General features: G+C 36.6%; 3 protein-coding genes and 2 non-coding genes across 6 annotated transcripts; 1 reads left to right on the top strand and 4 right to left on the bottom strand.

Moving 5' to 3' along the window:
- Positions 1-7056: 7056 nt before the first annotated feature.
- On the bottom strand, positions 7057-54245 carry Tango4 (transport and golgi organization 4). Of its 2 annotated transcripts, none has more exons than XM_090379012.1 (13): positions 54155-54245; positions 48362-48468; positions 47833-47957; positions 41494-41639; positions 40287-40382; positions 39329-39421; positions 29443-29592; positions 22442-22543; positions 17736-17828; positions 15571-15689; positions 14078-14217; positions 11406-11599; positions 7057-7161 (listed from the first exon to the last, which is right to left on the bottom strand). In XM_090379012.1, exons 1-13 carry the CDS (start codon positions 54155-54157, stop codon positions 7102-7104), a joined length of 1428 nt encoding a protein of 475 aa, XP_090235138.1. In that variant the 5' UTR covers positions 54158-54245; the 3' UTR covers positions 7057-7101. The 2 variants fall into 2 exon arrangements, with proteins under 2 accessions (XP_090235138.1, XP_090235147.1); XM_090379021.1 differs by lacking the exon at positions 54155-54245 and adding an exon at positions 52379-52387.
- Positions 54246-60004: 5759 nt separating this feature from the next.
- Positions 60005-105731, top strand: LOC150090601 (minichromosome maintenance domain-containing protein 2-like). The gene is made up of 16 exons (XM_090386768.1): positions 60005-60121; positions 60568-60628; positions 62367-62529; positions 65157-65261; positions 65648-65715; positions 71024-71121; positions 71372-71395; positions 71574-71640; positions 75839-75892; positions 83006-83095; positions 85799-85956; positions 87865-87896; positions 88181-88325; positions 92501-92640; positions 97179-97248; positions 105645-105731. The coding sequence occupies exons 1-16, from the start codon at positions 60005-60007 to the stop codon at positions 105729-105731; spliced, it is 1479 nt and encodes a 492-aa protein (XP_090242894.1).
- TRNAQ-UUG (transfer RNA glutamine (anticodon UUG)) lies at positions 73725-73796 on the bottom strand. The gene has a single exon. It is a non-coding gene; the product is annotated as a tRNA-Gln (tRNA).
- On the bottom strand, positions 96690-96771 carry TRNAS-AGA (transfer RNA serine (anticodon AGA)). Its single transcript has one exon. It is a non-coding gene; the product is annotated as a tRNA-Ser (tRNA).
- A 19969-nt stretch (positions 105732-125700) lies between the features above and the next one.
- Positions 125701-241769, bottom strand: LOC150090600 (transient-receptor-potential-like protein). The gene is made up of 12 exons (XM_090379000.1): positions 241433-241769; positions 157576-158416; positions 156151-156402; positions 153667-153878; positions 150334-150467; positions 149025-149520; positions 147804-147999; positions 145062-145274; positions 144134-144181; positions 135911-135979; positions 129236-129351; positions 125701-126352 (listed from the first exon to the last, which is right to left on the bottom strand). Exons 2-12 carry the CDS (start codon positions 158284-158286, stop codon positions 125995-125997), a joined length of 2805 nt encoding a protein of 934 aa, XP_090235126.1. The 5' UTR covers positions 158287-158416; positions 241433-241769; the 3' UTR covers positions 125701-125994.
- Positions 241770-248828: the final 7059 nt, after the last annotated feature.

Genomic DNA, 248828 nt, shown 5'->3' with positions numbered 1-248828 from the left:
GCATATTGCCCTCATAGGTAGCACATTTGGTAGAACTGCAGTCTTCCCCACACTGGGTGGAATTTTTATATGCATTTTTCACACTTCGGCTGAGTTAGGCAAACTCGGGTTTTTCATCCAGCAAACAGAAATTCAACCACACGCAATTTACAGACAGTATACACAGAGCAATATGGCCTTAGTTGCTGATGCTCCTAAAACCCTATTACAAGAAATGGTGGGTGCCTCTGTGAGCAGGAGCAGCAGTGTATAGCACACGCTTCTTGATTAGACCGGGATTTGAGCCCATGACCACCAAATACGGAGGATGCAGAAAGGTCAGGGAATGACAACCGCATATCCCCGGAGCAATATGGCCTTGGTTGCTAATGCTCCTAAAAACCAAATAACAAACAAACAACAAGAAATAACATATTAGCGATGTGATGTTGAGATCAGAAGAGCAGTTAATGATCAGTGCCAAGCAGGACAGCTTAGAAAGTTCTAAGAATGGTCAGAGAATTGGCAGATGTTTTAATGCAGCAAAATACAAGGTCTTTTATACTTTGGAGGGCGCCTCCGTAGCCAGGAGCAGCAGTGCGTAGCACACGCTTCTTGATTAGACCGGGGTTAGAGGCCGTGCCCACCAAATACGGAGGATGCGGAAAGGTCAGGGAATGACCACCGCATATCCCCGGAGCAATATGGCCTTAGTTGCTAATGCTCCTAAAAACCAAAACCCACCATTTCTTGTAATAGGGTTTTAGGAGCATCAGCAACTAAGGCCAACTTGTGGGTTGAATTAAAAAAAAGTAGAGAAAAGCGTTTTTTGGTCTTACAATATAACCAGACAAGAAGTTCTGCATAGTGCAGACAGCAAGAAGGGCCTGCAGTGTCCAATCAATGATTTACTGATTATTTGCTTGTACAGATTACAGTGGTCATAATCCCACCATACAATGGAATTGTTAGGCCACACTGCATGTAAAGCTTCCTGAAAGTGTACAAAGACAAGCAAAACGTCTACTGGATTGGCAAAAGGTCATCTATATGAGAAAAGACTTCAAGACTACAGAGCTTAGCAACCAGGCACCATAAGAGTTCTTTTGAGATCTCTAAGGCTCTGAAAGAGTATAGTAAAATGAATGAAGTTGTTGTTATTTGGTTTTTAGGAGCATTAGCAACTAAGGCCATATTGCTCCGGGGATATGCGGTGGTCATACCCTGACCTTTCCGCATCCGGTGGTTACGGGCTCGAACCCCAGTCTAATCAGGAAGCGTATGCTACGCACTGCTGCTTCTACCCACCTGGCTATGGAGGTGCCCACAAATGAAGTTGAAATTTTCACTTTTATAAATGATTCTCAATCTAGGGCCATAAATTCAGATTACAGAAGTTACTAGATTGTATTGTGGTCTTCTTTTAACCAGTAGGTTCTTAATTTCTGAAGTAAGTTGCCCCCACGGGTGGTTGAGGCTGACAGCTTGGAACAAAAATTAAATGGCAAGCCAGATTGGTACCTACACGAGGAAAAGAGAGGGGGGAGTCTCATTTTTTTTTTTTTTCTTTTTTTCTGTTGCCAGCAAACAATAATGTAAAGAAAATCAACAGAATAACATGTTTCATTTACATAATGTCAGTGCTTTTTTTTTTTTTTTTTGTAAAAAAATTGGTGCTGGTACTCATTCTTTGCTATCAGGAAAAAATGAAAATTAAAAGGATATGGAAAGTACTCAAATTTTTTTCCTGATATTGTTACTTTAGTAGTAATGTTTTTGGAATAAGAACAATAAATTAAGTATATTAACAACAGTTTATTAAGCACAAATTTATTATTCAAATATATAAAAAAATAAGTAATAAGTAAAAATAATTTCATAATAAAGTGTTTGTAGAATATTCCAAATTTTTATTAAGTTCTCATCCACATACTATTCAGACTTATTTTCTTACTGTTTGTGTCGGTTGCCGAATGATGTTTCAAAAGCAGCCACGAATTTACATATTTTGCTGGATTGAAACGTGTCAGCGGTGGGGATACAATTTTTAGCAAATAGTAGTGAAGAAATTGTTTTTGCTCTGGTTGTGCTGACAATTGGATTCATTTGTGAAAATCCTCGTTCACATTCACTCAACGAAATTAGTATCGTACTCAGTGTCCATCAAATGCTTCGATTCTTCTGAAACCATCTTTTCAATTAAGTATTCCTGAAATCCACAAATTGTATCTCTTTCATTTAACTGTAACCTAATTGACAATTTTCTAACTTCCTTCTCTCGTCATTGATATTGTCAATAGTTCTTTGAACTAGTTGTTAAATTTGAATTTTTTTTTTTTTTTTTTTGAAACTGTCCAAAATGTCAGTGTCATTTGGATATTCAGATACTGTGACCATGTAAATAGAGATGGGGAAAATTTACGGAAATATGAGGATAATGCACTTCCACGAAACAACATGATTATTTGGCAGGGTAAAAGAAAATCACTCCCTCCTAATTCTTGAACAGGGCGCTTGCAGTTGATTCACAGTGGTGTTCAACCTACGGCCTGCATGGAAGGTGAACTAATACATTTTAAATTTTGCTAATTATCAAAAAAATTTCTCATTAAATGTTTTGTTCAGTAAATGTAATTGTGTATTGTATTTAATAAAATTTTCGAATATTTTCAATTTTACACGTAACAAGATATGGAAAATGTAACACACTAAAGAAATCTAACTGAATTTTTTTGAATATGGCCCCTGTACGGGAAAAGTTGGACACCACTGCAGTAGAAGGTTGACCAGAGCCCATTGTCAGCACTGAGAATAACCCCTTGATCTGCTCACTGTTGACCAGCGCGACTTCTCCATAGGGGCACAGCTGTTCGAATAGGTTTTAAGAGTACCACTAAGTTGTAGAATGGTAATCCTGCTAGCTCTCTTAATTCATGCAGCAGCACCAATTGCCTGAAGGCCAGAAATACGAACTGTGCGTACTGAGTTAAGTCTGTCCCAATCCATTCGTATATGAAAATTTTCTTCACTGAGTGGAAACTATTTTAAATGTAACTTCCAAAGGGAATTCAAAAAAAATTCACTATAAAAGAAGTTTGTTAAACAGAGGTCTGACTGAGTAATTTAGAATTCTAAAAATGGTTATAAAGTTTTATATAGAAAATATCTTAACAATAGACAGTGAAAAATGGAAATTTAGTTTAATCTTATTTGAATAGTAGGTAAACGTGAAAAAAATTTACAGAATATTACAAATTTTGAGGTGTACTGCATCCAAATGTCACACATCATTGTTAATAAAGGTGGCTGTACTGTCCCAAAAAAAAACACTGCATAATGTAAATAACAGATACTTTTCCCTCTAATAAATGCACAGCTCAATTTGTGAATTTTTTATTATTATTATTTTTTTTTTTTTGTTTGCTTCAAGTACAGAATTCCAAGCATGTCAAAGCACATCTCATGCAAATGTCAGGTTTTGTATCACTTGAAATAAATCAGATCATGAGAGGATTTTTTTGAGTTACAAAGGTAACTCTAAAAAAAAATTTAGAGTTACACATGCCTTTATACAGAAGACTGATCATCTGCATACACACAAACATTGTAACTGCAGTTTAATCCCACGTCACCTTACAGATTATACCAATTGTAGCAATGAATGTTTTAGTAGTTTTAATTATCAAAAGGTAAGCTGGTGGACAGTTTATCATTTAAATTAACTATAAATGTTTAATTAATATTTATAATTTATATTAAAAAATTGGAACCATGTCATTTTATATTCTTCAGATTTTCTACACAGTATGAGAAACAAAAAATAACTGTATAATATAATAAATAGAACCCTGGATGAGCACATACCATTGTGCAAAATTACACACCTCTTTATGTATGAGTGTTCCCAAGATGGATATAAAAAGTGCCATATATGTTAGAGAATTGTTAATTTTACACTTGGTACATGGAAAAGTAAAAGGGGAAACTAGCTACTATACCATTTTGTGCTATATTCAGTTAAACTGTCTGAGAATTTATTTTAATGAAACTTTAATAAAATGAAATTTTAATAAAACTAAGACAGTTTATTTTTAGACAATAATTCACAGTTTTCCCTATGTCACCTTAACCTAGAGATGCAATAAATTGCTGTTTTCACAATATTACATCTGCCTCTGAGTGAAGAGCCAGCTATTCATCATTTGTAGTGTATTCAATCAGAAATGTATTTGTACACAACAGTACATGGCATCCTTGCCTGCACTATGAAATCCCATTTAAATTAAGAAACAAATGTCTAAATAGAAGTGCACATGAAATGATGAACAGTTTGCATATTAATTTGTTACTGGCTACAGTTAGTGTTCTCCATAATAAGTGTAACATTGCTTGCTCTGTTTATAACCTGAAAAAGTATATCCTTTCCCCCCCTGGGGGGAATCTGATTCAGAATGTAATACCACCCTTCATTTCTATGAGAAAATTATTGTATGAGTATGTCCCCTCTACTTTTAAACTTCATTACTGATTTCAATGGAATGCAGCTGACAGTTATTTCTTGGTGGCTTCAGATTATATCTGCATTTTTTATCAATTTCTAAGTTATTGGAATTCTCTGCCAGTTCCTGCAACTTAAATCAGAAAATAAACCACAGCAATTAAGCGACACTCTCGAAATTCAAATATAGGCTGCTTTTCTTTTATGTATATTTAGTTAATTTTTATAATTACAAGGTAACAATTCTCACATTTTGGTTACTAATCATTTGGGTATATTTTCAGTTTTATATGCTGCCATAAATACATGACAATTCCTTAAAAAGTTAGTTTGAGCAATGTAATACCTACTCAAAATTAAATGTTTTTATGTTTTAAATACCTTTAAATTTAATATTTATTATATTCATCTGGTGCATACCAAAATAATTAGTAGATCCCTGTACAAAGAGAGCAGTTACCCTGCTTTTGACACTGTATTGGGCTGAGAACCATTTCTTTGTTATATTGAGATTATAAAGGTAAGCAGTAATATAAATTATATTCTGTTCCTTTAAAACTGCTTAATCAATTTACTTTAAACTACAGTTTATATTCATATGTTGTCAAAAGCAAGATTCACTCATTTCATTGTTCTGTTATTTGTTTTAACTGTTGAGAGTGGCTTGCTCTCACTGAATGTGTAACTGAAGACTAATGACTTTTTAAAAAAAAAAGTCAGAGAGAGGGGGGAAAAACTTCATAAAGGTCAAATATTTGAATGCTGCATAGCATAAATGTCTTAAGTGTGTAAATATTTAATTAAGCTTGAGAGGAGAAAAAGTCATTTGTGTTTTAATACTATTTTTTTTGTGATAATAATCTTGCATAGCGAGTGTTGTAAGGTTTATAAGTCTGTTCTGCTAGTAACTTTCATGGTCAGTATGTGCAATCATATGCTGAATGTTTCGGTGTGAGAGGCCGAAACAAATTATATGTGTGATTTGTAATAGAGAACTGACTACAAAACTTTCCAAAGACTAAAGAAGCTACATGTGCTTAGTCCTAAGGATAAAGTGATTCTCTTGCACTGATAATCCAAGGTAAAAAGTACCTCTGCACAACAGAGAATTAAGCATTTGAATATGTATCTCAATTTGATTATTGTCGCTAGATGAGGAGAAAAGGTTATTTTACTATTGAAAGTGAGGTTTTTCAAGTGAAAAGATACTGCAATGTTTAATAATATATAAGTGAACGTGTGTAAGCTGAAATGTATTTAAATTTTGCCCAGAAAGTCATTTGTTGAAGTCAAACACTTGTATGTCTGTCTGAATGAATGGACAGTAGAATTAATGTTATTATAGCGAGCAAGACACCTGTACATATTAAATTGAGAAACTGTGTGTGGTATGCAAAGTGTTTGAGTTCAGTGGTGACCAGCCTTTTCCTGTGGCATGCCACATATTATGGTGAAAATGCCTCATGTTCCATCTAGGGATCAATGATTCCCTTCCACCACAGATCCATGCCACATTTAAAAAAAATATATATATATTTTGTAAAACATTTAATGTAGATTAATGAATGTTCATCCTTACAGAGGAGATGTTATGAGGGCTCACTGACTCCCCTTCTTACCTACACTAAAAGACAGTAAATATAAACTGTATACATTTATCTTATTTTCTGATTTTTAAATTCAGCTGTATAATTTTTTTACATTATTTTTTCTCAAACTGAGAGAGAAAGACAGGCCACAGAACATGCACTGCAGACTGGCCATTCCTGGTTTAGTTTAAAAACAGCACAAGAGGGACTGGATCTAGGAATGCATGCTTTCCACAATGAGGTGGAGGCATGGGCAAGAAGTTACAGGACTTATATTTCTGTGAAATAAAACCTGTAACTACTTAGAAATGAAACTTCTGCATGAATATACCTTTTTAAGAGATGTTATAAATTCTCTTAACCAAACCATGTTCTATGGAGGCCAGTGAACATTTCAGCAGTATTCAGTTCCTACTCAAAGTTAAAACATTGAACCTATTGGACTGTATATTAAGATCATGTTGGAGTTAGTGGTATACAGTTAAAAAAAAAAAAAAAAAATTGTAACAAGGTGAGTCTGAGCTGATCACTGGTTGATGCAATAGTCAAAATTTTATCAGATACTGTGTGTACTGCAGGGAAATAGTGGTAAAGAGATGGCACTTTAAATAACACTGCTGAATCTTGCTTACTAATATATCAATAAATTCTATAAAAAACAATGGTATTCTTTCACAGTAGTTATTATAAAATGTTTATATGAAACAGTTGTGGCCAGTACTGTGTATTTATGATATGACTGTTATTTATTCTAATCTAAATTATGAATTGAATTTTCCCTAATTCTCTGCCACCTGTATGCACATCTGAGTTGGGACACATTCATTGGGAGGCTAAATTGCAGCTACAGTCCCCAACACATGGACATTAATTGCTGATAGGAAATGAATGAGATAAAATATCAATACTGTGTACCCCACTCACCTCAGTAAGTATTAAGGGCAAAGAAAGACAGCTCAGAGACAATTTCTTATGAAAGAATTCGGTGTAACAAAAGTACAATTAGTTTTATCTATGGCTAAAAAATACATAGGTTCAAAATCTTCTTCTTTTGAGGATCTCTGGTTTGTAGATAACTGGATGTGTTTCTTCAGTCTGCAAGGAGTGAACAAACATTTAAAAACAAAAAATACAATGCATACCATAACACAAACAACATATTAACATACTAATATTTTTATAAATGCTTAATTTCAAACGTGAGCAAACCTAAGCTTCCAAACTTGGTCTATTTGAGTTGAAAAAGTTACAAAATAGAGTAACTTTTTGACTACTGACATTTGTAGTCAAAAATGTAAATAGCAGTTTTTAAGCATTTTTTTTCAGTGAATATAATCATGTATTTTTAAACTAAATATGCCTCAGAAAAACTAAATCATTTGACAGATTCAATTTTGGAATTAAATTAGGCATTGGTTGTGTGAAAGATGCAGAAATAAACTGGGTATCTGACCATCACAAAGGAACAAAATGGTAAAGCATATTATACAACAGCATAGCTATCTTTAAGTGGAAATAAAAAGCTTCTGTTTAACTCTGGCACAACCACAGTTTATTCAAACTTTAATACAGGAAAGCTAATGTCAGAAAATTAACATTCTCCTGTAAAATGAATTATTTTCCATTGTTCTCATGATACCCTATTCAGTTATTACTGACCTATTCATGTAACTTGTAGAATTCCCATTTGATTTCTGTAGAGTATTTACAGAAATAATTTCTGCAAGTACTTTATAAAAAAAAATTATTTATTTTACCCAGGATTCACTACCAAATTATGGTACCCTGCTGTATATTACAGATACAATTTTCACTAATGTACAGAAAATGAGGTACAGCCATTGAAAAAGTATGCAACAATGTCTGAAGTCCATTCGCATATTTTGACAGTGCAGAATCGAACAGCACAAGAAGCTGCCCAATCCAGATGATAACAACACCCAGCACTATAAAAAGATGCTTAGATGATAACTTTTCTCCATCTTCCAGATTTATTTATTTATTTTTTTTTATTTTTGTGTTTTTGTATGGGCGGCTCCTAGAACAGAAGTTCATCTCCGCCTCGTTGCTCTGTTCAGTTTTTATACACTCTGTAAGGGTAAGGCCGGTGTGTGTCTTAGATGTCGAAAATGATGTCATTTAAGGGTAAGCAACCCACTGTTAACCAGAACAGTACTGCACATCTAATTAAGACTTCCATTCTGATAGCTAGAGGCCAACTGATATGTATTCTGCCATTGACCTCCATGTGAAGTACTACACTCAGGGTAGAGAAGCATGAAAAAGACTTGGGGGTAATTGAGCAGTCAAATATGAAATTATCTGAGCAGCACAGACAGTTTGCCAGAGCGGCTCATGGTGTCTTGTCAATGATATACAAGAATTTTACTAGAAGGGATCAGGAGGTGATTATCCCTTTGTCACACCTTGAGTACTGCATACAGGTCTAAAGGCCTCATTTTAGGAAGGATGTAGATTCTTTTTGAATCCTTTGTTTATCCAGGAAGGTCCAATAAACTATAAAAACAGGGATGTCAGAGGGTGCCTTTACCAAGAAAAGCCTCAATTCTGCAAATTGCAGCATCTGGAGACTAGGCACCTGCAAGGTGATCTGACTGAGGTGTATAAGGTCTTGAATGGTTTGAGCAAGCTCAATGCTGATGGGATTCTTCCTCAGGCTCAGATTATGCACTAGAGGGAACATAAATTCAAACTAAGGAAAGATAGCTGTACAATAGATGTGTGGAAATTTGCCCTTAGCTAACAGGTGGTTGATTGCTGGAACAAAATTCACCTGTCACTGTGGAAGGTGATAGCTTAAATAAATTAAAGGAAGAACTGGACAAACTTTTGGAGAAAATAAATGGGTGAAATAGGAAGGTTTTTTTTTTTTTGTATAGACTTGGCTTCTTGCATCATATGCCTATGCTAAACATCATTCTTAACACAATCAGACCTAGAAAGACATTGAATCAACATACAGAAAAAAAAATTCTGTTAAAGTAAATGAAAAGTATTTTGTAAATGAAATAAAGTAAATGAAAAGCAATTTCTGTAAAATTCAATTTATGCAACAAGTTTATATTAGATCACAAACATTTGGCTAATATATCCAATCCACTTCAACGTGTATTGCTTTCTGTACATCTTCACCAACATATTACAAAGGAAATGCATGAAGCTCATCAGAAAAATGCCATATGAGAGAAAAACACACTGAGAAAGCAGATTAGGGTACATCTACAAACTTGTTCTATATTTTGTACAAGAATAAATATAATTTTATGTTCTAAAAGTGATTCTCACTTTCTCTAATAAACTTAAATCAGCATCATATATTGAAAAAGAATCCAAGAATATTTTAATTGTGATTATTATAGAGCTATAAAACAAAAGGAATATCTCATTGAAAACAAACACTTGTAATGTGAAAGAGCTAGTATTTGATTTATTGGTAAATGATATGGAATTTTTATTGTTGTAGTATGCATGATGTTCAAGCAATTTTTAATTCCTTCCTTCTTTCCCCATACACATTTTAAATACACCATTCTGTTATATATAAGAATAATTCTCTAAGTTTGAATAAATAATATTACAAAATTATTTACTGTTTTAAGAGAAAAAAAAGAGACAAATATCCTATTTATCAAACTATAAGACAAGTCATAAAATGGAAAATTTATGGTAAAAAATACTTTAGTGTATATATTGAATATTTACAAATTTGCTGACAGAAGTAATGTAGCAATACAAAATTCATGGAAATTCTTAAGACATGAACCACATCACTGTCTTCAATAACTGTCATAGAATATGTTTATCTTCAGATGTTTTGCTAATTGCCACAAATATTTCATTCTTTGCAGTTCTCTAATAGCCTGAAATGGTGACTTTTGTGTCCAACTCCTTTTCATAAATCTCCAGCACTAAACCTGCTTCTCAATTTGAATATAATCATTTCAGTAGACAACATTACTGCTTTCAGAAAATCAATTATGTATGGACTGACAGTAAATGAAATAAGCAGTCTATGAGATATTCTCACAAGAACTAGTCACACAGGATTGAATTAGCGGGGGGAAAAAATATGGTCAAATAAACGATTAAAGCCCAGGGTATTCTTCCAAATGTTTCTATCCCCTTAATGCCTGTTGTATGAGAACTAAATGCCATTATTTCTGCAACCCTAAATTAGAATTTCACAACCTTCTATTATATCAAGGTATCCATTTATCATGCAACCTATTGGTTAACAGTGTTTACCAAGGTAAACATGGCAACAGTGCACATTTCATTGGGTATGGAGAGAGATGGCAGCTCTATTTTGGCAATGGTGGTATTTTAAGAGCAGCACATCATGCATTAATGTGGTACTAACATAGGTTTTTCCCTGAGAAGAGTATTTTGTATATCTGTGGCAGTATGCTTAAAAATGACACTTGAGTAAATTAATATACTCTGGATGAACTCAACAAAATACTGAGAACCACATTTGCACCACAAATGAATATATTCTGTATCAAACATTAAAAAGAATGAATGCATGTTTCACCATAGCAAAAATTTTAAATTCTGCATTCATTTTTACAAAAATTGTGTTGCAAACCAAGTTGCGTTGTAATGGGATAACCCCGTATTATTTTTTATTTAAACAAAAAGAATTATAATAAAAATTGTGGTTCAAACCAAAAATCATTTTCCAACATCTCAAAATCAACACTTTTAATGAACATAAAATAAAATATTCATTTGAATGCAATAAAGAAAAGTTCAGTCATTTATCAGAATTACAAAATCAGAAATTTGTTTGGGTCTTTGGGGAAGTGAGAGGTATACCCAAGTCAGTTTCCTTGAGGAGGGGAATATTTAATGCTGTTTACTTGTAGTGTTCCAAAGAACTGTTTTAAAGCTAGATGAATGAAACTTAATGACCTGATGGTACCAGAAGCAAGTTTCACTGAGATAATGAACTTCATCATACAGTGGCTGTGACTGCCACAATATTGTGAGAGATGGATTGGGAATGAAGGATATTGCCACATCCTCCCACCTTTTTCTTGTACTTCTAAGAATATTAGTTTCTCACTAGTTATAAGGAGCCTGATTAGGTGTGATGAGAAACAGAAAATTCTTTATAACAGGCAGCCATGCTTAACAAGAGGACGATGATGCTAAACATTAACCACACTGGAAACTTTAAATACAAATTATGAAAGTGATTTTCATATTCAGTTGTAATTATAATAATTAGCATGCTTTACTGTTCTTACTTAAAAAATTGAATGACTAGTTCAATTATCGTCGTAAAAATACAAGATAAGTATATAAACACTTACTGCAGTCTCGTCTTCTTTAAAAATTTTTACAGTTTTATCAGCTTCTGCTGTAAGTAGACGGCTGTTACTTTGGTCAAAAGTGCATGCAAATATGCCAGCTTCACTGTCTATTGAACCAGGTTGAACAGGTGCCTGAAGCCTTTGAAAGTTATAGCCTGTTTTCCAATCCCAGAAATAAATAGTACCATTATCCCCTACAATGGAACAGATTTTGGAGAAATATTAATATACAAATATCTTCCAAAGAAAAATTACTTTTTGAATGAAAACTATCTATAGTTGAAATGCTATAGGTGGTTCAAGGTCACTCACTAACTTCAACATTCCACACTCATGCTACACCATACTCCTCCAGCCACACCTCATTACAAATCATATTCCATTATGTGTGCTACTAGTGTCAAGATGCTGCATACTGTCAATAGATGATAATGCTTTCTTTCAGCAGCTGGCACAATGAATTATATAAAAAAAAAGGTATGGAGTGAGAGAGAAAGAACATTTGCGAGTGACCTTGAACTGCCCACTGAATTTATGTTGAATAGTTAAAGCTAAGGCTTTGGTGTCTATAAACTCTAATTTTAGAAATAAAAAGTTTAATATTTAATTAGAATAAGTTAAAAAATGAATTCTAGGAACTTTCCAAAGCCTTATAAGTGATTACTTGACAGACTTTGTGCAGCCTATTAGACTAAATCTTATTTAGGCTTATGCTGTTCTTGTATATATAAGCTGTTAACACAATTAAACTTATGGGGACCAAGCTATATAATATTAATAATGTGATAATTATCTGGTACCTTAAACAAATAATCATTAAATACCATAACATTAATATAGAAAACCAAATAGTCAAAATACAGTAAACTTCCATTATGACATTCCTGCTTATAGTGTTATCCTGTTTTTAACACACTTTTCTTCTGGTCTCACAGTCAATTGTATGAAGTCCCATGCATTTTTTGATAATGCTTTAGTGCTCTACCTTAAATACTTTCCCACTTATATCACTTCTATTTAAGTTACTAAGAAGGAATAAACTCAAGCATAACCCTCTTTCCTCTTGATCCCTCCTTCCTGGCTTGGGAATGGGATGATGGAGACTAAATTCTAGGGACTGTTAATCATGCAGTTTTATTTCATATTTAACTCAATCTCTGATGGTAGATATGGCACTCTTTAGAACTCAGTATCTAGCTATTCACCATTACATTCATAGATTCTCTTCAGTCTTTTTTTAAATTCAATATTACTCTTTCACTTCCTTTGTATGGTAATTAGTGCCTTTTGTGCATGCATATGTTCTATATGGCATCAATAAATTTCAATAATGAAAGCATTATTATCAATACTACATTTAGCATGTTTATACAGTGTAATACCCAATATATGTCATTATTTTTAAGCGAAAAAAAAAAAAAAAAAAGGTTGAAGGTGCCAAAAAAAAAAAGCAAGTATAATTCATTAAGTGAGCAGATTGAATTTACATATAAACCACTACTTCAAAAACAGTGCATACAAGAAATGTTAAAAAAATCAATGTTACTACCAAAATATTGATGAAAAATAGCCTCCAAAAATGGGTGGTCCCACTTATAATGCTCTTTGGGGCTGGTCTCTTCAAAATCTCTATAATAAGGGTTTACCATACTTGCATAATGGAAAGGTTTGCTGTATGCTGGTAAAGCATTGAAAAGGAAAATGTGAAATATTTTTTGTTCTGCTTTAAAACTGAATAAAATTCAAATGCAAAATTAAACTTGTTGATAAATACAGAAAGAAAATAAAGATCATAAAGGATAGGCAAAATAGAATCACATAGCATATTATTCAGCACCTTGTAACAAACAGCCACTTCCCTAAACAGATTAGCATACTTTTCAAGATCATCTTTTGGGAACTGTAAATAAGGAATATCTGATAGCTATATAAATTTTTCTTATTTGGTTATAATGTAAACATGAAACAGTTCAATATGATTATCCTATATAAGACAAATTGTTGCATAATAGAGTCAGTGATGTGCAGGATAAAACCATTTTTCAGGTTCCCAACTCTGTCACAATAGGTGAGAGATTTTCTTGCAGAATTTGGATGTAACTGCTTCCCATTGCAGTAATTTCTTCTGATATAGTATTTGAAAAAAAAAAAAAAAAAAAAAGCGTTCCTGTCATTCAGAAAGTCTTGGTTGCTAGCTAAAATAAATGGAACCAACTGCCATCAGCTTATGCCATAACATTTGATCTATAAATGCATCACCTTCAATGAAAATATAACAAAATGCTTCACTCATAATCTTGAAAGATTTCCTGCCCATTATTTAGCACCTTTGTATTTTCTTCACAAAGGATTACATTGTTCATTTCTATTGAGCTCTGTCATTTATACTCTTAGAGTAGCCACCTATTTCTCATTGCCTGAAACAGAAGAGATCATCACATATACAGTTGCCACCTTCACCAGAATTAACACAAAAAAAAAGAGACCACTTTAATGTATGCAACAAAGTCTCTAGGCAATCAGAATTTAGCATACCTGAAATACAGAAATCAACGTTCAACTATCATTTTTTTTAGATGTTCTTAAATTGTGGTTTTCTCCCATTTCTGAATCAAAAAGCAATACAACCATATATGCATTCAGAATGTTAGTAACAAAAAGTTTTAAATTACCTCCAGAAACCATAACATTGTCAGAATTTATGCCTAGACAGTTGACAATTGCACTGTGACCTGATAAATTTTGTACAAATTTTCCATCTGGACACATCCACTGCTTGATGTTGTCTGGTGCTCCTGATGCAAACATATACCTAATAAATAAAAAATACCAAGATCAATAAAATTCTACTTGAATTGTCAAAACAAAATAAAATCTAAAATAAAAAATAGATCAAATAAAACAATACTATTAAAAGCTGTGTGTTTGAATTAGCAAACTGCCTATTTTCATGACCTCCTAATGTTAGGCTGTGAAATAGAGGCACAATATATACAATGACTTTTTATGTTCACCAAAATTTTATTTAACTGTGCAGTCGCAGATAATTAAATTTTAAAATGGGCAAGTTTCTGTTTATACTCCAAAACAGTCATAGGACAAGATGACTGTTAATCATTTCAAACTTCACTGTTGCAACATCCACATATGGAGCATAATTAACTATTGGCTGTGTTGACAATGAAATGTGATATCCTAAACATGTGAAGTCCTTAAAACTTGACAAGCATACTATCACAATTAACCATTTCCACCTCAAAATTTTCAGTGAATTTTCATAGCAGCTGACCCTGTTAAGTGTTTTTCTGTGAAATTTTGTAAAAATTAAAACTGTACATAAATATGCTTATGTACATGTTAATATACTCTTATTTTGACTTTATTGTCCAACACACACCAAAGTAAAATTATCAAAATTCATATCAGAATTTTAAAAAAATTGTAAATAAAATCAGAATTTTAAAAAATTGTAAATAAAACCCACTGTTACTTTTCTGAGATACAAGAACATCCTCTACATCTATTTATGTATTACTTGATTCAGTTTTATCAAATTCTGGAACCGAATTCCCCAGAAATAATTCAGTTTTGGTTATTTTAAGCCCAAACTGGATAAGTGATATCAACAGATGCAATAAAAGATAGCAAAATGTACTAAAAAAAATTCTAAGACAATTCACACATTAAAAGTAAGTATTGTTTGCATCAATCTTCAAAACACAGAACTACATACATCCATCCCAGAATCCACACATATATTGAAGTCTGTTTCATGGTGTTTGGCTTAGGCCAAACACCATGATACACAGTTAAGCAACATGGTTACTCAAATTCATCTTGCATCTTCATGGGCTGGGGAGTTACAGCAATTTAGGATAAAAAAAAAATTCAGTGGTTACAATGACCATGCAACTATGTGTCAATCCAACAGCAAAACAGCACAGGAAAGCAATTTCCTGTATGCACAATAGCTTATTTATACTGAAAACAGTTCATCCTATAAAATTAAGTTAAGGTAAGGATGCATTTATTACTAATTTTTCAGAGATCTCAAAATAAAAAAAAAAAAAAGTTTGACATACATCCACTTCATTCTATTAAAATAAATCATCCTAGTGTTAACAGTAACAATCTGCAAAGTAAAATATTCAGAAATACTACTTACACTGAAGGATGAACCAATAATGCTCGAACACTCTTTTTGTGATAAGTTAGAATGACCCTGGTTTTTCCAGCTACAATGTCCCAGAGACGAATAGTGCAGTCATGACTGCCGGTAAGAATCTAAAAGTAACAATTATTTTACATAAGAACAAGAAGGGTAAATTATCTATAATATATATCATTGCATGCAATTATGTACTTTCAAAATTTCTAATTTTTCAATTTGAAGACCTTATATCTTACAAAAACAGTCAGTTCTATATGCTTTTTATATTAAGATATTATCTTAAGGCATTTCCATTCTAGCTAAACATCAGTAATTCCAATGATAATGAAATAAAATAGAATGTAAGAGAGAATACTAATTTGTTTCTGCTCCCAAAGGAGGCTGAAGCCAAATACTTGCCCTTACAACTTTAGCTTATAAATAACATTATGCACAGCTCTGCCAAAGTTGCTGATTTTTTTAAAATTCTATAGCATCAACTGAAAAGGTAAATCCACTATAGATTTACCTTTTGAAGCTTAGTGGCTTCTCATCAGTTATGCTGGCAGAATCGCAGATTTTTTATTGAATAACAGATTCACTTTTTCAGGCAATGCTATGCAATTTAAGAAGATATTAGCAACTAAGCAAAACCATGGATAAAGGCATTTGTCTCTAAGATAAATAAGTAGTAAAAGACTCCATCTTTAAAAGAATACAAGCCATTAACGTTTAAAATTAATTTCTTCCTCTTTCAAATCATTAAGTAATTAAATTAGAAATTGAAATCCAGAGAAGCATAACAAAAAATATCCTCCTCCAAAAAAGCCTATAACAACAAATGACAAATATAAAAAAACTAGAAGTGTCATAGATGCATACAAAAGTGCTACAAAAGAGAGAAAAACTCTTGAACTTTCGAGCTGCAATGATAAACGACCTAAAATGTCCACAAGGTGACTTCCATTACAGAGCAGCACATCTTGGTTCTGCCATAAGATGCTCCAAAAAATATTTCATATCCCTATAAAGTTGGTTTGTGCAAGTTAAGTTGCAAGACCAAATCAATCATCATTATTGCTAGTGGTGCATAGAATATGTAACTCCTAATGCTGAGGAACTGGATAATCAGTTCACAAGAGATAAGGTCCTTCCATTTGAGCAGGTATATTAGTTCTGAGAACTAAAATGGTCTTGGGCAGGATACATAGCACAAAGACAAGATGGACTAAGAAAATAACTGAATGGTACCCAAGAAGAGCTAGAAGAAAACCTGAAAGACAACAATGGAAATGGACAGATGAAATTCATTAGCTTGTGGGTAGCAAATGGATAACCATTGCACAAAACAGAAGGAACTGGAAAGCTGCTGGAGAGGCCTTCATCCTGCAGTGAATTGAAAATAGCTGATGATGATGATGATGATTAGTTCTCAGAATCCTTGAATATGGTCAGCAGAAAATCCTCACCAGATCCACAAGACTTCTCTACACTCTTGAAAAGTTTAAATCTGGTTTGCAATTTTCCAAAAGACATTGCTTCTTTAATGAAATTCCAAAACATTGGATACAAAGTTGTCATCATACATTTGTAAAACATTATCACCAGACAAATGTCTAAAAACATAAGAGTCAACAAGGATAATGTGAGTGCTTGCACCTTGGTGTCTGTTTTTAATGGGCAACTGATTTCAAAGGTTGTAGCCACCAAGAAAAGCAGATTTTAGTCCAGCTGATTTGTTTATAGATCTTAAAATAGCATTGTATCAAAGTACTGTTAATCACTAGAAGAGGCTACAGATCACAATTCAGCATGCAGTCGATGCCATATCTACTGACAAGTCACAACAAGCCAAAGTTACCACAATTAATCATAAACACTTGTGTGAGAAATATAATGGCTACTACTTTCAATAACATCTGTAAAATATACACAAAGTAACAATATTAGTTTTCTTCCACGAGTTGCATTTCTTTTTGAACACTTGAGACTATATTATAGGATTACATTCATCTTCTCTACCTTACAAAGGGAAAAACTAGCTGTTTCAACAATACTGAAACAGCTAGTCTCCTTTCACTATCTGTAAAATGTAAACATTCTAAGTATACCATTTTCCCTTATATTAAAAAACTTCATTATTAAAAAAATTTAACAGATTTTGTCCTAAACAAAATTACCTGAGGTTCAGAACTTTGGCACTGTACACTGGCTACTGTGTTTGTATGTCCTGTTAGTGTGTGAATATTGGCCTTTGTTCTCATATCCCAAACCTAGGAAAAAATAAAACATACTCGATGAAACATATTTCAGAGACAAGCGTACATAAAATAATGCTACAATAACTGCTACAGATAATGCTAAGCAGTTTTTTAACCAGCTCTACTCAAACTTTAGAAAAAAAATCAGTATCATCCAAATTACCAATAGCATTTCAGTTTATAAAGAAATTAAACGATGAATTTCAGGAAGATTAAATATGAAATTGCATTTAACCTTTCATGTGGCCTTTAGTTGTTATATGACAATTATATAAAATTCATAACAAATTAACAAGCCTCGCCTTTGATCGAGAGGGGTTGTTCAAATCACTTGAAACACTCATCCAACGTGCATTTGAAAATTCCACTCTTTCTACCATAACATAACTCTCATAAAGATAAATGACAAAGCAACTAAGCCTTTGTTGCTAACTTAACCTAATATTATTTCAGACACTATATACCAGCAAATAGTGTGAAAATATTCAAGAGTAGTTTGCATTCATGTAGGAAAAAATACTTCAGTTTCCAGGAAAAAATTATATACTTCCACAGCACCAAGTGGAAGTATATAATTGTATATTATATATATTGTATATAATTGTATAGAAGTATATTATATGGAGAACATGTATAAGGAAGTATTAAAATGAAAAGTGGACTGGATGATTATCACACTTTCATGAAGTAGATTCTTCAACTGTGGAAAATGACAAGCCTGGCAGACTGATATCATTACCCAACAATGGAAGTGTCTCCCATTAAAATTTATTTTAACAGTTCGGTCACAATTACTCCCTTGTGAAACTTCACGTTATTGTGAAAGATGAATATGTCAGATATTAAAGCATAATTTGTTTTGAAGAAAATTCTCAAAGGTTGAAACATTCATTCCTTGAATGCAATCTAACTACCATTATGATACTAACAGTATCACAAGCAATATCTGCATTTGCTTCAGCTTTTCTGCTGATAATAATCTTTTGGATTGAGTAACAAAGGATGCTTCCACTCCATGGACTTTAATCAAATTCTGGTGTGAAATCTCAAACCCAAGTTCAACAGCAATAACTCTTCTGAAAAATTATACCCCTCAACTTCAAAGTGGTTTTCCAAGTCCTGCACTAGTCATTTGAAAAGTGGTGAGGAACCTGTCTTGCACTAGCTTTTCATTTCTAAAGGAAACCAGTACCAATCCTACTAAGCAAATGTCTTCAGATGCCTATGGTACATCTCCAGCTTTATCTTCACATCATTTATCAGTGTTCCTGAAAAATAGTTTTCATGTTAGTTCCAAATGTTGTCAGCTGATGTGAATGCCTAACTCTTTATCATCTGCAATACTTCTCAATAAACCTTCACAGAAGAAACATTACCAATGAGACACTACTTCAGCTCCACATCACCATCACTATAAACTTTCAATAGTATATTACAAGCTTTATTATAATATTAAATTAAAATATTATTTGGGGAGACCTAATAGAGGTGTATAAAGCCCTAAAGGAAATGAGTAAAGTGAATGAGGGAGGTTTATCACTGGCAGGAGGGACAAGAACTAGGTAGCAAAAATTAGAGAGTAAGGCTGAATCTCGTGTAATATATTTCAAGGATTGACAACATGCCATCAAAAGACAGCATATTGTCAATCCTTGAAATAAATTACCTGCCAAGGTGGGCCAAGAGAGACGGAATATGAATTTATTATACTGTTAAATTTAATATTAACTCTAACATTAATATTAAAATAAATGTATGTGTGTGTATACTGGGTGGTTATAAGTTTCCCTATTCGGAGACACTAATGTCAAAACAGAGTTAGCACTGTGAAAATCAGTGGGTATGTCATTTAGGGTATGGGGAAGCGATTTGTAGAAGAAAAAAAAATTGTTCACATTTCCGCCACCAGGGGGGAAATGGCGCTGCGCATATGTAAAAATTGTCATTTACTTCAAGACACGCTGCTTACGCAAATGACATCCTGTTAGATAAAAGCAGAAAGGCCAACAACCATCAATAATCATAGCTTAGAAAAAAGGAATGTGCTCTTTCAGTAAAACTGTTCTACCAGAATAATAGTAATGCTAATGCAGCACTACATGAATATTGGAAACTTAAAAGGTTTGCATAAAGGACCTTTGATGTCAGTGGGGCTTTGTAAACTAATAAAGAAATTTGAAGCAACCGGGGAATTAGGTGTAATTCTAGCAGGAGATGACCATGTATCACAATGGAGGTAATGGATGAAGTGGTGGTTGCAATGGCCTCCAGGTCAGAATGCAAAACACTATCAGCCAGTACTGCCAGAGGTGTGTCAAGAGACTTGAACCTTCCTTGGTCGACTGTACATAAAAGTGCTTTGAATAATTTTATGCTGGTTCCCGTACAAGATTCACGTAGTGCAAGAACTAGTCTTGTGATCAGCAACAATGGACAGACTTTGCTCTACGATTTCTGGCTTGTATGGAACTTGATGATACATGGGTTTGAATGACCTTGTGGTCTGATGAGGCATATTTCACTCTTCACAGGGCTGTAAATGCACAAAACTGCCAAATATGAGGAACTTTTCGTCCACTTTCTGTGCATGAAAGACCATACTACAAAGTCCATACGTTACAGTATGGTGTGGATTCACAACAGAGTTTATAATCGAATCATTTTTCTTTAAAGAGTCTACACCTCATGGCCCCATAAGGTGTACGGTAACTAGTGCACAGTACTACGCTCTTCTAAGAGATCACATTATTCCCACTCTGCAAGAAGGCATTGCTTGGAGACTACTGTTCATGCAAGATGGTGCGCCCCTCCCCACATTGGCCAAAAAGTGAAGGAACTGCTCTGTTCAACATTCAGAAATGATCACATCATTTCTAGAGACTTTCCGCAGTTCTGGCCAATCACAGATCCTTATCCATTTGAAAACAAGCATTAAATAGCATGTAGCATTACTAAGAAATTGAGATGTTATGCGAAATTTGTGCCGCACGTAGTCCTCTGTTTTCAGAATGTCATCTCAAGTGAAGGAAAGCACATAGAACAATATCTGTAGATTTCTAAGTTCTGATATTAAAATCTAATCCTAAGTTAAGTATTCCATCTCATGTTTACAGTGTCAATTCTCCCCTAGTGGCAGAAATTTGAACTAATTTTTTTTCCTTCTACACACTGCTTCCCCATACCCTAAATGACACACTCACCGATTTTCACAGTGCTATCTCTAACCGTTTTGACACTAGGGTCTCCTAAGTATGGAAACTTATTTTATAACCACCCTGTACACACACACACACACACACACACACACACACACACACACACACACACATGTAAATAAGGATGTACAATAAGGATGCCCCAAAATTCTTATAAGATATTCTGGATTTCTGCAAAGTTCTGACTACAGAGCATTTCAATTTTAAGGTATAACTCCTTATCTTTGTACATTATCCAGACCAACGTATCCACGATAATTACAAGTGGCCTTAAAACTGCAACGTTTATGGCTTTTTTCATACAAGAGGAAAATAAATAAATCCCAATGGGAAGAAATATATCAGGCTTGTCTTTCACTGATCTGCAATTGTGTTTGCATGCATCAGTGGCAGTTTTAGGCAAACAGAAATATCAAATTTCGCAGGTGGAAAAACACATGGTTTAAAGAAACTAAACAACACAAGTGCAGCAGAGATTTCGTGCACAAAACAACAAAATTCCTACTGTACATCTTCTGTATATGAAAGCAAAGAAATTCTGTGCAACTGAGTGTTGTGTAGCACACTATATAAAAACTAGCAGGCCACTGTGAACAGTAGAAAAAGTAGGGCAGATCTCCAAAGTCTGAAAAAATCCACATACAGTACATGTTAATTGTCAACTATGTCTTCAACAATCAGCTAACTGGAACGGGATATGCTGATTGCAACTAAATCCTCAGAAAGTATCCTTATATAAAGGATGCAGAACAGTCACTGATGACCCAGCCATGAAGGAATTGTCATCTGTAATCTTTATGGATGATAGTTCCTTCATGGCAAAGAGAAATTGCACTAGTGAGCCTGAGCACTATAAAATTAGCAATACTGAAATTTCAAGGTCATTATTAGAAAAATGTTTGATCCTTAAGGCCAGGGGTAGCCTGCATATACCCAATTATTTTTGGAAACTGCAAGGAGAGCATCATCCATTCAGGTCAATCACAAGAACTTCATTAGACTTACGAGCGATTCCCTTGGACTGGAGAAGAACCAGTCTATTTTATCCACTCTATTCCTGGACCCGCCCAAAAAAGGTGGATCTAGGAATAGAGTGGATAACTAAAGGCATCAGCATAACTTTGATAGTAAAGAAAAATCATGGAGAAAATTATTAAAAATGCAATAAAGGGTCATAAATTTCTGCTACTTCTTGCACACTTTTAAATTTGTCCTGCTTTGAAAATATCTTATTCCCACTATTCATTATATTGGGAGGGGTGTTCAGATACTTTTAGTAAGGTAGTGTATTATTATTTCCCATATATCCCATTATAAGTAATATAAACATAGTATTAGGCTAATTTGAAATGGATCACAAAATAAGAAAATCAGTTTAAATAAAAAAACATGTCTATAACAAATAATTACCCTGGCAGAGGAATCTCTTCCACCTGTAACTAGAATATCTATTGTCGGATGTAACGATAAGGCATAAACACCACTTAGATGACCATGATAATGGCGAATCACCTGTAAAATAATACAACATTAATGGAAAAAATAATATAAAGTGGTTTAACTTCATTTTTTTTTAATTCAGTTGAAGCAATTTATCAGCCACTTCAGTTTCTATATTATAAAAAAACAACTAACAAACATTTTCTATAGCTTTTAAAAAGTAGGCCTGAATCCACATCAGTCTGCAATATAAAAAAAATATGCTTAACCTAAAACATGGCTAAATCCAATTTGAACAATTAAATATAGATTATCAGTAAGATTCTACACCTCACATACATATAATATCACAAAATACCAAAATATTCTTTTAGTCTAAATTATCTATTTATAAGATAGAGACTAAAAGAATATATGGCCATTGGAGTTCAGTGTTGGCATTCAAGGTGAGCAGACACGCTTAGTCAGGGCTCCTCAGTTAAGTGGTTTACTTTTGGATAGTGCTTTTAAATATTTGATTTATTTAGATATTGTTGGATTATTTTGTTATAGGTTTCCTGTAACAGTTTGATTTTAATAATATTATAGATATATTTTTTTAAAGTTACTTTCATTGATATTTATTTAATTTTATAATGGTAGTTACGAGATCTGCCTTAAACCCGTCACAGTGTATCGTGACTCACACGGAAATAGCAGATGGTGATTTACGGGTGAGTCATGATTTAATCCGTTGTGGAACCTGTGGAATGTTTTCCAAGGTCGACCTGGTGACTAATCCTACCTCACCTGGGGATTCTTTTCTTTGTGATCGATTTAAGGAGTGCACCGATCTTAAATTACAATTTGGTGCACTGATGGAACAATTTGAGTCCCTGAAAAAACGGGTTCTTGCCCTTGAGAATAATGCATCTGGGAGCTTGTCAGGGATTCAAGACTCCAGCAATCTACCTAATGATGCACACCCGATTCGAGCCTCAAAACAGAAAAACCAAGTGCAAACTACTCTGGTTAAAACGGACTTTGTTTTATTAGGAGACTCCATTGTCAGGGAAACGGGGAATATTTTTTGTAATAAGGATAGGTGGAGTAGAACCAGGGTATGTCTGTCGGGAGCAACTATTGATGATGTCACCAACAGATTTTCAGATTTTAAAGGGGGTAAAGAGAATATTATTATTCATGTGGGGACTAATGATATTAAACGTACACGATCTGACGATTTGTTGGAAAAATACAGGACCATGCTGAGGAAATGCCGCGAGCTAGGCCACAATGTCTATGTGTCTGCAATTCTGCCTGGACACGATAGGAGGGATTATATGTTAAGAGCCTTGTGGATTAACTCAAAACTTGAAGGAATCTCCAAGGCTTTAGGGGGGAAATTTCTGTCAGCATGGCCCACACTTGTAGGTAGAAGGAATTTGTTTTGTAGAGACGGAATACACTTAAACAAAGGTGGTGCAAACGTTTTTGCCAGTATTATTGAGGATACCTTAAAGGTTCGGGGAAACTGCTAGCTAGGGGGGATGTGGATAATACTGACACGCGTTTATCTGATAATATTAGTCACAGTAACTCTTGCACATACCTTAAGAGTTCTTATCTGCTACCCCAACTGGACGTATTATCTAGATGATCTGGGGACAGAAACATTTCACGTGAGCGGGTAGCTAATATCAGTGAAGAGAGCCTAAAAAACTTTAAGGGTTGTGTTAGGGTTGTTAAATAAACAAGAACTGTAAATCTTAATTGTTTATACAGTAACATTAGAAGTGTTGTCAATAAAATGAGCGAATTCGAACTGCTGGTTAAAACAAGTAACGCAGATATAATAGGGCTTACAGAGACGTGGTGCCATCAGGAAATTGGGGATGATGAGTTTCAGTATGGCTTGTATTTAGGAAGGATAGGTATAAAGATAGAAGGGGTGGTGGGGTAATGCTTCTTATCAGAAACAGCCTGAGTGCGACGATAGCTTTCCCGGATTCAGATATTTCACATGCTAGTATAGAGTCTGTATGGTGTGAGATAGTTGGAAACAAAGGTATAATGCGAGTAGGAGTAATCTACAGACCAGGTGATTGTGAAGATTATGACAAAAGCCTCTACATGCAAATGGAATGGGCAAGTAAGCGTCAATGTCTTATTATGGGTGATTTCAATTTGCCTCTAATTGATTGGAGTAAATGGGAAGGAAACTCGACATGGGGAACAAAATTTTTAAATCAACTAGATGACTGTTATTTGCATCAACATGTCAGGGAAAGTACTAGAGAAAAGAATATCCTAGACCTCATCATCACACATGAATCAGACGACATAACAGGGTTGACAGTAGAGGAACCAGTAGCAGGAAATGATCACGGAGTTCTACGGTGGATGATGATGAGAGAGGTAGCAGAAGTAAAAGGCAAAGGAATGGGTTTTAATTTCAGAAAAGAAAATTACGACGAACTTAAGGTACTACATGGCCTCTATTAACTGGGTAAATATCGTGCAGAAAATGAATACATTTGAACTGTGGTACGCTTTTAAAACATTAATCACAGATGCCTTGAATGCGGCGTATATACCATTAAAAAATACTCCACGAGGAGGGTTCCAAGTTGGATGAATAGTGAAGTTGCCACATTACTTGAGCAGAAAAAGGTAGCATGGAAAGGTTACAGAGCAATAAAAAGTATTGAAGCCTATAACAGCTACAAGGTGATGTGTAATAGAGCCACAGAAAAGGTTCGACAGGCAAGGCAGTTTATGAGAAATCACTAGCAAACAGAGCAAAGAGGGGGGGGATAAAGAATTCTTCACATATATAAATGCCAAGAAGATCAGAACAAACCAGATCAGACCTTTACATAAGGGAAAGGGGATAGTATTAAATACACCAGCTGCCATTGCAGATGAACTCAACAGTTATTTTACATCGATATTTACAAATGAAAAACCTTTTGTGGCAATGGGAAATTGTGGGAGCGAAGTTAAAAAATATGTAATTAATGATATTGAAATTTTGCAAGATTATTTAATGAAAAAACTTTCGAGCCTACAGACCAGTAAGGCTCCTGGAGTTGATGGAATATACCCTATAATCTTAAGGGAGGTGTCAAGCGAGTGCATTGAACCATTGAGGCTAATAATGTGAGCATCACTAGACTGGGGAGATTCCCTTGGATTGGAAAAGTGCCAATGTATCTCCGATACATAAGGGTGGCTCTAAACGTGAAGTTGGAAATTATCGACCTGTCAGTCTGATTTCAGTAGTAGGGAAAATCATGGAGGCAATGATCAAGGGTGGAATTCAGGATCATTTGGATTGAACTGAAATTCTCAAGGATTCTCAGCATGGTTTTGTAAAGGGAAAATCATGTTTAACAAATCTGGTTTGCTATTTCGAAAGGGTCACTCACGAGCTGGATTTAGGGAATAATTTCGACATTGTTTATTTAGATTTCAGCAAAGCTTTTGACTCAGTCCCACATGAGCGGTTGCTTTATAAGCTGGAACAGGTTGGAATCACTGGGAAAATCCTTAGATGGATAGAAGGATGGCTTCAGGGCAGGAGGCAGAGGGTTGTGATAAATGGCTATTCCTCAGATTGGGTTGATGTAAGAAGTGGGGTTCCCAAGGATCAGTATTAGGACCACTGTTGTTTTTAATTTTCATAAACGACATTGATGAAGGGATAGAGGGCGTGATGTCTAAATTTGCAGATGATGTTAAAATTGGTAGAGTAGTTAATGATCACTGTCAAGCTGAGCTTCTTCAGAGAAACCTAGATAGACTTCAGAAATGGTCAGAAAAATGGCAGCTATGCTTTAATCCAACAAAGTGTAAGGTATTACACCTGGGAAACAGTAATCCCAAAATAACTTATTCACTTGGTGGAGTTCAACTAAACCCAGTACTGGAGGAAAGGGACTTGGGTGTTACGATACGGTCAGACATGAAATTCTCTGAGCATTGTAAACAGGTTGCAAGGAAGGCCCATGGTGTCCTATCGATGATCTATCGAACTTCTGCAAGTAGAGATAGCGACGTGATAATCCCATTATATAAGGCTTATGTTAGACCACACTTGGAATACTGTGTTCAAGTATGGAGACCGCACCTAAAGAAAGACATCGAGCTTCTTGAAAGGGTGCAAAGACGGGTAACTCGCCTGGTGAGATTGGCAAAAGGGCGTCCTTATGAAGAAAGACTTCGAATATGTGGGTTGCAGAGTTTGGAAACTAGACACCTTAGAGGAGATTTGATTGAGGTGTTTAAGGCTCTGAGAGGCATCAGTAAAATGAATGAGGACGAAATTTTCAAGATTATAAATGATTCTAGAACTAGGAAACATAAATTCAAGTTACGGGGGGGGAATTGTTTAGATTGGACTGCAGGAAGTTTTATTTTAGCCAGCGAGTTATAAATTACTGGAATAAGTTGCCTTCATGGGTGGTAGAGGCCGACAGTTCAGGGAAATTCAAAGATCATCTGGATAGTACTTTCGGGTAAGGGAAACGCATAGGATGATAGGTTTAATTTCCTTTTTTTTTTTTTTTATTAGTTATTATTATCTATTTATTTTATTTATTTATTTATTTAATTTTATTTTATTTTTTTATTTATTTTTTTTTGTTTTTATCATAGTTTTGTTCGGATATTTTTTTTTTTTTTTTTTTGCTGGTGCAGCATAAGCCATAGGCTTTCTTGCACCATGCGGCCATTACTAATACTAATACTAATTCCCGGATTATAAAGAAAAAATAAACTGCCAGTTCGTTAATTTAGATAAAGTCATATTTTACAATTCACATCAAGTGAAACTAAATTTCATGAATAATTTCTCCAAATTATATAGAGACCATTGTCAATGTTCAAAAGTGGAAAATCATTCACTCTTTGCATTTAAGTAGTAGTAGTAATCATAATAGTCATTATTAGCCTAGTGGTTACAATGCCAAACCACCAATGTTGATGGACCTGAGATTGAATCCTGCTGGGAAAAAAAAAAATCAAAAATGTCACTTCATCAGACCTACCTTCCCCAAGGTTGAAGTGACGGCCAAGTCAGAGAGTGGTGCCATCTGGTGTTGCTCCCAATAACTACCCCACCACTAGATACAAAAAGCCAAAGCAAAACTAAATAGTCCACCTCCACAGGTGGTTAAGATAACAGGGAGAAATACTGAACATGATGAAAAGTGTAGCACACGATAAAGGGCCTACATCAACTATCGCAATGAATTGAGCAGAAAAAGGTAGCATTTTCCACTTTTGAACATCTTTATCAGCCAGCCCATAGCTGGCTGATAAAGATGCTGAAGGTATACAAAGGTCAACCCAACACTGATGCACTTCCTAGAAGCAACCACTGAGAAGTGGAGGACCACCATCAAGGTTGAGAACATCACGATCAGACTGATCCCCATCACTAGAAGAATATACCAGGTAAATGCCCTAAGTACTATGTAATAAAGAAGAGTCCTGAGTTAGATTGTTTGGTATCGATACCAAGTCAATTTATTTTGATTTCTAATAAGTTATATGTAATGTACAGTGCATGTGCTGTAAATATAGTTTGCAGGATTAAAAATCATCTGGGGAAAATCCTACACCACTGCCTGAATCCAAATGAAGTTCAATTTATCATTGATAGTATTGGATTCAAAAACAGACCACTACAAATTCACCCAGCCAAGGAAGTTTACTTAAGAATGCTACACTGTGAGATATACCACATGTAAAATATTTAGCTTGTTTAACTCTCATTCTTAAACTTAAATTTTCTTTTTTATTTTAAGGCAAAGAGTTGAGTGTTTTCATACAGATACCATCTTTACAAATACTTAAAGCTTTAGTTAATCAAGACACATCAGGATAGCAATACTCAAAACCATTTTCTGAAACCAAATATTGTTTGTGTCCAAGATCAATTTCTTAGTAATGCTTTTTTATGTGCTTCCCTCTTTTTTTTTCTCATATATTTCCCATCTCTCACTGCTCTATAAATACAATTCCAAGCAGCAGGTGGTTACTAGGTTACTACCATTCAATATGTCAACTGCCTCATGATGTACATGTGCATCATGGGGCTTTTATTCCACTTGAATGAACAACCCCCATGCCTTTCAGAGCTATTTTTATCCTATTTGACAGGGGAAAAGCCACATATTTCAAGCAACCTTTGCCAGCAGCTGACTTATTCAGCCACAATGAGAAAATAGTCCAAAAATGTTTCTGCCCTCTTCAATCCAGATGGACTCAATCCTGTAAATTTTGAATTCTGGCCAAGCTTGCAGTGAAAGTGTTAATAACATCTGATTCCATGTCTACTGATCTCACACAGTATAAACAAACAAAAAAAGCATCTTGTTACATAAAATATGGAACTGAAGAGTGATAAATGCAGAAATCACAAATATACTTATTTTATATTATATACTGTATTACACTGATTTTGAGTGCACGTTCATTATGTATCTGTGGTTAAAAAGTTAAAAATAATTCTAATCATTTCTCAAAAGAAAATGGCATGTTTTCCGAGCATGTGCATTAGATGGTTTTGTGTGAAACATCTGTGGCTTGGAAGAGGTTAGTGAAATCCAAGCCAATAGCTTAATTACCAATTTGGGTAATTAAGCTATTGGCTTGGGCTATTAAGCTATTGGCTAATTACCAATTTGGGTAATTAATTTGGCTATTGGCTAATTCATATTGACTAATAGAGACATAATGACCATAATAAATAGTATGGCTAATATAAATTTATCTGCAATGTGAAATAAATAAGCAATTTAGAATAAATGGATAAACTTGATCTTCACTTTGGCTAAGATAAATTCACATCAAAGTCATTTTTATTTGTTTTTGTTTTTTTCAGAATTAATTTTACAAATTAATGACATACCACTGGGATGCCTTTATTTTAAAACAAATAAATTTTCTATGTCAGCATAATATATCTTAGAAAAATACTTTACCTTGTTGTATTCCAGATCCCAACATTTCACTTGTTTATCTTCTCCACAAGAAAATAAATAAGGTTGCCTAGAACTTATTGCAAGTCCTCTCACTGCACTAATATGTCCAGTGAGTGATAACTTTAGTTTTCCACTTGCCAAGTCCCAAATCTATAACAAATCAAAATATTTAGAGAAAAATAGATAAATATTAAAACACCAGTTCAATAAACAAAAATTATCGAAATGAATAATGGAATAACAAATCTAATGTCATGCCATCTCTTAGTAAGGCAATTCCAAAACTTATGCATGATAATTTTTCTGTTTTATAAAGTTCAGCCTTCTGTACAGAGCTATAGATTTCTTTTCTGTGTTTTGCTAAATTGCATGAACACAAGTTCAGTACTGCATTTGTATCTGCAGTAAAGGAATGAACAGGAAAAATCATTTATTGCAAAATGGAAGCAATGCACACATTAAAAAAAAAAAAGCTAAAAATACATAATTTTAATTAGAGGTAAAAAAAAACAAAAAACAAAAACAAACTTGCATATGCAAAGCTAAGGATCATAATAAACAAATCAGTAATGAATATCACTGCCATGAGGGTTCTTTTCCTAAAAATGATAAGAATTTACTTTATAATCTAATATTTTCTCTTGCACCAATGGACGTTCAAACAGTAATAAACACAAACCTGTTTTCCCACATTTATCCAAACATAAATTAAAAATATGACAGGCCAGAATTTCAACATACTCTTATAAGATAAAAAAAAATAAATAATATATACATATTATACACTAATGAGCCAAAACATTATGACCAGCGAGTCATTATGCAAATCGAAGCAACTGCAGGTGAACTACGGCACATGCGCAGGTCAGGACCCGGTATAAAAAACACCTGATACTGAGCTCCGTTAATCAGTGTTACACTTGTTCTTCAAATGGGAAAGGCAGTGGACTTAAGCGAGTTTGACAAAGGCCAAATTGTAATGGCCAAACAACCGGATCAGAGCATATCCAAAACGGCACAGCTGGCGAGGTGATCACGGTCAGCCATGGTTAGTACCTACCGAAAGGGGTCCGAGGAGGGGAAATCCACGAACTACCAGCGAGGTGTTGGACAGCCACGGCTCATTAATGCTCAAGCTGAGCGAAGGCTCTCCCGGATGGTAGTGGCAACAGAAAGCAGACCGTGGCGCAACTAGCTGGTAATTGGAATGATTGTAACGGGAGAAATGTGTCACAACACACAGTACATCGAACCCTGCTGAAAATGGGACTGCGCAGCCACAGGCCGCTCCGAATGCCCATGGTAACCACAGTTCACAGGCAACAGCACCTACAATGAGCACGCAAGCATCGAAAATGGACCTTGAGTGATCGGAAGAAGGTCATCTGGTCCAATGAATCACTGGTCCGATGTTTCCTGTGCACCATGCGGATGGCCGGGTACGTGCTCATTGTTTACCTGGGAAAGTGATGGGATGAAAATAAGCCAGTGGCAGCGGTGTCATGCGTTGCCTTCACCCTCCTCGTGCCTCCGATTTCTTTGAGGTGAGGGGGGTTAGATTTCTCAGGGGTGGTGAGAAATACGACCGGGCAGGAGAGGTGAATGACGGCGACAGAACTTCGCGCATTTGCTCCAACCTCAGCCAACTTCGTCGCTCATCTGCGCACTTGGACGTGACTACGGCATAACCCGAGGATTCCAACAAATCCCGTTTTATGCCGTCAAATGAAATATTCGAGAGGTTGACATTTCTTCCTTGCCAGACATTCGAGTCACATGCTGTTACCCCGTCCCTTAACAAAGTTTAAAGTAAAATTTCCTCTTCAGCTTCTGGAGACGAGTGGAATTGGAACTTCAACGTGCATGTCAAGCGAAGACAATTTAAAATGCATTTAGAACGGCCTCACTGCGAATTTAGTATTAGTATTAGTATTAGTAACGGCCGCATGGTGCAAGAAAGCCCACGGCTTATGCTGCACCAGCCAAAAAAAAAAAAAAAAAATCCGAACAAAACAATGATAAAAACAAAAAAAAATAATAATAATAAATAAATAACTAAATAATAATAATTAATAAATAAAAAAATAAAATAAAAAGGAAATTAAACCTATCATCCTATGTGCTTCCCTTACCCGAAAGTACTATCCAGATGACCTTTGAATTTCCCCAAACTGTCGGCCTCTACCACCCATGAAGGCAACTTATTCCAGTAATTTATAACTCGCTGGCTAAAATAGAACTTCCTGCAATCCAATCTAAACATTTCCCCCCGTAACTTGAATTTATGTCCCCTAGTTCTAGCATCATTTATAATCTTGAAAATTTTGTCCTCATTCATTTTACTGATGCCTCTCAGAGCCTTAAACACCTCAATCAAATCTCCTCTAAGGTGTCTAGTTTCCAAACTCTGCAACCCACATATTCGAAGTCTTTCTTCATAAGGACGCCCTTTTGCCGATCTCACCAGGCGAGTTAGCCTTCTTTGCACCCTTTCAAGAAGCTCGATGTCTTTCTTCAGGTGCGGTCTCCATACTTGAACACAGTATTCCAAGTGTGGTCTAACATAAGCCTTATATAATGGGATTATCACGTCCCTATCTCTACTTGCAAAAGTTCGATAGATCGTCGATAGGACACCATGGGCCTTCCTTGCAACCTGTTTACAATGCTCAGAGAATTTCATGTCTGACCGTATCATAACACCCAAGTCCCTTTCCTCCAGTACTGGCTTTAGTTGAACTCCACCAAGTGAATAGGTTTTTTTGGGATTACTGTTTCCCAGGTGTAATACCTTACACTTTGTTGGATTAAAGCACAGCTGCCATTTTTCTGACCATTCCTGAAGTCTATCTAGGTCTCTCTGAAGAAGCTCAGCTTGACAGTGATCATTAACTACTCTCCCAATTTTAACATCATCTGCAAATTTAGACATCACGTCCTCTATCCCTTCATCAATGTCGTTTATGAAAATTAAAAACAACAGTGGTCCTAATACTGATCCTTGGGGAACCCCACTTCTTACATCAACCCAATCTGAGGAATAGCCATTTATCACAACCCTCTGCCTCCTGCCCTGAAGCCATCCTTCTATCCATCTAAGGATTTTCCCAGTGATTCCAACCTGTTCCAGCTTATAAAGCAACCGCTCATGTGGGACTGAGTCAAAAGCTTTGCTGAAATCTAAATAAACAATGTCGAAATTATTCCCTAAATCCAGCTCGTGAGTGACCCTTTCGAAATAGCGAACCAGATTTGTTAAACATGATTTTCCCTTTACGAAACCATGCTGAGTATCCTTGAGAATTTCAATTCGATCCAAATGATCCTGAATTCCACCCTTGATCATTGCCTCCATGATTTTCCCTACTACTGAAGTCAGACTGACAGGTCGATAATTTCCAACTTCACTTTTAGAGCCACCCTTATGTATGGGAGATACATTTGCACTTTTCCAATCCAAGGGAATCTCCCCAGAGTCTAATGATGCTCGCATAATTAGCCTCAATGGTTCAATGCACTCGCTTGCTGCCTCTCTTAAGATTATAGGGTATATTCCATCAACTCCAGGAGCCTTACTGGTCTGTAGGCTCGAAAGTTTTTTCATCAAATAATCTTGCGAAATTTCAATATCATTAATTACATATTTTTTAACTTCGCTCCCACAATTTCCCTTTGCCACAAAAGGCTTTTCATTTGTAAATATTGATGCAAAATAACTGTTGAGTTCATCTGCAACGGCAGCTGGTGTATTTATTACTATCCCCTTTCCCTTACATAAAGGACCGATCTGGTTTGTCCTGCTCTTCTTGGCATTTATATATGTGAAGAATTCTTTATCCCCCCTCTTTGCTCTGTTTGCTAGTGATTTCTCATAAACTGCCTTTTCCTGTCGAACCTTTTCTGTGGCTCTATTACACATCACCTTGTAGCTGTTATAGGCTTCAGTACTTTTTATTGTTCTGTAACCTTTCCATGCCACCTTTTTCTGCTCAAGTAATGCGGCAACTTCACTAGTCATCCAACTTGGAACCCTCCTCGTGGAGTATTTTTTTAATGGTATATACGCATTCAAGGCATCTGTGATTAATGTTTTAAAAGCATACCACAGTTCAATTGTATTCATTCTCTGCGCGATATCTACCCAGTTAATAGAGGCCATGTAGTACCTTAAGGCATCGTAATTTCCTTTTCTGAAATTAAAACCCATTCCTTTGCCTTTTACTTCTGCTACCTCTCTCGTCATCATCCACCGTAGAACTCCGTGATCACTTCCTGCTACTGGTTCCTCTACTGTCAGCCCTGTTATGTCATCTGATTCATGTGTGATGATGAGGTCTAGGATATTCTTTTCTCTAGTATTTTCCCTGACATGTTGATACAAATAACAGTCATCTAGTTGATTTAAAAATTTTGTTCCCCATGTCGAGTTTCCTTCCCATTTACTCCAATCAATTAGAGGCAGATTGAAATCACCCATAATAAGGCATTGACGCTTACTTGCCCATTCCATTTGCATGTAGAGGCTTTTGTCATAATCTTCACAATCACCTGGTCTGTAGATTACTCCTACTCGCATTATACCTTTGTTTCCAACTATCTCACACCATACAGACTCTATACTAGCATGTGAGACGTCTGAATCCGGGAAAGCTATCGTCGCACTCAGGCTGCTTCTGATAAGAAGCATTACCCCACCACCCCTTCTATCTAACCTATCCTTCCTAAATACATTATACAAGCCGTACTGAAACTCATCATCCCCAATTTCCGGGTGGCACCACGTCTCTGTAAGCCCTATTATGTCCGCGTTACTTGTTTTAACCAGCAGTTCGAATTCGCTCATTTTATTGACGACACTTCTAACGTTACTGTATAAACAATTAAGATTTACTGTTCTTGTATATTTAACAACCCTAACACAACCCTTGAAGTTTTTTAGGCTCTCTTCCCTGGCATTAGCTACCCGCCCACGTGAAACGTTTGTGCCCCCAGAACATCTAGATAATACGTCCAGTTGGGGTAACAGATAAGAACTCTTGAGGTATGTGCAAGAGTTACTTTGACCAATATTATCAGATAAACGCGTGTCAGTATTACCCACATCCCCCCTAACTAGCAGTTTCCCTGAACCTTTAAGGTATCCTCAATAATACTGGCAAAAACTTTTGCACCACCTTTGTTTAAGTGTATCCCGTCTCTACAAAACAAATTCCTTCTACCTACAAGTGTGGGCCATGCTGATAGAAATTTACCCCCTAAAGCCTTGCAGATTCCTTCAAGTCTTGAGTTAATCCACAAGGCTCTTAACATATAATCCCTCCTATCGTGTCTGGGCAGAATTGCAGACACATAGACATTATGGCCTAGCTCGCGACATTTCCTCAGCATGGTCCTGTATTTTTCCAACAAATCGTCAGATCGTGTACGTTTAATATCGTTTGTCCCCACATGAATAATAATATTTTCTTTACCCCCTTTAAAATCTGACAGTCTGTTGGTGACATCATCAATAGTTGCTCCCGGCAGACATACCCTGGTTCTCCTCCACCTATCTTTATTACAAAAAATATTCCCCGTTTCCCTGACAATGGAGTCTCCTAATAATACAATGTCCTTTTTAACCAGAGTAGTTTGCACTTGGTTTTTCTGTTTTGAGGCTCGAATCGGGTGTGCATCACTTGGTAGATTGCTGGAGTTTTGAGTCCCTGACGAGCTCCCAGATGCATTATTTTCGAGGGCAAGCACTCGTTTTTTCAGGGACTCAAATTGTTCCCTCAGTGCACCAAATTGTAATTTAAGATCGGTGCACTCCTTACATCGATCACAAAGAAAAGAATCCCCAGGTGAGGTAGGATTAGTCACCAGGTCGACCTTGGAAAACATTCCACAGGTTCCACAACGGATTAAATCATGACTCACCCGTAAATCGCCATCTGCTATTTCCGTGTGAGTCACGATACCCTGTGACGTGTTTAAGGCAGATCTCGTAACAACCATTATAAAATTAAATAAATATCAATGAAAGTAACTTTAAAAAATTATATCTATAATATTATTAAAATCAAACAGTTACAGGAAAACCTATAACAAAATAATCCAACAATATCTAAATAAATCAAATATTTAAAAGCACTATCCAAAAGTAAACCACTTAACTGAGGAGCCCTGTCTAAGCGCGTCCGCTCACCTCGAATGCCAACCTCGAAAATTTAGGGCGCTAGCATGGGGTGGGGTGGGGAGGGGCAATGCAACGCCATTAATCCTAATGGAATTCGAAAACACTCGATGTTTATTGGGATACCCTGGGTTCAATCATCCATGTGCCAGGCACTCTGACATCTACCACCTACCTAAACATCATTGCTGACCAGGTACACCCTTTCGTGGCAATGGTCTTCCCTCTGGTGGTGCAGCCTTTCAGCAAGGTAATGTGCCATTGCCACACCACCCGGATTGTTCGAGACTAGTTCGCAGAACATGAGGTAGACTTCCAGGTATTGCCCTGGCCTCCAAATTCTCCAGACATCAATCCCATCAAGCATCTGTGGTTTGTGTTGGAACAGCAACTCTGATCTGCAGTGTCTCAACCACAGACCTTACAGGAGTTAAAGGATCTGCTGGTTATGTTTTGGTGCCAGATACCACACGACACATTTAGAAATCTTGTAGCATCCATGCCTTGCCAGGTAAGGGCTGTTCTGGCTGCATCATATTAGGTAGGTGGTCATAATGTTTTGGCTCATCGGTGTATATATAATATATATATTGTATATATGCACACAACTGTTTTTATATATACCTATATTTTATATACAATTAATAATCATTAATAACATATATACCATAAATAAAATAATTATAAAAACCAAGCTTTTGCCACTCTTGCAGATGAAAGAGTGGCAAAAGCTTGGTAATAATAATAATATGCTCTCCCAACAGAGACCATAAAAATACAATAAACAATAATCCAAAAACTCAGTACCACTTGACCTTTAACAGTCAAGAATACCAAAGTACTCTTATAATGAACAAAGCCTAACTTTATTATAGTGCTGCACACCTCACAAAAAATATTGCTGAAGTTTAAAAATACAGTAGGACCTCGATTATCCAAGATTCTACTAACCAAAGCCTCTGTTAACTAAGTCAGGCAGCCAAAGCAAATAAAAAAATAAAAAAAAAAAACAGTACAGTACAAATTTTTAAATTATTTAAATTAACCAGGAAATCAGGTGCAGACTCTCAATCAATGCTCAAGCTGGAAAATAAGAACCTGGTATTTGGATACAAGATTAAATTTGCTACTGTTCAAACTTATAAATCAACAGTGACCATCTTAATCTTTCAGAAAAGGTTTCTGAGAAATGTCTCTTTTCTTGGAATGTTTTTCAGATAATAATGTAACACAGCCTTAAATAACATGCTGTATAAATAATAACAACAGTGTAACATAAAAAATGTAAACTTCAATCAATGCATTTAGAATATGTTTTTAAACAGTTCTATTAAATGCCATAATAACAGAGAATAAAATTACAACTTTATTAAATGTAAAATGTGCATAATATATATAACCCACACTTGTAGATACTTCCATAGGCACTGTTCTTCTGAATTAGAAATTTCTCCACCCTTCTCCAAATCAGTCTGAACATGTGCTGCAACCAGTCAACATCCATCCCCTGTCCGACTCCAAACTCACCGAACCAACTTTTTCTCTTCTTTTATCCCTTCTACTTTTGTTTTCTGGAATAACCTTCCACCACATGTATTTCCTGAGAATTAGAATCTACAGAAATTCAAGTCTAATGTCAGCAAGCATCTTCTGTCTTCTCAACCTTCATGCATGGCACAAAGTACTACAGGATTCTAATACCATTCATGTTTGGGATTTTCATAAAAAATAAATAAGAAATTCAGAGAACTCTGGTCAAAATTTGTATTTAAGCTTACAAAAGAAGGCTTTTATTTGATAAAAATCAAAGATAAATCAATATGAGTACTAAAATAGTTTAGAGAAATTCAGATATTGCCATGGTATGTTTTCTTTGGTACCCAAGCACTTTGCTACAGTTCTTCCAAACAACAGTCATGAAGGTTGATTTTACTATTCAGAGAGAAGGTTGTCTTATTTACCTGGTGGGTAGTGAGAGGTCACCATTTGTAATCTGTAATTATTCCAAAAACCATAGTATAGACAAGATGTAACTAGTGTAAAAGATGTGATGTCACATAACACATTCTGTGCAGTTTAAATGGACTTTCACCTCTCATTGCAGTAGCCTCTTCCAATATGATTTGGTCAGCCATGGTGATCACTGCCAACAGTACTTGCATATGCCTATTCTTAAGTACAGCCAGTCCATTTCCTCAAACTCCTTACACAAAACATTAACTGTTCTGAGAATGACTAAAAACAAATCTGACATATAAACCAATCCTCTCCAAAAGTCACCTATGCTGCTTCACTAGAGGTAACAGGAAAGCAACAGAGATTACCTTTAAAGAGAAAGAGATGATACTATGCTGTTGAATAGCAGCCTGCAAGATCCCTGAATAAATTAGATATGGTTATAGATAATCCAACATGAAAATTAGATGCACAAAAAAAAAAAAAAAAAAAAAAAAATCATGCAAGTTGGGAGAGGTCACAAAAATTTAGACTGTAGACTAAATAACAAAAACTTGAAACAAGTACTTTTGTGTATCTAGAATTATCTTTAATGAGGACAGAAGACCGACTTGGAATTATACAACAGAATAAAGCAGGAAGTGTAGGAAACATTTGAAACTGAAATCATGTAAACAAGGACTGCTTTTGTTATGGTCCCATATCATTTGTCATATGCTTTCTTCAATTTGAGCACTTCTTTTAATTTCTTTTACAAAAAAATATTAATAATTTAATAACTACAAATACCCATATCCACCATCACACAGGATTATGAGAGAGAGAGAGAGAGTTGTTGTTGTTATTTGGTTTTTAGGAGCATTAGCAACTAAGGCCATATTGCTCCGGGGATATGCGGTGGTCATTCCCTGACCTTTCCACATCCTCTGTATTTGGTGGTCATGGGCTCGAACCCCAGTCTAATCAAGAAGTGTGTGCTACACACTACTGCTCCTGCCCACCTGGCTACAGAGGTGCCAAGAGAGAGAGAGAGAAAAACAATGCCAATATGCCATATCATTTAAAAAGAGAAAATCTTCTGCAATATATCTTTACCCTCCCCCTCCTTTTTTTTTTTCAAGAAAATGCTCCCATAGCTATACTTTACAATATAGACTACACAGCAAATTTCATTAAATGCCAATGAAATTTATCTTTAATTGTAAAGCAATGAATTTCAGGCAAAGGTAGACAGAAAACATTTGCCGTACTGACAAATTATTTCATTCAAATAAGACTGACAAAGCAACAATAATAAGGGATATTGGCTAGGACCTAGAAATATTTTTGATATGGTAAAATTTTTATTTAAATGGGATTTCACTGTATAATTTAGAGAAACAAAAGTTTGTACTACAAAAGTACAATCTTTCCATATTTTGTCACAAAGGATAATTCACTGTGATATTCTCATAATATTAGTGATCAAATGACATACACTTAAAGACATTTTTCTTTCCTAGCACAAACTATGTTTGTATTGCTAGCACATAAAGAAGCACATCAATATTTTTCTTAGTAAGGTAGAAATTGAATTTTTATTTTTCAAAAATATCATTAAGGTTTTGTTTTTATTAAACTATAGTCCACTTAGTTTCAATTTTAGAAAAAAATTGAATTTCAGGTAATTTTAACTCTTATTGAACAATTAAATAATCTATATGAATGATCACAGATGGTAAATTACATAAACTGAGGTTCTGAGGTTCAACTTACTTTTATAATTCGATCATTAGACCCAGTTGCAAACCATTCATTTCCTGGTTCAACAGCAATACACCTCACCCATCCTAAATGTCCACTGATGACCTACATAAATAACATGTATAAACATAATTTATAATCATGACAAATGGAAACATTCACAATGATTATTATTTCAACATTCTTCTTACTGCATAAAAGGAAATTAAGAGCACAACAGAACCCTTTAAGGCATTATTCCCCCCCTAGGAAGTTTTATCAGTTCCAATCTCAGTCACTGACATACTTGATTAAGAGTAACTAATTTGCTAGGCACTAAACTTATACATATCTTCTTCTATCTCAGGTTAAAAACTAAGGTTTATATTAGAAGAGTAACCTTTTCTATAATGGCACAGATCTCTCTCTCTCTCTCTCTCTCTCTCCCTCCCTCCCTCCCTCCCTCCCCTCATATTCAACATCTTTCACCACTTTCACAAGTAATGAGAATTTGACTGAGACTAAAAATTTTATTCGACAAAATAATTCCCTCTCCAATTAAAATGTTTTAGAAGTTAAGCATTTCAGTGTGCCAAAAATAAAAACAGCAGAATGTGTTTTAAAAGCATCTTAAGTGTTTCATTGTATGATGTGTTTAAGATTATTTTTCATGTGAAAATTACAAGAAAGGCACAAAACATGAGAAGTAAATGTAACCAAATAAAAGTTATTCAACTCCTCAATAATGTAGAATGAACATATTTCACACATTTTTGTTATTTTCTTAAATTATGGAAAATAATTTAAATTCCACACAAAATCAACAGTAACAGCAGCAGCCACTGGTTTTGTGTCATTAATGTAATGCAAAAATAAAGAATATATTATTTCTATGCATTTGCCTGTATGCTTGTCTGCCATGGATTGAAATCTGTGAATTTCAAGTAAGCAAACATCACACTAAATACATTAAACTATCTGCCATACTTACTCTGTATAATTTCCAAGGTGGATGCCACTGTGGCTTTGGTGTTGAAGGGGCAACCCTATTTAGTGCCTTCTGCTGTGCCCCTGCCAAAACAAGTGCCTAAAACAAAAATCATACTAATTTACCTCACTGTACCAAATGACAATATTAATCAAGTTAATCTCACTGTACCAAATGACAATATTAATCAAATTATGTAATTCCAAAGTAGAGTAAAATATGTAATGATCACCTTGAAATATAGAAATAAATATATAATTCATTTTTTAAAACAAAACTTCACTAAAATGGAAATGTAAATGGGCATTCTACAAGGTGGACCAGTGTGGCAAGTGGAGTCCCTGCAGGATCAGAATTGGAAGGTCACTCCTATTTATCTCCCTTAATTATACTGATGAGGGAAATAGACTTAAGATATCTATTTTCCAAAGTTTGGAAAACAGACATCTTAGGCAAGCCCTGATAGATGCATATAAGGCTCTGAAGGGAATCAATAAAATGAATGAAGGAGGTACATTTTCAGTGGCAGAAGAGAGGAGAGCCATGGGAGGAAGGTCACATAAATAAAAAATATTAAGGAGTAACAAATGGCAGGATCTCATGAAGTTTACTCTTCAGCAGCATGTTGCAGATCTATGAAGTGAAGAGCGGTTGCCTGCCAGAGTGGTCAAAGCAGAGTTTGGTAAAGTTGAAAGCAAAATTGGATAATCACTCTTTGGTAATGGGGAAAGTATGAAGAGATTTTTTTTTTTTGGCAAATAGAAAGTCTGCTTCCTTTTGCATCATTTAGCCATTAAAGCTAATATTAAAAGATATTTAAAAGCCTAAAAGGTCTGATATGTTTAAAAAATATCTAAGGGGTTGAATTCAGTCAAAAATTACATAAATAATAGAATGTATTTTATTTCAAAATTTTCCCGATTGATAGCATGGGTTACATAGCTAGCTGAGCAACTGGAATTTCAGTTGCAGCCCAAAAAAATTATGAAACAGGTTAGGGAATGCACAATAACTTCAAAGGCCCATATTCTAACACAAATTAATAATTAAATGAAAATAATTAAATGAAAAAAATAATTAAAAAATGATAAAAATAATTATATGAAAAAAATTAAAAAATAATAAAAAAAATAAAAATAATTAAATGAAAAAGTATATATGAAAGAAGTCAGATTTAGAAATTAATGATAATCGAGATCACAACCAATACCTGAGAAGTGACAGAACCAGATGTTTTTACTGATGGAGGTGGGTATAAATCATCACCAGGTGGTGGAGCATCATCATCATATGCTGGATGAATACCATAATCATTTATTGCTCTTTGTTCTTGTGATTTTTCTGAAAGGTTATCATCTAAAGAGAAAAAATATATCTAAGAACAACTTATGGGGACAGAGTTCACAATTACATTGAAATATGTCAGCTTTCAGTGGGGGGGGAGTAATTATGACAAAGTTCACACTTACTCCCACTTGAAAAACAATAAATTTAAAAGCCAGTATCAAAATATCTAGTACAGTACATCCTGTATCCTTATAATATATATATATATATAAGCATATTCTTTTTCAGTTATAAGCAGTGCTTTCTTTTCTGCCAGATTGGTGTTCCAGAGGTTAAAAAGAAATAAAAATAAAGTCATATTTAGAACAAAAAAATATTTATTTTCAAATAAAAATGATTTATTTTTACTAATGCCTTTGGCATGTTGTGCTTCAGTGGAAAGATAAGCTAGATGTACACCTTGACTTTGTGACTCAACTACTGAAGCATTATCTAATCATAATGCTTAATTAATAATTGAAACACTTATTAAAACCATGTCATATCCAGGCCCACTATGCAGCCATAAACACAAACAGTAAAAAGAAATAAATCACAATAAGAAATACGATAACATGACTTTACTGCAGAAATCTTTATAAAAGCATTCGGTTTATCTTTGGAATCTGAGGCACAATCCCATAAATCTTTGCAACAAGTATGAAATGCAGGTCTAGCTCTTCCCACAGGTTGTTTTTGTAGACTGCTAATCACTGCAAATTTGTGTTACAGAGAATGCCATTTTTTAACAACTACAACCAGCAGGAATACCATGTACTAGTCAGTAAATCTGACCTATGTTTTTAGTAAACTAACAATTTCGATACTTTTCCCTCGTTTAAGGCTTTCATCTTCGGCTAGTCAAAAAAGGTTAGGTTAGTTTACATCACTAATTTGGAATGGATTCAGACAAAGCATTTTTAGTGTACGGCCAGTCTTTTGCTTGAATCCATCTCGAATTAGTGGCATAACATAACCAAATCTTTTTTGATAAAGGGAATCCATTTAAAAAAAAAATAAAATAAAAAACACTTCTGTAACCTTTAATACAGAGCCTTTCATACATTCAACAAAAAAAACAAAAAAAAAAACAGGAAAATACTCACAGGATTAAATCTTCCAATCACAGTGAACCAGTGGGCAGAGCTCAACTTGCCCACTGGTTCACTGTGTTCCATTCCTACATCTGCCTTCTTTGTTTCAGTGTGTTCTATTAAACACACTGAAACAAAGTGAGAGTGCAAGACAAGTAACAAGTGGCCAAAATAAAAATTTTTTCTTAAGATCTCAAAAAAAAAAAAAAAAAATCATTCAGTCTAAGTGTTAAAGACTGTAAAAACCTCCAAATTCAAAAAGTTGGCATATTTGGCACCAATAAAAAAATTTCCTGGAGGAGCGCCACAGACCCCATCTTTCCTGGGAGGCCTCCCTCAGCATTCCAGTTTATATTTTGAAAAAAAAAAAAAAAAAGCCCTGGTCATAAGTATATTTTCAAGTAAGAATATTACTTCACACACAAAGAACATCATCAAAATAATTTTAAATAATCAAATTAATAATTTTAAATGACAGTACCTTATATATTTTAATTTCTCTCTCTCTCTCTCTAAAACAGTTCATCTAGTGGGTGGCTATTCCAGTGCTGTTGTTATGAAAATATACAAGGTCTAGTAAACTAAAGGGCAAGACAACCAGCTAGTGATGTGATGTGATATAAAGTGGACCAGTTCAGTTTATATGGGTTATAAGTGGTATAGTAGCAACTTGGGCCATAATGCATCAGATCTTTAGAAAGAACAACAGACTTTGGATAGTTTACCATTATAAACACATTTGGACTTATATTCAAATGTAATGGTAAGCTATCATAAGGTTGTCAAGAGCCAATACCAGTCTTATCTTGTCAGATAAGGCTGGTAGTAGCTCTGCTTCATAAAACACGATTCAATAATTGAAAGTTGCATACTTCAATTAAGTGATTTCATAAGAACTATTTTTAAACAAAAGTGAGAGGTTCATTTAATTTCTTGTAAAAACATAAAAACAACTAAATTGACCATGCTTCATTAACTACATGATTCGGTAACTGACAGTTGCAGGCTTCAGTTAATCAATTTTATAAGAACTATTTTATAAAAGTAGTAGTAGTAGTAGTAGTGGCATGTGATGCAAGAAAGCAAATGTGTGAGCTTATGCAGCATCAGCCAAAAAAAAAAAAAAACACACCATTCCCTCCAAATGCCTGTCCAGTTCCTCCCTAAATTTATTCAACCTATCAACTTCCACAACGGCAGATGGAAGTTTGTTCCAGCAATTAACTACCCGCTGGCTAAAGGCGAATTTCCGCACATCTATTCTACATCTGTCTTTTCTTAATTTGAATTTATGCCCCCTTAGGTTCGTAATCTGAACAAGTGGAAGGATCCCATCAGAATTCAGCGTGCTCAACCCATTCAAGGCCTTATATACCTCAATCAGATCACTGCGCAGGTGCCTAGTCTCCAGCCACTGCAATTTGCAGAACTTAAGCCTCTTTTGGTAAGAGGATCCCTTCATTCCCCTCACCAATCTTGTTGCCCTTCTCTGTACACGCTCAAGTAAATCTACATCCTTCCTAAAATGAGGCCTCCAGACCTGTACGCAGTACTCAAGGCGTGGCCTGACCATTGCCTTATACAGAGAGATAATCACCTCCTTTTCCCTGCTAGCAAAATTCCTATATGTCATTGACAAAACCCCATGACCTGCCCTGGCAGCCTGTCTACATTGCTCAGAGAACTTCATATCTGACTGCACAATTATTCTCAGGTCTTTTTCATTTTCTACCACCTTAAGTGTAGTACCACACAGTTGGTACGTTTCTCTGGGGTTACTTCTACCCATATGCAGTACTTTGCATTTGTCAAGGTTAAACTTCAGTTGCCACTTCTTAGCCCATCTGCCCAAATTATCTAGATCCTGTTGCAGTAGCATACTGCCATTACTGTCATTAACAACCCTGCCAACCTTTGTATCATCTGCAAACTTCAGAAAGGTCAGAAGGTCAGAGGTTAATTTCTCACATTAAAAATTTGACAGTCTACTAAAATATATTGAGCTGTTCATACTGTGTTACAAATAATACACAACTTATAAAAGGCAGGAACAAGGGACACAGCTATGTTGCATGGTTCCTGGTTAATACCAAGTTTCTGTATTTCTTTATTTGATAAATTTTATTTGTATTCTGTTTATTCCATTTTCTGTCAAACCAAAATGCATTTTTTTTTTAAATCATGCTTTTGTAGTCAAGTATATAGGGACAAAGAAATTGAATCCTGCTAAAATTTTCTGCATCATCTGCTACCTTATTTCCCTAAAATCCCTAACTGACTCAGGATCCAGCAGAAACCTACTTCAAACTTTAGTTCCAAAAAGTACACGTAGTAGTGGTTTTATCTGACAAAGGGTCAGGTGCTTTTGTTTCTTTACATTTTGCAGTGCATATAACATACTTAGAAAATCTCCATACAGAAAGGACTTCTTATATTGTTTTTTAAGATGTTTTAAAGAGAGTTTAATCAAAAATAATTCTGAAATATATATAGACTGAAAATATTATGAATTGAAGAATAAAAATAAAACAATAAAGAAACAGAAAAATGACCGAAAATGTAAGTGGTTGTACATGCAATATTCAACAACATGTCACATAATATATAATAAGTAATATAGAGGCAATACAGAAAAAGTGTGGAAAAAGAACAAAGAAACAATAAATAAGTGAGGACAGAAATAGAAATGGAAGGAATATGTATCTAAAAAACTTTGAAAGCCAATAAATAATAAATTTTGACAAGCACTACCTGACAATGCTGAGGCCAAAAGAGCGTGAAATAGCACAAATATGATACAATAAACCAACCACAAAAGAAAAATAGATATAAGACAAACAAAGCAAGAAACAAATAATAAACCATGGTATCCAATCTCATCAGAGGGGGGCCACCGGACACGACAGCCATGAACATTTCAAGCTGCATTCCAAACATAATGCAAATTATCTCAATGCACAATGACAGACATTCACTCAAATTGCCGGTCCACCAAAGCAATATTATCACACCACAGAGAATCTAATGCAATAACTAGAGAAACAGGAAACTGAAGTGCTCAACCGCTGATGAAAACTGGCTGCTGTCAAAGGAATATACAAGGTCTAGTAAACTAGACCTTGTATATTTGCCAAAGAGCGAGAAATAAAGTAGATAACAGAAAAAAAAGTGAAAATAGAGGGCAGTATGAGCACTGCAAAGCAACTAGCCCTCACTACATCCATGAGAAATAGACTGAAAATATCATGAAAAAAGGGTAAATATAAAGCAATAAAGAAACAGAAAGATGACTAGCAGTCATCTGTTCATAATATTTGTTTCTTTTCTGTCCAGGGGGGACCTCTCTGATAAGATTGGATACAACAGTCATCTATTATTTGTTTCTTGCTTTGTTTGTCCTATATCTATTTTTGTGGCCAGTTTAATTGTATCATATTTTTGATATTTCACACTCTTTTGGCCTTGGTATGGTTGGGTCAGGTGATGCCAGTCTAAATTTATTGGCTTATAACTTTGGCTATATTCTCCTTATATTTAATATTCTCAAATTTTTTTCCAAGCCAAACACCATTAAACTGGACAATTATGTGATACCAGCACTCTGGCAGTTCTATGGAAATGGGTCCTCCACATTACAGCACAATAATGCTCCATTCCATTGAGGAGCAATGTAGAAAGCTGGTTTGAGATAACTTAGCTCACCAGTGTAGCCAGACTTCAATACTATCAGAATTTTTTGTGATGAACTGAAATGGTGGATCAGGATATCGCCAATATACCCCTCTTTTACAGCTGAAGTGGGTAGATTTTTTGCTGTCTATCACAGGCAATTTATCAAAATGAATGTAAGTAAAAAAGTCTTTGCTACTTTTCTTGGCATTCTTTGATCATATTTTAATACAATGACCACTGCACATAAATACACACAATCTCCTATGTAGATTTTTGCAATTTATGATATTTTATAAAAATTATTAAAAATCCTTTAAATATCATTACGCCACTATTTTATATAAATTTAATATTATGGAAGTGTAATAAACACTTGAACAATTGAGCTTATAAGGCCAAATGTTTGGCATCTCTACTATAGGCTAAATGCATTTTGTTAATTTATAACACAGAATAGTTAATAAAATATTAACATTCCTATTACACATTTTTAAAAATATGTGAAATAAATATAGCTTTCCTAATACAGCATTCAAATTAAATAAAATATGATAACAAATTTGAGTCTATATTTACAATAGCACATGCAATGGGTTATAATCTAAAATATTTATAATCAACTGATATCAAAGTTTAATTTTATTTCCAATATCATTTGGATATTTTTAAACAAACTTATATAACATACAGACAATTTTATATATTAATCATGCAACAATCAAACAAGCCAATAATGCAAAAACAAAATATTATTATATTTTATGCCATACTAATGTGAAATAAACTTTTTTAACATTAATATGGCATAAACAAGTATTCCTTAAAAAGAATACAATGATATAAACCAGTAAAACTTATTTAATAGATAACACAATAAAATACAATAGGTGCTTTAGAGACAGTTGCATCTCTTTATCAACTAATTTGACTAAATTTTGAATACAACGGATATAGCCGTGCATGCAGTGAGGCGCATTATTCATTCAAGCTGGTTTCCTATTGTTGTCGCACGGACATGCGCTGTTTTACTCCACCGCTTGTCGAGTTGTAAAATGGTTGTCTCTAGGATGGGATGCAATCTCATGCCTTTGCAGCAGTTTATGGCCTTCGGATTGTTCAATATGGCAAGTGACTCTAGCCATAGGCGGTGGCAAAAGTGTCGTGAGTGGTCTACTAACAGCGCATGTCCGTGCAACAACAATAGGAAACCAGCTTGAATGAATAACGCGCCTCACTGCATGCATGGCTATATTTGTTGTATTCAGAATTTAGTCAAATTAGTTGATAAAGAGATGCAACTGTCTCGAAAGCTTCTATTGTATTTTATTGTGTTATCTATTAAATACATTTTACTGGTTTATATCATTGTATTCTTTTTAACCATGGACCCCAGTACACCAGGCCCGTTTATCATAACAAGTATTCCTATTATTATATCAAGAAAATTTCAACAATACCTCTCCTATCTGCGTTATTAGAATGGTATAAATCATCATCTACATCTCTATTAGGATGACTTTTCACGAGATGCATTACTGCAGCATATTCATCTCTGGCTTTAATAGACATCCTCATTTTTTCCCTTAATGTAATAATATAAAATAGACAATGACATATGTTTATTTACATTTGAAGTAAATATATATAAATTCAGTATTGTTGTGTGGTGAATGCCAAGAATACTACTGCATCACATATATTAAAAACAATAAAACACCACCTAAAGTTTAAATAATACACAACCAGTTACATACTTTTCACAATGACAAAAAAAAAAAAAAAAAATTAAACTCTTACTACTACAGTATTATCTATAATTAGTGTCCTGCAGCTTATTTAAGGATGGCCAAAATCACCTCAGAGAGAAAGAGAGATTGATCTGTGAATTACATTCCTTTTGAGGAAGCAGTCCATAGATTAGCTACATATTATTAAATTTTTATTCTACATTAAACAATGAGAAAAGCATTCAAACATCTTACATACCTTTCTTCAACAAGAGGTGGTGGATTAGCCTGATCAGAAAGAAACATATCATGTGTTCTTTTTAAGGAACGAAAGACAAGTGTGTGAACTGAATGCTTTTGAACTTCCTAAAATATGGAAAGTGAAACATGAATGAATAATAATAATAACTACTAATAAAAACTTGTGTAAAGTAAAATACTTGTTCTATAATACTGGACATGATGAAAATTAAAATTAATAAAAATACTGATATTCGTACCCTCCATTCTTATCCATTATCTAACCCTTAAAAATTTATATACACATTTTGGGTTCACAAGGTAGGGCAGGATTTTGTTTCAGTAACTAATTAATCTGAGTAAAAGAAAGTTTCTGTGTAACCAGTCTTTTTTTTACTCTCCATCCAACTATCCTTACTCAATTTAAATTTATTCATGACTGAGAAAGAAAAACAGCATCTCCAATATTTAGTGTACGGAATGCTTAAAACTATGCAATATGGTGGGTAGTGGGTGGAGTCATCCCAAGGTTCTACCAACTAGAGAGTGGAAGTCGTTTCATTTTAGCCCCCAATATTTCTAAATATATTTTTAGAACTGTATCTCCACCTCTCTTGTCTACTAAAATTACATAAAACACTAAAGACAGGATATTCATTATTATTAAAATAGTTAATTTTAAAATGAAATGCCATAAAATTCTTTTAAATTATAGCTATATATAATTTATCACTTATAAAGCAAAAATTGTTTATAAGGCACAGTTTATAGCTACCATGAGCAATGAGTTATTTAGTTAGTTATTTGGTTTTTAGGAGCATTAGCAACTAAGGCCATATTGCTCCGGGATATGCGGTGGTCATTCCCTGACCTTTCCACATCCTCCGTATTTGGTGGCGACGGGCTCGAACCCCATGAGCAATGAATTAATAAAAAAATTCTGAATACATACAGGTTAAATCATAAGTCACTTAACACTTTTATTTCAATATTTCAAGAGAAAGAATAACATAATCACTATTTGGGGCTTAATAATTTTGGAATATAAAATTCAAATCCCAAGTCTTAAAATTCTTAAAACTGAAGTCTGGTTTACATGATTAAATAATATTAAATAATGTATCATTGATTAAACAATAAAAACAAGTTCTAAACCATAGCCAAATATTTTCCAACGTTATTTTTCAAATTGATATCCTTATGCCTCAATAGATACAAGCATTATTTTTTTTGCACACACAGGTAGCATGGGAGTACAGAACCACATGTTTGAGTTGACCGTGATTGGAGACCATGTGAATGCAAAATATGGTAATGATTATATTCACATCAAAATGATAGCTGTAAATTCCTCTGACTTATGTGGTCATGGTGAAGTATTTTTTTTTTTTCCATTATCACATGTTTAATTTTAGAAAATTCCTTATCAATGAACTTTTTAAGATGTCTAAAGACCTAGGTTTACAGCTATTATACACTTTTAGGGTTAAGAAAATCTCTTATAATGAGAAAACAATATGCTACGACAATATGTTGTATTTTATCCTATATAAAATACAGCGCATCGCTGTAGTTCAGGATAGGCATATTCTTACAATATTGCAAGAATAGCTGAAGCACTTGCACAGAAAACAATGGTATAACCAGTCCACTGCTTTAAAACAGATCCCTCTCAACAAACACACACACACACACACACACACAATGAAAATTGCAAACAATTAAGGTGCATTTAATTGATTTCCAATTTACATATGTGGGTTATCATCTGTCCAATAAACACAACTGGTGATTAACACTGCTGTTCATGTTGATATCTGCCTCATCAGTCCAAACAATTCTGTCGAAAAAATTTTTATTCCCACCAATCTTTTGGACAAAAGTCTCAGTAAATTCCAATCATCTGTCAGATAATCACTGTTTGGGGCTTAATACAATTTTGGAATATAAAATTCAGATACCAAGTCTTTTTAAAATACTTATAACTGAAATCAGTGACAATTTTAAACCCAATAATAGCTGTTGTACTGACTTTTGAGGAGTGTTCTTTGTGGTCAGAGGTCAAAACGGATAAAACACTATAGGCAGTAAAGGCAAAAACTGTTGCCCATAACTATGAATTTTTCAAAATAGGATTTTTTTTAGCAGTTTTTAAACTTACAGTTCGATTTTTCACATTTAATAATTAAATACACAAAACCCCAACAATTATCCACAATAATAATAATATTCTTATTATCAGTGTCATAAAATAATTGTTTGATTTTGATTTGGCAATCTTATGTAGTTGTAATAATACTGTAAAATACCAAAGAAAATACATAAAACACAACATAGTAAAAACAGAATGTTACTAAAATAATATTTTCAAAAGTCAATGTGAAACTTAGCACTGCTTTTTATGAAGAAGATATTCTGTCAGGAGTAACAGACGTTGTAGTAACTCACACTGTTGCAACCATTTTACGGTAATTTTGCCAGCTGGTACAAAGAAGTAATCATCCCACTATATATTGCTACATATGTAGTTTGGAAATATAGTTTGGAAACATTTTAAGAAGGCCACAGATTGGAAAGGGTACAGAGAAAAGCAATGACATTAGACGGTGGGGGTGCCAATTATGGTCTCTGGAGACCAGGCATCCACATGGTGATATCAGTGAAGTGTATAAGGCTTTGAAAGGATTAAGTAAACTAGATGCTGATGGCACCTTAGTCTTTTTCAGTTGAATACACAAGGGGGGGTGCATTAAACTTCCACCTACTTTTTTAGAAGTGGGTAGTTTTTAACAAATTATTGGAAAGTTTGGTTAAGTCATTAGAAGGAATAAACAAATGGAGGGTTTTTTGGGGGGGGCTGGTGCTTGCATCATGTTGCCAATACCAAACTGAATTAAACAATAAATCAGATAATCTTATCAGCAATGTGACTATAAATTCTGCCCTCCCCAATGAGAAGTCTAAGCAGCCCATGTGATCTAAAACAACAATACCTCATCAACCATTAGACTCTCCGATTCTTCATCCCCACAGTGGCAGACTTAGTGGTATGATAGTTTTGCCACTGAATTTTATAATATTCTAAAGAATACTTGACATGTCACAGTTAGCAGTGACAGGTCAAGTTTTTCCACTGTCACTGACCCTTGTGAACAACTTTTAGATGTGGGATAGCAAGCTAATTGGTCTATAATTTCCAATTTCTGATTTATCTCCTTTCTTATGCAGCAAAACTATGATTGCATTATTCCACTGCTTAGGCATCACACCTTTTCTAAAGCACTTCGTGAAGAGCCTTGCTAGTTTTTGTGTTATGTCTCTTCCTTCCAATTTTAACAATTCTACAGTAACTTCATCTTCCCCTTCCCCCGGGGCTTTCTGATTCTTCAACGCACGTTCTACCTCATCAGGAAGAATATCGGGTATGTCATATGCATTGCTAATTTGCGATCCATCTTTCCCACTGCTGGCATCATTCACTCAGACCTTGTATAATTCTCTATAGTAGTCTTCTGCTATTTGAATTATGCCTTCTCTGCTATTTATAAGTACACCATCGTTATTCTTCAGTTTCAGTATCATTTGTCTTTCTGTATTACTGCTCATGGCTGCTGATTTCAGTCCTTTGTTTTCCCTAAATGCTTGTTCTACTTTTCTTGTGTTAAATCTTCTTATGTCCTCTCTGAGTCTCTTTCTAATGGCTTTGCATAACTCAGTATACTCAATTTTCTCCTTGTCAGTGTTTATCTTGCTCTTCATTTGTAACCTTCAGTTCATCATAACAAGTGTTTCTTGACTAATTTTTTTTCTTTGGATCTCTTTTTTCCTATAGGTTTCTTGGACTATCACTTTCAGAAAGTTGTAATATTCCTCGTCGATATCTTGGTCCTGAGCAGTCTGCAGAAGCTCAAACTTGTTCTTAAGTTCCAGTACATACTGCTTTTCTCCTCTTCTGTTATCCCAAAGACCGTATTATTTACTCGAGTCAGTTTTTTCCTTTCCTTTCCTTTCCTACATCTTACCATTCTGTGATCACTTCCAACATTTACCTTATTCAGGACGGTAACATCATTCACGATATATCTTCTGTTAGTGAGGATGAAGTCGATTTCATTAGATGTTAATCCATTTGGACTCTTCCATGTCCACTTTCTGTTCACCCTTTTCTTGAAAAAAAACTGTTCATTACTGACAATCCTTGAGATTCTGAAAATTCCACACAAGTCTTTCACCTCTTTCATTTCTTTCACCAATTCCAAAATTTCCTATAGTTTCCCCTTTATGCACTGTTTTGTATTTTTCCAACCTTAACATTGAAGTCCCCCATAATAATAGTGTAGTGGGTTTTTTGCTCATCTAGAAGACTCAATTTCGGTGTACATTTCTTCAACCTCTTCATCATCATGGCTCGATGTTGGTGCATAAATCATTATAACCTTTAGCTTGTACCTCTTAGAAATCTTGAGTATTAGTCTCAACACCCTTGGTGATGTACTTTTGAATTCCAAAATGTTATTTTTTAAATCTTTATGGACCAGAAAACCAACTCCACATCTTCACTCCTTTCACTGTTTCCATTAGTGTACAGCAGATTTCCACTTGATAAACTTATAAGTGATTCATTTCTTCTTGTTGTTTCAGCCAAACTGATGATATTCCAATTCACATTTTCTAATTCCTTTTCCAGATCTAATATTCTGTCTTCACCGATGAGCGATCTTACATTGTAACAGGCCAAGTTCAGTTTCCATGCATGGCAGCCTGGTCGTACCCAGAAATTCTTAGCACCCTCTGCTTCCACTCTGATCTTCTCGCTGCCGTAAGAGGGGGGAGCGAAAGTCGCTGGGGACTGAGGGCCATTTGTTTCGTCATGCTCTCATATGCTGGAGGGTTTGATCTTTTCCTGTTCATGCTGACCAGGCTCTTGAAGAGAACCACTCTACTCTCATAATAGTGATCAGATACAAAGGCAAGCAATACAAGCAAGATATCATAAATGTCAAATTACTGTATTAAAATGTAATAGATGTGATCTACACATAGATCTAGTCAACGCACAAATTTATAATATTTCAATTACACACTACATCAGCTGCCACAGCATAGCCTTTCTCTAATATACAGAAAATCTAAACAATAAATTTATCATTCAAAAATGAAACAAAAGATATCATAATTATTGGTGAAAATAACCACGTTTGGCTATAAAATAAAAATAATTTATTTTACAATCCACTTCTACTGTACATGCTTACTGTTTATGCTTACTGTTCAGAACTTTTCTCGAATGGCATTATGATACAATCTACTTTTTCAAAGTAAATAAGCTGGCTATTGTTGTTATTGTTGATTTTTATTAAGATCAGTGCTACAATTAAGTTTGCAATTATATTTAAAAAAATACCCAAATGAAATGAAATGCATACAGGCCATCAGAAATTCTTTCACCAATATCTGAAAATACTTTTCGAGGGAAAGAGTATTCATTAGTAAGTGAAAGACAGTAGTATTATGCTTTGGCATTTTTTTTTTCAGATATATATATATATATATATATATATATATATATAAATATATATCTGAAAAAAAAAAATATATATATATATATTTAAAAATATAAAAAAAAAAAATAATAAATAAATATATATATATATATACACACACACACGACCATAACCACAAATGGTTTCGATCTTCGTAATTTTTTTTCTACACATGACCAATCTGCTAAGATTTTTGGAAGAAAAAGCGTGAAAAAGAACATAACACAACTAAAATCCACATTACTAAAACACATAAAAAATATATTTACCATGATTAAAATCTTTTAGTTAACTGTCACTAACTTAGGACAACTTACGTGCACACCGAAAGTATGCCTCGCTGTTTTCGTCTTCACTACAGTGCCGCCCTCTAGACATTTTAGTTCGTATTTCTTGAAGGAAATAACAAGGGTTGGATGGAATAGTTAGAATTTCCTTTAAGAAAATTATTTTTTTCTGACTGTAGCATACATGAGTATCACAGAAGCTCGTTAATGTGGGTGCAAGAAATAAATGAAAGAATGCACAAAGAGTGAAGCTCTATTTAAAGCCGGGGATTACACCAGTGCCATTTAACCCTAGACTAAGTACTGTATTAATGATAATCACATTGACCTGAGTGGTACAGTTCCGTAAGTTTTCTATGTATTAATATTATTCAGTAAAACAAGTCTCAAAACGACATGTCACTGACAAAATACAATTAACATACACCGATGAACCAAAGCATTATGACTACCTACATAATATGATGTTGGTCCTCCACATGCAGCCAAAACAGCTCGTACCAGGCAAGGCATTGACGCTACAAGATTTCTAAATGTGCCCTGTGGTATCTGGTACCAACATGTAACTAGCAGACCCTTTAACTCCTGTAAGGTCCGTGGTTGAGACGCAGCAGATCGGAGTTGCTGTTCCAACACAAATCACAGATGCTCGATGGGATTGATGTCTGGGGAATTTGGAGGCCAGGACAATACCTGGAACTCTTTAACATGTTCCGCGAACCAGTCTCGAACAATCCGGGCGGTGTGGCATGACGAATTATCCTGCTGAAAGGCGGCACCGCCAGAGGGGAAACCGTTGCCATGAAAGTGTGTACCTGGTCAGCAATGATGTTTAAGTAGGTCGTAGAGATCGTCTGCGCGAGTAGCACAGTGGTATCGTCACCAACTTCTCCACACCGGGTGGAAAAGGTCCGGGTTCGAATCCCGTCGTTGACGCGAGGAGCTTTAATGTTTTTTTTTCACTCCGTGGCTGAGTTAGTCGGTCTCTGGCGTAGATAGCAAGGTTTTTTTCCCGGTAGAGCTTTCGCTCACTTCGAGCATCGATGAGCCTTGGTTGTCCAATACCTCGCCGGTGGTTCGTGGGTTTCCTCTCCTCGGACCACTTTCGGTAGGTACTAACCACAGCTGACTGTGAGCATCCCACCAGCCTTGTCGTTTCGGACATGCTCTGAGCAGTATGCGCGTGTAGCATACTGGTATCGTCACCGTCCTTCCCTCACCGGGTGGAAAAGGCCGAGTTCGAATCCCGTCGATAATGTGAGGGGCTTTAATGGACCGACTAACCCAGCCACGGTGCTGAGTTAGTCGGTCTCAGGCATAAATAGCACTGATTTTTTTCCCCAGAAACTGGAGTTTTTCGTCCAGCAAACACAAATCGACCATAGCACGCACGCAATTAACAGACATAAAATACAGCAAGGCAGATGAATTTAATTATTCGGGTGGCCTAAATATAATACTTTTTTTTTTTTGGTTTTTTTTTGGATATGCTGTGACCCAGTCGTCTGGCCATTACAATTTGGCCTTTGTCAAACTTGCTTAACTCTGCTGCCTTTTCCATCTGACGAACGAGAGTAACACTGATTAACAGAGCTCAGTATCAGGTGTTTTTTTATACCTTGTTCAGATCCGCGCACGCGCCGTAGTTCACCTGCAGTTGCTTCGATTTGCATAACGACTCGCTGGTCATAATGTTTTGGCTCATCTGTGTACATGCTAATTGTGTATGTGTGCGTGTGTACTTTTAATGTGTTTCCTGCAAATAGATATATGGCAGTAAAAACAATAGTGGAATTGCCTTAAACTCATTCCAACAATGCTGTCTTTCCCACTAACCCGCCGGCGCCTCCGTAGCCAGGTGGGAAGGAGCAGCAGTGCGTAGCACATGCTTCCGGGGTTCGAGCCCGTCACCACCAAATACGGAGGATGCGGAAAGGTCAGGGAATGACCACTGCATATCCCGGAGCAATATGGCCTTAGTTGCTAATGCTCCTAAAATCCAAATAACAAACAAACAAACCCACTAACCCGAATAAGTCTGAAGTGGAACTTTGATTTCCAGTGTATTTATGATAGATTCTTTTCCACGGTAACCCTACTGCACATAAAGCTTAAGTGGTGGAGAAATATCTTGAAACTGGAGATTTCCAGCGACTCCGTGACCAGCACGATCACAGAGTTAAATCGTATCGAACATACGTTGGACGCCCTTGGGAGCTGCATTGCACACCGACAGCCATCTCCTCGGTCACTTGGTGAGTTAAAGTCAGCGCTGGTGAAATAATGGAATTTGTTGCCTATACAGAATCTTATAGACAACCTTATATTGAGCATGGTTCACCGCTATCGGACCTGTTTAACCAGTGTATAATATATCTCTAAATTGCTCGATCTCTGTGATCGATTTGCTGTTTGCTGGACAAAAAAACCAGACTTTCAGGGAGTAAAAGCCATCCTATCCTCCCCTGAGGCTGACTAAAAAGATCCACAAAAAATTCCTTGCGTCATTGATTTGATTCAAACTCAGCTCTTTTCAATAAGAATTAATGTTCAATAAGATAATAATAATTAATGTTCAAAATTTAACCCCAAGGGCTCACATCTGGTGAGTATGGGCTTGGCACACCCAGGATCCCGAGCTAAATATCATCATTCTTCTCTCTCTCTCTCTCTCTCTCTCTCTCTCTCTCTCTCTCGGGGTAATTCAGAATTTATTATTTATTTATTTTTATTTTTTTGGCTGGTGTAGCATAAGCCTCAGGCTTCTTTGCTCCATATGGCTAATAATAATAAGAAGAAGAAGGAGAACAAGATTGAGACTGATTAATTAACATATGAATAGTTATAAAGGTAAATTTTATTGTGTACAAAGAGTTACAGTTTACTATTAATGAGCTAAAGAGCTATCGCAGAATGTAATTACTTAACTCTTTCTTATTTTTTATCATTTATTTATATATTTTTATGCTTATTATCATTTACTTTTTGTTTTAATCGTAACCGTGTCGCCTGATCTACGATATTTTTTTTCGAAAGTCAAACTTTTGATGGAAAAATATAAACGTTTTATATTTAAGGGCTATATTTTTTTTCTAAAGTTCACAAAAGTTGTGAAATCTAGATTTTTTTTTAAAAAATCTTTCTTCTCTTTCTAAAAGCAGCTATAAATGTTATTTGCTTTTATATTATTTCGAAATCACTTTATAAACAATTTGGAACATCCATTACGCCTATACCTATTAGTATCATTTTTATACTTTGCTAGCTGCCGTGTTTATAATAGTTATAGGACATTTATCGCCACTTACTAATTTAATCTAAAACGTTAAATGATTGTAATATGATACTTATACTTTAAATGAATTCGAAATGAAATACGGTGTGCAATTCATTAAATTAAAAGAAGAGTAATTTTTATTAATTGCAGAAATTATACTTTCTACTATAGATGGCGCAATTACTTAGCAGACGAAATATGAAAATAATGAATATTAGTTTTAACTTTGATGTGGAATTGTATATATGGTGATCAGTAAAGAAGTACATAAGGAAGGACGATAAATAAATGAGTTCTCAAAAATATTGTAGGTAAGTAACTGATCATCGTAAAATAGGACTCTGTACAAGTTTTTCAAATATATATATATTTTTTTTAAATTCACACGTTTATAGCTGCCAGTTTGCTAGCTGCCGTGCTTATAAGTAGAAGCTGTTCATCACCAATTTATGGTTTGCATATTTAACCGTTTATTACGTTGTTTTAATACAATTCAGTAACAAACTGAAAAGAAAACAGAAAAGTAGATTTGCTTAAGGCACAGCAGCATCATTTTTAAAAGACTAAATATATTGATTAATTATGACGCTCAGTAATTCAACTTATTAATCTGTTTGAAATCACTCGATCTTGGATCTGGCGCTATAAACTAGTATTACATAAAATTTATCTAATGCTTAGATTTAGAAGCTAGGTACTATTACAAGGCTAATAGTTATAATTTAAACCAAAATTATTTTATAGAGATATCACGCATGAAAATAAAAATACCCCATTCTAATATAATAAGCATATTTTTTGTTTTAAAATATAATAGCATAAATCAGCATCAACTAAGCTAGTTTTCAAAATATAAGAAACGGTAACAAGCGAACTGCTATTTTGCGATATGATCGTTAATGAGTATGACAAATATAAAATGTAGATTTTTTTGTTGATAAGAATGTAAACTAGCAATGAATACGCATACCACTAAGCATAGAGTTCCCCCCCCCCTTTTGCCTAAGGTTCAGAGGCTTCATATTCTGTGTGTAAATTCGCTTATTCTATGTTTGATTTTCCTCATTTGCTGGATGAAAAACCCGGATTTTGGGGAGGAAACGTTTTGACAAGGCCAACTTCAGTAGAATAAACGCCAAAGTCGATCTTTGGTGTCATGTTTATACACATTTCATGATATGGTTAGATTCACTGCAACAATGATCGCACCATTTCTGACCTCGTCATATTGTTTAGTTCTCCCATAGTAATGCATCAATGATGACACCGAGGCTCTAATGCTCTTAAGATCACAACTTAGAATACTTGAATAATTATCACTTGAGCTGCCTATTCCAGGAAAAAATGTAGCTAACTTCGTTTTTCGCATAAAAGTATTAACAACAAGGTCGTTTGCTCTGATCTCCTTTCACTTAGAAATTTCCACGTCTCCTGCAGCACAGTCAGACAGACCGATTTATTTTATTTTCATTTTCAAACAATAATGTCTGTAGCCGCCTTTTTTAAACTATTGAATTTAATTAATGTTCTAGACGTTTTATTGATCGTAACTGTTGTTTTGTTCTAAAATGAGCAATGTCTATCTCTCTCGATAAGGAACAGAGCTGGACATTGGCCGTTTCAGAAATATGCAACAAAATAATAGCATCATTGTATAATAGTTTATCCAATTGCATAGACCCTGGACAGTGGTGTAAATAGGGTGACGCAGATGGGGCACGTGCCCTAAAAAAAAATAAACTATTATATTAGGCGACCCGAATATTTAAATTCATATGCCGTGCTGTGTGTCTTATGTCTGTTAATTGCGTGAATTCTTTGGTCGATTTGTCTATTTTTCTGGACGTTAAACCCCAGTTTCAGGGGGGAAAAATCATGTACCCCCGAGACCGGCTAACTGAGCCACGGAGTGAAAAAAGCCCATTAAAGTTCCTTGCGTCATCAACGAGATTCGCTGGTCTTTTCCACCCGGTGACGATACCACTGTGCTACACGCGCAGAATGGGGCACATGCCCTCGGTGCCAAATTTGGGAGGGACCATTTCTATGTTTAAAAAATGCAAAAAATCAGCCAGAATTTTAATAAACAGTTTTCAAGGGGCGCGATTTTGGTGGGCCAGCCTAATTAGGCTGGCCCACCTTTCTCCAGAGGACTGGAAAACTAGGTTCACACTTCCTCCACAGTATTCTGGCCCATCGCAGATAGCCCGCTTGATCCTCCTTCTGACTTTTCACATCTCAATGTCTCTGTCATGTCCAGAACCATTCCTGATAATCGTTTGTGGACTTCCAAGAAATTTTCAGATTTTCTTGGAAGTCCACAATTTCTTGATTTTCTTGGAAGTCCGCGAGCGATTTTCAGAAACTTGCAATATATTTCATTTTGACTGATTACTGTATAAAATATTATTTTTTAAAAAAGAACGAAATAAAATTACTTCTAAAACAGTTGATTGCTGTGCTTATTAATAATTTGTTTCATCGATCCTTATTAGCTCACCGAAAAGAGAAGAAGAATTTCCTACTTGCCCGAAACCAATCCATAGAAGTGCTAAATGGAAAAATACACAAACGATCTAAAAGAAGGAGCAATCCGCTATTTAAATCACTCTGGATTTTTTGAGAAACTAAGGGTACAGTGCCAAGCAGAAATAGATGGAAAATTACCAAAGGTAATTTAAAACCTTCCGATATTTTCTTTCTGTTCAATGCAGAGAGATTGAAGGAGCAGTTACGCTTCTCTTCTGCTCTGATGAATCTAACCTAACCTAAAGTAATAAATAAGGAAAAGATGAAGCCCTCTCATTTTATGTCTGGCTTCTTGTAACCACTACTTGATCCTGCTTTACTAGCAAAATTTTTCTCATAAAGTAAACCGTTTAGATTCAGGCCTCGTCGGGAATTGTGAGGTGTCAGATTTTTAATTTTTTCAAATTTCCATGAATATTAAGTACTAACTAATTGTTTAAAGGATGAAACGTTGCTATGACAGTTTGAAAGGAGGAATAGCATTATATTACATTGTGACCAACGCATATTATTCTCGATTAATAATATAATTTTTGTGTTATGAACAAAATTCGAAGTACAATTATTGATTAAATTATTTTTTTTTCAGGATTCCTGTGTATTTAGGTTTGTGGTCGAAATTGCCTTATCAGATTTAATGGAAGAAGATGGTAATTTTTTTTTTGTTTTAATTATGATTAATAATAAAGTGCGCTACTAACTTCTGTTCCAGGAAAAATAATGGAGTTAATGGTAAAAGAAGTACTGGAGGATCATCTAGGCAAGGCCGCAATTATACTTCAAACACAGCACGGGTTTGTTAAAGGGAAATCTTGTTTGACCCATTTGATTGGATACTACGATGTGGTCACAAAGGAACTTGATGCAAAAGTAACTTTGATATCATATACTTGAATTTCAGAAGGCTTTTGAAGGAAGGAAGGATTGGAGCTGCTGAACGAGAACAGAGAAGGGCAACGAGATTGGTGAACGGAAAAAAGCTGTTCTTACCAAGAAAGTCTTCAGTTGTGCAAATTGCAGCATCTGGAGTCTAGGCACCTGGAAGATGATTTGATTGAGATGTTTAAGGCTTTGAATGGATTGAACAAGCTGATGGGATTCTTTCTCTTGCTCAGACCACACATAGGGGCCACAAATTCAAATTGAAGGACGGTTGCAGAATAGATGTGCAACCGTCCTTCTTCAATTTGAAGAAGAAGAAGAAGGACGGTTGCCATTAGTCAGCAGGTCGTTGATTGCTGGAACAAACTTCCATCTGTTGTTGTGGAAGTCGATAGTTGAAATAAATTCAAGGAAGAATTAGACAAACTATTGGGAGGGAATATGTAAGTGAAATGGGAATTTTTTGGTTAATTGTGTATAAGCTTGCTTTGTTGCATCATTTGCTACTGCTAATGCTAAATTCGAAACAAGATTGAAAGATTTATCTTTTGCATTTTAAAAGGGCTGATCCTATAGTTCAGAGAATCCGAGGGAAATAATTAATGTAGAAACATTAATTTTGATTAAAAAAAAGAAAATCGACCACAGAACACACGACTTTCTCTTCTAGGTGTTCCAATGCTCCTAAAAGCCAACAACTCGTAAGACTATGAATAACGCATACATTAAATAAAATTTTTAAGAAATGGCCCGTAAAATCTTATACGATTATTTGCACCAAATATAAAACTGTTAGTTCACACACACTGGCTAAAAAAATACGAACCAGGTCGACTTCCTTTCGAATAATAGCAAGTGTGCAGTGTGGCATGAAGTCTATAAGGTGTTTTTTTTTTTTTTTTTTTTTGTTGCATTTTGATCTAATTGTAACCATTCTACCAGCCAAATATCGCGTGTAGCTTCAACCCTAGGGGCTCACATCTGGTGAGTATGGGCTTGGCACACCCAGGGTCCTGCCTAGTGCAGCAAAAGCCTCAGGCTACCTTGCAACATATGCTAATGATAATGATAATGATAAAGTTGAAGGAAGAGGACTTCGTTCCCGAATAACTCTCTCCAGCATATCCCACACATTCTCAATATAACTCAGATCGGTGACTGTGGGGGCCAGAAAGGATTGTGAGGTGAGGATTTTCCATTGGACGAGAAACCTGAGTTCTTGGAAGAAAAACCATGCTACCATCGCCTGAGACCAACTAACTCGGCCACGTTGTGAAAAATACCCATAAAAATTTCCCCGCCATCGACTGAATTCGAACTGAGGTCTGTTCCAACTGGTGTGGGACAGAAAGCGATCTTACCAGCCGTACCACCCAGGAGGGCTAATTCAAAGTTCGTATTTTTTTGGCCAGTATGCGTATATTCATTATGTAGGTTAATACTGTTTAATTGAAACAAGGAATCTTTATATGTACTAAAACTGCTTAATTCTTTTCTATATTTTAGCTTTGCTGGGTAGTTTGCTTCTCAATGACTCCCGGAAAGCGCAATCCGTGTTCAAAGAAGTTATTTACGTTACTATAAATGCCCTTAACCTTCTGCCTGAAAGTCTGTCACCACCACAGATTATTGTTGTTTTTCGTCTCGACTCATTACCAATGTTTCCCGAGTAAGTTTATTTTAATTGCGTTTGTCCAGATTTCATGAAAATGTTATAGCAAATTTCTTTCTCTGTTTTTATAAAGCATTAACGATTAGAAGAATGTTTGCAAACATCAGTGAATTACCAGGTTGCGTTGTTTAGAGTTTGTCGAGGTAACTAAGGTCACCTGATGGTAATGTGCATATCTTGTTTGTAAAATTGCGTGTATGCCATGATCGATTTTTCTGTTTTGTGGGATGAAAATCCCAATTTTCTCTAAAAACAGCCGTGATAACATAATATGACCGCTCTCGATAACGCAGCAAGTTCAGCAACGAGTATGAAGTTTTTGCTAACCTTCTTTAAATTATTGAATGTTAATAAAATAATTTAATGAATGTCTTAAAAACTGTATAAATACTGTATTTACAGTATTTTGTATTTACTTTCTGTCATTTTCTTAGGTACCAAGTAGAAAGCATTACTTCTTTAACAGAAAAGAAGAAAGAGAGAAGATTTTTCCGGTTCGAAGGAATTATTTGCTACATGTCAGCAACCATGAAATACACGTAATACTACCTCAGTTTTTAAATATCAAAGATATATTGATTAGGAAAAAAACTTTAAATTAAAGCATTAATAAGTATATTATTCTTAAATTCACTTTTGCATTCATATAAAATAATGAACCAAAATAATTTCATGTATAGTTTGTCCATCACATTTATTCACAGTTTCATGATTGTAAGTATGAAAACTTTGCAAAATAACGTTTTCCTATTTAAGAAGACAATAATATTAGAGATAAAATGAATTTTAAAAGAATGAGTTGTTACACCTCATTTATTCGCTGTATTTCAGTATTCTGTCCGGAAAAATAGACAAACCGACCAGAGGAAACATACGATTGTTTAAACATGTATCTCGTGTAGTCTGTTGATTGTAATGGTGGGGAGTTCAAAGCCTTTGTAGTCATTAGCGTTAAAAATGGTAAGGAAAAATTCTATAATGTTAAAAACTGATGTAAAGTTAACATTATAGACCCCTCTTTTCACAGTGCGGGCTCTGTGAAAAGGTGGAGGGGGGTGTCTTGTTGAATGATTCCAGTGCCATCTGGATACACGATCACTATGTAGGGCAAAATGTGTTCCAAAACAATTCCGAGGTGGGATCTATCCGGCAGTGAGGGCGTGTACAATGGGACAAGGGACCCAGTGATATCCATTCAAACATCCCCTAAGCAACAATACCACTGCCGCTGGCCTAGTTTCTTCCAATCGTGCAGTCTGGTTGCAGCTGTCTATCTGTTCACCGTCGAATATTCTCTCGTCCATCCGCAAGATGGAGCTGAAACCTTGAATCATCTAACCCGGCGACTCTTTTCCACTCTTCCAATATCCAGGAATGGTGTTTCCGTGCCCATTCCAGGCGGAGGATGTCGATGTCGGGCGGTCTACACCACATCTGTATTGTCACGTTGGGTGGAAAAGGCCCTGGTTTGAATACCTTCGATGACACGAGGAACTTTAATGGGCTTTGTTCACTCCAGGGCTGAGTTAGTCGATCTCAGGCGTAGCAAGCTTTTTTCCCAGGAATCCCGAGTTTTTCGTTCAGCAAAGCAAGTTAATCAATTAGAGGACACGCAATTTACAGACACGATACATATATAGATTAAAGAAATTACTTTCAGGTGACCCTAATGTAATAGTTTTTTTGTTTTTTTTTTGTACCACTTGAGTTGGTACATACTTTTTTGGCTTGCCGATCTTCAAGCTCACAGAGTTGTTTCCTTAAACCTGGTTTGGCGGAACTTTGGTTAATTATACCAAGTATTCCACCAATATACGGTACATGCTGATTTGTTAAAAGGTATCAAGGATTGTATATCATCAGCAAAGCTTGGTCTCGAATGCTACTTTGGTCCAAAAAGCTTTGAAATAAAAATCGTCATTCTAAAGATGGTTATCCAATAAAGATTATCCAAAGTTCTGAGTTTTACGATTGCTCTTGTCTAACAGCATTGACTGCAGCCAACACGCAGTGGCCACTAGGCTACCACTCGTCTGTGAATCTCGCGTTGCGACTAAAATAGTTGCACTACCAAGTAACTCTCCGCTCCCTCAAACCAGCCAATGAATAATAAACAGTTCGACTTTGCGCAGCATTTATTTCAACATAATGATCTTAAGTGCAATAAACGACGATTGCAAATAAGTTTTCCAAAGATTAAAAGTGGGAGGAAAGTTAAAATGCTAAAATGCAAATTTTGCTCTTTTTAATAAAGCCCTTCGCAGCTTCGTGGCTAGGGCTTAGCAAAATAACAAAATGATTAGATAAAACTTGCGATAAGTGATTGTCAAACTGTGCGCCCCAACATGACCATCAAGTGTGCCGTGGGGTTAAGAAAATGCGATTGCGAAAAAGTGATTACCATCGAACTGCGTGCAGTTCGAAAGCAATCACTCTGGCAGTGCCATCAATGTATCCTCTTTAGCTCCAAGTGGGACTCGGCTAACAAAAGCTTGAAAATCACCACTTTAAGGATAAGATGAGAGTAAATGAAAATTTTATCCTTTTTTTTCAGTTGGATAAACTGATGAATCTGAATTAATCTTAATCCAATGTTTTTTTTGTTTTTTTTTTCAATCTTATAGCCGAAGTGCTCGTTACTACTGTTCAGTAGAAGAATGCAAAGGGAGCACTGGTAACTTGTTCATCAGAGTGCACATACCTGGAGCAAGAGAAGCAGAAACTGTAAGGTAAATACAACTAATTTAATATTTAATGCGTGGAATCATTGAGTAATTAGAATTTTATTTCTCCCATTGGTTTGACCATTGTAGAAAAGATGCCACTCATGATTATAATCACGAATGAGATCAAATTTAAAACTCACTTTAAGAGTTTTTAAATTTGATCTTCAGTTCATTGGTCAAAACTCATAATAAACTAAAATTTTATATGTAAGTTCGAATTTTAGTGTTCATTTGTTTGGTTTAGGATTTTTTTGCGCATCAGCAAAGTACGCCAATTTTTTTAAAGAAAAGTTATTTAACACTTATGCAGTAGCAGCTTTTGTAATTTGAAATATTGGTTTTCTTTGTCTCTTACCTCGATGTAATATTTTTAAATTGTTCCCTTACAGGAAAGATTTCACCTGTCCTTACTGTGGTAGTTTGCTTGTTGAAGATCCAAAAGGCCGAACCCTCGGAGGTAAGTACTAATATTGGTAATAATAGTACTGTTACGTACTGTTATTCTAAATAATATAAAAGTCTCTATTAGGAAAATTCGGTTGTTGTAGGGAGTAAAAATAAAAAAGGAATTATTCGTTTTAGAATGATCAAGACCTTGCAGAAGAAACTTAGTTTCATCGTTTGAAGATATGAAAGATTTTCCTCTTAAAGCATCCTTACTGTTTGGTAGTCACACCAAACCTGTTCAAAGTCATCCGTTTCCATGTTTTTGCATGGAAACGGATGACTGTTGTCCTGTTGTATTTGCTACCCATGCGTTGCACAATGTGTCCAGTAATGCTTGCTCGTTGCATGGTTAGCATTGAATGTCCCTTTCCAGTAGGTCCCAAATCAGAAACATGCTCAATCGGGTTGAGATCGAGTGAGTTTGGTGGTCAGGTTGGTTGGTTGTTGTTGGGTTTTAGGAGCATCGGCGTTTAACCATATTGCTCCGTGTATATTGCTGTAAATTGCGTGCGTTCTGATGTCGATTTTCTGTTTGTTGGACGAAAACCCCGAAATCTCTGGAGAAAAAACCATGCCACCCTTGCGTGAGACGGACTAACTCAGCCACTTTGTGAAAAAGACCCATAAAAATTCCTCCCGTCATCGACGGAACTCGAACTCAGGTCTTTTCCACCCGATGTGTGGAGGACGGCGATCCTACCAACTGTGCTACCCACGAAGGCTGGGTGGACAGAGAATTCATTGTCATCTTCCTGAAACCAGTTAGCAACCTGCCGGACGTTTTCGCAATGCGCGTTGTCTTGGTGACAGACTATTCATTGTCTGAATATGCTGTCATCATGAAGGAGTACTCAGTCGACGACGATAGAAATATAAGCTTTCCCATCGAGCTATTGAATAACAGTGATCAGAAGACCTAGGATATGCCAGGAAAACAATCCCTAAACCAGCGTGATATCATGCTGGTTTGGGGATTCCACTGGGGCTTTCTACCGTTTCCAATTCTATCATGCTTATCAGCATGATAGAATTGGAAACCGGACTCATCAGCCCAGGCAGCAGATTTCCATATATCCGTGGTCTTGCATTGGTGCTGGCGTGCCCATTCAAGGCGTATTTTCTTGGTGTTTCGCATGGATGGGATGACAGTCGCGTTTCCCAGGAACCAGGTATCCCATAAATTCTGTCCTTTCAGTGTAATGTGCATAATATTGTGATTTCTATCGTTTTCACAAATAGGCAAGTTGTCCCCCTCGATTGGGGAAAATCGCGATTTAATCTTAACTCAATTATATTTATTAGCTAAAAAATACGATTTTTTGCTTAATTAAACTTTCGTAGTCTCTTCTCAATGTCCATGTAGAACTATTTCTTTTTTAGGAAAAGCCTATTAAAAATAACTTTACTTGTTGTATCCGCCTCTCTCTCTCTCTCTCTCTCTCTCTCTCTCTCTTTCCAGCTGTCACTCTCTGTTTTGTAACTCTGAAGAGATAAATTATTATCTTACAGAAAAAGTGGTGATCGGAATGATTCCAAAGAGTGCCTTTTCACAGCCAGTTCGTTTCGCATGTCACGAAATGATAAAAGTGTTTTGTAGAGGTAAGCGCCTTATTAGCCCAAAACCCTATTGTAATAAATTTTCAGTTAAATATCATACAAGTTGATATTTTAAGGAGTCCTTATGTGCTGTAATGTAATAACTAGATCGTATGTATAGCTTAGCTTAATTTTCAGCACTCACCTCATAGTAATCCGCTTAGCTGGTGGAGGGTTTTACCATATACTTAGTGGTTATAGGGTTCTAATACTTTATAGGGATTATGGGTTTAAAATTAAGTTATGGGCTGTAGAAAAATTTTTAAGAAAGGAAAGTGCACCTTCCATGGTTGCCTAATTAAATTAAATTAAATGAAGAGAAAAAAGAAAGGAAAATATAAGTTAATAATCGCGCACGAGCGACTTTCGAGTTTCCTCGTCTTCAGTTAGCTATAGTGGAGGGGGGGAAGAGAGCGCGCTTGCGTTATATACGGGTTGGGTTCCCGAAATGCATTTCAGTGCACGTGGAAACTTGATACGTGCTAAATTCCAAACGGGGGAGAAATTGGCGAGAATCTTTTTGTTTAACACGTTGAGTGATGTATGGCGCTTAAACCATTCAATGACGAGGGCTTCGTTTTCAAGGATTTTGTAGCTAGAATTTAATTTAATTACTGTGATGGCTGAATCGATGAGTGGGTTGTGATTTTAAGATTGGACATGTTGTGTTAGTTCTGTGCTTGCTGAATTAATAATAGCTTCAAAACTAATTCAGCAAGCACAGAACTAACACAACATGTCCAATCTCAAAATCACAACCCACTCATCGATTCAGCCATCACAGTAATTAAATTAAATTCTAGCTACAAAATCCTTGAAAACGAAGCCCTCGTCATTGAATGGTTTAAGCGCCATACATCACTCAACGTGTTAAACAAAAAGATTCTCGCCAATTTCTCCCCCGTTTGGAATTTAGCACGTATCAAGTTTCCACGTGCACTGAAATGCATTTCGGGAACCCAACCCGTATATAACGCAAGCGCGCTCTCTTCCCCCCCTCCACTATAGCTAACTGAAGACGAGGAAACTCGAAAGTCGCTCGTGCGCGATTATTAGCTTATATTTTCCTTTCTTTTTTCTCTTCATTTAATTTAATTTAATTAGGCAACCATGGAAGGTGCACTTTCCTTTCTTAAAAATTTTTCTACAGCCCATAACTTAATTTTAAACCCATAATCCCTGTAAAGTATTAGAACCCTATAACCACTATGTATATGGTAAAACCCTCCACCAGCTAAGCGGATTACTATGAGGTGAGTGCTGAAAATTAAGCTAAGCTATACATACGATCTAGATATCATACAAGTTTAATTTTGTTATGAATTCTATTTGATGAATGTGGTCTTTACAAAACAGAATGCACAGCTTATTAAATGTATTTGTCTGTTGCATTTAATACATTAAATGTTATTGTCTGTAAACTGCATGTATTCTGAGATCGATTTTTTGTTTACTGGATGAAAAACCCGACTCCAGGAGAAAAAGCCATGCTACCCTCGCTTGAGACCGACCAACTCAGTCACGTTGTGAAAAAAACCCATAAAAATTCCTCCCGTCATCGATGGGATTCGAATTCAGGTCTTTTCCACCCGGTGTGGGTAGGATGGCGATTATACCAACTGTGCTACAGCAATACTAATAATATACAGTATATGGCAATACGTTTAAGTCACTGATGTGCCTAAAACTTTATAACAAACAAACTATGGTGGTTTATATTTTTTATAGATGAAAAACCTGAATTTTCAAGTGGAAGACGAAGCTTTTAAAACCATAATTCTTCCCCTAATCACCAAGCAAGTACGATAAAACAAAAAGGAAGGGGGAGGAAAATGACCTGACTATAGCTTTTTTTTTTTTTTTTTGCGTAATCATTGGAAACATTTATGCAGTTGTCCCATCTCAAATTCTAGAAAATCTGTTTTAAAAAGATGGTTGCTGTCATAACTAGCGAATGACACCACTTTCAACTTCTGCACTGATTCTACAAACTTGTCTTTGGCAATGAGGCCTCAGTATATTGCGTCTGTAATATGTGTATTCTTCAGTCGATATGCGTGTTTCCTGGACGAGAAATCCAATTTCCGGTAGAAAAATCATGCAATCCTCACGTGAACCGACTAACTCAGCTGCGTTGTGGAAAGAGCCGATAAGAGTTCCTCTCGCCGAGATTGGATTTGAACCCAGGCCTTTTCCGCACGGGGTGAAAACTAGATGGTCGTAACCACTGTACCAACACCGAGTTGGTGTTTAAGTAGATCATCAGAAATAGATGATGCGAAGTTCCCACCACAAATCATTGATGATCTCTTGGGATGCACGTGCTGTATCTAGTCATGCGTTCCCGTGGAACAGCAGTTGCGCTCACATCTCAACAGCACAAGTCGTTTTCTGCGAATTGAGTCCCTAAGTTCTTTCAGACCTGTGTAATACGCTGCAACATCCAAAGTATCTCTCCAGAGTACCTTCGAAAATGCACAAGAAGAACCAATGCCGCATTTAGGTATGATAATGCTCTTAGCCAAAGCATGTAAAGAGGCCAAAAAATATGTAATTATGCATTTTATCTTCACAAAGGGAAAGGGGGAGAGATCCCGTCTTATATCAGATGCCCAAATCAGTGTTTTATTTTGCTTATGCCTAAATCTGGCGCTGAGAAGAACATGGTCCCAGAAAACAACTCGCATTACTTTCCCGGTTGAATGCACAGCCATAAACTTCTTTCTAGGTATGAACCAGGTGCTTTGATTGAATTAAAACACGTTTGCTTTAATTCAATTAATTAATTCAAGTGGCTGTCCCGTTGTCCATCCCATAATTCCTTTTTTGCCGATATGGAGGTTCATATTTATTATATCACTGTTTAAAGACAGTGATATACAAGCATATAAAGGTTGTCGGTGGTTAAGTTTCCGACTTGATCACTGAAAACCTGTCTTCACCACGTCTGTCTACATATAACAATTTGATTGCCAGTAGATGGATTTTAACGAAATTTTATGCTCGTATGAGCATAAAGGAAATGTCAGATCGATACTATCTTTTCAGCGTTATGTTCGGTTAGCCCGTGTGAAACTATCAGAATCAATTCCAATTCGACAACTTACCCAATTTCTCCTTCTCTCTTTAGAAAACTATGCTAGAGAATTACTCTAGAAGGCAAAGTCAGATCAACACCAAGTTTGCAGTGTGTGGGCATTACTCGTGGGAGCACGAGGTTTATAATCACCCACACGGGTGGAAGAGGCTTAAATTCGAATCCCATAAATGAAGCAGGGAGGTTTTTTTTTTTATGTCCTTTTTACACGTGGCCGAATTATTCGGTTTCCGGCATGGTTCCATGATTTTTCATCCCGGAAATTGGATTTTTCTTCTAGCTAGAAAGAAACGTCAAACCGACCGAAGAATACACACAACTACAGACATACTATCTTGACACCTCATAGCCTTAGTTGCTTTGGTGCTTAACGCACGTCAATTATTAAAGAGCCATTTCCTAAATTTCCCCCCCCGCAGAAACGTTTTAATAAATCTGTAACAGCAGCCACGATCCTTTTCAAAAACTCATTATTTAGAACTTACTTATTATCATTCTAGGCCATTGTACCAAACATCATGTCAATAGTCCCATGAAATGGTACAAAGTCCGATTTCTTTTAGTTGGTTTTATTAATCAAACAGCTAATTTTGGGTTGACATTTTTATAAATGCTATATTTGCAGATGAACTTTGCGTGGGACTTCAGCTTGGTCAGAACTGCACCATTATAGGAAGTTCACTATTTTCCAGAAGTGGGAACGAATTTGCTGTAGGAATAGAGGTAGGACTACCTTATTATTATTATTTTTTTAAATTTTAGTTAATTATTTATTTTCAATTTCATGTGTGCGTTTCTGGAATTTCTTATTCGTATCTACAATAAAATGGCGACCATCCGACGTAATTTTTCTTATGTCACTTTTTAAACTCCATTAAACTATTCAATTTTAAAAACATGAATAATCTGAATATTATTTAAAATACTTTTAAGGATAATATCAAATTATTATTTATTTTTTTGTTTATTTTAGGCAAATAATATTTTTCGTACTGAGGTAAGTAAACGCCTTTGTTTATATTAAAGTACAATTGTTACTTCAGTTTTGAATATCGAATATTTCTCCAGTCTCCTGAATGCATAAATATTTTTTGTCATCCTTTTTTTTTTTTAAGCAAGAGATGAAATTTAATTTGTTTCGATAAAATTTATAATGTTTTGTTTTACATTTGCAGGTTTACTCGGAGCGTTTTCTAAACAAATATGACCAGATGCCGAAATCAATAAGGAACCTATACGAATGTGAGATATTTTGTGCTTAAGTTGATATTCGATATATTTTATTTTTTTAACTTGGCCCCATCAGGGCAAAAAATAACACTTAATGCGTATTGATAAGTATGTTGTTTGTGCCTTCTTGCTGCACAACATACATATGAAAGCAAAAATAAAGTGGAGTGTATCTATAATCCGCGTGTGTTCTTCGGTCAGTTAACTGGATGAAAAACCCCACTTATGGGAGTGGAAAACAGTAAAACCTTCGAACGAGGCTGATTACCTCGAATACGCTTTGAAAAAAGACGAGACAGATTCGAACTTAGGCCATCTTCTTGTAATTCTCATCAATGAAAATATTGAAGTCTACAGAAAAGGTTTTGCATACTTATGTGATATTTGAAGGAAACGTCCAAAGTTAAAAAAAAGTCGAATTATTATTTTCAACAGGGAAAAACTTTACATCCTCCAACTGACATTGGCTAACTACAGCCTCGAGAAGAGGATGTCAGAAATTCCTCCACCCATCGACGGAAATCGAATTCGGACCTTCCAAACAAATGGCAAATGGGGATGTATCGTGCCAACTTACCTGACACGGAAGACCATCCACGAACTATAGAAAAGGTTCAAGTTTACTGTGGAGCATATTTATGTGAGGAAGCGATGGTCTTTGTTTAGAATAGGTAAAATCTTCGCCGATTTCGGGACATCAAGGATACGTAACGAGAGGATACGTAACTAGGCCATCAAGGGTATGTGACTGGACGGATTCTTACTTTTCGTAGTAAAGTAAGAATCCGTCTCTAAGGTGGAGAAAAGAAATCTTTTCTCCACCATCAACACGATGGTGGAGAACAGATTTCTTTTCCTTTGAGGCAGTGGCTTCTCCGATTTGGATTTTGTTGATCCACCGAAGGCAGTGTTCCGGTGTAGGTGTTTCTTGAAAAGGTTGGTCTGCTGAGAAAGTAGAAGAATGAAGAGTAATAGGATTAATGAACCTGATCATACACTGTATGATCAGTCGTAGGTGATAAATCCTGATAATTTCTTGCTTTATTTTCCACGCGGCTGCATAATACTTTGCTCTAAAGCTTTTAAAATTAAAACAAAAGTCTTTGGTTCCAGATGAGGAATAGATCTTTATTTTATTACTTTTATACCCAGGAGACTTTATTGAGAATAGTTTTACTAAGAGTAGTTTTATTGATTTTCTTCTTCAAAGAAAATCAATGAAACTACTTCCATTCTTCCATTTGGACTAGTGCGGACTACTGGTTTCATTTTGGTGCGAGAATAATTATTGAAATATCTAAAAACTTCGACATCTTATAGCCCTGGAAGCCTCCACTACATTTTATTATATGTGGAAGCCGGTCCATATTAGGACTATTAGGAAATAAATTCTGGACTTCAGCTGTGCCTTTCCAAAGGAGTTCCATTGTAGAAAACGAACTCGAAATTGTACAGTTGTGCCGTTAATAAAAAAAAAAATACCTCCTAACTCGCCCCCTTATTTTAGAGAAGTTTCTACGATACTCGTTTCTTAAAGTAAACGAAATTTAAGAAAACAGTATTTTCTCCGGTATTTTTTTCTAGTAGTAACCCTTCTCTACACGATTCTTTGCATTTTAGATCTGGGAAAATAAAACTGCAATATAATATATTTTAATTTGATTCGATTTGTAAGGGGATATTGTTTACTATCGCTAAATGTACTTTGGATTGTTTTTGAATAAGTGCCAAAGAAACTATGACGTGTCTATAAACTGCATCTTTCATATTCAATGGGCTTGATATACAAGAAGCCAAACACTATTTGTCATCTGAACTAATCTCTCATTAGATATAAAATATTTAAAAATAACTAAGAAGCGCTCGCTGGAAAGAATGAATCCTTATAAGGAAAACTATAACCTCATGAAGTTCCTTCATGATTAGTAAATCTGGTGTTACATTTTATTTTTATTTTTATTATTTCATTTTAAAAAGGAATTTTGACCACTTCGAAGTTTTATTTGCGCTTTTAAGAAGATAAAAGCCATCCTTGTCTACGAAATCGTACTTTTTATGGCATTGCTAACAAAGTGAAGAAAAGAAAAAGTACTTTTAGGTTCTACCGAGATTTGAACTCGGATCGCTGGATTCAAAGTCCAAAGTGCTAACCATTACACCATAGAACCACCTGCGTTGAATTATCGATTAATAGATAATATACTTATAAACTAATCTTTCAGATAGTTGATTTAGGTTACGTTTGGTAACCTTGACGTTCTCTGGAGGAGGTGAAAGATGGTGTGAGGGATATCTATTTCATTAACTATAAGATTTTCTATTCATCCTTCTAACTTAGCCTAAAATGGCAATATGAGAAGAAGACTTTGTATTTTCAATGCCGATCTTAAAATTAATAAAAATAATTAAGTACAGAAAAATAAAAAGTATATTATACACATCTACGAGTGTACATTGCAGTCACCACAACCAGTAATAGGCAAATTTATTAAAATTTTACCATTTGCCGTTTAACCAATAAAAATCAAGGTGACATATAATTCCCTTACCAGCGTCTATGAATGGATTTTTAGCAGCCTGATAAAAAAAAAACAAACTATTTTCAATAATATCCAGATATATTTAGTTTAAAATAGCCCTCCCCTGGGGAAATACCGGATACACAAATAACTCCTTTTTTTTTTTTAGTAATAGTAATAGTAATATAGTGCCAAGAAAGCCACAGACTTTTGCCGCACTGGCAGAAAAAAAAAGACGAGTAGATAAAATACAAATTATTTCTTTCCCTCCTCACATGATGATTGATATTATGGTCTCCTGTAAATGATTACAGCTACCCATATATTTATTTTGTCTGTAAATTGCGTGGGTTCTCTGGTCGATTTGCCTGTTTGTTGGACGAAAAAATCCCAGTTTCTGGGGAAAAAACCTTGCTATCTATGCCTGAGACCGACTAACTCAGCCACGGAGTGAAAAAACCCCACTAGAATTCCTCGCGTCATCGATGGGATTCGAACCCGGTCCTTTTCCACCCGGTGTGGGGAAGACGGTGACGATACCACTGTGCTCCATACGGTATTCCAAATATGGTCTTACAATTGCCTTATATAGCCAGACTATGACCTCCATATCTGTACAGGATACTGTGCAATAAATCATACCGATGTCGTTTATGAAAATCAGAAACAACCGTGGTCCAAGAACCGATCCTTGGGGAACCCCACTTCTGACTTTAAACTTTAAATCACTCTGAAGAAAATCCATTAATTACAATCCTTTTTTGCAAGAAAGGAGTCAGAGGTTTAATTTTCCTCAGGGATTTACTTAGGCAGTTAGCACAGGGGCATCGATTTATTTCACCTCTTATTTTGTTAAAAGAACAAGATTTCCACTAGCAACAGATGCACCAATCTTCTTACCTTCTGGAACCAAAATCTTTACCTCTTATGACGGGAAAAAGTTTTGTGTAAATCTGCTTACGATGGACCTTGTTTTATTAGATTTTTCCTTAAAGTAATTTTATCTGGGGGAATCTCTGATCGTATGACTGTCCTGGAGTATAACAGAAATGTTATTATTTATTTATTTATTATTATTTTTTATTTTATTGTTATTATTTTTCTGCTTCAACAAACTTCGTCTTTGTTCTTTGGTTCATGCTAATTCTACACGTTCATGCTGCCTTTAAATTATGGTAAAAAAATTGCTATTCACTCTATACTCACAAAAAAATCATTTCAATATACGTGTATTAAAGTTGCAAGCAATCGATTAAGTTTGCCACCATAGGCAATTTCAGAGCCAAATCCCTATTGTTGCAAACAGTTGCTGCAATGCCAATTGGGATTCATAGAAATATTTGGACTTTCATGGAAATAGTTTTGTTAATTCAAATACCGGTAACTAAAAACTATGAACTTTGGTTATACACCCCTTAGCGTAAGCATTCTGATTTAACCTTTTTGTTTTTGTTTTCTTTTTCAACTGAAGATGAATCCGCATACAGAGTTGCCAGAATGTGAAAAAGAAGCCAAAAAAAGGAAGCGAATATATCAAATTTACTATTCTAATTTGAAATCAGATCCCATCGAATGGATATGAAAATTAGATGAAATATAGTATTATAGATTTTTCTTGTTTCATTTTGATCTGCTTAGCATTTTTAATTCCTGAAATTCTGTTTCTTATGCATTATATTTTGTTACTTTAGGTAAGATGGATACTCCTTGGAACTTTGGGATAACAATGTCCTATCTATTTGCCAGTAAGTTGAAGCTATACTTATGTAAAGATGAAGGCTATAAATTTTACTATTGTGATACGAGTGTGTATCTTATTAGAATCGAAAAATTATGCTACAACCACAAAATTTAAGATAGCGAGAAAAATATGTACCTGGTGGAATTCGATCAAATCTTCTGAAAGTGTATTTTTATAACACTCAGTTATGTAGAGTTTTAAGCGAAATATATCTCTATATTTCTGAATAACGCTCATGAGAGAGCAGTCCTGCATAATTCTGGTGTTTAATAAGAAGTGGGATCACCACTGACAAATAACCCTGGAATGCTGTTTACAAGAAAAATGATAGGACCTTATGGTAATAATCCTTCCACCCCTTCTCTAAGGAAGCTTTTAAGGCACTGAAGGTTCTAAAAGGAAGACGACGTACGTATTCCACCGCCTCCTAAAAACATTGCCGACATGGTCAAAATCGAATTTGGGTCCGGAGATCTAGCTGATTACTCAATTCAAAGAATATACTCTGAGGAAATTGAAATGAATTTATGTCCATGAAAGTCCATGAAAATGAATTCAGATTTTTTGCACCTCTGAAGAGCCTTGGACAGATCTAAAAAAAATATAGAGATGAAATTTCTATATCTTTTTTAGATCTGTTTTTTGATATGCAAATCGATGCAACCGTTCATCAAAATATCTCCCCAGAACATTAGACGGCACTACGATGTCGAACACTTTTCCATAATGTCAGATGGATAAGAAGACATCCAGAATAATATTCAAGACTGAAAACGACTCATCTATAAAGAAAAAAAGTGTCCCATTGGTCTTGGCTCCAGAGATGATGCTGTCTGCACCAATTCTGGCAGGCTTTTGAGGGCAGAAGTGCAAGGAACAAAACCACTCTATGCATTACATCATAGAAATGTAATGACTAGCACTCTGGACATTATTAGTTATCGAGAAATAGATAATGTCGTAAAAAAATTATGATATTAGGGTTCCATGTAAACGATTACTACCCATATATTTATTTTGTCTGTATATTGCGTGCGTTCTCTGGTCGATATGCCTGTTTGCTGGACGAAAAAACCCCACTTTCTGGGGTAAAAATCTTGCTATCTACGCCTGAGACCGACTAACTCAGCCACGGAGTGAAAAAACCCACTAAAATTCTTCGTGTCATCGACGGGATTTGAACCAGGGCCTTTTTTTGAACTTTCCATAGACATCCCCACCTCCGATATTCTTGCAGTTTTCCTGACATCATCCTATCCAGGGCCATCAATTCTCCCGAATTTTCAAAATGGCTACGTTGCATTATACACAAAGAGAAAACCTAATCATACCGCCCGCATTGGAAACGAGTGGTGTCTGCTGTCGTGCACTTTTATATCTTGCATGATTTTCGTGTTTCAGAGTTTAAAATGATATCTGGATTCATCTTGTTAAATTCCATCAAGATGTGAATACAAAAATTTACGCAATTGTCTTAAAAACAGAACTGTAGCATTATTTTTGGTCTGTAACTCCACTATATGTTGTGTTCTCAAAGATTATATGGAAATGCTTTCGATATTTAAATTATCTTAAATGATCTAAAATCATTTTCCAAAATCATCATCTAAACATTTCCATGGCTGCGCGCATACTGTCTTTAATGAATTTAATCCCGAATCCGTAGGTAATTTTTCTGGGTTCGTGCAGTCCCTTCCACGAGATAACATTCCGTACCATCGGAGGCCCAACCTATGGTACCATCAAACTCTTCTCACCTCTAAAAAAAAGGTGTAACGGCGAGATTATGGCAGACAAGTATATAAAAAACAATAAGGGAAAAATTATGAATTTATCCCTCATTGTTTCACCATGAAGGATAAATTCATAATGAACCCATGTCTAAAGTCCAGTGGAAGATGGAGTTTTCCATTAATAAGACTAAGCTTTGTTTCTAGGTCATAGCCATATTTTTCCCTATGGTTTCTAGTCACGAACCCATGGTTCGTGACTAGTAACCATAGGCGAAATAAATTGTGGGTTAACAGCAAGTTGATGAAGATCTAGACATGCGACAATTGGCTACTGTCTGTTATCATCAGTAAGGATGCAATGCACACAAACTTGGCTGAAACACGTGGCATTCCCAAATATTGTGTTAAAGTGTTGACATTTCCCATAATGTCAGGTGGAAGATGAAAGATGGTGAATGGGTAGGAACTGTCGTTCTTGTGGTAACTCAGAGTTCAAGAGAGCTGGCTGGCTGGCTGTCATCTCCATCTCAGATCTAGCTGTTAAAGCCATGCAGCGGCCATCCTAAGTTACAGTGAAACTCTTGGTAGACCTTGAACTTTCCTTAGACATCCTCACTCCCGATGTCCTTGCAGTTTTCCTGACATTTATTCATTTGATATTTGGCATTTCTGATTTAAAATAAGCATAATTTTATTTTAAATAATTATTATAATTATAAAATGATTTTTTTAAAAAAAATTCTTTGTTTTACTTAGGTAAAATTGTAATTCCAGGAACATTTTTCCGTTTGAAGCTTGGACTCTTGTTAAGTATTCTATCCACAAATGGTCAGGTAAATTATTTAAAAAAATTATGAAGTAATTAATGAACGTTCATAAAATCATTTTCTTCTTTCATTTATTAAAAACATGTTTTTTTATATATTCAGAGTTTCTGAGAGGATTAAAAACACAGTCTAAAAAGAAGCCACCAAATAGACCTGCAGTTCTGAAATGGTGAAGAATATTCATAAAGAAAGCTTGTTTGTGCGATCATCCTAGAGTGGTGGCTGAACAAAAAATCAGTGAAGGCGCAGTGGAGCTGGTACGAAGAAGGTTTTCCTAAAACCAGCCACACACTCATGATACGCAAAGCCCTGGTAAATGAAGTGCCAGTTGTGAGCTTAATATGTCGAGATCAATAGTGTGTAATGTAGTTGTCACCATCTGAAGATGAAACCTTCATATAAGTAAAGTAAAGTAAATACATATAAGTAAAGCTCGTATAGAAGCTATGAATCGACGACAAAACCATGATTCTGCCATTTTTAGTTTTTGCCGTTAGGCTGCCATCTGCTGCAGTGCACATTTCCTGGTTGGTGAATAAAAACTTGAAGGTATCCTCTATCATCCGGAATCAGTTCGATTTCTAATAAGCTAAGGCTAAAATAGAGGAAGTGGGGGAAGAAATAAGATAGCAATAGTACTTGAATCCTTGAATACCCTATTAATTACTTACTATACAATCTTACTATAGTTGAGTTGTATTGAATATTGAATTACCCTTGATAGCGTATACCATTCAATATCCTGTTATAATAAATAGCAATAATTTTGGTAATAATATTTTGTTTATTTTATTAATTACTGTTTTAGGGGCTATATATATATATATATATATATATATATATATATAATTATCCATAATTTCTTATTATATATATATATATATATATATATATATATATATATATATACTCACACACAATCATGAGGGCTGTTTGAAAAGTAAAGTAACACATTATAATTGAAGAAATTGAAAACATTTCTCCCTGTATAGTTTACAGATTGGTAAGTTTAGATATTTAGTAATGTGTTTCTGTATTTTCTGTTTCTATATGACTTCGACAGCAACTGCGAAGACAGCAGAATAAGAATTCTATTACGAAGATGTATCCCAAAATTGATTACGTTATGCTGATAAGCATTTTTATGAACAATTTTGCATCATAATTATATATTGGGCATAACATGGCTGTTGGACCACACCCTTCTCGTAGTTTCTGATGAATTACTGTAGATTTTGTTCCTAATAACGTTTAGAAATCGAATAATTGGGCGCAATTCGTCATTGATCAGAATTTCAAATAAGGAAGTCATTTTTCTTGCGTCTTAGGTACCACAGTTGGTAGAATTGCCTTCCTCCCCACACCGGGTGGAAAATACCCGAGTTCGAGTGCTGCAGCTGTTGCCTTACTTTTCAAACAGCCCTTGTACTATGTACGGCTTAGTTACAGAATGCTATCGTTACATTTCTTTCTAGAATTCAAGGAAAGGCATGTCAATATTAGTTATCACGAAAGACACCCTTCACGTTTCACGTCTTTTGAATTATTGCTATAATTTTGTCACTGTTGGATTCCGTCATTCTTCGACCACCCCTCTGGCCGGAATTATTCGCAAAGATTTCCATGGAACAGAAACTTGCTGCATTTTAGGTACGTTATTCCTATTTTAGCGCACAAATTCTGGTATTTATTTTTGAAAATGTCTAAAAGCTTTCGATTTAAGATATATAATAATGATACAGATGTGCAAAAACTTATTGATTGGGATTACGATTCTAATTGGCATCCATTTTTTGCATCAGTTAAGGGTTTGCCACAAATTGGAATAGTGGAAAGCGTGTTCAGTTGTAAAATTTATTTAAGTTATCTCAATAAAAATTTGCGAATTTTTTAATAATATAATGGAAAATTCAATTAAAGTGAAGAATAATGATACAAAGTGAACGTTTTTGCCGATTTTCATGACTTCTTGCAATAAATTATAGGTATTTAGGTGTTAATAGACCCCCGGTAGCCTTCGTTTGGTATTCGTAAGCCCTAAAACTGCAGCCACTATCAATCCACTGAAGGATGGAAGCCTCCTCATATTGAGGGAAATGGACCATAATCTGCCACGCTGGTCAAGTGCCGGTTGACAAATCTACCGTATTTAGTAGTCAGGGGCTTGAACCCCGGGCTATTCAAAGATCGTGTGTTATTGCACTTAACAGCAAAAGCTGAAGAAAAAATTTATGTTAGAAATCTGTGTTTAAAAATTAGTTTGAAGAATTTTATTGTTTGAATTAAATCATTGAATTCCATTTGAATTATATTTTTTTGGTTCCTTGTTTTTCGTGGGCCTAAGGCTCAAAGCCTAATGGAAATGCTACCCTGAATATTCCAGATATATTCCTTTTCAAAGACAAAGACTGGACATTAACATCATAGATTACCTTCTTCCTTTCTTCCTTGGTATTCCTTTCCATCTCATTAATGTCTTAATGGAATCACCCATTCTGTTCTTCGCTAATGGAACCAAGGTTTTCTGAAGAAAAAGTCTACATGAGACTACAATAAATGACGTTCCTTTTTGAACTGTGGTGATCGTTCCTTCAAATTAGCTCAACGAAAACGCCTTCTTTCAGTTTCGCATCAGGAAAATTTGGAGTCGATTGTCAAGATGCTTCAAATAATTTCCATTCTTCTCAACTCCAGCAATCAGCTAGATGGAGATTTTCCTATCAAGGGAATTGTAAAAATATAGCCAGCAGAGAACACCAATAGTTCATATTTACTCCTTCCTAGTTTCCTTATAAACCCGATCTGTCACCCACTGTATTAAAACGTTCTTTCTGTAGAAACAGTGGCAGATTTACGTCATTGAAATGAACTGGAGGGAAAGATCCAAAAAAAAAATTGAAATTATGATCGAAATACAGCATTGTTACATTTTGAAACATACTCGAAAAACAACAAATTTCTCCATATGTTGTTGAGGTCTTATTTTGAATATAAGAAACTTGAGTTTTCTTTCGGAAGTACTTTTAAGATTAAAATCATATAAGTATTTGCTCAATTGTTTGAATGTTAATCACTTGCCAGAGATAAATCACTATGATTATACACTGCTCAATAAAATTAACAGAACTCGTAGAAAACATGGTGTAACTCGTGCAGCTTGCAATTAAGCAGGACAAAATTTGGTATGGTGATGTACCATAGAATAAAGATGAAATGCGAAGACAGCGAGAAACTGCGGACAGCTATAAGGGACATTTATAGGGGTTGTATAAGAATTACCAAAAAGGTCACATCACAAAAGTCTATACAATATGCTCGAAAATATGGTCACATGGCATCAGTACGGTGTATGATCCATTAAAACGGCTAAACAGGCCTGAACCATGCTCAATATAAGGGTGTATATAAGATTCTGTGGCAACAAATCCCATTCTTCCACCAGCGCAGACAACCACCAAGTGACCAAGGAGTTGGCTATCGGCATGCAATGCAATGCTCAGGGGCGTTTCACACATGTTCGATCGGATTTAAGTCCGCTGATCGTGCTGGCCACGGCAGTTGTAAGATATCTTCTGTTTCAAGATGTTCCTCCATCACTTCAGCTTTATGTGCAGTGGCGTTGTCGTCCATGAAATGAAAATTTGAGCCAACCGCGCCCCTAAAAAGTCGCACATAGGGTTCGAGGATGTTCTCGGTATCTCTGGGTAGTTACGATACCTCTCTCAAAACCATGAACAGGGGATGCGGCCGTTGATCATTATTCCGTCCCACACGTGCAAACCGCCTCCGTCGTAAGTGTCCCTTTCTCTGATGTTGGAAGGATGGTGCCGCATTCCTCGTTCTCTCAATATGAAATAACGCCTATAATCTGTTTGTAGGATAAAACGGGACTTATCAGAGAACAGAACTGTACTTCATTTGTCAGGGCTCCAAATCACATGTTCATTGCACCAGTTTCGACGAGCCCTGCAGTGGTTTGGGGTTAATGGGTTACAAACTACTGTCTTCTTTGAGTAGAATCCTGTTTGAATTGAGCCTTGTTAACACAGTCTGGTTGGAAATGTTTTTACCTGTGCTGCAACAACCTCAAGAGACAGTTAATAACAGGGCATATCGTAAGGTTCTATCTTGCTGTTAGAGCCAGAGAGCGATCAGTTCCGGTTGATGTAGTCCTCGGGCGACCTTTGCCAGCTCTTCTTATAATGGTTCCTGTCTCCTGAAACTGCTTCCTTGGTACCTAGACGACACATTAAGCCAACGTTCCACCTCCGCTTCAAATCGTCCAACGGCCTGCCATCTCAAAAAATCATCGAAACGACAATGACTTGCCATCCTGGCTACTATAGAAGTGATATGGTCGCAACCCGTGTTTTTATAGGCATGAATGAATTGCGACTCTAGGTGATAGATCGATTTCTATTGGATACTCGGAATTTGCATGCTGGGAGACGCCTATTACATCAAATAAAACCATTTTGTTCTGTCATTTTTGTCAAGCAGAGTACAAGATACGCGTAATGATTTTTCGTAAAGTTTGAATAAGCATTTTTTCCTTAGGTGGATCCTTAGTGCTTGCTTCAGAAGGAATTTGTCTACTCAATGACATTTCGTTAATGAGTAAAGCAAACCAAGATACGATCTGTCAAGGTAAGGTAGTAGAAAATCTTTATAAAAATTATATTAGTCATAAAAGTGGCTGAAAAAAATTACTTGAAAAGTTTCATTCTGCTTCAGTCAGATACGTTTCTTTTCTTTCATTTTGTCTATTAACTCTTCTACGTGTTCAAACTGCAGGTTATCTCTTTTCTCAGATAATGTTATTCAGTTTGTTTATGTTTAATTTCTTCCCATATAAATTTATATATTTTTTGCTTCTGTTTTCAGTTTTATCTTTTTTTCGGTCCCTGTTATTCTCTGTAACAGTTTTTCATTTGATATTCGATTTCAGTCGAATCAGACCACTATAATAGACAGATCTGACTATTATTTTTGGCCAAAAATTATGGCCTCAACCCTCAGGTCTTCTGGTTACAAATCTCTAGCTGCCATAAATATATCAAATTTAGCGAAGGGTAACAAAGTTTCAAAGACCTGTAACCTCCATAATAAAATCCTGGGTACACCATTGCTCAGGAGCGAAGTTCTTTTCGCTTGCAATCCTTTGGTAATAGGGTGAAGTCTTTTCATTGGAAACTTCAGAATTTTTTCAGAAGACGCTTTGTCGGTAACACGTCGCTTCCTTCCTGAGTGACCTGCGCACTCAACGCGCTTCTAGTTTGATGGAACTTAGTCACTAGCATCTATGCTGTTAGATTTGCGGGAGGCTGTTTTCGGACTCATTTTCAGACGCCATTCTTGCCTCTTTAAGGCTTGGCTCATCAATTGTACGATAAACATCTTTTCATAGATATTCATTGCTCTTTCATGCACTTCAATACAATAGTACACATAACAAAGTAATAGATTTGTTTTATAAAGTTATAAGGTTCAGATAGAGCGCATGCGCGTTGTAATACTTGCTGGTACCTATCGGTCTGTTTTCTTTTGGGCCATATTATACTTTCAGCTTTTATCATTTAACCTCTGTAAGATAATCTATATATCAAAACTCCTTCAGAGTACTTCATCAGCCTCTGATGAAGAGGCGCTTCGCCTCGAAAGCTTCTATGTATTTTAACGCTTTTATTATATTATATTTTAACACTTTTATCTTATTGTATTTTAACGCTATTTTATTTCATTTTATATTTGTTTTATCTTATGTATATATCATTTATTTATTTTAATAAATTTATTTTAACCAGCTAGTCAGTCGTCGCAAGAAACTTGGATTATGTGCAACCCGAAGCACAAGGCCTGTTTTCTAAAGAAAACAAGAAGGTTACAGTGGCCTCAAGAATATCAACAGTGGAAGAACGTCGTCTAGCCTGACGAATCCCGTTTCTTTCTGTTTCACGATGATGGGAGAGGACCGATATTCTACGAAAACAGCATGAGCCCATGGACCCATACCGCCAGGTTTCAACAATTCAGATTCATGGCGGCGAAGTAATAGCATGGGGAGTGTTTATTCATCTGCGAATGCTTTATTCCAGCAGGATTATTCGTCATGTTACAAGAACAGAATTGTACAGAACTGGATCCTGGAATATGAAAATGAATTCAAACTAATGCAGTGGCTTTCCCATTCACCAGATCTCAATCCAATTGAGCAGCTGTCGAATGAAACAGAACAAGCTCTTCGGAGTAGAGATACGCAACTATCCAATTTGCACTATGGAAAGCAATTGAGTGAGCATGCACCAGTATGCCTGTGTTACGTTTCGATTCGCTTTGTGCATGCCATAGCGAATCCAAACTGTGTGAGAGATAAGGGAGGAGGGCCCCTACTCGCTATTAAGTAGGTGTACCTAATAAAGTTGCCACTCTTTTTATGTACTGTGCTAGTTTTATTACAACCGTTCAATAAATTTGAAATTAACTTCCTCTTTGTTTAAAAAAAAATAGTTTGTGCAAACTCCTAAGACGTGCAAATCTCTTCTTTGATATATCGAATAGAAATAAAATGTATGTTGCTAACTTTGGGTGCATTACGCATTATAACTACGCACACAAGTCTATAAAATGACTGTACCGTTATGATCCCCGCTAGCCAACACCATCAATAATTTTATTGCACTCAAGATACAATAAGCCATAAAACCTATTCGAGCATTTTTGTTTTTCATCTGAGCTATGTCCTTAGGTGGAAACTGAATATGGAAACTGAAGATCTGAAATATCTCGATCAAAGCCCAGTGTTCATCAGACGTTTCGTTCTGTGTAGAGCCAAATAACAATCTTCTTATCTTTTATAACCGTGGTGTGGTAAATGTCAGAAAAGGCAATCAAAACTAGTACTTTTTTTTCCTTTCATAATTTATTCGTTTTATAATATGAACTTAGGTTTTATTTGGGATCACATTTACAAGAATTTTACCATTAACTATCCACCACACACAGTTTGCAAATTTGTCTCGTTTTCAGAATATGAGGGCCTCTCAGTGTTCGATTTGGCTATTTTGCTGTACGAAAAATCAGAGTTTCCGTTGAGGCGAGGACCTTGAATTCAAGGGTTTTCAACCACTGAGTGAAGAAAACTCAAAAAAAGTTCCTCGCCTCGTTGGTAGGATTCGAACGCGAGCTTTTTCACACGGTGTGGAAGATGGGGATTATAACAACTGCGCTACCGCGTAGACAATTATATCATTCAGCGTTCCATACAAAAAATCATCCAGTGGATTACATTTTCAGTAAAGAAACACTAAAATGACATTTCTTTTTACTAATATCAATACTTTTAATTTTCAGTGCTGGATAATGAATACGTTGTTATGGAAGTACCTCAGCAATTCATTAGCGTTCTTGGACATCAGATTACAATCCCGTCCCACTCTGATTTGTGGGGATATGCCTATTCTGGTGGTAAATTAAAGACTGAAACGGACGATGATGCGTTTATCAAAATGGTAATTTCAACGATTACTAATTATAAAATTTGTCATGTGAGTGAAATATATTTAAATACTGTCAATTTAGTATATGTGTGATATGTGAGTTTATGCCATTTTTCAATCGTTCTTCTAGAATTCTCAATCTTTCCTCAGGGGAACTGTCCGCTTTTATTCTCTGTGTTTGTTTGAAACGTGTGTTCATTTGGACCAGGAGTTGAGCTCCTAGTTATCATTCCACTTTTCAGAATTGAAATATCTGGTAATATCTTAAGGTCTTTGTGTGTTCATGAAGACCTTAAGAGTCTTTCTTTCTCGATAAAGCGTTCCCTTCTCTAAGCCTCATTTCAGAACGTGCTTTGCACCTCCATTGTCTGTCTCGTTTTAAAACAGAACTTTTGAATTTTGAATTTAATTCTGCAGTCCTCGCAGTTATCATGCTCCCAATTTTGTTCTACCTTGTTTTTTAAGATCCAGATTCCAATTCTGACTAGACAGAAAAATTGTTATGAGCATTTTTTAAATAATATTCAACTTAAATGATCAGTTATATGATTTCTTCCTCCTGGTGACTGGGTTTTCATCCCACTAAAAATTTCTGTCCTTGATCGTCTACTCATCTGTTATTCTTATGCATCCTCTTAATGCATAAGAGTAACAAGTATTTTCTCTGACGTTCTTATTTGGTTTCTTTCAAGTCTGTATCCTATTCTAGGTTAGTTTAAAATTGTTCCTATTACTCCATACCTCTTGGCTCGCTGTTGAGGAACCTTATTTCCTCTTCGCTGGAAGAGGAAATAAGGTGCACTCCAAAGTTCGCAGCGAGTGATTTGTGCTTATTGGCACGTACAAGATTCACTTTCATTCGTGTCACGTAGCTCGACTTCGCCTCTCTTCCATTGCTTCAGAATGATCAATTGCTTTGATGTCCGCGTGTACATTGTCATTATGGTATATTTGCATGCCGAGATTTGCATTAAGTCATCTCCTTATATTCCTTTGTCAGATTTGATTATTTCTTACCTTTTAAATGTTTTAGCTCCGAGAGATTCTTTAGAATTCTGAAAATGTGAAGATTTATTATCTCTGATTACGGTATCTGCCTGCTAATTTAGAACGAACCGTGCTTCGATGCAAAGTAACCTAATTTATTTTTATACGAACACCTTCTGAACATAACTCATTTAAATCTTGGAGTAAAGCTATAATTCTATTGTTGTTTGTTGTAGTAGGGTTTTAGAAGCATCAACGACTAAGGCCGTATTGCGTCGTGTAGATTGTCTGTAAATTGCGTGTTCTGAATTCCATTTTCTTTTTGCTGGATGAAAAACCAGAGTTTCCGGGAAAAAAGCAACTACCTTCGCCTGAGACCAACTAACTCAGCCACGTTGTGGAAAAGGCGTATGAATTCCTCCCGTTGTCGGCGGGACTCGAACTCAGGTCTTTTCCACCCGATGTGGAAAGGGCGACGATCCTACCAACTGTGCTACCACGAGGGCCTATACATCCTAAAACAGAGAGAGTCTGCGCGGGTAGCATAGTGGTATCGTCACTGTCCTCCCCACACCGGGTGGAAAAGGCCTGGGTTCGAATCCCGTCGATGACGCGAGGAACTTTAATGGGCTTTTTTCACTCCGTGGCTGAGTTAGTGGGTCTCAGGCGTAGATAGCAAGGTTTTTCTCCCCAGTAACTGGGGTTTTTTCGTCCAGCAAAACAGTCAAATCAACCATAGAACATACGCAATTTACAGACACAAATACGGGTTAATGTATTTAATTACTGGTAACCCTAAAATAATAATAATAATAATAAAACAGAGAGAGAGAGAGAGAAAGAAATTTAACAAAATCCAAAATTAATATGAACTTATGTATAAACTTCAACTGTTATTTTTTCAATTGCGTTTTCTTTTTTAAATTCTTTCAGGACTTGAACAAGGTGCAAATGAAGACCATAAAGTACGTGGTATAATTATTTTCCGAAATCTTAATCCAAATTTGAATTACTGCTAAATATTTATTAAATTATAAAATAATTCCTTGAATAATTTTTTAATCGACAAGTAAATTGTAGTTGACGTTTTCTATCTGCTTATAACGTTAGGCATTCTTTCTTATTTGGGGAAGAAATATTATAATAGAATGGTGTGAGTAAAACAATTATCGTATTTTTAGAGATACTTATATTTTACAAATATTTATTTCGGCAGTTTTTTTAGGAATCTTTTTTTTTTTTCTTTTAGCGCTTTTGGGTTACTTTATGTAACGGACAACACCGATGGTAGAGATTTTACTGAGCGATTACTTTGTGCTGACGTCATTCAAAGAGCAACGGGCATTGAGGCATCTATGGAACTACTAAACATATCAGACGAAGATTGGAGGAAAGTACGTATGCTTTAAAATTTTATAATCATTAATGAAACGAAACTTGTCAAAATGGGCTCAAGCAGAGAGGCGACATACGCTGGGATAGTTTTGCATTAGGAAAACTTCAAACGTGACTTCATGCACCATGGTAGTGCATTGTATTTATGTAGTAGGAGTTTGTTTCTGTGTTTATTGTAAGGTTTACGCTCATTGGCAACTTAGGCCATGTTGGGCGGTGTATAATTGTACACTGAGTGGACCGAAATTATGGGATACCTACCTAGAAACAGTTGGGCCCACCTTTCGCCCGGATAAGGACAGTCACACGACGAGACATTGAGTCCATTAGTTCACGAAGGCCTTCCACAGGTATTTTCATCCATGCTTGCTACACCGCTGTCTATAATACCGGCGCATTTCTGAGTGGAGGAGCCAAAGCTCGAACGGACGTTTCCACAGCATCCCAAAGATGCTCTTCAGGAGTCATGTCCAGTGAATGGGGAGGACATTCCATGGTGGTAAAATCTGCGGAATGCACTTCGAACCATGTTCTAGTCACCACGGCTCTATGGGGAGGCGTATTGTTCTGCTGGAAAAGTCCATTGCCCTGTGGGTGCACGATGACCATGAAGGGATGCAGATGGTCTGCAAGGATGGACACGTAACCTGGACCGTTCAGAGATGCATCTAGACGTACCAGAGGTCCCAACGTATGACAGTTGACCACGCCATAGACCATTACTTTTTTTTTTTTTGTTAGTTGTTGGCGCATCGGCTTCTGTGGCCATAATGCACCTCCCAAGGTTTTTGGGAGGTGCATTATGGCCACAAAAAGTACCTGCCTAGCAACTCAAAGGTCGAACCCGTGACCTTTGAGTTGCTAGGCAGGTACTTTACCCACCCGGCTAGCCCGGTCGGCAGACCATTACTGACCGTCCACCTGCCCTTGCACGGCCCTGTTTCTCCCCTGTCCTGGCAGGGAGGAGGTGACGGTTCCCTTGTCTCCTTCCCGCCGCCCCCTCTTTCCTTCTGGTGTGGCATGGGCCTGCCTCACTGATTTTGAGGTCATCTACTCTATCGACCCTATACTTCTGTCTCTCATCCCCCCAGCCTTTAGTCTCCCCTCCCCCTCTAGCTTTCCAACTAGCGTTCATCACATGTCAAAATTATCCTAGCCCTACACCCAAAATTCTTAATTCCAACACTGTATAACTTAAAACTCCTTTGGCCTGACCCAAACTCTAGCACACCCCCCCTTTTTTTTTTTTTTTTTTTTTTTTCGGGTCATAGCCACTGAAATCCCAGGAAATTAGGTGGTAGGACCTGCCAGAGTACTTATTTAAAAATACTGGTGTACCTGGCTTGCCTCCACGGGGCTAAGTGTGGGCAACGTTGGGCCTCAGTAGGGATCCAGCGGCTAAATGGCCAGATGAACAACGGTACACGACACTACATCCAACAATATCCATACACTTTTAAATCTCTGGCCTTTACAGTGTTCTGTAACACACGACAATGTAGACTACACGGAGATGGGGGAAACCCCTGGTGCCATTAGACCCTAAACACACTTTACACTTTACACTTTACACCTGCCTGAACAGTTCCTTGTTGACATGACAGGTGCATAGCTTCGTGCGGTTTCCGCCAGATACGCACCCTCCAGTCCGCTCGAAATAACTGGAAACTGGACTCATCTAACCAGAAGACCCGTCTCCAATCATCCAAGGTCCAGTGCCGATATTTTTTCTCCCAGTTGAGGCGTAGAGTTCTGTGCTGTGGTGTTAGCAATGGAACTCTGGTGGGTTGGCGGTTCCCATAACCTATTGCGGCTAATGATCGCCTCATGGTCTTGGTGAAGACGTTTCTGGCACCTTCCTCGTTAAAGTTGGCGGTGATTTGTGCCACTTTATCTCTCCGGATGGCTGAAACAATGGAGACAGACGGCCACGTTTATCCACCAAATTTTTCCGCCCACAGTGCTGTTGACGGGTCTGCGCGTGTAGCACAGTGGTATCGTCACCGTCCTCCCCACACCGGGTGGAAAAGGTCCGGGTTCGAATCCCGTCGATGACGAGAGGAACTTTAATGGGCTTTTTTCACTCCGTGGCTGAGTTAGTCGGTCTTAGGCGTAGATAGCAAGGCTTTTAACCCAGAAACTGGGGTTTTTTCATCCAACAAACAGGCAAATTGACCAGAGAACCCACGCAATTAACAGATATAAGATACACAGCACAGCAGATGAATTTGATTATTCGGATAGCCTTAAAATAATAGTTTTTTTTTTTTTTTTTAGCGCTGTCCTCGATCAGATGTTATTCCGGAAATGGCGTATTCCCGATACACTCTTAATATTGTCGAATGGGGATAGTGCAATTTCTGTACCACCTTTGCAATAGAGTGAGCCATGCCTCGGGCACCCACTATCACCCCTCTTTCGAAATCGATTAACTCACGACATTTATCCATACTGACATCGAATTATCGTCTACGTGAAGGCAGTGTACGTATATACCTGTCAAGCAGTGGGTTCATCCAGTAGAAGGAGGGGTAACAGCGTCGCGTTGCCCAGGAACCAGGTATCCTATGAATTTTATCCTTCCAGTGTATATAATATGGATACCATAAAATGTTCGAATAAATTTATATTTAATTATTAAATTAATTTGAAGTTCGTAAAATTGTGTATAAACTTTAACCTTAATTTCTCTGTAGTGGTGTCATATACAGTATACTGTTATATACATTTACGCAGGGTATCTATTTTGAATGTCCATGATTTTAAAAGTTGGTTAAAATTCATGTGTTAGCAACGTAGTGGGAGCCAGTAGAGGGAAGTATGGTGATGTTTCAATGTAGAAGTTTTGAAACGCGCTGTGATCGAGGCCACAGCGCTGCTGCTGTTGTGTCAAATTGTGTTTGTGTAAAAATTGCGTCAGTGCAAGAGAAAGAACAGGCAGTGGTGTAGTTTTCAGAAAGCAAATCTGTTGTCCCGGTTCATAGGCAATTTTTACGTGTGTTCAAAAAAGATTCAACTGACCCAAAGAGGTGGTACAGGACATTTTTGAATACCGGTAATGCGTAGAAGCAACATGGAGGAGGTCGCCAAAGCTTCTCAGAAGAGCGAGTTCAAGAGTTACGAGTTGTCTTTGTTCGTAGTAGTTCGCAGATCAATCAGGTGTGCATCAAGGGAATTGAACATGTCCCGTGCAATTCTGCACAAGGTCGTCACAAGCATCTCCGTTTGTACTCCTATAAATCGCAAATAGTTCAAGAAATCAAGCTTAGTGACGAACCACTGCGACACAACTTCGTAGTTGCCCCCAGGGGCTCACATCTGGTGAGTATGGGCTTGGCCAACTCAGGGTCCTGAGCTGAATATCATCATTCTTCTCTTTCTTGGTGATTCCCTTCTCTCAGGGTAACTCGGAATTTTCAGAATTTTTTTTGGCTGGTGCAGCATAAGCCTCAGCTTCCTTGCACTATGTGGCTAGTAATAATAATAATAATTATTGATATTTTTGATCGCATCGGTCAAAGCCACGATTTCTTGAGGTCATGTTATGTTTTCCAACGAGGCAATATTTCACGTTTCGGGAAACGTTAACTGACACAATGCTTGAATATGGGCTTCTGAAAAACCGCACTGTATCCAACAACACATTCGAGTCAGCCTAACGAGTGAATGTGTAGTTCAGTCTTATGAAAGACATGATTATCGGATCGTTCTTCTTCTTGATCGATACCGTTCCAGGAATCCTGCAGGAATCTCATTGGATCTTGCAGGTGCTCACTGCTTTGAGGTGAATTCCTCATTCACCTGACATAATTCGTTTAGATTTCTTCTTCTGGAGCTCTGTGAAAGGCATGGTTTATTCCATTAAGATGTCTACTGTAGCGACCTTACGTATAAGCATCGCGTAAGCAATTGCCACCATCTGTGCAGATACGTTGGAACGAGACTTTGAAATCGAGTATCGTTTGGATATTCTTCGTTGCACCAATAGATGTACAAGTCTGCTGACTTTTTGTTATTATAAACTGTTTGTGTGTTTTCTTTCCCAGTAAAAGTTAATATTTCCTAAGTTTTCTTTTGCAAGATGTTTAAAAACCAGGGACGTTCAAAAGGACACCTTTTGAACGTCCCTGAATCTCTGAATAAATCTATGAATATATATATATGGCCTTTCTAGTTCTTAGATTATGCTCGTCGGATAACGGTATCATTTTCCGAAGAAGCCGAACATCTTATTCAAGGATACTACATAGCTAGTAGGAGAGTTCGAAACTGCAGAGGGACAACCGAATTTCCTCTTGTTGCTGTATCAACCTTGTAAGTAATTCAAATATTATGCATAGTGTTTGGAACAATGTTTTTTTTGATAAATATATATACGTATATACACCGATGAGCCAAAATATTATGACCACCTACCTAATATGATGTTGGTCCTCCAGGTGCAGCCAAAACAGCTCGTACCCGGCGAGGCATGGACGCTTCAAGATTTCTAAATGTGTCTCGTGGTATATGGTACCAACACGTAACCAGCAGATCCTTTAACTCCTGTAAGGTCCGTGATTAAGACGCCCCAGATCAAAGTTGCTGTTCCAACACAAACTACAGATGCTCGATGGGATTGATGTCTGGGGAATTTGGAAGCTAGGGCTATACCGGGAAGTCTTACTCATGTTTTGCTAACCACTCTCGAACAAACTGGGCGGTGTGGCATGGCCCATTATCCTGCTGAAAGACTCATCGCCAGAGAGGAAGACTATTGCTATGAAAGGGTGTACCTGGTCAGATATGATGTTTAGATGTGTAAATGTAAGTGTATTTAGGGTCAAGCGGCACCAGGGGTTTCCCAATCTCCGCGTAGTTTACGTTTACAGTATGCTTTAAATGCCAGAGATTAAAAAGTGTGTGGGTCTTGGATCGTTCAGTGTCGTGTACCGTTTTTCTTCTGGTCGTTTAGCCACTGGACCCCAGTTGGGCCCCAACATTGCCCCACTTACGCCCCGTGTAGGCAGACCAGGAACCCAGTAGCTTATATATGCTCTGGTAGATCCTGCCACCTAGTTTTCTGAGATTTCGGTGGCTAGGGCCTTAAAAAAAAAAAAAGAAAAAAAAATAGGTCGGTAAGGATGAGCACTGGAATCAGAAAAGCAAAATGAGGTTTGTGCGGTTTAATTTGAACGAAATTAAAGTTTTTGCAGTTTGTGTGGGGTGTGGCAGAGTCGGGGAAGACTGATGGCTGGGGGGAAAGGACAAAAGTATTTGGACGATAGAGAAGGCGACCCCAGGATGTTCAGTGAGGCAGGTCCGTGCCCCACCAGGAGAAGGATAAAGGTTGGCCGGGGAGGGAAAGAGCCAGAACTGCTTCCTCACCCCCGCGCTGAGGAAAATTAAGAAAAAGGTACCAGACAAGATCGCCATAGTCTGCGCGTGTAGCGCAGTGGTATCGTCACCGTCCTCCCCACACCGGGTGGAAAAGGCCCGGGCTCGAATCCCGTCGATGACGCGAGGAACTTTAATGGGCTTTTTTCACTCCGTGGCTGAGTTAGTCAGTCGCAGGTGTAGATAGCAAGTTTCTATCTACGGCATGTGGAGAAACTGCCGAGAAAACGGCAGTTTCTCCACAGAAACTGCCGTTTTTCGTCCAGCAAACAGACAAATCTACCATAGAACACACGCAATTAACAGACATAAGACACGGCACGGCAGATGAATTTAATTATTCGGGTGGCCTAAATATAATAGTTTGGTTTTTTTTTGGTATAGATCGCCATCAGGAATTGGCAGTAGAGAGCACGTTGTCACTGTAGGTAAAGAATCCAATTTGGGTATCTGGTCCAATTTGGCGTCATTCATGAGACAGAGGTTCCGTCCGATGGCGATCAGGGCAGTCTTCAAGTGGGTGGTGGCTGCAAGTCAATTTCGATGGCAGAATACATTCCAATTGTTTTGGTAGGTGGTAGACGTCAGAGTGCCTGGCACATGGATGACTGGACCCAGAGTATCCCAGCTGAACATCGCCCAAAGCACGACACCGCCGCCACTAGCTTGTTTTCGTCCCACAGTGGCTCGAGGCGCCATCTCTTCCCCTGGTAAACGACGCACACGTACCCGGCCGTCCACATGGTGCAACAGGAAACATGATTCATTGGACCAGATGACCTTCTTCCAATCACCCAAGGTCCAGTTTCGATGCTCGCGTGCCCATTGTAGGCGCTATCGCCAGTGAACCTGGGCACTCGGAGCGTCCTGCGGTTACGCAGCACCATTTTCAGTAGTGTTCGATGTACTGTGCGTTATGACACATTACTCCAGTCGCCAACATTTCAATTACCGGCGAGTTGCGCCACAGTCACTCTTCTGTTGCCACGTCCCATCCGGGAAAGCCTTCGCACACCTCGAGTATCGATGAGCCGTGGTCGTCCAACACCTTGCCGGCGGTTCGTGGGTTTTCCCTCCTCGGACCACTTTCGGTAGGTACTAAACCACGTCTGACCGTGAGCATCCCACTATCCGTACCGTTTCAGATATGCTTTGACCCAGTCGTCTGACCATTACAATTTGGCCTTTGTCAAACTCGCTTAAGTCCGCTGCCTTTCCCATCTGAAGAACAAGAGTAACACTGATTAACGGTATTCAGTATCAGGTGTTTTTTATACCATGTCCCAACCCGCGCACGCGCCGTAGTTCACCTGCAGTTGCTTCGATTTGCATAACGACTCGCTGGTCATAATGTTTTGGCTCATCGCTGTATATAGTATATGTATATTCGTATATATATCTTATGAGTTCTGTTTTTGTGTATAATCGTAATTTAGTTGTTCTTCTTGGATTTTAGGAGTATCAGCGACAAAGGCAATATTGGACTGGACGAGAAACACGAGTTTCGGGGAAAAAAAAACCATACTAGCCTCCCCTGAGAACGGCTACCTCAGCCATGTTGCGAAAAATACCTATAAAAATTCCTCCCGTCACCGATGGTAATCGAATTCATCTCATATTGTGGCTACCTTCACAACAAGATACCAGGTATTGCACTACTTCGAATAAATAGCGTTTCTCTAGTAGAGGAGACTACTATTATATATTCTCAGTGGGCACCACCACCCAGACGCGTTTCGGAGCTTGTTGGCTACAGAAGCGCTATTTACTCGAAGTAGTGCAATACCTGGTATCTCGTTGTGAAGGTAGCCCCAATATGAGATAAAATCAAACGATGTTGTTACACTACTATGTAGTTAAATTTATGGGTAAACTATGGTGTATATACACCGATATGTAGTTATTTTCACCCATAACTTGTTATGCCTTGTGCATTTAGTCTTCAAAATAATTTTTGAATGAACGAGTGTTGAGCACCACTGCGAAGTAAACCGGAATTCTTTTGTTTATAATGGGCCCTTTAAAAGGGCAGGTAATTGCGGTAACAAATGCTTCAGTTATTCTTTGTCTCCTCTTAATAAGAAAGTACAAGATATGAGTTCCCGAGATACTAATGCGACATTAAACTAACGACTACATATTTTATTTTACATTCTGCATAAATAAATATGTAATGGGTAATGTTATGCTTGTGTATACACCCGATATTTTAGCTAATTAGGAACAGTGTCGCGATGTTAACGATTATAACAATAATAAAAAAAGTTAATTATGCTAGCGAATGCGATGTCAGAAAATACTAAGCCTGTGTTCAAAGACACAGCATTGCACCATGAAAGTATTCTAGAGATTTCCTATGATAAGCATCTGAATCAATTGATATAAAAATAAAGTAATTTGTCTGCTGAGATTGCCAGAAGCCTTCTTTCCTATATTTGAATTTAGGCATTACGATATCCAATACTTCCTAGGCTACCAATGATTGAGTACGTTCATTAGTGTTCATAAGAAAGAGGCATGGGGTGAGAGAGGGGGTTAAGGGTATTTACTATTCTGTTTTTCTCTCAGATGGCACTTATTTAGGCAGACTTTTCTTCTCAGTAACCGGCCATTAAAAGAGGCAGATTTTCAAGATCGTACTCTATCATTGATGACAATGCAAAGTCAAAAGTTAGACGCTGCATGGCTTATCGGTTTTTGTTATCATGTGGGTTTTTTTTTTTTTTTTTTTTCTTGGCTTGAGGGTTTACATTTATTTTTAGAATAATCGATTTTGAATGAGTTTAAACGATAGACCGTTGCAGGTGCCATGACAATCCAAATGCATTTGTATAGTGGCGCCATCTTCTGTCTATCATTGGCTATTTATTTCCATAAAAATCATTCGTTTCCTTTTTCGATGACTGCTGCAATTATTAACATGACTCGATAAAATTACCATTTATATATTGAACAGTCACTCGTTTGGGCAAGAAAAAAAAAAAAATCGCAGTCGACAGGATTCGAACCTGTGCGGGGAGACCCCAACGGATTTCTAGTCCGTCGCCTTAACCACTCGGCCACGACTGCCTTGTGAAAATGCTTTTGTTATTACAATTACCTGATAGGATTCAGTTTACTCTGTACATTTGCCATTTCTAGTACTATTCGAAGGGGACATGTCCCCTTTCAAATAGTAGTGGCATAGTATTTAGAGTCAGGCGCCACCAGTGTTTTCCCTCATCTGCGCCATACAAGGGGAAATGTAGACATGTCCCACCCGGCTAGCCCGGTCGGCGCTAGCCGGGTGGGCAAAGTGCCTGCCAAAGGTCGCGGGTTCGAATCCCGCTTCGGGTTTGCATCAAAGTACTGCAAAAACTTTGGGAGGTGCATTATGGCCATAGAAGCCGATGCGCCAACAACAAAAAAAAAAAAAAAAAATCAAAGAAACGGATGTACTACGCATGTTATTTATATTTCTTATTTTTTATTTACAGGACGTCTCTGTCTCAAAGTTTCGCCAAGCTATCGCTAAGGAAAATTGTTACTTCCGATGATGCTCTGATGGCAATATTATTATATGAAGAAAATATCACATCAAGATTCGGTAATAATACTTGGATTAACCTATGTTTGTATTCTGAACATTTATTATTTACTGTGTGTGTGTGTGAGAGAGATTTTTTTTTTTTTTTTTGATGAATATAATTTACGGAAAAGACAAAAAAAATTGCTTTAATTGTATGAAGGCATTCTTCAAATTAGTAGTATTGGTATTCAGCATTTATGCCTTTCCTAAGTCCAAAAACGGCTTCCGTAGCCAAGTGGTAGATGACTCTCATCAACCGGTGCAATACCACCACTTTGCTTATTGGAGGCTTGAAGTGGTGGAACCCATGTGTAATCTCCAGAACTAAGTTCCGGTCAATCCTTCCCCATCTCTTCCACCATGCAGTATGACTGATGACTTTTGAGGTTATGACGGACATCATGACGAGATCCAAACTTCCTTACATTTCGAGGGTGCAGCTCTAAAACGGTGTTCGCAGGCTGACCTCTGGTTAGTACACCGGATCAAACCTATTGGTAACTCTCTAGGAGGCTTCCGGATCAGCTAGTGTATAATCTTGCTACCTCTACTCTACCAGACAGTGACTGGATGGAGTCCGAGTAGTCTGTATGCGGGGGACATTGTATATTTCACAAATATACGTGGTCTCAGTTCTAATCTCAACGATGTCCATTTCCACTTGCAGTCTGCCAAACCCATGTACTTTTTCTGACCGAATCTCAGTTATCAGTTGACTCAACCGCTGCTCATCTCAGTTGCCCAAATTATTCGCTGTATGATTCCTTCCGCCTCAAAGGTAGTACTTGTGCATATGTCCGTTCCCTGTCAGAGGCTTGGTAATTTGGAATCTTTTCTTTTCGATCTTCTAAAAATCTCTCAACCTCATTCTGTCAAATTCATCTGTTGTCTCTACCGTTCTCCCAACTCCACTAATCGCTTGGTGCTCTTTGAGATTGTTCATTTACCTACCGGAATACAGGACAATCCAAACCATACAGCCAACACGCTTGATCATTATCTCTTAAACAACCCTTCTAAGTAGACGGTCGAAGTGAGTGGTCCTATAGGCACCTCAGATCACAACTTGGTGATTGTCTCTTCTCCAATGGAGCCTTTATCTTATGGCTATTCCCAACCTCGTGTTGTTTGCCATTACAAAAATGCAAAATGGGATGACCTGCGAGATTTCTTTATTTCTTTTCCTTGGTCAGATTATTGTTTCAAAACTTCTGATGCCAACGTTTGCCCAGATCGTATCAGTGAAATTATTCTTGCAGATCTAATCTAATCAATCTTAAACCTCTCGGCCTAGTTCTCCTCAAGCGAAAATCACCCTTTTTTTTTTTTTTTTTTTTTGTTTTAGGTCCTAGCCACTGAAATCCCCGGAAATTAGGTGGCAGGACCTGCCAGAGTGCTGATATAAATCTACTGGGCACCCTGACCTGCGTCCACGGAGAAAGTGTGGATAACGGGTGGTCCCACTAGGGGCCTAATGGCTAAATGGTCAGAGATACAACATACTATGATATTACACAGCAGGGTACTGTCCATATACTTTTTGTAAATCTCTGGCTTTCACAGACTTCTGTGTTACCCCTATAATGCATACAACGCAGAGATGAGGGAAACCCCTGATACCGTTAGACATCAAATACTTTACACTTTATCCTTGTAGGAATGGAATCCTTTATTTCAAACTCCAAGTTAAAATCTCGTCTTTTATCTAAACCTTGGTTTTTCAATAAATGTCCTAAGGCTGTTCGAGAGAAGGATGTTGCATATCGTAATTGGCTTGTTTCCAAATCTCCAGTTTCATTTTCTGCCTACACCAAAGCTCGCAACAATTGTAAAGCAGTTATTAATCAGTCCAAACTAGATTTTGAACAGGCTAAGAGTAGAAAACTTGCTTCTTACCCTATTGTTAGCCGAACTTTCTCGTCTCTTGCCAAAACTATTGGCCGCAACTTTTGCCCATCTATGCTCCCACCTCTGTCAAAACCAGATGGTTCTATTGTCATTTCAGCCAAGGATAAAGCTACCTGCTAGCATCCCAATTTTGTTCCAACTTACGTACTAGTTCCATCTCGTATTAATGATCTTGGTAAAGTACCTCCCAACACGCTCCATTCAATGCCTTCTGTGGTCTTCCGTTAAAAGGGTGTCAGAAGATTTTTACGAATCTTGATGCTCAGAAAGCTCCAGGTCCTGATGGTATTTCTCCACTTTTTCTCAAACCCTGTGCTCCTGAACTTACTCCTGTTCTTTGTCGCCTTTTTTTTACTTTCTTATTCCAAAGGTGTTTTTCCTTCTGCTTATAAATTTGCTTAGAAAAAGGGTAACAAATCCCTCCCATCCAATTATCGTTCCATTGCAATTACTTCTACACTTTTTAAGTAAAGGAGCAATCAATTAACAGCCAACTCTTAAACTATCTAGAAACCTTCCATCTGATCAACGATCGCTAGTATGGATTCCGTCAGTGTCGATCCACTGGTGATATTCTGGCTTATGTTACCCATTTATGGACAAATTCAATGGAAAATTTCGGTGAAACAAGCAGTTGCTCTTGACATCTCAAAGGCTTTTGATCGTGTTTGGCATAAAGGTCTTCTAAACAATCTTCCATCTTATGGTTGCCAACTGTTTTTTTTTGTAATTGGATATCCAGTTTTCTCTCTGACCTCACTGAGGGTGATAGTAGATGGCTGTCTTCTAACTTCTCCACTAATGCTGGTGTCCCCCAAGGTTCAATTCTTTCCCCTACTCTTTTCCTCTTTTATATTAATGACCTTCTTCCATTAACCGGAAATCCTATCCATAGTTTTGCTGATGATAGCACATTGCATTCCACTTTCCAGTTTAAGATATCTTGCCGTGCTCAATCAGCTTCAACTTCTCGAATATCCGCTACGAATTCCTTTAATGCCGAGCTCCAGGTAATTCTCCAGTGGGGCAAAGAGGTTTTAGAAGAACAGGAATTCAAAAACAGGACTGAATTTTAGAAGGTTTCAGTCCTTCTAAAACTCAGTCCTGTCTTATATCTCGTAAAAAAGAATTCTTCTGCTCCTATGCTTATCTTTGGTGACACTCCGATTTGCGGATTACCCTGACTTCAAATCTCTCTTGGCACAAACACATTACAAATATTGCTTCCCCTGCATCTAAAAATCTTGGATTTCTCTTTCGCTCTCGGCGTTCCTTTTCTTCCAAACACCTGTTCACTCTGTACAAATCGTAAATCCACCCTACAATGGAATATTGTTCCCACATCTGAGGTGGTGCCCCCAAAACCTCTCTCAGGCTTCTAGATTCTATTCAGAATAGGGCAATAAGGTTAATTAATGACTCATCTCTAACAGAGTCTCTACACTTTCTGGTGGCAGAATGGTCTGTTCATTAAACACTCAGGCCGTTTATAGGCGACAAGGATTTCTTTTTTTTATCTTACAGTCGGATACAGGTGGAGATAGGCGTAAGCCAGGATGCCACCGTCGACAGGATTATATATACATCCACTCTCTGTCTCATAGACGTACTTTTTCTGCTGCATGCCTTTTCTACAGATACTTCCATGGGCGCTGTTCTTCTGAATTGGCTTCAATAATTCCCGCTCACTCTTTCAAGACAGTCCGATCACGTGCTGCCATCAGCCAACATTCATTTACTGTCCAACTTCAAACTCACAGAACCAACTTTTCATCTTCTTCGTTTATTCATTCAACTGCCATTTTCTGGAACAAACCTTCATATGTATTTCCTGAAAATTACAGTCAACAGAAGTGCAGGTCTGATGTCAACAAATATCTTCTTTCATCTTCTCCCACCTCCACGGTATTAAGTACTATAGGTTCTAATACTTCTCGTGTTTGGGGTTTTCATAAAAAAAAATGTGGTTATGGGCGGGAGTGCAGTAGCACACGCTCTTTGAGTATACCGCGGTTCAAGCCCTTGAGTACTAAATGCGGTCGCTCTGCTAACCAGCACTCGACCAGAGTGGCAGATTATGGTCCCTTTCTATCAACATGAATTGTTGAGGAAGACTTCCAGCCTGCAGTGGATTGATAATGGCTCCTGCTTACCAGTTTAACATGCTAAGTCCAAAATTTCAGCCACCCATTGCTCGTTCCAGACCATTGTTATGAATCTACCTTCTAATTTATTTGTTTTTTTAGGCGCATTAGCAACTAAGGCCATATTGCTCCGGGGATATGCGGTGGTCATTCCCTGACCTTTCCGCACCCTCCGTATTTGGTGGTCACGGGCTCGAACCCCGGTCTAATCAAAAAACGTGTGCTATGCACTGCTGCTCCTGCCCATTTGGCAGGAGCAGCAGTAAAATTATAGGATTGGAAGGCGCCCTACCTTCCAATCCTATAATTTTAATGTATTTCGAAGTCATTGATAATTGTTTCCATTTTAGTATCGCAACGTGCGACCATGTATGCACCATGTGAAAAAAGAGTTTCAATGAATCCGATATAAATTTGATTGCTGTGGTTATTTGACAACCAACATGCTGATGGGCTTTATGTGAAAGCCCATCAGCAGAGAAAAAAAATGTTCCTGTTCATACTCCGATACGACCACAGAGTGAAAGGTGTTTACAACTAATTATTTTTATGCAAATAAATCATTTGTGAGAAGAATACAATTATGTCCGTATTTAGTAGTCATGTAGGAGAACTACGGTCAGTTCAAATTCGTGTGTTACGACACTCTGACCCTGACCACTCGGCTACTTCTAGCTTAAGATTCCTAATCAGGAAACGAAAGACGAAGAAAAAGTGCATTAGCAAATGCTCCAATTCAGAAGGAGGACTTTGCGCCCTGATAGTGATACTATTCGCGATATAATGCAAGGAAGCCACAGGCTTTTGCTGAACTGGGAAAAAAAAGCAGGCATTGGAAAAGATAACTAAAAAAGAAAAAAAAGTACAAATTATATGCTTCCCTCCTCACATAGGTAACCATCCAGTTGACCTCTGAATTTATTCCAACTGTCAGCCTCAATAGCCTGCGTGGCAACTTGTTCCACGACTTGCTGGCTGAGGTCCTATGCGCTTATGTTTCGCACAAGAGTATTAATTTTGGCAAATTTAGTGAAAATAAATCTTTTGTAAAACGCTTCTATATTTCTTTGAAAGGTTTGAACAAAAGCTGATTTGGGATCAAGGTACTTTCATAGGACTGATTGATGTGAGGTTTTAGGCGAACAGCAACTTAAGCCACATTGCACTGTATATAGTGTTTGTAAATTGCGCGTGTTCGATTTGTTTGTTTGGTGGGCGAAAAACTAGAGTTTTCAGGAGAAAAACCATGATACCCTCACCTGAAACTGACTAACTCAGCCACGTTGTGAAAAGTCCCATAGAAATTTCTGGCGTCATCGACGGGATTCGAACTCAGGTTTTTTTCCACCCAGAATTCGGGTAATTTAAAGAACACAGCTTTTAATAATATTTTTCAAAGTAATTACTTGAGCAACCGTGAGATCGCTTATAAAGGAGTTGGAAACATTTTTAAATGTATTTGAACTGGCCATTACCGATTTCTGTGTTACATTTCTCTTAATGCCCTATATACCGGCAAATCGTCTTTCTCTCAGTGTAATTTGATTTCGGAACGTAAGAAGTACGAGGGAGACAAATCAGAAGAGTAAAGGTGGTGTGTTTAGTTGTGATAATCAAAAACCCTTGATTATCAGCATCGAATTGGATGTTAAGTTATTATTATTTATTCAAGTAAAGGAAAAGGAGAGGATACATCTCCAGGAACCAGCTCCATTTTTCTCAAGACTGGAGCTTTACTCGATGAATTCTTCTAACCAAGCGATCGAAAACTTATGCTTAATACTCATAAGCGAAGATTACATGATTTTATCTTCTGGAAACGTAAATTTTCATCAGGAAAACAGGCAAACACACCAAAGAATGAAAACTATTCGAACGAAGTATACCACAGCATAGGTTTAGTTGCTTTGGTGCTTATATACACACATCCTTCTTCACTGTCTTACTTCTTGGAACAAATTCCTTATGAATGATTCTCTTGCTATCGACGAGGATGATCAAGGTCACTTTGATTTTTGAAAACGAAATATTTTGCGTCTCGGAGCATGTTGATCGCCTTTCTGTTCTTTGACTGTTTTTTGATATCATATTCGAAATCACAACTCGTCACCATTTACGACTGAAATTGGGCAAGTAGGGATTATCAACGTCTCGAATAAGATCTTCTCATGCTTCGACTCGAAGCATGAGAAGCGTTGTTGGACATTGGCAATCTTCTCGTCTTTCAGGTCTTCACGAAAATCCTGAAACCTTGCAAACCAATGAAAAACCGCGAGCAAGATAGAGGATCGTTGCCATCCATAGCGATACCATCGTTACTATGTTTACCAATTCGGTTTCAATCGCACTTTTCTCCAACTTGAAACAAAATTTCATGCTTGACGTAAATACGACTTATGATACTCAAATTACCTCGTATAACGAATGCAGTCCGATCACTGTACAATATGCATCCCACTGACTCAGTTTAGTAACTTGATTTTCAAACCCTATACCATTGTGAAATACACTCTTTAAAAACAATGCATGGTATGCATTTTGATTAACCGGATAATTTGACAGATTTATAACTCTTCAGTTTTTCCTTGAAAGAATTTTATTATATGTATTGAACTGCATATCATAGAATCCTAATTACGATGTCCCCACATTAATATTTACCTTCATATTCACAGGAAGTTCCATGCTTAACGTGAGACCGATTCCCCATCTGAACTCTGACAATTGTTCTTACTACGTTGGTCCTGAGGTAATTATGCATTATAATTTAGTTTAGGTATGTTTTTATGGCATACAGATAACTAATTATCTTGGTTTCTTCCTAAGCAAAAGTACCAAAAATTATCACATTTAATTTCAGTTTTAATGAGAAAATCATAAAAGGTAAGTGGTTCAAATGAATGGTAATTAATTTAAACCCTTTTCAGGAATACGTTCATGAAAAAGTTTTAAAAATATATCAATCATTCTGTATTCAGTTTGAAAAATTGCTACCGGCTAACACATTTAGCTTGGATGCTGTACTTCCATCGTGTGGAAAATCTTAGGTTCGATGCCAATCGCTAGCCAAATTTGAGGAACATTTCATCTCTGGAAGGATTAACTTTTGTACACTTGTTTGCATCGTGACCAAATTAGTATTTCCGTGGTTAGCAGCCTGCATAGTTTTCTTTTCGAGAGCAGTCGAGTTTTATCATTTAAAGCAATGTCCCTCTTAAGAAATTCCCATTAGGGACCAAAGCCATGGAACTATGAGGACGATTAGTTGCCTCTACTGAGAGATGAGAGGGTGCAGGATTGGGTTGGATGCATGGTCTTGGTAAGAAATTATCCTGTCCTGACGCCAGCACTCAACTGGCTGGGTGGTGTAGTGGGGAAGGAATTCTAGTACTGGTGAAACCTTTTCATGTAGTGACTTGACACCGTCCTAGTTGGGTAGATTTATTTGAGGTACCACCAAGATAGCTCAGGCTGTGAAATGTTAAAGTGTCGAATTTGTAAATGGTGCTTATTCTAAAGCCAGCTTGTCTATTTTCACGATGAAAACAAGGGAGGAAACCTTGCAGCTCTGGCTGAGACCAGCCAAATCAAAGTTCACTCTCGAACATCTCAGAAATTATTCGTTCAATTATCAGATTTGAATATAAAACATAGACGATGTTTTATATTCAAAATTTGATTTAGAAGTCAGTAAGTGATGTCTGCATTTGGACAATTTTCAGATCGGTTGGCTTGTTTCCTGGATGAAAAACCCGAATTTCCCAGATTTGCAACCATGCAACTCTTAATCGAGATCTCCTTACTCAACGAGATTCTAACCTAGGCCATTTCTGCGCGGTGTGGCAGAATACGAAGAGTGATATCAGTAATTAGCCAGAATTTAGTTATATTTTTCAAACATTTCTTGACTTTAACTAAACATGATTAAATTCCATTCAACATGCCCTTGTGTGTTGCACAGTTGGTAGGATCGCAGTCCTTCCACATCGGATGGAAAAGACCAGAGTTCGAGGCCGGTCGATGACATGAGGAAGTTTAAGGGGCCTTTTTCAGAACGTGGCTGAGTTAGTCGGTCTCAGGCGATGGAAGCATGGTTTTTTCTCCCGAAAACTCGGGGTTTTTCGTCCAGCAAACAAAAAATCGACCTCAGATCACGCAATTTACAGACAATATAACATTAGTCGCCGATGCTCCTAAAATCCAATAACAATACAAATCACAAGTATTGAATCGGATATGTTTTCTTACGTTTTATTTAATAAATGAAACACAATTCCGATATACTTAACTAAACAATTGTTGCTTTTTTGATTTTTTTTCAGAGTACTAAAACAATGGAAGAATTTCGATATCGTTTGATGAATTATATTGAAGTTAACGCTGGAGATACACAATTTAGAGAAGAGTGAAAATAATTTTGCGATTAAGTTGTATATACTGTACTCTGAAAAGTATGCAATGGCACATGTAAGTTTATCGGGATAAGTTGGGTGAGTCGTCAGATCAACATATAATTTTTCTCATATTTTACTTTATTAAATGTTACTATTTTTAGTAACGCACTATTTTTTTTGCATTATATCAAACACAAAGATAAAATCTGAACGAAATATGAATAAGTTACATTATGTTCCTTTATGTTTACATCTTGAAGCAAACCTAAGATTTTTCTCATAGGAGTATCACGTCCGTAGGAGGGTCATACAAGAAAAGCTCATATTATTTCAAATTCTTACCTTCCTAATTTAAAAATGCTATCTCGGTGCAGTGTCAGCCACATTTAATATTTTTTTTTTGCTGTACCATTTGGCCAAACTTCTGGTATTTCAAGCAACATGTAAGAAGTATTGATTTCGAGATGTACAGAGTGCTCTGCCATCAGCTGCTCGTCTCTGTTTAGCGCAATCGATAATGACATGACATGACTGACCTTCCAAGATCACAAAAGTGATCTAGAATCATTGCTGTGACCTTTTTTGGAAGCAATTTCTGATTTATCAAAACACAAAGCTGTCCAAAATTGTTGGTTGCATGGAAAAGCCAATGATATCTGTTTCTTCTCGGTCTGCCAATTACGAATGTTGTCCGCAACTGCGAAATTACAACCAGCACCGACTTTTTTTCAGCAACACCCCATCTGTACAAGTTTATCTTACACTGCTCGGCGCGTAATTCTCCCCACTGATAATTTTATGCACTTAGTGCCCACTTTATTAGGTACATTATAAGGTCGCATGGAAACAGCTGATAGAATTTAGTTATATTTTTCAAAACATTTCTTGACTTTAACTAAACATGATTAAATTACTTTCAACATGCCCTCTTGGGTAGGTAGCAGAGTTAGTAGGATTGCCATCCTCACCACACCGGGTGAAAAACATCTGACTTCGAGGCCCGTCTATGACATGAGGATTATTATGGACCTTTTTCACAACATGGCTCATTTAGTCGGCCTCAGGCGAGGGTAGCAAGTTTTTTCCTCCCAAAACTCGGGCTTTTCGTCCAGCAAACAGAAAATCGACCACGGTACACACCTAATTTACAGACAGTGTAAACGGAGCAATATGGCCTTAGTTGCCGATGATGGTAAAATCCTATTACAACAAGGTTGGGCTTTTTATCATCAGAACTGGATGCCAACAAAATGTGAAAGGATTTGGCAATCCAACAAATCCCCTTTCCAAGCGCGTCATGCTAGTGGAATTACAAGAGCACAAAAGCTGTCGACCCATCATGCATAACGGCAACAATATATATATATATATATATATATATATATATATATATATATATATATATATATATATATATTGACCCATCATACTTGATGACAACACCCTATATACCTGGGACATGTTTTGCAAAGAGTTAGTTTAACCATTAATTCCAGCGGATTCGAAGCTTAATTGCAAGATTGTATTTAAATATAATTGGGAACCAGCTGCGTCTCATCTTGCTGATAGAAGAATTTACGATGCATAAGCTACCAGCGCCATAAGGTGCTACGTGTTGAATTCCTATCCACTCCAACGCTTTGGGTGACGGTTACTTTCTGCAGGATAATGCACTATGCCACCGTGATTACATCGTGTTGGATTGGTTCGAAGAATATCATGAGGACTTCTCATCCTTCATTCCAACCCATTCATCGAACCTCAATCCCAAAAGACATGTGCAGGATGACAACGGAAGAGCTGAGTGATATCAAGAATCACTACATCAACTCTGCAGGAATTTTCAGATGCCATCCAGTGTGTACAGGCCAGTGCACCATTGGAACGCTGCCGGAAGTTAGGTAGTCCATGCCGTGACGAATGGCTGCTATGGTTCTGGAAACGAAATATCCTAAATGACAGTTCCTAAGTGTACCTAATAAAGTGGACACTGAGTATATATCCAGCTGGGGACATTTTTAGAATTATTATCTACGTAAGGAAGAAATTACCGTCATAACTCTGTCGATGACATGAACGAGACTTCCTGATGTAAGATGGTAGTACGACCTCTACTCGTCGAAGTGTCTTTAGATATTAATGTACTTGATAGACTACACAACGCCAATCAATAACAGAAGAAGTAGTGAACGTCGAAAGTGCGATTTCTTTCATTCAGTTAATGTTGCTTGGTGAGAAGACCGCGCTATGTCTGGCGTCACTATATTTCAAATTCAGCAAGTAGTGATAGACATGTATCCTGCGACTAATCGATAAATCGCCGATAGATCTGCTGAAATTAACGTCCTCCAGCGCCTTCAGAACTCTGGCGACGAGAGAACTCGCCCTGACTACTACCATCCTACAATTCGTACAACACGGCCCACGTGAAGAGCGATTTTCCACGTTCACCGACTTCAAGCAACCCGAGTCTGCGCGATAGCACAATATCGTCACCGTCCTCCCCCACACCGGGTGGAAAAGTCCTGGGTTCGAATCCTGTCAATAACGCGAGATATTTTTATTGGTTTCTTTCACAGCGTAGCTGGGTTAATTGGTCTCAGGCGAAGATTGCATGGTATTTTCTCCCAGAAAATCGGTTATTTCTGTTTATACTCTGGGACGACCAAACGGTCAGAGGAGTTCACAAGATAGATAGGATACAAGAAACAGCGCCGTCCAGCAAATGAGCAAATAGACCACAGACTAAATGCTGTTGTTGTTGTTATAATACGGTTTTAGGAGCATCAGCGACTAAGGCTCCGTGTATATGTGTATATTATCTGTAATGCGTGTGTTCTGTGGTCGATTTTCTGTTTGCTAGAGGAAAAACCGAGTTTCCGGGAGAAAAAAACTATGCTATCCTCGCCTGAGACCGATGGACTATACAAACTTTTCAGAACGTGGCAGACTAACTCAGCCACGTTCTGCAAAGCCCCATAATTCCTCACATCATTGATGGGACGCAAACTCAAGTCATTTACACCCGGTGTGGGAAGGACAGCGATTCTACCAACTGTAATACCCACGAGGGCTAGAGCACATTTAATTTAGAGACACAATATAGTGAAGCCTCATAGCCCTACTCGCTCTGGCTCTTAACGCACATCTACACTCAAACAGGACAGTAATATGCACACTTACCGTGCAGACCATTTTGAAAAGCTAATTTCACTACTTAATTATATCTGAACCGCTCTATTTGAAAAATTCATACAAAAGTTCAAATAGAGCTGTGTGCTCCATCTAAGCAAATTAATTGAATTACAAGTAATTTACTTTATTCAGTTAATATTAGTATCAAAATACAACTTGAGTAAGGTGATTTACTTTATCGAGCTTAAATTAGTTTGTTCAACAGCAACAAATTTCAATCATTTCTTCGAACACTTGATAGGAACTCATCTTTTAAACGTCACTGGCAAAAGCAATAAACCAACACTACTAACTGTTCCAATACCAGAATCAATTGCTGGAAAGGCTTCTTCATTAATCAAGTTTTCGGTGATTAATGGTTATCCATGAAGGCATCTCCGAACAAAGAATCAGCGTTCACACAATATTAGGAAACAGTAATGAAGACAGTTTGTTCAGCTTAGCTTACTGCGTGTCATTTTTCTCTTGTGCTGACGATCGTGTTATCTCCTTTTGTATCTAAAGTTTCGCCTTGCTTTTGCAGAACTGTCTTTCAGTTAAAGATCCCACATGACAGACACTATCATTTCTGGAAGTGAACAGATTCCGTTTGAAGTAGACAGGCTGAGGTTTCCGTGTAGAGACCAAATTGTGCTGTTCTTCCGCAAATTTACCGACTTCGTACGTCTCCAATCATTTCACTTCCCCTTAAACTCTCGTGGGTAGCATAGTTGATAGCGTCGCTGTCCTCATACCGGGTGGAGAAGACCTGAGTTCGGGCACCGTCCATGAGGGGAAGAATTTTATGAGGCTTTTTCTTAACTTGGCCAAGTTAGTCAGTTTCAGAAGACGGTAGCGAGGAATTCTCGGGTTTTTCATCCAAAAAACAGAAAATCGACCACAGAACTCGCAATTTACAATATACATGGATCAAAATGGCCTTAGTCGCTAATTCTCCTAAAACTCAACAAGAACCTCTTTTATTCCTTTTCATTTCACCAAAGGAAAAAATATAGAGTCGAAGATCCATATCTTACACTTTAGCTTTTTGAAATAATATCTAAATCGCAGTGAATACGTTTGAGTACTAACACCTTCCACATTCTTCACACTTCGGTCTCCTTACTTTTTTCGTGCCAATGTGATGGTTTTAACAGCTTCCTCATTCCTACGACAAGTTTTTTATATTTTTTACTCTCCAAAGAGCTTAGTGGTTTAATAAAATCTAGGAATACACGCAGATGTTTTGGAGTTCGGTATGCAAATAAGATGGTTAAGTGACATTTTTTGGATTCCAGCACCTTTGAAGAAAAAGTTAGTATATTTTTCTTGCAAGAAAAATGACAAACCTGTAATATATTAGGGTTTTTTTTTGTTTGTTGTTCTTTTTTTTTACTGGGAGTGCTTTTTAACCTCCGATTAAAATGCAAATTGTTTGCTTTTTACTTTATTATTTTGACATACCACGTTCTCATCACTAGATAAAGTTTTCGTATGATGAATGTTTAAACATCAGATAATGATTTTGTTTTGCATGCCAGTTTATTCTGGTGGTCTGTTTTAAAGTTAGAATTGATTTGCGATGAACACAAGCAATTTCTGACTTTCTGTTACCGTTTGTATGGATAAATAAATAATATTTGATTTCAAATATTATTTATTTATTAGCGCTTTCCCTTCTAAAAGCACCTTGAAAATAAATAAGAATTTCAAATTGATTTCGGAGCTATGATATATATCATAAATATGAAATATGGATAATCACTTTACAGGTTACTTCCTGAAAACAAAACTGATGGAAGTGTCATCAGATTTCAAGTTAGTTGCAAAAGAGCTAATAGCGTGCTCTGAAAGACATTCCCCTTGGTTTTCTTATAATACGTAAGATGCTTGTAAATTACATGTTCTCTGGTCGATTTATCGTTTTGCTCGACGAAAAACCCGAGTTTCCGGGTGAAAAAACCATGCTACCCGCGCCTGAAACCGACTAACTCAGCCACAGTGTGCAAAGGAAGCATAAAAATTCTTCGCGGTATTGACAGAATTCGACCTCAGGTCTTTTTCACCCGGTATGGGGAGGACAGTACCAACTGTGCAACCTTTATTGGGTTCCACAGTTGGTACTGTGCAGTGAGATAAACTGTTTTCCTTCAGCCATAGAAGAAATGCGCCGTTTACTGCATGGATGCAGATGTACGCACAGTAAAGAAGTTCAAATGTGATCCTACTAGCATTTAAACTCATCATTAACTTTATTGTTGAGGCTGGGCATGATCCTGGAGTAATATACTCAGCTGTTGCGCAAATTACGTACACTTACCAAAAACAGTGCATGATCCATTGTCAGCTGTTGAGTTTGTACATCGGACTGATCCTAGAATTCAAGGAGTACTAGTGCGAGAATTACTGTTAAGGAAAACGACAGCAAAGAGGAGTTTTCATTTTCTGAGACTGAAGGAGACCCATTTGTTGGGAAGTGGGGTTCTTTACTGTCTGGGGCCTAGGTGCACTGCACCACTTGCACCTTCCATGCACCGACTAACCCTGGGTGTATTATTTTCAATAAAACAGTTACACTAATGTTGTAAATGTCTCGGATTTAAAGTATAAATGGAAATATGTCCATTTTATTTATGGAAATCTGGAGCTATAATAATAGAATATTTTTCTGCTCATAAGTTCCTCGCGAGTAGCCCACTGGTAATAATTACTCTCTTCTCAACCGGGTAGAAAATGTCTGAATTAGAATCCTGTAAATGAAGCCAGGAATTTTTATGGTATCTTTCCACAATGTGGCTGAATTATTATTAGTAGTGGCAAATGATGCAAGGATTCAATAGTATGCAGCATCAGCCAAAAAAAAAAAAAAGAAACTACCAACTTCACCTGTCCATCCACTAAAAAATTTATCTAATCGTTTCTTAAATTTATTCAAAATACCCACCTCCATAACACCAGATGGAAGATTATTCCAACAATCAATTACCAACTGAAAAACATATGCGAATACATACATACGTACTGATGCCTCATAGATTTAGTTATGTCCTTAAGCATCGAGGTTTAAGTTAAAAATATTTTTTTCATAAAGCTTGCAACTTAATGCAAGAAAACTAATATTCTTCCCTAGAAAAATATTATAAAATGCAATTAATAACGAATTCACTGGCATTGATTCCACAGACATTGTACATAAAAATGTCTATTTCCAAATGCACCCTCAGGGTCTCAATTTTATTGAAATCCAAGAAATGTATCGGGTGAGGGGATCAAAAAAAGATGCCACATGTCACTGGAACAAACTCGTCCATGACATTCATACTAATGTTTTTTTTTTTAATTTATTTTCAATACTCTATTTTAGATAAACTATATCTAAAATACAGTACGCAAACAAAAGTTTACTTCTTGTGATGAAAACTAACTGCAATGAGATCTTTAAAACATTAAAATATATTAAAATCGCTCTCCTGTGTGGAAAAGGCCTAAGTTTGAATCCATCCTTAAGGGAGGAACTTTTATGGACTTCCATCTGGAAAGTAAACACGCCGACTATGAATATACGCAATTTACAGATACAATGCTGATGCCTGTGGCCTTAGTTGCCTTGATGCAAAAACAACAACTGCTTTTTAAAGCAAGTAAGAGAGGTGAAACACCATTTGGTTGATTAATGAAGGCATCTATTCATTGATATGGGAACTGAGGCAATTACTATCATTCAATTTAAAACCAATTTCCTTAAACTGCTTTTAAATTGAACGATGACAGATGTAAAATGAGTTCTGGCATTTATCCTTGGTATTTTAAAATCAATTTGAGCCAGTCAGTTTCTTTGTTCCGTTGGAGAAATTAATTATTTCAAAAGAAAATAGAATTACATGAAGATCGATCTTCATCGGATCCATATTACCTTTATGATATCGCATATTATTTAAAAACAGCTGCATAATCGCACATGTGTAACTCAATTCGATATTTGATACAGATATATTTTATTAATCCAATTTGAATGGATAGAATCAATGCTCAGAAATTTAGGGTTTAATTGAATTAGAGATCCAGATTGTTACCTTACATCCATTACCGAAAGAGTTATTGTTTATAAGGGAAGAAAAGAACTTTGTCAGATAGAAAGGAATTACTGAATCTTTCGATTGATTCTAGGGCGCCAAGCATGATCAAATTTTATTTTTACAGGTATTTTATATGATCAAATTGTTTATTGTAGGTGTTTTGCGATTCCGGCTCTGGAATCGCAAAGAGATGCGCATTGTTTATCCATCCCAAAAAGAACTCGAATTTTAATGCAATTCATAAAAAAATTCAGCAGATAAAATATGTACTACTTATCACATACCGACTAATTCGGTTACGGTATGAAAAAAAAGTCATTGATATAAAACTCTTTCCATCTCTAGGTGATGGAAGCCCAGATTTTTTTCACATGGTATATAAGAAATGGTGATTGTAATCATTGCGCCAGCCACGAATGCAGTCTTATCTGCTTCGGCACTAATTCTAAAGAAGAGCAAAGACGAGGATTTTGAGAGGTGCCCTAGTTCCTAAATTGATTTCCACAGACAATAATTTTCTTCCGCGTGAGGTTAATCCGATCCACGAATTGCTTGAAGTGAGGATGTTCCTAGGATGGAATGTCCAAGCAGATCTCCAGAACTAAATCCGATCGAGTACTTATGGGAAGCTTTAGAGAGATAAATTCTCACACTTCGGTTTCCTGTAATCTTCCACGAGCTACGATCTACTCTTGTAAGGCATCTGGGATTCATTACCAAAAGGATTTATCATCATCCTTGTGAACAATATGAGAGTTCTTTGTTGAAAGTTCTTTGATTATCCAGGATGATAATGCCACTTATTCAATATCTAAATTGTGTATCATAGAATCCTGAATTCCATGAAAATAGAGGCAAATTTCCTTTAAACTTAATATTATTCGTTTTTCTAATAGTACTCTTCCACAGAATATTTGATGAAATTGTATCAAAAACATTTTCTTTATCTCAAAAGTTTGTAGTTAAATTTTGACACGAGTATATTATTGAAAAGCATATTCATTTAATTTTCTCTTTTGTTTTTATGAGAAATACATGTTATTGCAGATTATATTAATATTTTGGCAGTCCATATAGACAGTGCTACTCTCACAGCACCATCTCTATGGCTTTGCTTTGTGATAACATTCAAATGTAATCTCCACTCATCTAAAAATTCTAATACTTGGTCAAGGTAACCCCTTCACCTTGTTAGAGGAGAATGGTTCGAATCAATCCATACAAGTGACTTCCTTACCAAATATCGATCTTCAGTCTTCAATCAACCGTGTGGTTCTCGATGAAGAATCTTTTGTGTCTTCCTCTTTATTCAGCAATATGGACTTTTCATTCAACCATTAATCAGTCTGTTGAAATCACCTTCAACATTTGAATGGCTGCGCAGTAAGAAAAAGACAGGGAACAAAATAATAAGCAATATTTACCATGAGGAACGATTCCTTTAGTTTTTTTTTTTAACCTTCCGATAAAATGATTCAGTTAAAACCTGCTGTGTAAGGAAATGAACTAAATGCTGCATGTCAGTTTTCTGACGCAAAGTTCCAAATAATGCTGTGGTTAACCTGTTTACCTTCTAACTTTGAAAAAATTATTTTCCAAGGTTAACAGCGATATACGTGTCTTATTCGCTGTTTGCAAGCAGACTCTTGTCATATATAGTTAAGAGCGCAAATAGCTCCAAGAACATTAAGAGGGAGTCGAATTAGTATCGCTACTCTTTCGAAGTTTCATCGTTTTCAGAAAAAACTTGAGGAATGTTGCCACATTACTCCAATATGCTGAATGGTGTCAATTGAATTGATTTTCTTTAAATCAAATTACGCTGAATACTGACAGTATAATTGTTAGTATCGCATATTAATAAATACATTTTATATTTCTTTAAAAAAGTCATATGAGATGTGATCATGAATTTGTGGGACAGAACTAATATTTGGGAAATGGAGCTTAAGGAAATTCGAGTGGATCTCCTTCGAAGTAGTTGCCTTGACACTACATACACCTATTCCAGCTCTTCTGGCGCCTTCGTAGCCAGATGGGCAGGCACAGCAGTGCGTAGCGCACGCTTCTTGATTAGACCGGGGTTCGAGCTCGTAACCACCAAATACGGAGGATGCGGAAAGGTCAGGGAATGACTACCGCATATCCCTGGAGCAATATGGCCTTAGTTGCTAATGCTCCTAAAAACCAAATAACAACAACAACAACAACAACATCCAGCTCTTCTAGTACTTTTCTAGAATCACTTCCGATAAGCTTCTTTTGGAATTGAAAATAGTTCTTGTGTCGCGTTCTGAATAATTTCCTCAGTGCTTTGAAAATCTGCGATCTTTCAAGGGATCTTTAAGCTTGGGAAACACAAAAAATTACAGGGATTTAATCCAGCGAATATGGCAGGTGGGAGACCCCAATGATGAAATGTGCATCAAGAAATTCTTGAATGGAAATCTTCGAACATACAGCGGTGTTGTCATAATGCAAGTGCCAATTGCATGAAACCTTTGTACCTTTTCTCTGAACCACGTCGCGCAATTGCCGTAGAACTGTTTTGTCGTACTCCTGGTTCACTGTTTTACCATACGGAGCAAATTTATAACAAACGATGCTCCGTGAGTCAAAAATATGATATTTGATCGAGATTATCTTGCGTTTTAAGGCACTGGAGAAAATGGAGGCTTCCATGGAGAGGATTAAGCATTTGTTTCTGGGTCATAGCCATAAACCTATGATTCGTTACCATTAATCTTAGAAGAAACAAAGTATGAGTGAGTAGCAGAACGTTGACGAAGATGCTGACATGCGAAAACTCATCGCTCTCTATGATCATAATTATGGGTTTCCAGGCTGAAACAGGTCACATGCCTAAATCTTGTGTTAAGACTGATTGACATATCCTATTATAAATGTCAATTTCACGCAATCTCGCGGTTGGTTAAACTCCTGATCACATCACGAACACAAACGATTGAATCACTTGATTTTGAAGTTGAAAGTGAATTTAAAGTTCAAAGATGATCCTCGCGTTCTGTAGGAGGATCACCTTTGGAGTACCAGCAAGTGGTTCCCTTTAAACTACGAGCCACTGAAAAATCTTCGAACAACAAATCAGATCTTCTCCGAAAGCCCCTAACATTTCTTAAATTTTCATTGCACGTTTTTGAAACAAAATCTGATGCAAATTCGCTGCCTCAGTAAAAATCACTTATTTTAAAATGCAATGAAACACATAAAATACCTATTCAACTCACTCTAATTCAGACTGACTGCAGACAAACGTGTTACTCATGCACTTCTATGTTAAGATGAGTCACTAAGCATATTGCAACAAATTGCAACTCGCCGTGACCCTGCAATTTCAAAATAAAGCCGGTCCCCGAACTTTTTGATGAGGCCTCTTATTTTAAATTCTTTTTTATATACGGTAACAAGTGCGCTTTAAACTTCCATTAATTTCCTTCTGGTTTTCTTTCGTTTTTTCTTTCTTCATGGTAGATATCAAATTGACAGACGTGCAAGGATTACCACATGTTTTAGTCAAGGATAGCTGACGTTTGATCCACTGTATCATCCAGTGTTAGTCATAATTCTTTAGTTTTCTATACCCTGTCAGCTTTTTGTTTATTTATACAGCTTCGAAGTCCGAATTCAAGGATAAGTGCCACGTCTAAAATCAATAAGAGAAAACTGATTACTCCTTCACAAAAGAATGTGGATAACATCAACACACAATGAACTGGAGGTTGAAAATGTGCTTCTGTAATCCCATAAATCTATCTTTCTTTTACTAACTGTTGAAAAATATACGATTCAGACCTTGTCACGCTTTTCTTTCAAACATTATTTAACTGCTTAGACATTTGGATGATAGTAGAGCGTAGGAAGAGAAACCGATGAGGGAACAGATTCAAAATATTTCCTGCGTTATTTATCACAAGTACTCTGCAATATTGACATTTCCACCGATTTTTTCTGCGCTTCCAAACAGAAAAGCATCTAACGTAGTAAAAGGAGAAATGAGCTTACAACACCTGCTGATTTGGCTACATCTGGAAGCTACTCGAGTTCCATTTCTAAAGTTCTTTAATTTTTTTAACGTGCAATCATTCGAAAGAACGTTGCATTGAAAATTAACGTAAACTTTCCAGTCTCCTCTTTTCTCATTTAAATCGATTAAATTTAAGAATTGGGAGATAATATCTAAAGTATATAATTAAGGTGTTATGAAGAGTTAATAAAGAAACAATTGAGCACGTAGCACTATCATTTTATTCATATAGATTACAAACAGTATTTTATTTTTTTCAGACATAGTTTGGCACTTGATCAAGTTACTAACAAATTGACTGTTAGCACCCCTATAACTCATTTTCACCCTTATCTGAGAGTAGGGTACTATATATTTTTACTCTGATTCTTTTTTTGAACTGAGTTGATGTTGCTTAGACTGAAACAATTGAGTATTAGCAGACACCGATCACAAATTTCTGATTGCAATGAAAAGCTCAATCGATTCTACAGCGCATCGCTATAAAACGAGCAAGTTGGCATTTTGAAATTCGTTGCATTTCGTGTTTGACAGAAGAAATATATTAATCTCGATGTTAAGTCGTAATGTGGTATGCGCATGGAGTAATATGAATGATATGACATGTTCATAAATTAAATCCATTGATTGGTGGACATAAATTAATTGGTGGACAGATCGACTCGATGTGAATTAGGTAGTCGGTGTTCAGTTTTTCTCGTAAAGCAGTTCCTGTTTATTTTTATTTTCATTTCCTTGTAGCGATATATTCAGTAACTTCTAACGTTTTATTTCAATCTTCTACCAACATTAGTATGCATAAATTGACTGGGACATATTTAATATTTTCTGAAAAACCCTACGAAATTTAGCCCTTCCTCCTCTCCCAGTTTTGGTCAATTTTTCACAAGAGTCTGTATATTATTGTATTTACGTACATTGGTGATTATTTTTCAAATTATGTGACCAGAGTTCAATTACTAAGATCACTTTATCATGATGTGAAAAGTTCTTTAACTATTTAATTTTATCTGACATTAGTGAATATCGTATGGTAGCACGTATGATTTGCTGTAACCAATAACCGTTTTATGCTCTATCTCCTTAGGAATCGCCAACATTACCACTTTGGGAATCATCCAAAATGGCCTTACTGATTATTTACCCTCCGCCTCATTGTAGGTAGAACAAACGGACTTGTATTTCAAGTATATTGAGTTGAATTTTTTCACTGCTGTCAGTGCTGAGCTGCAGAAATCATTGATGAGAGATTCAGGAGTTTGGAGAACCAGTTGATCCGATTTTCGATTCAGTTATTTTTGTTTTGGGGGAGAAATTAAAATTACAGTACGTATAGAAGACTTTCGCGAGTGAAAGTAAAAAAGAAAAAACTGATCTAAACATCATTGGAATCTTTCTTTTTAAGTAACATTTAATAACCTTAATAAGTAACTTTTAGTAAATTCAAGAAATAATAAACTAATCAAAACGCCCCTCCATATATTCGAATTGCAGCGTCACTGTACATCACTTAAGTTTCAGCAAACTGCCGATAGATGGCAGGAGAGTATGTCCAAGTACACGCTGAAAATGTTGAAAAAATGTCGAATAGGTGTTTTATTTCGTATAAGTTAAATTATATTTCATCATTGTACAAAGTAATTGGGAAAAAAATGATTTATCCTCTTTTACCATCGGTTTGAGTCCATAGTAGCTGTATGCGAAGATGGGGGGAACCCCCAGTGCCGTCAGACAACTAACACACAGTAGCTGTAAGCGTGGATTCAAATTTATTGTATATTATTAATCCTTCAAGATAATAATATGAAGCGACAACAAACTCTTATTATTTTTTCGATAGAAAGTCCAAATTGATGAGTTATGATGAAAACGCGATCATCGCCAACATCAGAATCAGACCATCAGTGGCAAAAGCACTTTCTTCAACTCAGCATTCGTTAACTGGTTTTTTAATTGAAAACCAAGAATCGACCAATAATGACAAAAGTACATTGCAGATCAATAATGTTGATTGTGCATGATTGTCAATTTTAGAATTCGATTTATCACCATCATCACAAGTAGAATCAGTTTCATCGACATCAATTCAAGTTTCTGAATTGGATTTTCTCTTTAGGATCACGTGTAATGCTTGGTTTCAGACCTCCAGTTGCTACTCGTTTAATTGAAGATTTTCTCAAAATTATTATACAGAACTACTTAAACCATCGCCTTCAGCTGGTGGACGGTTTAATTAATGATGATATAAACCGAATTAATAATTTTAAAATATGCACAGAGAAAATATTTTATTTTTACATAAATTGCTGTATTTGCGTAAAACTTAATGATGGTGTCAATGAAAAGAATAGTTATCACTTCAGCTGAAACTGAGCGAGGATTTTCTCTGAACATACGATGTACAGATAAGAGGGATAATATTTTTCTGTTAAACGTATTAGTGATCCTATAACAGTAAATTTAATTGGCCAACCATTTGACTCCTGGATCAAGAACCTTACGAAAAAAACATTATAACGAAAAAACCATTCTGCAGATGACCCCAGAATTTGGCACCAATGGAAGTCGTGTGAAAACAAAAAACTAAATATACAAATAAATTGTTTATATGCGTTTTTTCCAAAGTAAGCAACCTGTTGATCAAAAATCAGCAGCTCATCACTAACTAACCTGTCCCAAAAAATCGAATTATATGTAGCTCAAGGAACTTTATTCGATGAACGAATTAAATTAGTTACCCCACTGTCAGGTATTGGTGATTTTTGATAATTATTGCTTTAATACTATTATTATCATAAAATATTCATACTTATTTCTTTCTTAGAACCTTCACGGTAATATATACATAGGAAGCACTATAAATATACCATCTTCTGAGTAGCAGAATTTACATTTTCCTGCAAAAATAGCAAATGTAGCCGCAATATTCTTTACTTTCAAGATTCAGGTTAGATTTTAACTTAATAGAACGTATTCTATAGAAAATAAAAAAGATAATTTCCCAAATTATATATTAACAGTTGATTTTTGTTGATGCAGACAGAAAACAGATTAAGATGCTAATTAAGTACATAACTCTTTACCCTTTATGTGACTCAGTAATTCAATATAAAATTGATACTGTTCAAAAATTAGAAGTTTGAGTTTTTTTTATATTTAGCAAAGAAATGATTATCAGAAACTTCTTCCCATTTTTATTAATAGCTTCAGAAGAGAACTATTGTACAAACTACTGTATAATTCGAATAGGAATTTAATTTCGGTGTTTGACATAGGTATTAAAAATATTTTGCATTGCGACTTCCTGTGAGAAAGATAATGATAGAAATCGAGAAATTCCACCTATAACAAACTTAATTGCCGAAAATTGCTTAATTGCCTTAATTGCCTAAAATATAACAAACTTAATTGCCTAGAATTATCATGGACTAAGTTAATATCGTTACCATAGTGGTAATGAATTAAACTCACGGATTTTAGTCAGTAGGACGATAGTAGGATTTTAGGATTTTTAGTCAATACGACGTTAGTAGGATTTTAGGATTTTTAGGATTTAGGATTTTAGAAGAATTTTTAGGATTTAGGATTTTAGAAGAATTTTTAGGATTTAGGATTTTAGAAGAATTTTTAGGATTTAGGATTTTAGAAGAATTTTTAGGATTTAGGATTTTTAGTTGGATTTTAGGATTTTTAATAGAATTTTTTAGGATTTTAGGATTTTTAATAGAATTTTTTAGGATTTTAGTCAGTAAGACTCTTCCACTTAGTAAATTACAAACGGAAAAGAATTTTTAATGGAGAATTTTTCCACCCGTAAAAAGAAAATCGAAAAAGGATTACATATTTCAATTCAAGAATCTTTCTACTGCAGGATTATGTAACTTTATCTGGCAATCTCTTGCGTGTCTTTTTCTGTTTTTCTGAAAATAGAGAGTCAGAATCTAACGAATCCATGGATTGCAAGCGCTATAGATTCTTTAAATCAAATATCCTTCCTATTCCCCTAAATTTAATTGGTTGCTTACGTGTAAGAAACTTTTGTTATCATCACATGAAAAGAAGTTTCATTTCATAATTTTAAAGACAAATTAATATTTATTTTTTTATATAAATAAAATTTTTCGTTTTATTGTACCTGAAAATTATGATATGAAGAGGCAGAGTTAAGGCTATTTTACATCTTAATCTATACTGCATGACAAAATATAACGGTCAGCGTTAAATCTCACATAAATATATAAATATTTAAAAATGTAAATAAAAAATAACAAACTGACTATAACATAAACAATAAAAATAATCCTTTTAAATTTATCGATTTTTCGACGGGTTTTGGTCTAATATACATTCGAGTGTAATTGCCCTGAAAACTTTCATATATTCATTAAAAATATTGGCGTTTTACTTTGTTGGACTACGAATATGCAAAAAAATAAATAAATAATTTAATAAAATATACTAATGTTTTTAAAAACTATAACTATGAAAGTTTTGTATAGAGAGCCAAAAAATAAAACTATCGAAATAAATTACAGCTCACTAATTATTTGAATGAACCGTATTTACATTAAATACCTTCTTTTCATTGGTATCCCCACGTATTTTCTTTCACTTATAAATAAAATATATTGTTTACACATTCAGCACCAAAGACAAACACAATACAATTCTCAAGACCTACAATATCTTTACACATTGCAATCTTAAGCAAAATATACTGAACTGACGTAAGAGCAGAGCAGCTATGCAAACTAGCCAGTATCTACCTACTACACTGAATTACATATCGAAAGACTTGGTAGCTTACGATTTTGACTTAGGTCTCTTCTACTGGGAAAGCCTTTGAACATTCTATTTTCATCTTCGAAATAAATATGATCGGTGGATCCATATTAATATATAAGGAATCTGCTGAAAGATAAATTGTAATCTCTTTACAATAGCACCATGAGTCATATGGCAAACGCTGCGTACAATTCAGCATGGGATCACGTACAAATTTAATGGCTATCTTTTTTCAACATTTAACAACACTCTAAAAATCATAAATATATTTATTATATACTATGTCTTCATTTATGCGTTTTAATATATGTACATTTATTCTTATTGCTGTGCATTAACAATAAACCCGTCTTTTTTCGCATAACATATATCAGGAACCTGTCTTACGTATTAGCCATTTATCATACAACTGTATATACATATACTGCACGTTACAAATAACAGTCGCCTGACCACAGGGTTTTATTTATTAAACTGTTTCGGATAAAATAAATTTTCTCCAGCAAAATACTAATTCAGCATAGGTATATTTTTTCGGCCAAATAAAGTGAGAAGCAGAAAGGATGGGCAGGCGAAAATATCATATAAAAATATAGCATAATCACGTCGAAGTCCTCTTCACAGTGGATTTACTTCTTTGCACAAATATAAACTTACACGCGTTCTCTCAATGGCTGCAAACATTTCTCTTGCTGCTTATCTTAAAACGCCAGTGATAATACTAAATCTGTTTAGGGCATGCTTAAATACAAGTTTAGAATCTTTCATGATAGCTCTGCAATTCCGGAACTCTAATTATAATTTCTCAAGTCACTGTTTCGCCCATGACGAGGGTGGTTCAAAGTTAACCTTTCTCTCCACTTGTGACATTAGAAATAATGCAATATGGCGTCAGACTCTGACTCCATCTTTGTACCGCCCACAGATGTCAGAGCTGTGAATATTCGTTGCGTCGAGGAGATATTTTATTTAAAATTTTTGAAATTACCTTTATGTTCAAGAGATCCCAAAATGCGTGGTAGATCCCAAAGATGCTGACATTCGACTAGATTGTTCAATGGATTGTTGTTTCTCCTGTAATTTCATAAATATTTCTAACGTCGTAATATGAAGGCCTACTCCTTGTGTGTTTTGTAAAATTTAAAAGTCCAAGTCAACCTAGAACGACCCTCGTATTAACCGTATTGGTAAGGGAATCGTAAAAAATATTAATCAATGGTTACCTATTATTCGTCATTGATTACGATGGAAAAGAAAAGAAGAAAAACTTTATTTTACAAAGCGCTTGTTATTTATTCGTAACTATTACGCATGATGCACAATAACGTTGCTGGAAATTATCTTCATTTTCATATTTCCACTATATTCTTTGTGGAAAGTATCTGGTAGCTTGCTGTACGTACAAATCTTATATATCCTACAAAGATTGTCGTGTTAGATAAAAGTGATTTCGTTATTACTGTTTGGATTTTACTTTTTTTCTTTTTTTTTTTTTAAATTGTTTTCGAAGCTAGAATTAAGATCGCGATCCTTTGAAACAGGGGTTGTTAACCAGGGAAGCTGGCCTCCCTGTGAGAGGTGAGAAAGCCACCCAATACTATTTTCTGCTTCAACGTTTTTTGTTTGATTTTCTCCTTGTAATACGTATAGTGCGCCGACTTTAAACAGGGTCTTTTCAAAATTGAAATTTTTCACCATTGATATCGCATTTACCGTTTTTGAAATTAGAATAAAGGAGATGAGTCTACTCTATGAGCATCTCAAAACAGTGTCGTATTAAGGTGCATATGCGGTAGTTACACAAAGGCCCTGAGCTCAGCGATGGAGGTCCCACAAGGAGAGAAAAATGAGACTTTTACATAAAAAATTCGTTGCATCAGGGCCAAAGCTCATGAAGATATTCCACTGTCTCAAAGGATACTTGAGGGTGCATAGTGCATAGGATTAGGGTCAGGCGCCACACCATTATAAATAACATAGAAGACCAAGTTATGACCAGTTAGGGGATCGAAATATTTGGTTCGCTCAAAAAAGATCGCCAGATTGAGAGAAGCCATTCTAAGAAATCGATTTTAACCTTCTGTTGTTGCTGTGCAACCGAATATGACAGATCAGTTCCTTCGAAAAGTTTGACAGCAGTGGTAGAATTAATACCCAAGCACTGATATAGAAATGGCACCTCTCTGTCACAAGGAACTCTTCTGAAAATTTAAATGCTAAGCGCTTCGTATTTCTAAAAAAACAAACCTACTTCCTGATATCAATATGATAGATAGTATTTTTACCTTCTGTACACACATATACTTTTTAAACTTACCATTCACTTACCTTTCATACCTTTATAGCCCAGATGCTATCGGTATTTTACATAAATATGCACGATGTGATCAGTATGGTGGTACTTCCATCTACATTGTATGATACGGGTGAATTAATAAAAGGAATGTTAACAACATCTAAAACACCACAAGATACACTTACTGTACAGTGGAAATACATATTATCTACGTATAAAATGTCTCGTAAACCGATATATTAAATTAAGTTTTAGCCTCATGCATGCTAATCTTAGAAGCAAATATGTCGTTTTAGGATTGCTGCCTATTGTGGCTGTAATAATCGAAGCCTACCTTCGCAATCAATGATACCTAATTCTTGAATCACATAACTTTGAGTACGTTTTAAATAAAGTTTGAATAGCCAAAGTAGACAATCGTTTTTCATTTCAAAAGGTGCTTTAATTTACAACTGGCAGTGCTCATGATGTTATGAAGGATTCTCATACTGTATTTCGAAATCAACTTCTAAGACATAGCTTACTGGTACTCTTCACCAGAGGTTTCGGCCACTTTTATATTTATTAATTTGTACACATCAGCTGCTCGTCAATTAAGATCTCCAACCGCTAGGTTATACTTTATATTTTATCTTTTCTCCTGTATGGGGCATGTGACAGCTGTAACTTTTTTTTTTTTTTGTCAGCGCTGTGATATCTTTCTAACACAGATTTCATCTCTCCATCTTTATTAATTCAGCTGATACCAAAAACTAAACTTCTTCGTCTCAAAATCAATGTAACAAAATGCCATGAAAAGTCAGAAACGGAAGTTGGGTTGGCACATTAGGATGACAACAATTAGATTGGAAATTATTAGCAGATTTTTGTTTTTTCTGTCTCTCCAGTCGATGTGACAGAAACTCTTTCAGGGTCATAAAGAAAAGTCATTCTTAGAACTTTAAACTGAAGCAGATCTTATATAATGGTACTTTGAAAATAAATGCATTGCCATTAGCTCAAAGGAGTTTACCACAGTTCACCCAAAGGAGTTAAAATTAAAAAAAAATATTCTTGTAAGATATACAAGTATCCAATTAGATTTTTGAATTAAAGAAAGCATCGGTTTTATTTGACGAATCTAATATTAGCTTATATGCCAGAATTAGCGTAATATTCAAGCAATGGACATCAATCCATATAAAGAATTCAATTTGCAATTTAAACAGATTTGAATTCAACTTGCAATTTAAACAAATTTGAATCCAACTTGCAATTTAATCTGATGCCAACTCCAGTGCTATTTTGCTTAATATCCATTTCGATTTAATTGGAAAGCACAATATCGTTTCATTAAGTGTCAAAAGGTACCATATTCCACTAATTCTCCTTTACTTACGGCTAATGGAAGACGAGACCAGATTTCTATATGTGTATTATACACCTAGTGTCCTCGTTTTTAAGATATCACAACGTAACATTCGAATCTATGGAATATGTTTTTTGATTCTTTGTTCGTCTTTAACTGTAAAGCAGAATCGTTAAAATATTGACGAAACTGGGTGAACGAACGACATTTTTTTTCATTGTAGAGTAAAACAGCGTAACAACAAAGCTATACTCTGGAATTAGTCTACTTTGGCCATGTTTATGGCATGAGATGATAGTTCATTGGCTATTCTACTTACATTACTTAACAATGAGATCGTGATGGTCCGGTTTTCTCTTTGCGCAAACACACCACGGGGTGTTAAACGCCTCTCCATCTATTGAGATACGCCATCGCGCACTTTCAACAGACTTCAGCGTTTTTTATTTTGCGAAGGGCAAAGAAGCAGTGGAGATTCAGACATCCACTGATGAACTGCATAGCCATGGAAAAACTACACCTTTCCATTTTACCTACACTTTAACCATTTATCACTATAGTTGTGTATAAAGGTGAGTTTGATAGAGTTCGGAGTTCACTGTAGGCACTGTGGGGACGTGATGCGGCGACCGTGTCGGCTGTAGGTCCCTAGCGAGCATTCGAAATTCTTCTTGGATCGTATTCACAATGTCTCTTTTGAGGGTGTCGATCTCTTGAGGAGAAAGGATGCCTGTCGTCACAGGACTGGGAATATCGGGATAGTTCGGACTATAGATATGCGGTGGCTGTTGGTTACAGGATGTAGACCACATTTGGTTGCCACGCAACGAGCGAATGATATCCCTCTTGATGCTGTCAATTTGGCCACTGTTTCTTGCCGCTTCTCTTTTTCTATCTTCACGAAGTTCATACCTGTGGGAAAAAAAATGATATAGACTGCATCGCATATAAGTTATCTTCGATCTCTCTCTCGATTTTTTCTCTCTTTCTCGCCCTCCATTTTACAAAAAAAATTAAAGATAAAAGGCGAAAGTTTCCAGCATATAATAAGAATTGATTGTAGATATCAAGAGGTTTTTTTCAAATGAAAGCTAAAGTTAATGTTGTGCTTGCTAAAACGACCTATCTTTCCGCAGGCTGGAAGAGAAATAAAACGAACGTTATACGGGTATATACAGGTTCTTCTGCTTTCTCCAATTTGCGCTTACAAAAATATTTTCCAATTGTACTTACAAACATGTTTTCCATATTGTACTTACCACAAAAATATTTTACATATTCTACTAACAAAGATATTTTTACTGTATAAACAGAGGCCAAAAAAATACGAACCTTTATTTAGTATCTATTGGGCATTTGTTTCAAATAACAGCAAGTGTGCGGCGCGGCATGGATTCTTTAAGGCGCATTTTGGTCTAATTGCAACCATTCTTCCAGCAAAATATCCTGCCACAAAATTGAAGGAAGAAGACTTCCTTACCGAATAGCTTCCTCCGGCATATCACACACATTCTCAATAAAACTGAGATCAGATGGATGATGTTCGACCTTCCACCTTTATCAACGGACCCAGTCCGTACCAACAAAACATTCCCCATGCTATGATACCACCTCCAGATGTTTGATTTGTCTTAACAAGGCAAGCAGGATCCATCGCTTCGTGAGGTTCTCGCCACACTCTCTGTCTACCATCAGTGCAAAACAAAGTGTATCGTGATTCGTCTGACCACATGACTTTCTTCCATTGTTTGACTGTCCAATCACAACGTTCTCGGCACCATTGCAAGTGGATTTTTCTGTTTTTCTCTGAAAAGTGGCTACTGAATAGGCAAGCGACTGCCAATGACGAATTTCTTCAATTCTCTGCTCTGGTTGAAATAGGGCAGTTCAAGGCTTGTTTGAATTCATTATTTTAGTACAGTACAGTCCTCCTTAGAAGACGGCTTCGCTCCCGAACTATTATTTTTTTACGACATTTACACCTTTGAGATGTGGAAGAACAGCTTGTTTCCAATGATTAAAAACCTTAGATACAGATGCTTTTGAGAAAACCAATTATGTCTTTCTTTTCTTGAATCGTGGTTCCTGCTAAACGTGCACACACCATAAGACCTTTTTGAAAGTCTGATAAATCACGTATTCCCCATTCTGGCATCACATTACTGCAGCCAAACAGCCTGTGCAGTCTGTTCACCTCATGTCACAATTTTCTTTGCGTCTATTTGCATTTATTTGTACTTCTTCTGTCTATGATTGTCTATATATTTTTTTGGTCAGTGTGTGTGTGTGTGTGTATATATGTATTGTATTGCCACAACATAGGTAACGCATTGTTATCCAGGACGTCTAGATAGACCTCAAACATTCATAATTTTGTCCAAAAAGTAATGCAATACAATGGACAGTGCAACTTGAATATCATCAAGAATTTATCATTCCGTGCTTAAATTGCGATTAATATCAGAAACTGCAAAAACTCGACTTACTGTATCACATTTCAAAAACGGCTATGTTAATAGCTGTTTTTGGAGGAGGATTCTTGGAGGATTATTTACTTACCTTATATATTAAACATTGAAATGTATATTTAAAATATTTCGAAGTAATCTGAGCTTTTTTGTGGTTCTCATTAAATTCATTCTGACCAACCAGTGACCTGCGATCCACTTGTTGAAAAATCCTGCTCTAAACTATTCAAGTTTTAATATAAGTATTAGTAGTACCCATATAGTGCAAGGAAGCCACAGGCTTTAGCCGCACCGGCAAAAAAAGAAAATAAAAATTATGCGCTCCCCTCACATAATCCAACTGACCTTAAAATTTCTTCAAACTGTCAGCCTCAAGTACCTGAAGAGAAAACTTGTTCCAGTAATCAACAACTTTCTGGCTAAAAGAAAACTACCTACAATCTAGTCTAAACCCTCCTTCTTCTTCTTCCCCTGTAATTTGAATTTATGGCTCTAGTTCTGGGTTTCTTTATAACAGTGAAAATTCCACCATCACTCATTTTAATAACTCCCCTCAGAGCCTTATAAACTTCCATCAGGTCCCCTTTAAGGTTGTGCCTGGTTGCCAAGCTTTGTAGGGCCTATAATCTAAGTCTTTCCTCGTACGGTCGCCCTTTTGAAGATCTCACCATCCGAGTTGCTCGGTTTTGTACCCTTTCAAGAAGTTCAATGTCTTTTTTTCAGATGATGTCTCCATACTTGAGTACAGTACTCCAAAAGTTGTCTTACAATTGCCTATTGCAGTAGTATTATAACCTCCCTGTCTCTACAGCATATTCTTGGATAAATCATCAATAGAACACCATAAGCTTGCCTAGTCGCCCGTTTACACTGCTCAGAAAACTTCATATCTGCCTGTATCATAATTTCCAGACCCCTTCTTTCTTCTAATGTTTTAAAGAGCCTTTGGCGCTTAAAATACACACAAACGTGTCCTTACGACTACTTTAAAGTAAGAACAATTCATTCTCTTTATTTCTTGTAAACTCATTTATCATTTTGCAAGGATTTAATATATAAAGAAGCGCTTGACCACCATAATTTAGTAAGTTGATTTAATTAAATATATGGATAATTATTAATATACTAATACTTTTTTTTGTAAAAATGTACAAATACTTTTATTTTTATTATAAATTGAACCGATAAATCTATTCATTTATTATAATTAACCCTGTAAATCCATATATAAACAATTACCATAGAAGAAAATAAACAAAGGGCACTAAGTGATATTGAACCTTCTTATGGTAATAGCATAAGCTAGCTTTCAATTTAAATGACTTACCTTAAACTAGAGATATCTTGCTTAATTTCCAGAAGATCGTCTTCGTTGACACCATCCTGACGAAGTTGCTTCTTCGTTTGATGGATATACCTACTCACCAGCCTCTTCATGACCTCCTATAAAGCGAAAGCGAAGGTTACAGAATGATTGATGAGCTGTGGACTAATTATATATTTCTTTTTCTCAAATTTTCTCAAAAGCAAAGACATTTTTCGCTTTCGAGACGCTAAACATTAATTCCCCTTTTAGGCTGTTGTTTGAGAATATTGACGCTTCATCAAAAGTTACATGATACCTTAAAATTAGAATTAGCAGAACGAGAATATTTTATTATATTGTGTGCACTTATAAAGATTTAATAGAAATACATTTTTAATTATATTATTATATTATGTGTTTATTATATTAACTCTAAACTATTCGCTTTTTGTTTGCATTCAAATAAAAGTTCTTCGTTTTATTAGTTTTATTGTCTACTGATATTTTGGTCACTATTATATATAGAAGATTAAAATGTTTATAAAATATTTAGAGGAGAAATAGTTAGAAAATATGATTTACTATTAATTAAAATCACATTACAAATTTGTTAAATATCTCCAGAAGTTAAGTTTTCTTAAACGGATCTTAGAAGGTCTTAAAAGTACCTAAACCGTCCCTAAAATTTATTTTGCATGTTTCCCCCCATGCTTGATTATGCAAGTAGCGGGAAAACACCCCGGTTCGAAACCCGCCAATGACCCGAGGAGTTTTATGATTGTTTTTCCAATGTAGTGGAGTCAGTATGTCTGAGAAGAGATTTTCAGGGTTTATTCTCCCAAAATTTAAAGTTTTTCATCCAACAAACAAGCAAATCAACAGAATACACGCGATTTCTTGTACATAAATTTCATACCATGACGTAAGTGGGTCTTTGCTTATTGGTTCTGAAGCTAACACACAATGATCCATAATTGTAATTATGAAATTTAATTTGATTTCAATAGCTTAGGTATTCAATAAATTTAAGGATACAGTATTTTGTATGAAATTTCCGAAATAAATATTTAATGTGTGCTGAAACTAAACTGGTTATTTGAAAAGTGTGCAAGCGACTGGGCCAAATTGATTATAAATGAATATCATAACCTCAAACTAAAAATAATAATGGAATTACTCAGAACACTGCTGAAAAGAAAATTTGGAATCAGTAAAATCATGAAATAACAAAGAGATTAGTTTAAAAATAAAAAAATAAAAAACGTATATGCACTGCAGATTACTTGCACTGCATTAATATTCCCTCTGTCCGGTAAGTAATATTCTGGTAGCGAATTAATAAAACAGTATGGTAAAATTGTGCGACATCTACACTGCTCTATCCATTAATGTCTGGACACCTGCATTTCTACAAAGAAGCTTTATTTACAGGGAAACTTATAACATGCGCTGAAACCTTTAGCATTTATGACAGCCTCTGGTCTTCGTGAAATACTCTCCATCAGATTATATAAATGTCCTACGATTTCCGTCATTTGACCTTCAAAACGGTGACCAGTTTAACTATTTTTTGGGTGGTCTCCTCTCACACACATTCGACGAACTATTTCATCCCAGAGGTTCATTATGGAATCTAATTTGGGGCTCTGTTTGGGCTGGACAATTCGACTTTTCAACGCTCATATCCTCAAACTAGTCGGTCACAATGTGTGCAATATGATATCGAGCGTTGTCATGATGATACAGGTATAGGCCTTCCCGACGTGCTGCCACAACATAGGTAACGCATTATTATCCAGGACGTCTAGATAGACCTCAAACATTCATAATTTTGTCCAAAACAATCGGTGGTCCTAAGCCAAATTATGAAAAATGACACCAGACCATTACCCTTCCTCCAGCAAACTTTATGTCCGGCAGGTAGTGTTCATCGGGCATCTGCCACATCCAAGCACGACTTCCAGACTGCTAGACCATCTACAGTGACTCGTAACTGCAAAGCACAGCTTTCCATTATCTGCTGCTGCTGTTGTTATTGTTGTTGTTGTTTTACGACCATCAACGACTAAGGCCATATTGCTCCGTGTATATTGTCTGTAAATTGCTTGGACCGCAGACAAGGGCTTATTGTCTGCGGTCCAAGAATGGCGAGCCTTACACTAAACTGGACGTCTGGCGTTAGTCGAAATGATTAGTAGCGTTTGGATGGATGCATGCATCCATCTTATTACCATCGTCATATTACCAATCGTTGATTTAGGGATCTCAGTACAGTTGATCGCGGCTTCATTCATTCACAATTGTTCCACATCACGCAATGTTCTGCGCACCGTACTGGTGTTGTCAATTGTCCGAATCGTCTCACTGAGGGCTTGTGTGAGTTCGTCCGATCGACACATTCTTTATAAGACTCTCCTGTCACATTTCGTTATCTTCGAAGCTTTTGCCGGTCTTCTCGTGAGGGTTTCAGCACTAGTCCACTTATATTTGCAAGTCATATTACCAATCGTTGATTTAGGGATCTCAGTACTGTTGATCGCAGCTTCATTCATTCACAATTGTTCTACTGTCTTCTCGAAGGCCTACGAGCGTATTTATAGTTGTGTCAGACACGTAGTACCTCAGTAGAATGTGGCCAACTATCAAGAGGGCTGTCCAGATAGGAATGTGTATATACAGTACGTTCGGAAACTTTAAACTTCAGAAACGATATTAATCTTTCATGAACAGTAGCAACCTCCAATTTCAGAAGATTTTGGCCAGGATAGCCACTCTCAGTTAATTGGAAATATTAAAAAATTTCTATCCCATTTCTATCTCCATAACGTAAGAATACATCGATTGATATAAAAGACTTAAGAATGAAATAGTATTCTTATGCTAGCTTCTGTTGATTATTTTGCCCTTCAGGACAATAATTTTGTTCGTATATTTTACATAAAATTCCTCTCCAAATCATCCATCTTCCATCGGTTTTCTGAATACCTTTTGTTATCAAAAACCCCAGGTGTCTGGACTACCTGCTTGCTTTCAACCAGTGTAAGTTATTGAGCGGAAATCAATACGAAAGCTTGTCAATTCGTGAAAATGCAGTCACGTGTTTCTCCCTCAATCTCCGGCTTTGTGTTCCACTATTTGTTTCGCCATACTTTGCGTCTCTTTAGGAATTCTTTTTAATCCAAATTTGACCCATTTTCTTCGGTTACGTGTTTTTGAAAAGATATTTAAGTCAGTAGATATTATAAATGCGTACTTACTAATCTCCTTCGATAGTTTTTGCTTCGGCAAGCATTAAATTTTTTTTCTCTTTGTAAGGGCATGCATAAAATTTCCATAAACAACTCTAAACACCCGAAGAAGTTGGCAATTAACTTAGGCTCCGATTATCGAGTTAAAATTTAAAAATATATATATGTATCGAATTAAATATTGTTGGCCCAACAAAATTTTATGCTTCAACAGCCAAAACTAACTTAATGCTCTGTTATAATGTTTTTTGATGAATGCGGCAATGAATCATGAATAGTTGAGTATACAGAAGAAATAATTTTCAAGAAATGATGCGTTGCTTGGGGTGCGTACTCGGAATGGATTAAGAGATCTTGGACAGAAAAATCCTCATGCGAACTTCTTTACGATTATTCTAAGGTGTGTAATATATTTGAGCTCACGGATTTTGGGTCTACTAAATATCAATTTATTTAATGAATTCCAGTGGTTATTCCTGCTACCAATTGAAATTTATTGTATTTCCTCATTATGGAGAGATTTCATTTATTTCCACTTTCAGCAGATCGTTTGTTTTTGCGTCGAACAAGGACAGAAGTTTAGACTCTTCAAATAGTCTTTGCATATTTAATAGATCGGTGGGCCTTTTGTTTTTGTTTTTCTTCAAATTTGCGCATGGTGGGATTAAAATTAAATTAATTGCATTCTCTTTATAGAGAATCCCGAAGAGTAATGGTCTAAGTTGTTTAAGTTCATCTTTATTCGCAATAAACTGGTGGTATTTTCTATTTTCACATTAAAATGGAGCAAAAACCAAAGGAGATAAAAGAAACTCAAACCTCAAAATACACATTTGGTCAGCATGTGGACCACTGAAATAAACTGCCTTATTGGATGGCCAAGGTTTGCACTTTTTGTCAGTGGAAAGATTATGCTAAAGGAGATATAGATTCTATAAACAGAGTATTCTCTTTTGTTTACCTAATGTAGCTGCTGTATCTGAGTGGTCAAATGCTAGGGTACACGTGTTTTCGTTGATCGTGGTTCTAGCCCACATGACTGCTAAATACGTTGCTGTTATTGTATTCTCTCTCTATCCTGTAAATTCCTCTGACCCTGTGTAACTATCTCAGAGTACATGGACTGTTTGCATTTGTTCTGTTTGATCAGGGTTGATAATAAGTGTTAAATCACCTGTGCACAAAATCATTGAACTCTTGCAGAAATACGGTTGAGCGTTGAGACTAACGTCACTTGCTTGGTGAACTAAATATTAAAAATACTATTCGGGTGATACCCTCGATGTAATGCGTCTGATATCTGTGAGAAAATCACTGAAACTATAGACATGATAGTGACTTGGCCTTATTATCTTCACTTACCTTATTTGATCTTTAGTTCCAAAGACAGGCAGGTTTTATTATTGATTGTGCACTCCCACAAAATTACGTCACAAATTAAAAACCTCTCCCAATTTCAGCCATAAAGTCACCGAAGAAAAAATTCAAATGCAATAAATGTATTTCTAAAAAAAACTGACAAAATCGGAAAAAAAAACTTCCTTGGCATCATCAGCAACCGATTAGTAATTAATATCTGTCCATTTTGCATTATTAATTACAAATTACAATATAAATAATAAAAATATTTGTTTTTAATAGGCGTAACAGTAATTCTGCCATTACAATATAAAATAAAAACTATCGATGATGGAAAACTGACTGTTTTGAAGATTTCCTTCCACTCGAGAAAAAAAATCAAGAATATATTTTATATGTTAAATTTTCAGTTCTGACTGTGACATCACAGTCATCATAAACTCTCAAAACCCTTCTCTTTTACACCCAAAAAGCATGAGGCAATATATGGGTAGCTTCTTGCCCACATCAATATTAGGAAGGAGCACGTTTGTCCTGAGAAGACGATTGGGAAACCTCTCCTTTATCCTTGTATTATTGTTAACTGAATGATTTTTTCTTCTACACAGCAAATAGGTTCACTTATGTGTATACTTTGACTGAAATAAAGAAAAATGAAACTGTTGCCGTGAGCTATCTGTTTTAGTTGTTCGCTCCATTTTTTGCAGCAGAAGCATAGTCTGGATTCAAAGGAAACTTAATTAATTGATCATCTAATAAGTTTTATTATAGAAAATTTGTGGAGGTTTTATTAGTTTTTGCAGGTACATGAATAAGGATCTGGTAACTCAATTCATCCACTAGTGTAATCAATGATATTAAGATATAATTCCCAATGGCTCGATTTCAAAGGTTTTCCTCAGATTAGCCCAGCACTGGTGATAGATGGTGCGTCACTAAATAACTGTAATGTGCAAAATCCAAGCACCCTATTGCATTGTACTCCCTGCGAAGCTCAGGCGACCCCAAAGACGGCCTAGCCACATTAATGGTTCCAGACACACGGGCCTGGCTTCCTGTGCTATGGACCGAAAGTAGGGGATCTGTGGTGCTACATGGGCCCCCCTAGGTTAAGAGTCCAGAAGAACAACAGAACCCAACATTACACAGCATTAACAACACATCATTCACACTTTTTGTCTTTAACAGTGAACTGTATCTCAACACAAGAGCGGAGTTGTGGGCAATCACCGGTGCCACTTGACCTTCACCACTATGTTCACTACGTCCATCCTATTGTACTAGCGTGGTTCAAATAAAAAAAAAAGTTAAATAAGTCTTTATTCAAACCTGTGGTAAATAAGCTCATTTTTTTAAACATATTCTTCTCCGATTGTAAAACTAATACAATCGGAGAAGAATACTATCAGAGATTTTTTGTGGTTGCTGCTCAGTCGTGCATCTTTTTATTGATTTCATACCGAGCTAGCCGATGAAAAACCCAAAGACCCACTTTGAACAGACATTAGTGAATTCCAACTCGTTATGGACAATGCCATGGGCAGATCCGATGCTTATACTGAATGAATGAACTATAAGTTCATTCATGTAATGAAGTTGTAGAATTTTGAATTTTGTGTTCAAAATAACCCCTGAATAATTTTATATTCAAAATAACTCACTATATCGATTATTTTACCTAAATGCAAATCGCAGTGTCATAAGGGAGTTTATTATCCGTATGTAGTACACAGTCTTCAAGATACTGACAGTTGGCTAATTCCACATTCCGGCAACAAGAATGGTTGAATCATTTAGAATTATGTCTAAAGAAAATTATCAAAATATTGTTAAGAAAATATCTTCAGATATCTCAACTTTTAAAGATTTGGACCTCTTTAAATATTAATTTTGATATTAGCAGCCAAGCAGCTTGAGGTAAAGTGCGAACACGTCTGAAATCGGATCAATAAAGCCAAAGATTTTAATCAATTATTCCAAATTCATTTGCATAACTATCTACAAATCACTACAGCAACGAAACTGCAACAATATATGTTGAATAATTCTTCTACTCTACAAATTTCGAATTTTTTAGGTTCGAACTGACCTGATAACTGACGGTGCTGGGCCTTGGGACCACTCCCACGTGAGGGGGCGTTCCATTTTGCTTAGGGGGCTGCAAAGAAATACAGGAAGCGTTTAGTCTATGTAAGCGAAAGAGGCTAATTATGGAATTTAAATCACCATACTGAATCACGTTCCGATGAAATGTTAGGGATCATTAATGTTTTTCAAAACACCGATTGGTGTCCTCTCTACTTTTCATTGTAACTTTGGCTTTCTCAAATAGTAATCAAACTGCTGTACAGTTCCTAAGAAACTTTCTTTTTAAACAAGGATCCCTTTCATACGTCTGAGCTACGCTGAAATGTCTTCAGTTTTATCTTTACTAACTCAAGAATCGGGGCTGTGGGAAGTAGGGCGTGAAACTCAAAGTTTCAAGGTAATTATCTGAAACTTCCCACATTTATTAATGCTAATAAGATAACTGACTTATTAAATTATTTACAGAACATTTAACACATATGGATTAAGTAATTATGTTCTCTTATTTTAATTTATTTTGGCTTCCTTTCTAACATAATTGCGGTTTCCATTATTTGGTCTGAATTTGTGTTTTGTTAACTCGTAATAGCCGGATTTATTTTCAAGAATTTGAAGCACCAGTTTTGCCAAATAAAGATTTACTTCTTGTCCTATTTGTTGATACTTAGCTTAAAATTGTAGTTTTAATGTATGCTGGTGGACAAAAATTAAAGTACATAGTTTCACACTTATCCTTTGTAAATCGGACTTAGATGCATATAGTTATTTTACAAATGGAAAAGAAAGAAAAAAGTGGGTAAAGAAGAGAAAGAAAAGTGTATTAACCCAAATGGTTGTAAACTTTTGTTGTGCCCATCTAGAATAACTGTAATGTCAGAATTCATTGGGAATCTGCTATCAGATGGATAGGAGGGATTCCAGATTTTATCTCTCCATAAAATTTTATGTAGTTTTTACTCTATCAAAAACGAAAACTAGGACGGATGTCGAATTTGGAATATAAATCAACAAAAACTTTTATCGATCAAGCGGACAAAAGGAAGAAAACAAAGATAAAAAAAAAAAAAGAAACCAGAAGAAAAGATATGACAAAAAATTCCAATAATAACACTGTGCTAGTCAGCAAAGTCATTGTAAATTTTCAAAATAAGTAACACGTAGATAGTACAGTGCCCAAAATCGTTGTCCTTTCGCACTACACAGGAAAGGAATTCCGACTTGGACTCCTATCTAAACGGAAACTGAATTCGATTCCCGTTTAGATAAGAACATTTATGAGTTTTATCACACAGTTGTTGAATTAGAAGACGGAAGACGCAGCATGTGGCTTTTCGCAAAACATATAATAGAATAAGACAATGTAAGACAATTTAAGACAATGTAAGGTCTTAAATCCGCTTAACACCAACTAACTTTTCCCTCGTGGGTGACATAGTTGGTAGAATAGCCGTCCTCCCCACACCGGGTGGAAAAGACCCCAGTTCGAGTCCCGTCGATGGCAAGAGGAATTTTCATGGGTCTTTTTCAGAACGTGGCTGAGTTAGTCGGTCTCAAGCGAGGATAGCATGATTTTTTCTCCAGGAAACTCGGGTTTTTTGTCCAGCAAACAGAAAATTGGCTTCAGAACAAAGACCATATACATGGAGCAATGCTCCTAAAACCCTAGTGCTGCTACTACTACTACCCAACTAACTCTACTATGGTGTTCAAAAGTTTAATAAATCGCAATCCTGACGAGAATCCGAATCCAGCCCTTTTCCACATAGTTCGTAACTTATTCTGTACACAGATAAGATTTATATACTTAACTGAATAAACAAAATAAGATGTTTTTAAGGATTTTAATGTGATTGGTTTAACAAAGATATTTCTGAAGGTTCCCCTGAAAGATTTCTGTGGTTTCTCTTTCTTGGAAGACTCTAATACAATCCATTCACTTAACTTGAATGCAAATATTTAATTCTTCACCTTGCTTTCAGAAGTTTTCGCTCCTTTATGTAATATGTAGTTTTAATTGAATTATGAGGTATCAAATTCTAGAGGACTTTGGTGCCTGGTGGTCGAGCAAGAGAAGACAGAAGATAGCGAATACACTGCGAAGTTACAAAGTAGTCAGACATCACGGATATTGGAACTTAACGGGTTTTGTAATTCAAAGTTCTCATATTCGATAGAAGACCGGGTGCGAGTGTAGCTGGACAACTGTCTGGGATTGTGGAAATTTGATGCTAATAGCGTTTCCAAATATTGTGTTAAACTCTAAGATCATTTATATATAGCCATACATTTCCTAGAAGAGTTAGATTACAATATTTTGCTTTATGTGGGCGTCTACTGAAGTTGGTTTGTCATCTAAAGGATTAATGTCGTCTCCTCCTATTTTCTATTCTTCATAGGAATATGGTTTTCCGCATTTAAAATAAGTCATTGAATTGCAGATGCGCTGGGAGAAATACCTCGAATTACATTTTCTCCTGGTGAAGGAAAAGAACCAGATTTGTTCTGTACTACTTCTACTTTTCTTAGAGACGATCATTCATAATATGGATCGATGCGAAATAAATATGCGATCAGTTTTATTCGGGAGACAAGTTCGTAATGTACAGTCCATATTTCTGAAATTGAGGGATAACAGACGCGGTAACACATCTAGCATTACCTTTACGACTTCAAGGAACTGTCTTGAAACCAGCTCACCCGTGACACGTTGATATCCGAGAAACTTTCCTCTGCTTTTAGCAAATTATATCTTCTGAAGATCAGAATTTTGCTGATAAACATGGAGGAGGGTTGGAATGGGAACTTACTGATATGGTTCAGGCGTACTCTTCCGTGTGCATGAGTTGTTTTCTATTCATAGCGAAGCATTCGTACTTCCTGACTTCAATATTTAAGTACAGGGGTTGACAGGAAGAAAATGTCCTCCCAAGTGGTTTGGAAGCTGATGTTGAAGGTACACTTGTGTGCAAAATTTAAGGACCAGTCAAATTTTCACCTGTAGCTTCTCATAGGAGTGGCCTGGATATGGGAAAAGCATACCAAAGGAACCTCGTGAGGTACAGAAACGATGAAGGAAACAACACCGACACAACAACGAATCGAAACGGTACAGAGGGACTTTATTCAAAAATGGCAACATAGCACTGGCTGCCATGATACAGATGCATCACTGCCAAAGATAGAACAAAGGGAAGAGGTGGTCCTCAGTAGGAGATATGGCCACCCCTAATGTTGATGCAGGTTTTGCACTGCCTGTCCATACTTAGAACAATGTTGTTGACAAGTTCTTGCAGCAACATCGTCCCTCCCTCTGTCAGCGCCACCTTCAGCTGGTGAACATTTTCTGGTGGGTGTGCATGTGCCGCTAGGCGTCTCCCCAGAGTGTCCCATATGTGTTCGATGGGATGTGTTCGAACGGGCAGGGCAATCCATACGAACAATGTCCTCATTTTCCAAAAGCATGTTACAGCTGCAGTCCGATGGGGTGTGGCGTTATCATCCACAAACACGAACTCGGAGCCAATGGCACCTCGGAACAGACGCACATGGGGGAGGATTACCTCAGTACAGTAGCGCGCACCGGTTACAGTACCGCCTTCCACTATCTGGAGTTGTGTACGTCCATCCAAGATACCGCCTTCCCAGACGAGAACACCTTGACCGCCATATCGATCCCCTTCATTGTTTGCAGGGTGATACCGTGTGACAACCTCTCGCCAGATTAGCTGACGTCTAGAATCGTTGCTGAGACTGAATCTACTCTCATCAGTAAAGAGTACCTTAAGTAAAGATTTTGTGGTTGTAACCTTCAGAAATAGTGTTGGTCCTTAAGTTTTGCACACCAGTGTATGACTGTATTAGGTAATACAGTTGTATCCTCAGACCAGCAATAGAATACACGCAACTTGTCAATGCCTCATGAACTTAGCTGCCTTAGCGAGGTTTTCAAACTGTGCTCCGCAGAATCCGGTTTGAAATAATTAAATTAAAAACACCCATATATTGGTGTTTTTAATTTAATGTTAATTATAAGTTTTTAATTCAATTCTAATTATAACTTTTAATTTATTTTAAATAATATTTTCTTAAGATGGTAGTAATAACAATAATAATCCGAATATTCCGCGTTGAACTTAGCTCGCTGTCTTTGTTTCAAAGGCAACTTATTCCAGTGCTCGACAATTCGCTGCCCATAGGTGAACTTCATGAGAGCCGGTCTTCTATTATTACCTGAGATTTTTTATTTTGACCTCTAGTTCGCGTCTCACCCACAACGGGAACAGACTCATTCATTTCACCATCATTGTCCATATTAACGAAATCTTAGTAGTTGAAGTTTTCGTCCAGTTTTTCAAATATTTACGAACTTTGTTTTTTTTTGAAGTCATTATTTGATAATCGATAATTTTTCTTGCCTTTCTCATTAAATTGTGGTGAGCGATATCGATTTGAAATACCTGGCATACAATGCATAAATGCTAACTCCACTCCTTTTCAATTAATTTTGCAACTACCATCCACAGAAAACAAAACAAAAAAGAGCTAGTTTAATTCCATGATGCATTACCCTATACTCTAGACTGCCCTACCATTAATATCAGGACATGGGCATGTCTAAAAATAATCTCCATTTACAGGAAAGCTAATACTTTTGCTGACGCTTTTAGCCTTTATGACAGCTTCCAGTTTCCGTAGAACACTCACCATCAGTTTGTTGTAAATATCCACCAATGTTTTCCACCATCACCCTCCCAACCGGCGACCAGTACAGTTCGGGTGTTAGAGCAGTCCGTCCTCATACGCACCCGATGATCCAGTTCATCTCGATATTCTCTATGGTTTGTCCAAAACAACCAATGATTCCAGGCCAAACTATGAAAATCAGCCCCACCCCCATGTCAACGCTAAACGTCATTTCAGGGACGATACAGTACAGCAGGTAGTGTTCTCTGCGTATTCGCTACGCTCAGACACTACTGTCAGAGTGGCAGATCACTTAACGTGACTCATTCCTCAAAAGCACAGCTTTCCACAGGTCAGTGGAACAAAACAGCTGGCTTAAACCAGGCTAGATGGCGTCTGATATTCGCCGGGTAATTAGAAGCTTGTAGACGTCTGCAGGATTGTGGTAACCCATTACATGCAGCGTCCTGCGCACTGCAGTATTGTTGACATTTGTCCTAACTGTCTCACTGAGGATCGATGTGTGTACCGAAAACGTTGACCTGCATTTCGAGCGGACGATTCTTTTGAGGAACCGCCTGTCGCGCTCCGTCAGCTTCGAAGGTTTTCGGGTCGTTTCATGAAGGTTTCGGCACCAGTTCGCTTCCATTTTCAGATAACATCACCAATGTCGTCGACCTAGAAATCTTCAGTGCCGTTGAAATTTTACATGAAGACCGACTGCTTACGTGGCACCGCAATGTCATTCCATGCTGGAAGTCTGTTAATCTCCTCGATTTTGGCATCTTGCATATACAATGCTACTACTGTCTCCTCGTGGGGGGGGGGCTGATGCGAGGGCTTTTTAGTATTAGTAGTGGCGTATGATGCAATGAAGAAAGCTTATAAAGCGGCAGCCAAAAAAAAGAGAACTTCTGACATCACCTGTCCATCCCCTCCAATAATTTGCTTAATTCTTCTTTGAATTTATCCAAACTGCCCACTTCCACAACAACAACAACCGATTAAAGTTGTTCCAACAATCGACCACTCACTAGATGAAGGCAAACCTCCACACATCAGTCCTGCAACCATCCTTCCTCAATTTAAATTTAAGACCCTCATGTCTGTAGTCTCAGCAAGAGGAAGAAAGCCAACGGCATTGAGCTTGCTCAATCCATTCAAAGCCTTAAAAACCTCGATCAGATCACCTCGCAGGTGCCTAATCTTCATACGCTGCAATATGCAGAATTGAAGCGTTTCTTGGCGAGACCACCCTTTCGTTCTCTTCACCATTCTCATTGCCGTTTTCTGCACCCTTTCCAGCAAATCTAGATCCTTCTTAAAATAAGATCTCCAGACCTGTATACAGTACACAAGGTTTGGCCTGACCATTGCTTTATACAAGTGGATAATTTCCTCCTTATCCCTGCTAGCAACATTCCAGTATATCGTTGACAAAACCATATGAGCTGTCAAAGCAGCCTCTGTCCATTGAACAGAGAAAATCATATATTACTGGACAATTACCGTAAGGTCTGTTTAATTTTTCACTGCCCTGAGTAACACAGTTGGTAAGCTAATCTGGAACACTGCTACCCATATGCAGTATTGGTCAATGTTAAACTGACATTTCTCAGTTCTCATGGCTAATTTCATGATATACTTCATCAATCAATGAATATAGATTAATACAGAAAACAACAAAGGGCCAGCACTGAACTGTGGGGAACTGCACTAATAACAGTAATTATTGAAAGTATGTCTATTAATAACCACTCTCTGTCTTCTCCCACTCAACTATCCCTTAATCCCACACTGTTCCAATTTGCATAGCAGTCCGAAACCCAAGTATGTGACTTCGAAATTTTTTTTTGCATCCAGTTCCTTTGTTATTGCATCATAATATCCCATCAGGTTGGTCAGACAAGATTGCCCCTTAGCAAATCCATGCTCTCAGTGCAGAATAATTGCATTCCTGTCTAGATGGTTCTGTATTACTTCTTTAACCAGTGATCCCATTATTTTTGTTTTTCCCATTGCTTACGTCACACCATATTGATTCACCATTGAACTAGCCATCCAGCTAGACTGGATGCACTGCCACAGATTAAATATGCTTCTTAACTTAGACCATAATTCTCCTTCCTGTACTGTCTGTCCCCAGTGTACCCAGTGTACTCCCAATATTCAAATATTTGCTTTTAATGTCTTAATCTTTACTTCAAATTCGTAAATTTATTATGTTCCTAGCATTGGTGTACATGCAAGTATACATACACTTGTTCTTACCCTTGGTTACCCTAACACAGCCCATGTATTTTCTTGTTTCATGATGACACAAGGCACTTAAACCGCGATGTCTTGTTTTCCGGGCTGCTGTACATTCTATTTATGGCCCTGTTTTTCCATGACTGGCTTGGTAAGTCGGTATCGCAAAGATTTCACCATTTTTCCTTGCTGGAAACAGGTTTTTGTCGAAAAAACAAAAAAAAAGGACCGAAGAACGCAATTACAGACAATATACTGACGCCTCATATCCTTAGTTGATTTGGCATTTAACACGCATCTAAGAGGTTTTTGAAATGTTACGCATCGCATAATTATGCTTAGTTTCCATAATACTTTCCAACTCGTAGGCTCTCATCGATCCTAATAAAATGCTTAGCAGTATACTTTTACAGGTATAAACAATGAACTTTGTCTCATTAAAAATAGTCCAAACTCTCCTTTTGAGATGCAATGGTTAAGGCAGCTGAGTGGATCATTATGCTGTAAGACACGCACACGTGTAAAAAAGTCCCAAAGTGGAGATTACCAGAAAAGTTATAGATTGTGAGTATGGATTGGCAAACTGTAGTTAATCCAAATAGAGATTTAATTTATGAAAACATGGTTTAATTACCCTTCACCTTCCTTTTGTTCAATCACTTCTCTCAGAATTGATGTTTCTGTCCACTGCATCGTTAATTTTGTTGTTTATAGAACAGTCTGAGTTTCTCTTCACGGATTGCCTTCAACTCCCTTCTCAGAGATTATCAAAATGGTTTCGCTTCATTGCCCAAAAGGTACGCGCAATAATGACTGTCATCAGTCTTCATTAACCACGTCTTTGCCATGACTTAGACACAATCGTGTCTCGCAAACAACTACATAACCGAAGAAAACAGTGAATGACAATAATTTTAAACCACCGTCATATCTATCTAAATTAAGGACATGGACACACTCCCAGCAGGACCACATCTAGCCTGTGGTTGATGGTGTTTTCCTTTTACATTGATAAATCGCAGCTGTGCTTCGCCAAGCAGATATTTGCTAATGACTTTAAAATGAAGAGTAAACGGAAGTGGATAAAAGATTCCTCAACCAGGATACTGTTAAGTTTGATACTGGAGTCATTGTATGCAAAGTCTGTTGGGAAATAATGGAATTAACGAGGCTCGAAATCTCCTAATATCGATTACTGAAGATTGTTGACTTATTATAACAACACATATTTTAAAGATATAAATAATAAATGTTCTTTATAAATTTTGAGAAAGAAATTATTTAATGTTACCTTTGTGGGTGGAGGACTTCCGATGTAATTGGCATTCTGATTTTCAGGCTGAAAATATAAGAAATCGTTAAAAAAAATAATAGTGCCCTCAGTACCTTTGTAATCATCAATAATGGTAACAATTGGACAAATGTATGATAGATATAATGGTATTTCAAAAAAGAAAATACGAATTTCCATCACTGAATGTGTTTCGTAGTGACAGTAGAATTTTAAAGAATGTTCAATAGACTTTTTCGGCAATTAGAAGCAGAAATATTTTTGTCTTAACGTAATGGCCTCAAAGAACCTGAGGGATAAACAAAAAGGACGGATCTCTACATTTATTTTGACAGGTCAGAAAACGTTATGGTAGATTGAGAACTTAAATGGAAAGAATTCGTTTTGCAACAAGGGTGTTTGAGACCATGACAGGACCTTGTCAACCGTTCTCAGAGGAAATTACCATGAAGGTAATTACAAAACATAAGCGGTGTTTTGGTAAATGTTTTACTGATGCATATCATAGAAATCCTGACATATTGAAGTACAATGGAATATTAATGGACACTTCGAACGAATGCGATGATCTGTTTAAATTGAAATAATTGAGAAGATACAGTGTACCTTTGCTGTGTCTTTCTTAGATGGGTAAAGTTAGCTCAGCCCATCTTAAACTCAATTCTCTCTTATTATCCACAGAAAATAAATCTGAATTCTGTACAGTTGGATTAACTTTTAACTTCTATCTTTCTTGGCTTAAGATGTACCAGAAAAAATACTTCCTCCTATCCAAACGGCAACTTTTTCTCTCTCTCTCTAAGCTTCTACCGATTGATTGTTAATACTGCATAAATCTCGAACGTTACCTGCCATCTAATTGATCCCACATATGGAAGTGATGTCCCATAAATACCACCATAAAATAATAATAAATACACATACTTACTTTAACAGCACTCCTATCAAAGGCCTGTCTTTTTAAAAGGGTTGTCCCACGTGTGCACATCTTCATGATTAGATTCTTGGTTCCTCGGAGGAAGAAATAAATCGATTTGGGACTGATGATCAGGTTGAATGGGGGAGGAAGAGTGGAACCTTCGTCAAAATAACTCATCCACAGTTTCGATCTCGCGAACTTCCATTCCCGATCAGCATGATCCTAGTAACCCAAAATAAAAGGACAAAATGTGACAAAAAATTTGGTAAATTTCAGTGATATTTGAAACGTTAATTACAATACAAATCGAAAAGTAAGGTCTCCAAGGTCTCCTGGATTCCTTTCGGATGTGGTATTTCAGTTAGGTATTAGAAATGTCCAATTGCACAAAACACATACACAAAATAAATTGGAATTGGTAAACAACACCAACGTTTGAAAGCAAAACATATTGGAGATCTTACTTTTCCATTTTCCCTCGTATAACATTTCCTAAAGCCTTAACGAGTACCCCAGTTGGTAGAACTCTACACACCCCGTGGAAGAGACCCGAGTTCGAATCGCGTTTGCGAATCCAATTCGAGCGTAGCATGGTTTTTTCTCCCGGACACTCAGGTTTTTAACTAAAATAGTCAAATTGACCACAGAACATACTCGATTTACACAACTACTGGACAAAAACCCGATTTTCCTAAGTTGCCTTGGTGCAAGACAACAATTCATATAAAATAAGTTTGGTGTACGCCATTTACTTCATTTATTCTGTACACCCTTGCCGTTTTCCAACTGACAGTGAGAGTATCTGAATGTATCAACCGAGAAATAGCTAGCGGTCATGAACCTAGCTTCTTTGATACTTTGCGAATAAACCCATAATAGACAGGTAAATCAAGATGTAGATAAAGTGTCTTCTGTGAAGGTAAGATGGCGTTTCACATTCCAGAGAAGCAATCGCTCGTCAGGAATGTTAATCTTCATTTTCCACAAGAAGGAACTCCTTTCGTACGATGTTACATGCTTTGAACAGCAATGTAATGAGGAATCTAACAAAAGATATTCGAACCTTTCCTTAAAGTATATGTGGAGTCACCTTCATCCACGCCAAGAAAATATTTGGAGGGGAAATAATTTTATTGGATCTTAAGAATAATGTTTAAACATCTTATTGAACAATTGAAACAAATAGCAATTGAGGAAGAGCCAAAACATATCTGAGTCACTAAAAGATCCTCACTATTGTTTGATAAATCTATAAAGACAGTCTTCCACAAGACCAGTCATTGACAACTACAAATTCCCTTGAAGCATTCAGAAGGTACGTCCAAACCCTATTTGATATAATTATATTCTGAAGTTCTTGTCTTAAACCATATACTCAAGAAATAATTTAATCTTAATGGAAAGAAGACATCATTAGTTGTAGAATTGCGCCTGCTTTGTGGTTGGTTTTCTGGTCGAAAAACACCAGTTTCTGGGAGAAAAAACCATGCTACCCTCGCCTCAGACCAACTAACTCAACCACTTTGTAAAAAAGGCTCATAAAAATTCCTCACGTCATTGATGGGATTCGAACTCAGGTCTTTTCCACCAGGCGTGGAGAGCATGGCGATTACACCAACTGTGTTAACCACGCACCTTTATATATAAATGTAAGCCCTTGTGAGTAGCACAGTTGGTAGAATCAAGGAACTCATTACATCTAAAGTACCCGATCAACTTCCAAATATAAAACGTAAGGGTCAAAACAAAAGAATCTCATCTCACTTGGGCTTAAGTCTGACGTAGGACTAAGGTACCTTTCAAAGAACACTTTGCACATAGAGAGTCTAAGACGTGTGATGCTATTTGGTCGATAAGACAGGCGTCGTGATATAGCAAAGCAACTATATTGTTGTTTTTTTCTTCTGGACCACTAATTTTCTTGAATCTCCAGTGGCCAATCCTTGTCAGCACACAGTGGTACAATCTATCTATTAATAACTATGCTGCAATCTAAATAAATAGCATCAAAGCTATTACCACACTTTATGTCCCTGGCGACTTTCTCATTACATGGCAGCGACTTGATCAAAATCGATAACTCTTTAATGAAACTATGTTGTGCAACCAACGTTCTCTCTAGAGAGCGAGCCATACTACCTTTGTGTACTTCCAGAACTTATATCGATATTTCTTCACGCTCTTTGCAGGAGCTCTCTCTTTTCTAACAGACTGTTGAAATTCCTGAGCAGTAACTGAAGCATCTTTCCATGTTCCTCTTATAAGTGGTTATATTCTCATTGGCTCGTACATCCTCCAAAAATGGGCTAAAAATTACACTCAAATACCATTTCGTATTGCTGTATATCTCCTCTTCTCCTACATGAAACGACTGAGACTGAGTTCTGTTTGTCACAGATGAATGAATAACTCTCTAAAGATTCACATCATCAACGGAATCCTTCACTCCACATTGATAATCTGGAATGGGCCTAAGGGAGAACCTTTTGAGACTCAATGTAATGCAATAGAAGCTGAAGCTCCATTTTCAACAACTAATAAAAAGGGGACATAACATTTTCAATGTTCAAGAAACATAACGTCATATTACTTGAACATTATTCATTTTTGTTCATTTATTAATTCGGTACTAATATGACACAAACAAAAATAAATAACAGCTCCCTCTGCTGTTATTTATTTTTGGGGTTAATCGGGGTTACTTTATCGACATTTAGGTTACTATTAAAATATAAAATGTGATGACCCTACCTCAATCACCTGGAAGGATTTTGTCATCATGGCAATGAGCATGTTTATTAGGACAATGATTGCCGTCACGTGGTATGACATAAATAATCCCTGACCTACAGTTTCAATAAACACGTCATCTTCAACTAGATCTGTACTTTTCGGCGAACTTATCCCAAATAAAGACCAGAAAAGAGTGGCAAAAGTGTTCCCTATTCTGAAAAAGAGAAAATAGATAAAATAGATTCCCACTGAACGTATCATTTTACATGCAATTAAACATAAACTAAACACTACTTTGTAGTCAATCAACATTCACAGAAAAATTATAAAATACAATAGCCAGCCATATGTGGCTGTGACTGATACTCCAGCTGACTACTAGACAACCTATAGATGATGTATCACAGCAGCATGATGGTGCGCCGGAACATTTTGTGCTATTTGTGCATGGCTATCTGAATGGTATTATTTCTATCCGATGGATTCATCACGGTATATCCATATTCCCTTAATCATAAACTTAACCTCCAAATACGTGTTTATATATACTTATTTGCCAAAAGTATAAGGACACCCTGGGATAGATAGCATTAATATATAACCCAGAAGTCCTTGAATATAATAGACATGAAATTACTGGTTTATGTTTCAGTAGAACAATTCGCGATGGTTATTCTGCAATCCATGACTTATAATAACTATTCCATTATTAGGTACATGTTTAATACATCATTAGAGTAATTGGATCATTATGCCCATCCTCTTTGTAGCGTGTTAATCAAAGCACCTCCTAGCTCTTTGTAGTTTGCAAAGTTACGCGGAAGCAGATCTTAATTTCTCACTCGGCAAATAATACAGATGTTGGATTCACGTGTAGTGGATGTTCTCTTATCTCATGTGCAAGTTAGCATGAGAAATGTCCATCTGGCTGACCTCTCTGTACACAACGTTGATTTCTCTTTAGAGAGGATGCGGTTACTATGGAGAACATCCAATATGTATTTGTGTTGGATGCGTAGCTCTTAATGGGGAAAGTGAAAAAATCCATTAGAGTGGATGGTTACTGGTTATTATCTGATAATTTTATCCAAGTTTTCTAGAACTTTTACAGGATTTTATGGATAATAAACTCAGTATACACTAGTACATCAAAAATATTGGCACCCTTATTGTGTGTCATTACTAGAACTTCAAAGTGTTGTGTCCAATAATATTATTAATTTAGAATACCAAACTTACGTCATAAATGCATCCGGATTGTATTGGCAATTGAAGGTTAGAGTCTCGTCTCCTATAACCTTTGTTTCACAGAATTCGGTATTGGAATCGTAATACCAATAAAGTTGATTGAGACCGCAGGCAAACGAGGTGAGCACTAGGAAGAAGATAAAAAGAAATTTGGCAATGTCGACAACCATACATCCGAGTGATATCTGGAGCGGTCCTAGGTGAGGATTTGTCTGGAAAAGATAAATTATCCTGGCAAAACTGAAGACATTTGCCACCGCGAATACTCCTTCGGAGATAAGAGTAGGATCATTGTTTGGCCAGCGACCACGTTCAAGTATCCTTGGACCATAGCGATCGCTGCGTATCTGGAAGTAGGCGACTGCTTTCAGTGAGAAGGTTGCCAGATAGAGAGACAGCATGAGAAAATCCAGCCAGTTCCACCATTGTCTAATGTAAGCTTTGAGTCCTTCTTCCCATAGTTGCTTACATTCAGCCCACACCATGCCTAAAATTGAAAAAAAAAGTTTGTTTTTTAATTTCTGAATTATTAATATTTTTATCTTTAACCCAAATCCTTTTAATCTTTAGATTATTTTATCCTAAACTTTTTATCTTTAACCCTAATCCTTTTATCTTTAACCCTAATCCTTTTAATCTTTAGAATCTTTAATCTTTAGAATCTGTAATCTTTTAATCTTTAGAATCTGTAATCTTTTAATCTTTAGAATCTTTACTCTTTTAATCTTTAGAATCTTTAATCTTTTAATCTCTAATATTTTTAATCTTTTGAATGGTTAACTTTTTAACCTCTAATATTGTAATAGTTTTATAGTTAATCTTTTAATCTAATATTTTAATCTGTTTATTTGTTAATCTTTTAATCTAATATTTTAATCTGTTTATTTGTTAATCTTTTAATCTCTAATAGCTTTAATTTGTTTAATGATTAACTTTCGAATCTCTAATATTTTTAATCTTTTGCATTTAACTAATAGGAATAATCTATGAATCTGTAATCTTTAATCCTATTGAGTCACTAATCTATTTATTTGACTCACTAAGCTCCTTTATTCTCCAATCCTTTTGAATCACTAATCCTTTCGAATTGCTAATCTCCATTAATCTCTAATCCATTCGAATCTATAATCTTTCAATCTCAAGTTCTGATTCATTTTAATTTAGCCATTTCTGATTATTCTAATCTAACCTTCAATTTCTAGTCTTCTGAAATCTTTAATCTTTTTAATTTTTTTTATAATCTTTGGAGTGAACTTCGAAAAGACAATCGAGAAATAAATCTAAATGTATTCAAACTCACCTGAGACCCAGAAGAAAATGAGCCATTCTACGCCAGAAGGGGGAGGTCCCCTGATATTTTGGCTTGCCCTTTCACTTCCTTCTGTCCGTGTGGATGCCAGAACGAGCAATAACAAGAAAAACCCAAAGGAGGCACTGTAATAACACGAAGAAGGATAATAAACATCCGCATTTATTTCAATTATTAAATTTTAAAAATTAATTTTAATTTAAAATATCTTAATTTATTTTTCGTATAGTCTTTCACGTATTCCAAGCAATGTCTAAAAACCATTTCAAGAATCACTGGAATAAAAATCAGGACCAGAAATATTTGCGTATTTAAAATTTGTATAACTTTATCTTTTGTCAAAAATAATCCTTTAAAAATTGGAAATTGAACTCAGATTGAATGCAAACAGAAAAATGGAGTTGGTCCAACTCAATCAAAATGCTATTAGATAAACAAAAATAAGGATATTGTTTCTTTAGTATGAGTCAACGATTTTTCAGATGAAAACTTTTGTCTATCGGAGGGACTACAATTGAGCACCAAGATAGTCAAACAAATAAATTCGATTTGAATATTGTTTCATAGCTGTGAACCACGTAATCGATGAGATGATCATGCAGTAAGTCGCTTGATGATGGAGCTTAACTGGAATCTCTCAATACAATCACTGCTAAAGTAGTCTTACCACGCCATTTTTCATCCAGCTTTTCTCGAAGTGCGTGTTAAAGGAGCAATATATTTGTACAGAAGACAATACCTACCCCTTCCCAATGTGTCTAATGTCGCCTTGTAGAAAAGCGAAGACAATGTGGTGTGGAGATTATTTTTAACTATCTTTTATGGAATATAGTTCTTTGGTGATTAAATCTTCTTCCTTGTGCACCTCCATTTCTGGGTCATTTGTTAGAACACCATCAAAATTTTCTGTTTCGCGATAAACTGCCACGTAGCCAGCGGTGACAGTTGGCTCATCCATCACACTCGGATACGAATTCCAGTGATCGCCGACTGTCGACGCTACCCTCTTTCACTTCTCCGTCTTGATGACCTTTTCATGGCGGCAACTCTCTTCTCTTCGATTTTTCAGACTCTAATGACCGTCGAAACGAAGTCTGCTAGTTTGGATGGGTAATGGAGTCACCCTTTAAGTGGATTTGAGCGCCCAGTTTCAGACTGATTCTAGCCACACCTGATGGCCTGATGTTTCAGAAGCTTAGATTAAATCGCTGCGTGTTAAAAGGTCATTTTAATAATTGTTGAAACGTATCAAAGCGGAATGGAGAATTCCGTTTTTTCTTAACCTAGGCATAAGAGAAAGAAAAGAGATTTCTTCCTTTGTTTAGCGATTTTCAAACTGTTTTGGTCTTGAATCCAATTCTAACTCTCACTGCTTTCTAAAGAGTGAGGCTATACGAATTCAGATACATTCATTAGAGGGCGCTAAAGATTTCATATTGATAATTTCCATGGGAGTTTATGGCAGCACAGTAACTACACTGAGTGGCCACTTTAATAGGAAGATACGTGTTTCGGATGATTGGTCCAAGAGTTAAATAATATCCAGTGAACAATGATCTACCCACGAGGGTATTTATAAATGATGTAGAATCTCACGAATTTCTCTGTATGGAGAAATATTTAATGCAGCCCAAGACTTCCTAAGGCTTAAAATCAGAAAAAAACACAAGATGTATTTAATCCGTCTAAGGTTAGGTTTCTGGTCATCTTTATGTGCCCAGAAGAAATTACTTTAATCTTTGAAAGCATTATCAATAATCCCATAAAAACATTCTCGAGACAAAAAGAAAAAGAGGGAAGCTGAATGGGATTGTGTTGCATAATATTAGCTAACAAAAAAGGGTATTATGACACCTGGCCCTCGTGGTTTTTTTCCCAACGTGGCTGAGATAGTCGATATCAGGCGAGGACAGCATGGTTTTTTCTCCCGGTAACCCGGGAGAATAAAATCAATTTCCAAATGGGCTGGGTGGTTGGTTGTTAGAGAATTTTTTGGTACATCAACTGCTTTGTAATAATGAACAACTTCATATATACCTCAGATCATGTGGTTTGTTGTATATTAAGTCTGTACACGTATGAACAAGTTTTAACAAGTTCCCAGGCCGATTTACATATTTTGTTGAATGAAAAACCATATAACAGGCGGGGTAAACCCTAGTCCCTGCATCTGAGATGGACTAACTACAATCCTCATGAGACTGTTTGTTTTTTGTTATAGAATAAATTCAAAGCTGGATGAAAAACCATCTGGCCTCCCTTGAGATTGACTAAATCAGCCATGTTGTGATAAAGGGCCATAAAAATTCCTCCCGTTATCGACTGGACTCGAACTCGGGTCTTTTCCACCCGATGATCCCACTCACGAGGTCTTTTGGAGTAAGATATATATTATTGATTTTCCAGTCTAAAAAAAAAAGTAACTGGACCAGTCAGCTGAATTTCAAGACGAAGAACATTTTTGAAAGGTAAATTAGTTTTGTTTTTTGAAATCTCCAAGCATTTCCTGCCACCAGAGTTCGCCACCAGCAGTACTTAAATTAGAATATGAAAGCCACATAAACTCTGTTTGCCTTCTTATTACAATTCAGTGTTTTTGCAAGACCACATATTTTAAGTCACTCTTCTGGGATGAAAATACCTAAAAATGCAAAAAAAAAAACAGCTCCTCTTATTCGTTCTTTCTAGTCGCTTCTGTTCAGAATCACGAAAAGCGTTACACGCAATTTAAATCCTTTTTTAATATTCCATCTTGCAGCTGCCTCATTTTGCACGGCGTGCAAAATGAGTTGCCTTGCATTTACTGACGTATCAAAGCATCTGTAGGATGGAGTAAGGTTGTTATGGAAACAGCAGAGCTCAAGTAATTTGAATTTCTCCTTCCATAAGTAAATAGGATGTTACAGTCAGAAATCACTCGAAAACATTGATATCCTCTAAAAGAACGTGGAGAAAAAGTTATGGGGAAGAAATTTAAAATTCTAAAATTTCCAAACGCGTGTAACGGCTTGAAATATTCACTCGCTACGGGGATGGTGATAAGGGGAAGAGGAAAGCGACGAATAGGATAAAGGTAATGAATTTAAACCGCGAAATAACGAGGTGAGAGGATGGATGTGGACGTCTTGCTGTGCGAGCGTACTTGGAAAGAGAAGATGCAATTTAAAGACATAAACCGATAAAGTGTCTTTCTTTCTTTCTATCCAGTTTGGGATCGAAAGTACATTTCTAAGTAGGTAAAGAATTACGCACGTACTCGCGCACACACACACACACACACATACCAACCAGTGGTTGGTTTGTGCGTAATTCGGGTTGACTTACCTGTGGTATATGAATTTCATGAAAGGAGACCGGATAATCTTCCCTATCTTGGAACGCGGAAAGATGAGGTAGTAGAGGGCCACCAACGGCATGGCAGCGATGATACTGACACACAAAATGATCTTCATGAAGGCGTTCCGTCGTCTCCACACCGGCAATCCTTCATACCAGATGGACGACAACAGTTGCTGACAGTTGGGGTGAGCTACAAACTGAAACATTAAAATCATTTATCGATGCCCTCTCTCTCGGGTTCTTTCTTTCTCTCTCCCTGTCTCTCTATCCTCTCTTATCCCCATTTTCCCTCAATCTCTCTCTCTCTCTCTCATCTCCCATTTTCTCTCAATTTCTTTTTCTCTTTTATACTCCCATTTTTGCTCAATCTCTTTCTCTCTTTTGTCCTTCCATTTTCCCTTTATCTGTCTCCCTCTCGCTATATTTCTTCTATGTATCACTCGCTCTTTACCCTGTCTTAATTCGATCTATTGATAGAATTAAGACATGGCTTAATTCTATCACAGGATAGAGAGAGAGAAATACGCTTATTTCTCTAAATTTCTATTTCTTTTTCTCTACCCAATTTCTCCAATTCTCTCTCTCTCTCTCTCTCTCTCTACCCAATTTCTCTAATTCTTTCTCAATACAATTTCTCTAATTCTCTCTGTACCCTTTCTCCCTATTCTATCTCCCCTCTATATCTCCCTATTTCTTTCTACTTTATCCCAACCTACCCACCTTATTCCTCTCTCTCTCTACCCTTCCCCTTATATACCTCTCTCAGTCTCTCTACCCTTTCTTCCCATTCCTTTCAATCTCCCTATTTCTATCTCAGCATCCTCTTTCCCTATTTCTTTGTCTATTCTCCCTATTTCTCTCTCTCTCTCTCTCTCTGTATCCTCTTTCTCTATTTCTTTGTCTAATCTCCCTATTTCTCTTTCGCTCTACCTACTCGCCCTATTTTTCTCTCACTACCCACTCGCCCTGTATCTCTTGCTCTCTCTACCCTTTCTCCCTATTCCTTTCTCTCTACAATATCTCTCTATTTCTCTCTGCCTATTCTCCCTATTTCTCTTTTTATCTGACTATTTTCCCTATTTCTCTTTTTATCTGCCAATTATCCCTATTTCTCTTTCGCTCTACCTACTTGCCCTATTTTTCTCTCACTACCATCTCACCCTGTATCTCTCTCTCTCCCTCGCTCTTTCTACCCTTTCTCCCTATTCCTTTCTCCCTACTCTATTTCTCTTTTTATCTGCCTGTTCTCCCTATTTCTCTTTCGCTCTACCTACTCGCCATATTTTTGTCTCACTACCCTCTCTCCCTGTATCTCTCGCTCTCTCTACTCTTTCTCCCTATTCCTTTCTCTCTACTCTATATCTCTATTTCTCTCTGCCTATTCTCTCTATTTCTCTCTGCCTATTCTCCCTATTTCTCTTTTTATCTGCTATTTTCCCTATTTGTCTTTCGCTCTATCTACTCGCTCTATTTTTCTCTCACTACCCTTGCCCTCTCTCTCTCTCTCTCTCTCTCTCTCTCTCTCTCTCTCTCTCTACCCTTTCTCCCTATTCTTTTCTCTCTACTCTATTCCTCTTTTTATCTGCCTATTTTCCCTATTTGTCTTTCGCTCTACATACTCGCCCTATTTTTCTCTTACCCTGTATTCCTCTCCGTTCTCTCTCTCTCTACCCGTTCTCGCTATTCCTTTCTCTCTATCTTCCTATGTCTCTCTCTGTGCCTCTTTCCCCCTTTTTTCTCTCTATCTACTCTTCCTATTTCTCTCTGTGCCATCTCACATTATAATCTGACCTCTCTCTCTCTCTCTCTCTCTCTCTCTCTCTCTCTCTCTCTCTCTCTCTCTCTCCTGTGATGGACAGTAAGGTAGAGAAATTTTTTATCTACTTTACTGTATTTGTTTAGAATTATTAAAAAAAATTATTGATGAGAAGCAGAAACAAATAAAAGGTTGATAATAGAAAATTAAGAAAGATTTATAAAATGGAAAAAAGGTGAAAGCAGAAAAAGTAGAAAAATAGTATGGCTCTAAAACAGGAAAGTTTGGAAAATAGAAAAAAAAATGGAAGAGTTGGGGATATACTTAAAATAGGAATGGGAAATTTAAAAAAAAAATGGAAATATAAATATATGGAAGTTGGGAAAATATAAAAAAATAGAAAGGTTTGGAAAATAGAAAAAAATGAGAAAGTTGAAAAAAATGAAAAAAAGTAGAAAAGTTGAGAAAAAATAGAAAAAAAAAGTAGAAAAGTTGAGAAAAAATAGAAAAAAAAGTGAAAAGTTGAGAAAATATTTTAAAAAATAAGAAAGTCAAAAAAACAGAAAACAAGGAAGGTTAGGAAAATCGAAAAAAAAGGAGGTTGGGAAAATAGAAAAAAATAGGAAAGTTCGAAAAATAGAAAAAATAGGTAAGTTGGGAAAATTAAAAAAAGGAAAGTTCTGCTGCTTTTGAGACATCTTTAGAGGTCGTACCTGTTTCTGTTCATACTTCAAAGCCAGCTTTAACCTAGACAGGGTTAGTTTGTCTGGGTCAACGTGATGTTCGACATCGTCATCTTCTAAATCGGAGTCAGAACGTTTATTGAGCACTGCAATGACCTCTTCGGTACTCCGGCAGAGGTCAAGCAAATCACAGGAATACTTTTTGCACTGATTAGATAGTTCGACGTAGATCTCCTTAAACTCGTTCTCTCGCATCGCCAGATGTTCCAGTTCCCATGACAACTAAGTGAGGGAAGAGAAAGAGGTGAATGAATGCAAACACTGCCACGCAAACAGAAATAATATCTGCTAAGACCGAACACAAAAACAGAACGAAAGAAACTCTATATTTTACCTTCTGCTACTTTGCTCTCCTCCCATTCTAACAACAGCAAGATTTAATGCAAGACACCAAGGAAAAGCTTTTAGCTAGTGAGAATTACTTGTAAAAAAAAAAAAAAATTCCCCAAAAAAAAATTAGGAAACTCTTGCGACGGTAAAATGAGTAAGCGACGTTACGTAATCCATTTTTAATGGGGTCTGATAGCGCAGTCCTCTCCCGATCGGTAGGTTGAACGACACGTACAACCATCCTTATATGACCCTCCAACCCTATTAGGGACCATCCAGTTTTCCACCCTTAAAGCCGGCCCTGACCACACTTGTACTTACTACAGTGTTATCCAATATTTTATTTGTTTTTTTCTTTAATTTTTTGAGAAATTTAAACTTTTTTTAAAAGGAATTAAATTTTAAAAAGAATAACAATGTTTTGAAACTTTAGTGTTATTTTGATTGAAAAGGGAACAATGAAAATTTTGTAATCACCAAATTTAAGAGCTACCGGAAGATGGCGCTAATGCATGATGGCAATCTGTAAACAGAAATGAAACCGATAACTGTGAATAGAATATGATGTAAAAAGCGTGAATGCCATAAATTTAATAACACGCAATGCTCAGAATTTTTTTTTAGAGTCATCACCACGCATAAAAGTTCTTTCTCCATCTACCTTTCTATTGAAACCAAACGATTCCATCGCTGAGCAAAGAAAAAAAAGGACCACCTGAAATGCGTTTGTACCCTGGAGGAATACTTTATCTAAGGATCATAAACGCACCTCTGGAAAGGAGAAGTCTCCAAAGTCCGCAGCAAATAGATCGTTTGAAAAAGCAAGCTCACGAGAGAGCTTCATCAAGAATGCATTTCGGTAAATGTTTGTTTTCTCAACTTCTTCTTTCGAAGCTTTGGAAAAATCAACAAACTTTGAAAGACTTTTCCACGCCAAGTTCAAGTGATAAAAAAAGTATAAAATGATTGAAAATTAAATCATGCAATTCCACATCTGGGATGGATTCCTCACCCGATAAAGCAAAAAGAGTTAAAAGATTAAAAACATTGAAGCTAAAAATTTACCTTGAACGCTGTCAAAATAGGATCTTCGCTGGTGAGGGACATCCACGCTGGACTAGCAAGTGCCCTGTAGGTATGGATTCTTCGGAGGGAATACCGGAGGCTATCAGTGTGCATGCCTTCTTGACACCGCTGACATGCGCAAGACAACTGATGAGGTTTGTCGATGATGGCCCCTCTTGAGAGAAGCAGTTGAAGAATTTCGAACTGATTGCAGTGGGCGGCGAGAATGATTGGGGATATATCAGGCGAGTAGTCGGAGCTTTCTTCTCCTGGTTGTCGGGTCTTTGCCCAGTCGTTGGCTAACATCTCACTGGTGATACTAGGATGGTTTATGAGCATCTCCACTATCTTATAAACACCCTCGCGAATTGCATAGAGAAGTGCATCTCCGATTTTTACACTTTCTTGTTGGAGTAACAGCTCCACTATCTCCACGTTCTCATTGTCGACGGCGATTTGGATGGCACTGCGTCCGAGGATGTTGGTACAGTTAACGTTGACGGGGTTCGGCGGTTGGAGACACCTTACCATGGTTGGTTTGTCGCCCCTTTCGGCAGCTTCGAGAAAACTTCGTTCCTTAGGATCCATGCTTGGACCATCTTTTAGGGGCTCCAGTGGAATCCGGATTCGATACTGATTAGTGGTCTTCATACTTCGATTACTTTGTTTGCCCATCTTGTGACAATCAACTGTGGACACCACGGGACGCATCAGCCGTGCACTTTACTGGGAGTTTTGAGTTGAGATGAAGTGAAACTGACAGTCATTGGTGTCAACAGAAGGGTGGAAGACGCTTTGGTGGATGATGCCACCAAGTGTAAAAATTATTGCTTGGAATCATCTGGAAGACGAAAGAAATTAATCACTAAAATGACACATTTCAATACTTGGCTAATTCAAAATTTCAGGATATTAATTTTAATAAAAACATTAAAAGAAAGGTGGCGCTGGTCACCAAGCTCTCATTTATCCCATATGTTTAGAACATCATCAATAAATATTGAATAAATCTCTTTTCTAAGATCAACTATAATACTTAAGCGAAAGGCATTCTGGGACAACGTATACATTGAAAGAACTTCCAAATTTCTTCGTCTTCAATAGCTGTAAAGTTTCCTGAAGAATCACTGAGACAGCATTTTAGTTGTAACCAATCAAATTTTGGTCTTATCGCGCGATTCCTACAGAAGCCGTTATGGTGAGCTGTCATCGGAAAATCAAAGGGCACTCTCTGTCATCTTGAGATATTCCCTCTATCATTAAGGTGCCCGTGGTTTGAGTTTCAGATAAAATTTTGTTTTTTGAACACAAATGCCCATAGCATTTGGTTTCGATCTGCTTCAGCCATTAAACTGGTGTTCCAGGACACGATGAAAACTGAGATCTTTCTCACCAAATAAATCACAGCTATCTACATTTAATACAAAAACCTTTTTCTTGGATATTCTATCTACCTTCTTCTAGCTGATCCTTGAAACCTATCTGCTCTATTTCTCCAGTAGCACAAAGACTGCTGAAAGCTTTGTCATTTACCATTAGTAATCTGGATATTGCTGTTCCATTTAAAATTTTCGTGCTGTGAACAAACTAAATAGGTACAAATATTCCCCAGCTTGTGGTGTTGTAAACCTTCGTGGTAACACAATGGTTTTAATCACTGTCTTCCCACTCCGAGTGGAAAAAGCCGGGTTCGAATCCCCACAACAACGTGAGGAATTTTTATGGGCTTTTTTCACTCCGCAGCTGAGTTAGTCTGGCTCAGATGTGGAGAGCAAGGTTCTCCCTCCCTCATTGAAGGCCAATCGGTAGAGCAGAAGCTACCGACTGACTGTGGACACTGCCAAATGAGTGATTGAGGAACATCTCTCCATTATGCTAATCTTTCTGATTGACATGGATCACCACTGACATTCAGAAAAATGGAGTCGAAAAAAATGATGAATTATCTGCACTGATCAATCAACAAATCCTGTATTAATTTCAAACAGTGCTAACAAACAGAAAGATCTCTGTTTTCAATTACTTTTATAGTACGTTACCAGAAAACAAGCTCCTACAAATCTCCCAAAGACTCTTTCCAGAATAAGTTGAAATATGAGTTGGCATTTAAAAAACTAATGTCCTCCTGCTTTGAAAATATGAAATATTGCCCAAAGGTACCCATCGGCATGGAAGATGGTAATATATTGCATCATTCTCAAATTGCTCCAAGTCCCTGCTGTGATTGATACTCCACTTTATGGAAAGATCTCCTTCCTGGCGCCAGCCATAGATAAAAGATATAATACCTTTTAACTTACCTTTATTCGTGTCTTTAGAGAGCATATAAAATCACTATGATTCAGGAACTGACTTGATGAATCGTTTAAAAGATAGTCGCTATTTGTTGGGAACTATATCGATTATTTAAATTGCATAAAGACATGAAAAATGGGATACAGAAATGGGATAAATATTTATTTAATCTTTTTGAGCTTTGTGGAATTTTTCAGCTTATTAGCATGATACACTCAGTGGCGAAAAAATTATAAATCTTTTCAAAAGCGCGAACAGATAATTAAAGGTACGGTGTGCAAATATAAGTTGTCATGCGGCTTGATCACAAATTCCTTGGATAAAAGTAGTGTACGCTTTCCTGGTGCTTTCCAGTCAATCCAGTCATGGTACTGAAAGTACAGCCTGAACCCCATGAAGCCTTGCATGCAGATTATCTCGTTTCCACCACTAGACGGCTGGAGGTAGTATCATGGTATGTGATGTGTTCTGTTGGTATGGACTGGGTTCGCTTGTACCATTAGAAGGCCACATTACCTCCAATAAATATCTTTCTGGCGTACTGGACCAATTTCAATTGCAGCGCTTCATTTTGATCCGAATTGCGATGAATTCTTTCAAGACTACAAGGCAACTGTCCAACTTGAAAAATGGTATCTGACTTGTGTGAGGAATATTCCCAAAATATCCATAATCTACCCTGGTCACCTAATCTCCGGATCTGAATCCAATTGAGAATGTCTGGGATGTGTTAGAAAGGGCAACTTAGCTTTTCAGTTCTCCACCAACTTCATTCAGTTATCCTGATGGAAGAATGGACAAATCTGAACCTAGACTGACTTGCACACCTACTGGAATCCGTTCCATAACTTATACGAGCTCTAATTCGGGCAAAAAGGTAGCCCTATTTAATATTGAATAATTGGCATCGTTTGGGAAAGACTCTGCACCTCCGCTGGAACAACTAACTCAACGCCCAGCGAAAAATCCATCAGAAATTCGATCGAGTCATATTCTACGCACATCATTACTACTGTTATTATTAATGTAAATTATTTATTGTTTCTTTTAACACTAATTTCGTAAGTGATTGTGGTACAATAAATACTTCAAAAACGATCAGAATCTTCTAGAACCTGCGTTTATAACTTTAAAATGTTATTTCTCCTGAGGAATATTTATGATCATTGACTATTTGAGTTTGCTCAAGGAGAGAGAGTCTACCATGTAAAAATAAAAGAGCCACATCTCAGCCTTTAGCTGTCCGTGGTTTATTTATCAGACCTTATATTTACAGCTGGCATCAGACATGTGCCCATCATCTTACAGCAAATCTGTTTTCAAAAATAGTGGTAATAGTGCCATAAAAATATATTCCTGGGGTGCTGGTCTTGTTGATTCACGTAGTCTTAAAAGAGGAGTATCGAGTTAAATGTCGGTGATTGAGTAGATGCTCTGATCCTCCAAGTGGAAAGTCGCTTCACTGCATAGCTTCTGCATGTTGCGGTGACATCACAGGGGTAATTTTGATGAATTTTTCATGGATCCTTCAATAAATTCTACCTCTTGTTGCTCTATGGTATTGACTATATTTATCTATGTGTATGATCTTTTCGAAGATGTAAACTCAGAATAAATCTCAAAAAACGAATTGCTCTCTATATGATTTTAGCTTCTAAAAATAAATGGGCGAATAATTCTTCAATCTTCTGACAGAATACTGCCACATCATGACTTCGGAGAATTTACAAAATAAATAAAGCATTTTAATAATAATAATAATAATAATAATAATAATAATTTTGGTAAACACCTCGATAATATATCAAAAGATCTTTCTCAGCAAATTTTCGTATTATAAACAATACGTATATCACGAAGAGATAGATCTGGACTGTAGGCTGGATGCCTGGGCATCCTCTTTCCATTATAAAGAGAAGTTTTATATGAAAAAATAGCTAAATTATGAAGGTTCTCTTCAGAACAGATTCTTCAAGGTCATTTCGATCAACTGGATGAGTGAATATTACTTTCAACAAGATGCTATAACATGTGACCTTTATTCAATATCCTGTAGGGACACCTCTGCGTCCTGGTATGGATTCCACTCAGTGTCTGAGGAAGCATAGCCCCATATTAGTCCTTGTTCAATCATAATATTTGTCAACTGCTGTATATTATGGTCTGTTGAGAATTGTGAAGCCAGACTCCCGCTTTTCAACATATCCCAGACATTCTCAATTGGATTCAGATACCAAGAGATAGACAGCCAGAGTAGATTATGGATGTCTTCGGAATATTCCTCGAACTATTCAAAGTTTTACACGTGGATACGAGACGATATTTTCCAAGAAGACAAAATGCGAGTTGTCGATTTGAAAATCCATCGCAATCCGGATAAAAATGAAGGTTAAACCTGGTCTGATTTGACAGAAAGATATTTCAGTGGAGGTAACACGACCTTCTAAAGGTATAAGCGGATATCAACCCCCACCAGTTGAGTGGTGGCCACGAGAGAGTATGGATGCATGACTTCACGAGGTTCACGCCACGCTTTTATCCTACCATTGCAGCAAACAAAAAGTGCAAGATGAGACTCATCACGATGTTTTTCCATTATTCCACAGTCCAGTGTTGGCATTGCCGAACAAGTCCACTCGAACCTTTCAATGTTTTAGAAAAAAAAGTGGCTTTCGTATCGGCACACGACTATCAAATCCAAGATTCATCGACTCCAGCCTCATAGGTTTGCTAGGAATTGAATTTTTTAGTAATTATTTAAGCACTGGACCTTCTATTCTGACCCAAAATTCGCTTAAATTTGCGTAATACAAAAAAATATATATTTTTTATTGCCAATGAGTGTACAATACCAACTTTCGTTGGTTTACCAACGAAAGAGATTCCAGCATTATTTGATGATGATATTATCTTGTAGCCAATGTCCTTATCTGAAATCACCAAATTACACAAAATATTCAAAATGCTCAACGTGTCCAATAAATAAAAGATTCAGTTGCCTAACTTTTGGATCAATCTGTACTTGTTCAATATGATTATATTGCAAATGACAAACAAAAATGATTAATGCAATAATATATTTTTCTAAGGGCCCAAAAGACGAGTATTTCACTCTAAAGTATGCATTATGAATCGAATATCTGAGATTAATAGCTCAATGCATCCTTAAGCATAAATGGTAAAAATCATGATGCATTTCGATTTAAGTTCAGAAGCTGCTTTTCTGACTATGATTTATGGTACAATTTACCTGGATATTACTCAAGTTTACCTCCGATGGTGCTTCCATCACGTTCATTACAGCAAAGTAAATTATTCACGTGGATTTAATGTGATTCTATCACAATTAGGGCGAGTTTTCATTGGAGAAAAGACCTGATGGAAGTACTTCGTTGCAGTCATATACTAAATGCATCAGACTTTTAGCGTACAAGATATATACTCTTCCTTGACTCTTTCCATTGAAGTTAATCGGGCTATTTGTTATTGCGCATTTACTGGAAGTAGTAATTTCTAAAAGTGGCTCATTTGTCAGTGCCATTGGTCGGTGTTGGTAATATAGATTTTCAAATTTATTTAAATTAAATAAATAGAAAAATATCCCAAGAGAAACATTTAACTTTATTTAATATTAATCAAATTATTTTTAACAAATATTTATTAATTTTTTCAATTGGCTCTCCACTTTTTTTATTGACCATTCTTTCAGAATCTCTAAGATTTGGGTTAATGCAATATTTTCTGAGCTTTCAGAGGCAGCTGATTCAATTATTAAAAGTAATCTTCTGATGATATTAGTGATTTATCAAGCCAAATTAATTGGCCCTCTTCGAATTACATTAAATAGAATGATAATCATGATCCTTTCCATCATGCATGGCACTTTTATGTCTCTACAACGATTCTTGGGCCCTGCCAAACAAAAATATGTCATCAGCCATTTACAAATGAACTCAGTTATTGCTTGGTATTCGGCATTACAAAGGAGAAAGATAAAATGTTATCTTCCTTATATCAGTGGATTATGTTCACAATGTGGTTCGAAAGAATGAAGAGTGCAGTTGTCATTATGAATGCGCTGTCCCAAACTGACTTAATGACAGTTATTCGAAGAAAGAAAGTAGCTAATGACCCACCGCCTTCTGCGAGCTCCGATGAATAGTAAAAAAATAAGAAAAGAAAGGATATTAATGGTAGATTTTGATCAGCAAGGCAGTTTTCGTGTCTGTTATAAGAGCGTGGTTAGAAAAGAAGCCAAAGAAGACCACAGTACCATTAACACCCACCCCCCAAACAAACGCATCTTCCTCCACGGTTTAATAATTAGGATCTTCACCCATCAGTTCTAGTTCAGACATTTTAACAAAGACAGATTGTTCCGGGAGATGACCCATTTCATGCGCTCTCAATGCTTGTTCGACGTTGGCTGATGGAAAATTCGAGAGTTATTAAGATGAATTTTCTTCCTTTTCGACAAGAAAGGAAGAAAATTCATCATTAGGTTCCAACATGGTCTTATGGATCACTAAGGCATTCTTCCTTCTTATCCGGCATCCTTAATGGTACAAATGTAAATACATGGCGAGTTAGACTGGTAAAAGAAAGAATATGCACGCTCAGTTGAAAATTTATTAGAAAGAGAACCCTAGTATTCTTAATAAACCACTGTCCAGGAAGTGATTTGACTACTCAAGAGTGTCCATCAATCCCCGGATTGTAGACCAAAGAGGAAATCGATGTAGATCGTGATAGGCTTGTGTGTTTAGTATTTTTGGCCAAGGAAACTGTGGCCATGAGACTTCGGAATTTGTGTCAACAGAAGACATGGAAGAAAGAAAGATTTAGAAATTGGAAATCTTGATTGTATTTATTTCGAAAGACGTAATACAATCAAGTTGAGAGAAGAGTTTTTATTTTGAAGAAGGCAACCCTCCTTAGAAAAAAGGTAATTATTTAATAATAAATAATTATTTAAAATTTAATTAAATTGTAATTATATTAATCGAAATTAACACTTAAACAAAATAAATTAAAACTAAAAACATCATTTAATAAATTAAATTTTAATTGAGACTTCTATAGTACCTCATCTCGCGAACAGAAAGATAAAAATGTTTAAAAATAACATAAATTTCATTTTTATTAATTGAATAATATAAATAAATTACCTAATATTAAAATTAATATCTGTATTATTTAATTAAAATGTTAAATAATTACATTAAAAGTATATAATAAAATTTAAAACATTACAAATTATTTAAAATGTTTAAAATTATTTTAAAGGCATAAAATTAATAAATAACTATATTTATTATAAATAAAATATTCATAATAAACATTGTAAATGTTTTATATGCTTTTATCTAGCTTTGTTAATAATTTAATAAAATTATTTAAATTTAAATAATTAAAAATTAAAAACATCATTTAATAAATTAAATTTTAATTTTAAACGTCTATAATGCTTCACCTCTAGAACAGAAAAGAAAAATGTTTAAAATAATATAAATTTCAGGGCAATGTTATTAATTAAATAATATAAATAATCTAATATTAAAATTAATATCTGTATTATCTAATAAAAATATTAAATAATTAAATTAAAGAATACATAATAAAATTTTAAACATTATAAATTATTTATAATGTTTAAAATTATTTAAACTACCATTTATAAATAACTATTTATATTATTATAAAAAATATTCGTAATAAATATTATAAATGATTTTAATATGCTTTTATCTAACTTTTTTAATAATTAATAAAATTATTTAAATTTAAATAATTAATAATTAATAAAATTATTATTAAAAGTTCTCAACATTTTAGCCATTTAGAGCTTGAAATCATCTTAATTTGAAACACATCGATCCACATTTTACAGCGAAAGTTGCTGTTTCTGACTTCGTTTTGATTAATCCAAGAAACTTATCGATCCAGTTTCGAAATCTTTTTTAAGGGCCGGCTATCACTGCAAGACATTTTAAGTGTAGTTCTTCTCCACTACTATTACTACGTTTATATATTTTATGGGAGAAAGGCGAAGAAAAAAGGTGAGTGAATTTTTATCTCTGGTTCTCCAACAAAGACTTGTGGTCTGCAAAGGAAGACAAATGATTCAGATGATGCTATTTTTTTAAAAAAAGTTGCATTTTCAGCTCTTCTCGTGGCCTAAATTTTCCCAAATCTGAAGTTTTCTGAGCGGTTTTTCTCAAACCTGATACTCAACTTCCTGGAGGGGGAAGGGGAATGGAAAAAGCTTTGTTTGTGACACTTTAGAATTCTATTGAAAGGAATAAATAGTAAGTTGAAAGATGGTTGGAGAAAGATGAAAGGGTGGAGCTGTCCTTGAATTGTTCGAGAAGAAAAGATGACGCCATGAATGCCTCACGAAGACTTTTATCAACCTCCGAAGCATAATTATTCGGTGGACAAAATAAATGTACACGTGAATGAGGCCACTAATGAACGAAGTTTCGTACAAGAAAACAACAGATTGGCCTGCCTCTGGTGTGATTGATGATACAGGGCAATGTCGTACGACATCAAGGTCTCGCGCACTACGGATGGATTTGGATATGAAGGGACCGTGTCGCGAAAAGAAATATAGACGGAAAGAGTGAAAGAAAGGCAAAAAAAAGAAGATACACAAAAGTTATACCAGAGGAAAAAGAGAGGGACTAGCGAAACTTAATTTCGTATGAAGCTAGTGGAAAACAAGAGGTAGAGGAGCAATCAGATCAGGATCATCTTGGCATGCTCTGTGCTTCCACTTGTAGTATCGATAATTTCTAGGGCAGTCGGTCAAGAGGTTTTGGCTAACATAAAAGCTTTAAAAAGGTGTATGTCCATGGAGATCCACCATAATCTATAAATTTCAGTGTTTCAGAGATCTCAAAAGACTTTATAACGGATGTTCCTGGAGATCTCCAAACACTGTATCAATCTCAGACATTGCTATAATGGAGACAACTAACACTATAAGTATACCATCCAATTAATCGAAAAAAATCTGTGGATAACTTTAAGATTTTGGCGTGTTTTCCAAAGAAATTTGCTCAATTGGTTGCCAACCATATATTGTGCACCACCACACGTTGATTTTAAGAGGATCTGGTGGAGCTTAATCGGTATGAAGTATGCCATCTAATGTTGACCGAAGAAGGCGCGCATTCTTTGTCAGCCTGCTGTTTGCTGGGTGAAAAACCCAACATTTTTAATAAAAATGCGTTGATTAATGTTTAAATCGATTTTTTTAATTATTGATAAATCTGTTTAAAAAACTATTCGAATGAGTTTTGCGTTTGCTCGTTTAAACATGTTTGCACATGTCTAAACACACCTGCACATTTAAAAAAAGCTCTAGCAGACATGACCAGAGTTTCTAGAAGAAAAGGAGGCCATGCAGCCTTTGCCTGAGATCGAATAAACCAGTCACGTTGTCAAGAGCCCATAAAAATTCCTCTCCCAATTGACGCTATTCGAACTCAAGCTCTTTGTCCATCTGGTGTGGAAAAAAGGCGATTATTATCCCATGACTTATTTAAACCTGCCAGAATGTTTAAAGAAGTTAGGTCATTTTTAATCATGTACTAGCACGTTTAAACATGTTTAAACGTGAATGTTTAATAATATGTAGTGGTTTTTACAATTACTGAAGGAAGAGGAAACATTTTAGAACTCTCAGTAAAATGTGGCCAAACATCTTTTCCGTGATCACCTGTGTCTTTATTAACTCACCAAGGGCCTCCTGCCCGTTCGAAGTGCTACTCATTATTTAAGTGAAAATATTTCAAGTAGAAATGCAGAAGAAAAGAAAGTCTGAGTACAGTCAACATAAAAACGACTTAAAGCAGGAGTATTTCACATTGCAGGGCCATTTTGTGGGACGCCATGTGATTCTATCATTTCCTATTTGCTGAGGGTAAAAGAACATATTCTTTCACGTACCACAGGGAAATTACTACCTTTTCCCTTTCCTCCCTTCCAGGGGAAGGGGATGCATTAGGGAAATGAACACCACGTGACGTCAACGTAATGGAGCATCGCGTCTTTGGCATTTAGAAAAGCGAAAGTGGATGGGAGTGTTTTGTAGCATAATTTGAATTTATGGCCAACATCCCTTTGTTAATGCAACTCTTCTACTGTAAAAATTCAAGATTCGATCTTTCTTAAGAATTAAGCTGATACGTTGCTACAATGTTTAAGTGCTTCTTTTGAAATCCATGGATATTAATATTAATTCCAGTCTAGCCGATATAAAAAATACAGTAGTTTCCAAAACTTGAGCAACGTTTGTTGATTGTTATGTGGTTTTAAGAGCATCAGAATCTTGGGCCATATTGCACTGTATATAATATGCCTTTAAAATGCGTGCGTTCTGGGTCCCAAAAAAAAGAAACCCAAGTTTCCGGGAGAAAAAACCATTCCACTCTCGCACGAGATCGACCAACTGAGCCAGGTTGTAAAAAAGCCCCATAAGAATTCCTCGCGTGATTGAAGGGATCCGAACCTGGTTTTTTTGTCACCCGGTTCATTTCTTTAATGGTAATTACTGCATGCTGGTTTGCTACATAGATTTCTGTGCGACCAGAGTCGAACTTCCTTCGGTCAGATTGTCCAATGTACCACATGATCTTTAATAACTACAGTCAACCTGTGGGGAAATCATACTGCCAGGGCGGTATGGTAGTCTCGCCATTATGTGCAGCCATTATGTCCGACCTCAGTTGAGATATTAATTTCTCGTAGTGCAACATTTCGAGAGTCACCATTCATTTGCTGCAATAGATCTTCTGGCAAGAGTCTCCGATTCTTGAAAATTCCCCCAAAACCTGCGGATAACCATACGACCCATCTGGCTACATCTACTTGAAATCGACTCAAGTCTTCCAATGACTCAATAGTACAAACACACAGATAGGATGGTTTCATTCGAATGTTCTTGACACAAGGCAATCCTTAATTGGCTGGCCATCGTGGATAGCACAGTTAGTAGAATCGCCATCCTCCCAACATCGGTAGAAAAGACCTCAATTCGAGTCCCATCAATGACGTGAGGAATTTTATGGGCCTTTTTCACAATGTTGATGAGTAAACCGGTCTCAGGCGAGGGTGGCATGGTTTTTTTCTCCCGGAAACTGGTGTTTTTCGTCCAACAAACATAAAATCGACCACAAAACACATGCAATATACACGGACCAATATGGCCTTAGTTGCTGATGCTCTTAAAATCCTACTACAATAACATTAACTAGATGCTTGGCTGGTTCATCGAAGGAGAAACAAGCAGCCCTTTGATTTTCTTTCTTTTTGGACAATTACTAAATTAATTCTGTTATCGCTAACTTTTTCGTCCATAAAAACAAAAACAAGTTAATGTACTCAGTACATCACATTTCAGACACGTCGATTTTTGTTTGCACTGCACATACGTCACGACATAATAGCCTGGAACCCGTATTTTCCAGAAGACTCCCTAGCCTGGCCAATACAGAACAAAAAACATTGGACAAAACAACTTAAATGTTAATTGGCACACTCACTGATTATCAGATTCGGAAAGTTCTCAAAATTTCGTTTAAACTACGTGCGATTGCAGAACATCTCAATGAAAATGGCTCCCTCAATTGATGATGAACGAACACGTTATCTACCATGCTATTGAGTAGCCATGACAGTGGATATCGTAAATCAATTAACTTAGCGGAACTTTAACCAAAGCGATACCAATCTCTAATTGCCATCAGCTTAAGACCTCAATAGAAACTAAGCGAAGTTAATTAACCGTAACAAAGACTGCGCTGTTCAACCCATAAATTGTCCACTGAAACACCTGCCTTCTCCATCTCTTCAGAGGTTTTTCCTCCACATCCTTTTCTCTTTCTTCTCGGATCGTTTTATCGTTTTCTGCTTCTGTTTTAACATAAAATTATAAACTGGAGCCTACTTAAATGAGCTCGATGGAGTAAGTTGGTTTCATATTCAGCATTACCAATTTCTGATACCAATTCGAAAATTATCACTATGGTACATAATTTCCAGTAAAATAAATTTCACTCGCTGGCCAAAAAATTAGAAACCTTTTTATAATTAGCGTGAATAAACAATTAAAATATTAGCTGCCACGTGGTATGATTTTTACACCAACTGTAGAGTGAAAATGTGGCATGAACTTTATGAATTCACGTATCTAGACTGTCTCGTGTCCCTCACTCAAGCGGATGGAGGTGGTATTGTCTGTTTCCGCCTATACCATTAGATGGTCGTATTGCCTTCAATGGATAGCTTTCTGTCGAATTGGACCAACTTTCCTGCCTCCAAGTACTTCATTTTTACACGGATTTCGATGGATTCTTTAAAGACTACAAGGGGACTATCTGCCATGCAAATTTTCATCTGAATGGTTCGAGGAACATTCCCAAGATTTTCAATACCCTGGCTGCCTAAATCTCCAGGTGTGAATCCAATTAAGAATGTAAGGGATGTGCTGGAAAGAACAGTTCAGCTTCGCAGTTCTCTACCGAACACAGTACAGGATCTGACAAATATCCTAATGGAAGAATAAAGAAATCTGGAGCTACACTCCCCCTCTGACACCTAGCAGAATACATGCAATGACTGTATGGTCTGTAATTCGAGCAAAAATGTGATCCTACTGGATACTGAATATACATTTCTAATTTTTTGGCCACTGAGTGTATAATGCATTGGACCTACCCTCTCCATGACAGTTGCCATTAATATTGAAACGACTCAATGATGCAAGAAAACGCTCTTTTTCTACAGCTCAACCATTTTTCTGACCCTATCTTTTAAAGTTCAAATATTTCGATGGTTAATGATTGCAACCAGGATATGTTGCAATCATTAACTATCCTCGCAACTTTCAATTGGTATTCCTTGACAGCTTCCCATATACCCACTCCTGAATGTTATCAAGAAACATTGAAAACAAGAGAGGTCACAGTATAGATCTCACAGGACGTCCAATTGCTACGCTAGTCCACTGTGAACAGTGTCCATTGAATAATGTAGCTTCTCATCGAAGACTATCAAACCGTTTTCTAAAGTATAGGTATACCTAGACTTTAGAATGTCAAAGTTGAGTTTTGATCTCACCATATAAGAATGGATGAGGGCTCCAATGGAAGTTCTTTAGCTTATTAATTTTATAATGTATTATTCGCTATCCCCTATTGGTTTCTGCGTTTTCAATCCTTGATATTGGCTGGATCCTTACCGAGGAGCAGACATTTCAGTCCCTCTTTTCCTCTCTAGCATGCTAGAGTAAGTTAAAACCTCTCAGTTGACTCAAACGTTGGTTACTCTTGGTGTCTTATCGTCCACAATTTCTAGCCAATAAGAAGTAAATTAGTCTCCCGTAGCATTAGACCAAATAGATTTCATCACACTCCTCACTAACCCCCATTATCATCTTTCTTTTACCACTAGTGAACCCATGCCACACAGATTTAAGTTCCTTCTGTATTTGATCAAATTCTCACAATGATCCCGTCTTTTTTAAGCAGTAAATTTAACAAGTACATTTTTCAACATTTATGTCTGATTGTTTAATAAATGTAATTAAAATTATTAATTTTAGATTACTTTTTTTTTGTCTTTTTGCTGTGTTTAAGTATCATCAATTTCGGAAGACCGGAGTTCGGTTTATCGGGACTGGACGAATAAATATCCTGTAAGTATTGCTGCACATTAATGTGACATACTCTGTATTTAACCTTCATGTTTTAAGCACAATAAATGCTTGTCAGGCAGGTCTAAGATACAATTAACACAGTTGAGTATACTGGTTGATGGAGGACCATTTTAAGGATTGGACAACTGAAAGTGTTGCCTATAGCTGTACGTTATCTTTAACAGGGATCATTACCAACACCTGTGTAGCTTCTGGCGAATTACTTATCCTTATATATCTCTCTGTGCTATGAATGGTTCATGGATGTTATCTGATAACCTCCTCCAAATTACCTTCAGGTAATCCTTTTTCTCCTAATTGGAAATCTTCCATTAAGAAGCTGAAATACTTACGACGAATATTTAGAATGAATTCTGAATACTGTAATGTCTCATAAACAGGAGATACGAGATTTGATTAATTTCATAGGATATTTCTTAGGAGGAGAGATCCAATTATCCCTAATGTCATCTCCAAATTGCCTAACTTATCTCTTGGACACTAGGAATTTGTTTTTATAGTTCTTTCAAAGTGGAAACGTTTTAAAAGGTTGCGCAAACCCCAAGTTAAACGAAGTTACTTCAAACTTTTGAGAATTCGGTCATTAAAATAAGTCCTTTTGCAGTTTTATGACATTTGCTGAATTCTATTGGACTGAACTCTCCAAGGAAGAATTCATTACTCAGCTATAAAAACAAGCTACGGTCACTCAATGTCAGTTTTATGCACGGCTGTGGTAATAGTAGAGATTCAAGAATGTAGTAGTCACATGCGCAGAAGACTCCAAGGGATAGAATACAGGAAGAAGAAGAAAAATAGAAAAAAAACCCTGCCTGGCGACGTCTTTCACACTACGGCCAAGAAGGACTGCATTGATGATAAGTTTATGTCAGACTGCATGGTCAAAATATTAGGAACTGTATCTAATTTGAATGACTATGCAAAGGTAATACTGAGTTGGCTTTATGATAGGAACACCCCCTTGTGCAGGGATAGACTGATCTGCGACGCTGGTGAAGGCTCAAAGTCTAGAATTATTGATATAAGATTGTATTTCCCACAACTAAGTCCATCTCAATAAATTGAGTATTTTCATAAGGATTTATTTCAGCTGAATTTCAAGAAAAGACAATAACCGGGACCATAAACCCCAGCAGTAGGATCACCAACGAATTGTAATCACTGTGGATTGGTAGGATTGCCGTCCTCCTCCCACCGGGTGGAAAAGACCTTGAGTTCTAATCCCGTCGATAACGTGAGGACTTTTTTATGGGTCGTTTTCACAACGTGGCTGAGTTATTCGCTCTCAGGCGAGGGTAGCATGGTTTTTTCTCCCGGAAACTCGAGTTTTTTTTGTCCAGCAAAGAAAATCGACCTCAGAACACGCGCAATTTTTTTACAGACAATATACACCGAGCAATATGGCCTTAGTTGTTGATGCTCCTAAAGCTCTACTACTAGGACAACACGGAAACTTTAAACCCTATGAGGTACCGCGATTTTGTTTCTAATCTTTTGACAGGGTAGTATATTTTTTTATTTCTCTTGCGTCAATAATAAATAACATAGTGTTCATTAGGGTGTTTTTTTGTAAATTTTGCATGGATGATTTTTCTGATAACCACCCCTTCTCCCTGGCAATTACAGGGTAATTATCGTTTAAGGGGTGGTCTTAACTGCGAGTTTCTCTATGCATTAGAAATTATGAAGGATGCTATCCAGAGCAGAAATATTTCGTATGCTTCACAAGACACACTCTGAAAGTTGTTGGTAGATTGTAAAAGAGGAAGAAGGAAGTGTTCTTTCTCTTTCTATCCGATAGATAGAAAGAGAAACAGTAAAGTAAAACAAGGCTGGAGTTTTAGTTCCAGAAGCAAGAACTAGTAGACAGATATCTAGCAGAGATAGGAAGAAAACAGAAAGGGAGGTTGTAAAATCAGTGCAACATGGAATTCGTATACAAATAAAACCTTTTTTTCCTCAGCTGCAATCCTGATAACCTCTGGGGGGATTTGAAAAAATCCAGATCGATTCGCTGACCCAGTGTGTACTGGCCTAACATCGTTTGCAAGTTTACATTACTTCAGAATACGAGATAGGGCCGGGGTTAAGTGCATCTGTACCTCTTGTGTCACACACATTTCGGAGTGCAGAGCCATTTTAGAATAGAGATTTCTTCATTTTTTGTACACGCATGTGGGTTCTCTTCTCACATTTCAATGGCAAAGCATCAGCTGTGGCCAACGTGAAAAGATAATTTTTTTTTCCTCAATAAAAGCTGACCAACTTGGAAGTTTACCCGATCGAAATCTTTTATTGTAGACCGAGTTGCCCTGAGAAGTACATTTGGAGCTTTTATTAACACCACAATGGCCAACACGTACTGAAAGCCGAAAGACATGCGAAGAAACTCGAAATTCCAACGATCCCTTTCTTCACTGGTTTCAGAGAATTTTTTATTTATTTATTTTATACCTGTCAAGTGATTTTGTTTGCCTTAAATGTGTCTTTCCAGTTGGATTTATTGTAAACACGCCGCTATGGTCACTGCATTGAATACACAACGGTAAGGAGAAAAATGGTTGTCACGTGACCATTAGAAGTAGAAGTAGATCGATAAAAAAACGAATTCTCAACAATCCAGGGTCCACTGTTAACTTCTGTCTCGATAATGCTGTAGTTCGTATCTTAACCCTGTCTGTTTGTCCGGTTTCTGTACGCTTATAGAGGTAAACAATCACCAATAGCATATGTAAAGCACTGATGTCATAAAACGAGTTTACCTATTAACGCTGTATGAAAATCACATCGGATTGAACCACAACACCTAGTCATTTTCGTCTTGAATCACTTTTAGCTCCTCTCTCCCTAGAAACAGACTCTAGGATTTCTGTTCCCCAAATGTATAACCTTATATTTTAGAAGGAGTAATTTAGTTCCCATTTTTCGAACGAGATGTGGCAATAAAGCTCCCAGACTGGTGCTGTCTGAGAGCTTTATTGCCACACCTTGTCCGAAATGCGGTCATATTCGATGAGTTTAAAAGTAAACGGAACTGGTCTGTTGTAGTTCCTCCAACAGAGTGTGGTACAGAGATGGTACCACATTCTGTTGGAGAAAAATAAGCGACAGAAACGTGTAAAATGTTAAAAACTGTTTATGGTGATAAAATGTTAACTCTTACCAGTGTGTTTGAATGGTATAAGCGGTTCAAAGATGGATATGAAGATGTTCGTGATGACCCAAGAAGTGGGCGTCCGTCAACCTTTCGAAATGAGGACAGAGTTGCAAAAGTTCGGAAAATTGTGGCAAGAGACCATCGTTTGACCCTCAGAATGACGTTTAATGAGTTTCACATGAATAAGAAGACGATTTCAAATTCTGCACGAAGATTTAGGGAGGAAGAAGGTCTGTGCAAAATTTATGCTGCACAGACTCATAGATGAGCAGAAAAAACGAAGAATGTCATCACGAAAAGACTTCATCCAGACTTGTCAAGACCATTCTAATTTCCTCGACTGTTTTGTCACTGGAGATGGATGTTTGGTGTTGCAGTACGACCCGAGACGTGCAGTGGACTTCAAAACCATCACCATGGTCCAAAACGTTTCGCTTGAAGTCCAGTATTAAGACAATGCTGATCATATTTTTGGACAAACAGGTGTGGTTCACAAGGAATTTGTACCTGAAGGGGAGAGAGAGTCAATGCATTTTTCTGCGTACAAGTGCTTCAAAGACTATTGAAGCACATTTCCCGGGTGAGGCTACAATTTAGAGAGAAAGGCAGATGGTTCTTGCCGGGCAACAATGCCCCACCCATTAGGCACTAGTTATGAAGACAATTCTGACGAAACATGGATTGTACAGATCAACTATCCACCCTACACTCCCGATCTATCACCAAAGGACTTCTTCCTCTTTCTCAAGATGAAAACTGCCTTTAAAGGAAAGAGATTTCTTTAGAGAAATCCCATTTTATGGTATTGTGGCCACTGCCTACTGTTGGTTCCCCTACTGTAGTCCTCGTGGGTAGCACAGTTGGTAGAATCACCGTCCTCCCAACACCGGGTGGAAGAAACCTGAGTTCGAATCCAGTCAATGACGCCAGAAATTTTCATGGGCAACGTGGAAAACCTTCTGACATTACTGTACAAAGATTATATTAAAACTATTCTTGTTTTTTAAGCCTTTAATTTTATTCAATTATTCAAAGTCGAATTTTCTCGATCATCAGTACAAAAATGATATTTCGAAGCCTCGTGGCCTTATTTGCCTAGGCTGAAATATCAAACATTCTGTTACAGGCTTAAAAGCTTTCGAACTATCCTTTTAAAAATTAAATGCTAAATGTTTTATTATAAATTTCATATTGGCTTATATTAACTTGGCAAACGAAGTGCATGATGGGATTGTTAGACAGATTCAGTAATAATTTCAGGGTCGGACTCGTAGATGCACACCTCTCACAGAGATATCTTGTGGTCCTCTTGTATCATTCTTGGAATATCTTCGAAAACCGAACTTCTCTATTCGATCTAGCGGCTTTCATCATACTCTACAGGAGAAGAAGATTTTTTTTTTTTTTCTCTCTCAGGAGTTCCCGCTTGCTACTATTTTTCTTCCCCCTTTTTTTATTTCTTACAAATGAGATAAGCTGTGAAAGGCAGCGCAACCTATCCTGAAGGGACCATTAAAGATGTAGCGCTTTCCATCTATGGAAGAATGTGGATGAAAGATGACGTCATGGCTTAGATCCCGAAGTACCCGTTTACTGATATCGCAATAGAAAGGGCAAATAACGCGAAGGAACTCTTTATATCAGGGTATAAGACACGCGTGTCAAATGTTCTACTGGAACAAAAACGGCTTTTGTGAACGTTGTGAGATAATAAAGCCGCATTGCATGCTGGGATAACTTCTCAAAGGTAATTATAGGTGTTGCCCGTGGAATAACTACTACACGATTTCATTCCTCTCTTCTTGTCTTTGGAGTAGTGACCTAATTTTGTTCCAAGACGTCTAAAGTACCAGATAAAGGAAATAACGTATACCATATTCACTAACCTTGAAAATATTCAGGCACCAGTCCTTTTTAAGAAAATGTAATTATATTCAGTTTTTTTGTGCAAAGTACACAGCATACTTAATTACTGAAACTATTTCCAGGCTACGTTTAGGGTCTCTATGCAATCCTTCTTCAGGCACCAGTCCTTTTTAAGAAAATGGAATTGCATTCATTTATTCGTGCAAAGTACACAGACATCTACCCATCGTACTCAATCACTGAAACTATTTCCAGGCTACGTTTCGAGTCTCTATTTAATCCTTCTTCAGGCACAAGTCCTTTTTAAGAAAATGGAATTACATTCATTTATTTTTGCAAAGTACACAGTATACTTAATTACTGAAACAATTTCCAGTCTACGTTTCGGGTCTCTATTTAGTCCTTCTTCAGGCACCAGTCCTTTTTTAAGAAAATGGAATTACATTCATTTATTTTTGCAAAGTACCCAGCATAGTTAATTACTGAAACTATTTCTAGGCTACGTTTCGGGTCTCTATATCATCCTTCTTCAGGCACCGGTCCTTTTTAAGAAAATGGAATTGCATTCATTTATTAGTGCAATGTACACAGCCATCTAGCCAACGCACCCAATTAGTGAAACTGTTTCCAGCCTACGTTTCGGGTCTCTGTGTAATCCTTTTTCAGGAACTAGTCCTTTTTAAGAAAATGGAATTCAGTTATTCGTGCAGTGTACACAGCCATCTACCCAGCGTACTCACTGAAACTATTTCAAGGCTACGTTTCGGGTATCTATGTAATCCTTCTTTGGGTCAGTAATCGCTGAAAAATAATTAAAGGTGTATCGAATTAAAATCTATCCCAACTTTAAATAAAATATTTTTTATTGAAAACGAATACAGAATTTAATTAGAGAACTTCGGTTTATCCAGAGGGCGCTCATCGCATAAAAATTGTCATCTTGGGGTAAACCTTATCTATCCTTGTGTATTATGTCTATACGCATGTGGCCTCTGCTCGGTTTGCCTGTCTTGCTGGACGAAAAATCCTTATCTGGGAAAAAAAAACAAACTTACTATCCTTGCTGGAGACCGACTAACTCAGCTAAGGAATGAAAAACTCCACAAAAGTTTCTCACGTCATTAATGGGATTCGAACCTGGGCCTTTTCCACCTAATGTGGTGGGACGATTATAACCAGTAGTAAAGAACCTGTGCTACCCGGAGAACAGATTCTTTGCATAAGCGTTATTATAAACAAATTATCTCCGATAAATACCCATATTACGCACCGCACTAATAAATACTGTATCATCCTCAAATATCGCTGCTGTCACAAGCACCGTAACCAATGACATCACGTGCTCTGTTGCCATGGTTACCTTGGGAAATACTGTGAACCCAAAATTATTTACTATTTCGTGGAACACTAGTATTACGTTTTTCTCCTCATTAGCCTGAAGAAAGTTATACAGCATACCCTAAACGTAGTCTCAAAAAATTTTAGTAATTAACCGGATATATATTTTTTTAATTTATTTGTTTTTAAGTGAATGTGAACGAGAGGATCAGAGTGGAAGCAGAGGGTGCTAAGAATCTCTGGGTACGACCAGGCTGCCATGCACGGAAATTGAACTTGGCCTGTTATAACGTACCATCACTCATCGGTGAAGACAGGATATTAGAGCTGGAAAAGGAATTAGAAATGTGAATTGGAATATCATCGGTTTGGCTGAAACAAGAAGAAGAAATGAATCATAAGTTCATCAAGTGGAAATCTGCTGTACACCAATGGAAACAGTAAAAGGAGTGAAGGTGAAGTTGGGTTTCTGGTCCATAAAGATTTTAAAAACAACATTTTGGAATTCAAAAGTACATCACCAAGGGTGTCAAGACTAATACTCAAGATTTCTAAGAGGTATAAGCTAAAGATTATAATGATTTATGCACCAACATCGAACCATTATGATGAAGAGGTTGAAGAAATGTACACCGAAATTGAGAGTCTTCTAGATGAGCAGAAAACCCACTACAATATCATTATGGGGGACTTCAATGCTAAGGTTGGAAAAAGGCAAAACAGCGCAGAAAGAGGAACTATAGGAAATTTTGGAATTGGTGAAAGAAATGAAAGAGGTGAAAGACTTGTGGAATTTGCAGAATCTCAAGGAATGTCAGTAATGAACACTTTTTTCAAGAAAAGGGTGAACAGAAAGTGGACATGGAGGAGTCCAAATGGATTAACTACTAATGAAATCGACTTCATCCTCACTAACAGAAGATATATTGTGAATGATGTTACCGTCCTGAATAAGGTAAATGTTGGAAGTGATCACAGAATGGTAAGATGCACACTTGATATAGATGTAGGAAAGGAAAGGAAAAAACTGACTCGACTAAATAATACAAAGGTCTTCGAGATAACAGAGAAGGAGAAAAAGCAGTATGTACTGGAACTTAAGAACAAGTTTGAGCTTCTGCAGACTGCTCAGGACCAAGATATCGACGAGGAATATTACAACTTTCTGAAAGTGATAAAGCCCAAGAAACCTATAGGGAAACAGAAATCCAAAGAAGAAAACATTAGTCAAGAAACACTTGTCATGATGAACCAAAGACGACAAATGAAGAGCAAGAAAAACACTGACAGGGAGAAAATTGAGTATACTGAGTTATGCAAAGTCATTAGAAAGAGACTCAGAGAGAACATAAGAAGATTTAACACAAGAAAAGTAGAACAAGCATTAAGGGAAAACAGCAGAGAAGGCATAATTCAAATAGCAGAAGACTACTATAGAGAATTATACAAGGAGCAGGGGAATGATACCAGCAGTGGGGAAGATGGATTGCGAATTAGCAACACATACGACATACCCGATATTCTTCCTGATGAGGTAGAACATGCATTGAAGAAAATGAAGAATCGGAAAGCCCCGGGAGAAGATGAAGTTACTGTAGAGTTGTTAAAATTGGGAGGAAGAGACATAACACAAAAACTGGCAAGACTCTTCACAAAATGCATTAGAAAAGGTGTGACGCCTAAGCAGTGGAATAATGCAATCATAGTTTTGCTGCATAAGAAAGGAGATAAATCAGAAATTGGAAATTATAGACCAATTAGCTTGTTATCCCACATCTACAAGTTGTTCACAAGGGTCATTACTAACAGATTAGAAAGAATACTTGATGAGAATCAACCGAAAGAGCAAGCTGGCTTTAGGACAGGATTCTCAACTATGGATCACCTTCACGTAATATCACAGCTAATGGGGAAAGCAAATGAATATAAAACACCATTATGCCTGGCATTTGTGGATTATGAAAAGGCATTTGACTCCATACAGCATAAGGCAATGTTTCGGGCACTGGAAAGACAAGGCATAGATACCACATATATTATGATTTTGAAGAAAATATATGAGGACGCTACCTCCTTTATCAGACTAGACAAAGACAGTAGCAAATTTAAAATTGTGAAAGGAGTTCAACAAAAAGATACAATATATCGGAAGTTGTTTACTGCTGCTCTTGAGGAAGCTTTCAGAAGATTAGACTGGTCGCAGAAAGGAGTCAAAGTGAACGGAGAGTACCTAAACCATTTACGATTTTCAGATGACATTGTGGTCATAAGCCACGATCCCAAAGAATAAGAGGAAAATCTTAATCAGTTATGCACAGCTAGTAAGGATTTTGGACTAAAGATGAATATGGCTAAAACAAAAGTAATGATGAACAAGTATGCCACAGAAAGGGAAATAATGATTGAAGGAGCAGTAATTGAAAAGGTGGAGTCATATACTTATCTGGGTCAAGTCATTAGCTGTAATAATAATAAATGGCTGGAAATCAAGAGAAGACTAAATTTTGGATGGATAGCATTCAGGAAATATAGTCACATACTGAAGAGCAATATCCCAGTTTGTCTGAAACGTAAAATAATGAATCAATGTATACTCCCCACCATGACTTATGGAAGTGAAACTTGGGCACTCACCAAAAGAATGGAAGAGAAGCTGAGAACCACACAGCGAAGAATGGAACGAATTATATTGGGAATCAGACTGTTAGATAAGAGAAACACATGGATTAGGCAGCAAACACAAGTAAAGGACATTCTTATCAAAACTAAAGAACTAAAATGGTCTTGGGCAGGACACATAGCTCGAAGACATGATGACAGATGGACTAAGAAAATAACAGAATGGTACCCAAGAGGAGCTAGAAGAAAACCTGGAAGACAAAGGCGGAGATGGATAGATGAAATTCATGAGTTTTTGGGTAGTAAATGGATGGCCAGTGCTCAAAACAGAAGGAACTGGAAAGTTGTTGGAGAGGCCTTCATCCTGCAGTGGATTGAAAATGGCTGATGATGATGATGATGAAGTGAATGTGATAACAGTCTTAAACTGTTGTTTCACTCGCCTACGACGTAAGGCAATGCTTCCCAGCTATCTGTAGCAATTATACGCGATTTCATCATATATTTACAACTTTGTTTTCCCAAAATTAAAAAAAAAAAAAAAATTTTTTGTTTTACCAAAAAAATTTCGTCCGGGGAGATGTGATATGCTGCATGTACAGCATATCACAAAATATTCTTCTCTATTAATATAATTAAAGTCTATTAATATAGGAGTTAAAATATTGTGAATTGCAATTTCTAGTTGTCCTAGAGATTTAATCTCCTAGACATTTAATCGATTACATCAGTCTGCGGGATTTTCGAAATATAATAAAAACTCGAATGTAAGTTCCCTCTCAGAAAGCGTGCTGAGACCCGAGCAATAAAAGGAGCCTTGTACCCTGAGAGGTACATAAACTTGCATTATGAGTTTTATGTACATCCAACGAAAGAAAGTAAACCAAAATCTTACATCCGGGAATGGAGTTTCCAAAATGTTTCAAAATTTCTTAAAGGAATAGAAATTATTATTTAGGAGCTAAAGGAACATTATTGGTTCTTAGTGATTGGAAACATAAATACCATAATTTGTCTCAATTTGATAAACAAAGTTGTAAATACCTGATGAAGTTCACCGTATTTTTCTGAACATAGGATCTTCCTAAAATATACATTTTAATTACCGTGAAGTATCTTATCTCCTTGAAATATCCTTGTATATTTCTATCTATCGTTTCGAGATTGAGTGGCTGTTCAGAACCTCCCCATTGCCTTGTGCGTCTATCAAAGATAGATGTGCACGTCAAACAGCAATTACGACTCCCTCCTTATAACGAATGGGAGCTCTCCAGATTTGCTCCCTCGATCTGTAATGACGCCTGCAATGTATTATTGCTATTACAGAACAACTATTTTATGAACAAAGTGCATGCATGCATCTCTCGTGCCAATCCGCAGCACTCCCATCACAGATGCGTGACAGACGCTGAGAATTCGAAACGCTGATAATATTGGACGATGTATCAGTGGTTTCCACTTTGCAATGATTGATAACAAATGAGGATTTCTCGTAACTGTTGGGAATAAATCCGCTTTCCCAATCGTCTGGTAAAGGTAGCATCCAATAATAGTTGCCAAAGCGAAACTATTACAATGCGACGAACAGAAGACAAACATGGACTTCGTTTCAATTCGCTTTTCCCTTTATCCATTCGGGTTCCAATTGACAGCAAACATGCGTCTTTGAGCGCACTGTTTACAATTTTATGCTTTATTTTTATTTACTTTTAATTAAATTAAATTAATATAATTTTAATAATTTTATTCCTTAACGTTTTGTTGCCATGGCTGCTGCATCGAAAGTAACCATGACAACAAGGGCTATAATTTTAATTATGTTTGGTTGTTATGGTTACTGCATCAAAAATAACAATCACCTACAATGACAATAATTTTATTCATTATATTTTGTTGTCACAGTTAACGCATCAGAAGTAACCATGATTACAAGGATTATAATACTTTTATTATGTTTTGTTGTCATGGTTACTGCATCAGAAGTAACCGTAATAACAAGGACTATAATAATTTTATTCATTATATTTTGTTCCCATAGTTGCCGCATCAGTAGTAACCATGACTACAAGGACTATAATATTTTGTTTTGTTGTCATGGTTACCGTATCAGAAGTAATCATGATAACAAGGACTATAATAATTTCAATTATATTTTGTTGTCATGGTTACTGCATCAGAAGTAACCATGCTAACAAGGAGCATAATAATTTTATTCGTTATATTTTGCTGCCATGGTTATTGCATCAAATATAACTATCATTTCAAAGATTATAATAATTTATACATTATATTTTGTTGCCATAGTTACCCATCAGAGGTAACCATGACTACAAGGACTATAATAAATTTCTTGTTTTGTTGTCATGGTTACCACATCAGAAGTAACCATGATAACAAGAACTATATTAATTTTATTCGTTATATTTTGTTACCATAGTTGCCGCATCAGAAGTAACCGTGCTAACAAACACTACAATAATTGAATTGTTATATTTTGTTGCCACGGTTACCGAATCAAAAGTAACCATGAGTAAAAGGACTATAATAATTTTATTTGTTATGTTTTATCATGGTTACGGCATCAGAAGTAACCATGACAACAAGGACTATAATAATTTTATTTGTGTTTTGTTGTCACTGCATCAGAAGGAACCATGATAACAAGGACTCTAATAATTTTATTCTTTATATTTTGGTGCCATAGTTATTGCATCTGAAATAATTATCATTACAAAAACTATAATAATTTTGTTATGTTTTATTGTCATGGTTACCGCATCAAATGTAACCATCATTACAAGGACTATTATAATTTTATTGTTAAATTTTATTATCATGTTTACTGCATGCATGGTTACAACACTTTTCATGCAGTAAACACTTTTCAAGTGTTGTAACCATGACGACAAGGTTTATAATAATTTTAATTGTTTGTTGTCATGGCTACTGCATCAGAAGTAAAGTTGATAAGGACTACAATAATTTTATTTGTTATATTTTATTGCCATGGTTACTGCATGAGAAGTAACCATTATTGCAAAGATTATAATAATTTTATTCTTTATATTTTGTTGCCATGGTTACTGAATCAGAAGTAACCATGATTTGAAGGATTACAATAATTTTATTTGTTATATTTTGTTGTCATGGTTACTGCATCAGAAGTAACCATGATTTGAAGGATTACAATAATTTTATTTGTTATATTTTGTTGTCATGGTTACTGCATCAGAAGTAACCATTATTGCAAAGATTATAATAATTTTATTCTTTATATTTTGTTGCCATGGTTACTGCATCAGAAGTAACCATGATTTGAAGGATTACAATAATTTTATTTGTTATATTTTGTTGTCATGGTTACTGCATCAGAAGTAACCATGCTAACAAGGACTATAATAATTTTATTCGTTATATTTTGCTACCATGGCTACCTCATCAGAAGCAACCATGATAACAAGGACTATAATACTTATAATTGTTATGTTTTGTTGTCATGGTTACTTATGATGCAGTAACCATGACAGAATAGACTCTCAGAAATAAATAAATGGAACTTTTATTTCTTCTGCATCGCGCAAATAAAATTAAACTTAAAATTTAGGGAACGCAATGGACGTTTACTTTTTTTTTTGTCTGCTTGTCGAGCGAGAGGTTGTGGAGAGCAGAGTGGCGATTGACAGACGTGAAGGTGAGCAAAGAGACAAAGAGGGTAGATGGAAAATTAATCAACTAGGTCGGTTTGCATAAAGGTGGTCTGAGTGTCTGCAGAAAGGATGGTGTCTCAGCTAGAATCTTAACAACGTCTGTACACTTGACTGTATCGACATTTGCTAAGAGCAGTTGCAGATGATAATGCGTAATCAGAACTATCAGACCGGAACTGTGGGCTACACGGTTTTCTATTCAATAGTCTAATTGTAGTCGTGGCATACAAAGCAGCCTCTCCTGGTCCCATTTATTATCTCTCTCTCTCTCTCTCTCTCTCTCTCTGCTACCACACTTCAGCAATAGCGACTGAAATTGCCCAATCCACAGAAGCCACACGGATATGATAAATGTGGCTTCAAACCCATCTTCTGTGAATCGAGCAGTGTGCAGAGATTTCCCATTTAAAACGAAGTATTTCGCAGGTTGAATATTTTGAGGCATTGTGGGTAGAAGCTGCGAAAAGTTTGATACTTGTTTGTCAATTTACTGATATTTTCGATTTATTATAAATCATAAAACGTAAACATAACAATTAAAAAAATTATACGTTCGATTATCATCATATACATAATTTTGATTTATTGTTAATTATTTAATATTATTTTGACATTATCAAATATATTTGATATTATTAACTTCTCTTGCTTTTCTGTTATTAGTGTAGTATCACTTTGTTGATATTAATTTATCAAAATTAATCAATATATATTCCGATAATTTTTGATTATTTTTGAGGTTATCAACTTTTTTGATATATTATTAGTTTATTCGCAATTTATTAATATTATCATTTTATTGTCAACCTCTTTATCTCTGCTAGCGATTGTTCGATGAATCATCGATAGGACACCATGGCCCCTCCTTGGGCTTTCAAAATTTTGTCCCCCATGTGGAGTTTCCTTCCCATTTACCCCAATCAATTAGAGGCAAATTGAAATCACCCATAATAAGACATTCACGCTCACGTTCCCATTCCATTTGCATCTAGAGGCTCTCATCATAATCTTCAGGAGCCCACTTGGATTAAAAGGTCATCATCTGTCCAACCAGACTCATCTCAGGAAATGAAACGTGTCTTCCGGTATGGTCCGAAAAGAAATATTAAAGCCGGAAATAGAAAATACCCACACCTTCGAAGCCGATAAAAGCTCGAATCTCAAGTTCAAAGTCAGAGTAATGATGATTTGCTTTTTGGACATCAAAATGTTCCCCAAAGAGTTGATACCTCCAAAACAAAGAAGTGATAAGAAGAAAACATTAAGACGTCTATATATAGTTGGTATCAAGCAACTGGATTCTTCATCAGGGCAATGCCTCGAACGCACACTAGGCTCTCTATGTGATATAGTTCCCAGAAAAATAATTAGCTGCTGGCTAATCTCCTTATTGGCTGACTTGGCTCCACGCGACTTCTTATTTCCGGTACTGTGGAAGAAACTCATTTGACAGCGATCTAGAAAGTCATGGACAAGGAACGTTACTGACCGAAATACAGCAGTTCTCTACTGGCCACAGTACAGCAGCTGACAAATATCCTGATGAAAGAATGGTCAAATCTGTAGCTGGACTCCCTCAAACACCTAGTTCAATCCGTGCCACGACGTATACGGCCTTTAATTCAAGCAATCTACTAGATATTGAATAAAAGTTTCTAATTTTTTGACCAGTGACTGCATTTGAACATCCCTCTGCAATGTGAACTGGATAGGCCAGGACATAGAATAACCCCAGGCTTAAACAATTTCCCCATCCACTTCTTTGTGGTAACGATGTCTGAATTCGTAGAGCCAGGCAACTTTGAACGTATTATTAATTGTAAGAATTTGCTTTATTGTCACAAGCAGAAAGATCAGAATGCCTAAATTCCAGAGAAGATTAGCCAATAGGAGATCCTGGAGTGAACTATTCATCAAAAGATCCAAGAATTTCCATCAATGGACTATGAAAACAGGAGCGTTCGGATATTTTTTGGAGAGTAGTGTAGAAAGTGAACAGTGGTGGATACCGTTAATTTAAACTGAATGGACTTTTGATCACATGATCGTGATGTTCGATTGAAGAAGGTTCCTTCTCAACAGCCGAAACGTCAGAGAAAGAAGAAGAAAAAATATCTTCTGGGAAATTTTCAGTCAATGTACTGCATCAGATCTGGGTACTGTTTTAGTGTAGCTGCATGCATTTTCTTCTTTCATTCGCTCTTTCTCGTTTCAAAGTTAAAATAAATCTGGAATGTTCCTAGGCAGAGATAATGCTTGGAATTTGCTGCAGTTCTTTCTTTATGGAGTTTTTTTTTTTGCACGAAATTGCAGAAGCTTGCCAACTGCTCCTCTCTGCTACCTGTGCATTGATATTATGAGATACCATTGTGTGTGCGTGTGCGTGTGCGTGTGTGTGGTAGGAAATGGCTCTTCAAATATATGGAAGTATGAGTCAGGCCACTGCCGGTAGAGTATTTGCAGAAATAACTGGGCTACACAGAAAAGAAAATTTGATTTAGAGAAAAGTTCCTTTTTCGGTCACGTTTGGACCATAAGCGAAACGATGCAATCACTAATCACATGACCTCCCTGCGCACACTCTAACTCCGTATTGGCCATTAAAGCAGATATCACAAACAATACAATTTTAAGTTCCCTTAACTTTGTGGCTGTACGTGTATATATATTTTAAGAATCCCTATTCATTTGAGCATCAATAAAAAATTATCGGAAAGGAATTCTTAAAGTATTCATACACGTACAGAAAAAAAGTTAAAGGAACTTATAACTGCGGGTAGAACTTTCCACATGGCGTGTTCGAACCAGCATGACATCACAAAATACGCGACTTATTTTAATTATGGCTGGGCAGTTGCAGTAACAGTAACTATAGTTACAACTTCATCTTTAATTCTGACTTAGAAGCTTAAAGAAATTTCCATAACGATTCAAAAAAACTCATCTTGAAGTGAATAGGAATAATAGAGAGAGAGAAGACAGCACGTACACGTGAAACGTGTAAGATTTGGCAGCGTTACCTTGACAACAGATATAACGAAACAAAACCGACTGTTAAATGTAATGCAATTAGCTCACTTTGGAAACCAGAAAATATCCTATCCCTCTGTGTTATGGTATAACTCCATCTAAGGAGGAAGCAGTTTCCATAGTAACAAAAAATGTCCGTTGTTGATGATGATTCTCATGATGAAAATATCGAACATTTGAGATGAATAACGATAAATTTCGTCAAATTTAACTATCAATGTCCAAATTAAGAAAGTCTCTGTGAAAATTGCTTCAGAAAACAGATCGTTAGACTGGCATCCTCCTTATAAGTCACATTTGGCACCATCTGACTTTTTTCTATATCCAAGTATCAGAATTTGGAGGGACTGAAAGGGATATATGCACAAAAGTATTTCCAACCGTACCAGAAGACAAAATCAAATTACTATATTAAATTCTAACTTAATTTGAAAAATAAAGAAGAAAAACAGATCGTCTTAGAAAACTAATTTCTCACAAAATAAGTTTACCTTTATTAATTAGTTCGCGTTCACTACATCACCTCGTTTGCAATATTAAAGGCCTAAGAGTGGTCACAAAGGTCAAATTCGACTTTATGGCACCATAAGGATGTATTTTCGGAGAAGAATTCCTCCTTAGAGAGCCATGACCATCAATAATTTCATTAAGGGCAAATATTTCGGCCAACCCTTCAAGAAGAAGCTAACAGAAAGAAGATATCATTACTTTGGCTGGTGGACATCGCTTAATGACAAAATATCGCAAAAAAAAATCCACAGTAGTAAGAAAATAATCGAGGCACTAATATGTTGAATAGGCAGTGTACTGAACTCCTAAATGTTCAAGGTCTAGAAATTTAAACACTGAAATCATTTTGTTTATTTGGGCTTATTGGTTAGAAAACGGATTTCGATTTCGTCTTACAAAAGCTGTAATTATTTCCAATTTATAGTTTTTTTTTTTTTGTCTGGCCAAGGAGTAGGGACCAGTTTTCCGCTGCCCCCCTTCTAAATGCGCTCGTCTGTAAAATCAGTTTATCCCGAAAGTCATCAATCGCCAGTTGTGTTGCTCATAGTGAATAATGGGTGTTGCGAATCGCTCGTGTGGAAATTTAATTTTAACCAAACCGAACGCTCGTGAGAAACCAGCTCTGGGTTTAATGATTCCGCTGATCGTTTAGGGGAAGAGGAGGAGGGGGTGGAAACGTAATAGACGTTTCTTTCGCTTAATAAGCTTAAAGGGTCTTAATGTAAGTATATTGCTGGCCGGTTAATGAGGAATAGTAGTTGGATGGTGTGATTACAACTGTGCGCGTATCAGGGCCACATGTTGAACGGATTATAAAAGGAGGTGATTTCTTCGACAGCTGGGGTCTGTTTAGAGAGTACCTCGCCCGCAACTGCTAATAATTATTGTGATAAATATGATTAAGTCTGCGCGTGCTGTATTAACAAGAGAGCCGAGTTTCGTCTGTGTGTCTGTCCCTGCTACGCTCCAAATGAAAGCAAGATTAATGAGCTGATATCGTATTCGTCCAACAGCTCATAAATATTGTTTTCCATATATCCAAATATTATTCTTTCTTCCAAAGAGTTCGTTGTTTATACGTCCAAATATAGTTAATTAATAGTTTATAGCTAATTATTAAGTCCATATTGACAAATATTGTCCATTGCTTATGCGTCCAAGTGGAGTTCGTACGTCCAAATGTTCATATGTCCAAATATTGTCCATTGTCTATGCCTCCAAATATGGTCCATCGTTGATGCGTCCAAATAATGTTCATTGTTTATCGTTCTTTATGCGTCCAAATATTGTCTGCCATTCATGCGTCCAAATGAGGTTCCCCGTTAATCTATAGTTCATTGTTATGCATCCAAATAGGGTTAATTGTTGTTACCTCCAAATGTTTTTCATTGTTGATACTCCCAAATATTTTCCACCGTTTATGCGTCCAAATATTCGTTATAAGACAAACATCTTTAATAAGACCAAATATAGTTCATTGTTTATGCATCCAAGTATAGTTCATTGTTTATGCATCCAAATCGAGTTCATCTTGGATATATCCAAATGTTGTTCTTTCTTGATACATCCAAATGTTGTTCATTCTTGATACATCCAAATGTTGTTCATTCTTGATATATGCTGTTGTTGTTATTTGATTTTTAGGAACATTAACAACTAAGGCCATATTGCTCCGGGAATATACGGTGGTCATTCCCTGACCTTTCCGCATCCTCCGTATTTGGTGGTGACGGGCTCGAACCCCGGTCTAATCAAGAAGCGTGTGCTACGCACTGCTGCTCCTTCCCACCTGGCTACGGAGGCACCTTGATATATGCAAATATTGTTAACATGTTTATGAGTCCAAATATGGTCCCCTGTTTATGCATCCATATATTGTTCATTGTTTATGCGTCCAAGTTGGTGCGTCGTTGATACGTCCAAATATAGTTCGTTCTTTATGTATCTAAATAGGGTTCATTGTGATATATCCGAATGTTGTTCGTTCTTGATGCATCCAAATATTGTTAATTGTTCATACATCCAATTATCGTCAGCCGTTTATGGGCTAAATATGGTTCATCATTAATCCAAATATAGTTCATTGTTTATGCATCCAAATATAGTTAATTGTTTATGCATCCAAATATAGAGCATTGTTTATGCATCCAAATATCGTTCATTGTTTATGCATCCAAATAGGGTTAATCGTTGTTACCTCTAAATATTCTTCATTGTTGATACTCCCAAATACTGTCCACCGTCTATGCGTCCAAGTATGCTTCATCGTTAATAAGTCCAAATATAGTTCATTCTTCGTGCATCCAAATATAGTTCGTCGTTAATCTAAATATAGTTCATTGTTTATGCATCCAAATAGTGTTAATCGTTGTTACCTTCAAATGTCCTTCACTGTTGGTACTCCAAGTATTCTCCACCGTTTATGCGTCCAAATATGTTTCATCGTTAATAAGACCAAACATAGTTCATTGTTTATGCATCCAAATATAGTTCATTGTTTATGCATCCAAATATAGTTCATTGTTTATGCATCCAAATATAGTGCATTGTTTATGCATCCAAATATAGTTCATTGTTTATGCATCCAAATATAGTGCATTGTTTATGCATCCAAATATAGTTCATTATTTATGCATCCAAATAGGGTTAATCGTTGTTACCTCTAAATATTCTTCATTGTTGATACTCCCAAATACTGTCCACCGTCTATGCGTCCAAGTATGCTTCATCGTTAATAAGTCCAAATATAGTTCATTCTTCGTGCATCCAAATATAGTTCGTCGTTAATCTAAATATAGTTCATTGTTTATGCATCCAAATAGTGTTAATCGTTGTTACCTTCAAATGTTCTTCACTGTTGATACTCCAAGTATTCTCCACCGTTTATGCGTCCAAATATGTTTCATCGTTAATAAGACCAAATATAGTTCATTGTTTATGCATCCAAATATAGTTCATTGTTTATGCATCCAAATATAGTTCATTGTTTATGCATCCAAATCGAGTTCATTTTGGATATATCCAAACGTTGTTCGTTCTTGATACAACCAAACGTTGTTCATTCTTGATAAATCCAAATGTTGTTCATTCTTGATACATCCAAATATTGTTAACACGTTTATGCGTCCAAATATGGTCCACTATTGATGCATCCATATATTGTTCATTGTTTATGCGTCCGAGTATGGTTCGTGGTTGATACATCCAAATATAATTCGTTGTTTATGCGTCTAAACAGGGTTCGTTGCGATATATCCGAATATTGTTCATTTTTGATGCATCTAAATATTGTTAATTGTTCATACATCCGATTATTGTCCTGCCGTTCATGCTTCCAAATATAGTTCATCGTTAATCCAAATATAGTTCATTGTTTATGCATCCAAATAGGGTTCATCATTAATATATCCAAAATACTTTTCATTGTTGATACATCTACCTGTTTATTAGTATTATTAAATCCGTTTATTATTATAGCAAGTGATTGCTTTCACCCCTTTTACACAGCCGGCCGGCTAGAAGGGTTACAAAAATGCAAGAATGGCAATTTTTACAATGCAATATTTACAAATCATGTTTACAATATTTACAGAAGTGCGAATCCTTTACAGTATTATTTACAGAATGTAATTATCGACAACTTTAGAAGAGGAAATTATTCACAGTACCATCTAAAAGTCGATGTCCAACAGCTATTTTATATTTTGGTCATTCCTTCCTATTTATAAAGTTCAAGTTCTTAGCTTTTTCTAGATCAAGCTTCTTCTTCATACTTCTATAGTTCAATCAAGCTGTAAGCTTCAGAGAGGCTCTTCACTCTGTACTGCTTGCCTTCACAGTATTCCACAGGATCTATTGCCAATGTATTGAAAAGGGGACTGCGTTGTTCGGAAAGAAGTTCTTCAGACAGCACAGGTTGGATAGTGTAGAATGCAACGGTAAGTAGGGGGTTGTCATTACTGCGTCCAGCACGTGGAGTAGCCATAACTCCGTGAAGACTGGGGGCGTCAGTCACACCAGTTAGCATCTGAGACAGAAGAAGAATATTCCTGGATGCAATGTGAACTCTCCAAGGAGTGATATTAAGTTGGCATGTAAAACAGCCCTGGAGATGGTGAATGCGTTGCCCATGACTCTGTTCATCCATCGCATTACCGAGTACTCGACTGCCAGGAATCTGTTTATGATGAGAAATCAGTGTACCTTGCCAGGAAAGGTTCAAGGGCCGCGGCGAACCATAAACCAGACAGGACACCTCCCTGCAGTGCTCCCTCCCCGCGTTATAACACGCTCCTGTTTGAAGGATTTATGGCTGATGATGAGTTGTCTTTGCGTAAGGATGAGGTTGATGGCTTTTAGCAGGCTTCCTGTAATGCCAAAGTATTTTTCCAGGATGTAGATGAGAGCGGGAATTGAGAGCTTATCATAAGCAGATGAAATATCAAGGAAGATGACGTCCAACTGAGATTTACTGTTGAGAGCAGTTTGAATTTTAAACAAGGTGTCTAGTAAGTTTGTATATGTAGATCTTTTGGGGATCACAGTATGCAGATGTTTTGGTCTATGAGAGAAGCATTGTTCGATCAGTGCTGATAAGATAGTTTTCTCAAACACTTTTAATAGAGCGCAGCCCACCGAGATCGGTCTGAAGTCCTTAGGTTCCTTAGGGTTTCTTATTTTGCGTATGGGTTGTACCATGTAGTGATTCCATATTGTCGGGATTGATCTGGAATTTAATATCTGATTAAAGATTGACAGAAGGGGCTCCACAATGAAGGCACTGCACACTTTAACCATGAATAGAGGAAAACCGTCAGGACCAATTGTAGTTTTATTGGGAAGTCTATTGATGGTATTTATCAGGTGTTGCTTTGTTAGAGATATAGTTGAAAGGGGCTGTCTGGAGTGTGTGAGGAAATCGCCCAGTTTTGGGGTTTTTGGGTCTGATGGCACCTCGATGAAAGTCAAAGATACCCATTCCTGAAATACCTTCTCCTACATATGGAAAACTTTGTTGCATTTGGATGCAATACGTTTGGAGTGATTTATTCTGTTGTTGCTATTGTTGATACATCTAACTGTTTATTGTTGATACATCTAACTGTTTATTGTTGATACATCCAAAATACTGTTCATTGTTGATACATCTAACTGTTTATTGTTGATACATCTAACTGTTTATTGTTGATACATCTAACTGTTTATTGTTGATACATCTAACTGTTTATTGTTGATACATCCAAAATACTGTTCATTGTTGATACATCTAACTGTTTATTGTTGATACATCCAAAATACTGTTCATTGTGGATACATCCAAATACTATTCATTGTTGATACATCCAAATACTATTCATTATTGATACATCCAAAATACTGTTCATTGTTGATACATCCAAAATACTGTTCATTGTTGATACATCCAAATACTATTCATTGTTGATACATCCAAATACTATTCATTATTGATACATCCAAAATACTGTTCATTGTTGATACATCCAAAATACTGTTCATTGTTGATACATCCAAATACTATATGTGAAAAATGTCTGATCGAATATTCATTTTTGATTTCCACCTCCTTAGCCCCCTCCTGTAATTTTACGCTTATTTATTCCTTAATGTAGATTTCTACTCTGAGTTATCCGCTATGTGGTGCGATATTAATCATTATTTGTCATGTCGTTCCATTGAGGTCAAATATCGTTTTACAAATCTTCCAGATATTATCCTACATTTATGGCCCAAAGCCAGAAAGGACACTGTTGTGCACAAACTTTCTGGTGTCCTTCAAACTCTAAGCGGTTACTTGAAAGTGGTGCAGATAAAAAATACAAAGTAGATGCAAAGAAGCTATTTTTTGGCAACTTCCAAAAAATAAATAGATAAACAAAAACTGTGAAAGAGGAAACAGATCCAATGATGGTCGAATTACGATGCAAAACAGAAAGATATAAATTTCAAATTGTGCATAAATCAGATATTGCGCCTTTGTTCGTTTTACCGTTTCATAGGCGCAAACCGACATTGAAGACATTCCCAGGGCTCAAATACATTCGAATAGTTTTCCAAGAATATGAAATTCTGGAGCATTTGTACTTGGCAGGTGTTGGGTAGATGTGGAAATTGGGTTTTCCAAGCAGCGGGGAGACTTCGGAGAGACGCGCTGTGGAAATGCCTCAAACGACAGGGAGATCTGCCACTCACATCTAACGTGTGGCATAAATACATCGGGATGAAAGCTCCAGCTTGTAGGAATTTTATACAGCATTTTATGAACTGAGAAAATATTGCTGGAAATCTCAAAGTGCCTTCAAATAGCCAGACCGATGGATCTGCTAACCATGACCAAAAGACAGAAAAAGCGCCTTAATATCCCAGCTGTCCCCTTTTAATGTATAATTCTAAAATATGTCTTAAAAACTTCAACTCTTTAAGCCTAAAGTAATAGACTTTCTTGTGTTCTAAAAAGATAATTAGGTGTAAACATGTTCAAACATGTCTCTGACAACAGATATATGTTCTGACATGTTTAATCTTGCATTAACAATACCGTATTCGTATTGTTTGACAATGGAATTTTTCTAAATCGTTTTAATGTGAAATTTAGTAATTCGTTTGATAAAATCCTGTTGACTTGTGTCCCAAAACTGTTTCAAACCCAAATCATGATACTAAAGGTACGCGCCACAATTTTGGGATGTATTCTAGTGTAAATAAGAATTTAAAAGTCATGCAGATATTTAAACAAAATTGTGGTGGTGGGATACCTCACAGGTGCCCCTCGAAAATAACGTTCCCGCGTTAATCCTACCAAAATAGGATCAAACTTTCGCTGCAATAGTTTCTCAAGTGATTTTCTGACGGTTTTCTTTCAGAAATTGGAGGCGAGAACCTGTCAGGTTCCTGCCACCTTTTTTGCAACTATTTGGATTTTACTTGATGCTAAGTAATGTAAAATTTCGCGCACTGCGAAGGTGTATAAATTTGCAATAAATTTTGAATTAAACCTGAAAATAGAAGTAACTAATATTATCGAATACACATAAGTTCTTTTAAATTTTTAATAACATTTATAATAAGCAGAAATATATGCACATGCGCAGTTTGAAATTTCACGCATTTAAGGGCGTTTTAAATTGGAAAATAGCAGAAGCTAAAAGACCCATGCTTCTATTTTATATCTAATAAGTTTTTTTGTAATTATTATCAAAATTATTATTATTTTTTATTTTTTGGAAATAAAAGGTATAAAATACAGCTTGTTTTAAAATTTTTAATATTTTTAAACTTGAAAAGTTACTTACAGTAAGCATTGCAATCCATTGAGGAAAGATAAAATATTGGTATTGTTCAAATAAAAATTAAAAAAAAAAAAACGGTTTCCAAAAATTAAAAAGAAAGTGAGCACCTGTCAGGTGCCCGCCACCGTTTATGGTACCAATTAGAGCGCAAGTTAATAATACTGACTGGATATTTTCCCTTGTGTCCTATCACAAATATGATATTCCTGGCTACCACATGATATTCTCAGAACAAAAAATAAATAATAATAATAAATAAAATAGAAACTATTCGAAATTCCTTGTAAATGGAGTTCACTCTAACGGTGTTGTGCCATCTGCCAGCAGTTCTTGTTTATAATCATTACACAAATGGTCCGGTCCTTTTTCCAAAGTCTACGGCTCAGTAGTAATCAGATGGATATTCGTACAATCCTGGAAACAAGCCAGTTATGTGAAGAAAAGTCTTCAGTACGATTGTGTGGCTGTCAGCAAGGAAACGAACATCACGAAGACACCCCGTTATTTAACATATGTTTTTTGTTGTCATCAAACTGTCTCCATGACAACATTCAGATGGAGAGGTGGTGGGATAAATTTAAGTCACAACTCCGTGGGGGAAAAAAACCAACAATAATAAAGAGAGAAAATGCTTGTTCCAACTGTATTGCAATTATACCAAACATGTAGCATTTATTTGGAGAGGGACTGTATATGTATCAGTATTTTTTTTTATTTCCATTTAGTGATGTAGTAAGATTTCAGGAGCATCAGCGTCTAAGGCCATATTGCTCTGCATATACTGTCCCTAATCGATTTTCTGTTTGCTGGATGAAAAACCCGAGTTCCCGGGAGAAAAAACCATGATACCCCCGCCTGAGACCGTCTAACTCAGCCACGTAATGAAAAAGGCGCATAAAAATTCCTTACAGAATCGAGTTGAGGACCAGAAGAAGACATCTCAGTTCAAGAACAAACCAGCAACAGCTTTACAGAATGAAACGAGCATCATTCCAGTCTCCGTACACCAAAGGTTGACAGAAACTGTTACTCTTTCTACACATGCAACAGACAACACTTTTCTGGCTTTTAGAGCGGTTCTGTATTCATCACAAGGGTACTGATGGCACAGATGTGGTAAACCACAGGTGGCCTCCTTACCCAAACACTATGCCACTATGATCGATATCCGGTAGAATAAATATTACTATGTAATTTTTACGAATAGGCCTTTTGCTTCGGGTTCCATAATAAATGAGGAATATTGTTGCATCCGAATGAGCAGGATTAAAATATTTATAAACTATACAAATCTTTAAAGTATTTACAAAATACTAAACTATTTACAAATATACAAATTATATCGGGTGCCTTCATCAGTTGACATTACAATGGAACATCAAATGATGCCTTGCGTGGTCATGAATTACAAAATGAAGTACGTGCACGAGATTGGTGAACATTATTAAATTTATTTAATGAATATTAAATAAATAAATATTTATTTAATATTCATTAAATTATATTAAATTAATAAGTTAAAATATATTAATTATTTAAAAATTGATTGTAGAATATTATTACTCAATATGCAGAAATTAACATAAAACTCAATAACAGAAATGATTATACTTTCTATATTTCCTAAAGAAGTCTACCCATTAGTTGAAGGAAATAAATATAGAAATATATATATAATATAAAAATTAATAAATCAGTAAGTTGCATTCATTATATAATGCTAATTTTATACTTAATGTTATTAATTTGTTTAATATTATATTTATAAATCGTAAGTGTATTCAGATACCTTTTTCTATCTAACAAAAATATTTTAAGTACTAAATCGCTTTCATCAAATAACGCTTCTTTATTTTATTTTAATATTATAATTAGAAATCGTAACTGTATTTCAGCTTAACTAAAAAAGAGTGGAGATTCTATTTTTATATTATAAGTTTAAAAGGAAGTTAAAAAGAAAACAATCAAGAAAGTTTTCTTTTTAACTTCAGAATAATTTATGAAATTGAAAAAGTAAATATAAAACTTCATAAAATAATAAAATAAATAACTACATATAAAGGGAAACGAATTAAATAAGAAACACTGAAGATTACCAGAAACTATGATTAGGTTTCTCGAGTTTGTCACGCTTATCGCATTTCTGTGGTTTATTAAAGCTCTTCATAGCATCAATTGTTTATTATTATTATTACCTAAAAGAGATTAATTATCCTGGTCAAGGGAAAGCTTTGTTTCCTCAACGAAAATAGAAAGCGAATGCTCAATGGTGCGAATACGAAAATATCCTCGCAGTTATAATGTCACTTCCGGTTTCGAGATGTATCACTTTTCGTTTTTTAATATAGCACGTGACTTATGACCTTCAACTTCCTTCTACCTTTCTTTGGTATAAATATTAGATGTTAGTCTCTGAAATTGAGGAAGTCATCGGCTAGTAAAATCCAAGATCTTCATCTACATCACAGAGCCAAAATAACTGCACTGCATCCTATAATGGAATTAAACTTTTAGGATATTTCTGTAACACCTTGTCTTATATATACAAAGGAATATGTTACCATAATAACTACGAAACTCTCAGGATTAAAGAAAGATGAAAAAATACACTTATTTTTGTTACAGTTGTTTTAATTCTTAATTAAAATATTCGACTAATAATTATAAATTTCGCATTTGTTGCCCAGTATAATATTTTTTTTACAGAAAATTAAATCATTTATTATCTTATATATAAAATTAATTACATTTTCCTATATAGAAAGTTTGTAATTAGTTTATGTTATTTCAGTACAACCATAGTTCTTTATTTCCTTTTAAATTTTGATACATTTGAACACCTCACAACATCTAATAATTCCTTTATTAATTAAAAAGGAAGACTTTTGGTAATTATTTAATAATAGATTTACAGAATTATAGAATTTATTTCTTTTTAAATGTATTATTTGTTTAGAAGTTATTTCTTTTTAAATGTATTATTTGTTTAGAATTTATTTATTTTTAAATGTATTATTTGTTTAGAATTTATTTGTTTATTAGAATTGGTTTATTTTATTTGTTTCTTCTAATTGTTTTATTTTATTTGTTTATTAGAATTGGTTTATTTTATTAGTTTATTAGTTATTTGCTAGTTATTTATCAGTTCATTAGAATTTATTTCTTTTAAAATTTTTTTTATAAATTGTAAATATATTGGAACACCTCTTTATATCTCATTACTCCTTTCCTTATTAAAAAGGAAGGGAGGAAAAAAAAGGAAGTCCTTTTGACGATTATTTAATAATAAATTTACAGAATTATAGAATTTATTTCTTTTTAAATGTATTATTTGTTTAGAATTTATTTCTTTTTAAATGTATTATTTGTTTAGAATTTATCTCTTTTTAAATGTATTATTTGTTTATTAGAATTGGTTTATTTCATTTGTTTATTAGAATTGGTTTATTTTATTTGTTTATTAGAATTGGTTTATTTTATTAGTTTATTAGTTATTTGCTAGTTATTTATCAGTTCATTAGAATTTATTTCTTTTAAAATTTTGTTCACAAATTGTAAATATATTGGAACACCTCTTTATATCTCATTACTCCTTTCCTTATTAAAAACGAAGGGAGAAAAAAAAAAGGAAGCCCTTCTGACGATTATTTAATAATAAATTTACAGAATTCTAGAATTTATTTGTTTTTATATTTCGTAATTTATTATTAAAATTACTATTACAAGTAGGACTAATTATAATTACTTACAGTTAGAATTAAGTACAATTATTTTTACAATTGAAACTCGTAATTACTATCTTGCTGATGTATGATTATTTTGTCATGTGATTATTTTTTAGTTAGTAACTTATTATTTCAGTTATAATTACTTAAAAATTACAATTATTTTAGGATTTATTTTTTTATATTTGGTAACTTTCTATTACAAGTAGGATTAATTAAAATTACTTACATTTAGAATTAATTATAATTACTTACAATTACAATTAAGTAAAATTATTTTTACAATGTTATTGCAATTATAATTAATTAAAAATTGCAATTATAATTAATTTAAATTACAATTATTAATTAATAGATTTACAGAATTATACAAGTTATTCGTTTTTATATTTGTTAACTCGTTATTACAATTACAAATAGGATTAATTATAATTACTTACAATTTGAATTAAGCACAATTATTTTTACAATTGAAACTAGTATATTACTATCTTGATTAAACTTAAAACCACTTTGGATACGAGGTTACATGCTGATGTAAGATTATTTTGACGTATGGTTATTTTTTAGTCAGTAACTTGTTATTGCAATTATAATTACTGAAAAATTACAATTATTAATTAACAGAATTACACAATTTATTTGTTTTTACATATGGTAAACTGTTAATACAATTACAAGAAGGATTAATTAAAATTACTTACATTTAGAATTAATTATAATTACAATTACAATTCAGTCCAATTATTTTTACAATTGGAACTTGTATTACTATCTTAAACCCTCTTTGGGTACGAGGTCACATGCTGACGTATGATTGACTCCCTGCGATTATTTTGTCTCATCACCTAGATGTTTAAACCGTTCCTGACATCGGTTATCTGAAAACATTAATTTTCTCATCTTTCTGTTTGCTGTTAGCCTTCTGACCCACGAATCCCCACCTTTATCTGCAGTCTACTGGATAATTACATTTCATACCACACACTAATTAGGTGTCGGAAGTGGAAGGTAAGGCCCTGAGAGCTGTCTGTAGCTGATAAGGTTGACAGAGATGAATCGGCTTCTCAATGGACCGTATTCTGTGTCAAGGGTTATAACAGGTCACGTTTTTGCCTCTGAGATCAGACCTCGATGAGTTGTACGTGCCTGTAGTCAGAAAAAGAGAGGGAAAAAATAAAAGCGTACTTAAAAATTAAAGGTGGTAATATGCCTCTGCAAGACCATTAATAATGAGAATTATTTTTTCTAGGAAAAAGTATCCACGCCGAATGGTAATTGATTGCAGAAGACTGTTGAGAAGCAATCAATTTTCAAGTAATTGGACATTATTCGTTGGCAAAGGTGGGTTCCATTTCAAATTGTTCAAATATTGTCGCAATTTACGAGGATTGCTCATTAATTTTTATTTGGTAGGGGATCGGCCATTGCGTTTAAAAGTGGGTACAACGTGTAAGAAATGTCAACCTATCTCAAGGACACGCTCAAAGAAACTAATAATGGATTACTTAGTTCTATTCCTTTTTTCAAAAATATATGTTAGAGAAAGTTTTGACAAAAAAAATGAAAAATCATATAAAAAGAGAGAGAAGTACACGAGTCAATATGGCAAAAGAAAGATGTCATTTTAGTTTCTCCAATTTAGGATCTTTTCTTGTTGTAGATACAAGAAATATCCCGTCTTCTTTTGGGAAACAAACCTGCAAAGAATCTATTGGTACTGTAAAGTACCATTCGGAAATATCAAAGCTTATTTTGTTGTTATTCTAGCTATAATCATGTATAATATTTTCGTATAAATATTTTACTTTCACATAAGAAATTTTTTGTATTAAATAAATAATTATATATATATATAGCGGATGTTTTTGTCTAAAATATGATAGGATAGCGTTGTACTGTTAATCAACAAATGATACAGTTGTTATATATCAAGGGGGCTTGGCAACCCATTCAAACCTAATAACAGACAACCTAGAGCCTGCTGAGCCCTTGTCAGCACGTTCTGTGCCTGTATAAGAGTGTTTTCAAAAATTATTCAAAGGATGCGTCAATAAAAAAAAAAGATTACATGGCATAAAACCTTGTAAAGTGAAAAATTGAGAAATACGATAAGTGAGATACTGCCTACTTCTTACCGTATTGACTCGTGTATTTGAGACTGAAATATATGCATTCTCATTCCCTCTTTACGATTTCAGCATTTTCGCTCTTTCCTATGCGTATTTAATAACAAGCAATCTTTATATTAGGGAACATTTTCAGTGTATACCGCATCAAAATTTCTTAAAACAATTTCTTAAATACTATAATTCGATTAAAATATTCATGTGCATGAAATTGTAATAATTTCTGCGCATGCTCCAACATAGATGTTTGAAAATGTTCAAATCATACTCGAGACATCATCATCATCATCAGCCATTTTCAATCCACTGCAGGATGAAGGCCTCTCCAGCAACTTTCCGTTTTGAGCACTGGCCATCCATTTACTACTGAAAAACTCATGAATTTCATCTATCCATCTCCGCCTTTGTCTTCCAGGTTTTTTTCTAGCTCCTCTTGAGTACCATTCTGTTATTTTCTTAGTCCATCTGTCATCATGTCTTCGAGCTATGTGTCCTGCCCAAGACCATTTTAGTTCTTTAGTTTTGATAAGGATGTCCTTTACTTGAGTTTGCTGCCTAATCCATGTGTTTCTCTTCTTATCTAACAGTCTGATTCCCAATATGATTCGTTCCATTCTTCGCTGTGTAGTTCTCAGCTTCTCTTCCATTCTTTTGGTTTCACTTCCATAAGTCATGGTGGGGAGTATACATTGATTCATTATTTTACGTTTCAGACAAACTGGGATATTGCTCCTCAGTATGAGACTATATTTCCCGAATGCTATCCATCCAAAATTTATTCTTCTCTTCACTTCCAGCCAATTATCATTATTACAGCTAATGACTTGTCCCAGGTAAGTATATGACTCCACCTTTTCAATTACTGCTACTTCAATGATTATATCCCTTTCTGTGGCATACTTGTTCATCATTACTTTTGTTTTAGCCATATTCATCTTTAGTCCAAAATCCTTACTAACTGTGCATAACTGATTAAGATTTTCCTCTAATTCTTTGGGATCGTGGCTTATGACCACAATGTCATCTGCAAATCGTAAATGGTTTAGGTACTCTCCGTTCACATTGACTCCTTTCTGCGACCAGTCTAATCTTCTGAAAGCTTCCTCGAGGGCAGCAGCAAACAACTTCCGATATATTGTATCTTTTTTGTCGAACTCCTTTCACAATTTTAAATTTGCTACTGTCTTTGTCTAGTCTAATAAAGGAGGTAGCGTTCTCATATATTTTCTTCAAAATCATAATATATGGGGTATCTATGCCCTGTCTTTCCAGTTCTTGAAACATTGCCTTATGCTTCATGGAGTCAAATGCCTTTTCATAATCCACAAATGCCAGGCATAATGGCGTTTTATATTCATTTGCTTTCCCCATTAGCTGTGATATTACGTGAAGGTGATCCATAGTTGAGAATCCTGTCCTAAAGCCAGCTTGCTCTTTCGGTTGATTCTCATCAAGTATTCTTTCTAATCTGTTAGTAATGACCCTTGTGAACAACTTGTAAATGTGGGATAACAAGCTAATTGGTCTATAATTTCCAATTTCTGATTTATCTCCTTTCTTATGCAGCAAAACTATGATTGCATTATTCCACTGCTTAGGCGTCACACCTTTTCTAATGCAATTTGTGAAGTCTTGCCAGTTTTTGTGCCATATCTCTTTCTCCCAATTTTAACAACTCTACAGTAACTTCATCTTTCCCTGGGGCTTTTTGATTCTTCATTTTCTTCAACGCATGTTCTACCTCATCAGGAAGAATATCGGGTATGTCGTATGTGTTGCTACTTTGCGATCCATCTTCCCCACTGCTGGCATCATTCCCCTGCTCCTTGTATAATTCTCTATAGTAGTCTTCTGCTATTTGAATTATGCCTTCTCTGCTGTTTATAAGTACACCATCGCTATTCTTCAGTTTCAGTATCATTTGTCTTTCTGTATTACTGCTCATGGCTGCTGATTTAAATCCTTTGTTTTCCCTTAATGCTTGTTCTACTTTTCTTGTGTTAAATCTTCTTATGTCATCTCTCAGTCTCTTTCTAATGGCTTTGCATAACTCAGTATACTCAATTTTCTCCTTGTCAGTGTTTTCCTTGCTTTTCATTTGTCGTCTTCGGTTCATCATGACAAGTGTTTCTTGACTAATTTTTTCTTCTTTGGATTTCTGTTTCCCTATAGGTTTCTTGGGCTTTATCACTTTCAGAAAGTTGTAATATTCCTCGTCGCTATCTTGCTCCTGAGAAGTCTGCAGAAGCTCAAACTTGTTCTTAAGTTCCAGTACATACTGCTTTTTCTCCTCCTCTGTTATCTCAAAGACCTTTGTATTATTTACTCGAGTCAGTTTTTTCCTTTCCTTTCCTACATCTATATCAAGTGTACATCTTACCATTCTGTGATCACTTCCAACATTTACCTTATTCAGGACGGTAACATCATTCACAATATATCTTCTGTTAGTGAGGATGAAGTCTATTTCATTAGTTGTTAATCCATTTGGACTCTTCCATGTCCACTTTCTGTTCACCCTTTTCTTGAAAAAAGTGTTCATTACTGACAGTTCTTGAGATTCTGCAAATTCCACAAGTCTTTCACCTCTTTTATTTGTTTCACCAATTCCAAAATTTCCTATAGTTCCTCTTTCTGCACTGTTTTGCCTTTTTCCAACCTTAGCATTGAAGTCCCCCATAATAATAGTGTAGTGGGTTTTCTGTTCATCTAGAAGACTCTCAATTTCGGTGTACATTTCTTCAACCTCTTCATCATCATGGCTCGATATTGGTGCATAAATCATTATAACCTTTAGCTTGTACCTCTTAGAAATCTTGAGTATTAGTCTCGACACCCTTGGTGATGTACTTTTGAATTCCAAAATGTTGTTTTTAAAATCTTTATGGACCAGAAACCCAACTCTACCTTCACTCCTTTCACTGTTTCCATTGGTGTACAGCAGATTTCCACTTGATGAACTTATAAGTGATTCATTTCTTCTTCTTGTTTCAGCCAAACCTATGATATTCCAATTCATATTTTCTAATTCCCTTTCCAGCTCTAATATCCTGTCTTCACCGAAGAGCAATCTTACATTGTAACAGGCCAAATTCAGTTTTCATGCATGGTAGTCTTGTCGTACCCAGAGATTCTTAGCACCCTCTGCTTCCACTTTGATCCTCTCGCTGCCGTAAGAGGGAGAGTGAAAGCTGCTGGGGACTGAGGGCCATTTGTTTCGTCTTACTGTCATGTGCTGGAGGGTTTGGTCTTTTCCTCTTCACGCTGACCAAACGTCTTGAAGAGAACCACTCTACACGTTCGTTGCCACCTAAGTGACGTAACAGGGCTTACCATCGAGAAGGTGTGCATGAGTGGATTTTAGGGAGGCAGGCCAACCGGACTTCTCCTAAATCTTCTGAAATAGAAAGATATTGGATCCATCAGTGTTCTAGACTGTGTCTGATAACACACAGAATACTCGAGACAGTTCTTGTTCATTTCTGCGCACGCTCCAACTCAGATGTCTGAAACCAATGTCCATTTCATATTCGAGACAGTTCTTGTTAATTTCTCCCGCCTTAAATCCATCTTTTTTATCCACGTGTCAAGAAAATTCTTCATAAACCCGCTTTAACAAGAATTCTCTTTTTTGTTTTTAGTTTTGGACAACTTCGTACGTGATGGGAAATGATCACTCAGAATTTATTTGACTTTTATTCGATTTTTCTACTACAGTATTCCATGTGCGTCTCTTTCTTTATCAAATCCACTTCGCTCTTTAATCCGCAGTATCTTTTTTTTATTTAGGAGTTGCATTTTTCGGTTTTTGGCACAGCCAATGTCACTACATGGCTCGATGATATCCTTTGTTTCAGCACTGATTCTTCTACTGTTCGCGACTAAAATCATTTATTTTACTCGGGGTGTTTGATCTAGAACAAGCAGCAACAAGGGCAGCGTTAAATAACTTATAAATAAATATTCTGCGTATATACCGAGCAGGTCACTTTGACATTTTTTTTAGTTAGTTAACCACATAGGTAGCGTATTGAAAAATGGTAAAAATATGAACTATTAGTGTAATTAAAAAGGTACTCATGATGCTGCAAAAACTATCTGCAGACTGTGTTTAACAATTTCAAAAATATAAGAAAAATTCCTAGCAGCACGATTGCTTCATGTGAAAAACTAAAGAGGTATCTATCTATGTTTTGTACAAAGCCATCCATCATTCCTCGTGCACACAACTGACAACAACAAGACCTCAAGAAATTTCCTGCTCTTTGATAACACTGCCGAAAGAAAGGAAATAAAGAGAGAGGAATTATTTAATGTCTGTAAAACACTCAGGTCTTTGGTATCTGATCTTACATTTCCACCTAAAACTAATAGTTGATATTTTGAATTTATATTATTTCGAGGCTGCTTGGTGTTCCCTCAATTTTACCTCCAGCTACATTACCACGTAATATTTGAAGATTAGGTTTATAGGCTATAAGGCTACATAATAATACACAGAAAATGTAGATCACTTACTTTTTTTAATCACGAATATGAATTAAAAACGTACTAGCCTAAAACTCTTCCTACATGATTATGGAGAAAACTTTCGCGTGAATTTCTACTCATGCGTTGTTGAGTTTGATTCATAAAATCATTGCCCATTGTGTTCAAAATGTTGCGGCTAAGACTTATTTTAAGCTGTTAACAAAACTAGAGAAATATTAAAGATTTTTGATAGTCGTCTGTAAAACTGGAACAATTATAAGGTTAATTCATCCATTGAAAAACCTAAAGAAATTAAATTACTACTCAACTAATTAATTCTGTCAGCGCCCTCTTCATCCCAAAGTTCGTTATACTTTTCCACTAAATAAACTCGAATTTTCCTGCTAATCAAATTGCATTAAGCTCGCTGAGATGGATAATCTTGTTTGCTGAACAGAGATCCCTTCCAGAGGACAATAGCACTGCCAACACCCCCCTTAACACTCTGACATTTTCATAAAGCAATCTCCACATTCTTTAACTCCTGGCAATACATTTCTGTCCAAATTTAAATGCTTTTTTTTTTATTTTAAAGTAACTTCTTTTCCATTTTATCTTCGAAAAGAAAAATCTGTCCTTTTAACTTAATGCAGCCGATCGTTAGTGAGGCGAATGGGATTTTTTCTTTTTTTCTTTTTTTGATCAAATCTCCAACTTCCTGTCTCCTCTAACTCATTGTTGTGATGAATAGGGATGCATTTCACATCTTCTCTACAGCAATTCTCTCCTTATTCGATTTTTCTGTACTTCAAGTCATTGGCTGGTGAAAGACGTCTCTCCCCTCCCCTAGAGTGGGCCAATGCAAAAATGGTACGTGTTCTCTTTAAACAATTAACTAAATTAAACTCGATGGTATCAAAAAAGAAAAGAAAAAAATTCCAGTCTTTCAATGCCATAGAAACTATCGCCATCTAGCGTTAACTCTCGATAGCCTTGTTTTTGAACTTAACGCAATGCACTACCCCAATAATTTATTTATAAAAACATCCCACCACCCTCCCTAATTACAAGTGACTAGTGTAATGGGGCTGATCTTTGAGTCCTTTCACCCTCCCTAATTACAAGTGATGAGGGAGGGTTCTTTCATAAAACAAAAGTTAGTTTTTTTTTTTGATGGATTCTTTTTAATTAACTTTGCATCGCCCTGAAACCACTTCGAATATTAAATTTTATCCAAGAAGAGAAAATATGCACGATAACTCCTTCCTTAAACTTACAAAGAGTAAGTTTACGTCTCGTGAGAAAAATCTGGGTCAAAATCATTATTTTTAATTAATTTAACACGAAATCTTATTGGCGCGTTTAATCCATGTTGATGGTTACCATTAATTTTCACAGTAATATATATAATCGGTTAAAAACGAGAAGCTAAAAATATTTCTCCAAATGACCTCCTTCATAAATCAATTCTCTACGCAATGCCTCGAAATTCTAATTAAAACAAAGCAGGTTTCTTCGACTAAGAATTCATTTTGACAAAATAACTTTTTAAAAAATAATTCTGATTTTTATGACTCCTCTAAAATCTTCCCGTGAGAGTATCTTTTATAAAAAAAATTGATATCATCTGTATAATAATTATATCTTGTCTCCCACGTACCAGATGAATAAGCAGAGCGGTAAATAACAATCCAGACAACACAGCACCTTGTGGGACACCTGTGCTTACCTAGCGGGTGAATATTTGGTTTCTCCAGTTTAGAAGGAGGGTCGTTTGTTGAGTAGGTAGTTTAAAAATGAAAGCATATTTCCAGAAATGTGGCAATGCCTCTGACATAGTAGGAGGAGTGCTGATACATCAAGAGAGTCGAAAGCTGTTTAGATATTTCCTTAGAATTAATCTTTCGATTATTTAATTCGATTTATTTTTCGAATTATACGCACGCGACTGTTGCCGAGAAGTTTTTATTTATTTAAATGAAAGCACAGGAGCAAAAGAACATTCACTTTCTCTTGAAGTTCCTTACACCATAAATTTTACACCACAATGATATCCGCAGCCCCTTGACTTAATAATGGTACTTGTAAGAGTTACAGCACAGCTTTCCGTCTCTATGAGGTTTTATTATGGCTTCGCAAAACTAATATAAGACCAGATAGTCATAAATCCCACGTATCAGCTAGCTCTCACAGGTCCGTGTGACCTACAGATTGAGAAAAAAGGCGTAACCTGCCACAGCGTGGTGACAAATGTGAGGTCCGCAGTAAAACATGACAGTCTGCAATGACTTTGATACTGTAACTAACTATTGTATACGCTGCCATATTTCATGGTGTTGTTCAAGGCACCAATTTTAACTTAAGAGCTTTGCGTTATGGTCCGGCCCTCACTCTCTATTGCACTTTGTGCGAATATTAAGTGTCGTAAATGTTATGTGCAGTTTGTTAAAAATAAAATTGTGGAAAATGCAGCCCATCGAAAGATACAGTGGTTCGTTGCCATGACTACGTACTGAATGTTTCTAATGGATCAGAGTGGAATTTCTAAGGGCTTTTTTTTTTGGCTTCTGCGCTTTTTTGGGGGGAATAAATATCGTTAACTGACTTCGCAATATAGTCTCATTAAGGGAAATGTAAACATAGTGCAAGTTTTCTTCCTCTTTTAATCTCTGGCTTTATGAAATTAAAGTGTGGTGACAAATTATGAATTTTTGTTCATGCAACTTCATGATTAATCATACTGTCTCAGGTTAAGTAGTTTTAATTATATTCTTGGATTCCCTGGAGAGTGACCTTTCTCTTCGCAGTCGACATTAAATGCATTTTCCTAGCATCTTCTCTTGGTACTTTTGATTAATTACCTTTTATATTCGGTGCGTAGTGTAAAACAAAGGGGGCCCCTTCGCAAAACTCACCGCAGGGGAGAGTCTGGGGAGTAAACTGATCGGTGCCATCCCTCTGTGGAAAAAAATATATACGTATCTTTATTTAAATGCAATTAGATGATGTTTTTAAGTTGTATAACATGAAGCTATTCGGGGGGCCCTCCCAGATAGAGGTACCTCAGAAAGCAGTATCTGGAACTAAGCTTCAGTTTCTATTATATCTCCAAAAGGTTACAATTTTTAGGTTTATTCACAAATGTGTAAAGCATCTATTGTCTTCCCATGTCCGTCCGTCTGTCTGTTCACATGTGACTACTTAACTTGTTTTTTACAAAATGTTGCATTTAGGTCTCTTAGAATGACTTGTCGAATTATTCCAAATTTCATTTAAATCCGAACGCCAGAAATATGATGTTTTTTTAAATAAAATTTTCACCTATTTTTTTTTTTTTTTTTTTTTTTTTGTTGGCGCATCGGCTTCTGTGGCCATAATACACCTCCCAAACTTTTTTTTTGCATTTCACTCTGATCCAAGCCCTAGGAGAACTCGCAACCTTTGGGTTGCCCGACAGGCACTTTACCTACCTGGCTAGCCCGGTCGGCTTCACCTAACTCTCTCTATATAAATGACTTATAGTTCACATGTTTAGGGATTACTTTATAAGCAAAAATCAGATTCACGCCAAATTTTCAGCGCATATTCATTTAGCCCTCTGAAGGTTTTGTGATAAACTCCAATTCCATCTCTCCCAGGACATTCCCAAAGAAATCTATTTATATAAATGAAAATACACTGCCCTGCATTAATATCCAGACACCCCACTGTTGATAGTTAGCCACGTCCTACCCAAGCACCACGTGTCATACTCAACTATAAATATGCTCGTAGGCCATCGAGAAAACAATAATATGATTGTGAATGCAAGATGCCGAAATCAACAGAGTTAACAGACTTTCAGTGCAGAATAAAATAGGGTGCCACATAAGCAATCAGTCTCTATAGATGACATATCAGTGGCACTAAAGATCCCTAGACTAGTCACGTGATCTCGAAGTGAACTAGTGCTGAAACTGTCACGAAACTACCCTGAAAATCGCCGAAGCCCTACAAAAGATCATCCTTTCGGAACACATGTCGACGTTGTCGCAGCACGCACACAGGCATGAGTGATTTCGTGCCACAATGTGACATGAAATATCAAAATTTCACGACATATGTCAGCACCATTACAATGTGTAGGACGCTGCATGATATGGGTTACCACGATCGCGCAGCTGCACACAAGCCACTAATCACCCCGACTAATGCTAGACGCCGTCTAGCTTTGGGTAAGGCCCGCCGTTTTTCGACCAATGAAAAGCTGTACTTTGGAGTGGCGAGTTATTGGTCTACAGGTCGTGCGTGGTTGCATCGGATTACTCTTTCGAGAACACTCTGGTCATGATGAGATGGGCTTTAGATGTCGCAGACTGCCAGCAGTTGCATAAATCGACAAGGCAGTAATATGACATCCAACAATAACACCCCTCTCAAAATCACTCAGCTGTACTCTACATGCCAGGAAGAAAACAACTATCTTGTGTACTTCATGCACGTTCCTTATATACCTGTCTTGAAAATTGTTTATTCGGGAAGGTTAGGTCAGGCTAGCGATCTGATTAGTTTAGTTTAGGCTTGCTTTAAACGCCAAAGCAACTAAGGCTATGCGGTGTCCGTATGTGCCTCGACTCTTGTCTGTAATTGCATGTGTTCTTTATTTGCTAGAGAAGCAGCCGAATTTCCACTTGAAAAAACTATGCGGTCCTAGCCTGACTGACTAACTCAGCCACATTTTGAAAAACGCCTATAACAATTCCGCGCGTCGTTGACAGGATTTGAGCTTGGGTGTTTTCCGCTGGGTTGTTGGAGAATAATGATTAATCCACAGTGCTGCCCGCAAGGGCTAACATTCCTAAGAAGTTCCAGTGGACTATGGAAACAGGGATATCCAGTACTTTTTAGGTGGTAGTGTATATCCTTTACGTCCTTTATGTTAATGTTGACATAAATGTACGTCAGTAATGTTGAGAAGGGTTAAGGTGTTCAATCTTGATTGAGAACTAACAACTGGTTAGCAGCATCATGAAAGATACAAAAGGCAACCTCAATATCTAATTGCACCACATCTTCCATCTGGGAAGATCATCTTGTATTCTTAGATAAACCCCAGTTTTGTTTCAGATGAAAGATGTGGTCCTCGCAGTAGCACAATTGGAAGAATTGCCGTGTTCCCTACACCAAGTGGAAAAGACCTGAGTTCGAATCCCGTCCATTACGCGAGGAATTTGTGGGGGCTGTTTTTACAACGTGGCTGAGTTAGTCAGTCTGAGGTGTGGTTTTTCCTCCCGGAAAATTTGATTTTGTAAATAAGGCCTATCAGTTCAAAATGCTACTTCTACGCCCCCGAAGACATAATGCATTCGCGCTAGATGGCGCTTCTGATTTCAATACCACAAACAAATATCAAAGTGCCAGTAAGTCGGCCTTAAATGAAGTGCACGTAGTGTATCATTACCGTATTATCCGTGTAATCCGGTAGAAGGGCCGGCACTTGCAAATGGTCTAACCTTCAGCAGACAGGTTATGATAGACGTCAACATATTATCGTAAAACGGCTACCGAACGAAATAATTGCAAATGTCAAAGCAAACATCCAAAGACGATAAATGATAACTTGAACAGAGGTTCGCAATGTCAAGAGTTGGGCTTGGCCGTGCTCCGAACCTGCAACTCTTCAACATTAATCTTCGAAATACGCTGTCACAAGAGAGAGTTGGATCGATTTCAAAGAGGTATTCTATTGCGCAGAGAGGGGGAAATATGTCACGAGGACTTTGCGTATGACATCGACAAGGGAACTTGTAGCCACAAGGGACAGAATGTCTCGATAAAAATTCGCAAATCATGGAAAGAATGAAGAGAGGGTAAAATTCACTATTGAATAAAGACCAAACTTCCATCGTTCCAAGAGATTTTCCAAAGGAAAATTACTTTTAAAATCTGACTAAGGGATTAGAGAAATGCTTGAGGATTCAACGGATAAACCGATTTCGACCATAGGCGTCCCTGTAGTGCTACATCACATACTAGTAAAAACTAGAAGTTGTACTGCCATTTAAACCGATTCTTGACCTATTCAACGTTATATATTGTCCAATTATTTCGATATTTGTTTGGGTTGTATAAGCAGAAGTGGCACAATCCCTTCATTAAAAAGAATGTCTTCGATCACGTGAGAGTCTCTACCAGTTTCTGATATTCTACACCATATTTGGTGCAGTTGACATAAAATCGTCTGGCATTAAGTGCTGATCCTTCTTTGGTCTCAAGTATCTCTCAACGCACTTAACATGTGTTCAGACGTGCCGCCCGCCTTTCTACTTCATGGGCAGTGGCCAATCAATATTCCTTAGATAGCAACCCTCCCCTGATATCGACCACCACCACAAATTGTCAAGCGACTGAATTGGAAAACGTTTGGATATCATTAGGAATTCGGTCGTTGTAACATTAAACAGAAAATTAGGTGGTTGAAAGATCGCTGATAGTAAGAGAGGGAGAAGATGTCTTGATTGAATCTAATTGTAGAGGAAATAAAGATCGGTTCGTGGAAACCTTTGCAGGAAAAAAAAAATAAAAAAAGTTGGAATGAACGGCCAAATCTTTGTAACTTTGTGGACTTGAGAATTCTCAGCTGCATTACGTCATTCATAACATTCGTCTGCGTTATCAATCACACGTGACACGCGACATGTTATGTACATTTTCAGTCTCGCGAAATATTCGCGCCAAATAATGAAAAGCAGACGTAAAGCAATAATTGCTTTACGTCTGTTTCTTGTTTCAATGACCTTTAACCATAAAATATTTTCACAAAAAAATGCAATATATTGGATAATAAACAGCGCCATCTGGTTACTTATAATCATTAAAAATATTTATTTAGAGATGACAATTTAAATAATTTTATCTTGGATGCGCACTAATACAAATGGTGGTCCTTTGAAGTCTCGAAATAGAAGAATTTCTGCGTAAAGACGCCTCAAGAACCCCCAGGTATTGCTGGTGGATTGTAAATCAACAAAATACTCGACATTTAATCGATAAATCAATCACATAGCCATTAAGGTTGGAATTCATGGCGATGTCTGTTTATGCATCAATTTCTACGGAGTCTGGAAGAAATTTCAACTTCTGGAAGGAACCGTGTTCACTGAAAAGAAATAACAACGTCTTTGATTTCTCTCTCTCTCTCTCTCTGGTTAGTGGAAACTACGTTAAAAGGAATGAGACGCTGCTAGCGTCTACAAGAGATCACTCAATCTGTCTTTCAGAAGAAATTTCGGATTGCCAATAATTTATCATGGTTAACGCACACTTCACTGATCAGACAGGAAATAGACACACATGTCCATTTCCTTAGCAACACTTCTCTGTTGTCATAGTAAATTGTTGCCCAGCAACAGGAAACAGACATTTTTCTTCCTGTCTTTTTTTTCCCAATAACTAACTGAAATCGTACAGAAATTTACTAAAAAGTTTGTCCTACTTGACCTTGAAATTTTTCTAAGGGAATAGACACGTGTCCATTTCCTTAGCAACACTTTTTCTGTTGTCATAGTAAATTGTTGCTAAGCAACAAGAAACTTTTTTTTAATTTTCTTTTTTTCCCCAATAACCTTTTTTTGCAGAATTTTTGCAGCTTTATCGGCTAGTTCATTGCCCAAAATACCAGAATGTGCTGGAATCCAACAGAAGATGACCAACTGATGGCATTCTTTGATTTGCAGTAATAAATCTCTAATTTCATCAAGGACAGGATGAATCTGGTCTGAGGAATTACATAATGCCATGATTGAGATGAGGGAATCCGTGTAAATAACAGATTTTAAAGACCAGTCAGAACAAAGATTTTCTAAAGCTAATTTAATTGCGCATAATTCAGCTGAGAAGAAACTGAATTCAGATGGAGGGGATGCTGAAATAGTGGTATTCAGAAACGCTGCAGCTGCTCCAACGTTTGAATTAGATTTAAAGTATTCCCAAAGCATCAGCTATATCTAAGGGATTAGATATCTTGTCCATTCCAGGAGAGTATAGGAGAAGGTATGGTAGAAAACTTACCAGAAAGCTATCTAATTTTTTTCCATATTATTTTGGGATAAGTGTTTCTGTTGATGCTTGACTAAATATGGATCCAGGACTCTTTCTTGGCTTGCTTTCGTATGAAATGTGCTTTTGCCCTTAATTTCTTAAAATTGATAAGATTTGCTGTGGTCGGACTTTGCCGAAATAAATTCTAGGCTTTATTTTTTGCTTTTTTGCAGTCTTCATTCCACCAATAATTATAATGCTTTCGGCCCGGGGGATTTGATAATGGTATTGAGTCTTTTGCCACCTTTAGGAGATGCGCCGTGGTGTAATCTGTCACATTATCAATAGGATGGAGGCGGATTGTTTCCTTATTAAGACAGATTGATGATTGAAATTTTGCCCGTTAAAATCCCCTGATGTACAGAGAGGTGGTGGTATCTGTATGAAGAGATCTTCAAGATTTTTAAACAGTAAGTATGGTTTAGCGGTAAGAATATTGAGACAAGTGTTATGGTAATATGGAAAGTCATACGAACAGCAACAGCTTCTAATTGAGTTTGAAGTGGGATATGTTTAGTTGGGATCTTTGAATTTACTAGGATTGCCACACCACCATGGGCAGCATTAATTGTATTTCGATCTGTTCCATAAAGGCAATAGTTCTTTATCGAAGGAGAAATATGTGAGGTTAGGTAAGTTTCCTGTAAACAAAGGGCTACTGGAGAACATCGGTTAATTAGGAATTGAATATCGTCAGTGCTGCAACGAAAGCCTCTGCAGTTCCATTGTAAGATACTGTGGTTCATTTAGGTTTAGCTGAGGATGATTCATCTGACTGTTTTTTATTTGAGGAGCATTTTGGGGGGAGACGTCCGGTATCCATTGTGGGAACCGGAGTTTTCTTAATTTTATCTTATTTAGTTCTATGGGTTTTAGTTCTTCATTTTTTCTTATTTAGTTCTTTTATTTATTCTTGTAAGATTTCGGATCTTACACATAGTGTCGTTTGCGTGAAGTTCTAGTATGGGTTCCTAATGATCTCAATCTACATCTACTTCCATACTATTGGTGGATGATTCAGGTTTCTTGTTGTCTTCAGTAGCTTTTAATTTTTCTTTGTCGTGTGGGATGGTACGAGTATCAGTTGGGATGCTGATTGGAGTGTTGGTCGCATCACTGGTTTTAGTTTGATCTGTGTCTTTTCCAGAGTTTGATAAAGTACTTTTAACTCAATAAGTTAGAGATGTGTTGGGAGGTATTGATACATCTCTTTCAGCTGCTGTTGGATGAAAGCTTCGAGCGTGAGATGAACGACTGGGAATGATCAGCATAACCTGTCTGCATGCCTCAGGGTATTTTTGGATTTTCTTCCCTCTTTTCCACATTTCATAAGATTTGGAAAAGGCTGGGTGACTTTCTTTGCAGTTTGGGCAAACGGGACTTGAGGCTGAACAGTTTGTTGTGTACGCACATTTCATAAGATTTGGAAAAGGCTGGGTGACTTTCTTTGCAGTTTGGGCAAACGGGACTTGAGGCTGAACAGTTTGTTGTGTACGCTCCTTGGAACCATAAATAGGACAAACCGCATGACCTCGTTGGGAGTGTCCATATTTTTGGCATTTTAAACAACGAATGGGATTAGGGATATAAGGCCGAATTCAGTAGTTTAAATAGCCAGCTTTTACTGAGGATGGCAGATCTGGGGTGCTCAAAGTTAAAATTATGGATCGAGTTGGAACGAGATTTCCATCTTTTTTGGTCATTGTACGTTTTGCACTAATTACTTTTTGATTGCTCAGTTCCTGCACTAATTCCTCTTCAGATACTGTAATCAGGTCCCACTCGGTGATGACACCTTTGGACGAATTGAACGTATTGTGGGGAGTGATAGATACCAGCAGCTCAGCAAATGTTATTGTTTTGAGCAGCCACTCGGATTGTTTTGAGGCAACTGTTTCAATCAGAAGTTCTCCGGATTGCAGTCATTTAACCATTTTTGGTATTCCAGCAATGGATTCCAAATGGTGATAACTTTCCAACAGGCTGGTTGGAGAGAGAGTGTGTATCACCAGAAAGTTTGGCATCTCATTGCACTGCACTTCAATTCGGAGCCTTTTCGGTTGGTTCAAGTCCTCATCATTGGGTCTGTCTGGCCTTGAGTTTGAAGACTCTAGAGGTGGATAGTCGTTTATATCCATGGTTACTCCTTTTAGCCCTGGAGGATAACTCTTCCTCCAGGTTACCGGCTCCGCCTCGGGGAGGCAGGAGCAGTGCCTCAAGGAGGCCAAGCGGTTAAATAAGTTAGTTGGTTAGTAACTTTGAACGTTTAACCTTGAATTCGCTTGGCACCGGGAGCCAGTTTGTCCTACTTGACCTTGAAATTTTTCTAAGGAAATAGACACGTGTGTCTATTCCCTTAGCAACATTTCTCTGTTGTCATAGCAAATTGTTGTCCGGCAACGGAAACAGACTTGTTTTCTGTCTTTTTTTCCAATAACTAGCTGAAATCGTGCAGAAATTTACTGAAAAGTTTGTCCTACTTGACCTTGAACTTTTTCCAGTAAAATACAATTAATTTTATTTTTATTCTAATATTAATATCATTCATTATCGTCTGCGTTGTTACACGCGACAAGAGACGTTTCCATTTTCTCACGAGAGCATTTAATAAAACAAGAAGCAGACGTAAAAGTGTTCTGCAGTTTTTTTCAAAACTGAAGCAGACGATTCTAAGATCATTAAAATTATTGGTGATTTCGTCTGCTGCCAAGATGAAAGGTACGTACTCTTATTATTCTATTTAAAGCGACATTTAGGCGCTTTATATTATCAACTACTATTATTTAAAATTTTCAATGATTAATTAGGAATTTTTCAGTGATCTTTTGGTATTTTGAGTAATTTTTCCTTTCGAGAATCCTCAAATTCTTGAAATTTAGCGAAAATCTGATACCTGCCAGGAAGAGGCAATCGCATAAAAAATAAATGTTTCTTTTGAACAGTACCACACAACCAAGAGTCGATTCAGTAACAACCCGGACAGCAGACATTTGTAGAAGGGGCGGCGACAGTGTTAGAGATTATGGAGAAATCATTTGACGGATACAAATGACCTTACCGAGCTTCAAGAGGCCGTAAATCCGGGTGATAGGAAGACATCTTTTTTTCTTTCTCTCCCGTCTTTTCTTCGAATTTTAGAGACTACGTAAGTATCAGTAAATTGAAACTTTTTCTTCGACAGATGGCGCTTCGTTTCTACAGCTCAGGCTAACAAACGCAGAATGATCTGGAAGAAGAAGTCTGTACTTGAAATTCAAGGATTTAACCATCATGGATGTAGCCATACACACCTAATGTATCCACTTCTCCAATATGACATGGAGGACATCTGCAGATGACATCGATATAAAACCAGTGACAAATAATCCTACCAATCGATAAAATAACTACACAGACGCCACTCTACAAAATAGCAATTGTCACGTGACTTTGGGCTAATTACGCGCACCAACATATGGAAGGGAAGTTAATAATGTCGAAACTAAACGAGCCGTAATTAAATATCCGGAAGCGATACGAGTTATTTGCTGCAGACGAATATCCGCCTTAAAGCAGTCTCTTTAAGAATAGTCCCTTTACTAAACCAGCCTTGGAACTCACAGTCATTTATAGTCAGAAATGTGCGAGGGAGTTAAAAAAATAGTATTCGGTTATAGCGGGCGGGGTGGGGTTCATTCGAAAGCTGTTTTCCTTGCATTTACGGAGCAGGCGAGGTGTCCTTAACGATTAAAAGTGGGCGTGGTCGGAGTGCGAAAGACAAACAAAAGATTTCTCCAGTCACCTTCTCGGAAGACAAATGGTACATAAAATCGAAAAATCTTTGAAAATAGAACGCGTCTTCGAATAAAGCGTGCTGATGCGTGCCTGTTTGGAAAAATTTAAGTAGGTCAGCCTTTTAAAGGAGAAAGCGTTTTGAGGATTCTGAGAGCGATGGTCAGTCGTTAGATCTTTCTTAAGATGCTTGGGCAGAGTAATTTCATGATCTTCAAATAAAATTCTGTGGTCGCGTAATGAGAGTTGCGCAGTAAGAATAAAACTCTTCACAAGTGCCTTTTTTATCCAAGAAATTATTTTTCACAATGCCAGTCGAACTTTGTTGTTAGAATTCCACTTTCTTGTGCCACAATCTCGTTAGACACTCAAGAAAATGAACAAGACGTTAGCAGGATTGAAGTCTGTACCAATATACTGAGTATGGAGCTTCATAGCCTCGGTTTTTTTGGACAGCGGCGGTGCATAAGCCAAATATTACCAATCACAATCAGCAGTGGTTGGTAATGCGGGAAATGTTAGCCTAGGACATTTGGTGGTTGTACCGGGAAACATGAACTCTACCTTACCATCTTGTACAATTCCATGCTCCATACGATGTTGCGGCTCTTTGGTACTGTCCCTGTTTGTTTCAACGGGATAATGTTCCAGTGCTGCTCATGGACACGAATGTGCAAAAGAATGTAACGTACAAAATTATTTCAACCCTATGGAACGCCTGTGGGATGGACTGTAGTGTTGGATGAGGGCCTGACCGGTGTCCTAATAGTCACTGTTTTGCAGGATGAACGGGCTGCTCCCTGTGCACGCTATTGTTCTTTGGTGGAAAGCGTACCCAGGAGGGCAAAGTACATCATAGCGGCTAAAGGGTACCGAAATATTACTGGAGTGAGTGGCAGTGACGTCCATGTGAAATCCAGGTGTGTCCGGATACTCTTTTGGAGGGTAGTGTATGTGTGTTTCATATGTGGTATCTAAAGATACTTTGTTGTGATCAAAAGAGATCAAACCAGGTTCTTTCTTCAGAGCAGACCGAGTATCAAAACTTTGCCTGCCACTTATTCAAAGAGGGTAGGATCTGGTATCTCTATCTGTTTTCTCTCTTTCTTCTCTTTCTCTCTTTTTTGTTTTCCTTTCCTTTTCTTTTCTCTTTTTTCTCTCTCCCTCTGTTTTTCGGCTTTTTCACTTCCTCCTGATTATCTATCTATCACTCTCTTTCTCTCGCTGTCTCATTATCTCTCTCTATCTGTTTCTCTGTCTATCTGTTTCTCTGTCTATCTGTTTCTCTGTCTATCTATTTATCTATCACTTTCTCTCTCTCTCTCTCTCTCTCTCTCTCTCTCTCTCTCTCTCTCTCTCTCTCTCTCTCACACACACACACACACACACACACACACACACATTGTCTATCACGTTATTTCTCTGTCTCTTCCTCTCTCTCTCTCTCTCTCTCTCTCTCTCTATTTATCTCTCTATCTATTTATCTATCACTTTCTTTCTCTATATATCTGTTTTCCACTTTCTCTCTCTCTCTCTCTCTCTCTCTCTCTCTCTCTCTCTCTCTCTCTCTCTCTCTCTCTCTATCTATCTATCTATCTTCTTTTCTCTTTTTCTCTTCTTCTCCTCTATTTTTTTTTCGCTTTCCTTTGTTATAATTTTCTGTCTATCCACATATCTGTCTCTCTCACTTTCTCTCTCTGTGTCTTTCTCCATGTCTCTGTCTGTCTCTCTCACTACCTGTCTATTTATCTATCTATCTCAATTTCTTTTTCTCTTTCTATCACTTTGCATGCATGTACGTATATCTACGTTTTTTTTTTTTGTTTTTTTTCGCAACGTCCAAAACATTTCTGGTACTTTCGTTCTCTCTGTCCGAATGGAAATTCTCCATAAAATTATTCTCGTTGGTCGTTTGGTATCTGCTCCAAGGACACAAACCCAACCGACTTTTATTTAAAAATATGCGCACGCGTTGTGTGAAGTATGGCATTAGTCATGAAATGCATTTGTTCCAACTGGTTCGTTTCAAGAACTTCAGGAAGGCGCAACAAACGCCGCAGTAAAATGAATATTCAGCGCTTCCGAGTACACATCCCCCCCCACAACGTACCGCTTGCTGTATCGACTGCTTGCTCGACTAGTCATTTCAAACCGCTCCACCACCCTACAACGAGAATCGCGAAGACAGAGGAATTATGGTTACCCAAGAACGCTCGCGTTCCTGTTTACAAGACGCTTTCATTTCTCGAAAACAAACACAACTCCCTCCCACATCCAGTACAGGAAGTCCCCTGGTGGAGAATCGATAATTTTTCCAATTAAATATCAGCCATAAATCCCAGATTTTTTTATGCAAATGCTTAAGAATCGCTTTACCCTTCTCTGTCCAAATAGGTTTCACTCCAGTTCTGCAACAACAGCGAAACGCATTTGATTACTGAATAGACTACTGGAAAGTCCATTTACGAAACCTTAAAAAATTATTCTCTACTCCTCATCTGACTACTGAGTTAGTCAGTCCGACACCACACAGTTTTGTCCTTATATATGTCATAAATCAACCAGGAACAACTCAATCTGCAGAATCCACATCATCGTTGTCTGAGAATCGTGGAATATGCACCTGCAAAATCGACATTCTGGTTGTCTGAAAATTGCAGAATCTGCACCATAATTGTCTGTGAATCTGCCGTGGTTATCTGCAAAACTCAGAATCTGCATCGTGTCTGAGAATTACAGAATTTGAATCTGAGGAATCTACATCATGGTTTCTTGAGAACGGCAGAATGTATTATCTATATCATGGATGTCTGAAAATCGCAGAAACTACTTCATGATTGTTTGAGAATCGCAGAATTTGCATTATGATTATCTCAGAATTGTAGAATCTGCATCGTGTTTGAGAATTACAGAATCCCAATCTGCAGAATCCACCACTGTTGTCCGAGAATCGCAGAATCCACATCATTATTGTTTCAGAATCACAGAATGTGCAACACGATTGTCTAAGAATCATAAAATATCCATCTGCAAAATCGACATTCTGGTTGTCTGAAAATTGCAGAATTTGCACCATAGTTGTCTGCAAACCTCAGAATCTGCACGTGTCTGAGAATTACAGAATTGGAATCTGAATAATCTACATCATAATTGTCTGAGATTGCAGGATCCACATCTGGAAAATCTACATCATGGTTTCTTGAGAATGGCAGAATCTATATCGTGGATGTCTGAAAATCGCAGAAACTAATTCATCATTGTTTTAAAACTGCAGAATCTGTATATGCTGCAAAATCAACATTCTGGTTTTCTGAGAATTGCGCAATCCGCATCAGCAGAATCTCCACCATGGTTGTCTGAGAATCTACACCATGATTGTCTGCAAAACTCAAATTACATTGTGGTGTAATGAGAATCGCAAAAACTACATCATAATTATCTGAGAACTGTATAATCTGCATCGTGTTTGAGAATTACAGAATTCGAATCTGCAGAATCTACATCATAATTGTCTGAGATTGTAGAATCCGCTTTTGGAGAATCTTCATCATGGTTTCTTTAGAATAACAGAATCTATATAGTGAATGTCTGAAAATCGCAGAAACTACTTCATGATTGTTTGAGAATCGCAGAATCTGCTTCGTAATTGTTTGAAAATTGCAGAATCTGCACCATGGTTGTCTGAGAATTTACACCGTGGTTGTCTGCAAAACTCAGAATCTGCACCGTGGTTTAATGAGAATCACAAAAACTACATCATAATTGTTTAAGAACCGCAGAATCTACATGTGGTTTGCAAAACTCAGAATCTGCATCGTGTCTGAGAATTACAGAATCTGAATCTGAAGAATCTACACCATTGTTGTCTGAGATTGCATACTCTGCATCTGGAGAATCTACATCATGGTTTCTTGAGAATGGCAGAATCTATATCATGGATGTCTGAAAATCGCAGAAACTACTTCATGATTGTTGAGAACCACAGAATCTGCATTATGATAGTCTGAAAATTACAGAATCTGAATCTGCATGTCTACAAAACTCAGAATTTGCATCGTGGTTTCATGAGAATCACAAAACCTACATCATAATTGTTTAAAAATCGCAGAATCTACATCATGTTTATCTGAGAATTGTAGCATGTGCATCGTGCTTGAGAATTACAGAATCTGCATCGTGCTTGAGAACTACAGAATCCGAATCTGCAGAATCTACATCACGATTGTTTGAGTTTGCAGAATCCGCTTTTGGAGAATCTACATCCTGGTTTCTTGAGAATGGCAGGATCTCTATAATGAATATCTGAAAATCGCAGAATTTGCATCTGCAGGATCTACATCCTAGTTGTGGATGTTCATGTCTCTTATAATTAATTTTAAACATCGTCAGTACTAAATATTAAATCGTATTTCTTTATGGTTGGTTATTCTTCAGCGCCCTCTATTGTCATCACTACATGCACCAAACGATTCATTCTTCTTTCCTATTAACTGCATCCTGCAACGTTATTTTTTAAGAAAAGAAGAAAAACTTGCAGTTTTAATTTTGTCTTGTCATAGGAGAGATCATCTGCACGAGGAGTTTGCAAAATAAACAAACGCAACCATCTCTAGCGTGCGTCAACTACTAAAGTAGCGAGGCGTTCCCATGCTGACACTCAGCGTTCGGTGGCAGTCAACCTGGTGACAGGAACATCTGTGTGGCTGGGGATTAGGAAGGATCAACTAAGGTTTAGAGGGATAACAGCAGACGCAGTATAGGGCAGAATCTTCCCTTACGTGATCAATGCAAGCAGATGGGGAAATTAAAGAGCTTTAAGACCTTCCTATTTATCCCTCTCGGAGGAAGATTGACAGCAAAAAGACAACCCAGGCTTGATAGAGAGGACAGGAGAGGAGCGATAGAGAGAGAGAGAAAGGGTATCTGTCACTCTCTAAACACCTTTCTGTTGCAGAACGAGTGCCACCTTCATAGCGAGTTGCCTCAGTATTGCTCTGCTTTAAGTGAAGAAACCAAGGTTTGTGTTAGAAGACAGATACAATTTTTTTGTCCAGTGTAGCTTTTAAATAAATGACAGATAAACTTTTTGCAATAGTATTTAAAAATAACGCAATGCCAAGGCAACTCGTGGTGCAAGATAAACTTCGTTCTGCTATGAGAATTTAGACCATTAGATTTAACTATTTTATAATTTTCAAATCGGTATAACTTCCTTTCTCGGATTAACGAGACTATTGTGCTTCAAGCAGAATTTCCGTCTCAGCAGTGAAGTGATGTTTATAGTAGTGGAAGACCGAGGCAACTCGTTGTGAGGGACTTAGTACTAAATTCAAATAAATAAACTAATATTCAAAGACAGCGCCTCCCGTCTCAACAGAGAAGTGCTGTTTATTTGAAGTATTGCAATACCGAGGTGAAAAATCGTGTTAAAAGTAACCAATGTCAACCGCGATCAACCAAATTTACCAAATAACATGTTTTGTCACTGTTATAACGGTGACAAAACCTGTTCCTTGTTTATAGACAAGCTTCCTACCATGTGCACAGAGAGACTTTCATCAGAGCACAAAGATTTACCCAGCAACCGCCAGACACGTTTCACACCTGTGATACATCGATAAAATCAAAGTATCGATTAGTTGTTTCTGGTTAAGTTGCTAACTGTCACTGGACAGTCCAGACGAGTTGCAGGACGTCTTTCTTGATGCTACTGACCTTCGTCGGTCACATGGTTGAATATTTTATAAACTGGTCGCACTCCAAAATTTGGACGCTTTCGGTCTGAATTCGGTGGAGAACTTATCTGGTTGCTCGGAACTCAGCAAAAAAGGGATGGAGTGACTGCTATTGTCCACAACTTCCTGTCTATTAAACAAATAAAAAGTTTTGAAAATTTTAAAGTTTTTGGTGTGTTGTCTATTGGAGGCGATTGCCATCTACCTTTCCTCAACTGTTTCGGAATCAGAAACTTCCACTCAGTCAAATAGCAACCCAGTACAATAATGGTAACGAAAGAACCATTTCAAAATGCAAAACTCGTCAAAGGTGGCAGGATGAGTTCATGGACTCATGCTCTTTTGTCCAGCACTGCTATTCTTGGTCGAATGTAACTGTGCGTTCTTATTTTTGCTGACAGTGGATGAACCCGGTTTTGTCGGTTGCAATACCTACATGGTTGGGTTAATCCATTTGGGAACAGGTTCTTCCAAAAGGATAATGTGTCGTGTCATAAGGCCAAAATTGGACAAAATCGGTTCTATGAACAAGAGAGCGAATTCAGCCGATTTCAACGGCCTCCCCAGTTACCATAATTTAATCTAATTGAGTTGGGATTAGGTGGAAAGCTCTTCTGATAGCGATACAATGAATCCAGCCTGTTCTGTGAAGCAAGCAGCTGAATATCGTTCCCTGATCCCTAGGTTCAGTCAATACTAACTTCAGTCATTTGTTTTTTCACCTTGAGAGCTCCATGTTTATCAGTGTAGGTTCAGTTTAGTTTGAGGTTATCGTTTCAAACTTGTGCAATGCTACACAGTGGACACTTTTTATTGACTCATAAAAGAGGATTCTGAAAGGTGTGTTACTCCGCAATGGAAATAATATGAGTCACTTCCAGGAGCTCGCTCTGTTCATTTGAAGGAAACATATGAGAACTTGAAAAAGTTGTTCATAAATATTAAATATGAAGAATATGGTTGGCTGGTCTGTAATGACTTCAAAATGATAGACATGTCAATTGGACAGCAATCTGGTTACACAAAAATGCCTTGCTTTTTGTATGACCGGAACAGTGGGGCAAGGAGTAAGCACGGGGGGATGTCAAGGTCTGGTCAGAGAGGAGAAGCTTGTTGCCTTGATCAAAGAACATGTTCATAAACCACTAGTAGACCAAAAAACTGCCATCCTTCCACCCTTGCACATCAAACTGGGTTTGATGAAATAAATTCTTTAATTTGAGGTGTAGGTTAGACTGTAATTTTAATTTATGACCCATAGTTCTGGAATTCTTTATAACAGTTCAAATTCACCTTCATCCATTTTACTAATCCTTCTCAGAGCCTTATAAACCTCAATCGGGTCGTCACTGAGGTGCCTGGTTACCAAGCTCTGTAGCTCACATAATCGAAGTCTTACCTCTTATGGTCGCCCTTTTGCCAATCTTAAAATGCGAGTCGCCGCCTTTGGGTCCTTTCAAGAAGCTCTTTGTCTTTCACAGATGAAGTGTTCATACTTGAGCACAGCATTATAGTATTATTTAACTTCTCAGATATTGACTGGAACTTGTGGGTTGGTCACTAGCAAGACTTTTGTGGATTTATTTGATGATTGTTTTCTGCTGAAGCATGTTTGAGAAGCAAACAGATGGAGTAATACTGTTTATCTGATTATCAGCAGTGATTCTTCACGCATTAAGAATCAGCAGATAAAGGAACCACTGGGTGGCAGTGATCACAATGTATTGATGTGGGATTTGTTAAAGACATAACTACCACCAGGAGTAAAGGAAAGGGATTTTGCTTTTGTAAAGGTAACTACAGTGGTCTGAGACAGTATTTAAATTCTATACGGTGGGACCAATTGATGATGTTACCAACAACAAATTCTAAATGAGAAGACTTCAGGGACTTAATTTTGGAGGCTACTAGGCTTTTCATTCCAACTAAGAAATACTGTTCAAGGTTTAGGCCTAAATGGATGTCACATGAACTAATGAGTCTCGTGGCAGAGAAGAAAAATGTATGGAATGCATATAAAGTATCAGGTGACACAGAAGCCAATGGTAGATATTAGTCAATCTTTAATCGTCACAAAAGAGGTTAGGCAAGCGAAGGCAGATTACGAGGAATCTTTGGCAAAGGATACAAAGAAAAATAGCAAAGACTTTTATTTATGTAAACTCTAGAAAGAAGGGGATGAATCAGGTTGGTCTACTTTATATCAACGGTTTGACTGTTGATATTAAGTGGACCAACATGGTTCATCCCCTTCCTTCTAGAGTCTGTCCTCCACTTCCCTACAGAATTCCTCATATGTGAATGTAGATGCAAAATACTCGTTCAGTTTGTCAGCTATCTGAGCAGGATTTTGGTAGGCAAGTGGAGAACAGACGCTCATCAAAATCTAACAGTTTGTAATAACTGAGAGCAAAGTGGAGGAGAAATTGTTGAAGTTAAACATAAGAAAGGCACCTGGGGTGGATGGGATCTATCCAGTTATATTACAGGAGGCGGCAAGCAACTAAGCAAACCCTTAGCCATAATTATAAAAGCATCCTTGGACTCGGGGGAGGTTCCCACGGACTGGAGATGTGCAAATGTATCCCCAATTCACAAAGGGGGGGTCGAAGCGTGACACAAGTAATTACAGACCAGTTAGTTTAACTTCTGTTCCGGGTAAAATAATGGAGTCACTGGTTGAAGATGCATTGCAGGATCATCTAGACAAGACTGCAGCAATAATTCAGACACAGCATGGGTTTGTTAAGGGAAAATCTTGTCTGACAAATTTGATAGGATATTATGATGTGGTTACAAAGGAACGGGATGCAAAAAATAATTTGATATTAGCATTAGTAGAAGCGTATGATGCAAGAAAGCACCCCTCCCGTTCGTTCGAAATACCTGTCCAGCTGAGCCTTAAATTTATTTAGGCTATCAACCTCCACTACAAGGGATGGAAGTCTGTTCCACCAACCAACCACCCGCTGACTAAAGATAAATTTCCGCACATCTATCCTACATCTGTCTCTCCTCAATCTGAATTTATGCCCTCTCGGGTGATTATTCTGAGCAAGAGGAAAAATCGATTCAGCATTTAGCATGCTCAAACCATTCAAGGCTTTATACACCTCTATCAGATCACCTCGCAGGTGCCTAGTCTCCAGACACTGTAATTTGCAAAACTTAAGCCTTTCTTCGTAAGAGCAACCCTTTGTTCCATTCACTAATCTTGTTGCCCTTCAAATCGTATATCGTATACTTGGGCTTGAGGAAAGCTTTTGATGCTGTTGCACATGGAAGACTACGTTACAAACTGGAGTGGTATGGCATTAAGGGTAAGTTACTACAATGGATAAAGGGATGGTTGAGTGGGAGACGACAGAGAGTGGTAATCAATGGACACTGATCTTCGTGGGCGAATGTTATTAGTGGAATTCCCCAAGATTCGGTGCTGGACCCATCTTTGTTTTGTGCATTCATCAGTGATATTGATGAAGGTATATTACGTTTAATGTCCAAGTGTGCAGATGATACAAAGGTCGGCAGGGTTATTAATGACAATAATGGCAGTGTACTACTGCAACAGGATCTGGATAATTTGGGCAGATGTGCTGAGAAGTGGCAACTGAAGTTTAACCTTGACAAATGCAAAGTACTGCATATTGGTAGAAGTAACTCCAGAGAAACGAACCAACTGTGTGGTACTACACTCAAGGAGGTAGAGAATGAAAAAGACCCGGGGTAATTGTAGAGTTAGATATGAAGAATCCCGCCAATGCCGATGTGTTTCTTCTGCTTGCTCAGATTAAGAACCTGAGGGGGCATAGATTCAAATTTAGGAAAGACAGTTGTAGAATAGATGTGCGGAAATTTGCCTTTAGCCAGTGAGTAGTTGATTGCTGAAACAAACTTTCATCTGTCGTTGTGGAAATTCACAACTTAAATAAATTCAAGGAGAATTTATTTAAGTTGTTGGAAAATTTATTTAGATTCACAACTTAAATAAACTGTACAAACTTTTAGAGTGAATAGTTGTGTAAAATGGGATTTGGTGGGGGACTGATGCTAAATAAGCTTGCTTTCTTGTATTATATGCTTCTACTATATGATAATGCTAATGCAAATACTGTCTTACAATTGTCTTTTACTGTGGAATTATGATCCCCTTATCGCTATAGGATATTGTTCTACAAATCATCGACAGAACACCATGGGCTTTCCTGGCAGCCTAAGAAATCTTAATCTCTGTCCGAATCGTAAATCCCAGATCCGTTTCTTCCTCTCCTGTTTTTAATTCAACCCCACTAAGTGTGTAATTAATTTTGGGGTTGCTGTTCCCTAAGTGCAAGATCTTAAATGTTATTGCATTAAAACACAGCTTCTGACCATTCTTGAAGCCTGTTCAAGTCATCCTGAAAGAGTGCTGCCTTGGTATTGGTCATCCCCCGATTATCCAAAGACCTCCCAATCTTTACGTCGCCTGCAAATTTTGACATTACGCCCTTTAATCCTATATCGATGTCATTTATGAAAATCAGAGACAACAGTGGTCCAGGAAGTGATCCTTGGGAGACTCTACTTCCGATGTTACACCAATCTGAAGAATATCAATTAATCACAATCCTCTGCCTCCTGCCCTGAACCACCAAACAACTCATCTTATAATGTTTCCAGTAATCCCAATGTGCTGCAATTTACAGTAACATGCCCTTAGCGACTGAGCAAGGCATTTTAACAAAACCATGCCGCGTGTCCTTCGTAATTCCATATCTATCTAAATGTGTCTGCATTGCACTCTTAATTATTGCCCCTAAGATTTACCTTACCACTGAAGTCACTCCAGTTTGTCTGTAGTTACCGACTTCACTCTTAGAACTGCCTTCATGTATTGGCACGTTGGCTCTTCTCTAATCCAAAAGAATCTCACCCCAATCCAAAGATGCACGCATAATTTACCTGAATGGTTCCATGCACTCTCTTGCCGCTTCCCTCAAAATTATTGGGTATTATGCCATTAACTCAATGAACCTTGTTTGCCTTTAGGCTGGAAAGTTTTCTAATAAACAGTCATCTGTAATTTCAAATTTATTAGCAACATTAATTGGGTTATCTAAGACTTTCTCACACCCAGTACATAAGGATCCGATCCAATTCATTTTCTTTTTCTTTATATTCACATACAATGAATCCTCCTTGTCCCCATTCTTTGCTCTCTTAGCCAGTGCCTTCTCATAGCCTCCTAACTTTATCTGCGGTCTATTTTAAGAATAGCTTGTATCGCTTGTATCGGTGTTACGCCTCGGTACTCTTCATCACTCTGTAACTGTCCTATGCTATCTTTTTCTGCTATATTAGATCGGCCATCTCCGCAGTAATCCATCTATCGTCCTCCTCCTGCAATATTTTCTTAAAAGTGTGCATGCATTCCTGACTTCTGTGATTATTCCTTTAAAGGTATTCCATAATTCAAACGTATTCATCCTCACTCTGCAATCCGCCCAGTTCACAGATGCCATATAGCGCTTTAAACGTGACCGGTCTGTTCGGAACACAGGTCGACGTTGTCGCGGCACACATAATTGGGATAGAGCACCAGTACAGCGTGCAGGATGCCGAATTGGTCCTTGAAGACGTGTGACTATATTTTAAATGAACATTAGCCTGTTTGCATCATAATGTACAAGTTCCAGCACCTTTGTAAGGTGGCAGCCCCATTGGTTCCAAGTTTGTTGACACTGCCTCAAAAGCTCCAGGAAAGAGTGTTCCACACAATAGTTGGAGCTTTTCTAGAGAGAATGTTGATGATTTTTTGATCAAATTGTGACAATGGATGAATGTTCGGTACATCTCTGTGACCCAGAAACAAAACAGATGAGCAAACATTGGAATCATTCATCAAGCTCCTCAAAAAATAACCAACAATTCTCAAAATGCAGACTCGTTATAAAAGATGGTTCACTTTGGGAAACTTTAATTATAACAACCCCGTATTTTAGAAGTTTCTGTGTCATTTCGAAACTGCCTATTCCAATAAATCTCCTACGTTTTCTCCTTTATACAGCATTCATTATCCAGTACGTTCGTTAACTATTTTTTTTGCCTCTTTTTTTTCATACCAAGGAGCCAATATCTAATTTAAACTTTTTCAGGAAGTTTCCCCTCTAAATTACATCACAATGTTCTTTTAAATAGTTTAAATGAAAGCTTTATCTCTTTTTTTTCCTTTTTTCTTTTCTTTTTCTTTTTTTGACATGCCATAGGTTCACAAAGTCTCTCATTACTGTTATCGATAAATGCTTCATTACGTTATTTTACTGGTTGTTTACGTGAATTTCCTTTAAAAGACCGTCTTAATGGAAAGCTCCATCTAAAATCATTATCTAGAAGATAGACAAAGGAAGAGGGATGATGTACACTACCAGTCCAAAAAAAAACAGAATACGCAAGAAAGACAACCTTAAGAGTTTTCCATATGAAAGAGCATCCATCAACGTTTAGAGAGCACAATAAACATAGTACTCGCATTAAGAGAAAACGCAAACTATGTACACTGCCCTACCATTATATCCAGACACCCCTTGTTGACAGTTGGTCACATCCTACCCAAACACCACGTGTAAATATTAAGCTGTCTTTTTTTTTTACATCCCCCCTTCACCTGTCGGAAAACTTTGTGAATAGATCGATATAGACTGCTTATACATTAAGCTAAAATAGCTGATGCATTCGCATCTCCTGTGGATATTTGAGGCTGCCCACGCAAGTCTTGTATGATAACAGAAGTACACTGACTGATACTGTCAAAGCTTTGTTTGGATAAAAACCTGGTATTTAATAGGGATTCATGGATAACGGAATATTATTTACACAATATATGGTTAGTTAATCATTCATCTTTTCTTATTCTGGACCGCTAGGAGAGGATGAGGAAAACCATCAATCATTGATCGAAGAATCAGAGCCTGATGCTCCCTTCTCAAAACAGATTACCAAAAAAGTATTTTTGCCACCATTAATTCCACCAGCAGACTGTTTTATGGGAAAAATCCGAGGGACTGCAGATAATGGCATTTACCTGTTGAGAGGGGAAACAGAGGGACTGCAGGCCTGTTTTAAATTATTGCTGGAAGTATACAAGCTGATGAGTTCTCGATTCTATTCTAATATCTTCCTGCTTCGAAACTCTAATTCCTCTTCCGGAGGAAGTTCTTAATGGAAAATAAGTTTGTCGAATCCCATGAGAGGAGAAACATCAACTGTTTCTCCTTCCTGATTTATTCAAGACGAACGTTATGGTGTTCATTAAATCAGTAGGATTGTTTCTTTAATGTTTCTGGGGTTAATGTTTCTGAATTCAGGATTCGGAATCCCTGAAATACCCAATCCAATTCACATATACATTTCTAATGAACGATGAAACATGTCTGAACATATCTCCTCAGGAGACACCAGTTACACTACGCACAGCCTAATTACATTCATCTTTTCAAATTGCATTTTGAATTTTTTCTAAAAAAGATTTTTGCACAGATTTACTCGTTCGAAAGCTGCCATCCCTGATGCTAAGGTAAAAATGAGCATTTTTTGGCTACATGCCAACAAATAGCATTGGGGGGAAGAGAGAAAACACTTTATTGAATGCTCATGTTCGCAGATGGCAGGAAACAGAGATTTACAATGACCACATTATGGCTTCACACACAAAAAAAATTATTAGTTTTCTATAAAAATTCTTGACTATTTTTAAGCTGTAAAAAATCCCTAAAATATATCTTTTTTGCTGCCCTACCCCTTCTAACGACCCCGGCAATAATTAACATAAAAATAAAATGTCTCCTTCTGTGTTGATAGTTGATCATAGACATTTTCCAATTGTTAGTGTTGTATGACATACCCATCACATCAGCAGTTTCAGATGTTGGCTTTCTTCCAAAAGACAGACGACTGCCACAACCTAATTTATTAAGGCATAACCTTGGCTCCCATAACGTAGTGTGTACGTTGGTCTATCAAAGAATATGGTACGCTTCCTTCACTTTACTATCATGGAGTCTAAGCTTTTTCTCCCGTTCTTTATATATATTAAATTATAAATGACTTCATTGCCTTATGGGCCTTCCAGCTGAGAGCAGTACAAAGGAGAAATATATGTTTTTCCGTGTTTTTAGGTTAGAGGATAAAAGTCGAAGCAACAGAAAAAAAAAGAGAGTATCTTACGCTGAGTAATTATTCCATTTAGACAGTGGGCGCCATTAGGGCCATTTTGGGGCCATAACAACCGCATGAATGCATTTTGATGTAGCGATAAATTTTAGGAGGTAATCTGCCACGAACTTTATCCATAACAATGTTAAACTGTCAGTTCCAGCTTAGTGGAAACTCAGTAGGTAATAGGTGTTTATTGCAGACGAAATAAATGCGGATTTGAGGTGCACTCGAAAATTTATGGAGCGCCACGTCATAACCTAAATGGAAGTTTCTATAACAGAAAGCTAAAAAAAAACGATAAAAAGTTTCGCAGACGAATGTAAACGTGAGAAAAAATCGTTTCAAAAAATATTAACTTCAGCAATTGGATTGAGTTGATTCTTCAGCACGTGCGCTGCTGAACTGATTGTTATAAATCTAGCTCAGCACACGCACTAATTGTTAGAAGTCTACTTCAGCACGCGCACTGATTGTTACGTTTATTTTAGTTCGAGTTCACGCACTATTACGTTTAGTTTATTAAGCGCGTTAATTGTTTTCTAAAACTGTTTTTAACACTAATTGTTTCAAAAGATGTTCATTTAAGGATTGGATTCTTCAGCACGTGCGCTACTGAACTGATTGTTATAAATCTAGCTCAGCACGGGCACTAATTTTTAGAAGTGTAATTGTTCAAAGTCTATTTCAGCACGCGCAGAGTAATTGTTAAAAGTCTACTTCAGCACGCGCACTGATTGTTGACATCTATTTCAGCACGCGCACTGATTGTTACGTTTATTTTAGTTCGAGTTCGCGCACTGTTACGTCTAGTTTACCAGGCGCACTAATTGTTTTTGAAACTAATTGTTTCGAAAGATGTTCAAAAGTTCAAAAGATATCTTTACTGTACAATAAAGATTTCTTCTTTATTTAAGAATTGAATTCTTCAGCACATGCGCTACTGAATTTATTGTTATAAATCTAGCTCAGCACGGGCACTAATTGTTAGAAGTCTACTTCAGAATGCGCAGTGTAATTGTTAAAAGTCTACTTCAGCACGCGTACTGATTATTGACGTCTATTTCAGCACGCGCACTGATTGTTACGTTTATTTTAATTCGAGTTCGCGCACTGTTACGTCTAATTTATCACGTGGACCAATTGTTTTCAAAAACTAATTGTTTTTGAAACTAATTGTTTCAAAAGATGTTCACTTCAGCGATCGGATTCTTCAGCACGTGCGCTACTGAACTGATTGTTATTAATCTAGCTCATCATGCTCACAGAGTTCTACTTCAGCACGCACAGTAATTGTTAAAAGTCTACTTCAGCACGCCCATTGTTACGTCTATTTGTTATTGATTGTTACGTCTATTTTAGTTCGCGCACTGTTACATCTAGTTTATCACGTGCACTAATTGTTAGAAGTGTACTTCAGCACGTGCACTGATTGTTACGTCTAGTTCACACGTGCAATGATTGTTGACGTCTAATTCAGCACACGCACTGATTATTACGTTTATTTTTATTACGTTTATTGTTACGTTTATTTTAGTTCGCACAGTTACGTCTAGTTTATCACGAGCATAGTGGCATAGCATGCTACTATGCGCCATTGTATGCATAGTATGCCACTATGCGTATGGTCAGGTGCCACCGTTGGTTTCCCACATCTGCGCCATATGTATTCTGTGTTGGATTGCAGAGCTACTGCAAAAGCCAGAAAAAAATGTAGTGTCTAGTTTATGTAGTATTGTGTTTTGTTCTGTTGTGTGTGTCTCTGGCTGCTTGGCCGCAGGGCCCCTAGTGTGACCCTACGTTGTCCGCCACCACCACTGGGAGATGAGCCAGGCTACCCATTATACTCTGGCTGGTTTTCGCCAGGGCGCTTGAGCTTTCTGGACATTGCCAGCACTAATTGTTTTCAAAAGCTAATTGTTTCAAAAGATGCTCATTTGAGCAATTAGATTCTTCAGCATGTGCGCTACTGAACTGATTGTTATTAATCTAGCTCAGCACGTGCACTAATTGTTAGAAGTCTACTTCATCACGCGCAGATTGTTGACGTCTATTTCAGCACGCACACTGATTGTTACGTTTATTTTAGTTCGAGTTCACGTCTATTTCAGCACGCGCACTGATTGTTACGTTTATTTTAGTTCGAGTTCACGTCTATTTCAGCACGCGCACTGATTGTTACGTTTATTTTAGTTCGAGTTCGCGCACTGTTACGTCTAGTTTATCACGCGCACCAATTGTTTTAAAACTAATTCTTTTGAAACTAATTGTTTCAAAAGATTCATTTCAGCAATTGGATTCTTCAGCTCGTGCGCTACTGAACTGATTGTTATTAATCTACTTCAGCACGCACACTCATTGTTAGGTCTAGTTCAGCACGGACTCTGATTGTTGACGTCTAGTTAAGCACGCGCCCTGATTGTTACGTCTATTTTTTTTTTTTTTTTTTTATACTCTAATCACAATAACATTTGTGATTTACAATGTGCTTTACAATCATGACAACACAGATAAAATAAATAGTAGGATAGTATTAATTAATTAAAAAGAATGATATAATGCAATGATTAAAAGGGAAAACATTAAAAAAAAGGATAATATTACATCATTATCAATAAAATGAATTTATTTTTCTTTATTAGCTTAAATGATACATAGAACCTACTAATAAAAGAAAGTAAATTATAATAAACTATAAAACAAATTATAAAATTCATTTTAATACTGATTTTGCTAAAAAAAAAATGTCAGTATTGTTTTAATTTAGAAATGCTGCTGTTCTATTAAAACATTCAATCTAAGATGATATGTTCTAAATTTGGTGATATGAATTAAATTATGTTACTTCGAAGGCCTAGATGGACAGTTAAAATTAATATAAGAGCATTGGAGCAGCAATTTTATCTTTAACTATAGAGTGTAGAAGATTACAATCAAGCATATTTCTTCTATCTTTCCAGGTTGGAGGGGGGAGTTGAAAATTTTACACCGATCTTTATAATTGTGCAAATAAAAGTCTAGATCTGATTTGTAAGCTAAATACCTGATGAGAGATTTTTGCAGCCGTTCTAATATATTTTTATTATTTTTTCCAAAAGGGGTCCACACCTTTGTTGCATACTCCAGAATTCGTCGAACGAATGACATAATATGATTTTGGGATATAAGGGCCAATAAAATCAAAACAGGCTCTTTTTTATTAATCCAAGCATTCTAGCTCAGCACGCGCACTAATTGTTACGTCTAGTTCAGCACGCGCACTGATTGTTGACATCTAGTTCAGCACGTGCAGATGTTGTTACAAATGTTTCAGATCGCGCTCTGTTACGTCTAGTTTATCACGCGCACTAATTGTTGGAAGTCTACTTCAGCGTGCACACTGATTATTACGTCTAGTTCAACACGCGCAGTGATTGTTAACATCTAGTTCATCACGTGCAGTTATTGTTATGTCTATTTCAGTTCGCGCGCTGTTACGTCTAGTTTATCACGCGCATTAATTGTTGGAAGTCTACTTCAGCATGCGCACTGATTGTTATGTCTAGTTCAGCACGCGCCTACTGAACTAATTATTGTATTTGAAGTTCGGCTGCTGAAAATAACGGTTTATGACAATTAATTAAATTTATAGATCTCATAACAAACACTGCAAATCAATTTTTAAATAACAAATAGGTCGTTTAATTTTATCTGCACGTATTTATGACTTTTTTTTCTTTTTTTTTTTTTTTGCTTTTTAAAGGTCATGCGCTCTAAGCAGATTATAGCAATGCAGATAACAGTGATTGGATTTCCTAGCTTTGACACATACTTCGTTACAAATGGAATGCCAAATGATTAGTCCTAATTGAAGTCTAGACATTATCGAAGCAGTCGCTAAATCAATAATTGTCATCTTTCGTTGAACGCTGCTTATCTTCTTATATATTACACTGACCTGTAAGAGGTCAGAGCTGCAGTCGTCATCACAAACATCATCTTTATTTTTGCTGTCAATTATGCTTGTTAGATTTCTTTCAGTCTTACTTTTTGCATGTCTATGTTTATTAAAAAAAAAATTGCTGACGTCATTACTATCACCAGAGGCAACAAAAACTGATAATCTTATTAACAGTAATAATTACAGAATTAACAGTTGCTAATTGTACAAAACACACAGAAAGTGAAGAAACTTCAAGTTTCAGCTTGCTTCTCTTTAAGATGGAATCAATTACTAAGGGGGAAGGTATGACAGGGCCTTTCAACGCAATAATCTTGTAAACGCTATAATTACACCTTGTAATATTTTGATAGATGGCGCTGCTATGCAGTGATTAAATTTAACATGAGTTACAGTCTGTTGACGTTGCACATGGGAGCACAAGAGCTGTAAGCAGGTTTATTGCTGAATCATTACAAGCCGACACAAGCAAAGAGCGGAAATGAGGACCAGAAAGCGGACCATTATCAGTACCGGCCCCTCCACCCCCATTTTCACTTGGCTTGTCGCTGCTACAGTTACAGATGTACTCTGTTCGGACACACACACGCTGAGTAGCTCTGCGTAAATGGAAATTCGTGGTGATGAACTCTGTTATATAATTTACATCATCTACTATATGGCTGGTGAAACACCAGGGCGGCGACAAATATTAAACATTTCGACGTCTCCCATGTGTCAACTACCAACATTTGAAATTCAGAAATAGCCCGTATTGATTCGCATAAATTTCGTGGAATTTCGCATACAGCAGATTATGTTGGATTTTCACGCATATTAGAGACCACGTGATAAGCATCTCATCACGTGCTGGTGAATTAAAAAAAAAAATAAGTGTAGAATCTGTTGGTTACAGTATTTTTAGGGTACTGTGCAGGTAGAGCAGAACACTTTCATAACTCCTATTACATGTATTTCACGTTTTTGCTGTGATTAATATAAGCCACTAGTAAAAATTCGTGGTTTATATATTTAGTAAACTGATAACAAGAAACGATCCAGAAAGCAATGATTTGGTAAACTGAAACTTTTATTTTCTGCGCATCATGCGTCCATCGGACATAATATCCAATGCATCAGCTACAATATACAGTATATGGATAGCCAATGTGATTGTATGAAAAAAATAATAAATAATAATCGCACGATTTCTATTGGTCCAATTTTAATGAAAGTTGGGATACCTCGACAAATCTATCTTCAATAAATCGAAAATAAATAATGCAATGAACGTTTGGAATAGATCGATGAAATAATGTTACGAATTTCCTACCTGTAAGTCTATTTTTGGTATTTTGCACACGTGGCTAAGCTAGTCAGTCTCATTATAGTCGCACGGTTTTCTCTCCTGGAAACTTCCATTTCTCGTCTGGTAGTAGCCAACAACTACAGAAGACACGCATTTACATATATACACGACACTTTGGCACTGAATGGCTTTGATTACTTTGGTATTTATTTTAAAAATTCGAAGCAGCTATTGTGGTAGCAATTAGTGGGTTGATTTTTAGAATTTTGTGCTAAGGAATTAAGGCGATGTGGTGTTACCGTCATGGTTGTTAATTGCATGTATTATACGATCGATTTGTTTTGCGGGATGAAAAACATGAGTTTCTCTGAGCTGCAAAGTGCAGTTGAGAGAATATTATGTTTGAACAAACGGGAAGATGTGCAGAAGGAAAAGAAAATTTTAAATGCTTGAAATAAACATTTGATTTATTTCAAGCGGTCTAAATACACGGAAGATTGGAAGAGTAGTTATTGATCAGCATCAAGCAACGTTTCTTCGGGACAACTAGGATAGACTTCAGGGATAGTCAGAAAAGTAGAAGCTATAGACTTCAGGGATAGTCAGAAAAGTGGAAGCTAAGGTTTAATACATCAAAATGCGAAGTCTTACACTTTGGATCGGATATGAAGTTCTGCCGGATTCTTTGGATCATTTGAAGAAGCAAAGGATCCAAAGAAGTTCAACTAACCTCTTGAGGGCAGAAATTTTCACTCTTCTGGAGTCTGGAAGACTAGAATAATTTATGGTATTCGCACAGTTCCAGTCTTGCCCTCGCGGTAGCACAGTGGATGCAATCACTGTCCTCTCCACACCGCGTGAAATTTGTTCAGGTTCGAATCCCGTTAATGATGCGAAGAATTTTTATGGGCTTTTTTCACAATGTGGCTGAGTTAGTCGGTCCTAGACGAGAGTTGATTGCTTCTATCTCCCGGAAACGCCAGTTTTTATGCAAAAGAGGAAAATCGAGAAACGAATGCAAACAATTTATGCATCCAATGTATTCACGCCTCATTGCCTAGTTGCTTTGGCGCGCTTAACACACACACACAATCCAATCTATAAATGATTTCAGAACTAGGGGCCGTAAATTCAAATTATGGATTACAAAAAGTTTTCTTTTAGCCAGATCAGGTGGTTAATTACTGGAATATGTTACTCCTGTGGGTAGTTGAGGTTAACTGCTTGATGAAGATCAAAGGTCAGTTGGTATCAGCGTGAGAAATGAAATGCATAAGTAGTTCTGTGGTCGATTTTCTGTTTTCTGGACGAAAAATCCGAGTTTCCGAGAGAAAAAAACCATGCTACCCTCACTTGAGACCGATTAACTCAGCCACGTTGCGAAAAAGCCCTCGCGTCATCGACGGGATTCGAACTCGGGTCTTTTCCACTCTGTGTGGGGATGACAGTGAATACACCAACTGGGCTATCCACGAGGGCAAAACAGGAATAGTCCTCGAGTTCAAAAGACTAGGGATGAATGTCAATTTTTGAAAATTTTACATACGCTTTATAGATCTATTTAAGTTTCTTTAAAAACCTCATTCTATGCACCGACTGCGAGTGCATCATCCAGAGTTCGAGTTACGTGATGTGAGAAACATATACGGGCTTTTATTACTCCAATCCACTCCGGTTTTTCATCCAACAGAAGAAAACTACCCATAGAACGCACCCAATTTACAGATTAACTATTAACTCCTCATAACCTTAATTGCCTGGGCGATTATTCCAAACAAAATAACCTTATGGAAACTCAGATTATCAGTTTATAAAACAAACAAAAAAAAACTGATTTCTCATCCATGCTTGAAGTATTTTCAAATAAATCCGTTTGACAAATGATCCCACATCCGACAGCAATAAATAATCTTCTTATTAGAGTTACTTCTTGTTTAAGAAACAAAAATAAATAATCCTTACAGTTTAAGTTGATAAATCTCCTCTCTCAACCTTACTTATGAGTCTGTAACCGCTGTCAGAACTCATCCCAATTTGTCTTGACAGGAACACCCCCCCCCCTTAACAAACTTGAGGTACGAAAATATCTCCTGTAGTTGAGGCAAACAATTTTTCATGCAGATGCCCAAGAAGATACGAAACTTATCTCCACACTCACATGGCTGTAAGAACAACCCATTTAAAAAAGAAATTGATAGAAAATCGGAAATTGATAAAAGCCATTTAAGCGTAGCAGACGCCAATGATGCGCAGCAAAAATACCTCTTCCACCCCAATAACAAGACAGTCCCTTATAATGAGGCAGAATCTCTCTCTGTGCACATCCCATAGAAAATGAATTTGATTGTAAAAATTAAGCCAAATCACTTGATACGATCGTTAAGGTTACCATGGTAACAGAGAGCCTGGATTTTTGGCTTAATTGTTCGTAGCTCCTATAACACTAGAGCCAGTATCCTCTCCCCTCAATAACAAGACGGTCCCTTATAAGGACACTGAATAGAATGAATTTCATTGTAATAATTAAGCCTAAGCAGTTGATACCAATATTCAGGTTACCATGGTAACAGAGAACTCGGATTTTTGGCGTAGTTCATAGCTTCCTAAGAAACTAGAACCAGTACCCCCTCCCCTCACTAACAAGACAGTCCCTTATAACGAAACAGATTTTTTTCTCTGTAGGCACCCAATAGAATGAATTTCATTGTAACAATTAAGCCTAATCAATTGATGCCAATATTCAAGTTACCATGGCAACAGAGAACCTGAAGTTTAAGATTACTCGCGGGCTCCTGCAAAACGAAAGTTAATTAATAGTTCTATTAAGATATATTAAAAAGCACGTGCCAAGAGAGTTTACAACAAACTTCTCACTGTTTTTGGAGATAAATTTCAGCCCTTAGGAAAAAAACAAAAAAAAAAAAAAAACCTGTGAGAAGGAGGGAAACATGTGCAGGCTAATTAATCTCTTCTGTATATTAGAGTAGCGAAGGGCTATGAGTTCAAAATCGTTATCTGTCAGCTTCTCGGGAAATATGGTAATCACGTGAGTGAGATAAATGAATTATTTCAAATCTGGTTGCATAAAAATGTCAATAAAATGTCTGTCGGTGAAGATTTGTGGGCAGTAAAGTTGAAGTTTGAAATTATGGTCTTAATCGCACGTGTTGCAAGGATGTTCGTTTATTTATTGGGCACCAGATGGAGCAGCTGGTGTAGTTAATGATTTTTTCCCTAAATAAATGGACTTCAATGTTGTTAGAATGATTTTAAAGCTTCTTTAGGCTTTGCTGAAGGAATTCGATCGCAAATGCTGCAGACATGTTTAGATTATGCGCAGTAGTTTCTCTTTGACAGTCCAAAACTGATTCTAGATTGCTATACAGAAAACAATAAAGAATTTCGACAATAGATACATTGATCACGATTGTTGAATTCTGCAACAATCGAACTATAAATAAATAAGCAATAATGCAATTGTTAATTTCGGGTTTTCTGTCAATTGTTGATCATGTGGCATGCGCTCTTCAAACAATCTTGGACGCAAACATCTAAACAATGAAAGGCCAATGAGATTTTTTTCGACCAATGAATTTTTTCGGCTAATCAGAATTTTTCAAACACTGAGAGTAATCAACATTTTCATAACAATAGGAGGCTAATTTATATGATCGAAAAAAATCAGCAGATGGAATACTATCTTATTGTTCTTGAAGAAAATCATAAAATAAAGAAATAGAAGAAACCATAAAAGAGAATATTCGATTCCAATTACTGATTACCATCATAAATTAATACAATAATCATATAACAATAAAAGGAAGAATTAAAATTATAAAACGGGAAAAGAGCGAGATTTCGAACAGTTAAAGGTAAGGTAAGATAAGCTAAGTTTTCAAACAATGAAAGGTTAAAAAATTTTTTCAAATAATCAAAGGCAAAAAAAAAAAAATTTAAACAATGAAAAGCAAAGTAACTTTTTGAAACAACGAAAGGCAAAGAGAAAAAAACACCGATGGGCAAACTAACATTTTTTAAGAAAGGGAAGTTAATAATGTAGAATAAAATCTACAGATAGTATTGTTTCTTTGAAAAATTGTGTTGGTTTATAAATACTGTATACTAATTACAAATGTAAATGAACACGACAATTAGGATACAATGAAAGGACAAATTAACACGATAAAACAGAGGACAAATGAAATTTAATTGTTTTTTTTTAACAATTAAAGAGTAAATTAATTGTTATAAAAGAATCAAAGGCAAATTGTCAAAACAACGAAAGACAACTAGCATTTTCAAACAATGAAAGGCGAGCCAGAATTTTTCACACAATGGAAAATAAAGTGTCAAACAATGAAAGGCGAACTGAGTTTTTAACAATGGAAGACATATTGTCAAAACAATGAAAGGCGAACTATTTTTTTTAAACAATGGAAGGAAACTAAATTTTTAAACAATGGAAGGAAACTAAAATTTTTTTAAACAATGGAAGACAAATTTTCAAAACAATGAAAGACGAGCTGAAATTTTCAATGAAAGGCGAACTGGTTTTTTAAAAACAATGAGAAGCAAATCGTTAAAACAATGAAAGGCGGACCAGCATTTTCAAACAATGGAAGGCAAATCGTCAAAACAATGAAAAGCGAATAAGCATTTTCAAACAATGCAAGGCAAATTGTCTAAACAATGAAAGGCGAACTAGCATTTTCTTACAATGAAACGCAAATTAATATTATCGAATAAATTCTGAAAATTTATTACTATCCTTGTACTGTATTTTGCAAATACCACCTAATTGATCCTGGAATCTTAACAAAGCTCAAAATGGCTTTTGTTAATTAATTATTATTTTTAAAAATATTAAACAAAAAGAAACGCACTTTATTTCCCGGTACATATCCAGTTGTGTTTTTACTGCATCCTCGTGGTACTACATCAGACGACAAGAAATTCAAACAATGGAGTAAACTTACTTTTTTAATCTTCGCTACTTCCATCCTTGTAAAGAACACCGAGATGCTTCAATCGTGAAGAGTAGAGTAGTACCACGTGGAATAACGGCTCTTAGCATCCCTGAGCAACACCTTTATCGTACAAATTGGGGCCTCTGTCTCCTCCGTGCCCCTTCTTTGATTTTCGTCCCTTCGTTAGCTTTAGAATCTGCTCTTCCGGTTAAGGCAGCGAACACAAAATACGAGGGTCGACCAAATATAGATTGTCCGCCGACATCCAACTTATCTTTTCCTCTATCGGACACACACACACGAGAATTTCCATCCTTCTCTCCCAGCCGCAACAACAGCCGCTCTGTCTCACGAATCCGAATGTGGCACCCAATCGGAAAACAAGACACTCGCGCCAGGATGGAGATAGAGAGAAGCGGAAGATGTGATGCGGGATGCTACGGAAGACGTATTTTTAAAACTTTCTTCTTCTCTCCTCTCCTTGGCAAATTCGCGTATAAATTAATTTTAAAACTGTAAAGGATGCCACAATTATAAATTTCCGCGTGCCTCCTCTTTATTTGGAAATTGTCTTCTCTTAAAATAACTCGCTGGGAGCGAGGGTGGAAACTATGAACCTGTTTATTCCACGAAAGATCGTTAAGGAATGTCGGACATTTAAGACGCATCGAGTCAGGGGTGGGGGAGGGTAAATAACAATTCGGTGTTGCAAAAAGTGGTGAGCAGAAAAATTACCGCCATTTTTCATTAAGGAAACCACATAGGAGATCACGAATTAATTCTAGGGGTAATTAGCCCCTCAAATATACTCAGAGGATGGAGAACCCTTATCTAACTCGTGGCATGCTTAAGTATAAACATAGCCCTGCATGATAATCGAACGAATAGAATTTTGAAGTGCACCTCTTTTATATATATTTTTTAAATTGATGATAATTTACTATACGAACTCGATTATCCGAACTAAATTGGATTGGAGAGTTTCGGATAATCGGATATCAGAAAAATTGAGAAAATGGTTAGTTTTTTTACATGCCTCTGGTTAGATAAGTTACAAAACTGATAAATAAGAATTCAGAGAAAGGCGCGCGAACCTTATTTAAAAGAAAGTGCATGCGATCTCTTTAAAAATCTGTTTTCTTTTTCTTGAAAAGAGAATTATATTTCTTGTTGCAGTCTGGGAAGCGTTTCGCGGTCATCAGCCCGGCTGACGATGTATTGTCCTGTTCCTCTAGATAGGCTAATACATTTTCAATCAGTTCCATCTTCTCTTGGTTTGCCTTTTTTTCTTTTTTTTTTCCTTAATAGCCATCTGAACTTTCCGATTGCTTTGGCTTGTGGAGGCAGACGATTTCTTCATCATTTGAAACGCTATTTTCTTGGTCGAAATGTTACATTCTCCAACCGAAATGGGGCCGCAAGTTGCACAATCTGCTTATCTGCATACTTCAGGGGCAAATTGGAATAAAGATATTTGTCGACTAAATTAGAAAAAAAAAAGGAAGAGTAGCATCATGAACTGGATCGATTTATTCTTCTTTTAAATTTCTCCCTTTGATACTTGTTTATATCACTGTATTTCAATTTAACTCAGGGTGACTTCCCAAGGATTTCAGCAAAAAGTCCGATCTCCTGATAAAAAAAAAAAAAAAAAAAATAGGTCATAGGACGCAGACGACACAAGAACAATCATTCAATTGTCTGTTAGGACTATTAAAAGACAGCTAGCATTTTATAAGTCCGAACATCTTACTGCAAGTGAGTGACGTCACCAATTCAAACCCTTTTGTGTGAAAAGGTCAAGGATTTAAAATCTCCAGTTAATGCAATGTTCTTAATTCTTACAGTAAAACAAGCTTTGCCTTCACAACGAGTTGTCTTGATATTATACTACTTTCAAACAAATGACATCGCTAGGTTATTCTACCATTTAGTTAAAAGCGCCGCTATAACAGCTTGTTTCAGGAATTACTGGTCTCTCATTAGTGTAAACAGTTGTAAAGAAGTTCTTCGAGATGAACTACCATGCAGTATATGAACTTCAACATTATAAAATAACTAACCTTTCATCTGTTCTTATTTGATGAGGGACCAGTAAGTCCTGAAACATGCTGTCGTGGAAGTGCGTCATTTTTTTTAAATAACCAGTTTTCCCTTTGGCGAAGCTATTTGTTAAGTAGTGCAATACCCGGACAATTCGTTATAAAGACAAAGTTCTTTTCTGCTGCGAGCATTAAGCCCTCTGCATTAACCAAGTGGTTCAAATCCTTCTGTCTTTTTGTGAATCGGGATGACACATGGTAATAAGGGGTGGTGGAGTACCTTAGCTATAATTTTTAGTAAACAATGGATGATGGTCACTCTGTCTGTTGAATTAATTTCGATTTAAAATTTGAAAAAAGTTTTAAAAATATATAAAAATTTAAAAATATATGGATAGGTAGCAGCTTTTCCGTGCGTCTTTTGAGCACTACAGTGAAGCGTCATTTCAGGTTTTAAGGTCTTACGGTTCTACATTTCAGAGTACAGTAAATAATTATCAAAGAGTCACAGAAAGATTGAGAATGAAGGAGAGAGAGAGAGAGAGAGAAACAAAGACAGAAATATATACAGAGAAAAATAAATTAGAAAGATTATTTTTCCATTTCTCTCTATTTTTCTCTCCCTCTGTTTTCTTTAAAAGAGAGAGAGAGTAGAGAAAAATGGAGAGACAGAAAGAGAGAAATAGAAAGAGATAGCAAAAAAGAAAAACAGAGAAACAAAGAGACAAAAAAACACATACATCGAAAGAAATAAATAGACAGAGAAAGCTACAGAGAGATAAAGAGAAGGGAAAGAGAAGAGAGAGAGAAATAGACAGGAAAAATAGAGCGAAAAAGGAGAAAAGTAGAAAGGGAGAAAGAGAGAGATAGAAACAGAGAAAGGGAGAGGGAAATAGGAGAGATAGAAATAGAAAAAATTGAAAGGAAATTGAAAACTAGAAAAGGAGAAAGAAAAAGAGAAAATAAAGAGAAATCGAGATAGAAACAGAAAGAAAGAGGGAGACAAAAGAAAGAAAAGGAGAGAAAAATTCTAAAGACACCGTGACTCAGATGGAAGTTCCAGGGTGAGTCATGAGTTCATCGCTTGGATAGCCTGCGGCATGAATTCTAAGGTTGATCTAGTGGACAAACCAAGTTCAACTGATGATTCTTTTCTTTGCATCTGATGTAAGAGTTTACCGATCTCAAATTAGAAGTTGGTGCATTACGAGAAGGATTTGAGTAACAAGAAACGAGTGCTTGCCCTAGAAACAAATGTAACTGGGAGCTCGTCAAGGACTCAAGTATCTCGTGACCTGCCAAGTGATGCACCCCTGACTCGGATCCCATATAAGAATAGTCAAGTGCACGCTGCTCTGGTTGAAGGAGATTTTATTTTATTGGGAGACTGTTGTCAGGGGAACGAGTAACATTTTTTGTAATAAAGTTAGGTGGACTAGAACTAGAGTGAGTTTGCCAGGAACAACGATTGATGATATTACCAATAGACTGCCAGATTTTAAGGAAGGTGAAAAGAGAATTATGATTCTTGTGAGAAATAATGACATTAAACACACAATCTGACGATTTGTTAGACAAATATAGGACCATGCTGAAGAAATGCCACGAGTTAGGTCACGATGTCTATGTATCTGTAATTCTGCCCGGGCACGATAGAAGGGATTACAGCTGAAACCCTGTGGATTAACTCAAGACTTGAAGGACTTTGCAAGGCTTTTGGGGGAAAATTTTCATCAGCTTGGCCCGCGCTTGTAGACAGAACGAATTTGTCTTTTAGAGATGGTATTCATTTGAAGAAAGGTGGTGCAAGAATTGTTGCCAATATCATTGAGGATACATTAAGGGTTCAAGGAAACTACTAGTTAGCTGGATGGGAAGAAGGGTAATATTGATCCGTATTTATCTAATGACATGGATCAAAGTAAAGTTTGCAGTCATCACAAAATTTCTTGTTTGTTGCCGCATGTTGGCAAGATGTTTTGAGGGTGGCAACAATTCAAATGAGCAAGAGGATAAAGCTAGGGAAACAAGCAATGAGGTGTGTCAGGATTGTAAACTATAGAAGATTACTTAGTCTTAAATGTGTCTGCAGTAATGTCAGGAGTGTTGTCAATAAAATGGCTCAATTTGAACTCCTGGTTAGGACAACGAATGCTGATATAACAGTGTTAAGGAAAAGGCAGATAGCCGCAAATTGGGGATGACGATTTCCACTATGGTATGTATAATGTATTTAGGAAAGATAGAAGAGGCCATGCTTCTATCAAAAGCAGTTTGAACACGAAAAACGCTTTTTGTGGGGTCAGAAGTTACGTCTGCCAGCACGGAATCTGTGTGGAGTGAGCTACTCAGAAGAAAGGACCAATGAGAATGGGAGTAATCAACAGACCAGAAGATTGTGAAGAGTATAACTGGCGTGACGTCAAAGTTTGCAGACGTAAAGATGAGAGAGTAGTTAATAATTGATCAGAGCCAAACAACGCTCCAGGATGACTTGAACAAACTTCAAAGATTGTTAGAGAAGTGGCAACTATGTTTTAATGCGACGGAATGCAAGGTCAGTTAGTAACATTTGGTGCCAGGAAAGCCCATAATGTCCTATTCATGATTTATAGAACGCTATCCTGTGAAGTTGGGAGGTCTTAATCCCACTGAATCAAACAGTTGTAAGACCACATTTGGAACACTGGGTTCAAGTATGGAGACCTCGTCTGGAAAAAGACATTGAGCTTCTTGAAAGGATACAAAGCCGGGAAACTCGCATGGCGAGATCCGCAAAAAGGAGAGTGTACGAAGAAAGATTATAGGGTCTACATAGCTTGGAAACGTTTGTCCAGTTCCTCCCTGAATTTATTTAAAGCTATCAACTCCCACAACGACAGATGAAAGCTTGTTCCAGTAATCATTCAGTGGCTAAAGGAAAACTTCTGCACATCTATTCTACAATGTCTTTCCTCAATTTAAATTTATGCCCCCTCAGATTTGTAATCTGAGCAAGAGAAAGAATTTCATCAGCGCTGAGCCTGCTCAACCCATTATATCCTATAATTTGCGGGAAATTTCTGCAAATTATAAGATATAATGGGTTGATCTGCCAGCGGCTACTATTAATCTATCAGTCCATGCATCCCCCCCAACCTAGTAGTTTTCAGACCCACCCAACACTGCCTCGATAGCATCAGCATAGCTCTTGCGCCCCCTTCTATTTAAGTGTATCCCATCCCTGCAGAAGCAGTCTCTCCTGTTAATAAGCACAGACCACGCTAAAAAAAATTCTACCCCATGAGCCTTGCACAATATCTCCAGGGCCGCATTGATTGACAAAGCTCTCAACATGTACTCCCTCCTATTATGTCTGAGCAGAATTGCAGACACTTTCACATTCATCCCTAACTGGCGACTTTTTCTCAACATTGCCCTGTACTTGTTAAGTAAGTCTGCAGATCTCCTACTTTTAATATCATTAGTGCTAACATTCACAACACCTTTTGTGCCTTTAAAAGATGATATCTGCAGTACTGCGTCATCAACTTTTGCCCTGACATACATACTCTGGTCCTGTTCCACCTATCGTCTTTGCACAATATATTTAGAAAGATAAAGATAGAGGAGGGAAACAGAGAGAGAGAGAAGATGAAAGACGCTACGCTCAGTCTTAATTGCAAATCAAGGAGTATGGCATATAAGAAAAGCAGCAAATAGGAAAGCAAGTTGAGAAAATGATCTTTGCTTTACTGGCAGAAGTGCGAGTGCCGTTAGTGGGTTGTCTAATTATTCCTTCATTTCCTCTTCTGCAGTTCGTTCTGCATCCGTTAACATTTAATCCCCGGCAACCCCTTCGCGGACAACTCCGGCAATCAACAGGAAAGGGCGCATCGCGGCACTTGCAGCTCTCCCGAGCTATAAACGCGTCTTCCTTCTTGTCCAGTGTCACGTGATCATTGCTACAAAGTTACGCATCGCATAACGTTCGTTTTCACTGCGTTTGCAAAATAACTATTCGTCAGAAGGCGAAGGCCGTCCTAATATCTTGAAGAGTAATATACACACACTCTTTTAATATCGATTACGTAATGAAATTGTAAATCTTCTGTCACCTTCGAGTGACAGCTAAACTTTTCTGAGTTCCATCAGTACAAAGGGACGGTTCGTGGTATCAGCGCGCGAGTCCTTAATTAGATAAAGCGAAAGAGAATTCATTCATCAAGGTCAATTACCCGCCAACTAAGCGCCCCAATTTTGTTTTCCCGCTAAGCATCCCAAACGAATATTCGCGCACAATGAAATTGACAATTAGTGCGGTTTCGTGCAGCAGCAGCACGCGAGTCCCAGCGCGCGCCACTCGCTTTAACAACGCATTGTTGGCAATCGCGAGATGAAATCGACACAAACGTCTGCTTCCCTCGCGACAGAAAAATTCCAGCTGATTTCGTCTGCTATCATAGCCGCGATTGATTGTTGTCTCGCTAGCATCACTGTTTACGCGAGGAAACAAGCGACGCGTTGTATAATCGAGTGCCAAAACCCACTCTTCACACAACAACGTGTGGCGTTCGTCCGTTTTTATTACCTCTTCCGTAATAAAGCGGCGACATGGTCCACGGATAATGAGAAGTCGAAAATCCGCACGCGATCGAAAAAAAACTTTTTGGGAAGAATAAATAATGAGATAAGCGGGGCGGGAAGGGGCATTTTCGTATTAAATAACGCACCTGCGGGAATGCTGATCCCGTCCGCTGTGCAGTAAGCGCTTTAATATACCACGTGTGACAGTTTTAATCTGCCCAGAAATCCCTCTGCGAGCGACGTCGCATGTTCCTTTAGCTGCGGGGATGTTGCGATAACAGCAGCGAAGCGCGACTGCGAGTCGCAATTACTTAGCCGGTTCCTCTTTCCAAAATTCAGACGTCGATTTCTTTTTCGTAATGAAGGACTTTGTGGAAACTGACCTGCGCGAATAATATCCGCCGAACGTTAAATAATGGCCTTTCTTATCATGACCTTTGACCTCTTATCAGAAGTTTATCTAACCTCGACACAGAATCATCCGAACGACAAGGTGCCTTTCAACTTTTATTTTTTCCATGACTCTAATATTTTGACTAGGCAGTGTATACATGAAATTTCATACAGTGGATAGATCCCTGTTCTCTCTATATTTTTACTAGTGACGTTAAGATCTATTATCGATTTAAAAAGAAAACTAATTGAGACGTTAACATATAAATGACCTTTGACACAGAACTCATAGAACATATAAATGACCTTTGACACAGAACTCATAGAACATTTTCCAATAAGTCATTTGAACGCAAAACAAGCAAAAACCTTTCGCATGAGGGTCATGTGAAAAAACTACCGAA

Source organism: Mastigoproctus giganteus, chromosome 1 (assembly GCF_048544385.1).
Source record: "Mastigoproctus giganteus isolate SK-2022 chromosome 1, ASM4854438v1, whole genome shotgun sequence".
NCBI lineage: Eukaryota > Metazoa > Arthropoda > Arachnida > Uropygi > Thelyphonidae > Mastigoproctus > Mastigoproctus giganteus.
Note: the sequence above shows the minus strand (reverse complement) of the source record. Positions and strands in the feature narration are given on the sequence as shown.

Bases quoted from the DNA above. Each gene is read 5' to 3' on its own strand.
- Tango4 (XM_090379021.1), bottom strand. The intron at 41,640-47,832 runs GTATTGTTGAAA...TTTTCTCTTTAG, and splicing joins TAATAACGCAGATAGGAGAG to ATGATAACCTTTCAGAAAAA. The intron at 7,162-11,405 runs GTAAGTGTTTAT...CACTCCTTGCAG, and splicing joins TTAAAGAAGACGAGACTGCA to ACTGAAGAAACACATCCAGT.
- LOC150090601 (XM_090386768.1), top strand. From the start codon at position 60,005: ATGGAAAAATACACAAACGATCTAAAAGAAGGAGCAATCCGCTATTTA. The intron at 60,629-62,366 runs GTAATTTTTTTT...TCTATATTTTAG, and splicing joins AGATTTAATGGAAGAAGATG to CTTTGCTGGGTAGTTTGCTT. The intron at 71,641-75,838 runs GTGAGATATTTT...TTGTTACTTTAG, and splicing joins AATAAGGAACCTATACGAAT to GTAAGATGGATACTCCTTGG.
- LOC150090600 (XM_090379000.1), bottom strand. From the start codon at position 158,286: ATGCGTCCCGTGGTGTCCACAGTTGATTGTCACAAGATGGGCAAACAA. The intron at 156,403-157,575 runs GTAAATTTTTAG...TCCCTCACTTAG, and splicing joins CTATTTTGACAGCGTTCAAG to TTGTCATGGGAACTGGAACA. The intron at 126,353-129,235 runs GTAAGTCATTTA...TTTTTCCCACAG, and splicing joins CAAGATATCTCTAGTTTAAG to GTATGAACTTCGTGAAGATA.